General features: G+C 39.4%; 16 protein-coding genes and 1 non-coding gene across 25 annotated transcripts; 10 read left to right on the top strand and 7 right to left on the bottom strand.

Moving 5' to 3' along the window:
* Positions 1 to 13,382: 13,382 nt before the first annotated feature.
* LOC131936597 (uncharacterized) lies at positions 13,383 to 36,634 on the bottom strand. 2 transcript variants are annotated; one of them, XM_059293653.1, is made up of 6 exons: positions 36,547 to 36,634; positions 24,049 to 24,342; positions 15,362 to 15,514; positions 14,693 to 14,901; positions 13,941 to 14,119; positions 13,383 to 13,519 (listed from the first exon to the last, which is right to left on the bottom strand). In XM_059293653.1, exons 2-6 carry the CDS (start codon positions 24,214 to 24,216, stop codon positions 13,383 to 13,385), a joined length of 846 nt encoding a protein of 281 aa, XP_059149636.1. In that variant the 5' UTR covers positions 24,217 to 24,342; positions 36,547 to 36,634. The 2 variants fall into 2 exon arrangements, with proteins under 2 accessions (XP_059149636.1, XP_059149637.1); XM_059293654.1 differs by lacking the exon at positions 36,547 to 36,634 and adding an exon at positions 31,445 to 31,548.
* A 3,564-nt stretch (positions 36,635 to 40,198) lies between these two features.
* On the top strand, positions 40,199 to 46,336 carry LOC131936578 (uncharacterized). Its single transcript, XM_059293628.1, has 5 exons — positions 40,199 to 40,563; positions 41,201 to 41,379; positions 41,749 to 41,929; positions 42,205 to 42,410; positions 43,089 to 46,336. The coding sequence occupies exons 1-5, from the start codon at positions 40,260 to 40,262 to the stop codon at positions 45,132 to 45,134; spliced, it is 2,916 nt and encodes a 971-aa protein (XP_059149611.1). The 5' UTR covers positions 40,199 to 40,259; the 3' UTR covers positions 45,135 to 46,336.
* Positions 46,089 to 51,091, bottom strand: LOC131936581 (zinc finger SWIM domain-containing protein 7). 2 transcript variants are annotated; one of them, XM_059293631.1, is made up of 8 exons: positions 51,039 to 51,091; positions 50,469 to 50,629; positions 49,512 to 49,586; positions 49,003 to 49,024; positions 48,578 to 48,680; positions 48,278 to 48,356; positions 48,077 to 48,102; positions 46,089 to 47,266 (listed from the first exon to the last, which is right to left on the bottom strand). In XM_059293631.1, the coding sequence occupies exons 2-8, from the start codon at positions 50,509 to 50,511 to the stop codon at positions 47,162 to 47,164; spliced, it is 453 nt and encodes a 150-aa protein (XP_059149614.1). In that variant the 5' UTR covers positions 50,512 to 50,629; positions 51,039 to 51,091; the 3' UTR covers positions 46,089 to 47,161. The 2 variants fall into 2 exon arrangements, with proteins under 2 accessions (XP_059149614.1, XP_059149613.1); XM_059293630.1 differs by lacking the exon at positions 51,039 to 51,091 and having other exon boundaries at positions 50,469 to 50,785.
* On the top strand, positions 50,824 to 69,330 carry LOC131936580 (beta-ureidopropionase-like). Its single transcript, XM_059293629.1, has 14 exons — positions 50,824 to 50,969; positions 51,426 to 51,597; positions 52,310 to 52,397; positions 52,986 to 53,080; positions 53,480 to 53,564; positions 53,641 to 53,717; positions 54,102 to 54,156; positions 54,400 to 54,514; positions 55,144 to 55,225; positions 55,350 to 55,392; positions 55,574 to 55,600; positions 57,062 to 57,102; positions 68,374 to 68,460; positions 68,759 to 69,330. Exons 1-14 carry the CDS (start codon positions 50,869 to 50,871, stop codon positions 68,849 to 68,851), a joined length of 1,161 nt encoding a protein of 386 aa, XP_059149612.1. The 5' UTR covers positions 50,824 to 50,868; the 3' UTR covers positions 68,852 to 69,330.
* A 1,455-nt stretch (positions 69,331 to 70,785) lies between these two features.
* Positions 70,786 to 73,281, top strand: LOC131936571 (mitochondrial fission process protein 1-like). Its single transcript, XM_059293621.1, has 4 exons — positions 70,786 to 70,886; positions 71,650 to 71,777; positions 72,240 to 72,376; positions 72,962 to 73,281. Exons 1-4 carry the CDS (start codon positions 70,841 to 70,843, stop codon positions 73,143 to 73,145), a joined length of 495 nt encoding a protein of 164 aa, XP_059149604.1. The 5' UTR covers positions 70,786 to 70,840; the 3' UTR covers positions 73,146 to 73,281.
* A 971-nt stretch (positions 73,282 to 74,252) lies between these two features.
* Positions 74,253 to 80,544, top strand: LOC131936576 (transmembrane protein 45B-like). Its single transcript, XM_059293626.1, has 5 exons — positions 74,253 to 74,345; positions 77,302 to 77,407; positions 78,972 to 79,170; positions 79,257 to 79,489; positions 80,297 to 80,544. The coding sequence occupies exons 1-5, from the start codon at positions 74,253 to 74,255 to the stop codon at positions 80,542 to 80,544; spliced, it is 879 nt and encodes a 292-aa protein (XP_059149609.1).
* Positions 80,545 to 81,615: 1,071 nt separating this feature from the next.
* LOC131936602 (U5 spliceosomal RNA) lies at positions 81,616 to 81,731 on the top strand. Its single transcript, XR_009386078.1, has one exon. It is a non-coding gene; the product is annotated as a U5 spliceosomal RNA (small nuclear RNA).
* A 1,442-nt stretch (positions 81,732 to 83,173) lies between these two features.
* LOC131936590 (uncharacterized) lies at positions 83,174 to 116,554 on the top strand. Its single transcript, XM_059293642.1, has 24 exons — positions 83,174 to 83,246; positions 84,884 to 84,972; positions 85,470 to 85,583; positions 86,557 to 86,658; positions 88,086 to 88,326; positions 97,901 to 97,974; positions 98,333 to 98,450; positions 100,108 to 100,182; positions 100,671 to 100,759; positions 101,029 to 101,102; positions 101,303 to 101,394; positions 102,299 to 102,450; positions 104,216 to 104,296; positions 105,074 to 105,134; positions 105,808 to 105,898; positions 106,543 to 106,577; positions 107,897 to 107,929; positions 108,768 to 109,308; positions 110,126 to 110,208; positions 111,871 to 111,935; positions 112,281 to 112,416; positions 113,220 to 113,279; positions 115,182 to 115,336; positions 116,263 to 116,554. The coding sequence occupies exons 2-24, from the start codon at positions 84,893 to 84,895 to the stop codon at positions 116,339 to 116,341; spliced, it is 2,631 nt and encodes an 876-aa protein (XP_059149625.1). The 5' UTR covers positions 83,174 to 83,246; positions 84,884 to 84,892; the 3' UTR covers positions 116,342 to 116,554.
* Positions 116,555 to 125,978: 9,424 nt separating this feature from the next.
* Positions 125,979 to 140,125, top strand: LOC131936601 (beta-1,3-galactosyl-O-glycosyl-glycoprotein beta-1,6-N-acetylglucosaminyltransferase). The gene is made up of 6 exons (XM_059293662.1): positions 125,979 to 126,852; positions 135,051 to 135,204; positions 135,782 to 135,917; positions 136,681 to 136,762; positions 137,942 to 138,115; positions 138,954 to 140,125. The coding sequence occupies exons 1-6, from the start codon at positions 126,291 to 126,293 to the stop codon at positions 139,262 to 139,264; spliced, it is 1,419 nt and encodes a 472-aa protein (XP_059149645.1). The 5' UTR covers positions 125,979 to 126,290; the 3' UTR covers positions 139,265 to 140,125.
* A 15,150-nt stretch (positions 140,126 to 155,275) lies between these two features.
* On the bottom strand, positions 155,276 to 210,756 carry LOC131936599 (noelin-3-like). The gene is made up of 7 exons (XM_059293657.1): positions 210,608 to 210,756; positions 179,412 to 180,211; positions 162,852 to 163,027; positions 162,213 to 162,303; positions 160,854 to 161,100; positions 159,016 to 159,182; positions 155,276 to 158,241 (listed from the first exon to the last, which is right to left on the bottom strand). Exons 2-7 carry the CDS (start codon positions 179,881 to 179,883, stop codon positions 157,832 to 157,834), a joined length of 1,563 nt encoding a protein of 520 aa, XP_059149640.1. The 5' UTR covers positions 179,884 to 180,211; positions 210,608 to 210,756; the 3' UTR covers positions 155,276 to 157,831.
* Positions 210,757 to 218,273: 7,517 nt separating this feature from the next.
* LOC131936594 (universal stress protein in QAH/OAS sulfhydrylase 3'region-like) lies at positions 218,274 to 221,598 on the bottom strand. The gene is made up of 4 exons (XM_059293651.1): positions 221,426 to 221,598; positions 220,582 to 220,662; positions 220,237 to 220,343; positions 218,274 to 219,858 (listed from the first exon to the last, which is right to left on the bottom strand). Exons 1-4 carry the CDS (start codon positions 221,484 to 221,486, stop codon positions 219,655 to 219,657), a joined length of 453 nt encoding a protein of 150 aa, XP_059149634.1. The 5' UTR covers positions 221,487 to 221,598; the 3' UTR covers positions 218,274 to 219,654.
* An 872-nt stretch (positions 221,599 to 222,470) lies between these two features.
* LOC131936583 (E3 ubiquitin-protein ligase DTX4-like) lies at positions 222,471 to 229,094 on the top strand. 5 transcript variants are annotated; one of them, XM_059293634.1, is made up of 12 exons: positions 222,471 to 222,597; positions 223,453 to 223,675; positions 224,392 to 224,612; positions 225,201 to 225,351; positions 225,443 to 225,508; positions 226,028 to 226,092; positions 226,533 to 226,626; positions 227,002 to 227,151; positions 227,636 to 227,847; positions 227,971 to 228,135; positions 228,316 to 228,405; positions 228,523 to 229,093. In XM_059293634.1, the coding sequence occupies exons 2-12, from the start codon at positions 223,483 to 223,485 to the stop codon at positions 228,745 to 228,747; spliced, it is 1,632 nt and encodes a 543-aa protein (XP_059149617.1). In that variant the 5' UTR covers positions 222,471 to 222,597; positions 223,453 to 223,482; the 3' UTR covers positions 228,748 to 229,093. The 5 variants fall into 5 exon arrangements, with proteins under 5 accessions (XP_059149617.1, XP_059149621.1, XP_059149618.1 ...); XM_059293635.1 differs by having other exon boundaries at positions 222,473 to 222,600; XM_059293637.1 differs by lacking the exon at positions 222,471 to 222,597 and adding an exon at positions 222,706 to 222,901.
* A 52-nt stretch (positions 229,095 to 229,146) lies between these two features.
* Positions 229,147 to 241,856, bottom strand: LOC131936582 (N-alpha-acetyltransferase 25, NatB auxiliary subunit). Its single transcript, XM_059293632.1, has 28 exons — positions 241,786 to 241,856; positions 238,402 to 238,487; positions 238,148 to 238,286; positions 237,786 to 237,982; positions 237,460 to 237,559; positions 237,177 to 237,257; positions 236,904 to 237,015; positions 236,718 to 236,810; positions 236,466 to 236,626; positions 235,994 to 236,106; positions 235,640 to 235,711; positions 235,323 to 235,458; positions 235,144 to 235,233; positions 234,374 to 234,484; positions 234,214 to 234,283; positions 234,010 to 234,109; positions 233,875 to 233,922; positions 233,354 to 233,516; positions 232,735 to 232,804; positions 232,169 to 232,211; positions 231,832 to 232,059; positions 231,487 to 231,613; positions 231,320 to 231,376; positions 231,125 to 231,222; positions 230,867 to 230,977; positions 230,346 to 230,495; positions 229,978 to 230,146; positions 229,147 to 229,835 (listed from the first exon to the last, which is right to left on the bottom strand). The coding sequence occupies exons 1-27, from the start codon at positions 241,838 to 241,840 to the stop codon at positions 230,024 to 230,026; spliced, it is 2,934 nt and encodes a 977-aa protein (XP_059149615.1). The 5' UTR covers positions 241,841 to 241,856; the 3' UTR covers positions 229,147 to 229,835; positions 229,978 to 230,023.
* Positions 241,857 to 251,274: 9,418 nt separating this feature from the next.
* On the top strand, positions 251,275 to 254,544 carry LOC131936577 (uncharacterized). The gene is made up of 3 exons (XM_059293627.1): positions 251,275 to 251,330; positions 251,539 to 251,622; positions 251,723 to 254,544. Exons 2-3 carry the CDS (start codon positions 251,563 to 251,565, stop codon positions 253,271 to 253,273), a joined length of 1,611 nt encoding a protein of 536 aa, XP_059149610.1. The 5' UTR covers positions 251,275 to 251,330; positions 251,539 to 251,562; the 3' UTR covers positions 253,274 to 254,544.
* A 4,460-nt stretch (positions 254,545 to 259,004) lies between these two features.
* LOC131936593 (uncharacterized) lies at positions 259,005 to 262,664 on the top strand. 2 transcript variants are annotated; one of them, XM_059293650.1, is made up of 5 exons: positions 259,005 to 259,033; positions 260,801 to 261,054; positions 261,167 to 261,338; positions 261,578 to 261,700; positions 262,057 to 262,664. In XM_059293650.1, exons 2-5 carry the CDS (start codon positions 260,816 to 260,818, stop codon positions 262,237 to 262,239), a joined length of 717 nt encoding a protein of 238 aa, XP_059149633.1. In that variant the 5' UTR covers positions 259,005 to 259,033; positions 260,801 to 260,815; the 3' UTR covers positions 262,240 to 262,664. The 2 variants fall into 2 exon arrangements, with proteins under 2 accessions (XP_059149633.1, XP_059149632.1); XM_059293649.1 differs by lacking the exon at positions 259,005 to 259,033 and adding an exon at positions 259,517 to 259,569.
* Positions 262,665 to 262,906: 242 nt separating this feature from the next.
* LOC131936592 (NIF3-like protein 1) lies at positions 262,907 to 267,673 on the bottom strand. 2 transcript variants are annotated; one of them, XM_059293648.1, is made up of 7 exons: positions 267,557 to 267,673; positions 266,780 to 266,902; positions 266,256 to 266,552; positions 265,762 to 265,960; positions 264,719 to 264,833; positions 264,469 to 264,595; positions 262,907 to 263,810 (listed from the first exon to the last, which is right to left on the bottom strand). In XM_059293648.1, exons 2-7 carry the CDS (start codon positions 266,838 to 266,840, stop codon positions 263,533 to 263,535), a joined length of 1,077 nt encoding a protein of 358 aa, XP_059149631.1. In that variant the 5' UTR covers positions 266,841 to 266,902; positions 267,557 to 267,673; the 3' UTR covers positions 262,907 to 263,532. The 2 variants fall into 2 exon arrangements, with proteins under 2 accessions (XP_059149631.1, XP_059149630.1); XM_059293647.1 differs by having other exon boundaries at positions 267,508 to 267,590.
* A 4,335-nt stretch (positions 267,674 to 272,008) lies between these two features.
* Positions 272,009 to 275,368, bottom strand: LOC131936575 (uncharacterized). The gene is made up of 3 exons (XM_059293625.1): positions 275,203 to 275,368; positions 273,610 to 274,002; positions 272,009 to 272,613 (listed from the first exon to the last, which is right to left on the bottom strand). Exons 1-3 carry the CDS (start codon positions 275,234 to 275,236, stop codon positions 272,099 to 272,101), a joined length of 942 nt encoding a protein of 313 aa, XP_059149608.1. The 5' UTR covers positions 275,237 to 275,368; the 3' UTR covers positions 272,009 to 272,098.
* Positions 275,369 to 282,157: the final 6,789 nt, after the last annotated feature.

Genomic DNA, 282,157 nt, shown 5'->3' with positions numbered 1-282,157 from the left:
AACACTAAGCTAACAGTGCTAGGGTAGGATAACACTAAGCTACCATAGTGCTAGGGTAGGATAACACTAAGCTAACATAGTGCTAGGGTAGGATAACACTAAGCTAACAGTGCTAGGGTAGGATAACACTAAGCTAACATAGTGCTAGGGTAGGATAACACTAAGCTAACATAGTGCTAGGGTAGGATAACACTAAGCTAACATAGTGCTAGGGTAGGATAACACTAAGCTAACATAGTGCTAGGGTAGGATAACACTAAGCGAACATAGTGCTAGGGTAGGATAACACTAAGCTAACATAGTGCTAGGGTAGGATAACACTAAGCTAACATAGTGCTAGGGTAGGATAACACTAAGCTAACATAGTGCTAGGGTAGGATAACACTAAGCTACCATAGTGCTAGGGTAGGATAACACTAAGCTAACATAGTGCTAGGGTAGGATAACACTAAGCTAACATAGTGCTAGGGTAGGATAACACTAAGCTAACATAGTGCTAGGGTAGGATAACACTAAGCTACCATAGTGCTAGGGTAGGATAACACTAAGCTAACATAGTGCTAGGGTAGGATAACACTAAGCTAACAGTGCTAGGGTAGGATAACACTAAGCTAACATAGTGCTAGGGTAGGATAACACTAAGCTAACATAGTGCTAGGGTAGGATAACACTAAGCTACCATAGTGCTAGGGTAGGATAACACTAAGCTAACATAGTGCTAGGGTAGGATAACACTAAGCGAACATAGTGCTAGGGTAGGATAACACTAAGCTAACATAGTGCTAGGGTAGGATAACACTAAGCTAACATAGTGCTAGGGTAGGATAACACTAAGCTAACATAGTGCTAGGGTAGGATAACACTAAGCTAACATAGTGCTAGGGTAGGATAACACTAAGCTAACATAGTGCTAGGGTAGGATAACACTAAGCGAACATAGTGCTAGGGTAGGATAACACTAAGCTAACATAGTGCTAGGGTAGGATAACACTAAGCTAACATAGTGCTAGGGTAGGATAACACTAAGCGAACATAGTGCTAGGGTAGGATAACACTAAGCGAACATAGTGCTAGGGTAGGATAACACTAAGCGAACATAGTGCTAGGGTAGGATAACACTAAGCGAACATAGTGCTAGGGTAGGATAACACTAAGCTAACATAGTGCTAGGGTAGGATAACACTAAGCTAACATAGTGCTAGGGTAGGATAACACTAAGCGAACATAGTGCTAGGGTAGGATAACACTAAGCGAACATAGTGCTAGGGTAGGATAACACTAAGCTAACAGTGCTAGGGTAGGATAACACTAAGCTACCATAGTGCTAGGGTAGGATAACACTAAGCGAGCATAGTGCTAGGGTAGGATAACACTAAGCTAACATAGTGCTAGGGTAGGATAACACTAAGCGAACATAGTGCTAGGGTAGGATAACACTAAGCTAACAGTGCTAGGGTAGGATAACACTAAGCTACCATAGTGCTAGGGTAGGATAACACTAAGCGAACATAGTGCTAGGGTAGGATAACACTAAGCGAACATAGTGCTAGGGTAGGATAACACTAAGCGAACATAGTGCTAGGGTAGGATAACACTAAGCGAACATAGTGCTAGGGTAGGATAACACTAAGCGAACATAGTGCTAGGGTAGGATAACACTAAGCTAACAGTGCTAGGGTAGGATAACACTAAGCTACCATAGTGCTAGGGTAGGATAACACTAAGCTAACAGTGCTAGGGTAGGATAACACTAAGCTACCATAGTGCTAGGGTAGGATAACACTAAGCGAACATAGTGCTAGGGTAGGATAACACTAAGCGAACATAGTGCTAGGGTAGGATAACACTAAGCGAACATAGTGCTAGGGTAGGATAACACTAAGCTAACAGTGCTAGGGTAGGATAACACTAAGCGAACATAGTGCTAGGGTAGGATAACACTAAGCTAACATAGTGCTAGGGTAGGATAACACTAAGCTAACATAGTGCTAGGGTAGGATAACACTAAGCGAACATAGTGCTAGGGTAGGATAACACTAAGCGAACATAGTGCTAGGGTAGGATAACACTAAGCTACCATAGTGCTAGGGTAGGATAACACTAAGCTAACATAGTGCTAGGGTAGGATAACACTAAGCTAACATAGTGCTAGGGTAGGATAACACTAAGCTACCATAGTGCTAGGGTAGGATAACACTAAGCTAACATAGTGCTAGGGTAGGATAACACTAAGCTACCATAGTGCTAGGGTAGGATAACACTAAGCTAACATAGTGCTAGGGTAGGATAACACTAAGCGAACATAGTGCTAGGGTAGGATAACACTAAGCTAACATAGTGCTAGGGTAGGATAACACTAAGCTAACATAGTGCTAGGGTAGGATAACACTAAGCTAACATAGTGCTAGGGTAGGATAACACTAAGCTAACATAGTGCTAGGGTAGGATAACACTAAGCTAACATAGTGCTAGGGTAGGATAACACTAAGCGAACATAGTGCTAGGGTAGGATAACACTAAGCTAACATAGTGCTAGGGTAGGATAACACTAAGCTAACATAGTGCTAGGGTAGGATAACACTAAGCTAACATAGTGCTAGGGTAGGATAACACTAAGCTAACATAGTGCTAGGGTAGGATAACACTAAGCGAACATAGTGCTAGGGTAGGATAACACTAAGCGAACATAGTGCTAGGGTAGGATAACACTAAGCTAACAGTGCTAGGGTAGGATAACACTAAGCTAACATAGTGCTAGGGTAGGATAACACTAAGCTAACATAGTGCTAGGGTAGGATAACACTAAGCTAACATAGTGCTAGGGTAGGATAACACTAAGCGAACATAGTGCTAGGGTAGGATAACACTAAGCGAACATAGTGCTAGGGTAGGATAACACTAAGCTAACAGTGCTAGGGTAGGATAACACTAAGCTACCATAGTGCTAGGGTAGGATAACACTAAGCGAGCATAGTGCTAGGGTAGGATAACACTAAGCTAACATAGTGCTAGGGTAGGATAACACTAAGCGAACATAGTGCTAGGGTAGGATAACACTAAGCGAACATAGTGCTAGGGTAGGATAACACTAAGCTAACATAGTGCTAGGGTAGGATAACACTAAGCGAACATAGTGCTAGGGTAGGATAACACTAAGCGAACATAGTGCTAGGGTAGGATAACACTAAGCGAACATAGTGCTAGGGTAGGATAACACTAAGCTACCATAGTGCTAGGGTAGGATAACACTAAGCTAACATAGTGCTAGGGTAGGGTAACACTAAGCTACCATAGTGCTAGGGTAGGATAACACTAAGCGAACATAGTGCTAGGGTAGGATAACACTAAGCTAACATAGTGCTAGGGTAGGATAACACTAAGCTAACATAGTGCTAGGGTAGGATAACACTAAGCTAACAGTGCTAGGGTAGGATAACACTAAGCTACCATAGTGCTAGGGTAGGATAACACTAAGCTAACAGTGCTAGGGTAGGATAACACTAAGCGAACATAAGCTTAAACATTCAGACAGTCACTAGCTACCTTTGTTGTGAAGTAATACTGCCCTAAGCTACAAGAACGCTGAAATCATGTAGCCATAGGCTACCACAACTGTGGAGTAATATAGCCATAAGTCACCATGCTTGTGAAGTAATGTAGCCCTAAGCTACCTTAGTTGTGAACTAATGTGGCCCTAAGCTACCTTTGATGTGAACTAATGTAGCCCTAAGCTACCTTTGATGTGAACTAATGTAGCCCTAAGCTACCCTATTTGTGAAGTAATGTAGCCCTAAGCTACCCTATTTGTGAAGTAATGTAGCTCTAGTGGTTCTAAGATTTACGAAGTGGCAGACATGCGTGTGTACTATGTCTATATGTTGTACATCAGCATACATGTGTGTGTCTAGTGTACTGTATGTCTATATATTGTACATCAGCCTCCATATGTGTGTCTGGTGTACTGTATGTCTATATGTTGTACATCACCCTCCATATGTGTGTCTAGTGTACTGTATGTCTATATATTGTACATCACCCTCCATATGTGTGTCCGTATCATTGTTCTTCTCCCTATATTATTTCGCTGAATGCCTTATGAAACTTCTTTGCCTTTTTCACCTGCCAGAGGAGCACAGACCATTTACAGCGTCCTTCAACTATGAAACTGATTTATGAAGATGGTCGAACCCTGCTTTAGTTAAATACTTTGCATTAATCGATAAAAGTTGAATATATCGATATGCATGGCAACGATCGTTACCTAGCAACGACCTCCGCGTTATAAATGTACATCCGTTTGGCTTATACACGTCAAGTTGATTTGGTAATGTGGCGACTATTGGATCGCCTTGGTACAACAGTCGTGCCATATGTGTATACATACAGTCGTGCTATATGTGTATACATACAGTCGTGCTATATGTGTATACATACAGTCGTGCTATATGTGTATACATACAGTCGTGCTATATGTGTATACATACAGTCGTGCTATATGTGTATACATACAGTCGTGCTATATGTGTATACATACAGTTCTATATATGTAAACATACAGACGAGTTATATGTGTAAACATACAGTTGAGTGATATGTGTATACATACAGTTGAGTGATACTGATATGTGGATACATACAGTCGAGAGACATGTCGATACATACCGTCGAGTCATATGTGTATACATAGAGTTGAGTGATATGTGTATACATATTCATATAGTTGAGTGATGTGTATACATATAGTTGAGTGATGTGTATACATACAGACGATTTATATGTGTATACATACAGTCGAATGTACAAAGACATTTATTCCCGTGTTAAACCAGGCCAGTGTAGTTGACCTAGGTGACCCATTGTGTAGTTGACCTAGGTGACCCATTGTGTAGTTGACCTAGGTGACCCATTGTGTAGTTGACCTAGGTGACCCATTGTGTAGTTGACCTAGGTGACCCATTGTGTAGTTGACCTAGGTGACCCATTGTGTAGTTGACCTAGGTGACCCATTGTGTAGTTGACCTAGGTGACCCATTGTGTAGTTGACCTAGGTGACCCATTGTGTAGTTGACCTAGGTGACCCATTGTGTAATTGACCTAGGTGACCCATTGTGTAATTGACCTAGGTGACCCATTGTGTAGTTGACCTAGGTGACCCATTGTGTAGTTGACCTAGGTGACCCATTGTGTAGTTGACCTAGGTGACCCATTGTATTGACCTAGGTGACCCATTGTGTAGTTGACCTAGGTGACCCATTGTGTAGTTGACCTAGGTGACCCATTGTGTAGTTGACCTAGGTGACCCATTGTGTAATTGACCTAGGTGACCCATTGTGTAGTTGACCTAGGTGACCCATTGTGTAATTGACCTAGGTGACCCATTGTGTAGTTGACCTAGGTGACCCATTGTGTAGTTGACCTAGGTGACCCATTGTGTAATTGACCCAGGTGACCCATTGTGTAGTTGACCTAGGTGACCCATTGTGTAGTTGACCTAGGTGACCCATTGTGTAGTTGACCTAGGTGACCCATTGTGTAGTTGACCTAGGTGACCCATTGTGTAGTTGACCTAGGTGACCCATTGTGTAGTTGACCTAAGTGACCCATTGTGTAGTTGACCTAGGTGACCCATTGTGTAATTGACCTAGGTGACCCAATGTGTAGTTGACCTAGGTGACCCATTGTGTAGTTGACCTAGGTGACCCAATGTGTAGTTGACCTAGGTGACCCATTGTGTACTTGACCTAGGTGACCCATTGTGTAGTTGACCTAGGTGACCCATTGTGTAGTTGACCTAGGTGACCCAATGTGTAGTTGACCTAGGTGACCCATTGTGTAGTTGACCTAGGTGACCCATTGTGTAGTTGACCTAGGTGACCCATTGTGTAGTTGACCTAGGTGACCCATTGTGTAGTTGACCTAGGTGACCCATTGTATTGACCTAGGTGACCCATTGTGTAGTTGACCTAGGTGACCCATTGTGTAGTTGACCTAGGTGACCCATTGTGTAGTTGACCTAGGTGACCCATTGTGTAGTTGACCTAGGTGACCCATTGTGTAGTTGACCTAGGTGACCCAATGTGTAGTTGACCTAGGTGACCCAATGTGTAGTTGACCTAGGTGACCCATTGTGTAGTTGACCTAGGTGACCCATTGTGTAATTGACCTAGGTGACCCAATGTGTAGTTGACCTAGGTGACCCATTGTGTAGTTGACCTAGGTGACCCATTGTGTAATTGACCTAGGTGACCCAATGTGTAGTTGACCTAGGTGACCCATTGTGTAGTTGACCTAGGTGACCCAATGTGTAGTTGACCTAGGTGACCCATTGTGTACTTGACCTAGGTGACCCATTGTGTAGTTGACCTAGGTGACCCATTGTGTAGTTGACCTAGGTGACCCAATGTGTAGTTGACCTAGGTGACCCATTGTGTAGTTGACCTAGGTGACCCATTGTGTAGTTGACCTAGGTGACCCATTGTGTAGTTGACCTAGGTGACCCATTGTGTAGTTGACCTAGGTGACCCATTGTGTAGTTGACCTAGGTGACCCATTGTATTGACCTAGGTGACCCATTGTGTAGTTGACCTAGGTGACCCATTGTGTAGTTGACCTAGGTGACCCATTGTGTAGTTGACCTAGGTGACCCATTGTGTAATTGACCTAGGTGACCCATTGTGTAATTGACCTAGGTGACCCATTGTGTAGTTGACCTAGGTGACCCATTGTGTAATTGACCTAGGTGACCCATTGTGTAGTTGACCTAGGTGACCCATTGTGTAGTTGTCTCAAAACCAAGGCACGGCTGTCTAGACGAGGCAACTCACGACACGATGACAAACCTCAACGTCACCAAAAAAAAAGTTACCCACAGAATGTCGTCGTCTGCCCCCCCCCCCCCCCCCCCGAAATAGAAAGAATAAATATGGAAAATAGTTACTTTACCCAGCGTCCGCTGCGCCCTGGGGTAAACTATCTAAAAGAAACACTCAAACGTTTCCTTTTATCATCAGTCAAGTCAGAAACCCCACCCCCACCCTTCACCCTAATCACGTGACCTAACTCAGACAGCTAAGAATCCCACTGAGATAATTGCAAGTTTTGTGTGATCGATAAGTATTGTATGATCGATCTCTCGATCTTGAACTACGGAGTTATGCTCGGCCTATGACATGCAGACAACCTGACCCTCCGACCCTCCGACAACCTGACACTCCGACAACCTGACCCTCCGACAACCTGACACTCCGACAACCTGACACTCCGACAACCTGACCCTCCACAACCTGACCCTCCACAACCTGACCCTCCGACAACCCGACCCTCCACAACCTGACACTCCGACAACCTGACCCTCCGACCCTCCACAACCTGACCCTCCGACAACCTGACCCTCCGACAACCTGACCCTCCGACAACCTGACCCTCCGACCCTCCGACAACCTGACCCTCCGACAACCTGACCCTCCGACAACCCGACCCTCCACAACCTGACCCTCCACAACCCGACCCTCCACAACCTGACCCTCCGACAACCTGACCCTCCGACAACCCGACCCTCCACAACCTGACCCTCCACAACCCGACCCTCCACAACCTGACCCTCCGACAACCTGACCCTCCGACAACCTGACCCTCCGACCCTCCGACAACCTGACCCTCCGACAACCTGACCCTCCGACAACCTGACCCTCCACAACCTGACCCTCCACAACCTGACACTCCGACAACCCGACCCTCCACACACCTGACACTCCGACAACCTGGCACTCCGACAACCTGACACTCCGACAACCTGACCCTCCGACAACCTGACCCTCCACAACCTGACCCTCCACAACCTGACACTCCGACAACCCGACCCTCCACACACCTGACACTCCGACAACCTGACACTCCGACAACCTGACACTCCGACAACCCGACCCTCCACAACCTGACACTCCGACAACCCGACCCTCCACAACCTGACACTCCACAACCCGACCCTCCACAACCTGACACTCCGACAACCTGACACTCCGACAACCTGACACTCCGACAACCTGACCCTCCGACAACCTGACCCTCCGACAACCTGACCCTCCGACAACCCGACCCTCCGACAACCTGACCCTGCAACAACCAGACTTTTCCGACAACCTGACACTCCGACAACCCGACCCTCCGACAACCCGACCCTCCACAACCCGACCCTCCGACAACCTGACACTCCGACAACCCGACACTCCGACAACCTGACACTCGGACAACCCGACCCTCCGACAACCCGACCCTCCACAACCCGACCCTCCGACAACCTGACACTCCGACAACCCGACCCTCCGACAACCTGACCCTCCGACAACCCGACCCTCCGACAACCCGACCCTCCGACAACCCGACCCTCCGACAACCTGACACTCGGACAACCTGACCCTCCGACAACCCGACCCTCCGACAACCCGACCCTCCGACAACCCGACCCTCCGACAACCTGACCCTCCACAACCTGACACTCCGACAACCTGACACTCCGACAACCCGACCCTCCAAACAACCCGACAACCTGACACTCCGACCCTCCGACAACCCGACCCTCCACAACCCGACCCTCAACAACCCGACCCTCAACAACCCGACCCTCCAAACAACCCGACCCTCCAAACAACCCGACTCTCCGACAACCCGACCCTCCGACAACCCGACCCTCCGACAACCCGACCCTCCACAACCCGACCCTCCACAACCTGACCCTCCACAACCTGACACTCCGACAACCTGACACTCCGACAACCTGACACTCCGACAACCCGACCCTCCAAACAACCTGACACTCCGACAACCTGACCCTCCGACAACCCGACCCTCCAAACAACCTGACACTCCGACAACCTGACCCTGCAACAACCAGACTTTTCCGACAACCTGACCCTGCAACAACCAGACTTTTCCGACAACCTGACCCTGCAACAACCAGACTTTTCCGACAACCTGACCCTGCAACAACCAGACTTTTCCGACAACCTGACCCTGCAACAACCAGACTTTTCCGACAACCTGACCCTCCACAACCCGACCCTCCACAACCCGACCCTCCACAACCTGACACTCCGACAACCTGACACTCCGACAACCTGACACTCCGACAACCCGACCCTCCAAACAACCTGACACTCCGACAACCCGACCCTCCGACAACCTGACCCTCCGACAACCCGACCCTCCACAACCCGACCCTCCACAACCTGACACTCCGACAACCTGACCCTCCGACAACCCGACCCTCCGACAACCCGACCCTCCACAACCCGACCCTCCACAACCTGACACTCCGACAACCTGACCCTCCGACAACCCGACCCTCCGACAACCCGACCCTCCGACAACCTGACCCTGCAACAACCAGACTTTTCCGACAACCTGACACTCCGACAACCCGACCCTCCGACAACCCGACCCTCCACAACCCGACCCTCCGACAACCTGACACTCCGACAACCCGACACTCCGACAACCTGACACTCGGACAACCCGACCCTCCGACAACCCGACCCTCCACAACCCGACCCTCCGACAACCTGACACTCCGACAACCCGACCCTCCGACAACCTGACCCTCCGACAACCCGACCCTCCGACAACCCGACCCTCCGACAACCCGACCCTCCGACAACCTGACACTCGGACAACCCGACCCTCCGACAACCTGACACTCGGACAACCTGACACTCCGACAACCTGACACTCGGACAACCCGACCCTCCGACAACCTGACACTCGGACAACCTGACACTCCGACAACCTGACACTCGGACAACCTGACACTCGGACAACCTGACCGCCCGGAACTACACGTGTCTAATAAATAATGCAGCGTTGTTTTAAATAGAAAAAAAAATAGGAGGGGGGAATCTATAAATATTAGGTGTCAATCAATATAGTTTCTACAAATCAAGTTAATTAAAGTTCGTCGACACTAAATATTGTTCATGAAAAATATTTTCTGAAATGGCATTTGGAAAGCTGTTGAGTTATGGGCTAGGCAGTAGATGCTCCTATGTCCAGGGATTCCCGTAATGTTTATCCCATGTAATGTTAGGATACTACGGGTGTTGGTGCGCCCCGCAATAAACACCAACCTCCCACATTGTTATCGCTAATTAATGGGCCCGTCCGTCATGGGGGAAGATAAGCCACGAGCTGGAGAACAGAGGGTGGATAATCAGCCCGACCCCCCCCCCTCCCCCAACTCACGCGGCTTCACACCATGTGACTTAATGACTTGGTGAAATGAGATCGGATTTAACATGGGGTTGGGGGGGGGTCAGAAAAAAACTATCTTTTGTGGATGCATATGGACTTTTATAAGGAAAAAAAGAGGATTTTTGTGGACGGGGGGGGGGGGGGGGGGGGGGATGTTCCAAAATCCAAAAAAAATGTGGACGTCATAAATGGATGACCCCTAATAGGTCCTACAAAGGTTGGTTTAGGGTGGCTGGGTGGGGTGGGTCAGGGGTTGAAGGGGAGAGAAAATTAGCGGGGAGGACGGGCCAGGGGTGGAGATTAGGTAAGGTGAGAGTAGGGGTGAGGAGAGGCAGGTGTGAGTTAGGGAGTAATATTGGGAAGGGAAGAACGGTGGGATGAGGGTGGGAAGCATAAAATAAGGATGGGAAGTAATGGAGGGGGAGGGGTTAGAGGCGGGTGAGTGTTGGTGTACCCACTTTTGTCGCCACACTCACCCACAACAACGCAAGGACACAACAAAAAAACTTTACCAATATCCTCTTTGTTTTAGTCTCTAATCTAAATAGAGTACACGGATAAAAAACAAAAGTCTATTTTTAGATGTGACGTCAATACATTTTTTTTAAAACTACACAGCAATGAGCAAATGACATTAGACAAGATGATAGGGCCATCTTGTAGCTCAGGTCCAACTGTTGGTCCAAAAAATACATAGGTGTTTTTTGTTATGCTTAACATGTCTAACGTTCCAATACATACTGCACATACACCTCCACACACACACACCACCCACACACCTAATTAACATATTCATGAGTACTTAAAATGCTAAAACACGAGAGCGCGTGAGGGTGGTTGATCAATCAATGACGTCACAGCGACCAGATGGGTGGAGTTTTATGAGGGGTTGAATGATAAAACAAGGTCAACTAATTAGTTAATTATTTTATGCTAATTACAAGGCATGTTGTCAACTCTAGATAGCTCATCAGTGGGAAGAGATGGATGTGCTCATCACCGCTAGATACTGGGGACTCCTAGCTAAACAAAATGTAGGGGGGAGGGGAGAGGGGGGTTACCAGTACTCTCAGGATCAATATTTTTTGCTACATCAAAGCTAACCCTGTCCCAAACATAACCCTAACATTTTTCTTAACACATTGAACCAAACAAAAGATAACACCCCTATTTTTTTAGAGGACACCTTTGCCCATTGTTGGCCATTTATAAAAAAAAAAAACATGGACAACCATCCGATTTAAACTGTCACATGCTGTGATATAAGAAGATCAAAGTGGACATTTACAGGAAAGTATCTTTACATACAAGAACCATTTGGGCCATTCATCAATTATTTTTTTTTACATTAGTATGCGAAAGATCCAGACATAACATTAATGTATACTGACATTACTCATCACTCAACTGTAGAAACTCAAAATGTATGTATGTTATCTAACAATGCATCTATAGGAAACATCTGGAGGTTAAATCACCTGTATGCACTATCATCCAACAACTCACCTGTATGCACTATCATCCAACAACTCACTTGTATCATCCAACAACTCACCTGTATCATCCAACAACTCACCTGTATCATCCAACAACTCACCTGTATGCACTATCATCCAACAACTCACCTGTATCATCCAACAACTCACCTGTATGCACTATCGTGCAACAACTCACCTGTATGCGCTATCATCCAACAACTCACCTGTATCATCCAACAACTCACCTGTATCATCCAACAACTCACCTGTATCATCCAACAACTCACCTGTATGCACTATCATCCAACAACTCACCTGTATCATCCAACAACTCACCTGTATGCACTATCATCCAACAACTCACCTGTATCATCCAACAACTCACCTGTATCATCCAACAACTCACCTGTATCATCCAACAACTCACCTGTATGCACTATCATCCAACAACTCACCTGTATCATCCAACAACTCACCTGTATGCACTATCGTGCAACAACTCACCTGTATGCGCTATCATCCAACAACTCACCTGTATCATCCAACAACTCACCTGTATGCGCTATCATCCAACAACTCACCTGTATCATCCAACAACTCACCTCCATGCACTATCATCCAACAACTCACCTGTATGCACTATCATCCAACAACTCACCTGTATCATCCAACAACTCACCTGTATCTTCCAACAACTCACCTGTATCATCCAACAACTCACCTGTATCATCCAACAACCCACCTGTATGCACTATCATCCAACAACTCACCTGTATCATCCAACAACTCACCTGCATGCACTATCATCCAACAACTCACCTGTATCATCCAACAACTCACCTGTATGCACTATCATCCAACAACTCACCTGTATCATCCAACAACTCACCTGTATGCACTATCGTCCAACAACTCACCTGTATCATCCAAAAACTCACCTGTATCATCCAACAACTCACCTGTATCATCCAACAACTCACCTGTATCATCCAACAACTCACCTGTATGCACTATCATCCAACAACTCACCTGTATCATCCAACAACTCACCTGTATGCACTATCATCCAACAACTCACCTGTATCATCCAACAACTCACCTGTATCATCCAACAACTCACCTGTATCATCCAACAACTCACCTGTATCATCCAACAACTCACCTGTATCATCCAACAACTCACCTGTATCATCCAACAACTCACCTGTATCATCCAACAACTCACCTGCATGCACTATCATCCAACAACTCACCTGTATCATCCAACAACTCACCTGCATGCACTATCATCCAACAACTCACCTGTATCATCCAACAACTCACCTGCATGCACTATCGTCCAACAACTCACCTGTATCATCCAAAAACTCACCTGTATCATCCAACAACTCACCTGTATCATCCAACAACTCACCTGTATCATCCAACAACTCACCTGTATGCACTATCATCCAACAACTCACCTGTATCATCCAACAACTCACCTGTATGCACTATCATCCAACAACTCACCTGTATCATCCAACAACTCACCTGTATCATCCAACAACTCACCTGTATCATCCAACAACTCACCTGTATCATCCAACAACTCACCTGTATCATCCAACAACTCACCTGTATCATCCAACAACTCACCTGCATGCACTATCATCCAACAACTCACCTGTATGCACTATCGTCCATGAATTTCCTCCTGTCCATTCGCTTCCTGTTGGTCAAGCAGTGGTTAAAACTGGCCAGACTATCAGCCCAGGTGTGAAGATTGCCAGTGCCAAACAGTGCCAGACCCCCTCCACCTGGTGACACAAGAGGGGACAGGTCAAACTTTACAGACGTGTAGATGGGGCTAGAGAGGTGTTCACACAAACTATGCTGTTGTTGTAATAGTCAAATACATCATAGCACAGAAAGCTGAGCATGAATGGTAAGAAATAATAAGTACAATGACGGATATAAAAGTGCTAGTCATGATGGCACACAATCATTGCCACAATCCTGACAGCACAGAAGTCAGTGATACATGTGTCACATGACACTGTCATTGCTACTGTCCAGACAGGACACTGTCACAGCTAGCCAATGACGTGACACTGTCACAGCTAGACATGACATGACACTGCCATAGCTATCATCATGACATCACACTGTCACAGCTAGCCAATGACATGACACTGCCATAGCTGGACATGCCATCACCCAGTCTACTGTTAAACTCACCCAGTGCCGTGTGACCTTTGGTGTGCTTGAGGATGTCGCTGTGTGTCTTGGGTATGTCGGCGTCTTTGGGCAGATGGTACCGGGTGAAGGACATGAAGCAGAAGAACTTGCTGCGGGACTTGTGCGAGAAGAGAGGCGACATCATCAGCTCTTTGCCGAAGAAGTTCCACAGTTCGTAGCTAGAAGCAAAAGTTAAAGTTCGTAGCTAGGAGCAAAGGTTAAAGTTTAGAGCTAGAAGTCATGGTTAAAGTTTAGAGCTAGAAGCAAATGTTTAAAAGTTGATAGCTAAAAGTAAATGTTAACTTATAGCTAAAAAACAAAATGTTTACGTTAATTGAAACGTGAACATTCATAGAACATTTTTTTAAAATGACTTTTATAAAACCAATCAACAGGAAAATTTTAAAAAAAATAGTATAAAGCTTCTTTTTACAGTTACCAATATTAGATTCAGTGATTAAAATACGGCTACAGATTATGTTGAGGACTGGCTGAAGTTGTTTAGGCAATGGTTAGGTTAGGAAAACTAGCAAAAAATTAAATCTTCGAATAAATATACCAACAGAAAATCGACAAAGCTATTTTAAAAATATTTTTTAAAGTTATAACCTCAAAAAACAGTAAAAGATTCCTAACGTATCATAAAAATACTTCTACTGGGTAATCACTGCTGTGAAGAAAATGTAAATCAATGCAGACATTGTTTAAGAATTGTGTCTGTAACTAGACCACTGATGTAAGCCTGGACTCACCCCGTCATTGAATAAGCCTCGGCCAGCGTGAGCTTGCTGTGGAACACGTGACAGATCGGCCTTGACCCCGAGTCGGTCTCCAGCTGGAAGGTGGTCCGGCCGAAGCCGTGCTCCCGCATCTTCTCGGCCGTCAGGGTTTGGATGATTTGGGCGCCCAGGCTGATGCGGCGGGCGGCGGCCTCGGGCGTCGAGACTACGTCATCGGGAGCCTGGCGTCATGGGGGAGATGGCGGGGGGGGGGGTTAGAGTTCTGGTCGACTGGTCACACACACAAGCATACAGACAGTAGATGCACACGAGAAGCTCAGTTAGAAATGTGTCCGACACACAGACAAGCATACAGACACACGAGCAATTCCTACAGTTAGAGTAGTGTCCGACAGGTCACATACATGCAGACACATTCAAGCGGACACCCAGACACGCACGTCACTCACACAAGAGCTGGTCACTCACACAAGAGCTGGTCACTCACACAAGAGCTGGTCACTCACACAAGAGCTGGTCACTCACACAAGAGCTGGTCACTCACACAAGAGCTGGTCACTCACACAAGTGCTGACCACTCAAAACCCCGCTCACAACAATATGACCACGTGCATACCGACACACCCATCACCGGAAGTCCCAACCACCAATCACTCACAAGCATTCGTCACGTGACCTTACCTGGAAGTGGCCGTCATGCCCGGCGCAGACGATGTAGACAGGCCGGACGATGTGGGTGAACTCTGGCGCGTCGTAGGTCAGCCTCAAGGTCAAACACTCCTGGCCGTAGCGGAGACTGACGACATTCTCTCCGGGTTGGAGCCTGGCCAACACCTGCACAAGTCACGTGATCTCATTAGCTCTTCTGATTGGTCAATGCTAATATTGGTCGTTAGTCTACAGTACAAAGTAGGGACTTCGGTGATTTCCAGTCCACCAAGTTTTTAAAACTAACAGATCTCTCAGAATATTTCGAAAGGGGAGAAAGTAGGTTGACTAGTCTCATATTATGGGAAGATGACCTAAGTACTGGAATAGCCGATTAGATCCCTCGAACTCTTTTCACTCACTCGGTTTGACGGCCCGGTTGCTGCATGAGAGAGCACGAGTTAGCAACAACTGTTGCCAGCAGACAAACAAAAGTATCCCCCTCCCAAAGGTAGGCGGGCAGGGAATACGCCTAACACCTACATACAATGCAATTAACAACAGCAACGAATATTTTATTTGTCCAATCTAATTGCATTGACGTTGTCGTTCAGGTACAACACACACTGGAGTTGTTCCAAAATGGCGCCCATTCTGCAACTCCCCAGCACCCCACTGTCATCACGTGATATTAAGGTACAGAACACACTGGGGGTGTTCCAAAATGGCGCCCATTCAGCAACTCCCCAGCACCCCACTGTCATCACGTGATATTAAGGTACAGAACACACTGGGGGTGTTCCAAAATGGCGCCCATTCAGCAACTCCATCAGCACCCCACTGTCATCACGTGATATTAAGGTACAGAACACACTGGGGGTGTTCCAAAATGGCGCCCATTCAGCAACTCCATCAGCACCCCACACCGTCATCACGTCGACTCATTTAACCAAGTAATGTTTATGTATTGTGTGTGTGCTGGTTGGCCCCCCACACGGTCATCACGTCCACTATTTAACCAAGTAATTTTCATGTGTTGTGTGTGTACTGGTCAGTCCCCGCCACTTCCTGCTTCAGTCCCAGGTGTTGTCCATCCCATCATGACTCTAATAGAATGTTCCAGCCATCCATTCATTGCTTTACAGATGACCCATCCTGCCTGACACACGTTTGAACAGTCCACTCACGTCCTTTGGATGCTGGATCCCAGGCTAAGAGCGAGGGTTCAAATGGCTACACCTGACTCATTCGGGCTGACCCCGGTTTGGAGAGTTCCCAACGTTAAGTCCTACACCTGAACCACCATGACCCACTTTGACCCCAGTTTGTACAGTCCCCTCACGTAGACCCTACACCAGACCCACCCTGACCCACGATTCAACAGTCCCCTCACGTAGACCCTACACCTGACCCACCACCCTGACCCACGATTCAACAGTCCCCTCACGTAGACCCTACACCTGACCCACGATTCAACAGTCCCCTCACGTAGACCCTACACCTGACCCACGATTCAACAGTCCCCTCACGTAGACCCTACACCTGACCCGCGATTCAACAGTCCCCCTACTTAGACCCTACACCTGACCCACGATTCAACAGTCCCCTCAAGTAGACCCTACACCTGACCCACGATTCAACAGTCCCCTCACGTAGACCCTACACCTGACCCACGATTCATCAGTCCCCTCACGTAGACCCTACACCTGACCCACGATTCAACAGGCCCCTCACGTAGACCCTACACCTGACCCATCTTGACCCACGATTCAACAGTCCCCTCACGTAGACCCTACACCTGACCCACGATTCAATAGTCCCCTCACGTAGACCCTACACCTGACCCACCCTGACCCACGATTCAACAGTCCCCTCACGTAGACCCTACACCTGACCCACGATTCAACAGTCCCCTCACGTAGACCCTACACCTGACCCACGATTCAACAGTCCCCTCACGTAGACCCTACACCTGACCCGCGATTCAACAGTCCCCCTACTTAGACCCTACACCTGACCCACGATTCAACAGTCCCCTCACGTAGACCCTACACCTGACCCACCCCGACCCACGATTCAACAGTCCCCTCACGTAGACCTTACACCTGACCCACGATTCAACAGTCCCCTCACGTAGACCCTACACCTGACCCACGATTCATCAGTCCCCTCACGTAGACCCTACACCTGACCCACGATTCAACAGGCCCCTCACGTAGACCCTACACCTGACCCATCTTGACCCACGATTCAACAGTCCCCTCACGTAGACCCTACACCTGACCCACGATTCAATAGTCCCCTCACGTAGACCCTACACCTGACCCACCCTGACCCACGATTCAACAGTCCCCTCACGTAGACCCTACACCTGACCCACGATTCAACAGTCCCCTCAAGTAGACCCTACACCTGACCCGCGATTCAACAGTCCCCTCACGTAGACCCTACACCTGACCCACCCCGACCCACGATTCAACAGTCCCCTCACGTAGACCCTACACCTGACCCACCCTGACCCACGATTCAACAGTCCCCTCACGTAGACCCTACACCTGACCCACGATTCAACAGTCCCCTCAAGTAGACCCTACACCTGACCCACGATTCAACAGTACCTCACGTAGACCCTACACCTGACCCACGATTCAACAGTCCCCTCACGTAGACCCTACACCTGACCCACGATTCAACAGTCCCCTCACGTAGACCCTACACCTGACCCACGATTCAACAGTCCCCTCACGTAGACCCTACACCTGACCCACGATTCAACAGTCCCCTCACGTAGACCCTACACCTGACCCACGATTCAACAGTCCCCTCACGTAGACCCTACACCTGACCCACGATTCAACAGTCCCCTCACGTAGACCCTACACCTGACCCACGATTCAACAGTCTCCTCACGTAGACCCTACACCTGACCCACGATTCAACAGTCCCCTCACGTAGACCCTACACCTGACCCACGATTCAACAGTCCCCTCACGTATGTCCCACACAGGACGCAGGATCCCAGCTGTCATGTAAAACACCCACCGAGCTTAGGGCGAGGGTTGAAATGACTAAACAAACCAGGGACGATTGCTGGGCACGTGCCGGTCTGGCACCAGAGATCGATAACTCTGGGCCCTGCCCGTCACTGGAGCGGGCATACATTCTCCCCCGGGGTCCTCTCGTTGACCTAATGAAACGGACATGCTGGAACTGACCTAGTTCTGTGTTTAGTCAGAGGGAAGCGTTTAATGATGCTCAAAGTGGGTCAATCACAGAATAACGATCATGTGGGTGGGGGTGGGGGTGTGGGGTGGGGGGACAATTGCACACAAAACTCTACCCGTTATTTTTCCCGAATGCCATTTAATTAATGATTAATGTTATCTTGACAGGGGCGGTATTTAAAAAATGCTGAAAAATGTCTCGAACTGGAAACAAAACTGTCGTATAATTTCGTAACGATTATTGGAGAAAAAATTGTGTCAGTAAAAGCAAAAACTAAAAGAATTGTTCTAAACCAGCGGTTCTAAATAAAGTTGAGTAGGGTACCATCATAGAGCACAACAAACATGCAACAGTGTGTGACTGGGAGTATCTAGTAAAAAACAGTAAGTGGCGGATATGGGAGGGGGTAATCGGGCTGCACCCAAGGCACCTGAAATGTTTTATGAGAAGATAATGATAGTCCTTGAATGTGAGGTTATGCCAGCTAAGGAAAAGGGACTCTCAAATTGAAGCGAGGTGTCCAATGGCTGCTGAGTCCAACTCTGGTACTAATCAATGAAAATCGGACAGTGCCTCTCTTTAAATAAGATAATTGCTTTCTGAAAATCGGACAATACCTTACTGAAAATTGGACAATGCCTTTCTGAAAATCGGACAATGTCTTTCTGAAAATCAGACAATGGTTTTCTGAAAATCGGACAATGGCTTTCTGAAAATCGGACAATACCTTACTGAAAATCGGACAATGCCTTTCTGAAAATCGGACGATGCCTTTCTGAAAATTGGACAATGCCTTCTGAAAATCGGACAATGGCTTTCTGAAAATCGGACAATACCTTTCTGAAAATCGGACAATGGCTTTCTGAAAATCGGGCAATGCCTCCCAGAATGGACAAAGCCTGTCAGATGAGATAATTCATGTTTTTCTCGAACCTGTTGAAATTCGAGCCGGCTTTTTTTAGTCCTGTGGGAATCCTTAGTTTCCATTTGATTTAAGAGAATTAATTCTTGTCCCTACACTTTGTCGGTTTCATTGGGCGGCCCATTAGGCTCTGCCAGGGTAGTTTTCCATCAGATGTAGGCTCTATCAGGGTAATTTTTTTTATCTGATGGCAACTTTACCCTGCTTATATTTCATACATCATCTAGCCTTGTGTATGGGGATGTGTTCGTTTAAACAACTTGAACCCTGGTTATATTAGGACTGTATTGGGGATGTGATGGTTTAAAAAAAAATCTTTAGCCCTGGATAGATTTGATATCTTATCTAGGACTGTATTGGGGATGTGATGGTTTAAAAAAAAATCTTTAGCCCTGGATAGATTTGATATCTTATCTAGGACTGTATTGGGGATGTGATGGTTTAAAAAAAAAATCTTTAGCCCTGGATAGATTTGATATCTTATCTAGGACTGTATTGGGGATGTGATGGTTTAAAAAAAAATCTTTAGTCCTGGATAGATTTGATATCTTATCTAGGACTGTATTGGGGATGTGATGGTTTTAAAAAAAATCTTTAGCCCTGGATAGATTTGATATCTTATCTAGGACTGTATTGGGGATGTGATGGTTTAAAAAAAAATCTTTAGCCCTGGATAGATTTGATATCTTATCTAGGACTGTATTGGGGATGTGATGGTTTAAAAAAAAATCTTTAGCCCTGGATAGATTTGATATCTTATCTAGGACTGTATTGGGGATGTGATGGTTTAAAAAAAAATCTTTAGCCCTGGATAGATTTGATATCTTATCTAGGACTGTATTGGGGATGTGATGGTTTAAAAAAAAATCTTTAGCCCTGGATAGATTTGATATCTTATCTAGGACTGTATTGGGGATGTGATGGTTTAAAAAAAAATCTTTAGCCCTGGATAGATTTGATATCTTATCTAGGACTGTATTGGGGATGTGATGGTTTAAAAAAAAATCTTTAGCCCTGGATAGATTTGATATCTTATCTAGGACTGTATTGGGGATGTGATGGTTTAAAAAAAAATCTTTAGCCCTGGATAGATTTGATATCTTATCTAGGACTGTATTGGGGATGTGATGGTTTAAAAAAAAATCTTTAGCCCTGGATAGATTTGATATCTTATCTAGGACTGTATTGGGGATGTGATGGTTTAAAAAAAAAATCTTTAGCCCTGGATAGATTTGATATCTTATCTAGGACTGTATTGGGGATGTGATGGTTTAAAAAAAAATCTTTAGCCCTGGATAGATTTGATATCTTATCTAGGACTGTATTGGGGATGTGATGGTTTAAAAAAAAATCTTTAGCCCTGGATAGATTTGATATCTTATCTAGGACTGTATTGGGGATGTGATGGTTTAAAAAAAAATCTTTAGCCCTGGATAGATTTGATATCTTATCTAGGACTGTATTGGGGATGTGATGGTTTAAAAAAAAATCTTTAGCCCTGGATAGATTTGATATCTTATCTAGGACTGTATTGGGGATGTGATGGTTTAAAAAAAAATCTTTAGCCCTGGATAGATTTGATATCTTATCTAGGACTGTATTGGGGATGTGATGGTTTAAAAAAAAATCTTTAGCCCTGGATAGATTTGATATCTTATCTAGGACTGTATTGGGGATGTGATGGTTTAAAAAAAAATCTTTAGCCCTGGATAGATTTGATATCTTATCTAGGACTGTATTGGGGATGTGATGGTTTAAAAAAAAATCTTTAGCCCTGGATAGATTTGATATCTTATCTAGGACTGTATTGGGGATGTGATGGTTTAAAAAAAAATCTTTAGCCCTGGATAGATTTGATATCTTATCTAGGACTGTATTGGGGATGTGATGGTTTAAAAAAAAATCTTTAGCCCTGGATAGATTTGATATCTTATCTAGGACTGTATTGGGGATGTGATGGTTTAAAAAAAAATCTTTAGCCCTGGATAGATTTGATATCTTATCTAGGACTGTATTGGGGATGTGATGGTTTAAAAAAAAATCTTTAGCCCTGGATAGATTTGATATCTTATCTAGGACTGTATTGGGGATGTGATGGTTTAAAAAAAAATCTGTAGCCCTGGATAGATTTGATATCTTATCTAGGACTGTATTGGGGATGTGATGGTTTAAAAAAAAATCTTTAGCCCTGGATAGATTTGATATCTTATCTAGGACTGTATTGGGGATGTGATGGTTTAAAAAAAAATCTTTAGCCCTGGATAGATTTGATATCTTATCTAGGACTGTATTGGGGATGTGATGGTTTAAAAAAAAATCTTTAGCCCTGGATAGATTTGATATCTTATCTAGGACTGTATTGGGGATGTGATGGTTTAAAAAAAAATCTTTAGCCCTGGATAGATTTGATATCTTATCTAGGACTGTATTGGGGATGTGATGGTTTAAAAAAAAATCTGTAGCCCTGGATAGATTTGATATCTTATCTAGGACTGTATTGGGGATGTGATGGTTTAAAAAAAAATCTTTAGCCCTGGATAGATTTGATATCTTATCTAGGACTGTATTGGGGATGTGATGGTTTAAAAAAAAATCTTTAGCCCTGGATAGATTTGATATCTTATCTAGGACTGTATTGGGGATGTGATGGTTTAAAAAAAAATCTTTAGCCCTGGATAGATTTGATATCTTATCTAGGACTGTATTGGGGATGTGATGGTTTAAAAAAAAATCTTTAGCCCTGGATAGATTTGATATCTTATCTAGGACTGTATTGGGGATGTGATGGTTTAAAAAAAAATCTGTAGCCCTGGATAGATTTGATATCTTATCTAGGACTGTATTGGGGATGTGATGGTTTAAAAAAAAATCTTTAGCCCTGGATAGATTTGATATCTTATCTAGGACTGTATTGGGGATGTGATGGTTTAAAAAAAAATCTTTAGCCCTGGATAGATTTGATATCTTATCTAGGACTGTATTGGGGATGTGATGGTTTAAAAAAAAATCTTTAGCCCTGGATAGATTTTATATCTTATCTAGGACTGTATTGGGGATGAGATGGTTTTAAAAAAAAAAACTTAATGGGGTTCTTATCGATCAGAAATGTTACTTTTTCGAACAGCTGGTATCAACGACACAGTGAGACCAGGCAACTGGTTTCATGAATGTTACTGGCCAGATTTAAAAAAAAATAATAACACCTTTTTCTAATAACACGTTTTTTATATGCACTGAAAATAAAGAAATATTTCTTTTTTAAATTATATTTTATGAGCAACTAGGCGTACATTTTCTTTATAATTAAACGGGGAGTTTATAAGTAGGCTTTATATTTGAAGAAAATTGTTATATTTTTGGTACATATGTAAAAACTTGTTATAAACGTTTCATAAGCGTTTATTTATTTTTTCTCTTATTTTTCTTTCTCCATCATGGGTGGTAAGTTGCCAGCAAAAATTTCAACCACTTCAACCAAACACATTTATTTTAAACTTGACACGGCGGTCAAGACACAATTGCAATGCATGGTGCAGTAAACTTCAACAAAATTGGTTTTAATTTTTTTTAAATTAACTTTGACAAAATTAGGTTTAATATTCTTTTAAAATGATTTAAACATCTAATTATGTCAAAGCTCATGTGACGTTGCATTATTAAAAGTTTGCTCGCACCAACAGGGACGAAGCAAAAAGAGCAACAGAGGGATCAAGTTAAATGATTGTATAAAGGGAATGCTCCCCCCCCCCATTCTTCTAGTGTTTCTGGTAACATTTTGTTTTTCCAACTGCAATTCATGTTCGTTCAAATAAAAATGCTGTACGTTTTGTTTGTTTTTTAATTCCAGGAATCTAAATTTTCTTCAAAGAGAAACACGATTTGTTTTTTTTAAGTTTCATCATTGTTAAATCTCGAGTTCGATGCCTTTGGCATAAGATGCCCGTAGCACAAGACCGAAGCCCTTGGCACAAGACCGATGCCCATGGCATAAGACCGATGCCCGTGGCACAAGACCGATGCCCTTGGAACAACCCTATGCCCTTGGCACAAGACCGACGCCCTTGGCATAAGACCGATGCCCGTGGCATATCACGGGTCGGCCAAGGTTGGGACCACAGAAACAGGTGGACTCAGCTTCGCCTGACCTATATACAAAGTCAAGATTGCATGAATACTTTGCTTTTGTTTGATCACAAAGAACCCTTCAGTAGTGATGGGTGCAAGGCTAAGGGGGGGGGGGGCTGACCGCACCGGGTGACACCAAGGCAAAAAATAGCAAAATATATAGATAAAAATGATAATTCCACTTAATTAAAAGATTAATTTGAGTGTTAAATAGTGTTTTAAGAGGTGCAAATCAAAAGTTGTTTGAGGGGGGGGGGTGCAAATCGAAAATTGAAAGTTTGTCCCCGGGAAGGGTCGCTACGCCTCTGGGGGGTGACACCATTAAGTGGCGCACCACTGAGGCTAGGTTCAGGGTTTGATGTATCATTAGTATCAACGATTCAAGTATCAAAATATGTGGCTATGCCTAACCTAATCAAAGCAAGTCTTGAAATAATTTCCCCCTTACCTTAAAACATCCTTCAACGATTGGCCAATCAATGACGCCATCCGGGTCACCCGATGACGACACCATCAACAGCCCATCTTGGCTGCTGCCCTCAATCTCCCCCACCAGGAGGGGGAGGGGGTAGGAGAAGGCCTCCCTCTCCGCAACGTTGTGGAGCCGTATCTTCATGCTACAGCTCTACCCGGGTGGGTTACAGATTGGCCACTCTGGGCCATGGGCTTCAGTGGCCCGGTGCACAGTCGGCCATCAGGGCGCCAAACGGTGAGCAGTTGAATTCTTCTGGCGCCCTTCAAGCTGCGGGATAAAAAAAAATGTTAAAAAATTAAAATTGGCAAAAAAAAAAATCGAAGTAGTCAAGCGAAAAAAAAAAATCAGCTAATTTAATACAGATGACTGGAGATGCTTCGCGCTTTGTTTCAAGTGCCGGATCAATAACATAAAAAATTGATTTAAAATGTCAACATCCGAGGGCGCATCCCCCCCCCCAATCCGGTTCACACCCAAGTTACGCCATTTAGAGTACCTATACGTTTAAAAAAAACAGTCGTGTACACAATCATTATTACATACAGCATTCATACAGCACACATAGATTATGTACACAATCATTATTACATACATCATTCATACAGGACACATAGATTGTGTACACAAGCATTATTACATACATCATTCATACAGCACACATAGATAGTGTACACAATCATTATTACATACATCATTCATACAGCACACATAGATAGTGTACATAATCATTATTACATACATCATTCATACAGCACACATAGATTGTGTACATAATCATTATTACATACATCATTCATACAGCACACATAGATAGTGTACATAATCATTATTACATACATCATTCATACAGCACACATAGATTGTGTACATAATCATTATTACATACATCATTCATACAGCACACATAGATTGTGTACACAAGCATTATTACATACATCATTCAGACAGGACACATCGGTTGTACTCCACCTAACAAGTCTGGTAAAATAAAATAAACGAAGCTAAAGGTCACGTGATTTTAAAAATATCTCAACGAACGCGGCATCCGTCCATTCATGGACGTCTGGCCAGTAGCAAGCCATTCCAGAAACGTACGGACCAATCGGCGAGTGCCATCAATTTGGACGGGTCTGAGTTGGTTAAATAAATGGCTTTGTGATGTTTTCAGCAACAAGCCAGACCTAATCCTTTGCCAGTTGTCGCAGCCTTAACGGTCCAGCCGAGTGGGCGGGGGGGGGGGGGGGGGGGGGGGTGTCAGACAAAAAAACTAGAACTAAATGGAAATTTTTTAAACTAAAAAAAAGTGTATTTATTGAATGTTAAATATTAAAGGAATGACGGGCGCTGTTTGTACAATTGAGATGGTGATGATGATGATGTGTGTGTGGGGGTGGGGGGGGGGGGGGGGGGGGGGAGATCACACTATAGCAACGGTTCTTAACTTTTTTGAAAGTACTGAACCCCACTATTTTCATATACGCATTCATCGAACCACTTTTGTAATAGTTTTATTTGCCGCACTGACAAAATCGGATCGTGAATCATGTGACTCCGGTGTGTGTCTTGACCTCCGCCCAACCCTTGAGACTGACGCACCGAACCCCTGGTGTTCGACCGAACCCAGGTCAAGAACCACTATCGCAACGTAGACCGAGTTATTGACACACCTATAGCATGAGGTATTGTTGACACAACACCAACGTTGTATGTGTTTACGCTACACATGTGTAGAGGGAATTGTTGACACAAGTCTGGAGTGAGTTGCTGATCAAACGCGGGAGACTAGTTTATTTACATACAGGCTGTAAACATTAGCTTTACACACAATGGTTGTACACTTGAGCTATTTACACAACGATTGTAAACTTAAGCTATTTACATAGCGGCTGTAAACATGAGCTATTTCTACAACGGCTCAACGGAGTGAGTTTTATTTGACACACCCGCTGTAAGCGTGTGTTATTTACAGAACAGACTGTAAAGGGTAAGCTGCTTACAAGACTTTTGTAAATGGTTGGTTATTAATATTCGCCCGACGGTTGTTAAGCGAAAGTTATGTATGCACAAGACGGTTGTAAAGGGTAAGTTAAGTACGCGACGGTTGTAAAGGGTAAGTTATTTACATGATGGTTGTAAAGGGCAAGTTATGGACACGACGGCTGTAAGGAGTAAGTTATTTACATGATGGTTGTAAAGGGTAAGTTATGGACACGACGGTTGTAAAGAGTAAGTTATTTACATGATGGTTGTAAAGGGTAAGTTATGGAGATGACGGTTGTAAAGAGTAAGTTATTTACATGATGGTTGTAAAGGGTAAGTTATGGAGATGACGGTTGTAAAGAGTAAGTTATTTACATGATGGTTGTAAAGGGTAAGTTATGTGTACGACGGCTGTAAAGAGTAAGTTATTTACATGATGGTTGTAAAGGGTAAGTTATGTACATGACGGTTGTAAAGGGTAAGTTATGTACATGACGGTTGTAAAGGGTAAGTTATGGAGATGACGGTTGTAAAGGGTAAGTTATGGAGATGACGGTTGTAAAGGAGAGGAGTTATGAACACAACAAATATTTCATGCGAGTTTACCAATGATTAAATGAAAGAGCATAAAATTCAACAGAGCACCAACTACACCGTTTTATCACTGTGACCCGACTGGAAACGTACACATCCAACAAACCAATCAAGTGTCCAGCGTTAATTGAATGTTGATTGGCGCCAACGAAATGTCCAATATATAGTCAGTTCATTAAGTGCTCCAAATTAACTTCGGTATCAAATTAGCTGTGTGAGATTTAATCAACCTGCCGTAGATTGAAGTCACAATTTTTAAAGTCCAGTTTTCCCATACAGACTAACAATTTTTAAATCATTTTCTCATACTAGCAAATTAATCCAATTTTGAAGTCAAATTTTCCAATAGTAACAATACGTCAAATTTTAAAGTCCAAATTGTTCCATGTCTAATTTTGAAGTCCAATTTTCTATCCTAATCAAAATGTCCAACTTCCCCATACTTAAAAAAAATGTCCAATTTCTCCATACTAAACAATATGTCCTATTTTGAAGAGCAAATTTTTCTACCTTTAACAAAATGTCCAATTTCCCCATACAAATCAAAGTGTCCAATGTTTAAAAGTCCAGTTAAAAACACCAAGGAAACCTTGAATGTGAAGTCAAGTTCACCAGTATCAAGGGATGTCCAGCGCGCAGTCCGCTGTCACGACACTACATCCCGTTAACTGTCCACTAGGGACGTGATGGTTAGCGTGACATCTACGATCACGTTGCTCCCACACAAGTTTAAACTCACTACATTAGGGACAGCGTGACGCAAGCTCACTTGGCTGGGTATCGATTTATTGACTCCAATCTTTTGTCGAGTTCGGTGATCGATAGCTGGGGTAAAATTTAACGGCTGGTTTATTTCCAGATGCGGGTATCGTCTTTAGATGTTCATGTGGGCTGTACGTCAGAGGGGTCTAATAGGGGTCATCGGAACTGGTGGGGAGAGGGTGGAAAGAAGCCGCCATGGGGTCAGGGTGAAAGTTGTACGCTGGTGCTGTGGGTGTGGTTATTGTTAGGTCGTGTGAACATGGAATTCATTAGGTCATGTACGATATGGTAACTGGTAGGTCATTTAGGACATGGTAATAGGACTTGTAAGTTTTAAAAAGTAGGTCACCAACTTCTCGTTTTCGCATATCTCCATGGCTAACAAGATTCCGAATTTGAAGTGGGAGAGACTGAGACTTACAAGCCCTATTGATAGGTCATAGAGGATGGTAATTGTAGGTCATATAGGACGTAGTAGTCATTAGTTCACGAAAGACACAGCAATCTTAGGACATATCCGGTCATAAAGGAAAATATATTACCTAAGTAATGGAGGACATAGTCGGCTATGGCTATCATTATGTCCTGTAGGACCTGGATATGCCCTACAGGGTGGCGTGTGCAATGTGTTGGTATTCACGTGACAAAATCAGAACCCCGTCAATAGATTACTCCCCAAATCGGGAAGACAAGTGAATGATCCCACGTGACACAGCAGACCGAGGAAAAGATCCAAGTCATTTTATCCATTCGGGGCAAACGTTGAGGAAACTAATGGAACATAACTCTGATGGAATTATGGGATGGGTGGGTAGATCAGGCGAAAGGAGAAACGCTGTTATGGGAATAGTGCATACAGAGTGGGTCTGACACTAAGGTCAATAGAAAATGTAATTTTTTACTTTTTTTCTACGGCATCTAACTTGATGAATTTTTTTTATTCACTGAGGGTGGAAAGTAAGAGTAAATCAGCGTGATCACCGTCCTCCAAACGTGATCACCATCCTCCCAGCGTGATCACGTCCTCCAAGAGTGACTAGAATCACGTCCTCTAAACGTGACTATAATCATCAGTCATTCCAGTGTGACTAGGATCACGTCCTCTAAACGTGACAATAATCATCCGTCCTCCCAACGTGATTAGGATCACCGTCCTCCCAGCATATCTAAAACCTTACAATAATGTTTGCGCGTGGCAAATCAGCTTCCAATCTACGCCCGCTTACCACACTATTTACGATACAAACAAACCAGCCTGAGTACGTCAACAAATACAGCCGGTTCAGCCATATCCATCCGCCAACATAATAAAAAAAAGTCCCCGCGCCGAATGTTTTAGCAGCATCAAAGCGAAAAACCCCGAGCCAAAATCAATTCAGATTTCAGCTTTCACTAGTTAGCCTGTGGTCGACTTGATGGCGTGTCTCGTGTCAGATTAACTGCGTCACCGGATCCTTCCGCCGTCTGGCGAACAACCACCGTATCCCTCCGCCCACCTGTAGCCATCGCCTTCCCGCGGCGGGTCGGTTCATTTAAATTGCTGACCGGAATGTGCGGTCTGGCGGAGTTGCCTAAAACGTGCACATGAATTTGTCTACCTTCCACCCCCCTACCTGCCAATTGGCGCATCTATCAATGCATCGTTTGTTGCCGCCAAGTCTATTTATAGCACAGTATTTACCTTCAGCGTCTGGCACGTGGTTTCAGACGTTTTGTTTAATTTTCATCAACAGGAGATTCAAAAGCCGAAATGATTTTCCCGCTCCTACTTCCAACCGAAACGAAAAGATGCTAGAACCAACATGGGACGTTTCAGTTGGAGTTACAGAACAATTCTGGTGACCAGAGTTTCTACCCCCCGAAGAAAGTCTACCGCCCCCCCCCATTGGCCCCCGAACTAGTGTCCGCCTCCCCCCCCCCCCCCCCCACGAGAAAAAAGTCTGGAAGAAACACTGATGGTGAATACAGGGAAATTAGAACGTCAGTCTTTATACTAGTGTCACGCGATCAGACTAATGATGCCCCTAACACGATACACCTAGTGAAATCCTCGATATGCGATCTTGTGACGTATTACCCTCCCACCCCCCGCGACATAACCCCCCCCCCCCTCTTGTAGCTTAAGGTACAGTTAGGGTTAGCATTTGGGTTAGGTCTAGGATTAGCGCTAGCAGAGTTTCTTCCAGGCATCTCTTCGGGGGGGGGGGGGGGGACGAAGCCCCCCCCCCCCCCGAAAAATTTTTACCGCCCCCCGAACGAAATGAAATTTGTATCATTTATATAGAAAATATATACTTTTAACAGTGTCCGCCCCCCCCCCCCCCCCCCCCCCGAAGAAAGTTTACCGCCCCCCCCCCCCCCCCGAAGATTTCAAGTGTCCCCCCCCCCCCCCGGAGAAAAAAGTCTGGAAGAAACACTGAGCGCTAGGGTTTGGGATATGGCTGAAATTAGGGTTAGGATTAGCGCTTGGATTAGGGTTAGGCTTAAACTATTGTCTAGTGTTGGGTTTCGTTTTAAGCTTTTGCTTAAGGCTAGGATTAAGGTAAGATATAGATATAGATTTAAAGTTATGGTTGGTGTTTGGTTTAGGGTTAGGGTTAGCTTTACTTATAGGGTTGGATTTTGGAGTTAGTTTTAGGGTCAGGAGTGTCGGAGGGGAGGGGTAATTGACAGGGGAGTAAATTTGCTCGGGGAGGGGAGGGGTAATGTCGGGGGGATGTCCGGGGGTTAAATGATGGGGGGGGGGGGGTAATGCCCTAGACATATTCGTCACACATTCCGTATTGTGACGTATCCGTTACACCATCTCTAACGAATACGCGCAGGTTCTTTAAAGTGCATGCCAGAGCTGGTATTGATTACCTCGGCAGGGGAGACAACCATTGCTAAGGGAGGACACGTGAACTTAATACAATGGGACATACGGACAAAAATGGGGACAAGTGGAATAAAAAGAGGACAAACTTAATTCAATGGGACATACGGACAAAAATGGGGACAAGTGGAATAGAAAGAGGACACGGCGACAAAAATATGATACGTGGACGAAAACGAGGACATTATGACCCGAATAGAGGACGAGCGAATGTCAGAAATGGGGACAACTGAGGAAGACAGAATCTCCACAAGCAACCTGATGCTGTGTTGATAAATGTAGATCTAGCTCTGAATGTAAGTCACGTGATAAAAAGAATCACCGTCACACTAAACAAGCGATTCTGCACACCTGCTGTGAAACCTTACCTGTGCAGTATTCAACGCGAACTTCACATTAAACTTGACTAGAACAACTTTCTCAGTGGGGTCGTGAGATCAGCTGCTCGACAGCTTGTTTACGTCTGTCCACACAACATTATACCACACTGTAGTGTCAACAACCACACAACATTATACCACACTGTAGTATCAACAACCACACAACACAATACCACGCTGAATTGTCAACAACCACACAACATTATGCCACACTGTAGTATCAACAACCACACAACATTATACCACACTGTAGTATCAACAACCACACAACACAATACCACGCTGAATCGTCAACAACCACACAACATTATACCACACTGTAGTATCAACAACCACACAACACAATAACACACTGAAGTATCAACAACTACACAACACAATACCACACAGAAGTGCCACACTGTAGTATCAACAACCACACAACACAATAACACACTGAAGTGTCAATAACCACACAACACAATACCACAATGAAGTATCAACAACCACACAACACAATACCACACTGTAGTATCAACAACCACACAACACAATACCACAATCAAATGTCAACAAACACAGAGCTACTCTAAGAAACACCCGTCGCGGTTTCTTCATTACAATTATTTTAATTTAAAAGTTAATTAACGCATATAATTCAATGATGAAGTAAAATTAAAACTGCAAACAACATTTTCGAATATCAATTATAATCTGAATATTTCTTACAACTAGACGAGGCTTTAATTATATAATGTAAATACGTAAGAAGAGAAACGTGAAATCTCGGTGAACTCACGCGTGAAGGCTTCACGTTAATCCAAAACCTAAATCCAGTAATCCGTAAGAACAGAGCCAGGGGTAGGCAGGGCGGTAGAGAGAAGATTTTTGCCTCGCTCGTGCTTCAAACAGCGCGACCAGAAATGGCGGGAATTATGTCCCCTTGCTGGGTTGAGCGGTGCTAGAGGGCTGCGTTTGATGTGAGAGTTAATTTGAAGCGAAGGGCTAAAAATAGACAGCAAAAATTGGACCAGCGCAGGAAAAGCAACATAAACGCGCAAAGCTGCGCAATCGCTTAGCTCGAATCATTGACATGCGTATTCGAAACTAATTTTTTTTTCCTTTTTTAACACGATCCCACTCATGGAGAGATATATTTAGAAAATTACAACATCAACACCAGCAATTAACTGTTCAAAGCGGCCAATATTCATTGATCTCACAGACAGGATGCGGCTGACAGAATCAATACTTCCATCCAATATTATGACTCATCCGCTGCATCCAGAAACATGACACAGATTCATGAAATTCCTACTGCTACATGCAAGAAACTCGATTCGTACTATGGTTATAACGAAGACGAATAAATTTGTTACTGTTGTTACACAGTGCAATACAGTGGTCCTTTATGCAAGATAGTACATTATGTTTACAAATGCAAATAGAGGATTGTAATATTAAATAAACCGGGAGTGATCTCCCCTAAACTTTCTCGAATATTCTTATATAAAATAACAGGGGATGGGAACTCGGGCTATAGACATGATTTTTAATCCATTTTAAATACTTAAAGTTTTAAAAATAGAATAAAATCTCGTAGACAAATTAATTGCACACCAAGTGAACGCGAAATAAAAAAGCGCATAATAGTGCGCAATATTATTAGTACTTTTAAAATTTACATTAGTTTTTTGAGAAATCGGAAGTAGCGTAAAGTACTACTTCCAGTCAACGGAAATGACTCAAAATTTAATAGAAGGTAGAGAATTAGATCTTTTACTTACGTATGAAATTTCATTTATCTATCTGAAATAGTACTCGAGTTATAGGCTTTTGAAAAATTCAAAGTAGGAAAAGTACCACTTCCGGTTATCGGAAATCGCTCAAAAGTTGATACGGATCTACGATTTTGATTAAATACTTATATATGAAATTTCATCAACCTAGCTGTAACGGTACTCAAGTTATCGTGTTTACACACGGACACACACACACACACACACACAGACATACGGACAAGATTGCAAAATTATGTTTTTCCGTTATCAGTGAGATGCAAAACGTCGAGATTTGCAAAAATCTCGATTTTTTTTTTTTGCACGATTACAAGACTTTCTCTATACTTCGTATATACGAGAAAGTAAAAAAAGAACAATTCTTTTGTTCTTTAGAATAGTTAATGGCAGTATTTCTTCTAATTTTCGAGGGCGGGGGTGGGGGGCGGACACTGTTAAAAGTATATATTTTCTATATAAATTCTATTTCGTTGGGGGTGGGGGGTATACGTTCTTCTTGTATGATAAAAGTATTGTCTAAACAAAACATATTTTAAAGGTTTGGTTTTAGCAAACATGATTTTAAATACTGTTACATTCATTTGACCAATTATATTTTAAAATAAAACAAAGGCCAGTAATTAAATCGTTTGGATTGCTATGAAATATTTAGAGGGAAAAATTATCTTCTAAAAAATGTATTTTAAACTGGAACAAAAGGGACATAAATCTTTATCAAAAAATGTTAGGGAAATGTCCAAGTAATTTAATTATTTTAATACAGGAGTATGAATAGTGCGGGTCAGTGATCCACATAAGGGAACTCAAGAAAAGTGACCAAAGGAAACTACAGTAAAGTGGTACTGATTATTCCTTTTGTAGTCCCTAAAGAGTGCTGTGCTAGTTACAAAACTGGGTATGTAAATACATCACCTTGTCAAGTTTTTTTCAATACAACACTAGCGGAATATACTAGATTATTGAGAGTTTAAATACCATTAGCTAAACAGTGAACAGTACTTAAACAGCATAACATACTTTTATACCATAATTCTGATACATTGAGTGCAAGAAAGTAAGTTGCAGAAGGTAAAGGTGTGATGAAGTTTTAGTCATAGCCCAATTGCTAAAATTTTAAAGAATGGAGGGCAAAGTTTAAAAAAGTGAAATTGATATGACCCAATGCTAAAAAAGGTAAAATTGAACAACATCTCATAAAAACTTGAGATGTTAATAATTGTGAGAAAAAATGTAATTAATGAAGAAATCACCATCAATGCATTACTCCCTGGAGAGAAAACAACAAACCGTGAACACGCTAAAAAATTAAACAAACAGACCTGCTGAGCAGTGTTGACTCAATGCCAAAGTTTTGCCAGTCTGTGCTAGTGTGATTAACATTAATTGGGCCTGTCTAAAATTTAATTAGTACAGGAAAACAAACACTTTGGAATATTAAAATCTGATAATTCTATCCATGAAAGAATTTTGGTTTAATATTTAGCATTTTATACTGGGGCTTCTTGCCTTTTTGATTCCCAGGGAGAATATACCATTTTACAACATCCTTCCATACTTTTCAATACAGTGTACTTAAACATCTGTAGCATATGGTAGTACTTAATTCTGAAGCACATGAGAAATTATACGAAGTGCTTAAATTGATTTGTATAACTCATTTTGCCAACTTGATTACTGCAGGAGAGAAGAATTAATGCACTTGATTCAAAACACATTGAGTTTTAAAAACAGCTATATCATGAAAAAATTCAAAGCTAACCCATTATCAAAATAGCTTAAAAACACATAACACAAATGATATTGATAACTGCGATAAAATGCTTTTGACATAATAATTAAATTGATATATGCTGATATTTTTTGCAATATAAAAAGTTAATTACACAGGATCCTTCAATGGATATGTTGACATTTAAATAGAACTTGTTCCCCTTACAATGTCTGTTATATCCCTTTGTAATTAAGATGTCAAGTGAATTGATGAGTGGGAGTAATAAAATGACACATTCATTTATCCAAGTTTTAAATTGAAGACACTTTTTCCTTCATTTCAATAATGTTTTTAAACTTTATTTAAAAGCCATACAACTGCTAACCCACAGCCACCACAAGATAGGCATTTTTGTTAATAATCTTAAGTGGTACATGTAGCAATTATCACTATTAATATCATTACCTAGTGCCTATACATTAGTATACTAATAGTATATATACTCACTCATTCATTAGGCCTATATGTATTTATAATATTATTAATGATTTGAGTAGATTGTAGTTCTAGTACAGTAGTATTACTATTAATATTACATTGGCCAATCGTAGCTAGAAGAAGATGCGCATGATTTGAGTAGATTGTAGTTCTAGTACAGTAGTATTACTATTAATATTACATTGGCCAATCGTAGCCAGAAGAAGATGCGCATGATTTGAGTAGATTGTAGTTCTAGTACAATAGTATTACTATTAATATTACATAGGCCAGTTGTAGCCAGAAGAAGATGCGCATGCGCTTACTGCTACAAGGATCTGGTTTTTCTTGCATATAGATGTTCGTTGTTTGGGCCTGAAGGGGCAGGAATTGATACTTATTTTTAAAAGGCTATTAAAATAGAATTTTTTTAAAAATTATATTCAACTTACAGACTAGATCTCTTTACTAGATATATTATAAATATACTATGAACCCTCAACCCCTTGTGACCCGCCTGAAACGCAATCCCCCGACCACACCTTACAGATAGTTTTGTCAGAAGAATAAAAGACATTAAAAGGTTAATTTGAGCCCATTGCGCAGCTATTAAGATAATTGCATTTTGCATCTTCTGCTGGCCCAACCAGCGGCTGGAGGGCAGAAGGTTCTTCCGCACAATCACTTCGTATTTAATCAGGCCTAATAGTAGCCCAATGCCTAATACTATTAGTTACTTATTGAGTAGTAATAAAATAGTAGTGGAGCAGTACTACTAGACCAAGATTTCTAGATCTAGTAATAATTATAATAATTATAAATAAATATTTAGGGCCTATCTAATTAAAAAAACTAATAGGCCTAAACCCAAATTATAATTAATTTAATTTAGGCCTAGGCCTTTTGTAACAGTTATAATAGGTAATAATTATCAAAGTGACTACTTGGAAAAGATTTTTCGCCCCAGCGTCTCCATCTGGTCAGCAGAAAATACTAAACTCAATAGTTCTGCAGTGACCTTAATAGCTGCCCTAGGGTAAGGTCTAGAGTTAGAGTCCTGTTTGTCAACACACGCATGAGCAGTACCATCGAAAACATCGAAGCAAAGGAAAGTAGTAGTTTTTCTCCGTTGCGCATGCATATCTTTTTTCAGCTAGAATCGGCCTATAATTATATATTATAATAATATTTATATTAGGTAGCCTACTTGTTATTAGTTAAGGCCTAATTTATCAATTAACAATTAAAGTAACAGTATGTAGTATGTAGTATAGTATAGTATGTAGGCATATAATATAGGCCGATTCTAGCCGGAATAAGATACGCATGCGATTCGCATGCGCAATGGAGAGAAACTACGACTTGCCTTAGCGGCGATGTTTTCGATGGTACTGCGCATGCGTGTGTTTACAATAGCAGAACCCTAAAACCAACCCTAATCCTATCCCTAACCCTATCCCTAAAGCTATCCCTAATCCTATCCCTATCCCTAACCCTAACCCTAACCCTAACCCTAATCCTATCCCTAACCCTAATCCTAGCCCTAACCCTAGCCATAGGTCACTGCGCATGCGCAGAGCTATCTTTTGCCGACTAAGTGGAGACGTTGGGGAGAAAAATCTTCTTCCGAGTAGACACTTCGTATAATATAATATTTAATAGTATAGGCCTATGGTTTATTTATAGTATAATTAATTATAAAACTCTATCTCTTTAGCAGCTATAACAATCATTGTTATAACCGCTATAGGCTATAGAGATAGAGTATTATAATAGTAGTAGTACTTGAGTTAAAGTAAATTGTTAGTTTTGTTACTGTTACTGTTACAATACTAATTTATAATTTAATTTAATAATTTTTATAGGCCTAAATAATAATTAAAATTGACAATTGACAGTAAAATCAACTTTTACCTCAGTTATTGGTATCTTGCTAATACAAATCTCTCAAGCACTACGCACAGTTTTTTGACAGCCAGAAACAACTGATATTTTAAGTTATACACTATACACCCATGCAAGTTGAGTGCAGGTATTACAAGTGCTCGCTTGCTTCTGGTGTTTATTTTTAAAATGCATCAATATACAAAGGGCATTAACCCTCAAAACATAACTTGCCAGACTTCTTGTTACGAGGAATTGCCAAAATAATATGTTGCTAAAAATAGGTGTGAAAGGTAAATAAAGCTCCTGCACTCCAGTTTGTAAAAAGCGTTGGCAGATTTGTATGCTGGATTGTTCCAAGAATAAACATTAAAGCGCATATTGTGTGATGTTTTCTTTACATCAAATGTTATTTTAATACAAGCAGTGAAAGTGTCACTCACTCCTGTAGTGTAGCCTCACAAAGTGAAAGGAATATAGAGGATGGTTTATAATTTTGTTAAAATGTGTTACGTGGGGTAGGGTGGTGTTCTTTTCCCTTTATTCTCTAATTATTTATTTATTTATACTTTAGCGATATGTTCGCGATTAAGAGTTGTTGGATGAATGGATTGTCACAATAGCATTATGCAAGGATTTCTTTCAGACGTTTTTCTCTGCGGGATTTGAGAGGGGGGAGGGGAGGGGGGAGATCGTACACCTATATTAAAGTTTAATAATTAAAAAATGTATTTCATCGGGGGGGGGGGCACCCCATTGATAGATCTGAACCAGTGTTTCTTCCAGACATTTTTCTCCGGGGGGGCACTTGAAATCTTCGGGGGGGCGGTAAACTTTCTTCGGGGGGGCGGACACTGTTAAAAGTATATATTTTCTATATAAATTATATAAATTTCATTTCGTTCGGGGGGGCGGTAAAAATTTTTCGGGGGGGCTTCGCCCCCCCGAAGAGATGCCTGGAAGAAACTCTGATCTGAACTAAAACAATATCTTGTTACGCACTGTGTCCGGGCAAGCGCTAAAATGAACAATAACATATTTTTTAAACATAACATTGTGATAATTATTGTTACAACATCGTTTTTTGTTTTGTTTTACAAACTTGCATACCCGCCGACGCAATATTTAAGAGGATTTCATCAATGCCTTACCAATAATGTGTTTTAAGACGCGTGACCTTGTTTACTAAAACTTAATTTTTTAATTGTCTTCACATTCCCGCCCAGACGCCCTGTGGCGTGCTGTTTGTGCCCATTCCGTTTACGTTAATCAACCTCCGTAATAGTGAGTTAGAATACACCTCGGCTACGGCCCATATATCGGCCTGCCGTGTATGTGGTTCTTTAAAACGAATGTTGGTTACCCGACCGCCGGGGCGTCGGAAGACGCGCCTGGTTTGATTTAGTGAATTATTATAGTAAACCTTGGCAGGGTGCAGTTTTACTGGTGACACCCTATGCAGGACGCCAAATCAACGGATACCAAGTGTTAAGATATCAGCTCGAGAATCCTGAGCACCAAAACCAATCCGACTTTTGTTTTTATAACCGTATATATAGAAAAAAAATCACTGCCCATCCGAATTTTTTTTTTTGCCCGCAGAAACGATCGCAGGAGTACTCTCATTAATTCCTCAGTTTCACTGCGATCGGATGAAAGGTGTAGTAATGTATACATACACACATACTTTCATTTAAAAATATATGGAAATAGATCCTGAGCTTGTTGTTTTTTTTATCGACGATGTTGACTGTTTTCCTCTGTTAGCTGTTGTACCTTGTGTCTGGTTGTCTAGAAGATTGCTTACATTAAGTTAAATATAAATAGATGTCTCGTTTTTTCCCCCAAATATATAATTAACGACGTCAATTCGACTATATTAAGTCATTTTTCCTCTTTGGAAGGAGTTTGACATACGTGATGATGTACTTCGTTAAAGTGAGGGGACTAGGAGTACAAATCTTGAACCACGCGTTAAATGTAACTTGTTCAGAGGATGTGTAAATTAATGGGTTGGGAAACGGATACATTTTGTTTTCAATAGTGTTTCTTCCAGGCATCGCTCCGCCCCCCCCCACTACCCGAAGAAAGTCTACCGCCCCCCGGAAGAAATTAAATTTATATAGAAAATATATACAATATATAGTTTTAACAGCGTCTACCCCCCCCCCCCCCACGCCCCACCCCCCCAAAGATTTCAAGTACCCCCCCCCCCCCCTCATCCTCCACGGAGAAAAAAGTCTGGAAAATCGCTGAGTTGAAGTTATTCAGATTTTATCTCTGCGCCCTGATATATAAATTATCACAAAAGTGCCAAGTACGCCGGCGCATGTATTCTGATACTTTCGGCCCTCCTCTCATTATTTATCAAACGATATTTTTCTATTTCTCGTGATAACAATTAACAGTGAAGTTGGCGTGTATGCATCCACTGTTCTCGATTCATATATCCCGATAATATCCCCCCCCCCGCCCCATTATATCTTACAATTTAGCATAACCCAGATCTAATTTCCAACAATTCGCCAATCGCCTTGTTGTTAATGGCTCGCTTGAACGGCTTTAGGTAAATACTAAAATAGCCGGCCCGTTCAATCAAGTACAGGATGAAGGGCTGTCGAAGACATTTGCGACCACATTTAGCGGTGATGTAACGCAGACTATCATAGGGGGCACTTGGAAATTCTCAGTCATGACCATCGCTCAAGTTTAATCCGCTTATAGGCCTGTGTAATACAGCGCCATTTTAGAACAGACCGTCCAGGCGAAGCAGAGTCATTCTGTTACCCTGATCTTGACAAATATATATATATATATATATATATATATATATATATATATATATATATATATATATATATATATATATATATATATATATATAGGAGTGTGCCCGGCACCATGCTCGCCTCGCCCGTCTTTACATTTCCCGACTTAAAACTTAAGTCAAAGCGAGATGGATACGGGGGCGTCTGCGGACTCTACCCCCTTGAAACGGTGAACCAAGCCCCAGGCTTCTTGGTTGGTAATCGTACGTTCTACTGTTCCCATACTGCCCCATATCGACAAACACTAACCATGACAACACCTTACTTTCGCCATAAATTAACTTTGACCGCCATTTCCCTCCACCCCTCCCGCCGCCTCAACGATGCATAACATAATAAGTCTGCTGTAAAAAGTTGGAGTTTTTAAAATTAACTAGAATCTATGTAGCGTGCGGTCCATGCACAAGGAGAACTAGGCTAGTCCCTCTATCAATAAGTATTATACTCAGTCTCAAATAATAAGTGGTTATTTTATTTTTTATTTGACGATGTTTTAACATGAATCGTTTTAGTATTAGAAAGCGCCCATGGCATGCATGAAAATACGCGTTGTTCTGTAAGGTTTTCATTTAAGTTACACTAAAAGCTATGTAAAATATTTATTGGAATCGAATTGTAATTTTATTTTTAGTTATAATTCATATCTAGACAAGATCTATAGTCTAGATCTAGAAGTATAAATTCATAATTATTTTGTTTTACTCTTTCAACTGTGTCACCAACAATACCAAAAGTAGCTTAGGCCTACTCCTGCTTCCACTTTTTGATTACTGAAACTTCTCCTAGAATCAGACCAATCAAACCATCGACTAAATATAACCAGCCAATAAAATCGAAAAGGAAATTCCGTTGAATTTTACGATGCCTTCATGTCGGCCATTAGAATCCTACAAACTGTTTTGGCCGTAAACAAAAATGACAAGTCACCGAATTGGTGTTAACCTTAGGGTTTCTGGAAACTGTGATCAAGGTGCTAGAAAGTATATGGAAGATAATCATGTTATTAAATTCCTTAAAAAAGATACGGATGATTATGAATTTGCGTATTTCGGTATTTTTGACGGACACGGCGGTCCTGAAGCATCAGTTTTCTGCAGAGACAATCTACTGAACGAAATCACTAAATTCGATGGCTTTTGGACAGACGACGACGACGAAGTTCTTACAGCAATCAGAAAAGGATTTTTGGATACGCATCATGCAATGTGGAATGTTCTCGGTAAGTTTTTTTTACTATTTGTGATGTTTGGTCTTTGTTGGCGGACTTTCTTCATTGTTCTGTTTCAAAAGTTAAAATTTAAACTTCAAATGAAGAGTCATCATCAGTCATCACAGTCAACTTAATAATAAAATGTAGACTAGATCTAGATTCTAGATCTAGAATCTAAATAAATCAGGCTTCTTAAAATATTAAAAATAAGGCATAAACCCTAAGCCTAATTATTTATTTTAATTAAATAGGCCTATTAAATTAAATTAAGCTTGGTTCTGCAGATTCTTGGGCAAATGGTGTGACACTATTATTTAATTTGGTCATGTTTATTTATAGACTAGTATTTTATAGCCAAAAGCTCAACTAAAATCTAATGGAAAAGAAGTAGATCTAGGCCTAGAGGCCGTATGCCCTCTGATATTTATTTATAAATTATATTTAATATTTGGCTGTTAGGCTTACATTTTCATGATTAGGCCTAAGCCCTATTTAAAACTTTTTAGAAGGACCTGCTTTAAAAATGTAAAATTCCCCCTTTTTGATTTGCTTAATTGAACAGGTATTTACTAAGTATTTACTACTATTGAGGCATAAAGGTAATTAATACTAATTATTAGGCCTAAACTATAATTATACCCTTCAGATTCCTGGCCCAAGACTGTCACAGGACTTCCAAGTACTGCAGGTACTACTGCAACAATAGCAATTATAAAACAAGGAAAACTTTACACTGGTCATGTTGGAGACTCAGCTTTAGTCCTTGGTGAAAATGATGAATATGGAAGTGGCCCATTTCCAGTCCAGGCTATTTGTATTACAAAGGTAGCTATTTTTTTTGTCTCTGTTGTGAAGCCAGCTAAAGTCTTAATGAGTGGTTTAATACAATCACCAGACCAGAACTGTTCATCATTTTGGTGATAGAGGCAGTTTAAACTAGCTATAGTATAAAAGCCAGTTGAACATATTTGTAGTATCATTGAGCTGTAGTTTGTCTTGTGATTATATTTTGTAACTGGGGTTGGATAGCATGTAGTGTATGTCTGAAGAGCTTTAGGACACTATAAATTGATTGCTGAATAGTATGGTGCTGTCCCACTGTTGGCGGGATTTCTTTATAATATTACGTAGGGGATATTTTGTATGATTACATTTGTTCAGTTGTTAAAACTATTTCCACTCTGTATATTTAAGGAACACAAGCCTGATGATCCAGATGAAAGATTGCGCATTGAAGATGCTGGTGGTGAAGTTATCAACAAAAGTGGTGTTCCACGTGTGGTGTGGAGCAGACCAAAAACTAATCACAAAGGTCCTGTAAGGAGAAGTACACAAATAGACCAGATACCTTTTCTTGCAGTGGCCAGGTCATTGGGTTAGTTTTTCTCTATTATTAATTTATGAATTAATTACTCAGTTTAGTGCTGTCAGTTTTGTTATGGTTTGGAAAAGCCGACTCTTTACCCAAGGACTAACTACTGCTTTTGTTGTTTGAAAATAGTAATAACTATTCTTAACAAACTTTTATTTCTAACAAAAGCTAAGCTTATCAATTAAATTGAAAATACTTAAGTTATTGTTTTTAACATTGCAAATTAGTTTGTACATGAATTTACAGTTTTTAAAAATGATTGTTAAATCTGTTTTTAGGTGACTTGTGGAGCTATGATTATTATACAGAAACTTATGTTGTATCTCCTGATCCTGATGTTGCTGTGTTAAAGCTGGATCCCAATAAACATCGTTGTCTTATCTTGGCTTCTGATGGCTTGTGGAATATGTTGACCCCTGAAGAATCAGTTAATATGGTCATGGACCTAGAGACACAGTTTGAACAGAAAATAATCAATGATCCTGTAAGTTTTTATAGCACCCAGTGTCAAGTAAAATCTAAAATTTGTTGCCTTTTTGGAATTATTTCCTCATAAGTTGTATTGATCAAACACTATAATATTTTTAAAAAAGAGGGAAGTGCATAGAGTTTATTACTATTAAAAAATAACTATTGAAAACTTTTTATAAAATTGGCTTTAGTAGCAAATGAGTTAACCTTTAACTACCTTATCACCCTCCCAAAACATTAACTTTGAATTCCCAAATGTAGGGATCACAACTCTTGATAAATAAGTGAATACAACATATTCCCTTTATTTCTAGACAAAATAACATACAAATTCATATTAAAAAAACTATTGTTAAATGTTAGAAATGAATCTGGCTTTTCAGCAATATTAAATATGTTATAAAACATTCAATAAAAAAATACTGGAAAAAGCCTGATTGGTCATTAACGCTAAGGCAAGGCAACTTTTATTATCAACATAGTCATGTCTAATAAATATAATTCACTATGTATCTAGATCAATATTGATAGTTATTCATATTTATAGGCTTAGTTAAATTTATTTTTTAAATTTTAAAATATTGAATTGAAAGTTATATAGGAAGTTGAAAGTATTCTACTTCCTAATTTCCTATTCAAATCTGCAGATCATTTGTTTTGTTTTTTATTTGTATCATCTTTATCTTAACAGAATGTTGCTGTCAGTTTTTGGAGTAATCCAGCCGAACGTTTAGTTTCCCGTGCACTCAACAAATGGAGATCTAAAGCCCTCAAGGCCGATAATACATCTTGTGTTGTTGTCCTCATTGACCCCCTCGGACCATCCAAGTTGACCCTGCTAAAACGCAAACGTCAAGAGCTGCTTTCTGGCGGAGAAATTACCAACTGTCAAATCAACAAAATGCCTAGACTTCCCACTGAATTAGATCAGAGAGGAAAATCTCGTAACAAAAATGCTAATTGTAGTTTAAGTGACAGTCACATCCGTGTAACTGATGATTCTATAATCCAGTCTGCTGTTGAACACATGATGCGCCGGTCATTTATTGCCGGGCCTAAGCCAGAGGACAGTTGTAATGAAAGTGTCAACGACAGTGTTCAATACATACCTAAAGCTCTGTCTCGTTGGAACAAAACAGATGTCAGACAGGGTAATCAGTCACATCTAAATCGGACTAATCAAAGTCCCACCAACAGCCATAAAAAATCAGGCTCACCTGTCTTCACCAAGCTGGTTATCCCCAACAAACCCAACTATAGTGTTACCTCAAAGGGTAAACATTGCACCAAAAATCCATGTGAATTAACGGAAGAACATGTTAATGAGATTAAAAAACCTGGAGAGACGGAAGAGTCTGACTCAGAACCTGATAGGCCTATACCTCAACCTCCACCATGCACACCATGCTCAGTTAAAGACCTGGACAGAAGCAACGAAAGTGACGGAGAAAATTCATCCCGCAGCTCAGCTAATGTAACTGATAAGGCTTTTTCTCTTGCTTCAGATGAGAGCATAGAGTCTCCCAGTTCATCTTTTAGAGAAGGTAGCCATCCACCAACGCCACACAGTGCTCCAGCCAAACTTTCCTCCACTAGAAGCCGCAGGGGACACATCTCCAAAAGTGCGCAGCGCAAGTTGGCAAGGAGTGGAAGAAAGTTGCAGCCTCCATCCAGGTCAAAGACCAAACTCTCAGCCTCTATGGTGAAATCAGGAATTGTATCTAATTCATCTGTCCTGACAACAACACTGGAAAACAGAAATTCTGTTTCTAGTGGAGAGAAAGTTGACATTACCAAAGCTGTTGAAAAAGCAATATCTGCGCAGTCTGATAAATCACCTCTCAAAAGAGTGTTGAACACTTCCAAGAGTATGAATGATGTGGCCACGCCCAAGGACAAAAGAGAGGTCACACGCACTGTGTCTTGTACTGGTCTAACTCCTGAGATGAGCTTTCTCTTGTCCAAAAAAACAAAATCAACCTATGTCTCCAGTGCTAAATCTGGAGACATAGCTAGTCATTTGTTTCATTCATTCATGGCTGCTGATATGGCTACTGCTGCTTCTTCTATTCAATCACGCAAAGAGCTGGCTATGATTGTTGATGACTTAAATGAAGCTGACTTGTCTTCCATTCCTCCTATTGACCCACTGAAACAGCTTAACAAAACAGGACCAATTAAAAAACATGGCTCCAAGAGGTGGGGAAACTTCTTGCGTGCATCTAAAATTGGTATTGACCACATGTTTCATCGTAAAGATCACAGCTCTGGGCCATGTAAATTGGCTACAACTTCAACAGGGAAATTGGAACGCAGCATTACAAAAGTTGTAACCAGCAAAAGCACATCTGTTTCAACATCCAAGCTCTCAGACCTAAACCATCATCTTCCTGATATCACGGTCAGTCACTTAACTGACCTGACAACACTGTCAGCCCTATCAGCAGAGGACAGTGTGTATGATGGTGACATGACAGAAGCCCAGCATAGTATCTTGTCTGCAGCTGACCTGACCTCCGCTCACAGTATGCTAGAAGAGGGAAAGGTTAAAAACAGGAAAGGATTTCTGCAGAAGACACGGGTCACATTGAGGAGAGCTAGAAAGGCAGCTAAGAAAGCATTTTTTCCTGAAAACCATCGGCTCTTCAATCACAAAACCTCAGGGGCCAAGAGAAAGAGTGATGAATTTTTACCTACACCCGATTTGAAAAGGCGAAGACAACTTGAAGCAAAATAAAGCAGACTGGTGTCAAACAGTTTTAACGTCCAATCTTTTTAAGTTTTAATAAAAGAACTAATATCCTGAAGACTGATGTACAAGGTTTCATTTAGCATATTATATTTTATATTTTTACCAGACTGAAATTTTTATACTGTTTATTACAAACAAACCAATATAGTTTTAATTGGGCTGGTCAAAAAATGAACTTTTAAAAAAAAAAATTGTAATACTTGTGCAATATAGTGGGCGACTCTTGAAGCTGGAGTGGCTTAGGGCAGATTTTTCATCTTTGTTCAATCTTCATGTAGTTTTGTAGGCAAACATTTTAAATCTAAGGTCATCTAATGTGTACATAAACTTGTTTTCCTTATATTTATTGCATTGCTATCAAAGATTATTTTGTTAGTATCAAATTAATATTTTGATTAAAATGTGCATTCTTTCATTGGCAGCAAACACGCATTTCTTAATTTATTAAAAAGAATTAATAAATACTAATACATTTTTTTTCAAATGATATAGATTCCATGGATGCATTGTTGTTTGTTTACCTTTACAACAAACTGAATGCTTTAAGCTTTTTAAAAAAGTAACAAATCAAGGCAGTTCAGCATTATTCTCAGAAACAAAAGATAAAATGGTTCATTATTGAAATCAATAACTTTCAGCTAAATTTTGAAATATTGCTTAGTAGCTTAACTTGCACAGGCTTACATGCATTTGTTTACCATATATTCCTAAATTGATTTTCCTTTTTGTGTGGTAATATGCTGGTTACATTTATTACTGAATTTTAATGTTCATGTCAAGGCATTTTCACTACTGAAATCCTTTACTCTTACCCTATAACCAGAGGTGTATTTTTCCCTAGGGAATTTTTATTTCAGTAAACTTGTTTCCTGCTGTGTGTGAATATTTATACATTTTTTTATACCCCAAGTTGCTGGATTGAAATAAAACTGAAGCCTATTCATTCTGCTGTAGGAATTTAATAACCTTCAAGTAACATGATTAATAAACATATATTTAAGTTTCAACAAATTATCAATGCAATTGTATTAGGTATATTCTCCTTGGTTGATACTGCAGTGGTTTCACAGTAATCAAAACAAAAAACCCATGTATTTTAGTTATACCCCTACAAGTTTTACATATAAATCCAGCTCTGCAGCTGCTTTAAAATGTGTTCACAAAAAAAAAAATAAAGATTTGAACCACATTACATGTGTTGTATCAGTCAAATTGTTAAATTATTTTAAATTGCTGGTTTTGATATTTTAAATCAATAACTAGTTTTCCAAAAAATAAACACTTTAATAAAAACAACCTAAATAATTCATCACTGAAGTATTTTATGTTGCTGTTTTAAATTGTGTAAATATTTTTTTAATTAGGTTATGCAAAATTGTAAAATAACTTTTCACTGAAATCATTAAAGAAAAATAATTGAAAATATCAAATCAGTGCTTTAAACAGCTGCACATTTAAAATTGTCCCATAATGTATGCCTTTTTTAATTACTAAATGATTAATCCGTAACATTAATAATTATGTGTGTATCTTGTTTTTCTTTATTAAATGTAAATATATATGTTGACATGGTTTCTCTATAAATAAGTATAATTATAGAATATTGTTCCCCCGTAACTAATGTTCAGGTAAAAGAAACATCATCCTTAGCAATAATATCATTGTACATATAACCATCACAGCAACTGAACCTCAATAAAATCCCAACAAAGTATGTCTTGTATTATGTTGTTCATCTAATAGTATAGATCCCAATATTAAAAGTCTACAAAACTAGTGGGCATTATTCACTCACTTTGAAAATACTAATTCCCTTTAAACAATTTAATTCATCACTTGTGTTCACAGAGAGGTCTATGTGGCTGGCAATCATTACAGCATTAGCAGCTGACTGATGTTTGCTACTCTTGATGGTTTTATTTGATGCTTGCCATACTATTGTTTGCAGATAACATTTAGCATCATTACATCCTTCCAACAAGCACAGTCTGTCATTAGATGCACACCCAGGTTTATTCTATTGACATTATGATATGAGTTACTTCTGCATCAGACACAGATAATGATTTACTTTTCCCCATGGCTTCTGAAAGTTTCACAGCTAGTACATGCTTGCACTGGGGGGAAAAAAGGGTTTAAATGTACTCAGTACTACTGGCAAATACCAGCATTACATCATGGATAATTTGTAAACAAAAGAACTATATAAACTTTTAAATGACAAAAGAAATAAAAATGAACACTGATTTTCTTTAGCCATACACATAACTATGTTCAAAAATGTACTGGAATATTTCATGAGTCCTATCCATCAATTTTTGCTATTACAGCTATTACTTTAACTAATCACACAAATGACTACAAGTAGTTCAACCAAATATCGTTGATCAAGTGACATTAAATCAAAATAAGTAGAAATCTACTGTTTGCCACTTAAAAGCGTCAATTTTTGCTCTAAGATTTGTAATCAGCACTGTCAACAACAGCTCACCTGATGGATCTCTACCACCTTCTAGTTATTTCACTTTTGTTATAGTATTAAGTCATCTTTAAATTAATTTGTATGGCTAATTTAATATTAAATGTGTTTCACAAAGAAGTGAAAGCACTCCTTAAAAATAAAGTCATAAAGTGAGTTACAAAATCTGACTTTAGACAGACAGTACAATAAAAATGCTGAAGGTGTGTTACAGGTTAAAAATATTAAAAAAAATAAGTACATTTAACTAGTTATTTCAGTCTTATTACAAAAAAAAAGCTACTCTAATATGAATTTAAAATCAAAGAATTAGTACAAGTATTTCATAAATAAATGCATCAGTGATAAAATGGATTTATCAATTGCATTCCTGTTCAATTAAAAGGTCTTATGCAGTACAAATTTTGTTAGTGTTTGTATTAGCTAAATGCCACTAAATGTTACTTACCATCATGTGATCTTCTTTTCTTAAAACTGCAAGAAGAACAAAAACTTTTCAGTAAGTTAGAAGATACTTTCTTTACATTTAATGTGTTGAAAAAGTTATTTATTTTCTTGCTTGTCCTCCTCAGTGATGAAAAAGATATGTAATTAGTAGACAAATAGAATTGTGTGCTAATGATCACAGATGGTCTTATTATAAAGTTACCTGAAAAATGATAAGCTGGACAGGAACAGTAATTTTCTCTTGCAAAACAGGTGTATGGGGTGCCAGATGCTCCTACAACCTAATCATTGAGACAAAATGCTGAAACTGTACTAAACTACAATTATTCATTTAAAACTAACAAATAGGCCAAGCATCTAAACAAGGGTTAGGTTAAAGAAAAAATATTTTGTTTTGTGCTTATATTAAATCATCTATTAAATAACTTTTCTTGAAAAATTATGTTTAAAAAGATGATAATGAAACAGCTTTAAGTTTAAGAACTACTTTTAAATAGTTCACCTGAAATAAGGCTCTACCACTAGGGGAGACAATCTTTGTCACTGATTGCTTTTCAACTAGTTCTAAAGCTGATAAAAGCAGACCTTGAAATGTAAAATTCAGCCTGGTGATAGAAATTTGTTTCATTCCCTAAATGATCATAGGTAAAAATGATGAGTATTATAAACATAAATAGCTAAGTATAAATATGATGATTGCAATACTCATCTTCATTTCAAAACAATTGTTTGCTTAAAAATAAAACAAATTTTATAACACAAGCATTTTAAACTCTTTTTTAAAATAAAAAAAAAAATGGTCAAAATACAATTACTTGAAGTTCCATTTATATTCAATTCAGCTTTAGAAATTTTTTTTTATAACATGTTTGTGACAAATTAATAGAAAAGTAAATAACATTAACAAAAGATCAAATGTGTACTTACAAACTTAACAAATCATCAGACACTGGAGAATGATACAGTACAGAATATAAATTAGGTATTATTGGTTTTACTATTTAAAAATGTTAATTAAAGAATAATATTAGAAAGGGTTATATAAAATTTAATTTAAATCATATGCCAGGAATTTGAGTACTTCAAGTCAAAACACTCTGAGTTGCATCTGAAGAAACTAATTATAAACCTGATGGCATGCATCTTTGGCTGTGGTATGAACACAACTGCCTCAATCCTTATGCTATTTTTTAATCAAGTAAATTGATGAAAAATGTATGTAGAATCTAGGTTAATGATTATATAATTTTAAGTGTCAAAACTGAAATATAAATTGCAATGTAGTTTATTAATATATTAAACAATTATAGATGATAAAAATAATTTTATACTAAAAAAACTGTTTCAACAAGACAATGATTATTTAAATAAATCAAAACCTCTTTGTATATACAGTGAAATTACACCAGGATGGAATATGGTAACAAAATTCTTACATTTGCCATGTAGTGTATAAGCATTTTTGACTTCAAGCATTAAATGCTCTACCAACTCTTGAGCTTCTTTTACTTCTGAAAAAAAAAACAAATGTAGATTTCAATTGCAGGTTTTAATTGTAGATAAAATTTAACCTAATACTTAATATATAATATGGTAAAAAAAAATGTGTATAAAAAAATAAAATTATAGCTAGACCAAATTATCTATATATATAATTCTCTTCTTGGAGACGTTAGAAAACACCAAGCTGTAAGCGCGCCTAGCAGTCTCCTCTCTTCCTCTCTAGGCATATAGCAACCACTCCCACATGGTCTGGTGAGCTGTGGTTCACGCTAAATGTTTACAATCGTAGAGCCGGGTTTAGTGACGCCTATTAGGGGCAGATAATTTAGTTTGAAACTATTTTAAACTTAGGGGAGGTAACTAAGAGGAGGCTGCTTTCACGGGGGGGGGGTGTAGGGTAGGCAGAGTTTCTTCCAGGCATCTCTTCGGGAGGCGCTGCCCCCCCCCCCCCCCCGCCCGAACGAAATGAAATTTATAACCTTAACCTACCTATTCAGTAGACGATTCCTTATTCTCTTTGTTATTTTGTGTGTGTGTGTGTCTGTTATTAGTTATCAATACCTGGACTACCCTAACTTTGATTGATATCATTGATAATAAAAAGAAACTCCATGTGCTACAATTCCTAAATACTAAATAGTGAATAGGCTACTTTAGTAATTACAATACTGACATTGTAATTCTGTATACTGTATAATATTGCAGCAAAACCCCTTAATTACTAATTACTAAATAAATATACACTTCACTAAACTAAGGAGCGCATTGCTACCCAATATCCATACCTTCAACTTGAATTACCATGGACCCAACTTTAGCCTTAACTACACCCTAACCTAAAATTAAAACCATTGGTATTATTAAGTTTTCTTCTGAGCAAACAAACTTACTTTGTTGGCTATGATTAAGATTTGTCAGATCTAGGGACATCATGAACCATTGATTGACTGGCTGGCACTTGGAAGAGAAGTCAAATCCAAATCTACTTCCAGAATTGATGTTGTTGCAGCTTCTGTAAACCTCTCTGACTCTGTTGACTGTTGTTTATCAACTGTAGAGAATATTAAGCATTAATAAACACAGAGTAGATGGATCTAGATCTAGACGAAATGGGGAAGGTGGTAACTAAAATATTAAAATAACATTAATTCATAATGGGAAAAAAATTAGCCTAAGTAAGTAGAAAGTTAAAGTAGAAACGCGTCTGCACCCTGGAACTAACAAAATTTAAAAACAGTTCAAAGTTCAATAGGTCAATGGTTAGCAGGGGAAAGGTTATTGAGGGTCAAAATGGCTGGTGAACCAGAAAGCATAGAGCGAATTCTTGATGAATTCATTCCTGCAGATAAACTGAAGGATGTAAAGCGTTTATTTTATGGTGCAAGCCTTCCGTAAGATTGTGTCCTTATTAATTTTAAATATGAAGAGTTTATTTTGAATGCATTAGACTTAGAATCTACATTTGTTAGATCGTCAAAATTTCTTCCATGGAGGAGTGAAATGAAGGAACGAGGGAGGTAAAGGGGGGGGGGGGGGGGGTTGAAAAGGGAGGTCAGCATTTTTTACTGGTGGTGAGTTATACAATCATTATACATTTTTATATAACTATTCAATTTAATAAAATTTATCATTTTGCGTTAGTCCGTAATGGCTGACCCTATAGATCTACTATCTACCTATTAAATACAAGCCTATTATAGTAAGCTTATTGATAAATATGGATGGATAATTAATAACCTCTGATTAATAATTTATTAATTTTATTAGGCATTAGGCATACACCTACTACTGCATATATCACTTATAAGAGGTTAAAATGTTGTTTTTTTCCCCACCGTTCTATCTAGCTCCCTTGAGCTTCCATTAGAAGCACAGGCCTTGGCAGATGAGAAAAACTTTGAGGTCAGAGGTTATGTTTTCCAGGCAGCCCAAGAGAGCACAAGGGCCCCAAGAGTTGTTCGTATTGCTGGTATACAGAACCAGATAGTCTTGCCCACCACAGCACCTATAATTCAGCAGGTTATTTCATTTAAGTTAACTATGGTGATTTAAAAACCACGGAGGACGGAGTGATTGAGGACCCATTTGATAGTTGGAACACAACCTTTGGGCAATGTTTCTCTCGGATACCTTAAACTAGGGAAAGGGGAGGCAGTAGCCAGGGGGGGGGGGACATATGTCCGCGGCGCCAAAATGGGTTGGAAAAATAAATTGCAAGGTTGAGAGGGGTGTAAATCGAAATCTCGAGGTGGGGGGGGGGGGGGTGCAAATCGAAAGTTTGAGGGGGGTGCAAATCGAAAAGTTTGTCCCCGGCGCCGGGAAGGGAGGGTGGGGGGGGGGGGGGGGGTAGACTATAGTAAAAGTCCTGTGGTACCTCGAGATATCAGTTTAATTCATTCAGTAACATTGCTTGTATGTCAAATTGCTTGTACCTGAAAGCAATTTTTTTCATTGAAATTGGAAGAAATGCCACCCCAGTTAGAAAGTGTATTATACATGAGAAATAGATTTTAATACCATACTAAAGGATAATTAAGGATTACTTTTTATGAACTATGTAAAATGGGAAGGGGTAAAAAAAATTGTAAATTTTCCATGTTTAAAGAAAAAATTTAATTATTTAAGTCTTAAAGTCTTGACTGACATTATTGTTGCCAGGAAAACTGACAACCACTGTTAGCACTGTCACTTGTGAGTTTATCTGAAAATTTTATAATTTCTTCTTGACCAGAGAGATGCCATTTTCAAAAGAATTGCTGAAATTATTCAATGTGCAGCACTGTGCAAGGTGAATGTTGTATGCCTGCAAGAAGCTTGGAGTAAGTGGTGGTATTAGCAAACAATAAGATTTAAGACATTAGTTAATTATTAAGTGGTGTTCTATAAAAGATGTAAACTCTAAGGAGAGAGTTTGGAATTTTGTGACAGTGTAGTGACTGAGTTCAGAAAGTATGATGATACACTTTTGCTTTTAAAAATTTTTTAGGTTGTTTTTGTAAAATATTATTTAAATGGATTATTCTACACAATGTTGACAAACTACAGAAAAATATTTTAGGAAGTTATTGATGTTTAAAAAAAACAACACTGCTATTTTGAGGAGGAGAGGGTGGGGGATTGTAGGCTGAGATGTGATGTGTCATTTCAAAGGTGGGGGGAGGGGGGTGGCTTTATGTAATGATAAAGGAGGGGGTGAGTTAAAAATCATTGATGGATTGCACCTAAAGCAGTAGGATTTAAATACAATATAACATTCATTATTTACTGATGACAAGTGTGCCCTTATGGTGACTTGATTTAAAATTATTATTTTATGAAAAGCTTGCACCAAATTTAGCAAAACAAAATACTAAAATTGTAAAATTATGTTGCCACTGTGAAGAAAAACGGAAATGTTCTATTTTTAGCCATGCCATTTGCCTTCTGCACGAGAGAGAAGCAGCCTTGGTGTGAACTAGCTGAGTCAGCAGAGTCTGGCCCAAGTACTAAATTCTTGCAAGAGGTCAGTGAACTATGGTTTATTGTCTTACCTAATTGATACAAGGCACACTGTGATGGAAAGATTGCTTTTAAGATTAGCATATTTATTGAGCTGACCTGTATCATACAGTCTGTAAGCTTAAGTCACCTAGACACTGTAAATGTTCATTGGAAATATAATTTGTAGAAACACAGGAAGGTCTTATCTTAGTACTTAGCCTGTCTCTAACAAATTGTTATCTAGTAGAATAATTGTTTTGTTTCATAAGAACTCAGAAATTGTAGTAAAAAATTGTTTATTAAGCCTTAGAAGTCTAGTTCTAAAAATAAAATAGAATTTAGGTTATCCTAATTAGTGAATTCTGTCCAAATATCTAGTGTAATTGGTTTAAAATGTGTTTTAATACTAATTATTTTTTAGCTTGCAGCGCAATACAACATGGTGATTATCTCCCCTATATTGGAGCGGGATGAAGACCATGGAGATATTTTAGCCAACACAGCAGGTATGGTCAGTGTAATGACTGGTGTGTTTTTCTAATTAAAGTCATAGTAAAATTACTGGACCCTAATTTGTTTCAGTGGTCATCTCTAACACTGGCAAAGTTTTGGGAAAATCAAGAAAAAATCATATCCCAAGGGTAGGGGACTTTAATGAGGTAAGCTGAGCTTGTGTATGTCTGTAAAGTTCTATTGCCCTATTTTTGTCAATTATTTTATAATGGGAGTTGTTGCCCATATACTGATGATATTGGAAGATAAGTTTATAAGTTTATATTATTGGAAAGTTTTTTCTGTCATACAGGTCCAAATCTAAGTAGTTACTAATAAGTTTTAGATCATTGTTTATCTAGTCTGTGACTTAAAGAAATAACATGATCACATGCTATTTAAAAATTCCTACGCCAATTGGCAGGGACTATTTACTCTCAGTCATTTAATTTATCTTACCAAGATACATTTACTTGTAAGTTTTATATTTAAAAAAAAACAAAATTAGTAATCTGGTTTACAAAAAGCTAAATCTTTTGTGAATCTTTCAGTCTACATATTACATGGAGGGGGATACTGGACATCGAGTGTTTCAGACACAGTTTGGTAAAGTATCCTATACATCCGTTGTATTAAAGCATTATATGTGCTTATCATCTAGACACTTAAAATGATATTAGAAATTAAAATTATTTTGACAACCAATACAAAAAAATGATATAACTTAAAATAAAATGTTATCTGAGCATGTTCTTTGAGATGGTAGATCATTAAAGTACAACCAGCAACATTATAGTACAACCAGCAACATTATACTTATAGTACAACCAACATACTTGTTATATTTAGGCAAGATAGGGATCAACATATGCTATGGTCGCCACCATCCCCAGAACTGGATGATGTATGGAGTCAACGGAGCAGAGATTGTCTTCAACCCTTCAGCCACTGTGGGAGGACTGAGGTAAGCCTACTAAAATACCTTCAGCCACTGTGGGAGGACTAAGGTAAGCCTACTAAAATACCTTCAGCCACTGTGGGAGGACTGAGATAAGCCTACTAAAATACCTTCAGCCACTGTGGGAGGACTAAGGTAAGCCTACTAAAATACCTTCAGCCACTGTGGGAGGACTGAGGTAAGCCTACTAAAATACCTTCAGCCACTGTGGGAGGACTGAGGTAAGCCTACTAAAATACCTTCAGCCACTGTGGGAGGACTGAGGTAAGCCTACTAAAATACCTTCAGCCACTGTGGGAGGACTGAGGTAAGCCTACTAAAATACCTTCAGCCACTGTGGGAGGACTGAGGTAAGCCTACTAAAATACCTTCAGCCATTGTGGGAGGACTGAGGTAAGCCTCCTAAAATACCTTCAGCCATTGTGGGAGGACTGAGATAAGCCTACTAAAATACCTTCAGCCACTGTGGGAGGACTGAGGTAAGCCTACTAAAATAAGAAACATTTTAAAATTTTGATCTATTTTTAACCCATTGAAGTCCCTTATAAATTTTATTACCACAACATGGCTTTTATTTGTTTTTATTTTTAGGTTTTTAAATTTATTTATTTGGTTTTATCTTCCCCGCAAAACAGTGAACCTCTATGGCCAATAGAAGCAAGAAATGCTGCGATCGCTAACAGTTACTTTACTTGTGGTATCAATCGTGTTGGAACGGTACGATTTCTTTGTTAATTTTTATCAGTTAGTTTATTTTTCAACGTTTTTCTTATTCCAATTAGAAAACCTATTTTAACAAAGTTTAAAATTATTATTAAAAAATTGCACTTTATTTTTTCAGGAAATCTTTGAGCATGAATTTACATCAGGGGACAAGAAACCTGGTTGGTGGTTAACTTTTTCATTCAAGTTAACATATAATAATGGATAACACTATAAAAATGTGTACAAGTATTTTACTTCTGGCCTTGTTAAGGTTACCTGAGATCTAATATTATGCATTGTTCTGCAGTTTTTGAAAGTTCTATGTTTTAATTTCTTTTTAAAATTTTTTTTTTATTATAGCTCACAAAGACTTTGGACACTTTTATGGTAAGGATAAGCAAAATAAAAAAAGTTACAATAAAATAATAATATTGATTAGCTATACTAACACAATGAAGGACAGTATGGCTGATAATATTGATTAGCTATACTAACACAATGAAGGACAGTATGGCTAATAATATTGATTAGCTATACTAACACAATAAAGGACAGTATGGCTGATAATATTGATTAGCTATACTAACACAATGAAGGACAGTATGGCTGATAATATTGATTAGCTATACTAACACAATAAAGGACAGTATGGCTGATAATATTGGGGTTGGCGTGGTCGAGTCGGTAAAGTTCATGGTTGCTAAACCGAAAAGTCTCGAGTTCGAACCCTCGGGCTGATGAGGCTCGTTAACTGGGGACAGCCACTCTTCTAGGAGAGACAACTCCAAAAACAAACATCTGCTGCCTTGTAGATTGTTCTTGGTTGGACAAAGGCTATGGAAGCAAATCCAAAAAGAAAAGCAGGCTGAAATCGGAGTCAATGGCCTTAATGGCGCACAACCAGTTGACACGTAACGCTTAATTGTGATGGAAGCATGGTCGAGTCGGCAAAGCTCATGGTTGATAAATTCGAAAAAAGATATCTGGAAGATAAGGCTCGATCCCTTCCAAACACTAAAAATTAAGAACGAAGAAGAAGAAGAAGAAGCTGATAATATTGATTAGCTATACTAACACAATAAAGGACAGTATGGCTGATAATATTGATTAGCTATACTAACACAATGAAGGACAGTATGGCTGGTAATATTGATTAGCTATACTAACACAATAAAGGACAGTATGGCTGGTAATATTGATTAGCTATACTAACACAATGAAGGACAGTATGGCTGATAATATTGATTAGCTATACTAACACAATGAAGGACAGTATGGCTGAGAACTAAACTACAAACCTGAAAGTCCCAAGTTTGGACTCTGGGTTTGAGTTTGTAAGACGTCCCTTATTCCACCTAGATGGGTACCTACTTCTGTTAGGGAAACAATTGCGCTGTGCATAGTGCTGACCACACTAACCCCTTGTGTGCCGAGGTCATTGAAACAGATGAACTCTTCTTCATCTGCCCCACATGTCTTGGGCTCGAACGAGAAAAGATGATGATACTAACACAATAGAGTCCTTTTAATTAATTATACGACGTTTACAAACCTAAACTCAACCCTCATCCTTTCTCTAACCAAGGCTTTAAAGTATTATTCCGACACAAGCTATACAAGTAGAGAGGGTGTGGCTAATCTTTTGTTAAAATTTGCATTCTTAATTGCCTCAATTAAAAGAAAAATTGCTGTATTTTTTTAAATGTCTGATATTATTTTTGTGATTTATTGTATATTCTCAGTTAGTGTTAGGTTTTGTAGATTATTGTATATTCTCAGTTAGTGTTAGATTTTGTAGATTAATTTATTCTCATGTAACAACTGGACAATTTTTTTTTTATACCCCAGGATCAAGCTATGTTGCTGGACCTGATGGTAGCAGGACACCGGTAAGTAGGTCAAACACCATTTATTAGGTTATACTGGCAAAACTCATCAAACCCAATATTGGCAGAAATAGTTCAAAGTGACAAATTACAAGATCATTTGTTTCAAAACCAAAATGTGCATATTTGGTATGGAAGCTGTTGGTTTTTGAAGCATGTGTTCATCAGCCTTCTAAAAATCGTTTCTATTTAGTTCTGGTCTTTGTATGTCCTTAAAGACCAGTACAGATTGCCGTCCAATATCGTTTGTAATCGAACTAAATAACCAGCTGTCATATTCACTGATATTTTTTCCTAAGTAAATTATTGATCTGCAAGGGAGACAACACTCCTTTACGTTCATACAATCTATTTACATAGCTATTTCCCCTGAATATAAATTAACACTTTTTTGCTGCAATTTATGGTTACGTTTTATAATCTGAAGTGTTGTAATTGGGAAATCTTAAAAGTTCTTTTTATATGATCTGTTGTAATACTAGTCTCAGAAAACATAATTTTAATTTTTCGATTTTTTACCCCCCCCCTTTCCCCTCTACAAACATCTACAAATGATGTCCTGCCTCAGGCCCCCTTCCCTTAAAAAATTTCATTTTTTAGTTTTTTAAAGCACGATTTCTTTTATATTTCCTGAGCTCAGTCAAAATTTTGTTTACTAATCATTTTTAATTTTACCATAAAAACTTTTCAAAACGTGAAACAGCGGTTAAAAATCAGCTTTTAACACTAGCAAAAATGTGACGTCACAATTTCTGACTCCCTCCCCATACATCATCACAAAATTCTTGGTATCCCTCTCACCTAGGAGTGTGACGTAGTTTATGGACAACCGTTTACTGGTAGTCTTGACTTTAGTTAGCCATCCTATATCTAAGACTATGTAGATAAGGCTAACCTATTGCTCGATTTTATTTTCACTTCTTTCTGTATAGGAGTACTTTATATCAAACTAGCAAAGACTAAATAGTATCACCTACTATGAATATTACATACACATACAACTAATGCTGTTCTTCTATACAACTATACGGCTACTTGTCTGCCAACCATATTAGCTTATTCTTACATAGCGGGGGGGGGGGGGGGGGGGAAAGGGGGGCGGTAGACTTTCTGTGATTACTTTCTTTGTTTTTTTTTCCCTTGACCGTAATTAAACCCCACGGGTCCCCGAATCTATCGGTCACGATCCCAAGGAATTTTATGGATGTCGCCAACTTGTATACTAAACCAAACAAAATATTTAAAAGTATGGGGGTCACAGGTCACTTAGCTTTTATAAGTAGGGGTCGCTACTAGAAATTGTTTGGGAACCTGTCCATTATTAATATAAAAACAATTCTAACTTAAGAAGCCCTGAATATATCACTGAACCTAGGAAATAAAGTACACATTTTAACGATGCTACGACCAGCAGTAGGATTACGTGGGTACGGTTAGTCGTCTGGAAGTAGGACGTGTCGTGACGCACACCACTATCCCCGTTAATGGTTTGCCCCACTGCCCCGTCTACCACTAACCCCGATTTGAAATGGTTTGACCCACCAGCGACCCACTGCTCCGATGCGCCCCGTACTACTTTAGACTTTATCGACTGGTCGCTAACATCTAGGACAAGCATAGCTGAGACAGGACGAGTCCAACTACCGTATCACCCCTGCTGTGCTGAATGGAGGGGTGTCAGGTTGATGGACTTGACTTTAAAATCACGGTTTTCAGAGGTGGCGCGCTGTGGATAAACCACGTTTAGAAAGACTGTTGTTAGTTGGTTTTATTTAGATCCTATATTTAAAAATTTCTAGCTGATTGTCCGAGTCGACAGATATTTATGCATTGTCGTGTAGTTCTATATGATCGGGCCATAAGTTGGGTTGTTTAAATAACGAAAAATGTTTTAACTGTTTACAAAATGCTACTTAAAAATACATTTAGTTCCCTTAAAAGTAGAGAATTTCCTCTAAAAAGTTAAATTTGGCAGAAATAAAAAAAAAGTAATTAAGTTTTAAGTTTTTATTAGCAATAATGTTTCTTGAAAATTTCAACAAAAAAAAAAAACAATTAAATTTGAATGGAATGCACCAAATTCGTGATCCGGGAAACGAAGTTCTAATTTTTTTTTACAAGCTTTTATTTAGGTCTTAAGGTTTGTTCGTGGGATATGGCAAGTCTTGTAACTTAATTTTGGCCCACTTCTAATACAGACATAGCCTTCAGACTTTGCAGATACCTTCCTCTTTGATGACAATGCAATTTAAAATATATATATATATATATATATATATATATATTTAATTTTAATAAATTCCTTAATTTAGTATCAAATCTCTACTGTTCTGGTCAGAGTTTCTTCCAGGCATCTCTTCCGTCTCTCTTCACCCCCCTCCGGAAATAGTTGTTGTCTCCCCCCCCCCCCCTCGAAAATTTCAAGTGCACCCCCGGAGAAAAAAGTCTGAAGAAACACTATTTCTGGTTTTTAAACGCGCATATTTTTAGTTGTAGCGTATGTAGTGTCAACTTATTTTGGACGAATTACTAAAGCTGGTAAATAAAACAAATATAAAAATATATATAAAATATAAGTGTAAGAAAATAAAACTTTAATAAAGGCATTTCTGTTCCTCTCTCATAAGATATTTATTTTAGTAACCAATGCTTTTATTAAAAAAGCAAATTAGTTTTATCCTCTTATTTTCAGTGCATAAGCATGTTATTATAATTTTGTTTTTAAATATGTTTTTATTTGGACATCACTTTGTCTCTGTTACAAATGGGTCACGTAAGGTGAACAGTAGGACCCCCCTTACGACCTCGTTTTATGATAGGCTACGCCCCTGTTCACCTTTTATCGCTTCGTGACTTGCCGCTCTTTAACTGTAAAGCTGACATCCCTGTCTCGGTTTCTTTCAAATCAATACAATGCCAGTTGCTCTTCAAATAATGGACCAGCCCATGTACATGTGACGTCAAGGGTAGGTCAGATTGCGTTGGTGTATGCTAGCTGCGCGATTGGAGCTGAACGACATTCAGCTAGTACACAGGGGTGAGGCTATTGTTAGTTCTAGCGGATGTGTCGTGTTACGTCGGGTTCACAAACTGACAGCAGATTTATTTTGTCACAGGGGTTTTCCCCATCTTGATTAAAAACAAACACAAACGAAATGACGTACCGGTTTATTTTACCATGTAGATAGACAGTCTATATATAGAACTAAGCCCGATCTGCCAGAATACTTGGCCTTGGCTTTCTTACGAAATAGATTTTGCGGTCTGCTGATTTACATTTGTTGCACAACTCCCCCCCCCTACATTCTTTCATGTATTCATACTGGTGTTAGGGGGTCGTCCATGACTTCACTCTCGATGAGGGGAGAGGGATCCGTAATTTTGTGGGACAATGTGAGATCAGGGGGAGGGGATGCAGATAGTATGTCGTTACTCTTTAACATTTTGAAATTTGAAAACGTAATGTTAGAAACTGAATGTTAACCGTTATTTCTCATTTTAGAAAAATTGTTTTTATAAAAAGTAATAGGAATTGAAAAAAATACTCTATGTTGACAGAGCTCAGTCAAATTTTAGGAAAAAAAAATCGATGTCATAAAAAATTCAGTTGCTATGTTGAGCAGAGTTTCTTCCAGGCATCTCTTCGGGGGGGGGGGGGGGGGGCTTAGACCCCCCGAAATTTTTTTACCGCCCCCCCCCCCCCCGAGCGAAATGAAATTTATATAATTTATATTGAAAATATATACTTTTAACAGTGTCCGCCCCCCCCCCGAAGAAAGTCTACCGCCCCCCCCCCCCCCCCGAAAATTTCAAGTGCCCACCCCCCGGAGAAAAAAGTCTGGAAGAAACACTGATGTTGAGGGGGGGGGGGGTTGTAAGCCGAGATGGGATGGCATTTTAGGTGATGGGTCTAGCTTTTTTTGTGACGATGTGTGACAGAGGGGAAGGGGGAGGTAGAGATAGTTTTAAAAAAGCGTGAATTCATGTTAGATGACCCCTTAGTTCTGTTAACAAATAAAGATCACAAGCGTTGTTTCGCGAAAAGGATCGATTTTAAAATGTATTAAATTATTAGAAAATGTGATTCATGCTGCCTAGTAAAAGAAATGAATAGGATAATAATATATTTAACAAAATAGAATTTTTTGTACCGTATATTTCATCTTAATTTAAAATGTATTTAATAGGCCCATCAAAGGTAAATATAATTTAACCCTTAAGTTATACGAAAGGTTGAGCCAGAGACTACACATGTGAAGATAGCTGTATTAAAAAAAACCCCGCACCACTCTACTTTTCGGGAGTTCCACCCCTCCCCCCTTCAGTTACTCCCGGTCATTCCTCCCCCTGACATTACTCCAGGTCAGTTACCCCCTGTTTATTACCTTCCTCCCCCCCCCTCAGCCCAATTACAAATGGACTGTACTCCTAAACCCAACACTAAATAACCATGCAGCTTAATGTCAGTTGTCAGGTACCTCCCCGGATAATTTACCCCCCCCCCCCTTTAGAACAAAGCTATCCCTGTCTATCTCCCTATCCCCCGTAACAGACGTACAAGTACATCTTAATATCCCATAACCCTAGACGCTGATAAGTAAAGAGGAGAGCTTATAGGTGTTAGTCACCTACAGAGGCTTACCTCGGCTATCAGGTAAAGTAAGGCAAGTGGTGGGTGTTAATCACCTACTACCACAGCCCGGTAATCCCCACACGAATTAGGTAAATCCCTTTGTGGCTTAGAGCCGAATCTAATTATCTCCACTCCCCCGCAGGTAGATCGCAAGGCTTGTTAACACGTAGGCCAACATGTCTTGTCTTGGTTCATCTCATTATTTAACAGGGGGTGTGAAGCTTTAAAACAACTATTATCTTCAACCCCTTTTAGCGATGTACAGTGGTCGAGTTGAATAAAAGTAAGGCTTTGGGCTTATATGGAATTATAAGTCACTAAATTGGTGTTAGGTAACTGGCAGTTAACTAAAAATTAACCTAGCTCGCAAATGTCAACAGTTAGTCTAAGCCCTAAATTGTTAATTTATTTCCTTATAACTAAAGTTGGTTTTAGATTTATTTTATTAGTGACAATACTACTAACAACCTAACAAACCTAATTTTGTATGAGTCCAGTTTCGGACACTGATAATGGGAGTTCTCAATGGCCTATACATTTTATTGATATTATTCATTACAAAAATACATCTCTATTTATAAACACGTAATACGACATGACACGTCCGGAATAGAATTGGACGAGTCCATTATTTCACCCGTGGACCCGCACACCCCTCAATCGAATGACCGTTCCTGATTTGGCCGATCCCGCGTGAACCAAGTGCACGAAGCCCCTCCCAGCGTACTCTAGGCGGTCCGTTCAGTACTGTAGCTTGACTTGCCTGCACCGTTAGCTCGGTGCGAAGAGTACACGCGTCCGCCGAGTTGTAGGACATCCGCCTCGCCTCTGAGTTCTCGCTCACTCCGCACAAAATGGGCTAGAGTTCGTCAGCGGCGGGGCCGTGACCCACGGTCCACGGGGTGGGTAATGTGGGTCAACATTTCATGCACTTACACGCCGCGCGCCGGGTCACGAGGGGGAATTGTGCCGCGATTGGACGCGGAAGGTTAAAGTGACAAGTGATAGCAGGTCAGCAGGATACGTGGTCTGTTGTGTTCGGACTTGATTGGACCGTAAAGCTGTCTGTCCGTTCACGTTATATTGTTGTATATTTTTTAAATTGTTAGGTTAACTAATGGGGTCATACTGTCTGATGAATGATCTTTGGCCTAGTCTTGGCGATCTGATACTGATGGGTTTTAAATCGATAGTTGATGATCCGGATAATCTTGCCGAGGCATGTTACGGTACTCAATTTAGCTAAACTATCGCTTTTCTTACGTATTTATAATATTTATATATCATTTAAAAATAAGGTTATGATATCATTGACTCTACTTATAAGGGGTTGTTTGTTCATTTGCAAGTTTTAACTGTTAACTTTACCTACTGCCAAAACATAATTTTAATAAAAAGGGGTTCTCAGTTTACTTGTCGTTTACTAAATACAAATATGAGTTTCTAGTGTCCAGGCTAATGCTAACCCAAACCTTAACTCAAGTCCTACCATAACCCTAACCCAGAGATTACAATACTACTAACAACCTAGTACCCCTATTTTCGGAAGTCTGTTGGCGGCCACGCAATACCTCCTGGTGAAGGTATAATTGACTCTTCCTAAAAAGGGGGTGTTCGTTTGCGATCTGTATCTATTAATGTTACCTACTTTATCAACCTGTCGAACTGATTTTTGTTATCCGACTTGTAGATATCGATATAGGTCACTGTGGGAGCTCTTTTAGAACAAAACAACAATTGATAATGGCAGTTTAAAAAACAACAACACTTTTCTCTTATTCAGACATCAAAGGATTTAATTAGGGCTAATCTACAAAGGCTAATCCAAAGGCGTAGGGGGTGGGGGTACATGTCCCCGGGCGCCGACCATAGGGGCGCCAAAATGGGTTGAAAAAAAATTAAAACCTCATTTTAGCTGCAGTTTTGCATTATAAATTTAAAAAAATAAATATGGGGGGTGGGCGGGCGCCAAATTGAAACATTGTCCCCGGGCGCCGGAAGGGTTTGAACCCACCCCCTTCTCAAAAATTTTCGAAGAAAAATGTCTGAAAGAAAGTGTCCCGGAAAAAGGGGGGGGGGGCAAGGTTCTGCCATAAAGATTTCACACTTAAGGGGAGAAGTCTATATCTTTCTGACCAGAAGCTACGTTCGACTTATGGGGCAAGGGGGAGGGGGGATACAAATATATATTGATAATACTACGTAACATATATTTATTATTTAAAATAACCAAACTTCATGCATAACCATGCACGCTATGGAATAAACAAAAAACAAGTTTTGATTGAATAATGACTTAGTGTATGTGGGACATACAGGAGGGTGTGGTCGCTGAGGTTTGATTAAGTAATGGTGGGGGGGGGGCTTTTTGTGGCGACGTGTGCAGATAGGAGGGACTGTGGGGGAGTGCTAAGATTATGTGACGACCCATATGGACATGTTTGTTTTATAATGACACATCCCTTGATGTCTGATGTTCAGTTTGACAAATAATCCCGCTTGAGTATTACAACTTTCATTGTCGTATCCTCATTTTACAAGCTATTAGCAGGGATACGCCTCTGCCAAATTAGGCTTCGCTTCGAGATTATGTAGGTTTCCATGAGGAGCCCTTCGTGCCACGTAACCGAGTGTTTCTGCAGAACGCTGACATTTTAAGCCCCTCATTACCGTGCTGCTATTAACATTAAAAAAAAGTTTTTGATTGAAATCGATTTCCCATGTTGGAGCTCATGTCATCGTGACCGAGATGTACTGACCCAGATAATACGTAAAATATCCGCCTGCGGTTATTTTTAAACACGCAGGGCTGTACCATCTCGTAGCCTCGGCGGCGCATTTTTCTCTATCCTAACACCCCTGGTTGATAACATGGGCTATTCTAAAGACATTTATTTATAATAGAGTGTGTCGAATTTAATTCAAAATTAAGGGGTGATAATACGACGTTCATACGACGCAATCTGTTTAAAATAAATTGATTACTCTAGATCTATATTTAAAATTTGATGCAGGTTATTTCATTACATAGATTAGATTCTTTTATAATTTATTTCTCGTCATACTCTTATGTTGGAACAGCGAATTATATGTTCTAGTGTGAAAACTTATCCGAGAGGTGGAATGGATTCTCCCACATGTGAATAACGTGGAGGCGAACGTTGCGACCCCTCCACACTGCCATGCACTACAGGCGGTGTGTGTGTACCGGCATGCCCCAGGCGTCTGTGTGAACTTGGGTCGTCTGTTCTGGGGTGCCGGGTCAAGTTCAAACCACCTTGTCATGGAAGGGTGTCATTCAGCGGCGTAGACGAATTCAGAGGCGGGGTCTAGGTGTTACATTTACAATGTATGTCACTATCTTTAGGTTATTTTTGGATCAACCGCTAATTCTGATATAGTGAACACGATAGAAGAAAACATAACCCGTTCGTTTTAATCGTAATGCCCGCGTGATACTATGGTGATACTAGCAACGCAAGATATCAATTATAAATTGGGCTAATTGGTACAAATAATTGTAATCGTTTTAGAAACAATTGACCTTCTTATTTGAAACAATATGTTTCCAGTCATTTAAAAAATCACATTCAAATTAAACTTGAGAATATATAAATAACATTTATTAACATCATAACTAAATTAAAAAAAAAGTCAATTTAGAAGACACGCAGATTGTCTGAAAAAGTTGACCAGCATATTTTGTGGTGTTCAACTTATTCACTCGATTGTTGAATTTTACAAGATTCATTTACCTTGATTCATATTCTCGTTGTCACAGGTCGAAACTGCCGAGCAAAATTTCACGAATTCCTATCAAACCGATGTGTTAACTTAACACACAGACCAATTTCCGACGACAATGTTATGTGACATAAACTTTAACAAAATTAGATGTTTAATTAATTTAATAATACCTAAATATTTTCATATAAGGGGGGGGGGGTTGAATGACATCTTCTTGCAAACATGGACACTTACCTACCTAAGTGTATAGTGACCTGGTGTCGTTATGTCCGCCCATTGTAACCATTGTCATTACCATGGGACATAATTGGACTCAGGTATAATTGACGTCTCGCCCTTTAAAACGATTTTTACCTCCCCCTTCCCTATTGTCACAACATGTCAGACACCCCCCCCCCCCACACACACACAAACACTCACACAATGACGTTCCACCTCAGCCCACCACAACCCTCCCCTTCAGCCACCAGTGAGCGCATTAATTGTTAAAAAAATAACGGCTAAACAAAATTCGGTTTTTAACTCAACACACATCATTACAGGAGTCTGATTACCCCCCCCCCCCTCACTCCTTTCCCCGTAGGAGCGAGTGATGCGTTGTTTATGGAGGACTTAGAGAAAGATATAAATATTGGCTTACAGTAGACGTCTCCTCAAAATAGACTAATCATTGATCATGTAATAGTGTTTACTCTTGTTTATAGTACTGACATATTTGAAGACAAAAAGTTAGGTTAAGCACGTCACTCAAACTGAGGGGTTCTTTCAGACATTTTGCTCTGGGGGAGGGGGCACTTGAAACTTCCGTGGGGTAGCACTTAAGACTTCCGTGGAAGGCACTTGAAAAATAATTCCGGGGGGGGGGGGGGTATGGGGGGGCACTGATTCACGTTTTATTTTATTTAAAAAAAAAATTGAATTGTTTCTATTCCTCCTGGGGTAGGAGATGGGGGTGGACGTGGACATGCTCCGAGCGGAGGCGAAAGTCGGGTGTCCCCCCCCCCCCCCCCCCCGAAGAGATGCGCATACAAGAGGCACTGTATCTAGACTATGGTTGATTATGGTTTTTAATCAGTTACTGAGTGGAGTTCATCCTAATTCTACACCCATTCCTTGCTTTTGAAACCATGTTGTGTTTTGTTTCGTTCGCGTTCCAGTTTTCTCATTTCCGACACAATGATGTCAGCCAGACTTGCGCTGACGTCATCTCCGTTGAGTCGCGCGCTCATCCGCTAAAAAAAAAAAAGAAAAAAAAAAACCAAATTAACACGCATGCGCAGCCGCGCCTCTGTCTGGGTGAGAAGCGGGCCACGACCGTCTGGTGGGCCAGGAAAAAAATAATTTCAACAACCGGGTCCGGTTTGTAGGACACGTCCGGAAAATAGAGCGCCGTTTGTTACCCTCTGTGAGACGGGGTGTCCGGGATCCGGGCCAGTGTGCTGGGACCCGCTAGTCTTTATCAGGAACAGGGTGAACGTCTGCCGCCCCCGTTATTCAAGTGGGGGCGGGAGGGGGGGAGTTAAAAGTGTATGTGTGCCTCAAGCTAAAAAAAAAATCTGTGATAGACTAGGGATCTTGTCGAAAAACCACGTCAGCATAAATAAGATGTTAAACGGTCGGACAAGTGCCAGCAGACGATTCGCGTTGTGCTAATCGCGTTATTTACGGCTACATGATGTGGCTACATGTAGCTAGATGATGGGTTTAGATGATGTGGCTACATGTAGCTAGATGGTGTGGCTACATGTAGCTAGATGATGTGGCTACATGTAGCTAGATGGTGTGGCTACATGTAGCTAGATGATGTGGCTACATGTAGCTGGAGGATGTGGCTACAAGTAGCTAGATGATGTGGCTACATGTAGCTAGACGATGAGTTTAGATGATGTGGCTACATGTAGCTAGATGATGTGGCTACATGTAGCTAGATGATGTGCCTTCATGTAGCTAGATGATGAGTTTAGATGACGTGGCTACATGTAGCTAGATGATGTGGCTACATGTAGCTAGATGATGTGGCTACATTTAGCTAGATGATGTGGCTACATGTAGCTAGATGATGTGGCTACATGTAGCTAGATGATGTGGCTACATGTAGCCAGATGATGTGGTTACATGTAGCTAGATGATGTGGCTACATGTAGCTCGAGGATGTGGCTACATGTAGCTAGATGATGAGTTTAGATGATGTGGCTACATGTAGCTCGAGGATGTGGCTACATGTAGCTAGATGATGTGGCTACATGTAGCTAGATGATGTGGTTACATGTAGCTAGATGATGTGGTTACATGTAGCTAGATGATGAGTTTAGATGATGTGGCTACATGTAGCTAGATGATGTGGCTACATGTAGCTAGATGATGTGGCTACATGTAGCTAGATGATGTGGTTACATGTAGCTAGATGATGTGGTTACATGTAGCTAGATGATGTGGTTACATGTAGCTAGATGATGTGGTTACATGTAGCTAGATGATGAGTTTAGATGATGTGGCTACATGTAGCTAGATGATGTGGCTACATGTAGCTAGATGATGTGGCTACATGTAGCTAGATGATGTGGTTACATGTAGCTAGATGATGTGGTTACATGTAGCTAGATGTAGCAAGATGATGTGGTTGCCTGTAGTTAGATGATGAGTTTATATGTTACTGCTACATTTATCTTAATGAGCGGCTTAGAAATGGCTACATGTAGCTTAATAATTATTTTAGGTGCTGGCTACAAGTAGCTAAATGATAAGTTTAGAAGTTGAATTAAATTAACTTTGTTACCATATAAAGTCATTATGTCATGTGACCACAGGCAGGTGTTGTATGTTTGATTACCTTCATTCATTGACCCAGTTAAAATGGTATTGATTAATGTACACCTTTCTTTTTTAATTACCAGGGCCTTTCTAGGACTAAAGATGGTCTAATTATAGCTGAAATTGACCTTAACCTCTGCAGACAGGTCAAGGACAAATGGGGCTTCAGGGTAAGTGTTACAGTTATAGATTTTTTTGAGGAATTATCTGTAATCTGTATAAAATGCCAGAGGAGATTTGTAGTAGATAACCAAACAACCTGAGCTACTGTTGTATAGGCCTCAAACAACCTGAGCTACTGTTGTATAGGCCTAGATCATTCTTAGAGTGTAGTCTTTTTGTGATACATATAGTTCAAGCATTTCACGTTATTCCCATTTAGCAAAATATTTTATGTTAAAAATAATCAAGAAAATAATAGGATTAAAAAAATCTCATTTATAAAGTGACTGATGTATTTTTATACAGATGACTCAGAGACTTGACTTGTACGCCAGGGAGCTGAATGAAGTCATGCAGCCTGACTGGAAGCCAGACATCATCAAAGATGCCGGTCATTAACCCGGTCAGCTGTCTGCCTGCCTGCTGGACAGCGCCAGGAGTTCAGTCTCCTGTCTTTGTGTTCACTCATATCTGTGCCAGATTTTTTATTTAATGTTCAAGCTAAAAAATAATTGTTTTGGTCAGTTAAAAAAAATAGAGAAATGAAAGGTATAATAAGAAAAAGTAATTTCGTTATAATAATTTTAAAATGTATTTATAGAACTGAAATAGTTTTATCTATCATACCTTAATATGCTAATTTGATCCTTTGTGAAAATTTTGTGAGCAAATTAATAGAATCTCAATGTTTTTGTATTCATGATTAATTTAAGTGATATTGTTACACACATTGTTGGATAATTCTAATATTTATTTTTTAAATCAAGTGCCTTAATTGTAATGAAACATAATTTATCTCTAAAACGTTATTAAAACCTATATCTGGTTTATGCATTCGAAATGCAACCCACAATAAATTCTAAAACAAGGATTTAGTTTTTAAAAAGTTTGTTTAATCAGTTTATTACAGTGTTAAGCTATGTTGTTACAGAACATTGTTTGTTGAAGTAGTTAAACAACCTACCAGCCTAAAGTAAGGACTGCACTTATTTTACTGCAAGTATTTCTGTATTTGTATTGACAATTATCAAAATGAGCTAGTCAATTGTTAAAAATGTTATACTTACCAAATTGTTGTATTCCTTAGCTTTAAATTTACACTAAATTTAATATACTATTGTACATTCATTAAATATATACTCCTATATTTATATCAAGATTGATCTGTTTTACAATCTATAAACCAAATTTATGTATGTATGGCCTATATCTATATTAAATCTGTTGTTTTATTCATATATATTTTCATATATCCAGTATTGGCTTATTTTAAGCAGAATGTACTCCACATAATGGCTCTCTGTGTGTGTATATTGTTGTGATTTTAGACTTAGACTGTTGGTTAAGTGTGATATGATAAAGGGTGACTATTCTTTTTGTTTTGTTTTCATTGAGCAAAAACTAGAAATCAGTAGACTAAGGGAAATAACCAGCCTTAATCATGGTATTAAAGTTTTGATTAAAAAAAACAACAGTTGTCGTTCTTTTTTTAAAATAGATATATTGCTGTTATTATATATTGTATATTGATTTATTAGGAAAATGAAGTTAAATATTATTTTCATTGCTTTAAAATACTTTAATTAAATTAGTACATCCTCATAATATAGTGATATTAATAAAACTTTATTCTGTAACAGTTACAATAGTACGTAGGCCTACTGTGTCCTTTTTCACATTTGCTGTTAGTAAGTAATTAACATATTAACGAAATATTAATAAAATGTAATTTAAAATGTGAAATAAAGAAAAGCAGTAAGTGCTGTTATTGTGGAAAAACAGATTTCGACCTTTCCTGCGTCTCCCTGAGCCAGAAAACTCGTCCTGCAATATTGTCTGTTTGTGTGTGTGTGTGAATACGAGAACAAAGTGCCGTTTCAGGTAGGTGGACACATGCTTCAGATCCTATACTTAGGTGTACAGAAACTTTTAACAATTTCCGATAACCGGAATGGTACTTAACGCTATTCCAAGTATTCAAAAACTTTCATATTTAGATATTTAAAGAGCATATTCTCAAAACGTCGCATAATTCTTGTAAAAACGAACTGTTTTGTTACAAAATTACCTACAGTTTCTAGAGCGTGATTCCACTGAAAATTACATCCCAACCATTACTTTTGTGAGAGAGTTTAGGGGAGCTCACTCCCGCTTTTTTTCCATTCTTCCTTTCTGCACACTTTATCGTGCATTTCAGTAGCTTTTTAGTAATTAACGTTTACCTCCCTTAAGTTGTGCAAACGGCCATAAAAATTGTGCACCAACAAATACTGGATCAAATCGGGCATTTCCGTAACTTTTTTTGTGATTGGCATTGATCTCCCCTTATGTTGTGCACATTGCTATCAAAAACTGTGCACCAACACACACTAAACAAACACAAACAAAATGGCGGGCCACGATCCTTTTCGGCAGATGCCTGTTCGTCTGCTAGGTACGTGACGTGATGCTCAGCATCGTCCTAAATACAATTCTCATCCGTGTTCTGGTACCCGTGTTCTTGTTGGTTAGCCGTACCCACCCACAGTGGTATAGGCAGTAGTAGTAGGATAAGACCGGAAATGTTTAGCCAGTCACTCAAGCATCTTCAATTATTATTTTTTAAAATGATTCTCAATAACTTTGATATGGTTCCATAGACGCTTGGGTTTGACCAGTTGTGTTCGACCATTATTGTTGACGTGGTTAAAAAATACGTTTTTTTTTCCTTCTTCCAATTTTGCCATAAATCAGTCGTAAAAAAACTATTAAAAGAATTTAAGCCTTAAATAAATTCAGAAATTTAATATTTTTAAAAATAATAACTAATATAAAAGTTGTTAATTTTCTTTTTTTTTCTCTACGCGATTCTATTATATTTTTAAAAAATACACGAGAAATTATTTTGGGCTGTTGATTAACCCATCTAAACTCAAAACATCACAAACAATTTACCTCACCACCTTCCCCCGCCCCATCTACTCCCTCCCTGACCCCACCATCCCACTCAACGTGGCAGGTAATGACCCCGAACTTATTTGGAGTAGGGGGGGGGGTCGGTAGACTTTCTTCGGGGGTGGGGGGCGGACACTGTTAAAAGTATATACTTTCTGTATAAATTTCATTTCGTTCGGGGCGGTAGACTTTCTTCGGGGGGGGGGGGGGGGGGGCAGAGCCCCCTCGAAGAGATGCCTGGAAGAAATTCTGCTTACTTGCAGGCTACGGGGTCCCGGTCGGCGACCTGTTAAGCATGACCTATGGGGATGTGAACGCCTCACCTTTCTACCTGGTCGGCGAGTTCTTCATCTGGGGCCACTGTTTCCATCGGGCTCTCAGGGCGTACAATGTGAGTATCACGTGACTGTTGTCACAAGCAGGTGAGTCTGTCTGTGGTCACTAACAGGGGAGTCTGTTCTTGTCTACAGATTTCAGGTCATGAATGAAGGGTACCCACATCTTGTCTACAGATTTCAGGTCATGAATGAAGAGTACCCACATCTTGTCTACAGATTTCAGGTCATGAATGAAGGGTACCCACATCTTGTCTACAGATTTCAGGTCATGAATGAAGGGTACCCACATCTTGTCTACAGATTTCAGGTCATGAATGAAGGGTACCCACATCTTGTCTACATATCTGAGGTCAGTTATTACAGGTACCCACATCTTGTCTAAAGATCTCATGTCAGGTATGAAGGGTACCCACATCTTGTCTACAGATTTCAGGTCATGAATGAAGGGTACCCACATGTTGTCTACAGATCTCAGTTCAGGTTAAAGGGTACCCACATTTTATCCTCGTCTACAGATCTCAGAGAACCGATTCATGTCGGCTTTCCTCCCTTGCTACGAGACCAATGCTGTTGTCGCCCTGTTCGACACTTTCATCTGGGAGGTGTTGGCGTCCTACCTGATACCATCCCTGACGTCAACATGTGTTTACTGGTACGTCATTTGACCTTGGTCTTTATTTGGGTCAAGGTTGTTGGTATTGAAGTTTTAATATACCAGCCAGATTTATATTTTGGTTTTGTGTATTTAGTTATTCTTCTCCTCTGTAATATTGTAAATTTTAAAAAGGTTATGGTTTTGGCCATTTCATCGACTTAACAAACTGTTTCATTTTTTTTCCTAACGCTTAAATTTCTATTGACCTTGTTGACTTTGACCTACAACCTGACAGTGGACCTTTCGTTGACCATAGCTCAAGAAATAGACTGAAAACTTTTGTTAACCCAAGACCCCAAAACTGACCCTTAAGCTATTTTTACATAACATCTGACATTACGTTCTAATTCTCTTGACCTTTGGTTTTTGACCATCACCTTACCCATAGATTTCTCTTGACCTTTGACCCATCACCAGATCCATAAATTTCTCTTGACCTTTGACCCACCACCTTACTCATAGATTTCTCTCGACCTTTGACCCATCACCTTACCCATAGATTTCTCTTCTGACATAACATTCAAACTTCTCTTGACCTATGACCCACAACCTCACAACCCCCCCCCCTCCTCCACTCCCCAGGCTGGTGGACTCCCTCCTATCCGGCTCCACCCGCAGCAGATCCCACCGACCAATCCCCTTCCTCTTCGCCCTGATTACAATCCCCCTACTGCGGGCCACAGTGGACCAGGGCGTGGACCGACTCATGCACGAACTGATACGACCCATGTACGCCACCAAGGGAGACATCTTGGCCAGCTTCTAGAGTTCTCAAGTTTTTTCCTTGCGGCCCGGGGGTTCCCCCTCCCCCGTCACTGTCTGTTAAAATTGGAATCACTAACCTTGATCTACATATTCGCCATTATGTGCTTCAGCAGAAAAAGTTATGTTTGAAAATGTTCATTTTCACTTTTGTGTCATATAATAAATCACAAGAAAAAAACACACTGACTCTATTGTTATACCAATGGCATTGTCAAGGCTAGATATGTATGTAGTTGTTGATATTGTTTTATTTTATTGGTTCTGTATTAGCATGTCGTTTAGAGGTGTAGTGCACCATTTTGGTTGATAGACCCGTCACATTTAATAGATCCCAGTAGTCTATGTAGAGCAAACTGTAGCGCCCAGATTTATGGGTCCCTTCACTGCGCCGCGGATGCATGAAATTCTGGACGGGCCCGGGTCTCACGAATAAATTACAATAAAAAATACGGATCGGCCTTAATCGACCAGTGGATCAAAACAGACCGCTAGTGTCTGCTATAGCATGGGTACAGGTAATAGACAAGTGATGATGTTCCAAGATATTGCTGTAAGTAGACAAGTGATGCTGTTGTTGTAAACAGACAAGTGATGATGTTGCCAAGTGATGTTTTGGATGGAACAAATAAACCATGACCAATGAATGGGATAAATAAATCCATGACCTATGAATGGGATAAATAAATCCTTGACCTATTGATGGGATTAAAAAACCCATGATCTATGGATAAGATAAATAAACCATGACCTATGGATAAGATAAATAAACCATGACCTATATCACCCAGGCACAACTTACAATCCACCTCCTAATTTATATTCATAATTCAACGGTGTCAAATTCTGATTCCAACTCTAATTGGAATAAAATTCATGCGCTAATGGCTCTAGATACATTAATACACCATAGTAAGGGTAATATACAAAGATACATTAAATGGAGAGTTTTATCCGCCCTAACATCTGTTGTTAGGTCGAAGGTCACAACGTAAAACCTCATTAATCGACACATAGTGTGTACTAGAATACGTCCCGTGGAAGCAACGCCTGGAAATAATTAGAAGGTGTTTATGAGCGTTTTACGTATTTACTTAGCAATTGACCGATCATGGGGTCATTCTGGGGTCATATGGACCAGGGGATATTTTTTATTTGCCTCGCGTTGTGGTGGATGGTGAACATGTTTGCAGTGTACATACAGGTACGTTGTTTTTTATTATACAGGTGGGTTGTGGTTTTATACTGGTAGGTTGTGGTTTTATACAGGTAGGTTATGATTATATACAGGTAGGTTGTGGGTTTTTACAGGTAGGTTGTGGTTTTATACAGGTTGGTTATGATTATATACAAGTGGGTTGTGGTTTTATACTGGTAGGTTGTGGTTTTATACAGGTAGGTTATGATTATATACAGGTAGGTTGTTGGTTTTTACAGGTAGGTTGTAGTTTTTTACAGGTAGGTTGTGGTGTTTTACAGGTAGGTTGTGGTGTTTTACAGGTAGGTTGTGGTTTTATACTGGTAGGTTGTGGTTTTATACAGGTAGGTTATGATTATATACAGGTAGGTTGTATTTTTTTACAGGTAGATTGTAGTTTTTTACACTAGTAGGTTGTAATGTTTTACAGGTAGGTTGTAATGTTTTACAGGTAGGTTGTAGTTTTTTACATGTAGATTGTGGTGTTTTACAGGTACGTTTTTTTATTATACAAGTGGGTTGTGGTTTTATACTGGTAGGTTGTGGTTTTATACTGATAGGTTGTGGTTTTATACAGGTAGGTTATGATTATATACACGTAGGTTGTTGGTTTCTAAAGGTAGATTGTAGTTTGTTACACTAGTAGGTTGTAGTTTTTTTTACAGGAAGTTTTGTTGTGGTGTTTTACAGGTACGTTGTGACACCCTCAGTTACCCCACAGGCCACCGGGTAACACCCGACCTAGCGTAGGAGATAGAGAATTTTAAAATGTGCATGACAAAAGCTGTTTTATTTCTTCATTACGTGATCGAATACATTCATTTTTATTATAAATAGAGTACAAAATAAAATAAAAAAACCCAAAAAAAAAAAAAAAAAAAAAAGAAAAAAAAAAACAACAACAACAACAAACGACCAAACATCACATTTTCCAATTATAGCGCCATAATCATGTGTACAAAAGAAAGATAAATATCGCAAACACAGCAGATGTTCCTTCTGGCACGTGAAATCTGATCACGTTCTATCAACGCCCATAACACGTGACCTACAGTTTCTACGGTCGGTTGGTTATCATCACAAGAGTTGTACGGGGAGGGGGGAGAGGCCAATAAATAGATTACCCAACTATTTAAATACTTATAATACCATTTCTAGAATTAATGAGCCTTGTCGTTGTGCAAGATGATTTTATGTCACAACACTCGGAATGCATAACTAACCGTGCACGTACTTTTTATTACAATTTAAATATCTATTTTTAATATCTTCAATATTATATTTTAACAAAGGTATTCTCTATGCTAATATCAATATAGGGTTGAAAAAAAAGGAAAATTACACCACTTCAATTTTAGAGAATAAATATTAAAAGAAAGACGAGTATTATAATTTATATACCTTGCGTATGCAAGTGCTGACAAATAAAGGGAAATAAGTAAATATAATGTTTAGCCAAGGGAAGTAGCTCTATATTGTATTCAAATAATTACTACAAATGTGTATAACTCGTACAATCTAAAGAATTATAAAATAAAAATTACTATTTTTATTTAATATTATTACTGTACATTTATTGTAATGAATAAAAAGTAAAACATGTCTGTGATTTTAAGTTATTTATATTTTTGAAGAAACATTTAAATAATAAAAACCTTACTAAAGTATATAGTTTCGTTAGATCGTATTCACTTTTTATCTCTGATTGAATGGTTCCCAACACCAGCATCTGACGTTATTTTCACTGAAATCGCTGCAACGTTATGTTCCGAGCCAAAATTATACCAGTGGTTATTACTTGTATACCCGAGTATGCTTGTCTAGATGAAAAAAAAAACCAAATACACTAATAATAATAATCATTAAAAAAGTTTTAAAAAACCCACGTTTTCAGATTGAACTAAAAAGTAGAAAATAAATGCTATACATCACAATAATGCAAGCGATCACTCTACTATAAGCGATGAAAAACGTGGGGCGCCGAAGTAAAAGTTATATTACTATTGATTAGATAATACTATTGACTTTTATTAGAGAGCTTGTAGAGAGTCAACAGTATTATAAACTGTAAGAAAATCACGGCGCCCCACGTTTTTCATCGCTTATAGTAGAGTGATCGCTTGCATTATTGTGATGTATAGCATTTATTTTCTACTTTTTAGTTCAATCAGAAAACGTTGGTTTTTTAAAAACTTTTTTAATGATTATTATTTTCTACTTTTTAGTCTTTGTCTGTTTGTTTGCATTAAAATCTTGCTATCGATTTTAACTTTTCACTTTTTTTTTTTGGGTAAACGAAGACAACTCGTATAAAACACGTTGTGTGAATACGTTACTGACTAGAACACATAGATTTGAACCCGCGCCGAGTGGGATAGCAATCGTGTGCCCAACCACTCGACCATATCGTCTCCCCCATACTGGCCACCAGCTGTTACGTTATGGTTGTTTGTACACAAACACAGCGTGACAACTACTCAGTAAGCAAAAAGAGGGAGAGTACCGAACCTTGTTTTCATCAAATTACAGTTACTGGGTAATGTCCCTTTTTCCCCACGTTTTTTGGTACAATTATATAGCGGTCTAAAATGATCAATAAAATGTTTCCATGGATCAATTTAGTAATAATAATAATTGAATATTCTATTGTCATCCAAAACAAAGCTTCCCTGAAAATTTCAGCGCGCTAGCTAACTGGGAAGTGCCAGAAATTTCGATCGCAAGATTTGATTGGAAAAACAGAGACGAAAGCAAGTTAAAGAAAACGTGGGAATAAAAATAAACATATATCAGTCTGTCGTTCAACTTAATTTAAGCCAAAATATAGTAAAATGATTAGGCCCTACTGAAAAGTTAAAGAGACTTTTTTATTTTATAATATTAAAAACAAAATGTAGTCTGTTGCCTTTTTAATGCATAGTTAAAATAAACGTAGAAAAATTTAACTCCTTTAATTTTCCAGAAATCTGGCCGAGAGAAAGAAATTGTTTTGCCTAGCTCGTATGGTCTTCCTTGTCGGCGCCATGTTCCGATTGAAATATTTTTCAAAATTAGCTTTCCTGTGTTTGGTAGGTATATTGGTCTAGGGTTAGACAGGTCAGCTAAATATCTGTGTAAGTAATGGGGTGGCCGTTACCTACATTATTACAATTATTAAAAATGCATGTTTGTAGTGTGTGCATATGACCATTCCAAAAATAGGTTTTTAGTCGTTGGTAGTAGTTATGTAATATAAGGTTTAGTGTTAGGGTTAGGTAGACGGTAGGAAAGATTAGAACAAGGGGTCGTCCATAAATGACGTCACGCTATTTGGCCGGAAATAAAACTCTTCCCCTTTGATACCCCCCCCCCCCCCTCAACGCCATCAACATAAACCCCGTGTGTGGGTGTAAATACAGAAAAAATAACATTGATATTAATGGAAATTATAACATTAACATTGATATTAATGGAAATTATAAAAGAAAAGAAAAACAGTGAATTGTATTCAAATTGTAAGTTAAAAGTAAATGTGTCCCAGACAGCAAGAGTATCCTTGGCAGAGGCGTAGCGACCCTTCTCGGCGCCCGGGGACAAACTTTCGATTTGCATCCCCCCTTCGAACTTTTCATTTGCACCCCCCCCCCCTCAATCTTTCGATTGCACCCCCCCCCCCTCGAACTTTTCATTTGCACCCCCTTCAAACTTTCGATTTGCTCCCCCCCCTCGAATTTTTCATTTGCATCCCCCTTCAAACTTTCAATTTGGCGTCCCCCCTGAGGTTGGCGCCCGGGGAACATGTCCCCCCCCCTCGCTACGCCTCTGATCCTTGGTTGACTCAGCCATTCTAAGTAGCCTTACATGAAATAGTGAATCTTCATCATCAGATGGCTTGTTTTATTGAGCTAACCTTTGACCCTCACCGCTCCCAAATCTGGACGTGACCTCACTTGTTATAACGTTGTTGATGTTTTCTCTTTGATCAGTTGTTATGTCGAAAAAGTACAAATAATCAAATAATCAATTTCTAATAAACTTTAGAAATTTTTTTTAAAATAAAAGACTGCTAAAATAAATTATTTAAAAAATGCAGAAATTTTAACGCCGCACTTTCTCTCCTCCTTCCCCCAACCCCCCATCAAATTTCCGCATGTTAAACATCGTCCCAAGAGTCCGAACCATTTAGTGAACTTTATGGATGAACTTTAGAGTTATGTCCTCATTAAAAAGTTATATTAATTTATAGTTTACAATCAAAACCTAACGCCCCTTTTTAAAGCAGAACCCATTACTGTGGCATTGTAGCGCGCTGATGCAAACCATCAGGGGCGTAGCGAGGGGGGGGGGGGGGGGCGGGGGGTGCGGACCGCACCGGGTGACACCATTTAGGGGGGTGACACCAAGGCAAAAAATAGCAAAATATATGGAGAAAAAGTTGAGTGGGTGGGGGGTGCAAATGGAAAGTTTGAGGGGAGTGGGGGGGGGTGCAAATCGAAAATTTTGTCCCCGGTAAGGGTGGCTACGCCTCTGGGGGGGGGGTGACACCATTAAGTGCCGCACCGGGTGACACCCGACCTCGCTACGCCACTGCAAACCATACAACACTAACTTGTTAATTGGGTTATTTTTATTTTATTTTAAAAATACTGACAGGTTTTCTCATTGAGATTGTCGCTGAGGGCGGCCCTCGTTTCCATGACGACGACGGCAACTTCCGGAGATTGACCAACATGCAACACATGACCATATATGGCATGTTTGTAATCCACGGAGTAGCCGACCTATTTCTGTGGTACGGCGGACCGATTCCCCACCATGCCAACAGTCTGACGTTAGCGCTCGCCTTCTTCTGGTAAACTGCTTTCAACATTTTATACAATTGGCTTAACCGTACCCTCCAACGACTTTAACTAAGCAACTGCCGCTCATCCACCACAGGTACGCCTATGCCTTTGTGTTCCACGCCACCATGCCGGACAAGGAACCGCTGCAGACGGTCGTGCACATCCTCCCCATCCCCTTCATGCTGACCACGGGGACATCTGTCCTGCTGAGGGTCCGTCACCCCCGCGGCCTTCACCTTGTTCTGTGCGCGGCGTTCGGGGTACTCACGCTGGGGACCTGGTTTTGTCACCTGCCGTTCATGTTGTACGCCACTGATACGTTCCCAGGTATGTCTGGGTGTGGGAGGGGGGACGGGGGTGGAGTAGCTGGGGGTGGGGTAGCTGGAAGTGGGGTAGATGGGGGTGGGATAGCTGAGGGTGTGGCTGTTGTGGGTGGGGCGACTAAGGCTGGGCGAGTGGAGTATGGTGTGTTCCTGCAGATAATTTTGCCTCATTACTTAAAGAGGATGGGGCATGTAGGTGGGATGAAAGAGGGTGTGTTCATAAAAAAATGTTTTGATGTATTGACAGGGTGTGACTAGAACTGGGGGTCGAGACAGGGGGTGGGAGAGAGCATAGGGTTTGATCTTTCTGGGAGAGCGTGGCGAGTATGGGAGGGGAGGATACTGTGGGTTTGTTAGTGAAGCCATGTAAGGATGAGTATAGGGGGGGGAGGGGCGAAGGTAGTGACAGCACAATTGCTTGCCTGGTGCTGTTCAGAGTTTCTTCCAGGCATCTCTTCTACCACCCCCCGAACGAAATGAAAATTATATAGAATATATATACTTTTAACAGTGTCCGCCCCCCCCCCCCGAAATTTCAAGTGCCTCCCCCCCCCCCCCCCCCGGAGAAAAAAGTCTGGAAGAAACACTGGTGCAGTTGCCGTAAATAAACCATTACAGGGATAATCACATTTAATGTTTATTCCATAACTAAACTTATTCACATTTACAAAACGGTTGAAACTATGCTTTTTTTTACCACTTCGGGTTTGTTCGTTCTAAAACACGTCCCCCCCCCCCCCCTCCCCCCCCCCCCCCCCCCCCCCCCCCCATACCCCAAGCCAATTTTTCTAATAATAGTATTCTAATTCAGGCAGTGAGCCGAACGACTGGGACCGGAAAGACCCGAGGAACTCCGCCTTTGCGGTAGCGATGTTCGGCGTCCATCTTTGTTTAAATATAGTAACCACGTGCGCGGTGTACGCCGCGACCTACCTCGTTGTGACGAGAACAAAGATGGCGTGCAACGTCAAGACGTGTTACCAGACTAAAAATAAACCCTACGAAAAGTTACCCCTGTACGAGCCTGCAGACGATTCTTACGTCACCCAAAACAAGTGAAACACTAACTACACAAACAAAGCCGTGTCTAAAAGAAAATATCAAGAAACTGAAAACGTGTGTTAGCACAACTTGAATTTTGTATGCGCGACTAGTCTATGTATTCAGAAAGCAGCACAGAGAAAGTGATTAATTAAATAATTTATTAACTATAATTGTTTTAATCCAAATGTATTTTGTTAAGTGTAAAACATTAACAATAACAATACACAAAACATTTTATGAATGCAGTAAATTTCCCAATAGATTGCATTACAATTAAATATAATTTAATTATGTTGATTAATTATAACTTTTTTTGATGACTCTTCAATATTTGTTTTAATTAACTGTATTACAGTATTGAAATTATTAATGCATCAATTATGTTGTTTTGTTACGGGTTTTACATAGTTTTCATTTTTCAAATTCAAATATGTTTCTTTTAAAATTTAGGCCTATTACACATAATTATGTTTCCTTTAAAATGGTAGGCCTATTACATTTAATGAAGCACCGACTAAAACGAATTTTTCACATCGCTTCTGTAGCCTATGTAAATGCTAGTAGACCAAATACAATGTTATTCAATTTTATTTTTGCTCTAAATGATTTGTATATGTAGACACTTGCAATTAAAACGTTTTCTTTATTAAAACGTCTTTTTAAATGTAACTTTAATCTATATTAGTCTATATATGTTATTAATAGTGCAAAGTTCAATATAATGAAAAGATTTGTGTATATTTTCATTTATTCGTTCGATTTATAAAACAATAATTGTTTAAAAGTTAAATTGTCCAACATTCAATAACACCGTTTGATCTTAAAATAAGCAGGGAGAGTATTCAAGGGACATAACCCAATGGTCTGTTAATAAAATTTTAAAATAAAAGTTTTATACAATTTTGTTGATATTTTGATCAAAACAAATTAATTTATAGAATAAAAATATTGCTTTTAAAAAACTGTAAGGAATAAATATGTATTATTTACAAATTATATTTAATAAAAAGGTACATTCATTTTTGCAAAACCGTACTTTTCTATGAACTGTTAATCGTAGTCGTCGCTATCAATGCCATTATTTGGTAACTCTGGTTTCTCTTCACAACGCGTAAATCTTTCGCCTTTTACTAAAGATTTCCGTGGAGAGGAGCATTATAATGAGTCTAAAATTCTATTTTTCAAGCCCTACTTTGTAGGGTAAACATTAACAATGTAAGAGTAGTGCATAAATCCAAAGTAATGGTGTTTTCCCCATTGGATAATGCAGGTCTGCTAATTTTTGCATACTGTTAATATCAAAGGACGATTGGGACGAATTCAAAATAAGAGCCATTGCTGGATACGTATTTTAATCTAAAATGCTATACGTTAAACAGTAGAAACAAAACAAACATAAAACTTTATAAAACAAAGCTTTAATTGAACTAAAATAAAGAAAATACACAATGTAACAATACAAGCACTGGTTGATAAAATGTGCTATAGATTTTTTGTACGCCCAAATCGTTTAGAAAATTAAATAACCATTTCATTTTCTTAATTTAGTTGTATTTCAAGCTAAAACAAAAGGATTGCAAGAAAGACAATTCAGAATAAGCGGTTTTGTTTAGAATTTTATTTGTTACCTCCCTTACAATATAAGCGGGGAAAACTAAAAGGTATTTTTAAAAAATTCAGAATTTAAAAAAAAAAAACATTTCTCTTTCTTAGTTCGTGTTTGACATGATAATTATCGATTCGCATATTAAAGTTAATTACCAAAAATAGTTAAACATTAAAATAAAATTCCTTTTTATGAACGTAACATTTATATTTAGCACATCATCATGATTATTTAGATTTTAGCAATCAAAATATAGCTCACATTTCAAAGGAAAAAAAAATCCTCACGTTTAAATCTGAAAAAAATCCATAATTAATTTTTTTTTTATTATCTCTCTGTCGTTATTTTTCTTATTAAAATTGGACACTACATTAAAATAAACCGGGAGTGATCTCCACTAAACTTTCTCGAATTTTCTTATATAAAACAACAGGGGATGGGAACTCGGGATATAGACATGATTTTTAATCCATTTTAAATACTTAAACTTTTTAAAATAGAATTAAATCTCGTAGAAAAAAAGAATAGCACACCAAGTGAACTCCAAATTAAATGTGCATAATAGTGCGCAATATTATTAGTGTACTTTATAAATTTACATTCGTTTTTTGAGAAATCGGAAATAGCGTAAATTACTACTTCCGGTAAACGGAAATTACTCAAAATTTAATAGAAGGCAGAGAATTAGATCTTTTACTTACAAGTTAAATTTCATTTATATATCTGAAATAATACTCAAGTTATAGGCTTTTGATAAAATATTTATATATAAAATTTCATCAACCTAGCTGTAACGGTACTCAAGTTATCGTGTTTACACACAGACAGACACACAGACATACGGACAAGATTGCAAAATTATGTTTTTCCTTATCAGTGAGGTGTAAAACGTCGAGATTTGTAAAAATCCCGATTTTTTTTTTTTGCACGATTACAAGACTTTCTCTATACTTCGTATATACGAGAAAGTAAAAACAAAACGGGAATTCCCGGTTCGGTACTGGTGCAGCACATAAATGTATGGCGTGTAGTGTTGGCTTCCGGATGCTGTGGTGTATTTGTTCCTTTTAAACATCATTCTCCATCAGCCCCTACCAGCAGACAGCTAAAGGTGAGTGGGTCAGTTGTTCTGGAGGTCAGTGGTCCTGTGGAACTGTGGTCCTCTGGGTAGTGGTCCTGTGGGTCAGTTGTTCTGGAGGTCAGTGGTCCTGTTGGTCTGTGGTCCTCTGGGTTAGTTGTCTTGTGGGTCAGTGGTCCTGTTGGTCTGTGGTCCTCTGGGTCAGTGGTTGTCTGGGTCTGTGGTCCTGTTGGTCTGTTGTCCTCTGGGTAGTGGTCCTGTTGGTCAGTGGTCTTGTGGGTCTGTGGTCCTCTGGGTAGTGGTCCTGTTGGTCAGTGGTCCTCTGGGTCAGTGGTCCTGTGGGTCAGTGGTCCTGTTGGTCAGTGGTCCTGTTGGTCAGTGGTCCTCTGGGTCAGTGGTCCTGTGGGTCAGTGGTCCTGTTGGTCAGTGGTCCTGTTGGTCAGTGGTCCTGTTGGTCAGTGGTCCTGTGGGTATGTGGTCCGGTGGGTCAGTTGTTCTGGAAGTCAGTGGTCCTTTGGGTCAGTGGTCCTCTGGGTCAGTGGTCCTGTGGGTCAGTGGTCCTGTAGGGCTGAGATCCTCTGTGTGAGTGGTCCTGTGGTTCTGATCCACTGGGTCAATGGTCCTTTGGGTTGGAATTGGAGGGGGGGGGGTCTAGGACGTATCTGTTGCAGCGATATATGTCGTGGGGGTATATGTCGTGTCGTTATATGTCAATGCGTTTATATCTGTGGGAGGGGGAGTGGTTATGTCCAGGGGGGTTATTGTCCGGGAGCCAGTACATTGGGCCAGTGTTCCTTTGTCTGTGGATAAGCCTACACCTTCTAGTACGCCTAGCTAAACAATATGCACAACCTGGTATACGCTGAGACTATAACCTCTAGATTTTACTTGTACTTTATGTTAAGTGTTAAGGCTAGGGTAATGTTATGTTTAGGGTTCGGGTAAGTGTTATGTGAATAAAACCCCGTATTGACTGTTTGAGATGTGACCCGGCTTGTAAAAAGATGAATGCTATTCGCGTCGTGAATTCTAGAATTCTCTGAAAGCAAAAATACAATTTCATGGCTGTGTATAAAACTGAGGGTATCTTATGAAAGCTTTATGTAGAATTTATGTTAATGTAAATTTCATATAACCTTTATGTCAGTTTTATGACCCTTTTATGACAATGTTATGACAATTTTACGACAAGGTTACGACAATTTTACGACAATGCAATGACAATTTCACGACAAGGTTAGGACAATTTTACGACAAGGTTACGACAATTTTATGACAATGTTATGACAATTTTACGACAATGTTATGACAATTTTACGACAAGGTTACGACAATTTTATGACAATGTTATGACAATTTTACGACAATGTTATGACAATTTTACGACAAGGTTATGACAATTTTACGACAAGGTTATGACAATTTTACGACAATGTTAGGACAATTTTACGACAAGGTTACGACAATTTTATGACAATGTTATGACAATTTTATGGCAATGTTATGACAATTTTACGACAATGTTATGACAATTTTACGACAATGTTATGACAACTTCACGACAATGTTACGAAAATTTTACGACAATGTTATGACAATTTTATGACAATGTTATGATAACTTCACGACAATGTTACGATAATTTTACGATAATGTTATGTAACTTGCAGACTATCAAGATGGCCCAATACTCATCAATGTCGATCGCCAAACGGAAAAAATGCATGAGCAAAAAAGTGCACGGGCCATGGTATCAAAGGTGAGTACATTTTAGGCTGCACGTGCTGTATGTGTACACGTTTGGTGTACATAAGATAACATGTGTAGTACATAGGACGTGTTTGGTGTACAAATGCACTATCAAGCATATATCATGTACATAATGCGTTGTTTATCTATAATTGATAATGTGTACTTTTATTGTGCGTTTTTTGTTATTCATCTTTGTTGTGTATGTTTTTTGAACATCTTTGTTTTACATCTTTGTTGAGTCTTTGTTGTGCATCATTATTTAATATTTTTAAAAGTGCATCTTTCTTGTTTCTATGGGATTCTGTTGTCTGATGCTAGATCGCACGGCTGTTAACACAAAAATCTCTAGTTCTGATTATTATCATAAAAAATCGATCCTAGATATTACTATTGATTTTCGTCAATTAAAAAATCGCTTCCTGTCATTAAAATCGATTCCTCTTTTCCCCAGGTACATCAGCACGGTATCGTCCAGCCATTAAAATCGATTCCTCTTTTCCCCAGGTACATCAGCACGGTACCGTCCAGCCAGCAGCTGTTCCTCCAGCCGCTGAAGGAGCTGAAGGCCGAGGAAGAAATGATGAAAGCCATGGCCTCGCCCTCCAAACAGGTCGACAGGTCAGTCAAGGGGAGTTAATCAAGCTCTCCCACACCTTACAAGGGGAGTTAATCAAGCTCTCCCACACCTCACAGCAAGGGATGCAAGGGGAGCTCACCAAGCTCTCCCACACCTTACAAAGGGAGTTAACCCGCTTTTTCCACAACACATAAGGGGAGTTAACTCACCTCTCCCACATCTTACAAGGGGAGTTAACTCGCTTTTCCCCCCACAACCCTCTAGGGGAGTTAGCCCAGCTCTCACCACACTTCACAAGGAGAGTTATCCAATTTCTCTCACACCACACAACAAGGGAGTTTATCTATCTCTTATGATTAGTTAAAAAAATGTTATGTATGACTTAAATGTGTCATTTAGTTTAAAATATAAGTTGATAATACAACTTTCATGTTTATAGATATTACAGATGCTGTTGTTGTTGGTGTTGTTGGTGTTGTTGTTGGTGATGTTGGTGTTGTTGGTGTTGTTGTTGTTGTCGTTGGTGGTGGTGGTGATGGTGGTAGTGTTGGTGGTGGTGGTGGTAGTGTTGGTGGTGGTGTTGTTGGTGTTTTTGTTGGTGATGTTGGTGTTGTTGGTGTTGTTGTTGTTGTTGGTGGTGGTGATGGTGGTAGTGTTGTCGGTGGTGGTGGTGGTAGTGTTGGTGGTGGTGGTGTTGGTGGTGTTGGTGGTGGTTTTGGTGGTGTTGGTGGTGGCGTTCGTGGTGGTGTTGGTGATGGAGGTGTTGGTGGTGGTGTTGGTGGTGGTGTTGGTGGTGGTGTTGGTGGTGGTGAAGTTGGTGTTGGTGTTGGTGGTGTAAAACTCGACATTTCTAAATCGTCAGGACGGAGGAGCTTATCAAGGCGTTGACCCATGAGAAGATGATGAAGATCGACATGGTGTTGTTGTTGGTGGTGGTGTTGTTGTTGTTATTGTTATTGTTGTTGGTGGTGGTGATGATGGTCATGGTGTAAAACTCGACATTTCTATCGTCAGGACGGAGGAGCTTATCAAGGCGTTGACCCATGAGAAGATGATGAAGATTGACATGGTGTTGGCGCTAGCTCTAGGGGACTCTAAGAAAATGAGAGAAAGAGTGTAAGTATAGGTGGTTGTAGTTTTGGTGGTTGTAGTTTTGGTGGTTGTAGTTTTGGTGGTTGTAGTTTTGGTGGTTGTAGTTTTGGTGGTTGTAGTGTTGGTGGTTGTAGTTTTGGTGGTTGTAGTTTTGGTGGTTGTAGTTTTGGTGGTTGTAGTTTTGGTGGTTGTAGTTTTGGTGTTTGTAGTTTTGGTGGTTGTAGTATTGTAGTCATTATTTTTTTGGTCGTAGCTTTGGTGGTAGTGATTTTGTTGCCCTTAGTCTTTAGTTGTGTACATCAGGCGAAAGAATTATGCCAAGTTGGCCTGCAAACTATCACCCACATCCTGAAATGTTGTCTTAATAGCCCCAGACCGTCGGCTTGTGTACACTTTTAACATCTTTGAACGAAAAAGTCGGAGGACCCTTTTATATAATGCTAGATTTCTGTCTATTAATTTTTTCTTATAGATTGCTGTTTAAAACACGATGTAAATGTAAATATAGAAGAACGTTTTTTTTTGGGTTATATTTTTAATAGCTGAAGTAAAAAAGGTTGCCATTTCTTCTTCCTATTTTAAAACTCTCAGTGGAGTATAGGACATTTACAACTTCCTTCCATGCTTTTGTCCTTTGCTATTTCGTATCCCTGCATCCCATGATTTTGGTCTCCTTCATTTTCTTTTCTCGTGGATTCCATGATATGCCTCGTCTGGTTACATTTGTGGATTCCATGATATGCCTCGTCTGGTTACATTTGTGGATTCCATGATATGCCTCGTCTGGTTACATTTGTGGATTCCATAATGTGCCTCGTCTGGTTAGACTTATTGCCGGTTTTCTCAACCTATAATTTTTTTCCAGATTTACATGCACCACTGAGCGGGTGCAATAATTATGATATTAACCCTGTCGTGTCTTTCAAAAACTTATACTTCTTGGATAAATCCGGATATTCTATTTCTCACCAACAAACAACTATCAAACTTTTTTTTTTGGGAAAATTTCTTATCAAAAATAAAATAAATAAAAATTTGATCTTTGGATAAAATAATAAAATGGTTTTAAATTTATAATTTAAAACCGACTCTTTTAACTTTTACTAAAGGAATAATATTTTGTTTAATTAACTTTTTTTAATAAAGGTAACTTAACATGAAATCACATACAGAGTTTCTTCCAGGCATCTCTTCGGGGGAGGGGGGGAAGGCTTTGCCCCGAAATTTTTTTACCGCCCCCCCCCCCCCCGAACGAAACGAAATTTATATAATTTATGCAGAAAATATATACTTTTGATAGTGTCCGCCCCCCCCCCCCCCCCGAAGAAAGTTTACCGCCCCCCCGAAAATATCAAGTGCCCCCCCCCCCCCCGGAGAAAAAAGTCTGGAAGAAACACTGATCACATAGTGCATAGTTTAACCATGTTATCCCGTTCAATTGATCTGGCCAGTACTCAGATCAAACCGGCAACCAGCCCTCTCAAGTACGTCACGGAGAAGGAGAAAGAGAAAGCCAAGACGGAGGCCCTGCGCTACACCGACCACAAGGGCAACGCCATCAGTCTGATCCGGTACCTGATGCTGGGGGGCTCCAGGAAGCTGAAAGACGGTTCCAAGTGGGCACTGTTGGCCAAGAACCGGGTGGTCCGGCAGAAGATCAGGACGTTGATCAAAGAGAAATACCACTCTGAGGTGAGTGGCAGACGGCAAGGGCAACACCAGATGTAGGGGGGGGGGGAGGTTGTTAGGGCGGGGGGTGGGGGGTGCTATATGGTTCGACTATATAGTAAGGTCCTCTTTTCGAAATGACGGTAGTAAGGAGCTCTTTTCGAACCTGACTCTTCTTCTTCTTCGTCGTTCTTAATTTTAGTATTGGAAGGGATCCCCAGTAGTATATTAGGTCCCTTTTGGGTCGCAGGCGCAGGCGCAGGGTGAGGGGAGCAGGAGCAGGAGCAGGAGCAGGAGCAATGGTTATATAGGAAAATACTCCTTGCCTGGGTGAGCCGCAGGAACAATGACATATAGCAAAATACTCACCCACCAGGCGCAGCCTGCCGCAGCCGCAGGAACAACGAGATATAGTAAAATACTCCCTGGGGGAGCAGGAGGTACACCGACATATAGTAAAATACTCACCCAACTGGGTGAAGGTGGGTGAGCCTGGGTGACCCGCAGGAACAATGAGATATAGTAAAATACTTACCCACCTGGGTGAGCAGGTGGGTGAGGGTGGGTGAGCCGCAGGTACAATGAGATATAGTAAAATACTCACCCACCCTAGGGTGGGTGAGCAGGAGCGGGAGTAGGTCAGTAGGTCACCACCGGTGACCTTGTGACGTAATTAGTAACATTATGACGTAATCATTGACCTAGTTACGTAATTTTAATGAGTTTTTTAATTAGTTTTAATGAGTTTTTTAAATTTTAATTAATTTTTGACCTAGTTACGTAATTTTAATGTTTTTTGATTAATTTGATTTTAATTACTTTGTTTGTGTTTTGTTTGTTTATTTTTTAATAAGTTTAATTAATTCGATTTTTATTTATTTTGTATTTGTTTGATTTTAATTATTTTAATTTTGTTTGTTTACTTGTTGTTTAATTTAATTACTTTGTTTATATTGTGTAATTTTTATTAACGAGTTACGTAATTTGATTATTTGTTTACTTTTTAATTATTTTTATTTTGTTTATTTTTAATTTAATTTTATTTTATTTTATAATTAGTTAAATTATTAGTTTGAATTCAATTTAATTACTTTGTTTATATTGTGTAATTTTTTTTATTGACTAGTTACGTAATTTGATTTTAATTACTTTTGTTTAATTTATTTATTTGATATATTTCTTTTCTTTGTTGTTTAATGTTGTTTATTTGTTTATTTGCTTGTATGTATGTTTTAAATAAAAGACTAACACTAACGTGGACTTTGTATAGGGACCATTCAGCAACACAATGAACGTTACAAAAATAGAACATCCATTTAACCACATCTGTTACTTATCGAGCCGGGATCCTTTGTTGACACGCGCTGAGCGTTTTTAATGGGTATTGTATCGATCGCACCCACGGGACCATCAAATGTTGTCCCATATAATTAAATTGGTTATGCTTCACCGCTTTTATGCGTTGTTCGCCGACCCGATCCCACCGGGGGGTATGGTAATTAACGCAAAGCCAGCGTTAAGTGTGGGAACATCTGTTACCATGACACGCGCATCGTAGTGATTAATGGGTATTATATTGATCCAACCCACGGGACATCACAGCATGATGTCCCGCCTAATTACATTTATTATTATGCATCAGTGATTTTTCCCCGCTCGGTTTGATAGGTCATGATGATTAATGGCTTTTTTCCCTGCTCGGTTGACGGGTTATGGTAATTAACAACGTACATTAAGTAGCTTTCCGCGAAGCACTTAGGTCATTATGCAACAGCTGCTGTGTAACAGCTGGTGGTGTAATTAGGCCGACCAACCGTATAAAGGAACGCGAAAATTGTGTTCTAATCACTTCGACTTCGGACTTCAAATCAAGCTTCACCGCGACTTATCCAGCCTGCGACCTCTGTTGACTCCTGAGACTAAACCCACGCCCGTTTTACCAAGCAACACATCTACCTAACCCACCACGGACAACATCTTTTGTGCGTTTTTATTCTATGAAAGGTAAGGCTAATATTACTTTTTGTTTTAAGGGCGCTAACCCCATTAAAATAACCTTTAATCAAAGCTTATTAAAATAACTAGTCACGTGTATTAACTTTAATTTTGTATCGCACACCAAGGTAAGGTTAATAGTACGTATTGTTTTAAGGGAGCTAACCCCATTGAAATAGTCTTTGAATAAATAGTTTCTAAATAAGTACGCAACTGTATTCCTTAGTGTACAACCGACCCTACTAACCAGCCACTGACCCTATTGAGCTACCTACCCATCCCTGAGGCATCCACTGAACCAAACGTTCCAACTACAACCAACTACACCACTTCGGATCTCCACATACAGCTAACTTCACGTTCAGCTTAGACGTTCAAACCCATAGGTACGTTCAGTTTTCAATCTAGTTTTAAGTATGTATTTTAAGTTATGTATTTTATTTCATGTAATTACTTTAATTTTTATTTATTTTATTCTACAGCCACCAACCTATCCAGTCATCCAACTACTAGACACTTCGTCAATAATGGAAGCCACCCAACCTACCAGCCACCCAGCCATGACCCGCTTCACATGCGAGATCTGTGACCGAGTATTCAGCCGTAATCAAAATTTCATACGCCATCAAGAGACAGCACACGGTCGACAAAGACATTCATGCACAACTTGTGGTAAAATATTTACACGACTTGACAATTTGACAACCCACTATAAGAAAACACACAGCAAACAAACATCACCGACCGACACCCCATCAGCAACCAACAGACAAACACACCAACCCACATTAGTGACCGACACACAAACCATCCAACTCCCATCAGCGATCCAAACACCTCGTACCGCGACCAACACTAACTCCTTAAAACGACATACGACGTATGACGACATAGCAAACAACAAACGCGTAAAGACTAACAACGACAGTAACCTTAGTTCATACAACACTATTTTTCCTGTAGACGACCTTAGGGGAGATGTGGTAGACTTACACACGACCACAGACAAAGCTTCACCCACATCCCTTCTTACAGACATTCCTGACTTTATTAAACATAATCACGCCATCAACATGTTACAACATGATTCCCATTCCAAACCCTACACAGACAATTTTTCCTTTTTTAGATGTTTAGCCAGACATTTAGGAGCACCCGTAAAAGATCTTAGAATTCCAACATTAAATCTCGCGAAACAGTGGCAAGCGCACCAAGGTCTCGGGACCTTGGCTAATTTTAGTGGGGTTAGGTTGGTCGAAATTCCCCTCTTAGAGTCCTGTTTTAGTGTAAATATTGAGATTTTTGAATTTAAGGAAAACCAGATCCTTTCCCCGAAACTTAGAAGTAGTGATAGGTTTAGGGAGACTGTGTATCTTTTAGTTTTTCAAAATCAGTTTATGTACATTAATAATATAGGTGGGGCGGGTCACTCTTTCGCGTGTTCTGTGTGTAACAAATTATGGCCCACCGTTAAACAATTAAACAGACACGTGAAAGGGTGTAATGGGGGGAAACCCGTTGATAGGTATAAGGGAGGGGTTTATCAGACACACCAAACAATCTGGGAGTTTTTAGCGTCCTATGGGGTAGTTGTAAATAGTAACTTTGTTTATCCCTTCCGAGCAACTTACGATTTCGAATGCTATTTCGACCATACCGAGTTACCCCCGTTAGGTAGAGTTACAAAAAGCGTAGCCAAACACGTCCCTTTGTCTTGCTCTGTCGCCTCAAACGTAGATGGGTTCGTCGAACCCATCTGTTTTATTTCGACTGGTGACCCTCAAGAATTAGTGACTAGAGTTATTGACAGACTCCACATAATCGCCGAGGCAGCTTATGGCATTTTGAAAAAACAGTTCGAGCCTGTTTTTAAGCAAATCAGGAAGTTATTTCCACCTAAAGCTAGGGGTAGTGATAATAAGTCGAACGACAAAGGGTTTGATAGCTTTCTTAGCGGTAGATTAGACGAGTATTTGCGACAAATGCCGGTTATAGGGTTTAATTCAGGAAAATATGATATAAATCTCGTTAAGCCGTATTTTATTCAGTACTTTTTAGCTTATTCAAACACAGAAGAGGGGTTAGAGGAGGGACCTAGAGCTAGTTGTAACGATGACGAAGACGACGTAGAAGATAAACAAACACCGTTTAAATATGTAGTTAAAAGAAATAATAATTTTATGTGTATATCAACAAATAAATTAAAGTTCTTAGATATAGTTAATTATCTAGCACCAGGGTTTAGCTATAGTAAATACCTCGCCGCATATAATGTTAAAGAGACCAAGGGATTTTTTCCGTACGAATATGTCAAAAATTTAGCCGTCTTAGATGAAACGTCTTTACCTCCGCATTCGGCCTTTTTTTCATCATTAAAAAATTGTAACATTTCAGACGAGGAGTACGCGACGTGTAGCCAAATTTGGGTAGAGAAGGGGATGCAAACGTTTAAAGATTATCTTATTTGGTATAACAATATCGATGTAAAACCGTTTATCGAAGCGCTCGAGCAGCAAACTAATTTTTACAAAAATTTAGGGGTTGATATTTTTAAAGACGCGATTTCTGTCCCGGGGGTAACCTTAAAATACTTATTCAAAACACTGCCCAAAAACGTTTCTTTTTCTTTGTGTTCCGAGCGCGAATCAGAGTTACATAAAACAATCCGAAATAATATCGTAGGGGGCCCCTCCATTATTTTTCATAGACATCACGAAAAGGGTGAAACGTTCATTAGGGGGAATAGTAATAAGGTGGTACAGGCAATTAAGGGGTACGACGCAAACGCGCTTTATTTATGGTCTTTAATGCAAAAAATGCCGACGGGATTTCCGATTATTAGAAATAGTGAGGAGGGGTTTAGACCGCGTAAAACGAATCATTATGGGGAACAGGCCTTTCAGTGGTTATCATGGGTTTCAAAAACAAAGGGGGTAACTTTAAAAACCGCGTTTAACGGGGGCGAAGTTAGCTTAGGATCTCGCCATATAAGAGTAGACGGGTGGGACGCGAACACTCGAACCGTTTATCAGTTCCATGGCTGCCTCTTTCATGGACACCCTGACTGCCCTTTAACTAAAGACAGAACAGTAAACCCCATTAGTAACAGACCCTTGACTGAGTTATTTAAAAAGACAAACGAAATTACGAAGTACCTTACAGATACTGTTGACGTTAAAGTCGTAGAAATGTGGGAATGTGAGTGGGGGAACCAGAAAAAAATGAACCCAACTATTAAAGACTATTTAAAATCTATTGACAAATCACAAAAGACACCGACACCGACCTATGGTAAGAAATGGCCCCTGACTGAAAAACAGATCATCGATTCTGTTTTAGACGACTCGTGTTTTGGACTGATAGAATGCGACATTAAAGTACCGGATAGTTTAAGAGAACATTTTAGTGAGATGACACCAATTTTTAAAAATACGGACGTTACGCGCGATGACATCGGACCGTTTATGAGACAATACGCGATCGATAACAACTTATTAACTAGCGGTAGACGGACTTTAATCGGTAGCTTTACAGGGGAGAAAATTTTATTAGCGACCCCCCTTTTAAAGTGGTATTTAAATCATGGGTTGGTAGTCAGTAAAATTTATCAAGTCGTTGAATATAATCCGGTTGCATGTTTTAAGACATTTGGGGATACAGTTTCAGACGCGCGAAGAAAGGGGGACATAGACGACAAATACGCGATAACTAGTGAAACAATGAAATTGTTAGGAAACGCGGCGTATGGTAAAACTTTGACGGATAAAACACGACATGCGGACATGACCTACTGTAGTGATAGGGATATAGGGGATTGTATTAATAATCCACGATTTAAAAAAATGACAAAACTTACCGACGCTGTTTACGAAGTAGAAACGTTAAAAAAGAAGATAGTTTGGGATCTCCCTCTTCAGATAGGCTTTTTCGTTTATCAGTACGCGAAACTTAGAATGTTAGAATTTTATTATGACTTTATAGACAAATATATAGATAGAACCGACTTTCAGCTATGTGAGATGGACACGGACAGTTTATACTTAGCCTTAAGTACCGATGACTTGTTAAAAGCCGTAAGACCGGGACTAGAACACGAGTTTTTTGACATTTACGATAAATGGTTCCCCTCAGAAGTATGCGACTCACATAGACCACAATTTATAAGCGGCAAAGGCACGGTAGATAGTCATTGTCTAGAGTGTAGGGCTAGGAAAATTTATGAAAAGAGAACACCTGGGTTGTTTAAGCTAGAATATGAAGGGGATGGGATGGTATCTTTATGTAGCAAGACGTACCACTGTTTTGGCGACTATAATAAAACATCAACCAAAGGATTATCTAAAAATCACAACACACTAGGCAAAGAATCTTTCATGCAGGTCCTCACAACAAAGGAACCAAGTGGTGGGACAAACACAGGGTTCAGAGCATACAACACGGGGATATACACTTACACCCAACACAGAAACTCACTTTCTTACTTTTACATTAAAAGACGAGTAGACGCAGACAATGTGACAACATCTCCCCTAGACATATAAGAACCTTTAGTTTACCAACCATGACTTTAACGAGACTTTAATGTAAATATGTAAATAAGACAGAACCATGACGGTATGCTGATGGGGTTGTTTTTATTCAATAAAAACTTATGATATAAACGGTCTTTTTTAAATTTTTGATGTGAGTTATTGTTTTGTTACTTGTCCCTGAAAGTTATGTAACTCGGTATCCTGTATAAGATGTATGACTGGAATCAAAATCAACCATTTAAAATACTGGATCCGAGTTGGAAATATCCCTTTACCGCTCTGATCGGTGCCCCAACCATTATCACAATTCGCCCTTCCCCTTCCCTTTGTCAGCAACCCCTTCCCCCTTCCCCCTTCTCCCATCCAACCTTGCGTCATCACACTAACCTCAATACCAACCGATAGATAAACAGATCGTACCACTACCCACACTATTCCTTGGACAGACAAAGGATGTAGGACAATCTTACAGACAAGTATTTATTCAATTAATGTCACAACCCCCTAGAAACCACTCCAACAGTCTGGGATACATAACTTGTAGACACCACTCCCCAATGAATATCCCCTTCCTAAACACATTGACATTTACTCTCAAAAGTGACAATGTTCCCATCCAAACTTTTAAATCTTTCCATATACAAATAAAAACATCCACACCCAACTTTGAAATCTGCCTCGGTGAAAACTTCACCGACCCTAGTATGAACACGGCCCCTTAATCAATAAAAATTATTGATTTGTACTTTAGAATGATTAGATTGAATGATATGTATGCTAACGTCCTATCATATTTAGTTTATACATCATTATTTTGGTGAAATTTAAATGTAGACATTTTAAACGGTGTGTCATTTGACACGACGTACTATAACGTTGTTGATTTTTAAAACTTGAAGTTTATAATCTTAAGCAAATTTACCACCACCACCACCACCACCACCACCACCACCACCACCACCCGCTTGGTAACAGATGTTCCCACACTTAACGCTGGCTTTGCGTTAATTACCATACCCCCCGGTGGGATCGGGTCGGCGAACAACGCATAAAAGCGGTGAAGCATAACCAATTTAATTATATGGGACAACATTTGATGGTCCCGTGGGTGCGATCGATACAATACCCATTAAAAACGCTCAGCGCGTGTCAACAAAGGATCCCGGCTCGATAAGTAACAGATGTGGTTAAATGGATGTTCTATTTTTGTAACGTTCATTGTGTTGCTGAATGGTCCCTATACAAAGTCCACGTTAGTGTTAGTCTTTTATTTAAAACATACATACAAGCAAATAAACAAATAAACAACATTAAACAACAAAGAAAAGAAATATATCAAATAAATAAATTAAACAAAAGTAATTAAAATCAAATTACGTAACTAGTCAATAAAAAAAATTACACAATATAAACAAAGTAATTAAATTGAATTCAAACTAATAATTTAACTAATTATAAAATAAAATAAAATTAAATTAAAAATAAACAAAATAAAAATAATTAAAAAGTAAACAAATAATCAAATTACGTAACTCGTTAATAAAAATTACACAATATAAACAAAGTAATTAAATTAAACAACAAGTAAACAAACAAAATTAAAATAATTAAAATCAAACAAATACAAAATAAATAAAAATCGAATTAATTAAACTTATTAAAAAATAAACAAACAAAACACAAACAAAGTAATTAAAATCAAATTAATCAAAAAACATTAAAATTACGTAACTAGGTCAAAAATTAATTAAAATTTAAAAAACTCATTAAAACTAATTAAAAAACTCATTAAAATTACGTAACTAGGTCAATGATTACGTCATAATGTTACTAATTACGTCACAAGGTCACCGGTGGTGACCTACTGACCTACTCCCGCTCCTGCTCACCCACCCTAGGGTGGGTGAGTATTTTACTATATCTCATTGTACCTGCGGCTCACCCACCCTCACCCACCTGCTCACCCAGGTGGGTAAGTATTTTACTATATCTCATTGTTCCTGCGGGTCACCCAGGCTCACCCACCTTCACCCAGTTGGGTGAGTATTTTACTATATGTCGGTGTACCTCCTGCTCCCCCAGGGAGTATTTTACTATATCTCGTTGTTCCTGCGGCTGCGGCAGGCTGCGCCTGGTGGGTGAGTATTTTGCTATATGTCATTGTTCCTGCGGCTCACCCAGGCAAGGAGTATTTTCCTATATAACCATTGCTCCTGCTCCTGCTCCTGCTCCTGCTCCCCTCACCCTGCGCCTGCGCCTGCGACCCAAAAGGGACCTAATATACTACTATCCCCCTCCAACACAATTAAGGATACGCGTCAACTGGTTATGCGCCATTGAGGCCATTGACTCCGATTTCAGCCTGCTTTTCTTTTTGGATTTGCTTCCATAGCCTTTGTCCAACCAAGGACAAACTACAAGGCAGCAGTTGTTTGATTTTGGAGTTGTCTCTCCTAGAAGAGTGGCTGTCCCCAGCTAACGAGCCTCATCTGCCCGAGGGTTCGAACTCGAGACTTTTTGGTTTAGCAACCATGAGCTTTACCGACTCGACCACGCCTTACGATAGTAAGGTTCTCTTTTCGAACCTGACGGTCCATGGGGTAAGTGAAGTAGAGTTCACCTGTTTCTGTGACCTCGGCATGAGAAGGGGTAGTGGTCAGCACTATGCCCAGGCGCCTTTATTTTCCACAACATTGGTTAGGTACCCATCGCAGCTGGTGACGATCTAGTGATTTGAACCCGGATTCGAACTCAGGACTTTCGGGTTGGTAGTCAAGCGCTCTACCGCTTCGCCACCCCGTCACACGTCTGAACTATATGGAATAGCTATATGGGTGAGGTATAAGGATATAATATAGGGTTAGTCCACAAAGCATAGGGCGAAATGATAATAATGATATGCCAATTTGAAATATCACAGAGATTTCCAACTATACAAATCCACATCATATCCCCGTAATCCTCACTGCTGTAAAGTTATCTGCCCATGGCTAGCTGTCTGTTACCCAATCACAAATGTTTAAACTTTGACCCCTTGAATGACGTAATGTGACGTGACGTCATGTTCGCAGATCGCTCACAAGTGGAGAAAAGCGATTCGGCGGGTCCGGGCAGTTTTAAGGTTTTTCCAGATTATTGCGCACATGTAAGTTGTTCTGTCACATATGTAAGTTGGTATGTCACATATGTAAATTGTTCTGTCACATATGTAAGTTGGTATGTCACATATAAGCTGGTGTGTCACATATGTAAGTTGGTATGTCACATATAAGTTGGTGTGTCACATATGTAAGTTGGTATGTCACATATAAGTTGGTGTGTCACATACTCACATACACACACGCGCACACACGCACATACACACACACACACACTTTTCCCCCCTTACTCAATACTCGAATGCATGTTGTTGTTGCGGAGACTTCAAACTTTGACGATGTTGCACCAAATTCCATTAACTCTAGAGAAACTAAATCTTAACTTCCCCCCCCCCCCACTCTCAGTGCCCGCACCACCGGGGAAGTGTTCAAAAAGTTCAGGAACGAAGAAACTGCCAAGCTGTCCACAGATGAGACGGGACTTTTCTTTGATAAAACATATTTCAAGGCCATCAAGAAAGGGGTGAGTTGATCAAACATATTTCAAGGTCATCAAGAAAGGGGTGAGTTGATCAAACATATTTCATTGTATAGACCGGAGATTCGTGCTTCATTTTATTTTCTACCAGTTGGCCTTTCAACTACCCATAGACTAACTGGTTGAATATTCTTAACCCCCCCCCCCCCCCACCCCCACCCCACCCCCTAGAACACGAAGGCCAGGTGTAGAGACTTCCCGTAACTTACTTCCTGACCGGACGAAAATATTCTTTACCCCCCCCCCCCCGCTTAGACCACAGCCCAGATCACTCCACCCCCCCCCCCCGGTTTCTACCCGTTTATTTTGTTTAGTTGTCAACCTAACCAATCAAATTTGGCCTAGTTGTAAACCTACCCAATCAAATTTTGCCTAGTTTGTAGGACTACCCAATCAAATTTTTCCTAGTTTGTAAACCTAACCAATCAAATTTTGTCTAGTTGTCAACCTACCCAATCAAATTTTGCCTAGTTTGTAGGACTACCCAATCAAATTTTTCCTAGTTTGTAAACCTAACCAATCAAATTTTGTCTAGTTGTCAACCTAACCAATCAAATTTTTTCTAGTTTTAAACCTAACCAATCAAATTTTGCCTAGTTTGTAAACCTAACCAATCAAATTTTGCCTAGTTTGTAAACCTAACCAATCAAATTTTGCCTAGTTTGTAAACCTGACCAATCAAATTTTGCCTAGTTTGTAAACCTAACCATTCAAATTTTTCCTAGTTGTCAACCTAACCAATCAAATTTTGCCTAGTTCGTCAACCTAACCAATCAAATTTTGCCTAGTTTGTAAACCTAACCAATCAAATGTTGCCTAGTTTGTCAACCCAACCAATCAAATTTTGCCTAGTTTGTAAACCTAACCATTAAAATTTTTCCTAGTTGTCAACCTAACCAATCAAATTTTGCCTAGTTTTAAACCTAACCAATCAAATTTTGCCTAGTTTGTAAACCTGACCAATCAAATTTTGCCTAGTTGTAAACCTAACCAATCAAATTTTGCCTAGTTTTAAACCTAACCAATCAAATTTTGCCTAGTTTGTCAACCTAACCAATCAAATTTTGCCTAGTTTGTCAACCTAACCAATCAAATTTTGCCTAGCTTGTAAACCTGACCAATCAAATTTTGCCTAGTTTTAAACCTAACCAATCAAATTTTGCCTAGTTTGTCAACCTAACCAATCAAATTTTGCCTAGTTTGTAAACCTGACCAATCAAATTTTGCCTAGTTGTCAACCTAACCAATCAAATTTTGCCTAGTTTTAAACCTAACCAATCAAATTTTGCCTAGTTTTAAACCTAACCAATCAAATTTGGCCTAGTTTTAAACCTAACCAATCAAATTTTGCCTAGCTTGTAAACCTGACCAATCAAATTTTGCCTAGTTTTAAACCTAACCAATCAAATTTTGCCTAGTTTGTCAACCTAACCAATCAAATTTTGCCTAGTTTGTAAACCTGACCAATCAAATTTTGCCTAGTTGTCAACCTAACCAATCAAATTTTGCCTAGTTTTAAACCTAACCAATCAAATTTTGCCTAGTTTTAAACCTAACCAATCAAATTTGGCCTAGTTGTAAACCTAACCAATCAAATTTGGCCTAGTTGTAAACCTGACCAATCAAATTTTGCCATTCACAGCGTGAGTTGAGTAAAGAGACACTGTTTACACTCAGCAAGCCTGAGCACTACCGGACGTGGGAGGAGGCTCACAAGGTAGGGGCTGGGGCCCCGGGGGGGGGGGGATTTTTGCCGGGTATCTGTTGTGGGATTTGTTGTGCGTTGTTGTGGTGGTATTTGCAGAGGCGTAGTGGGGGGGGGGCATATGTCCCCGGGCGCCGACCTTAGGGGTGCGCCAAAAACAAATTGAAAGTTTGAGGGTGGGGGGGGGGGGGGTTCAAATCAAAAGTTCGAGGGGGGGGGGGTTGCAAATCGAAAGTTTGTCCCCGGGCGCCGGGAAGGGTCGCTACGCCTCTGAATAATTGGTGATCTTGTGCGAGTCAATATGGAATTTGTTTTTTTGGAATTCATAGTGGACTTTCTGCTTGGGTATTTGTTGTATCTGTATCACGTGTTTGTTTGCTGCATGTTGTATTTTAACTCTTGTGACGAGATCTTGGGCGTAACACGTGACCCACATGACCTTGACGTCTGACCTTGACCCAGCACACATCACCTCTGACCTCTCGTTTGTTTACTCCCAGGTCGCAGAAGACCTTCGATTCGTTCGATCTTTTTCAATTCTACCCAAAAGTTACCAGGACAGACTGGCCATGATTGCCTGGTATATGGAGTGAGTAATTTCGTGACGTCGTTCCCTCACACACACATACACACGCGCACACAATGACGTCACAAGTCATTATATTATCATTCCTTAGAGCACACATAGTGACGTCGCAAATATATCGCTACAGATTCAACAATGTGATGTCTTATTTATAGACTCTAGCAGTATCAGCCATACTTGGCTCTATCTCCTTCTTAAACCAAGCCTTACCCAGAGAATCACAACGATGGCGCTTGTCATCGTGATGTAAATTCTGCTTGCTCTACTTTCAGGATACCTGGTGACAAGGTCATCATCCGCGAAGGTCACGTAGCTGACAGCTTTTATTTCCTCATCACAGGCAGAGGTAAGGGTAGAAGAGATTCAGAATGCCGATTTTGAAACGAATCGGTTCGGTAGTAGTGGTTGAAATTTCGTTTGTAAGTTTCGATGCATGACGGACGAAGCAAGTAAAATGTGAAAATATGAAGAATCGAGTAAAAATTAAAACGTTTGCTATAAGTAACTATTTATATCTATAAATAAATGTGCTGTCCACGTCACCAGCTGTAGCGGTCAAGCTGAATGGCTCGCCACTGTTCGATCACCACGCCAGGTACTCCGTGTTAAAGATCTTCGAGAAGGATGACATGTTTGGTGTACGTATTTCTTTGTTTGGTGTAGTATTTCTTTGTTTGGTGTAGTATTTCTTTGTTTGGTGTAAGTATTTCTTTGTTTGGTGTACGTATTTCTTTGTTTGGTGTACGTATTTCTTTGTTTGGTGTAAGTATTCCTCTGTTTGGTGTAAGTATTTCTTTATTTGGTGTAGTATTCCTTTGTTTGGTGTAGTATTTCTTTGTTTGGTGTACGTATTTCTTTGTTTGGTGTAGTATTCCTTTGTTTGGTGTAAATATTTCTTTGTTTGGTGTAGTATTTCTTTGTTTGGTGTACGTATTTCTTTGTTTGGTGTAGTATTTCTTTGTTTGGTGTAGTATTCCTTTGTTTGGTGTAGTATTCCTTTGTTTGGTGTAAGTATTCCTTTGTTTGGTGTAAGTATTTCTTTGTTTGGTGTAGTATTTCTTTGTTTGGTGTAGTATTTCTTTATGTTTGAGGTAATGCCTGCTTTGATTGCCTCACCTTATCACTAACTAACCTTGACGCCTCCGGCCTTAGCCCCAGCGCTGACCCATGCCTCAACTGACATTGACCGCAGCTGACTCTAGCCGCGGCTGACCTTGACCCATACTGACCCATGCCTCAGATGACCTTGACCCCAACTGACTCTAACCCCAGCTGACCAAGCCCCAATTTACCCTTTCCTCAGCTGACCTTGACCCACAACTGACCCTTTCCTCAGCCTACACTATCCACAGCTGACCTTAGCCCCTAGTTGACCCTAACCCTAGTAGACCCTAACCCTAGTTGACCCTAACCCCAGCTGACTTTAGCCCTAGCTGACTCAAGCCACAACAAACCATTACCTTAGCTGACCTTGACCCCAGTTTACCTTAGCACTAGTTGACCCTAACCCCATTTGACCCTTGCCTCACCATCACGTGACAGGAAGAAGGCATCTGCGACCGCATCAACCGCAACTACTCCGTCACGTCCATGGAGAAGTGCACCATCCTGTCCGTCAACATCGACGACTACTACAGGATCTTCAACTTCACCAACTCGGAGGACGAGAACCCGGACCACATTCGTCTGCTCAGGTGAGACTTTGTCAGACAGGTGAGACTTTGTCAGGTGAGACTTTGTCAGTCAGGTGAGACTTTGTCTGCTTAGGTGAGACTTTGTCAGTCAGGTGAGACTTTGTCAGGTGAGACTTTGTCAAACAGGTGAGACTGTCAGTCAGGTGAGACTTTGTCAGTCAGGTGAGACTTTGTCAGTCAGGTGAGACTTTGTCAGTCAGGTGAGACTTTGTCAGTCAGGTGAGACTTTGTCAGGTGAGACTTTGTCAGTCAGGTGAGACTTTGTCAGTCAGGTGAGACTTTGTCAGGTGAGACTTTGTCAGTCAGGTGAGACTTTGTCAGGTGAGACTTTGTCAGTCAGGTGAGACTTTGTCAGTCAGGTGAGACTTTGTCAGTCAGGTGAGACTTTGTCAGTCAGGTGAGACTTTGTCAGTCAGTTGAGACTTTGTCAGTCAGGTGAGACTTTGTCAGGTGAGACTTTGTCAGTCAGGCGAGACTTTGTCAGGTGAGACTTTGTCAGCCAGGTGAGACTTTGTCAGACAGGTGAGACTTTGTCTGCTTAGGTGAGACTTTGTCAGACAGGTGAGACTTTGTCAGTCAGGTGAGACTTTGTCAGCAGGTGAGACTTTGTCAGTCAGGTGAGACTTTGTCAGGTGAGACTTTGTCAGCAGGTGAGACTTTGTCAGTCAGGTTAGACTTTGTCAGGTGAGACTTTGTCAGCAGGTGAGACTTTGTTAGTCAGGTGAGACTTTGTCAGGTGAGACTTTGTCAGCAGATGAGACTTTGTCAGTCAGGCGAGACTTTGTCAGGTGAGACTTTGTCAGCAGGTGAGACTTTGTCAGTCAGGTTAGACTTTGTCAGGTGAGACTTTGTCAGCAGGTGAGACTTTGTTAGTCAGGTGAGACTTTGTCAGGTGAGACTTTGTCAGCAGATGAGACTTTGTCAGTCAGGTGAGACTTTGTCAGGTGAGACTTTGTCAGGTGAGACTATGTCAGTCAGGTGAGACTATGTCAGTCAGGTGAGACTATGCCAGTCAGGTGAGACTGTCAATCAGGTGAGACTGTCAGCCATGTGAGACTTTGTCACCAAGGTTAGACTTTTTCAGCCAGATGAGACTTTGTCACCAAGATGAGACTGTCAGCCAGGTGAGACTGTCAGTCATGTGAGACTTTGTCAGTCAGGTGAGACTTTGTTAGCTTAGGTGAGACTTTGTCAGTCAGGTGAGACTTTGTCAGTCAGGTGAGACTTTGTTAGCTTAGGTGAGACTTTGTCAGCCAGGTGAGGCTCATATTCAGGTACTGTAGCTAATAGGGCTGGTAAGTAGGTCACCAAAACCAGCTCTACGGCTCAATAAAACCTGCATGAGCCATAGAACTCGTTGGTGACCTACTTACCAGCCCTATTATGACACAACGCGATGAAATCTTTAATGACCATATTTACGTCACACAAAAAAAAACAACACGTGACCGAAATCACGTTTATTACCTTTATTAATGTCATTGAGTAATGTTTGTTAACCTCATTTAAAGTCATTATTCATTTAAATAATTTATCACCAGCATTATTGTGCAGAATTGTTCAAATAATTAATTAATGTAATTAATGTAATTAATGTCATGAATTAATAAAATAGTTTATTACCTTGATCAATGTCACGACTTGTTCAAAAATTTACTACATTATCATTAATTTTATAAAGTGTTTAAATAACTAATTACCGTCATTAATTTCATGAAAAAGGTCACGTCAACTAAAAACTTGTGAATTTCTTTAATAACTATAGCCAGATGGACTTTATGAAATATTTTCCAATGGAACAACTCATCGAGAATTCAGAAGGCAACGTCATTGTCTTTTATTACAGGTAGCTTTTTCTTACCTGTTTTTTTGTATTACAGGTAGCTCTTTCTTATCTGTTTTTGTTACCTAAGTTATAACAGGTAGCCGTTTCTTACCTGTTTTTTTTTGTTTGTTACCTAAGTTATAACAGGTAGCCAATTCTTACCTGTTTTTGTTGTATTATAGGTAGCCCTTTCTTACCTGTTTTTGTTACCTAAGTTATAACAGGTAGCCCATTCTTACCTGTTTTTGTTGTATTATAGGTAGCCCTTTCTTACCTGTTTTTGTTACCTAAGTTATAACAGGTAGTCCTTTCTTAACTGTTTTTTTTAACAAAATATTACAGGTAACTTTTATACCTGTTTTGTAATACAAAGTATTACAGGCAGCAGTGGCGTAGCGAGGTCGGGTGTCACCCGGTGCGGCACTTAATGGTGTCACCCCCCAGAGTCGTAGCGACCCTTCCCGGGGACAAACTTTCAAGTTTTCGATTTGCACCCCCCCCCCCTCAAACTTTCGATTTGCACCCCCCCCCCCTCAAGTTTTCGATTTGCACCCCCCTCAACCTTTCGATTTGCACCCCCCCCCCCCTCGCTATATATTTTGCTATTTTTTGCCTTGGTGTCACCCCCCTAGATTGTGTCACCCGGTGCGGTCCGCACCCCCCGCCCCCCCCCCCCTCGCTACGCCCCTGACAGGCAGCCTTCTCTTACATGTTTTTGTTACCTAAGTTATAACAGGTAGCCCTTTTATACATGTTATTGTTTGAGTTCGAATATAATAAAACGTAATTCTCCTACAGGCGAGGTACCCTCATCACGAAACATTCGTCCGCTTCAGAGTTCATCTATGTCGTCAAGTCTGTAAGTCTTCAATACGTGGGTCTTTTGATGGGGGTTGGTGGGTTACATGTGTCTGTAAGTCTTTAATAAGTGGGTCTTTTAAGGGGTTGGTGAGTTACATGTGTCTGTAAGTCTTTAATAAGTGGGTCTTTTGAGGGGTTGGTGAGTTACATGTGTCTGTAAGTCTTCAATAAGTGGGTCTTTTGAGGGGTTGGTGGGTTACATGTGTCTGTAAGTCTTTAAAAAGTGGGTCTTTTGAGGGGTTGGTGGGTTACATGTGTCTGTAAGTCTTCAATAAGTGGGTCTTTTGATGGGGGTGGTGGGTTACATGTGTCTGTAAGTCTTCAATAAGTTGAGGGGGGGTTGGTGGGTTACATGTGTCCCATAGAGTCTTCGGGGGGCGGGGGGGGGGGGGAAGGGGGATGGGTCTGTATCCAAGGGGGAGGATGTGTCTGTCTTATTGTAGGGGGGGGGGGTCGGGGAGGATAGATGGGTCTCATTGTTAAGGGGTCGTGGGTCGGAGGATGGGTCTGTCTCAGAGTGGGGGGGGGGGGGGGTGAGATCTTTGGATGAGGTTGAGGGGTTTGATGGAGGTGACTGGTCCTGTTTCGTCTCTTTGTTACATAATGTAGTTTTACAACACTAATTAAAGATAATTAATTAAAGTGCTAATTAAATACTAACTTACTGGCAGGGAATATGTAGGGTGCTGGCCTCAATAAAAAAAGCACCGCCGAAAAACAAATCGCACAAGTGCTTGAAAGTTTTGCTCCCACCAGTTAAAGGTAAGTGCTGTTGTGTGATACAACATGGGGTCATGATGTCATACAGTTAAGGTCATGTGTTATACAGAAGGTCTTGTTGGTATACAGTTGAGGTCATGTTGTTATAAAGTTTAGGTTATGGTGCCATACAGTTAAGATCATGTGTTATACAGAAGGTCTTGTTGCTATACAGTTGAGGTCATGCGCCCTGTCCTGCTCTAGTCCTACCCTGCTCCTGTCCTACCCTGCTCCTGTCCTACCCTGCTCCTGTCCTAACCTGCTCCTGTCCTACCCTGCTCCTGTCCTACCCTGCTCCTACCCTGCTCCTGTCCCACCCTGCTCCTACCCTGCTCCTGTCCCACCCTGCTCCTACCCTGCTCCTGTCCCACCCTGCTCCTACCCTGCTCCTGTCCCACCCTGCTCCTACCCTGCTCCTGTCCCACCCTGCTCCTACCCTGCTCCTGTCCCACCCTGCTCCTACCCTGCTCCTGTCCCACCCTGCTCCTACCCTGCTCCTGTCCCACCCTGCTCCTACCCTGCTCCTGTCCCACCCTGCTCCTACCCTGCTCCTGTCCTACCCTGCTCCTACCCTGCTCCTGTCATGCCCTGCTCCTGTCATGTTCTGCTCTAAATATGCGTTTTGTGTTTTTTTCATCAATCTTCAGAAAAGAAAAAACGACAACGCGATTCTCCAAAAAGGGTAAAAAAAAAACAAACACCAGTATCAGTAGTGGCGTCACTAGGTGGGGGCGTGGGGGTGCGGTCCGCACCGGGTGACACCATTTAGGAAGTGACACCAAAACGAAACATCTTAAAACTTACTGTCAAAACAATCTTTTATTCAGTTAAGATAAATGGTAGGGGGGCGGAGGGGTGACACCAAACCGAAAATGTTAAATTGTTGGGAGGAGGTGGGGTGACACCCTCAGTTACCGCATCAGATGACACCCGACCTAGTGACGCCATTAAGAACCGTGTAATCAATTTATTTGATCTTATGGTAATCAGTTAATTTGATGTTTTTCCAGATATTGTGCTTCTATTTTATTTTTATTTTACACCACGTCGCATTTGATTTCTTATTTTTCTACGATTCTGTTCTGTAGACATCACCCTTTGTTTGCTGCCCTATTTTATCGGGTCCTATTTTGTAAACTTACATTTTGATAATACCCTTACCATTTAAGAGCTATTTAAAAAAAAAGTTAATTTATTATGTGTAAAACAGAAAAAGGGGCTATATGTTTTGTACGAAAGCCTTATATTGATGTCCTTTGTTGGTGTCCTCTTGTCCAATTAATTATGCCCTATTTATATTATGTTGCTGTCCTCCTATAAGTAGAAATACACTTTCGGGCCTAACGATCCATAGGCCAGATGAAGTAGAGTTCACCCCTTTCCGTGGCATCGACAAACAGTTATATGCCTAGCCGCCGTTAATGCCCCTAACGTGAGTCAGGTACTCATCAGAGCTGGGTTGGCTCAGGAAACTCCTACGTAGAAGATTCCAGGATCTGAACTCAAGAATTTCTATTTGGTCAGGGGGAGGGGCAGCTTGGTCAGGGGGAGGGGCAGTTTGGTCAGGGGAGGGGCAGTTTGGTCAGGGGAGGGGCAGTTTGGTCAGGGGGAGGGGCTGTTTGGTCAGGGGGAGGGGCAGTTTGGTCAGGGGGAGGGGCTGTTTGGTCAGGGGCAGTTTGATCAGGGGGAGGGGCTGTTTGGTCGGGGGAGGGGCAGTTTGGTCAGGGGGAGGGGCTGTTTGGTCAGGGGCAGTTTGATCAGGGGGAGGGGCAGTTTGGTCAGGGGGAGGGGCAGTTTGGTCAGGGGGAGGGGCAGTTTGGTCAGGGGAGGGGCAGTTTGGTCAGGGGGAGGGGCAGTTTGGTCAGGGGAGGGGCAGTTTGGTCAGGGGGAGGGGCAGTTTGGTCTAGTGATGTCCTAAACTAATGTCCTTCTGTTGATGTCCTGTTACTGTGCTTCCATTGATGTCCCACCTACTGACAATGTCCCTATACATTTCACCAGGATTCTTCCCGATCAAGGATTAGGCTGCCTAAGGTAATCCGCTAGTTAATCTTAATCAGGTAATCCAAGCACTGCAACACTGATCTTTGACCACAACATGAAACTGTTCGTAAAAAAAACACTTTAAAGATTAGATAATAATCTGCTCTTTTTGTTTAGGCTTCTATTACATAAATAAACAACTGTAGGAATAAACAAATGTAGGAATAAACAAATGTAGGAATAAACTATTGTAGGAATAAACGACTGTTGGAATAAACAACTGTAGGAATAAACAAATGTAGGAATAAACAAATGTAGGAATAAACAAATGTAGGAATAAACAACTGTAGGAATAAACAAATGTAGGAATAAACAAATGTAGGAATAAACAAATGTAGGAATAAACAACTGTAGGAATAAACAAATGTAGGAATAAACAACTGTAGGAATAAACGACTGTAGGAATAAACAACTGTAGGAATAAACAAATGTAGGAATAAACGACTGTAGGAATAAACAAATGTAGGAATAAACAAATGTAGGAATAAACAAATGTAGGAATAAACGACTGTAGGAATAAACAAATGTAGGAATAAACAATTGTAGGAATAAACAAATGTAGGAATAAACGACTGTAGCAATAAACAACTGTAGGAATAAACAAATGTAGGAATAAACAAATGTAGGAATAAACAAATGTAGGAATAAACAAATGTAGGAATAAACAAATGTAGGAATAAACAAATGTAGGAATAAACAAATGTAGGAATAAACAAATGTAGGAATAAACAAATGTAGGAATAAATAACTGTTGGAATAAACAACTACACTAATTTGTTCCCTAGGCTTCTATTGTAGGAATAAACAACTACACTAATTTGTTCCCTAGGCTTCTATTGTAGGAATAAACAACTACACGCCCATAATCAGTATCAGCGCCAGTCCCAATGAAGACGAACCCATCGTCATCTACAGTCCCGAGGACATTTACGTCAACCCGAGGGACGACCTCGGGGACAGCCCCGGGTCAGACCTCAGCACGACCAACATCACCCCCAGCTACAGCCCCTTCACCCACAGCCAGTCCCCCGGGTTCACCCTAAACCACTCCCCGGGCAGCACCAACCTCAGTCCCGCCATCAGCGCCGTCAGTCAAGTCAACCAATCAGACGCGCCGGAAGAAAACGAAAACGCGAACCAATCGGAGAAGTTTTTATCAACCAACGACGGCAAACTCCCGCGACGGAAGTCATCCCGCGTGCAAGGACTGAAACTTCCGGAGATCAAACGGATGTCGGTGACGCAGAAGGCGGGTATTTTGAAAATACCGGGGCAGAATATCCGGAGAGTTAGCAAAGCTGGGTCTGAAGGTCGCGGGGAAGGTCAGCGTGGGTCCGCGAGGAAAACGTCAGACGTCAAAAAAGTTAATAGTAAGTTCAGCCCGTGTCCTGACACACTCTGACACCCGTGAACTGTAGCTCACGGCAACTGCGACACACGACAACTGCGACACATGGCAACTGCGACACGCGTCAACTGCGCAGTATCTGTAGTTATATTCTTAGTATTTCTGTTTGTCTGTATGTCTATATGTCTTAATGTCTGTATATCTGTGTATCGGTATGTTGGTATATCTGTATGTCTGTATGTATGTGTGTATGTGTGTATGTCTGAATGTCTGTATGTCTGTATATCTGTATCTGTGTGCTTATGCACACAAACACACACACACACACACACACACATATATATATATATATATATATATATATATATATATATATATATATATATATATATATATATATATATATATATGGATATATATATATATATATATATATATATATATATATATATATATATATATATATATATATATATATATATATATATATATATATATATATATATATATATATATATATATATATATATATATATATATATATATATATCCATATATATATCCATATATATATCCATATATATATCCATATATATATCCATATATATATATATATCTATATATCCATATATCCATATATATATATATCCATATATATATATCCATATATATCCATATATATATCCATATATATATATCTATATATCCATATATATATATCTATATATCCATATATATATATCTATATATCCATATATATATATATATATATATATATATATATATATATATATATATATATATATATATATATATATTTCTTTTCTATATGCATGTAGTTGTAATGCATCCATCATCACGCAAGTCGAATCAGATTCCCAGAGCGAGTGACGCATCTGATGCCTATACCGTCATCAAAACGGTGATGGAATTTGTTTACTTAAATAGACTATTCCCTTTTTAAACCTGTCACTCCTAGCGTCTGCTATGTAGGTGGTTTCAGGGAATATGCTGTAACGTAAGTCGAGTATGTGAAGCAGGTTAAAAAATGTAAAAAAAAAAGTGCCCTGAAGTCCCACTTCCTGTTTGTTGAGGCTACAGTAGCAACCTCGCGAATCCAAGTTAGACTAGCTTTACAACTTGGGTAAATAACGCACATTGTAGCTTTATAACCTGGGTAAATAACGCACATTGTAGCTTTACAACTTGGGTAAATAACGCACATTGTAGTTTTATAACCTGGGTAAATAACGCACATTGTAGTTTTATAACCTGGGTAAATAACGCACATTGTAGTTTTATAACCTGGGTAAATAACGCACATTGTAGCTTTACAACTTGGGTAAATAACGCACATTGTAGCTTTATAACTTGGGAAGCTAGCACATTGTAGCTTTATATATTGGTTAAAAAACGCACATTGTAGCTTTACAACTTGGGAACTAACGGACATTGTAGTTTTATAACTTGGGTAAATAAACCACTTGCATTCGTGATAGTAGCCCAAGTCTTACTTCAACCAAGGAAATTAACCCTAACATCTCCAACCTATGAACTAAATCTAATCCACACTTTCACTAACACTACAAACCCCTTAACCTTTTACACCATCTACCTACTAAAGTCATCTATGTACTCACTTCTACAGAATGAACCTCTTCATCTCAAACCTTTACCTCAGCAAACATAACCTAACCCTAAACCTAACCCAACATTTTTCTACATACGAAAGACTATCTTTAATCTTTACCTCAACAAACTGACCTAACCCTAACCCCCCTCCCCCATTTTTAAAGATGGAACCCTTCAACTCTAACCCTAACCTCCAAAAACACAACTTAAACCTAACCCTAGCCCCCACCAGCCTACTTCTACTGATAGAAATCTTCACACTAACCCTTGCCTCCACAAACACAACCTAACTGTAACAGTCAAATGTATAAGAATGTATGTTGCAAGTGTGTGTCTTAAAAAGGCGAGATAAAATATAAAATACGAGCCGGCCCGCGGCATAACATACGCCGCTATTTAGTTATTTTATTTTCTACTTTTCAGTAATTCATAATTTGTGTTTGTGAATTCGACAGTACCAACGCTGCCACTGAAAATATTTCTTTAAAACACTATAAGTAGCTCGTTAAGGACCATAACACCCCCCTTCCCCCCCCCCCCCCCCTTACGTTTAAAATCTTTGGCTCTGCTTGTAAACATTTAGAGTGAACACAGCTCACTAAGATCATGTAGGGGTGGGGAGGTAGGGAGGGCGTTTACAGCTTGTTTTCTAGCGGCTCCCAGAGGAGAATTATATATATAGATAGTGTGGGTGTGCGCATGCGCGAAAGGAGGGGAAGCGAAAGTAGATAGCGCGCGAACAACATGGCGATGTCTGGGAGTGAATGCGATGCTCTTATGAACCAATAAAATTATGGAAATTAACGGAACAAGGGTTGATTTTTGTTTTGAGTGTGTGTCATGAAATAGGTAGGAGAAAAGGCCTGTGACACTAACCTTAACACTTAACCTAAACCTAAACCTAACAATAAACCAAAAACTAAACCTAAACCCCACCTACCTACCCCTACAGATGGAAAACTTTGTCTCTAGCATGAAGAGCAAGACGATCGCCCAGTCGCTCAAAACTTTAGAAAGGTGATTATCAATGCTTCTACAGCTGCTATTACTGCTCCTACAGCTTCTATTACCGCTCCTACAACTACTCTTACAAATGCTATTACTGCTTCTGTAGCTCCTTCCACTGCTTCTACAGCTGCTAATCCTGCTCCTACAGCTGTTATTACTGCTGCTACAGCCTACTGTTGAAGAAAATCCACTTACAGTTTAAAGCAAAAGTGGTCTCTTGTTAATTGTCTTGCTTTAATCAAATACTTTTAACGCCGCCTATGTATATTTACCACATCATCAGTTCAGTACATGTTTTTATTACGTCATCAAAACCTGTTTTTGTTACGTCATCAACACCTGTGTGGTCCCCAGTGAAAGTGCAGCGTCCACCCCCTCCCCTCTCTTGAAAGCAGCGTCGATCGAGAAAGTTCTGGTGAACCCGAACCTGAAACAGACTCAGAAGAAGACGTGGGTCTGTGTCAAGATGCTGCGGGAGTCGGATGTTTTTGTAAGACTTTTGTCTGTCTGATGTCTTTGTAAGACTTTTGTCTGTTTGATGTCTTTGTAAGACTTTTGTCTGTCTGATGTCTTTGTAAGACTTTTGTCTGATGTCTTTGTAAGACTTTTGTCTGTCAGATATTTTTGTAAGACTTTTGTCTGTCTGATGACTTCGTAAGACTTTTGTCTGATGTCTTTGTAAGACTTTTGTCTGTCTGATGTTTTTGTAAGACTTTTGTCTGTCTGAATTTTTTGTAAGACTTTTGTCTGTCTGATGACTTCGTAAGACTTTTGTCTGTATGATGACTTCGTAAGACTTTTGTCTGTCAGATGTTTTTGTAAGACTTTTGTCTGTATGATGACTTCGTAAGACTTTTGTCTGTCAGATGTTTTTGTAAGACTTTTGTCTGTCTGATGACTTCGTAAGACTTTTGTCTGTCTGAATTTTTTGTAAGACTTTTGTCTGTCTGATGTCTTTGTAAGACTTTTGTCTGTCTGACTTTTTTGTAAGACTTTTGTCTGTCTAATGACTTCGTAAGACTTTTGTCTGTTTGAATTTTTTGTAAGACTTTTGTCTGTCTGATCTCTTTGTAAGACTTTTGTCTGTTTGATATTTTTGTAAGACTTTTGTCTGATGTCTTTGTCAGACTTTTGTCTGATGTCTATGTAAAACTTTTTGTCTGATGTCTTTGTAGAAGTTTTGTCCGTCTGATATCTTTGTCAGACTTTTGCCTGTAGTAGGTTATGTCAAAGATATCTGTTTTCACCAAACTTTTCCCAATAATGAAAAGTCATTTTTCGTTCTTGAACTAGGGACTAGATGACCTTGACTTTGGCGATGCAAAGGAACCTTCAGATTGTGCAATGGCCTTGGTAATTTTGACTACTCTTCAGATTCAATGACAGTGTAAATTCGATTACTCTGTTAGATTTGACTGAAGATTCGATTACTTTAAAGATTCGATTACTCGGTAGATTCGATTAGTCTTAATATTTAAGTACTCAGTACTCGATTACTCTCGCAGGTAGATTCAATTTCCATAGCCGTTTCTTTTATTTCTGTATTACCTCATATAAAAACTAAACTGCGGGAATATTTAAGAGAATTTTATTTGTTTGGCTTTTTGTTGTTCTGCAATCTAGTATGTGTGTGCGTGTGTGTGTGTGTGCGTGCGTGCGTGCGTGCGTGTGTGTGCTATTTCTCTAAAATCAAGTGGGCTTTGATCACTTTCCAAAAATTAAATGATCTTTTGGTCATTGTCATCAGAATTAACTGTGCTCATTGCCATTTCTACCAAAAGTTCATGGGTTTTTACAAGCTTTTATTTAACTCACTTCCTCTGTCTGTCGTAAGTCGTCAGTCGTCAGTCTAGACGGAAACGCAGGAGTGAAAATTCGGACAGTTCTACTTGACCGACACGATTCACAGTTGGCACGTGGGTCAAGACATGAAGACAATGCAATCTGAAACTAAATTTGACTTAATTGGATGCCTAATTGATTTTTTATGAATTAATTAAAATTTGGACCGAATTAGTAGGCATGTCTAGCCAACCACACCACACGCGTCATCAATAGCTGCGCCATCACGACCACGTAATGGCTGCGTTCAAAAACCATTGCGCGCCTACTGAACGTGATATTCAGTAGGCGCGCAATGGTTTTTAGTCATGTAACTCTATTGTAGATAAAACATGTAAAGTACTGAAAAAAAATTCATAAAAAACGTTTTAATAACAAGCTTTTATGTAATGATGCACTAAAAAGTAGAAAATAAATTATAGACTACTATTTAAATAACTATAAAGAAAAGCGTGGGTCACTTTAGTATCTATTGGATACCTTTACTAATGTTAAGGAAGACACCCACGCTTTTCTTTATAGTTATTTAAATAGTAGTCTATAATTTATTTTCTACTTTTTAGTGCATCATTACATAAAAGCTTGTTATTAAAACGTTTTTTATGAATTTTTTTTACAAGCTTTTATTTAACGCACTTCCTCTGTCGACATTCTGTCGACAGTCTGTCTGTCGTCAGTCTAGATGGAAACGCAGGAGTGAAAATTCGGACAGTTCTACTTGATCGATACGATTCACGGTTGGCACGTGGGTCAAGACATGAAGACAATGCAATCTGAATCTAAATTTGACTTAATTGGATGCCTAATTAATTTTTATGAATTAATTAAAATTTGGACCCAATTAGTAGGCATGTCTATCCAACCACACCACATACGTCATCACGTTCAATCAGGTTTAATAGCTGCGCTATCACGTTCAATAGACGCGCAATGGTTTTTAGTCTTGTAACACTATTGCAAATAAAACATGTAAAGTACTGAAAAAAAAATTCATAAAAAACGTTTTAATAACAAGCTTTTATGTAATGATGCACTAAAAAGTAGAAAATAAATTATACACTACTATTTAAATTACTATAAAGAAAAGCGTGGGTCTCTTCTCAAATATTAGTAAAGGTATCCAATAGGTACTAAAGTACTAAAGTGACCCACGATTTTCTTTATAGTAAAAGCTTGTTATTAAAACGTTTTTTATGAATTTTTTAAAGTCATTTTCTGCAAGAAGACATGAGTTTTCCGCTTTTGTTATTTATGTCTTTTTGTCATTTTCATGCCAAATCATAGCAGGCACAAGCTGAAAGTAAATTTTACCGTTAGGGCCCCTGCAAACTATATGCTAGAAAACATAATAATCTACAGACAGTTAATTGCTGACCTTTACATGACCTTGACACAGAGCACGTGTGTTTGCAGGTGAGCGAGGGTGCTGAGATGATACTCATCTCGAAGAAATTTTTCATGGAGAATGCGACCCCCGTGATGTTGTCCTACCTGAGGTCATGTAGCTACATCCCTACGGATGAGATGACCTTAATCAAGGACCTTCAGAAGAGGGAGTACTGGGCAAAGTCAGTTCGGCTTTCATTATCGTATTGTTTATATATATATATATATATATATATATATATATATATATATATATATATATATATATATATATATATATATATATATATATATATATATATATATATATATATATATATATATATATATATATATATATATATATATATATATATATATATATATATATATATATATATATATATATAGGCTATATATATATAGCCTATATATATATATATATATATATATATATATATATATATATATATAGAGAGAGAGAGAGAGAGAGAGAGAGAGAGAGAGCTTCGTGATATAAATTATTATGGTTTTAAGCACTCTGATTTGAAGGTGTCTCAAAAAAGCTTGCAGTTTTTAAATGGTCATTTAATTTGACTAAGAATTACCTTTTTTGAGTTATCAAATGGTCAGTTAACTTGACCGAGTATTAACTATCTTGAAAGGTTCAAAGGGTCATTTAATTTCACCAAGTAAGATGGTGTATCCTCATGCTTCCAATAGTCTTCCAACGTTACAAGACTTTAAAACTGTTTGAAAACCTAGTATGGCTTTGTCACCTCATCCTTATGTCTAACTCATGAGGGACCGACATTTAGTGAATATTGACAGCTGACTGATTTCTATTTGAGAATATGTGTGTTTGTGTTTTCATATGTGTGTATGTCCTTTGGATATGTGTGTTTGTATTTTTCGCATGTATTTGTGTTTTGCAAATGTGTACGTTTGTGTTGTACAGATGTTTTTTATATTTCAGATGTGTGTGTTTGTGTTTTACATATGTGTGTGTATTAAATATGTATGTGTGTGTTTATGTTTTACATATGTGTGTGTATTACAGCCGTGTGTGTGTTTGTGTTTTACATATGTGTGTGTATTAAATATGTATGTGTGTGTTTGTGTGTCACAGGTTCCAGGAAAAGACCGTGGAAGCGTTCTACAAGGAGATGCAGATCACAAGAACCAGCAACAAGCCAGCGGACAACTAGCTGCTATGGGCTTTTTATTCCTCAGGACTTTTGGGCACTAACCCACAGGACATAGTCCTAGCTGGTGTTGCGTTGTGTGTATTACCGTGTACACCCACAGGACATAGTCCTAGCTGGTGTTGCGTTGTGTGTATTACCGTGTACACCCACACTGCACACATATGTGCGGATGTTACGTCATAAGGGACCTCGCCTTAATTAGCATCAGTTGATTAATGAAAATATAAATCAAATTTAAATGTTAAAAAATTGTAATTTGTGTTCGTTTTGATTTGAAAGTTGTTCAAAGTTTTTAAACTAATGCGGTGGACACTACCAGCAAACATAGGGAGGAAAGACGTGGTCAAATGGTAGAGTACTCAACAACTAGCGAGTAAGTCTCGAGGTCGATTCTGTTTCCAAATCTTTGAGTCCACTCAGCTTTTATTGGTACCCAACTTAAGCCGTTACAAAGAAAAGCGACAAGACAAAACTGACAAAATCCCAACGTTTTCTGGGAAAACAATATAGGAACTCTACTTCCTCTGCCCTACGGACCGTTTGGTCTGAGAGCATGCTGTTAGTTTAACCATGTGGTACCCCATCCAAAGAAATGTCTGGCAGTTTTAGAAAGGTCTAGAATAACAGAACCAGCACAACTGTTGGGACAGATTTTTAGGCCAATAGACACAAAGCTCGACACTGCTGTTGTCTTTTCTTTTAATAGAGTTAAAGGTGTGAGTTATCTTACGTTGGGGGAGATAAATTATCTGTGTACGTTTTGCAATTCAAACACACATACATGGACACACACACATATTTGTCTTCCTAAGTCCCCTAGGTATTTTGTGTTGCTTTATTCTGAGATATTTTGTCTCTGAAATCTTTTGTCCGCAAGTTCATATATATATATATATATATATATATATATATATATATATATATATATATATATATATATATATATATATATATATATATATATATATATATATATATATATATATATATGTTACGGTCAAAGCCCGAAGTGCGGCCAATGCTAGGATTGGCCGGCCAATCCTAGCATTGGCCGACTTCGGGCTTTGACCGTACCGTAACATATATATATAATATTAATAATATAAAAAACAATAACCGTCACACAACCACGCAATATCCCTCACAGAACCATATTATCCCTCACACAACAACACAATAACCCCTACACAAACACACAATAACCATCACGCAATACGAGCCTTAACACACACTATCCCACACTGCGAACGCCCAACACACTTAACCTATTGCAAAGATTAGATAGCGCCTCCGAACCCAATAACCTAGCGCTACTACCACCACCGTTCCCTCCCCATGCTAATTCTAACCTGCACAATCCTTCTCTCCATTGTACAAAGATACAATTAGGCATGGCGGATTGGCAAGCCTTTAGCTGGCGTATCTGTAATTTAAACCACCGGCTCTACAGAGACATAGATATTCCATTGAGTTGATTAGAATAAAGAGCTGATTTAGAGTTAGATATCAAATGCGTAACTTTGCATGCGACGTAGTTTGGACAAATGAAGACAGGCGGAGGTAATCTGACATACAGGGGACATGTTTGACATAATGTCATGTATCGCATTATTTGTATGTTATATGTGTACGACCCATGACCATAGAGCTGGCATCATATGTCCACCTCTTCATCCCCGGCTCTAAGGGCGCTCTTTCAGTACGACCACCACCCAGTGGACATATGTCCCCGGGCGCCGACCTTAGGGGGCGCCAAAATGGGTTGGAAAAATAAATTGAAAGGTTGAGGGGGGTGCAAATCGAAAGTTTGAGGGGGGTGCAAATCGAAAGTTTGAGGGGGGTGCAAATCGAAATCTTGAGGGGGGGGGGTGTAAATCGAAAAGTTTGTCCACGGGCGCCGGGAAGGGTCGCTACGCCTCTGCCCCCACCCCACCAAACATCCGTTGTTTATCGGAGTAAATGGTTGAAACAAGACCCTAAAGTACAAGGTACCTTAAACTACAGGGACCCCTAAAACACAAGGACCCCTAAAGTAAAGGGATCCCTAAAATACAGGGGCATCTAAAATACAGGGACCGCTAAACTACAGATACCCCTAAAATACATAGACGCCAAAAAAATACACGGACCCCCTAAAATACAGAGATGTATAAAATATAGGGACCAAACACACAGAAGCCCATAAAACAGAGAGAACTCTAAAGTACAGAACCCTAAAACTTAAAGACTCCATTAAAATAGAATTAATGGCACTTAAACAAATGGGCCCTAAGTTATAACTGAGTCAGACCCTAGCTTAAGGCCCAATCACAATCATAATCGTAACCCTGCTTCTATATTGTACAATCCTAATGCTAACCTTGACAGCTCCTAGCTTATTGATTGTACAATATAGGAGCAGGGTAAGGATTAGGATTGTACAATATGGGATCATGTTTAGGATTAGGATTGTACAAAATAGGAGCAGTGTTAAAATTAATATTGTACAGTAAGGGATCAGGATCAGCGTTATTTTATGAGACCCCTTACTGAGGGTAAACAAGGAAGAACTTAAGTTCCCCAACCCCCGTCCGTCCGCCTCCCCCCCCCCCCCCCACACACACACATCAGATCATATGATACATAATTATGTTGAAACGAGACGCCTTCAACATAAAAATAAATTCTTTTTCAAACAAGTTTTTAACAAGCAAAAAATAATTCGCTTTGTCAAAACTTGCATGAGTAATTTTTAGGTTAAATATTCAAGCCTTTTATAAGCCTGGGTCATTTATGGGATAAATAGTCACGCCAGTTATACGCCTGGGTCATAAATAAATAAATATATTTATAAATATAAGCTCCAGTTATACGCCTGGGTCATAAATAAATAAATATATTTATAAATATAAGCTCCAGTTATACGCCTGGGTCATTTATGTGTTAAACATACGATCTAGTTATACGCCTGGGTCATTTATGTGTTAAACATACGATCTAGTTATACGCCTGGGTCATTTATGGGTTAAACATACGATCTAGTTATACGCCTGGGTCATTTATGAGTTAAATATACACTCCACGCATGGGTCATTTATGGGTTAAATATACACTCCACGCCTGGGTCAGTTATGGGTTAAATATAAGCTCTAGTTATACGTCTGGGTCATTTATGGGTTAAATATACACTCCACGCATGGGTAATTTATGGGTTAAATATACACTCCACGCCAGGGTCATTTATGTTATATATATACACTCCACGCCTGGGTCAGTTATGGGTTAAATATAAGCTCTAGTTATACGTCTGGGTCATTTATGGGTTAAATATACACTCCACGCCTGGGTCAGTTATGGGTTAAATATACGCTCTAGTTATACGTCTGGGTCATTTATGGGTTAAATATACGCTCCAGTTATACACCTGGGTCATTTATGGGTTAAATATACACTCCACGCATGGGTCATTTATGGGTTAAATATACGCTCCAGTTATACGCCACGTAAACAGTGTTCCCCTGCGCCACTCCACCCTCCCCCTCCCCACCCCCTTCTACCTGTGACCGGTGAGACAACGACACACGTGACACACCTGTAGCCCTGTGTTGACACAGACAGACTCACAATGGCAAGTGGTCCGCTGGTGAACCTCTCCAAACTTTTACAACTTGCGCTGGTTCGTTCAGCCTAGCCGGGACTTCAACGAGTGGAAAGTTGAAAGTTTACCTGAGTCGTATCAAGTAATTGGTCTACTAGACATTGTTTTATGCCACAGTAAGCTTGCAATTTGATCACAAATATATTCTAATATTAGTTTGACTTATAAAAATACTTATTAACTAATTATAATAATACTGAAGACGAGTTTAGCTCTACTTAAAATATCACGAAGACAGTTTTAGTTAAAAGGAAGAGTTCGTTAGCCCGAACAACGAACTAGATTTATTTAACTCTAACTTTCGAGTTTTTAAAATATATATATTGTATGTTAAACTTGTAAACAAATATTTATCCACTAATTATAATAATTAAGATGAGCTTTGACCAACGTAAAACTAGATTTATTCCACGCTAACTTTAGAGGTTTTCTTTTAATAAAAATATTCTAATACATGTCCGATTTGTAAACAAATTTTTATCCACTAATTAATAATTATAATAATTAAGATGAGTTTCTATCAACTTAAAATAACTTAGTGACATCTTTAGTTAGTCTCGGTATCGAACTATATTTTTGTACAGAAAACTTCAAGTTTGATTATAAATATATTCTAATACAAGTCTGACTTGTAAACAAATATTTATTCATTACTTATAATAATTAAGATGAGTTTATCTCATCTTAAAATAACTTGAGGTTTAGTTTGAAGAAACTTCTAGTTGGCCTCTGTATCGAAATAGATTTATTGTACAATAAACTTAGATCAAGTTAACGAGGAATTAAACTTGAAGAAGTATTTCGTTAGGTACAAGAACAATCTGATATTGGCCTAGCCTAGAAGGAGAAGGCCTTTATGCCTTGATATTTTATTCTTCATCGACCTTTGATAAACGGTATATTAAAACAAGGGAAATAAGCAGAAAGGGTCTTAAACAACTGTATCCTACAGTCAGAAAACTATTTTATTAATGAATATTCTCTAATGCAAGTCCGACGTATAATATTATTGACTATTTAAATATTAAATATAGATGTATGTATGAAGCAAACATCATCCACGGCGATCATAGACCTGATATGATTTTACCCTCCTTCAAAAAAAATCTGTTAATTATTCAGCACGGCTACAATGCTTTCTCTATGCTCTATATAAAGGTCAAAATAATGATTAATTTCAGGACCAATTAAATGGCAAGAGACATACTAAACGTGTGTAATCAAATAACTACAGTTTAAAAAAAAATCAGATATATTTAGTTTTCATTTCCAATGAGAAATGTATTGCTATTTTGAAACGAAACTTATTTTAAATAAAAATGTGTTCAGTTTTTATTCCCAATGAGAAATGAAATGATATTTGGAAATTAAACTTATTTTTATAACAATTGCAGTACTAGGCACCAGTTTCCCCCCCCCCCCAGGAATGTACCCCCTCCCTCCTCAACTTCCCAAAAATATATATAATTTAAACAGCATATAATATATATATATATGTACATTAACCAGTGTCCGCCCCGCACCCCTCCCGGATGTTTCATGCACACCCGTCCCAGAGAGCTTCACAATAAAATAACCATGGAACTTTTTTCACATTGCCCTTTGGTGAACGATACAGTACGTCGATAGGACTAAAATAAAACGTCAAAAGTCATTTTAAAAGCTGATACAATAAAAAAAAATCATAATTTGTAAAGAAATAACATTTCATTGACATGACGCGCTATGTAGTGAAATAATGGAGGGGGAGGGGGGGGGACAGTACAATTTTCTTATGCTCACTATATATATATATATATATATATATATATATATATATATATATATATATATATATATATATATATAAATTTCAATCCATAAAGGAGCAAACACTACTGAGCGCTAACACATTATAATATCAGACGCAGAATGTTGAACATGTAAACAAAAACATGTGACACGAATTTACCTTCACCAATATTTGTGAAACAGCTTTCATTATGGGGGGGGGGGGGGTGTAACACCCTGACACCCTCTGTCTACGCCTTTGGTGTTGTGGTTACATTAACACCGACTAAGAAAAGAAAAGAATACATAGATGGGAAAAATAAATGCTAAAATGTATTTAATTACTTTTCATTAATTATCTTAGTCTTGCCGCACGCAACCAAAGGGATATAATTATGTCCTCCCCTGATAAATATGCAGCCTAACAAAGCGGGCTGGGTGGGTGGGGGTGGGGGGTAACATCGCTGGACAACTGATGTATGTATAGATCTACAATAATATAGTAAACAAAGTTACTTGTTTGGTTTATATGGCCGCACTTACGTCACAGGTTCGAGGTTTGTGCGGTCTCAATGACGTCATCGGTCAGTGACGATACGGGTCATATCTTTAAATGACGCCAGCGACCTCACTGGTCAGGCGATTTGGTGAACACAGTGACGTCACTAGGTGTTGGCCGTTGCAATTAACTGTACCTCCACCCCCACCCTGGTAAAAAGTCTGGCACGTGCGTGGATTATCTCCCAGCATGTCAAAGTCACGTGACCGGACACCTGAGGTGGTCTGCCCCCCCCGCCCCCCACCTGAGGGCTAGGATGTACAGGTGGTCCCCCCCCCCCCACCTGCCCCGGATGTTTTGTCTAGTCCTAACACACGATCAGATAAAGTTCACTTAAAACTTCCTGGACAATACATTCGTGATCAGATATGTTATGAAACCCAAATATTTACGGAGGGTTTGAAAAAAAAAGGTTAAATTACAAAATAAAATAAAATTTCTTTAGAATCCTATGTCCCTATCTGAATTCTCCTGTTAAAAACATAAATATAAAGTTTTATTTCCTTTATATATACATATATATATATATATATATATATATATATATATATATATATATATATATATATATATATATATATATATTATATATATATATATATATATATATATATCTTGAATGAATGACTAAATATGTATGTATGTCCTGAATAGATATCTATACGCCCTGAACATTAAGTGTTCATGCACAGCAGATATTTTAACTCAATCCTCCGATTAGCCGTGAAAAATAACATTGATTTGAAATGTATACCATTTGTTTTGAAATGCATACTATATGTTTTGAAATGTATACTATTTTTACTTTCTCGTATATACGTAGTATAGAGAAAGTATTGTAATCGTGCAAAAAAAAAAAATCGAGATTTTTACAAATCTCGACGTTTTACACCTCACTGATACGGAAAAACATAATTTTGCAATCTTGTCCGTATGTCTGTGTGTGTGTGTGTCTGTGTGTCTGTCCGTGTGTAAACACGATAACTTGAGTACCGTTACAGCTAGGTTGATGAAATTTCATATATAAGTATTTTATCAAAATCGTAGATCCGTATCAACTTTTGAGCGATTTCCGATAACCGGAAGTGGTACTTTTCCTACTTTGAATTTTTTAAAAGCCTATAACTTGAGTACTATTTCAGATAGATAAATGTATACCAATTTGTTTTGAAATGCATACTATATGTTTTGAAATGTATACTATTTTTACTTTCTCGTATATACGTAGTATAGAGAAAGTATTGTAATCGTGCAAAAAAAAAAAAATCGAGATTTTTACAAATCTCGACGTTTTACACCTCACTGATACGGAAAAACATAATTTTGCAATCTTGTCCGTATGTCTGTGTGTGTGTGTGTCTGTGTGTCTGTCCGTGTGTAAACACGATAACTTGAGTACCGTTACAGCTAGGTTGATGAAATTTCATATATAAGTATTTTATCAAAATCGTAGATCCGTATCAACTTTTGAGCGATTTCCGATAACCGGAAGTGGTACTTTTCCTACTTTGAATTTTTTAAAAGCCTATAACTTGAGTACTATTTCAGATAGATAAATGAAATTTCACATGTAAGTAAAAGATCTAATTCTCTACCTTCTGTTAAATTTTGAGTAATTTCCGTTGACTGGAAGTAGTAATTTACGCTACTTCCGATTTCTCAAAAAACTAATGTAAATTTTTAAAGTACTAATAATATTGCGCACTATTATACGCGATTTTATTCGGCGTTTGCTTGGTGCGCAATGTTTTTTTTATGAGATTCTATTCTATTTTTAAAAGTTTAAGTATTTAAAATGGATTAAAAATCATAACTATATCCCCAGTTACCATCCCCTGTTGTTTTATATAAGAATATTCGAGAAAGTTTAGGGGAGATCACTACCGGTTTATTTAAATGTATTTTTGTATAGTATAAGTTTTGAAAAGCATACTAAGTTTTTTGAAATGTATGCTATTTGTTAGAGGCTATTTATTCTTTTCTTGTGAATTAAAGGAATAACAACAATGTAAGAATAACTTGAAAAAAAAATTTTTTTCTTTTTTTTTTTTGCCTCAGTTTTGTAGTTTTATATATTGAACTATTATTTTACCTATATATAAAACTTACTTTTTCATCACTGGCCGTTAGGGAATGCCATAGTTTACATTACTTTTGTTCTGTTAAACCATTTCTCTATCATTCATCTTTCATTTCAAAATGCAAATAAAAATTAATACATCTTATAGTAATGAGCTGAAAAGAAAAAGCTTTTTAGTAAACATATGATTATTAAAATATAATTGATAATTTTTCTGTAGCTTTTAAGTACCTGTCTGAAACAAAAATTGTTAAATCACAGTTGGTGTTTAATAGCATAATAATAAACAGATAATAATAATAAAATAATTATTTATAAATAATGCAAAACAATATAGTACTATACAATTATGTATATAATTATATATACCATATTTATACCCTCCATTGAAAAAAACATTTTCATTGAAATAAATTTGTGTGTTGGGTTCACAATCCGCTATTCAAGGATTGGCCCACTGTTGAGCATTTGTTATGTTGTAATTTTGTAACGTGTCGTGTATTTATGTTTTAGTTGTTTTTTAAATGTGTTTTTGCTTTGTTATGTATTTGTGGTATGTACTTTTGTTGTGTTTTGATTTTTGCTGTTACTTTGTATTATTGTTTCATTATATATTATTGTTATGCTGTATTTTATTCATGCTGTTTATCTTTATGTAGTGTTTTTGTAATTTTGTTCTATATTACGTATTGTTATCTCCCTTGGTTTTTGTATGTTTGATTTTAATGTGTAGTTGTGTGTATTATATTGTGATTTTTGTTTTAATCTAATTCAAATATTAAATTTTAATGTAATGTATTATATATTTTAAAAGTGTAGTTATATATTTATATATATATATATATATATATATATATATATATATATATATATATATATATATATATATATATATATATATATATATATATATATATATATAATATATAAATATATATATATATATATATATATATATATATATATATATATATATATATATATATATATATATATACTAGACCATGAACCTGTTCTACGTCGCTATTTACATCATTATCTCGACCAGTTAAAACATGTTATTGGCTGAAACTGTCACTAAGATCACGTGATGTGAGGTCACGCTTACAGACAGGATATCAATGTTATCAGACGAGACACAAGACGCTAATGACCTGGTATGTGGGTTACACATAGACGACCGCCAGACGACCGGAAGACGGCCTACAACCAACGCCCCGCCCGCGATTATTCCACGAATAATGTTTGTGTGTTTCACATTCTACCTGGCTTTGGCTTTACAATAGTTTTTTTTTCTCCCCCCCCCCCTGCAGTCAGTTCACCACGACCCCCAGTTGATGACGTCACAGCCGTCAAGGACCGTCGAGCGGGCAAGACAAAAACTAATTAGGCGGCGCGGCTAATTAGGGCTAAGTATATCGCTGTATCAATGGTGGCGTCTCCCAGCGGCCACTCTCTCCGCTCGCTACACTCCACGGAGTGTAGGAGTGTCGCGTTACAGGAACTGAGGATCTGATGGATTCTGCCTGCTTGGACTGTGTCAATATTCTATACACGTCGTTTGTAGACAGTGTCAATGTTCCCGTCAAGTCAAGGTTCTGTGTCCATAATTTATTAGTCGACTTGGATAAATAATCGATTACTTTCCCATCGGATATTATTACCAACGGAACACAACTACTAATCGAATACATGTGTATGGAGGATTATACTACACGGGATTATCGAATATGAATGTATTGTGACAACTTTATAGTAAAAGTATCGAATATTCATATACTTTGATGATTACATTATGGAAGTATCGATTATATACCTACAATCACGACTCCTACATCAAAGTATCGAATATTAAATCATTAAAACCACTACATGATGAAAACATCGAACACCACCATTCAACATGAAAGTTGTCCGATTAAATCTGAGCTCGTTAAATCGAACTTTGACCTTTGTTTTGCTCCTGATGACTTTGACCACGACCGTCTACGTCCTACGGCTGGGCATCACCTTCCAGCCGCTCTGCAGAGACGACTACCAGAACGTCGCGGGTTCGGCTCCCAACGGCACCGACCCCGCTCACTCCGAGAAGTACTCCCACCCCAAGTATGACGTCATACGCGAGTACCACTCCCGTGGGTTAGGATTACGTCACAAGTTCAACTGCCGGAAGCTTTTCGAGGATGATGAGCACGAGCATGAGAAAGCCTCCATGTACAAGACCGCTCACGAGAAAACTTTCACCACATTCCCCGACAACAAGGCTCCGAGCCTGCTCAAGGACTGCGAGGCGTTTAAGCACATCCGAGGGTACAGGAACGAAACCGGGTCGGAAGAGGAGCAGCGGTTTCCCCTGGCGTACGTTGTGCTGGTACATCGGGACTTTGAGCACCTGGAGAGGTTGTTGAGGAGTTTGTACATGCCGCAACATTCCTTCTGCATTCACGTGGATGCCAAATCTCCAGGTAAGTTTGTCTCACCTGTTTTTTTTTCAGATAATCTTGTTTCATCTTTGTTGGCTTCTAGATAATCTTATTTTACCTTTGTTGGCTTCTAGATAATCTTATTTCACCTTTATTGGCTTCTAGATAATCTTATTTCACCTTTATTGGCTTCTAGATAATCTTATTTCACCTTTATTGGCTTCTAGATAATCTTATTTTACCTTTGTTGGCTTCTAGATAATCTTATTTCACCTTTGTTGGCTTCTAGATAATCTTATTTTACCTTTGTTGGCTTCTAGATAATCTTATTTCACCTTTATTGGCTTATAGATAATCTTATTTCATCTTTGTTGGCTTCAAGATAATCTTATTTTACCTTTGTTGGCTTCTAGATAATCTTATTTCACCTTTGTTGTTTTTAATATAATCTTGTTTCACCTTTGTCGCCTTGTAGTTTTCTAAATAATATTCTTGTACCAGTTGTTTTCTAGATAATCTTATTTCAACTGTTGACTTCTAAATATATTTTTTTCAACTGTTGCTTTCTAGAAATTCTAATTTTACCTGTAGTTTTACCTCTTGCTTTATAGATAATCTTTTTTAAAACTGTTGCCTTCTAGATAATCTTATTTCAACTGTTGCCGTCTAAAATTTCATTACTATAAAAATGTTAAGCATTGATTAATCCTCAGTACAAAAACATATTTTAAATGTAAAAAAAAAACGCAAATAATTTTTTATATGTGTAGATGAATTGGACTTTGTCCGATTTAAAAATAAGGGTAAATTAAGCCGTGTAAGATAATAAAAAAATAATCGTAAGGCTAAAATTAAAATATTTCAGAAATTTAATATTTTTAGAATTAATATTATACAAGTTGCAATTGCAGAGAACTTTAAAATATTTTTTTGAGTTTAAGGCTACATTTTTTATTTATTTTCATCAAGTTTAAGATATAACCTGATGTGTTACTTACGTAAGACAAACATTCCTATACAGGAACTGATTGATATTCTGAAAACCCCTCTTTAAAAAAACTCATAGTAATTTGTATTAAAAACTTTGCCGATACAATTTTAAAGTCGTCATTTTTTGCTTTTAATTTTTTTGGATAAAAGTATACAATTAAAATTGTTTTTGGCTTTTTATTTTCAATTTAGCTTAGTTACCAAAATACTAAAAACATAAATTACATCAAATCTTTAGTAAGGTCTAACAAAAATCAAACAATCAGATTATAACCGCATTTATTTTATTAACATCGTACATGATTTTTTAAATCTTTAAACGACCTTTCGAATAATAGGTAGGAAAAGTCTATGTAATCATACTAAATTTTAAAAAATAATTCTTTAGTAAAATATGGCAAGCGATAAAATTATAGTTACATTTGTAAAAATTAAAGCCTTTCGGGAACCATCGATTACAATTATATTTATACTTTTGTATCGAATATAAGCCGTTGAAAACCGTTTAGAATTATTTTATCAATTCATATATTTTTTTCAAGAACTACCCTCAACCTCTCCTTGAAGTCGACTGAAATGGGCAGGGAGAGTAAAACAATAAAAGTCAGAATAATTATTCTCCATGATAAAAATACACATTAGTGATATATGGTGTTTAGCGCAGTATTGTATTTATATTAAATAACATAACATCCCCAATCACCACAACACACTGACTCTACTAATCCAAATAAAAAATACAAGTGTTTGCTAAATTACTACTATATTATTTGTAATTATTTCTTTGACTATTTCTACCAAAATGAAACCGGAAGTAATTTTGTACTTATTACACAAATGCTATACAAATATTCAATTTTGGTTGAAAATATGCTTTCTGGCAACAACCAAGTGGAATCACTTTGGAACCACTTTTTCCTACCTATTGTGAGACTAATCTCAGTTGAGTCCATTAGAATGTAAATATTGAAGGATTCGCAGGTGACCGCAGGTTGCAATTTCTTGCCGCAGGTTCCCCATATTTGCGAAGGTGACCGCAGGTTGCTGCAATGTTGCGCATGTTGCCGCAGGTTGCCGCAGGTCATAGACCACTGTTCTTGCTAGATGCAAAACTTGCTTTTAGCCGCAAGATTTATTTGGAAAAAATGATGCCATATGTAATCAACTTATAAACTCTTAACGCCACACCAAATTAATTGTTGACTACTCTCAAACCAATTAATTCTTAAAATCTCGGCTAATTATTTCGTAACATATCACCGTCTAATTAATATTTAACACCCTCCAACTAATTTGCCAAATGATTTTTTTTCGACTTTTTCATAACCGGATCTAACATCATCTCCTGATTAAATATTTCTCTTTAACGTTAGCCGCTAAACAGTTTTACAACAAACATAATTATATAATATATTGCATTGTGTCTCCAGTGTCCTACCTCACCCCTCCCCCCCCCCCATCCCACATATTAATTCGAGATTTTCCCTAAGCGGATCTAAACGCAGACGCGACGCCTCATCTTTCAACATGTCATCTAAACGTCAACGTGAATCTACTTACAACAAACATTGAAATCTACTGCATTGTGCATCCAGTGTTAACCCCCCCCCTACCACTGCACCGATTCAACTCGCTTGGCTTTTAGTCTCTAGAAATTTCTCAGAAGATCCGTTGCCTGAAATCTGACACCGATCGTCGGCGAAGGGCGGGAGTCAAACAAGAACAAAAGTGTATAGAAAATATAGAAAACTAGCAGGCGGTCCGTTATGCTACGGGGAATTACGAAATATCTTGAATAGAAATGTTTTTTGTTGTGTCGCACATTGGTGGGGGGGGGGGGGAGGGGGGGAGGGGGGGATTGGGTTTGTCGATTGGGTATCTGGGATTGGGTGTATGGGATCGGGTGTATGATCAAGTTGCATGAAAATATTATTATTTTTGGAATAACATATTTTACTTTTTTATGTGTGGTCGGCGGTCAACCACTGACCCCCCCCCCCCCTCCACACACACCAAACTGTGGGGTCGGGCAGCACGGTAGTTCCGCCACGGCTTGCCGTTGAAGATTGTGGATTGTGATTGTGCATTGTTCAGCTAATGATTCCGGTCATCTTTAGTAGAAAGAAATTTTGCTTGAACCTTGTCACTCGGGACAACACAATTTGAACATGTGTGTGTGTGTGGGGGGGGGGGGGTGGGGGGGGGGGGGGGGGAATGAGGAGGTGGGAGTGGCCTGCAAGTGAAGCAAGGCAAGACTCCTGGTCCCGAGATCACCTGGAGTGCGCAACTGACTAAGATTAGTAATCTAATTAAGAAAAGCGAAACGCATTTGTCACCTTCGCTATTCAGTAACTCTAAAACTTTGAATGTTGAAATACCACGAAAACTTAAAAAAAAAATTAAACAACGAATTAGGGGACTAGTCTAGTCCATCGTGTCCACATGTATGTGTGTTTGTAGTTTGTGTGTATGTGTGTGGGGGTGTGGGATTGAATTAAAAATTCCTGTTCTGACATTTTAAGATTTATAGATGGTGTTGTATTACGGAATGAAATTGAAGTTCCTTTGGTAAAAATATGTTCATGTGGATTTTTGTTTTCAATTGTTACGCTAGTGGTGCTGGTATGTTAGTGGTGTTGTTACATTGGTGCTGTTGTTATATGGGTGCTGTTGTTACATTGGTGCTGTTGTTACATTGGTGCTGTTGTTGTTACATTGGTGCTGTTGTTGTTACATTGGTGCTGTTGTTACATGTGTGCTGTTGTTACATTGGTGCTGTTGTTACATTGGTGCTGTTGTTGTTACTTTGGTGCTGTTGTTGTTACTTTGGTGCTGTTGTTACATTGGGGCTGTTGTTACATTGGTGCTGTTGTTGTTACTTTGGTGTTGTTGTTACATTGGTGCTGTTGTTGTTACTTTGGTGCTGTTATTGTTACATTGGTGCTGTTGTTGTTACATTGGTGCTGTTGTTGTTACATTGGTGCTGTTGTTACATGTGTGCTGTTGTTACATTGGTGCTGTTGTTACATTGGTGCTGTTGTTGTTACTTTGGTGCTGTTGTTGTTACTTTGGTGCTGTTGTTACATTGGGGCTGTTGTTACATTGGTGCTGTTGTTGTTACTTTGGTGTTGTTGTTACATTGGTGCTGTTATTGTTACTTTGGTGCTGTTGTTGTTACATTGGTGCTGTTGTTGTTACTTTGGTGTTGTTGTTACATTGGTGCTGTTGTTGTTACTTTGGTGTTGTTGTTACATTGGTGCTGTTGTTGTTACATTGGTGCTGTTGTTGTTACTTTGGTGCTGTTGTTACATTGGTGCTGTTGTTGTTACATTGGTGCTGTTGTTGTTACTTTGGTGTTGTTGTTACATTGGTGCTGTTGTTACATTGGTGCTGTTGTTACATTGGTGCTGTTGTTACATTGGTGCTGTTGTTACATTGGTGTTGTTGTTGTTACATTGGTGCTGTTGTTGTTACATTGGTGCTGTTGTTGTTACATTGGTTCTGTTGTTACATGGGTGCTGTTGTTACATTGGTGCTGTTGTTACATTGTTGCTGTTGTTGTTACATTGGTGCTGTTGTTACATTGGTGCTGTTGTTACATTGGTGCTGTTGTTACATGGGTGCTGTTGTTACATTGGTGCTGTTGTTACATTGTTGCTGTTGTTGTTACATTGGTGCTGTTGTTACATTGGTGCTGTTGTTACTTTGGTGCTGTTGTTGTTACATTGGTGCTGTTGTTGTTACATTGGTGCTGTTGTTGTTACATTGGTGCTGTTGTTGTTACATTGGTTCTGTTGTTACATGAGTGCTGTTGTTACAATGGTGCTGTTGTTGCTTATTGCTGTGAAGTATTTGTGATTGCTTTTCCTGTAGTTTTGCCACATTTCGTATTTGGACTCCATGAACACATGAATTGTTTACACTAACTGCCTTATTAATTAGTCTATTCCACATCAGCCACCAAAAGCTCCATCAGTAAAGGTCACCACACACCAAAGGTCACCACACACCAAAGGTCACCACACACCAAAGGTCACCACACACCAAAGGTCACCACACACCAAAGGTCACCACACACCAAAGGTCACCACACACCAAAGGTCACCACACACCAAAGGTCACCACTCACCAAAGGTCACCCCCCCCCCCCCCACCATAAAGCAACATCGATCCAACGATGCTAATAATCCCAAGGGTCAGACGAATAATTTGATTTGCTCCAACTCATAACTGGTTATATCCCCTTGGCTGACTAACGTAAATCAATTATTTCCCTTTCACCCTTAACAATGCATTATCTCCCCTCCTACTGATATACCAATCTAAACTTTGCACATTATAATGAACTCTCAAATCTTTATGTCAAATATTTTGTCTCAATGTTTACCTAAACTCCTCACATAAGACTCGGCACATACCTATTACCTCCCTTGCGCCATCTTGTATTTTAAAATAATTTGTGACAATTAGAAAACAATAACCGGTCAATGTTCTAAAATTGTAAAGTCTTAGTCTAACATGGCTTGGTGTGGCTATGTGTGGTAGCCTCTAGTCTTAGGCAACTATTACCTTTGAGCAATAAATATACACGGACATAGAGACGAACGGTATAAACACCTTATATATATGTATTATACCTACTAGATATTATTACCTACTAGATATCACAATGTGTTAAAGTAAATTATCAAGTAATTTATTTATAAAATATCAAGTAAATTATCAAGTAAATTATTTTAAAAAATTATACAGTAAACTATATTATCAAGTAAATTATGAAGTAAATTATCAAGCAAACTATAAGGTCAATTATCAGGTAAATTATCAAGTAAATTATCAGGTAAATTATGAATTAAAGCATCAAGAAAATTATCAGGTAAATTATCCCAATAAACCATCAAGTAACCAACAAAAAGTAAATTTTCCAGTAAACCATCAAGTAACCAACAAAAAGTAAATTATCTAGTAAACCACCAAGTAACCAACAAAAAGTAAATTATCTAGTAAACCACCAAGTAACCAACAAAAAGTAAATTATCCAATAAATTTTCCAGTAAACCATAAAGTAACCAACAAAAAGTAAATTATCCAGTAAACCATCAAGTAACCAACAAAAAGTAAATTATCCAGTAAACCATCAAGTAACCAACAAAGAGTAAATTATCCAGTAAATCATCAAGTAACCAACAAAAAGTAAATTATCCCGTAAACCATCAAGTAACCAACAAAATGTAAATTATTAAATAAATTAACCAGTAAACCATCAAGTAACCAACAAAATGTAAATTATCCAGTAAACCATCAAGTAACCAACAAAAAGTAAATTATCCAGTAAACCATCAAGTAACCAACAAAAAGTAAATTATCCAGTAAGCCATCAAGTAACCAACAAAATGTAAATTATTAAATAAATTATCCAGTAAACCATCAAGTAACCAACAAAAAGTAAATTATCCAGTAAACCATCAAGTAACCAACAAAAAGTAAATTATCCAGTTAACCATCAAGTAACCAACAAAAAGTAAATTATCCAGTTAACCATCAAGTAACCAACAAAAAGTAAATTATCCAGTTAACCATCAAGTAACCAACAAAAAGTTAATTATCCAGTTAACCATCAAGTAACCAACAAAAAGTAAATTATCCAGTAAACCATCATGTAACCAACAAAAAGTAAATTATCCAATAAATTATCCAGTAAACCATCAAGTAACCAACAAAAAGTAAATTTTCCAGTAAACCATCAAGTAACCAACAAAACGTAAAGTATCCAATAAATTATCCAGTAAACCATCAAGTAACCAACAAAAAGTAAATTATCCAGTAAACCATCAAGTAACCAACAAAACGTAAAGTATCCAATAAATTATCCAGTAAACCATCAAGTAACCAACAAAACGTAAAGTATCCAATAAATTATCCAGTAAACCATCAAGTAACCAACAAAAAGTAAATTTTCCAGTAAACCATCAAGTAACCAACAAAAAGTAAATTTTCCAGTAAACCATCAAGTAACCAACAAAAAGTAAATTATCCAGTAAGCCATCAAGTAACCAACAAAACGTAAAGTATCCAATAAATTATCCAGTAAACCATCAAGTAACCAACAAAACGTAAAGTATCCAATAAATTATCCAGTAAACCATCAAGTAACCAACAAAACGTAAAGTATCCAATAAATTATCCAGTAAACCATCAAGTAACCAACAAAAAGTAAATTATCCAGTAAACCATCAAGTAACCAACAAAAAGTAAATTATCCAGTAAATCATCAAGTCACCAACAAAAAGTAAATTTTCCAGTAAACCATCAAGTAACCAACAAAATGTAAATTATTAAATAAATTAACCAGTAAACCATCAAGTAACCAACAAAATGTAAATTATCCAGTAAACCATCAAGTAACCAACAAAAAGTAAATTATCCAGTAAACCATCAAGTAACCAACAAAAAGTAAATTATCCAGTAAGCCATCAAGTAACCAACAAAATGTAAATTATCCAGTTAACCATCAAGTAACCAACAAAAAGTAAATTATCCAGTTAACCATCAAGTAACCAACAAAAAGTAAATTATCCAGTTAACCATCAAGTAACCAACAAAAAGTAAATTATCCAGTTAACCATCAAGTAACCAACATAAAGTAAATTATCCAGTAAACCATCATGTAACCAACAAAAAGTAAATTATCCAATAAATTATCCAGTAAACCATCAAGTAACCAACAAAAAGTAAATTATCCAGTAAACCATCAAGTAACCAACAAAACGTAAAGTATCCAATAAATTATCCAGTAAACCATCAAGTAACCAACAAAACGTAAAGTATCCAATAAATTATCCAGTAAACCATCAAGTAACCAACAAAAAGTAAATTATCCAGTTAACCATCAAGTAACCAACAAAACGTAAATTATCCAGTTAACCATCAAGTAACCAACAAAAAGTAAATTATCCAGTAAACCATCAAGTAACCAACAAAACGTAAAGTATCCAATAAATTATCCAGTAAACCATCAAGTAACCAACAAAACGTAAAGTATCCAATAAATTATCCAGTAAACCATCAAGTAACCAACAAAAAGTAAATTATCCAGTTAACCATCAAGTAACCAACAAAACGTAAATTATCCAGTTAACCATCAAGTAACCAACAAAAAGTAAAGTATCCAGTAAACCATCAAGTAACCAACAAAACGTAAATTATCCAATAAACCATCAAGTAACCAACAAAGTTTAAATTATTTCCAGAGTCCCTGAAGACTGCCGCCCACGCCCTGGCTGAATGTTTCCCCAACGTCGCACTGGTATCCGAACCCCAGACCATCATCTACGCTCACATGACACGGCTGATGGCGGACATCGTCTGCATGAGGGATCTACTCGAGCTGGACCAGAAGTGGAAGTAGGTCACGTGTGGGGGTGTGGGGTCATGCAGGTGTGTGGGTGTGTGTGGGGGAGGTCATGCAGGTGTGTGGGTGTGTGTTGGGGGGGGTCAAGCATGTGTGGGTGTGGGGGGTCAAGCATGTGTGTGTGGGGGGTGGTGGTTCGTGTGTGGAGGGTCTTGTGTTATTGGTAAAAGTGTCGGATGTAGTTGTGAGGTGTATCGGGTGTGGGTGGGTGTGTGGGGAAGGGATCCAACATGCCGGGGAGGGGGGGGGCATGTGTTGGTGGTGAGATTGTAGTGGATCAGATGTGTGGGTGTGGTGGTAGGTGTGTGTTGGATTAGGTGTGGACGTCAGGTGGGGGGGGGGGGGGGCTAGGTGTGTGGGTAGGTGTGACTGTCAGGTGTGGGGGGGTGGGGCTAGGTGTGTGGGTAGGTGTGATTGTCACGTGGGGGTCAGGCTTGATAAATCAGGTGTGTGTGGGTAGATGTGGGGGGGGGGGGTAAATTTAGAATGTCAGTATACAGGTGTTGTGGGAAAGGGGTCAATAAATCCAAGCGTGATAATTCCTGCTACAACCTACAAAACCTGTTTCAGATACCTGATCAACTACGCCGCCACAGAATTCCCACTCCGTTCAAATCTTGAAACGGTGCAAATTTTAAAATCCCTGAAAGGTCGAAACGACATTCACGAATCTTACAAGGCCCGGATACCGGAGCGCTATAAATGGGTCAGTTTTATTTTAACTCGGCTCTAATCTAGTCGGTCTTTGTGTCAAGTCTCGGGGAAATATGACACATGGACACAATAACACTCGATTGACAATAACGGTGTTTTGTTGTAGCGAGTCTTCGTTGAATGATTCGGGGAACAATATCTGAAATAGTGACGTCAGCGGTGATGATAAAAATGGAGTCCATGTGAACAGTTCCGCTTGAAAACATCGGACGTGAGGTTGAATGTGGGGGTGGAGGATGTGAAAAGGGCTGTTTCACACGTGTATATATATATATATATATATATATATATATATATATATATATATATATATATATATATATATATATATATATATATATATAATACGTATATGGTGGCAGGACAAATGACCGACCATATATCAGAGGGACAACAATTATTTGAGATTTGATTGTTTGATGGATTGTATCCATTGCTGTAGATCTTGAAATCAAATGGATGCTGTTGTCTGCTGACTGGTTTGGTGGTAGGGGATGGTGGTTGTGGTGGATGGTGTGGCGTTATGAGGGTGTAGTTAAGGCGTGACATCGGACAGGAAGATATACCTAGAGATAAATTTAGAAGATGAACCTAGAGATGAAGCTAGATATAAACTTATTCTACTTAATAATTTTTTTAGCCCGGGTAGGTGGTGGGCGTTAAATGTTTGCAATCTGTATCTTATATCTTTATCGCATATTTAACTGACGACATAGAAGACCACACATATAGAACCCTCGCCGTATGTGTTTCAGGAATATGCAGTGGTCAACGGCCGGATGAAAGCCACCACAGTGACATTGGCACCACCACCCCACAACATCACCATAACCAAAGGTAAAAGTTCACCACCCCACATCACCATAACCAAAGGTAAAAGTTGACCACTCACAACATCACCATAACCAAAGGTAAAAGTTCACCACCCCACATCACCATAACCAAAGGTAAAAGTTGACCACCCCACATCACCATAACCAAAGGTAAAAGTTCACCACCCCACATCACCATAACCAAAGGTAAAAGTTGACCACTCACAACATCACCATAACCAAAGGTAAAAGTTCACCACCCCACATCACCATAACCAAAGGTAAAAGTTGACCACCCCACATCACCATAACCAAAGGTAAAAGTTCACCACCCCACATCACCATAACCAAAGGTAAAAGTTGACCACGTCACAACATCACCATAACCAAAGGTAAAAGTTCACCACTCACAACATCACCATAACCAAAGGTAAAAGTTCACCACCCCACCCCACATCACCATAACCAAAGGTAAAAGTTCACCACTCACAACATCACCATAACCAAAGGTAAAAGTTCACCACTCCACATCACCATAACCAAAGGTAAAAGTTCACCACCCCACCCACATCACCACCATAACCAAAGGTAAAGGTTCACCACCCCACCCCACAACATCACCATAACCATAGGTAAAAGTTCACCACCACACATCACCATAACCAAAGGTAAAAGTTCACCACCCCACCCCACATCACCATAACCAAAGGTAAAAGTTCACCACCCCACCCCACAACACCACCATAACCAAAGGTAAAAGTTCACCACCCCACCCCACAACATCACCATAAGCAAAGGTAAAAGTTCATCACCCCACATCACCATAACCAAAGGTAAAAGTTCACCACCCCACCCCACAACATCACCATAACCAAAGGTAAAAGTTCACCACCCCACCCCACAACACCACCATAACCAAAGGTAAAAGTTCACCACCCCACCCCACAACATCACCATAAGCAAAGGTAAAAGTTCATCACTCACATCACCATAACCAAAGGTAAAAGTTCACCACCCCACCCCACAACATCACCATAACCAAAGGTAAAAGTTCATCACCCCACATAACCTTAATCAAAGGTAAAAGTTCGCCATATCTATTAGTATTGACCTTCTCACTTCTCCTCCCCTATTTGACCATGTCTATTGACCATGTCTATGTCTACTAACCATCTCTACTGCCCCCCCCCCCCAACTCCCACAGGTCAAGCCTACAACACCTTCTCCAGAGAGTTCGTTGAGTGGGCGTTGACCGACCCCAAACCACGTGACTTGCTCAAGTGGAGCGAGAAGACGTACAGCCCGGATGAGCACTACTGGGGGACCCTCAACAACCTCTACCACAACCCCTTTTTACACACCCCCGGGGGGTTCAAAGGTGAGATCAACACCCTTCCCACCCCAGTAGACACTAGCTTTTGGTTACTTTTTACTTTCTCGTATATACGAGATATCCCGAGTTGCCATCTCCTATTGTTTCATATAAGAATATTCGAGAAAGTTTAGGGGAGATTACTCCCGGTTTATTATTGAAGTTTCCCAACGATTGGTGTTTTAAGGCCAAAAATAGTTTGGAGTGTGGAAAATGAAAATAACATTAGGGGCTATTTCATATTCAAACGGGTGCAGATTTAGGGTGTCATTAAGAACCGTGACCTCAGGGGTTAATTAGGGGTCGTCAGCTGGGGAGGTTGTCTGTTGAAATAAATTCATTTGAGGGTGCAAGGCGGTAGTTAGGGGGTCGTGGTACTGGAATGTCCTCACTAACAACCCCGTGCAGAAAGGTGGGGCGTTTGTGGAGATTGTTTTCTTGGAGGAATACTCATGTTTTCTTGATGTCCTGCGAGTGTCCTCTTGTCATGCGAGTGTCCTCTTGATGTCCTGCAAGTGTCCTCTTGATGTTCTTCATGTGTCCTCTTGATGTTCTTCATGTGTCCTCTTGATGTCCTTCATGTGTCCTCTTGATGTCCTGCAGGATGTCCTCCTAATTAAACATGTCCTGATTTTATCTCGTGTCCTGATGTCCTCATAATCTCTTCATGTCTTTGTGATGTCCTTCTCGGTTTCCCCTGATGTCCTTGTGTTCTCTCTCATCCTTGTGTGCCGATGTACTGCTAGTGTCCCCTTGATCTCCTTTATATGTCCTCTTGATGTCTTTAGCGTGTCCTCTTGATGTCCTCCAAGCTTAACCACCTCTGCCACCCCCTCCCCAACAGGTGAACCCGACAAAAAAGGCTACATCACCAAGTTCATCAGCTGGCAATACAGCAACCCCAAGTTCAAATGTCAAGGCCAGGTCATCCACAGCATCTGCGTCTTCTCGGCACGTGACCTTCCCACCATGCTCTTCCAGAACCACATCGGGGCCAACAAGTTTGACCTGACCTTTGACCCGGTGGCCTATGCCTGTATGGAGGAGTACCTGGAGAACAAAACGGCTTCGACCTTGCCCTTCAACCTTGCCTTCTACAAGAGACTCTACTTTGTCCACATGAACAGTTCACACAGCGGCCTGACCTCGAGTTGACCCCGGGCTGACCTTGGCCTGACCTCTAGTTGACCCCGGGCTGACCTCGGTCTGACCTCGAGTTGACCCAAGATCGACCTTGAATTAACAATTGGAGCCAGAGTCGACCTCTGAGTCCTAGTTGATCTTGAGGTGACCTCACGATGACCTCACGATGACCTCGAGATGACCTTCTGTTGACCCATAGTTGACCCACTGTGCATGCTTAGCTAAACGCTATGCCAGTAAATGTCTCTTATTGTTCCCAAACGCTAAAGACCCTGTGAAGTATCCCAAGTAAAAAATGCTCTATCCTAACTACAGCCATGTTGTTTCCTAGCAATAGTGCATTGTATCCTAATTACAACTTGTATCCTAATTACAACTTGTACTATAATTACAACATGAATCTTAATTACCACCTGTTCTATACTAATTACCATATGAAGCCTAATTAACATCTGTTGTATCCTAATACCATGTTGTATTTTAATTACCATCTGTTGTATCCTAATTACAACATGCATCCTAATTACAACTTGTATTCTAATTACAACATGAATCTTAATTACCACCTGTTGTTAACTAATTGCAATATGAAGCCTAATTAACATCTGTTGTATCCTTATTACCACCTGTTGCTGCTAAACCCAAGAGTACATCTATGTTGATCCTGATTAAAACTTAATTACAAACCATCCTGTTCTGGAAACGCTATATGACATTCCATGTTTGACCTTTTCAAAGGTCAGCCAGACCTGTTACTCTTGTCTTATCTACCCAAAGGTCACGCTAAGAGGGGAGGACTCTTCTAATGACTCGCGTGTAGATTAGATTGGAAGAGTTACGGTCCCTGGGATAGTCCAACAGTCCCCCACACAATCCCCCACACCACCCACACAATCCCCCACACCAACCACACAATCACCCACACCACCTACATAATCCCCCACACCACCCACACAATCCTCCACACCACCCACACAATCCACCACACAATCCCCCACACCACCCACACAGTCACCTACACCACCCACACAATCCCCCACACCACCACCACAATCACCCTCACCACCCACACAATATCCATCACCATGCACACAATCCTCTACACCACCCTCACAATATCCTACACCACCCACACAATATCCTACACCACCCACACAATATCCTACACCATCCACTCACCTACACAATATCCCGCACCTCTTCACAATCCCCCACACCACCCACACAATCCCCCACACAATATCTTGCACCACCCACACAATATCTTGCACCACCCACACAATATCTTGCACCACCCACACAATCCCCTACACCACCAACACAATCCCCCACACAATCCCCCACACTACCCACACAATCCCCCACACCACCCACACAATCACCTACACTACCCACACAGTCACCTACACCACCCACACAACCTCCCACACCACCTACACAATATCCTACACTACCCACACAGTCATCTACAACACCCACACAATCTCCCACACTACCTACACAATATCCTACACTACCCACACAGTCATCTACAACACCCACACAATCTCCCACACTACCCACACAATCACCTACACCACCCACACAGTCACCTACACCACCCACACAATATCTTGCACTACCCACACAATCCCACACCACCTACACAATGTCCTACACCACCCACACAATGTCCTGCACTATCCACATAATGTCCTACTACCGAAATTGCAATTTTTGTCTTTTAAATTATTTAAAGGAAGATTTCCTTGTACCATCATTACAGTACACAGCCATCATTGAACATTACACTCATTTTCTTAAAGTTGTTAAAATTGTCTTTCAAAGCCACGAAAGAACATCACTTCTACATTTATTTTCTATCATTCCTTTTTCAAATGCAGAAGTGTCTCATCACACTCTTTTAATTAACAAGCCCCTCCCCCGCTCTCCCCTTGGTGCACATATCGCCAGCAAAGTCGACCTCCCCCCCCCCCCAAACCTAGGGGTGCTACGTCATCGATGGACGACCCCTTGCTTTTTATCAGGTGAGTGAGATAATTCCATCTACATATATGGCCCATATACAGTAGCTATACAGTGGCGTCACTAGGTCGTGTGACAATCAGGTTCTGTAACCCGGGGTGACCACCCCCTCCCAACCGCCATATCAGATCTCAGATGGTTTCACCCTGCGCATAATGATGTATATAACTTCAATAAATCTTTACTAATTAATTGAAAAAAAAACAACAACCCCAGACTTTCTCATTAGCTATCAATGTTTGTGCCACTACCTTGGATGGTGTCACCCGATGATGTCCACATCCGCATCCCCCCTCCCCCGGGTTGTGACATCACTGGCTGCACGTGCTGACGTTTTCGCATGGGGCAGAGGTCAAAACAAGCATGTTCATATTTTAAAACATTTTTTTTGGTAACATTCATCAAGCGAAAGCTGACTTTTTAAAATGAACTGTTGTTCGCTGTTAAAACTATAGATATCAAATGTGATAACAGAATAAATGTAACTGTATTGTTTTTAAATAAATGTTATATATAATAATGTAAATATTTGTAAAAAGTGATATATTATAGCTGTAAATGATATGTATAAAATTATGTTTTGATACAATTTGAATAAGCAAATAAACGTTATGCTACTCTGATCTGATTTTCATGGCTCAGTGTTTAAAAAAAATGTACACACCTAATCTACACTCCTAATCAACACACCAAATCAACAAATAAAACCAACACACCAAATCAACTCACCAAATTAACTCACCAAATCAACAAATAAAACCAACACACCAAATTAACTCACCAAATCAACTCACCAAATCAACACACCAAACCAACAAATAAAACCAACACACCAAATTAACTCACCAAATCAACTCACCAAATCAACACACCAAATCAACACACCAAATCAACTCACCAAATCAACACACCAAATCAACACACCAAATCAACACACCAAACCAACACACCAAATCAACACACCAAATCAACACACCAAATCAACAAATAAAACCAACTCACCAAATCAACACACCAAATCAACACATCAAATCAACACACAAAATCAACACACCAAATTTTACATATCCACCGAACATGTATTTGATCACATTGAACATTTCATCAGTGTTGGGAGGGAGGGGGGGGGGGGGCTGGCGGGCTAAGAACACTCGACAAATCTTCAGAAAGCTTCACATATATTATGGAGCATTTGTTGTTTCACATTTAGAATGTTCCACTAATCCCTAGAACTTAGAACATGGTACTTGTTTCTAGAACAATTCCAAAGCAAGGGTTACTGGGATTACTTGGGCTCAACTCAAGTGGGCGGCTCAGGGCTCAAGAGCCCGGCGGAGAGCTGTGGCTCGGCCCTTAAGCTGACAAGATTTAGTCCTAAACAACAGCACAGCTACACAGTGGCGTAGCGAGGTCGGGTGTCACCCGGTGCGGCATTTAATGGTGTCAACCCCCCTGTAAAATTTCTATATATATATTTATACATATATATATAATATATACACACACTAGGCATACTGCCTAGCTTCGCTAAGTTTTCTAAAATTATTGAGAATTTGAATTATTAATTGATTAATGATTGGCTGTTAAGTGGCGTGCTTAGGGCCTAAGCTTAATCTAAACAGTCAAAGTAATTTCATGTCATGCTAGCATTGGTAGAGTATTGGCAAACTTATCACTCGCAAGGGGTGACAGGACAAATGATCTCAGACAAAATATCTCAGACAAAATATTTCACGCTACGCCTCTGCCTAAAACTATTTAACATTCACTTATCCTAAAACTATTTAAAATTCACTTATCCTAAAACTATTTAAAATTCACTTATCCTAAAACTATTTGACATTCACTTAACCTATAAAAAAAAAAAAGGACGGAGTGGTCTAGCGGTAGAGAGCTGGACTGCTAACCAGCAAGTCCTGAGTTCGAATCCGGGATCAAGTCAGTAGACTGTCCCTGAGTCCACCCAACTCTGATGGGTACCTAACTCACGTTAGGGAAAGTAAATGCGGTTGGGCATAGTGCTGACCACACTATCTCTTCATATGCCGAGGTCACAAAAACAAGTGAACTCTACTTCACTTGCCCCATAGACCGTCAGGTTTGAAAGGGGAAACTACTTTTTAACCTAAAATTATTTGACATTCACTTATCCTGCTCACTTATCCTAAAACTATTAGGCCTTTACTTGATCATCTTAAAATTACATCAGTTTGGGAACCGCTGTTAAAAAAAAAGAATGTTTGCTACTAATCCTTCCACCAGACCACAGTTACCGAACTTGACCATTCAACAACTTCACTTCTAAGGCCTCTACACCGCTTCCCTTGAAATCCAGCGCATGTCAAATTTCCATGATTTGTTCAGCCGGTATTTATTTTGGCTGAGCTTTATTGAGCGTGCAGTGAGCGATAAAAGAGATCTTAGTGGTAGATAATTTCAACATGCGTGTGTACTGCCAAATCAAAGCTTTGAATCTTTTTATGCTAGAAATTTATGTTTAATCATTTTAGAAGGATCGATTTTTTGTAATCGATAGAAAGTGTGATGTTAAATTAGGTCATTTGTTATGACATTTAATTTGATTGGTTGTGGATGTGTTGGTCTGTTATTATGTCGAAAATTTGGTCTGTTTGTTAGTTGGTCTGTTTGTCGGACAGTTGGTATGTTGGTCAGTTGATCAGTTGGTTTGTTGGTATGTTGGTCAGTTGGTTTGTTGGTCTGTTGGTTAGTTGGTTTGTTGGTCTGTTGGTCTGTTGGTCAGTTGGTTTGTTGGTCTGTTGGTCAGTTGGTTTGTTGGTCTGTTGGTCAGTTGGTTTGTTGGTCTGTTGGTCAGTTGGTTTGTTGGTCTGTTGGTCAGTTGGTTTGTTGGTCTGTTGGTCAGTTGGTCTGTTGGTCAGTTGGTCAGTTGGTCAGTTGGTCAGTTGGTCAGTTGGTCAGTTGGTCTATTGGTCAGTTGGTCTGTTGGTCTATTGGTCAGTTGGTCAGTTGGTCAGTTGGTCAGTTGGTCAGTTGGTCAGTTGGTCAGTTGGTCTATTGGTCAATTGGTCTGTTGGTCTATTGGTCTGTTGGTCAGTTGGTCAGTTGGTCTATTGGTCAGTTGGTCTATTGGTCTATTGGTCAATTAGTCTGTTTGTCAGTTAGTCTGCTGTTCTGTTGGTCTGTTGGTCAGAACCAAATTTCCGTGAAGGCTTTTTCTGTAAGGTCACAGTGACGTCATGTTTATTGACCAATCAAATGGAGGCAATTTCAAGCCACTCAAACACCGACAATGGCCATGAGTTTTCTTCCATTTGAACGCGAGTTTTGAAACCATCGTTGAATGTTCTCCAGCCAACCAACGGCAGTTAACAGGCCACTGTAGGAAATGTAAATCTGTTCTGTGATGTATTTCTGGTGATAAAAAAAATTTCTTGGGAGTTATTGTTTATTCATCTAGATTTCTATAGTACATTTGTTAGAAATCAGATTTAGATTTTTACATTGTGTTTGAAAGTTATTAGAAATCAATTGTTAAAAAAAAAACAATGTAAAAGTAGTGTTGTGTTTTATAATTATATAGACCTTAATATATGTAACTTAAGCGCGTTATTTTATAATGTGAATATTTCTAGTAGGTTTTTTTTTTCACAAACTCTAGATACAAAATATTTAATAATAAAAATGTATTTTTGATATTCGCAAGTCAGATAAAAACTGCGGTTAGTGACATCTAATGACGCAAAGCTGTCTTACTCGAGCCACACCTTGTAGGTAAACTTAACCTTACAACCGTTCAGTGGCGTAGCGAGATCGGGTGTCACCCGGTGCGGCACTTAATGGTGTCACCCCCCAGAGGGGTTGCGACCCTTCCCGGGGACAAACTTTGAAACTTTCGATTTGCACCCTCCCCTTCAAGTTTTCGATTTGCACCCCACCTCAAGCTTTTCTCTCTATATTTTGCTATTTTTTGCCTTGGTGTCACCCCCCTAAATGGTGTCACCCGGTGCGGTCCGCACCCTCGCACCCCCTTTGCTACGCCCCTGCAACCGTTGACACTACAACCACATTCTGAATAATCCAACTCTTAAGGCTTAGACCTTCCCCCCCCCCTTTCACTTACATAACTAGACAAAATAATAACATGGTCTGGTTAACAAGTCAAGTTAATTGATTCACCTCTGTTACACTAATTGGTGCCATCAAATTAGTTTATTAAAAATAATTTTATATTAATTTTAATTTTATATAATTCTTTTTTCGCGTCAAGCAATGTAAAAAGAAAATAAACGCAGGCGCTTAAAGTATGTAATGCTGATGTTACCCCTTACAGTATGTAATGCTGATGTTACCCTTTACAGTATGTAATGCTAATGCCACCCATTGCAGTATGTAATGCTGAAGTTACCCAAAGACCGCTAACATGCTAACCCGTCCAGGAATCTTCTTGTTTCAACTGACGTCAGCGCTCTGTATCCTGGGTGCTAGTCACGTGATGGGCGCGGTTGAGACCTGCCAAACTCGTCATAACCTTGACCTTGACAACAAGACCACGGGTCAGTGGCTGATCGAAGAGCTGACCCTCAGACCATCCGTCAGTAGACTGGACTGTGCACGTCTGTGTCTGGTCAAGCCAAGCTGTGTCACGTTCATGGTCAACTTGTTGACCAGAAGTTGTCGGTTGTACTCGACAAGGATAACAAAGTTCAACGCCCTGACGACGGACGTGGGTTCAAGGTCATTCGACACGTGCAGAGGTGAGCGTGTGTGTTAGCTTAGGTGTGTCAGTTAGACTACAGTTCTACCGCACTCATTCTGTTAGCCGTTGTAAATGTTTTATATATGCATTCAGGTAAACAATTTTAAGAGGTTTATCTGTAAAAAGATAGAAATACATACTACATATTCTGTTATTTTGCCCTTCCGATATTTAAAAAAATCCGATGGAGGTGTCTTTAAGGCATGCAAGGCAATGTACTGTTTAATAAAGAAGTAATGCTTTTTAATATATATATATATATATATATATATATATATATATATATATATATATATATATATATATACATATATAATATTTTTGTAGTTAAAGAATGTGTTTATAATATTTTCAGTATAAATTCCAGCTATCTTAAAATATTTTATAAATATCTGTCCGTTTTTGTTTCATTTTTAGCAAACATGTTTATTTTTATAATTCCGAGTGCGCAATTTTTATATGCGCGCATTTTTTTTAAGCGCAACAATCCCCTTGCGCAATCTACAATTCAGTCAGCATATCTGTGTAAACTTGTCTTACAGCTACCGGCGCCTACGGGGCTATCTGTGCTTCCAACAGCGACTGTCTCCTGGCCAACTCCGCCTGCCTGTCCTCCATGTGTTTTTGTAAGGCCGGCTGGAGCTACTCGCCCGACGATCTGGCATGTGTTGTAGGTGAGTTCAAACCTCGGTGTGACCACTTCAGGCTGGGGAAGACATGCCCCATTTCAAAAAATTAAAATTTCGATATGGGTGTTAATTTATTTACAGCATACTAGATGGTAAAAGATAAACAAAAACTTTTGTAGGTATATGTAAAGAATTTGGAGATATTTTTTTTCCGCGTTGATTAAATTTGTTTTTTATATTTCGGGAAAATATGAGTGTATCAGTTAAAAAAGTTAAAGTAGGGCCGACATTTCACTTGGTCAAAACACACTTAAAAAGTATTACCAACCAACAAGTCACCAACAACATAGTCGTTGATACTTTATTTGTTAACATAATAATATATCTTAATTTTAATTATAATAATATTATATTTCTATTTTTCAATATATAACTATTTATTTTAGTAAAATGATCATTGAATAGTTTCTATATGAAATGTTTGTTTCGATTTAGCGTCTCGACAAACTGCGGGGGGGGGGGGGGTCTCTTGACATTTTCTGTTGGGGGGGTGGGGCTGAAATTGGGGGGGGGGCAGGCACTGGCAAAAGTATATATTTTCTCTAAAAATTCTATTTCGTTCAGGAGGTGTGGGAGTAGGGGGGGGGGGGGGGGCTGGGGGTAGACATTCTTCGGGGGCGATGCCTGAAAGAAACTCTGACTACAAGACAGCGGACTTTTATATTTAATTTTAAAGGGCATTGGACACTTAAACCACGACACATATAAATTACAATGCACATAATTTACAAAACAAACTACAATACATATAATCTAAAATCCAGTTAACGACACACCTAAACAACGACACACCTAAACAACGACACACCTAAACTACGACACACCTAAACTACGACACACCTAAACTACGACACACCTAAACAACGACACACCTACAATGAGACACACCTACAATAAGACACACCTAAAATGCGAGACACAATAAACTTCTAGCACTACAATCGCTACGCCCCACCCCTTAAATTTATCACCTACACCCCCACTCTCTAAAATGAATCCCATACACCCACCCATATATATCACCTACACCCCCACCCACCTACAATGTGACCCTTACACCCCACCCCCACCTCCCCTCCCACCAAAGAACTATAATTGAAAGTGGCTTAAATTAAAAGCAAGCAGCTAAATGACTCCTACCTTATCAAGACCGGGACTAATCGCTTTCTAGATCGATTTGAATCTTGTTCAGTCAACCGTGAAATGGCAAAAGATTTAGAATTTTTTTTTACCAGTAAAAGGTGATGTAAATATTCGCACCTGATACATTTTACACTCCTGAAAATGCGCACATGAAAAATGCGCACATGGAAAATGCGCACATGGAAAATGCGCACATGGAAAATGCGCACATAAAAAATTGCGCTAACACAAGGCTGAAAAAAATGAGCTTAAAATAAAACTGACTACGGAGCTAAACGTTTATCTTCTGGTTTGGATGAAAAGATGGGTGCAAGAATTGTATGGATATCTGACATCAATGTAAGGCACGGAAATTGATATCGATTCGTTTCATCGTTGTAATGTATTGGAGTTGTCAATAAATAAGGTCACTCTAATTTAACCAATTTTTACCTATATCCGGCTATTTTCAATTAACGTCACAAAAACCAGACCTCTTTTAATGACGTCACACTATTTCAGCTCCCCTCCCCTAAACAATTAATTACAATTCTATCGTATTCTAATATGCTATTTATCATCTTGGTTCTTTGATAATAACCCCCCCCCCCCCCCCCTACACACTCGTCCCATCTAAGCTTGACTAATGACATGACTTATTGACGACCCAGTATCGATGAAGGTCATATCGATCTAAATTACATCGATACCAGGAGTATCGATACACGTACAAACAAGCGCTAACCACCGAGTAGCCCGAGTATCGAACCGAAACCTCCCTCCTCGTGTGCCCACCCAGGTCCCCACCCACTCCACCCGCACGTGATACCACTGGAGCGTGACGGATAAGATCAATATTCTTGTAGGAATCAGGGACTGATCTACTTGCGACCTTGACATTGAGCAAGGTCAAGCTGTGGACAGGTGACCTCCGTAATCTTTTTGCACTCTCCGCTGTCCAACTTGGTTGCTGTTTTAATTGTCACTGACACAAGTTGCTGTCACTGACACAAGTTGCTGTCACTGACACAAGTTGCTGTCACTGACACAAGTTGCTGTCACTGACACAAGTTGCTGTCACTGACACAAGTTGCTGTCACTGACACAAGTTGCTGTCACTGACACAAGTTGCTGTCACTGACACAAGTTGCTGTCACTGACACAAGTTGCTGTCACTGACACAAGTTGCTGTCACTGACACAAGTTGCTGTCACTGACACAAGTTGCTGTCACTGACACAAGTTGCTGTCACTGACACAAGTTGCTGTCACTGACACAAGGTGCTGTCACTGACACAAGTTGCTGTCACTGACACAAGTTGCTGTCACTGACACAAGTTGCTGTCACTGACACAAGGTGCTGTCACTGACACAAGTTGCTGTCACTGACACAAGGTGCTGTCACTAAAACAAGTTGCTATCACTGACACAAGTTGCTGTCACTGACACAAGTTGATGTCACTGACACAAGTTGTTGTCCCATATGTCACTCACACAAGCTGCTGATGTCAGTGACACAAGCTGCTGATGTCAGTGACACACCTTTATCTACCATACATTGACGTCACAGTTTTTACAACCTCTCCCCATCAACCAGTAGCTGTGGCATGCAGTGTCTACTTGTTTGACATCAAACAGACAACACAGTAAGAAAACAAACCTTTTCATCAGACAATCATCGTGTAACTCGCCCATTCTTTCTTATCTCTCCAGAAAAATAATCCGATAGATAAGACACAATCATTCCCCTGCATCCAAAGAGAAAATAGTTGCGTTACTATGCTACAATCATTTCTGGGTATCGAACAAGAAAAAGAACTGTGTAAACAAAATGTACATCTTTTGTAGTTGCTCTTTGTAGGGGTGAAAATGTTGACTAACAGCTTACAAAGGTGAAAAAGTGATTGAAGTCACCTTTAAGTACACTCTATGATTTATGTCACCTTTGATATACACCACGTGATTAATGTCACATTTGGTGCACCCGCTGCTGACATTAAGATGTCACAATGTTGACATCAGTGCAGGTATAGCTTGCTTGTCTTACCTCATGCTGTCCTGATTTCAGTATCAGATATGTCAGTATCAGATCTGTCAGTATTAGATCTGTCAGTATGTACATGCGAGGATGGGTGTCACCACAATGGTGGGTGTTAGCACACCAAATGGGTGTCACCATAGGTGTAGGGATTTATGACAGATGTTTTTTCTTTTGGCATGGGGGGGGGGGAGAGAAGTGAAATTTTTATACAATAACTTTACTGTGAACAAATGCTTTATCTTATCCCAAAACTGCGGATTAAAGAAGATTATTGTTAATCTCCTGGTACACACGCCGCAAGCGGGTCTAATGTAAATAACACCAAAGAAACACTTGGAAAAAGCTTACAACGTAGAGAGGTGGGGGTGCGGGTAGGGGGGATAGGATTTATGTAATGGAATGGGCTTTTGACATGTAAAGTCAAGCAAAGTTCCCATTCGAAACCTGATGGTCTATGTGGCACGTGAAGTAGAGTTCACCTGTTTCTGTGACTTAGGCATATGACATGTTAATATTCATTATTTTATAGGCTACACTTTATATCGGTTGAGTGGTAGGCCATCTGTTCAGAACAACTCAGTTGTGAGGGGAGGGGGGGACTGGTCAGATATATTCGTTAATGAGGGGGCTGGTCAGATATATTCGTTAATGAGGGGACTGGTCAGATATATTCGTTAATGAGGGGACTGGTCAGATATATTCGTTAATGAGGGACTGGTCAGATATATTCGTTAATGAGGGGACTGGTCAGATATATTCGTTAATGAGGGGACTGGTCAGATATATTCGTCAATGAGGGGACTGGTCAGATATATTCGTTAATGAGGGGACTGGTCAAATATATTCGTTAATGAGGGGACTGGTCAGATATATTCGTTAATGAGGGGACTGGTCAGATATATTCGTTAATGAGGGGACTGGTCAGATATATTCGTTAATGAGGGGACTGGTCAGATATATTCGTTAATGAGGGGACTGGTCAGATATATTCGTTAATGAGGGGACTGGTCAGATATATTCGTTAATGAGGGGACTGGTCAGATATATTCGTTAATGAAGGGACTGGTCAGATATATTCGTTAATGATGGGACTGGTCAGATATATTCTATGTTACCATGTTTACCAACTTTATATTTTTAGAATGCCCTGTATATGGTACCACGTTCACCAACTTTATGTTTTTAGAATGCCCTGTCTATGGTTCCATGTTCATCAACTTTATGTTTTCAGAATGCCCTGTCTATGGTTCCATGTTCACCAACTTTATGTTTTCAGAATGCCCTGTCTATGGTACCATGATGACAATGCCACCAACTTTATGTTTTCAGAATGCCCTGTCTATGGTTCCATGTCCACCAACTTTATGTTTTCAGAATGCCCAGTCTATGGTTCCATGTTCACCAACTTTATGTTTTCAGAATGCCCTGTATATGGTACCATGTATGCCCAGTCTATGGTACCACGTTCACCAACTTTATATTTTCAGAATGCCCTGTCTATGGTTCCATGTTCACCAACTTTATGTTTTCAGAATGCCCTGTCTATGGTTCCATGTTCACCAACTTTATGTTTTCAGAATGCCCTGTCTATGGTTCCATGTTCACCAACTTTATGTTTTCAAAATGCCCAGTCTATAGTACCATGTTCACCAACTTTATGTTTTCAGAATGCCCAGTCTATAGTACCATGTTCACCCACTTTATGTTTTCAGAATGCCCAGTCTATGGTTCCATGTTCACCAACTTTATGTTTTCAGAATGCCCAGTTTATGGTTCCATGTTCACCAACTTTATGTTTTCAGAATGCCCTGTCTATGGTTCCATGTTCACCAACTTTATGTTTTCAGAATGCCCTGTCTATGATACCATGTTGACAATGCCACCAACTTTATGTTTTCAGAATGCCCTGTCTATGGTTCCATGTCCACCAACTTTATGTTTTCAGAATGCCCAGTCTATGGTTCCATGTTCATCAACTTTATGTTTTCAGAATGCCCTGTATATGGTACCATGTATGCCCAGTCTATGGTACCATGTTCACCAACTTTATGTTTTCAGAATGCCCTTTATATGTTACCATGTTCACCAACTTTATGTTTTCAGAATGCCCTGTCTATGGTTCCATGTTCACCAACTTTATGTTTTCAGAATGCCCAGTCTATGGTTCCATGTTCACCAACTTTATGTTTTCAGAATGCCCAGTTTATGGTTCCATGTTCACCAACTTTATGTTTTCAGAATGCCCTGTCTATGGTTCCATGTTCACCAACTTTATGTTTTCAGAATGCCCAGTTTATGGTTCCATGTTCACCAACTTTATGTTTTCAGAATGCCCTGTCTATGGTTCCATGTTCATCAACTTTATGTTTTCAGAATGCCCAGTCTATGGTTCCATGTTCACCAACTTTATGTTTTCAGAATGCCCTGTCTATGGTTCCATGTTCATCAACTTTATGTTTTCAGAATGCCCAGTTTATGGTTCCATGTTCACCAAATTTATGTTTTCAGAATGCCCTGTCTATGGTTCCATGTTCACCAACTTTATGTTTTCAGAATGCCCTGTCTATGGTTCCATGTTCACCAACTTTATGTTTTCAGAATGCCCTGTCTATGGTACCATGATGACAATGCCACCAACTTTATGTTTTCAGAATGCCCTGTCTATGGTTCCATGTCCACCAACTTTATGTTTTCAGAATGCCCAGTCTATGGTACCATATCCACCAACTTTATGTTTTCAGAATGCCCTGTCTATGGTTCCATGTTCACCAACTTTATGTTTTCAGAATGCCCAGTCTATGGTACCATATCCACCAACTTTATGTTTTCAGAATGCCCTGTCTATGGTACCATATTGACAATGCCACCAACTTTATGTTTTCAGAATGCCCTGTCTATGGTACCATATTGACAATGCCACCAACTTTATGTTTTCAGAATGCCCTGTCTATGGTACCATATTGACAATGCCACCAACTTTATGTTTTCAGAATGCCCTGTCTATGGTACCATATTGACAATGCCACCAACTTTATGTTTTCAGAATGCCCTGTCTATGGTACCATATCCACCAACTTTATGTTTTCAGAATGCCCAGTCTATGGTACCATATCCACCAACTTTATGTTTTCAGAATGCCCTGTCTATGGTACCATATTGACAATGCCACCAACTTTATGTTTTCAGAATGCCCTGTCTATGGTACCATATTGACAATGCCACCAACTTTATGTTTTCAGAATGCCCTGTCTATGGTTCCATGTCCACCAACTTTATGTTTTCAGAATGCCCTGTCTATGGTACCATGTTCACCAACTTTATGTTTTCAGAATGCCCTGTCTATGGTACCATGTTCACCAACTTTATGTTTTCAGAATGCCCTGTCTATGGTACCATGTTCACCTTCTACCGACACTCGTACATAAAGAACAACAACCTGGTTGTCCTCAGCAGCGCCCCCTACCTGACGCCCCTGGGGTGCCTGCAGGCCTGCCTGAACGTCACTACCTTCACCTGCCGCTCCACAGAGTTGAACGAGGGCGTGGTCTGCACCCTGCAGTCAGTGACGCCCTCAGACGTCACACTCCTGGATTACATCCTTGACCTTGCTAATAACGTGGACTATTACCAGAGGCAGTGTGACTATACGGGGACTTAAGGGGTTAATTCTATTACCAGAGGCAGTGTAGTTATCGGGGTCTTAAGGGGTTAATTCTATTACCAGAGGCAGTGTATTTATATGGGGACTAAAGGGGTTAATTCTATTACCAGAGGCAGTGTAATTATCGGGGGTCTTAAGGGGTTAATCTGTTCAAATGTTTGACAATTGTGTGGATAATATTTTATCATTTAGCCACAAGTATAACATTACTTTAGGTGAGACACCCCTTATTCACAAATCACTAAAACATTAAAGCCACACTTCGCAACCCTTGCAGAAAGATGACACAAGACACTTTTGAACTTTATTTTTTAATGAAATTTAAATATTTCCTGCGTCACCTATATCTCATCCCATTTTCTTCGCCCAAAGTCACAAAAGTCACCCCCCCCCCCCTCCCTACACACTACTCCCTCCATCTTTCCTTAGAAGGACTCCTACAATATCTGGATTCATCAGTAAAAATAATGCATACAAAAAGTTTTAATAAAATATAACTTTTATGTAATAATGCGCTAAAGGAGAAAAAAAAATGATTTTCTTTAAATATATAATAATACAATAGTGTTTAAAAAACTGTAAAGAAAAGCGTGGGTCGCTTCTTAAATTTTAGTAAAGATATTCAAAAGTAATATCGTGACCAACGCTTTTCTTTATATTTATTTTAATAGTAGTGTATTATTATATATTTTAAAAAATTATTTATTTTCAATTTTTTTAGTGCATAATTATATTAAAGCTTGTTATTAAAACGTTTTTATACTTTTTTTAAAAAAATCAGTACTTACATTGTTTAATACAATTGGTTGTAACTAAAAACTATTTCGCACCAAATGAACATGAACAAATGCGTCGTGAATAGTACTTAATATAGGAAACTTTAATTAATTTATCAAAAATTAATTAGTCATCCGATTAAGACAAATTTGATGTCAGATTGCATTAACCTCGGATCTTGACCCACGTACCAAGTTTGAAATGAATCGGTCAGTTCGGAGTGATCGAAATTTCGCTCGGCAGTTTCGATCCAGGATGATACACAGATAGAAAAACAGAGTGAGCCAGTTAAATAAAAGCTTATAAAAACGATCTCTCGTCTTGGTGTTGATCAAAACACTTTGAGAACCCGTGCCCTAAACACACTCGGCAACCTTAGGATTTGATTTGGAAATTTAGTACGACAGCAGAAACGTGACAGTCAGTCAACCGTGAACCTAACCCCGGCAGTGGCGAACTCTAAACTCTGCTGGATGGCGGGCAAACTTGAGATGGTGCCACGTCTAAGACTCGGCTTCAGTGACGTCATTTAACTGTCACTCGCATGTTAAACCTGAGGAACCCGCGGAACCGCTTTTATGGGGTTAACATTTCAAACGTTATGTCCTTTAAGGCTGAGACGGTGGCTATTAAAGTTATAAGCATTGTAAATATTCCTAATATTATGTTCCTTAAGTCTGGGATTTGGGTGTTAAAGTTTTAAGCCCTGTGTACTTCAACTTTAAAAATGTGTGTCCTTAGATAAAAAAAAATTCATAAAAAAAAACGTTTGATAAAAAAACATCACACCTAAGGACTTCGCCCATAAAGACCACACATATAGGGTCGTCTCAGTCACACGTTGAATTCAGTCAGGGAATACATTCCAGCTCCCTCCCCCACCCACCTCACCACTCCTCCGACCCACCCACCCCCCCCCCCCCCCCCACACACACCCACCTCATAACAAGCAACTATAACATTTTAGTTTTATGACAAAATTTTTATTGAAATAACCATTTTATAAAAAAATGAAAAAAAAAAATTAAATGAAAAAATTAACGTGTATTTCTAATTGGTGGATAGTGTTAGAAATAAATCATCTTATTTAAAACTTGAACTACCAACTAAATACCAATTTTAAAGTTATAAATATGGATATCATTACAAGAAATTGATGTTTGTTTAGAGATTATGTTTGAAGAGCTCATTCTTGAGTATTGTGGGTTTCGTGGTGTGGAGTGGTTGATAGTTATGTTGGTGTATTGATTGTAAAGTTGATACTTATGTTGGTGTATTGATTATAATGTTGATAGTAATGTTGGTGTTTTGATTGCAATGTTGATAGTTATGTTGGTGTATTGATGGCAAAGTTGACAGTAATGTTGGTGTATTGATTATAATGTTGATAGTAATGTTGGTGTTTTGATTGCAATGTTGATAGTTATGTTGGTGTATTGATTGTAAAGTTGATAGTTATGTTGGTGTATTGATTGTAAAGTTGATAATTATGATTGGTTTATTGATTGTAAAATTGATAGTTATGTTGGTGTATTGATTGTAAAGTTGATAGTTATGTTGGCGTATTGATTGTAAAGTTGATAGTTATGTTGGCGTATTGATTGTAAAGTTGATAATTATGTTGGTGTATTGATTGTAAAGTTGACAGATGATGGTGAGGTGAGGTTGATCTATTTTTGGAAGTGTCAAACTGTAATTATGTTAAATTCTGTTAATGTGAATTTGTGGTGATGTTAGTTTGTGGCGACGTCAAAGTTGAGGTGATGTGTGAATTGATGGTGAAATTTTAGACACAACCGTTTTTTTTGTTGGTGATGGTGATCATGGTAAGCTATCACAAGATGAATGATGAAAAACATCGGTGACATATAGTGGTGACACACAATGGTGACACACAATGGTGACACACAATGGTGACACACAGTGGTGATACACAGTGGTGATACCAAATGATGGATGATACATCACGGTGACCTACTTGGTCAAGGCTACTAGGAAAACTAAGTTCTGAAAAACATTTTAAACTGCGGGAATAAAATCAGTAAAAAATACATTAACGTTTTTTTTTTTTTAAGTTTTTTTAAAGTTAATTTCTGGTACTGAATTCCCAGAACATAAATCTTCAAGTTCTGAATTTCCGATTGTTGAATTACCGTTGAACAAAATTTCCAATAAAGAAGTTCTGAAAAATCGATTCTTGAAATTTGACTTTCCCAGCATTAAATTTCGGAAATTTGAATCCTTTCGAATTCTTAAATAATGAGGAGAAAAGAATTCCAAATATTGAATTCCAGAAAACGTGAAATTTTCCGTTTCCCCCATCAACAGACATGGTAGTTGAAAGAAAAATAAATTTGTAATAAATAATATACGTATAGTAAACATATTTAAACATTGATCACATCGGCTACCTAACAATGGGCCTCAGCATGGGAAATGAGAAGAATCCTTTACCATTTCACCCAAGGTCACTGTCTCACAGGTCAATGATCCCAGCAGACAGAAAATTGCACTGAAAGCTGACTAGTACTGGACTAACCTGCTTGTTTAAAATAAGTGCCAACTTATTGCCAACTGACAAATGTCACCTTAATCGTAACTGACAAATGCCACCTTAATTTTAACTGACAAATGTCACCTTAATTCTAACTGACAAATGTCACACCTGGAAAACTTTTGTCCACGTCTATGAGGGCCAAGAGTTGAGAGCAAACTCACAAATGTCACCTAACAAATGTCATCTAAATGTCATCTGACAAATGTCATCTTACATACCACATGGTATATATGACCAAACTTAAACCCGCATAACATCATGCAAATACCATTTTTCTAATACATAATATAACAAACACATTGGATATTTTAAAAATACTACTTGGAGGTGTGTCAATATCCGCAATCTGTCCTTAAACTTTGCATTTGCATACATGAGAAAAACACATCATAATTAATCAACATAATAAATAAAAGATGTAATTAAAATTCTGATTGTCCTGCACTGATCACCACATTAAGAACGTCCAGACTCGGGAACCGCTGCACAACTAGCGAACAACGATTCAAGGGAGGTCATCCAGTCGGCCAAGAAACCTCATGAATTTCATCAGCTACTTCCCCTAGACCATTAAAAGCACGGCAGTCAGAGCTTTACTCCATAGATGTCTAGAACTGACCTCTGAACTCCATGACCCCTGACTGTCGCTTAACTTTTAAACCACTGAAACTACCAACACATTTTTTTGACATTATGGGCTGGGCGCGGAACATTTGAAGTGAGAGTATATTTATGGTCATTAATTATCTGGACATTCATTATCTGGACATTCATTATCTGGAAATTCATCCTAACGACATCCAACTGGCTCCACTTAAAATCCAAGGGAAATAATCTTCACAAAATTATCCAAAAGTCACTCTTTATAAAACATTCGTTTCTGTATTAGCAACTTCTCTGTATCTTTTCGCTGACTAGAACTTTATTTGTGCAGGGGAGGTAAATCAAATAATATTTTTACTCGGCAGTTTTTTCAAAAGTTGTCTTTCTTGAAATAAACCGGAAAGGTTTCGATTCTACCATTGTTCCAAGAATGAATCTCCGACTTCCGATAGTCGTAATTTAGCATGACGGTGTAGGAAGATTTGTGCGCCTCGGGGGATGTGTTGGTACCAATAAGTGCGCTGTTCGGGAAAGGCAGTTCCCCCTTATCCAGAAACCGTTCCTTGTTGGTCTGCGTGTTGTAGGTGTACTTGATGTAGGTGGGGACGTCGCGGTGGGAGTTGGTGGCGTACAAGGTCTCGCAGATCATGAAGGCGTTGCCGATGTGCGCCTTGGAGTAGCCGGTCATCCAGGTGGAGATGATGCTCATGTCCTTGTGGTCGATTTTTGAGATGACCATTTTCCCGGCTGATTCTTCCGTGGCGTAGATGGCCCAGAGACCTGGATGGTGGAGGGAGATGGTGGAGTTAGGTGGAGGGAGATGGTGGAAGGAGATGGTGGAGGGAGATGGTGGAGTTACATAGAGATAGATGGCGGAGTTAGGTGGAGGGAGATGTTGGAGTTGGGTGGAGGGAGATGGTGGAGTTACATAGAGATAGATGGCGGAGTTAGGTGGAGGGAGATGTTGGAGTTGGGTGGAGGGAGATGGTGGAGGGAGATGGTGGAGTTAGGTGGAGGGAGATGTTGGAGTTGGGTGGAGGGAGATGGTGGAGGGAGATGGTGGAGGGAGATGGTGGAGTTACATAGAGATAGATGGCGGAGTTAGGTGGAGGGAGATGGTGGAGTTAGGTGGAGAAGTTTCGGTGGAAAAAGAGGACAGAGAAATATGATTTTGTTGGGAAAGAATTGAGATCTCCAATCAAAATGGAGTAAATAAAAATACCTTTAATAGTGAGGCATATTTCAAATATAGTTATAAGGGAAAAAATGTTTAGAATCTAGATACATGATACTAAGGTAGGGAAGAACTTCCAAAGAAGAGGACAATAGAACCATACAACAACCACACAACTACTACATAACTACCACAACAACCTTACAACTACCAGGCAACTACATTACAACTACCAGACAACTACCACACAACTACCAGACAACTACCACACAACTACCTTACAACTACCAGAGAACTACCACATAAATACCTTACAACTTCTACATAACTACCTCACAACTACATTACAACTACCTTACAACTACCTTACAACTACCAACCTCTCTCGTCCACAGCCAGATCAATGTCCGTGTTTTCTCCGGACATGTACGGATACTTGTTGCCGTACACGGCTCCGGTCAAGGTCATCTCCGACACGATGTCCATCTTCCTCAGGTGGTACTTGACAATCCTATTGGTGTCTGCTCGCTGGCAGAAGAAATGTTTCCTGGGGGGATTAGTGGAGACGTTAGCTGGGTTAATCCGTCTGGGGATTAGTGGAGACGTTAGCTGGGATAATCTATCTGGGGGGGGGGAGGGGATTAGGGCAGCCGTTAGCTTGGATAATCTGTCGAGGGGATTAGAGCAGCCGTTTGCTGGGTGTGGGATAATCTGTCTTGGGGATTAGGGCTACCGTTAACTGGGATAACCTGTGGGATTAGTGCAACCGTTAGCTGGGTGTGGGATAATCTGTTTCGGAAGATTAGGGTAGCAGTTAGCTGGGATAATCTGTCTGGGGGGATTAGTGCAGCCGTTAGCTGGGATAATCTGTCTGGGAGATTAGTGCAACCGTTAGCTGGGTGTGGGATAATCTGTTTGGGGGATTAGTGCAGCCGTTAGCTGTGTGTGGGATAATCTGTTTGGGGATTAGTGCAGCCGTTAGCTGGGATAATCTGTTTGGGGATTAGTGCAGCCGTTAGCTGGGATAATCTGTCTGGGAGATTAGTGCAGCCGTTAGCTGGGTGTGGGATAATCTGTTTGGAGGATTAGTGCAGCCGTTAGCTGTGTGTGGGATAATCTGTTTGGGGATTAGTGCAGCCGTTAGCTGGGATAATCTGTTTGGGGATTAGTGCAGCCGTTAGCTGGGATAATCTGTCTGGGAGATTAGTGCAGCCGTTAGCTGGGTGTGGGATAATCTGTTTGGGGGATTAGTGCAGCCGTTAGCTGGGTGTGGGATAATCTGTTTGGGGGATTAGTGCAGCCGTTAGCTGGGATAATCTGTCTGGGAGATTAGTGCAGCCGTTAGCTGGGTGTGGGATAATCTGTTTGGGGGATTAGTGCAGCCGTTAGCTGTGTGTGGGATAATCTGTTTGGGGATTAGTGCAGCTGTTAGCTGGGTTAATCTGTCTGGGAGATTAGTGCAGCCGTTAGCTGGGTTAATCTGTCTGGGAGATTAGTGCAGCCGTTAGCTGGGATAATCTGTCTGGGAGATTAGTGCAGCCGTTAGCTGGGTGTGGGATAATCTGTTTGGGGGATTAGTGCAGCCGTTAGCTGTGTGTGGGATAATCTGTTTGGGGATTAGTGCAGCCGTTAGCTGGGATAATCTGTCTGGGGGATTAGTGCAGCCGTTAGCTGGGTGTGGGATAATCTGTTTGGGGGATTAGTGCAGCCGTTAGCTGTGTGGGATAATCTGTTTGGGGATTAGTGCAGCCGTTAGCTGGGATAATCTGTCTGTCTAGGTCAGTGTAAACGTTAACTGGGATAGAGCTACTGTTAGCTGAGTGGGATAATCTGCCTCACCTTTATACACTTGTATTAAAGCACTTTTCCCATATGTAAACACAAGTTTTCCCGCGTGTACACAATTGACTCACCAGTTTTACTTGTACAGAACAGTAACACCTGCACACAATAGACTCACCGGTACATAACTGACTCACCTCCCCCCCCACCGTACACTCACCTGTCCCCCCCCCCCCACCGTACACTCACCTGTCCCCCCCCCCCCCACCGTACACTCACCTGCCCCCCCCCGCACCGTACACTCACCTGTCTTTCCCCCCCCCCCCCACCGTACACTCACCTGTCTTTCCCCCCCCCCCCACCGTACACTCACCTGTCTTTCCCCCCCCCCCCCCACCGTACACTCACCTGTCTCCCCCCCCCCCTGTACACTCACCTGAGCACAGCATGCCCCGTCCCGGCACAGTCAAACGGCAGAGCGAAGTGGCGCTGCATGGATCCGAACCTCATCAACGTGTCGAACGAATCGAACTCCAGCAGACTATCCGACCGGCCCGCCCCCTTCATGACGTAGACCGGCCCGTCCTCATCGGTACTGGCTGGGTCCACCATGTAGGCCCCGTGGGTCGTGTCAGCGCTGACGTAATGCCCGGCCCCAATGGCCGACACCGTTTTAGGACAGTCTGGAGAGATTTTAAACATGTGAGGGGGAGTGCTAGTGTGTGTGGGGGTTTGGGTGTGTGTGTGCGTGTGCAAGTGTGTGTGTGTGTGTGTGTGAGTGGGGGCGGGGAAGATCTTCTTTTACGATTCAAGGCTTTGATGGATTTTGAGCTGCCTTCGATTAGAATGAGGAGAATGGGGGAGGGGTTAAAATGTTTGACCTTAAGTGACCTTTGTGTTAGACTTGAGTTCCTCTGCATCAAGGCCAAATTTCGACTAAAATGGACAGGAAACCACACTGAAAATCAACATTTTGTCAACCCGGCATTTGTCAACCCGGCAACGAGCAACCCGTCTATGCAACAACAGGACAACGACAACCTCAGCGAATTGTCGAAGCGGTGAAGCTTGTGTACAAAAAAAAAATTCAATTGAAAACAAAATTTCTGAATTATTTAATTCTTTTTAAAGCTCTCATGGTTATTTTATGACGATACATTAAAAATAAACGTTGCGACTTTAAAATGGCGTCTTACATGGAACCACGATAACAAATGCAGGACTATGCTTGAATGGCTAAGATGTATGTAAGCCATATCGTCTTTATCAAAATGCAATAATTAAATTTAAATGCTTAGGGCCTAATCATAATATTTAAAAATAACGAATTTTAGTTTTTCGTCGAAAAAGAGGTAGCCTACAAGAATGGCTTTTCTCGTTATGGATTTAATCTCTCTAACACGTTTTAGAATATGTTAATTCATGTTAATGTTGTTGTTTTTTTTTTTGGGGGGGGGGGGGGGAGTTGTCCCAGCTTGCACTAGTCCAGTCACCTTGCGACCTTCAACTATGACATCAACTAACACTTCCGGTCATCTGATTTTAACCCTAACCCTCTGCCATTACAACTTGATGAAAATAAAATATTCATAAATTATCTAAATCGTATTTATAACGTAGACTCAGATAAAAATTCTACCTCAGTCACGGCAAACACAAATAAGGACCACACAAATTTTATTTGGTTAAAAAAAAACCCATCAAAATGTAGGTGACGTTTATTACGCGTTTCGCAAGTAAAAGGGAGTCAACCGGGATAAACTAAGCTAAATATAACAATAATTGAGTTACCTACTCTTTTTATCGTCCCCTTTCGTTTTATTTCGTTTCTTCAAATCTTTCACCATCTTGCGTACACTCAGGACGGTAGAACTGACGTCGGCTATCTGCGAGCGAGAGTGGTGGAGGGGGGGGGGGGGCGGGAGGTCGAAGATGAATCACAGATAGATAAAATCAAAAACATTCAACAAAACGAGAAAAAGAAATTTAAAAAAGCGAATGCTGTACGTCTGCCAACTCCGCCTAGGGTGAATTCGTTCCCAGATAATTTCGTCGTCTGCGTGAATTTTCTTCGTTTTTAAAATACGCCCGTCTCGACTGAATCTGTTTTATTTATCTTTTAATTGATTCGTTGTTTGGTTGTCTCCCTTTAGCTTGGTTATTGCCCTTTGATTTAAACACCAAAAATAGATCCGCCTCTACGGGTTTACATTAGATTGTCGTTGTTGAGTCTATTAAGGTGATTGATGAAAGACTTTTTCAATACAAATTTTAATTTAGTTCAAAACAGCTGAAATTTTATTCAACTAGTTTTAATAAAATATTTTTCTCTTTTGAAAAAAAAAAGAAATAACTTCACAATAATAAATCAAAACTATGATCTCACAAAAATAAAATGATCGCAGACAAAAAAAGTTTGGCTTATCTCCCTCACCTGTTCGAGGGTTGAGTTATAGGCCCTGATGGCGCTCTGTATGCCGATGGATGTGGCGTCTACCATTGTAATGAGGGTCGACACCAACCTCTCCAGCTCGTAGTTTCTGGCCAGCAGGGCGCTGCGCATAAAGTTGTACTGGTTGGTCATGGCCGCCACTATCCCTTGTTTTAGATCTGGGGATTAACGGATTTTGTTAATCTGGGGGATTAACGTGTTTTTGGTACTTTTGGGGGAGTAGTATATTTTTTAGTACAAGGGGATTAACAATAGGGCTGGTAAGTAGGTCACAAACAGTTCTATGGCTCAATAAAAACTGCATGAGCCATAGAACTGGTTGGTGACCTACTTACAAGCCCTATTCTTGTTTATATTGTAGGATTAACGAATTTTTGTGGTATTAATATATTTTTGGTACAATCGACCTCAATTCCTTGTTTCAGATTTGGGGATTAAATTATTATATTAATCTGGGGGATTCACGATTTTTTAAAAGAAATTTTAGGGTGTAACATTTTTCTTAGTACAAGAGGATTAACAAGTCTTGTTCACTTGTAGGATTAACGATTTTTTTGTGGATTTAGGGGAATAACACATTTTTGGTACATTCGGCCGCAACCTCTCACCTCAGGTCTGGGGATTAAAACGAGTCTTGTAAATCTAAGGGAATTACGATTTTTGTTTAGTTTTTTGGGGAGTAACATATTTTTCTAGTACAACCGGCTTAACAACTCTCGTTAATTAAGTTTGTAGGATTAACGACTTTTTTTTAATATTTGGGGATTAACATATTTAACGAGTCTTGTTAATCTGGGGGATTAACGTTTTTTTGGTAGTTTTGGGGAGTAAAATATTTTTTAGTATAAGAGGATCAACGAGTCTTGTTAGGTTAGTTTGGAGGATTAACCTATGCTGGTTGTTTTGAGGGATTAATAAGTGTTGACAGAGCTGCAGGAATAAAGGGATTAACGAGCTTGGCAGTTTCGTTTTGCAGATTATATAGCTGTGTTGGTGCTTGTGGATTAAGTGGGATTATCGAGTTTTGTTACTGCTTGGGGATTAACACGTTTTATTGGACTTGGGAGATTAGCATGTTTAATTAATTATATCAGCGGAATTTTTTTTAGATTAAATAGTCTTGTTATTTCTGGGGGACAAGCGAGACTTGTGTGTTGGTTATATGGATTATCTATCAGTCTTTTTGCTTGGAGATTAAAGGGGATTAAGGAGCCTTGTTAGTGTTCGTTCTGCAACTAATTAAAAACTACGGCTAAGTGACATGTGACATGTTGACACTGACAGATCAGGTAGCGATATGACAGGCGTGGAGAATGAAAAAATGTGTTTATCGATTAGAAAACCAACTCGATCGGACAATATTGGGCTTTAAGTGTTGGACTGAATATATCAGTGTGGGAAAACAATTAGTGTTAGAACGTTGCCGAGTTTAGCATGGTTTTGTGATGTTGGTTTTTTACCATATAGAGTTTTTTAGAGGAATATAATTCCACAGTTTATAGGTTTTTAGACCCTTTAAGGCGAATATTAGGTAATGTGATTAAATACAATTTTAAGAAGTGTTTGCGGATTTTAAAATTGAGTATGATAGTAACACAGTTTTTGAGTATTAATTAGACAATTTTTCGTATATGTTAATGTATTTTAAAAGTCTAATTAAAAAGATTAATTAGGGAATGTTTCTAGTAGGTTAATTAAGAAATATTTCTGATAGCTTAATTAAATTCTGTTTATTCAAGGCTAATTAAGAACTGTTTCATCTAGGTGAATTAAGAAATGTTTCACATAGGTTAATTAAGAAATATGTCTGGTCCTTTAATTAAGAAATATTTGTTTAATTAAGAAATGTTTCTTTTAGATTAAATTTAGAAATGTTTCCAGAAGGTTAATTAGCTATCGTTTTTGGTATGTTAATTAATAAATGTTCCTGGTAAGTTAATCAATAATAAAAGTCTTGTCCTAAAGCCTAGTTAGCTTAGAGTAATGCAAACGATATTACTCCTCGCAATTTGACACCTATCCCACGCTCTATCCCTCACAGGATGTTAAAATGAAATCCAGCCAATATTGACTTTAAAATCTAACAGGTTGAAAAAAATTATACAAAATTATTTAAACAAATATTGACTTTCAATTAAATCCGTTTAAAAAATGTATAAATTTATGAGCTAAAATATTGACATGGAATAAAACACGAGTTTTGAAAAAAAAAAAACACTTGAAACCACAGCAGACGAGCACATCCAACTGGGAAATCAATTTCAACTTCCGGCGTTGAATCACGTGATGATGAGCACGCAAAAGACCCCCCCCCCCCCCACACACACACCCTCTTTCCACAAACACACATTTAGTGTTTATTTGAGGCTCGAATATGTTTTATCAACCTTTCTACGGTAAGCAAGACCTAGTGAGGTATAACGAGATTTCGGCGAGATTTTATGAGATTTGGCGCGATTGAAACCCACCAGTACAAATTAAAGTACAAACGAAACTAGAAGTGTACTAGTAGCTCAGTCAAGTCTGCGCTGAGAGTTCTTCCAATAAAAAACAAACAAACTTGAAGCAGACGATGATCTCGATACTTAATTAAAAATGGCTGCGCGTTGCAAATTCCAGAATCTTTCTATCTCTGCTCCTGTTGACTTCATTTGTCGATCTTTCATCCAATCCCATTGTGAATATTAAATTCTGCCGGACCCTAAACACCCATCCCATGAAACAAAACACCCCCCTCCTCTCGTCCTGTATATTGACAACCCCCAAATTGTAAAAATAAAGGCAGACGGCACAAAACAAATGCGAGTTGTTCGGCCATTTTTTCATCAGATCGATCGATGGGTTGCATAATCATTCATCGCTAGGGGAGCCGGTCCAGCTACAGCCGTAAACTGCTGACCGCAGCCGTAGACTAGTGGCCGCAGCCGTAGGCTAATACCTACAGCCGTAGCCTAAGACATACAGCCGTAGGCTAATGCCTGCAGCCGTCGACTGATGTCAACAGCCGTATACTGACGCCAAGAGCCGTAGACTGACGCCAACAACCCAACTAAACTGACGCCAACAGCCCAACAGCCGTAGACTGACGCCAACAACCCAACTAGACTGACGCCAACAGCCCAACTAGACTGACGCCAACAGCAAAACAGCCGTAGACTGACGCCAACAACCCAACTAGACTGACGCCAACAGCACAACAGCCATAGACTAACGCCAACAACCCAACTAGACTGACGCCAACAGCAAAACAGCCGTAGACTGACGCCAACAGCCCAACTAAACTGACGCCAACAGCAAAACAGCCGTAGACTGACGCCAACAACCCAACTAGACTGACGCCAACAGCACAACAGCCATAGACTAACACCAACAACCCAACTAGACTGACGCCAACAGCAAAACAGCCGTAGACTGACGCCAACAGCCCAACTAAACTGACGCCAACAGCACAACAGCCGTAGACTGACGCAAACAACCCAACTAAACTGACGCCAACAGCACAACAGCCGTAGACTGACGCAAACAACCCAACTAGATTGACGCCAACAGCCCAAAAGCCGTATATCTTCTCTAAAATCCCCAGGACAAGAAAGCACTCTGTCCTCTAATAAATATTCGTGGGTTTTTGTGTCGGCTCTTTTTCTTTCGATTTGTTTAAATTAAATTTAAATCAGAGCCTATGCTGTGCTTGTGTTATTCTATTGCTAAGGAATTTTCGCTTTTCGTCTAAAGCCTTTCGTCCATGTCTTGGCATTCAAAGAATCTTCTAGTTCGTTTTCTGCCATTCCGTCTGTATGTCACTCCGTACACTCAGTGTTTTGTATCGGGTTCCCAAACACCAGTGAGAGGTACCAAGTACTACCAACTAAACGGGAAGAGGTACCCAAAATGAAGAAATAGGTATCCAAATGAAAAGGGTACCCAGACAGCAAGAAATGGTACCCATTCAGCAGAATGGAGTACTCATTCCTGATCAGTTTCCTGCAATAGTCTCTCACAGACTGCACAGGATTTGTTCCTTGCAGGTTCTAGACATGACGTCACGCCTAAATAACTGGACTTACGTCTGACCGATTCCCCCCCCCCTCCCATACCTCCCTATCTCTTGTTCTAAGGCCTATATTGTCACATGTCATAAAAAAACATATACCCCCTTCGATGAAACTACGTCATAGTCCACTACTCCAAATTTACACTAAACACATATCTTAATGTAATATCGAAATTATATCAAAATTATATATAAATTATATGAAAACAATTTTTAATTTTTTTTTAAAGAAATCAAATTAGTTTTTAATAGACAAACCATACACAATCACTGCCTAAATCCCACCCCCACCCCAAACCCTTTATAGCATATTATTCATCTACCTCCTTTATCAAATAGTGTGATGTCATTTAAGAATAAATAAAACATTTTAAAATGTGATGAAATATGGATGAAATGTGGATGAAATGTGGTAAATGTGGTTATCTTTAGGTTAGATGGCCTCACGAACGTGGTGAATATGCTGTTTTTAGTCGATATAGCTTTTTTTTGGGGGGGGGGGGGGGGGGATTAGGGAGAGGGGGGGGTAACAAACTGACCACATGTTTTTTATCGTGTTCTGTACGAATTCTTTTGTAATGAGGCTAACGTTTAACATCTACTCCTAACTTGAACACATCTAGAATGTATCCCCCCATCACACACACCTCCCCCCCTCCTCCACACACGCCCCAGCCATTCATTAATGTTACATTGGTGTCACCGGGCTCGTCAGGGGCAATCGATTAATCTCTTGTAGTCGTCACACAGCGATCAACTCCCCTTGGCATTTGTACCTATAGTACCCCCCCCCCCCCTCCTTAACCATTCCTACCTATAGTCACCTCCCTTTGCCCTTTGTACCTATAGTCACCTCTCTTTGCCATTTGTACCTATAGTCACCTCCCTTTGCCATATGTACCTATAGTCACCTCCCTTTGCTCTTCGTACCTTTAGTTACCTCCCTTCACCAATGGTCGTCTCCCCTGATAACGGACTGTGGCACCAAACCATGAACTATTCACGACCAGCTTGGAAACAAGTCAGCATGTCCGGTGTTCTGTCGGCACTCACAGCATCCAAATGTCAGGTACTCTAGCAGTCTACCACAGCGTACAAATGTCAGGTACTCTAGCAGTCTACCACAGCGTACAAATGTCAGGTACTCTAGCAGTCTACCACAGCGTACAAATGTCAGGTACTCTAGCAGTCTACCACAGCGTACAAATGTCAGGTACTCTAGCAGTCTACCACAGCGTACAAATGTCAGGTACTCTAGCAGTCTACCACAGCGTACAAATGTCAGGTACTCTAGCAGTCTACCACAGCGTACAAATGTCAGGTACTCTAGCAGTCTACCACAGCTTACAAATGTCAGCTACTCTAGCAGTCTACCACAGCGTACAAATGTCAGCTACTCTAGCAGTCTACCACAGCATACAATTGTTCTCTCGTTGTTGTCCTTAAAATCTTGTTATTATACATTTTTAAAATAATCGTTTTATTATTATTGCCTACTCGCGCCTTAAAGGCCAACACTTTCAATCACGACAAGATTCGAACTTGTCATCTTCTGTCTGATACCTTAGCGCCTAGGCTACAACCAACATATCACCACTTGCAACTTTATAACTCCAGCATGGTGAAACATCAGCACAGAGCACCAAAACTCCACAACACCACAACACCATAACATCATAACACCCTAACACCATAACACCACAACACCATAAAACCACAACACCACAACATCATGACACCACAACACCATAAAACCACTACACCATAAAACCACTACACCATAACACAGTGACGAAGCAAACCATATAGCACTACTAAAGCACTGACCCTAACATACGCCAGATAACTAATGAACCACCCTCTAAACATGAATTAATCCACTAATGTTTAAAATTCACCAATCAACAAGTCCTTAGAAAACTACTAATCCACAACACTTCTTAAATGTATCAACTGCAACCTTTAAAAAAACCAACCACAAATGGATGTTCTCACTAAATTACGGTTTGAAATTATTTTAATCCTCCTACCGCGGACCCCCTGTGCTTATAGAACCCCCCCCCCCCCCCCCCCCCCAAGACAAACGTTGGCACCCACCTTACAGTTCGGTCTACGGAGACGAAACACGCTGAGTTTAATGGAGGAAATAAAATTTCATTTTTCTCTTATCGAGACCATCTTTGTTTATCACACAGTGCCGTCTCTACCTCAACCCCCGGGGGGGGTGAGGGGTGGGGTAAATAATGTGTGAGGGTGGGGGTGTCTGGGGGGTAAACAATTTGTGGGGGTGGGGTGCCTGGGGTAAACAATTTGTGTACCAGAGGTGAGAGCTCGCAGGTGAGACTCAGACAGGTGAGTTGACGGAAAATGAACCGTTAGGTGAGACTTAAAGTCGATCCTGTGACCCCATGTCAGATCCCAGGTAGATGACCCAAAACAGGGGAGACTTCAATTTGACCCAGTGAGCCGGTTTGAGACCCAGAAAATGATGATCCCAGATAGGTGAGACCTTAATAGCTGCACGATTAGGTGAGACACAGTACTAGACCAAAATGGGGTCTCACCTAATCAGGTAAACTCAGGTAACAAAATGATGTTAGACAAAATATGACACCGTTAAAAACTACTTTTATGAGACCATGTAACATGGGACCCCAATACTTTGAAATCTAACAGCGAAGACACCATTCTGAAACCATATTAAGTCACATCCCATAAAAGTTAGACCACAACAGTAAAACATCAGGTGATACTTTACATAAGACCGGTTTTTTATAAAGTGAAACCGCATATTGATAGAGCGTTAAGTGACACCATCACATGAACCACACACAGGTGAGACTGTGCCAGGTGAGACTATTAAAGTGAGACTCCATCAGTCTCACCTATAGGCTTGTAGGAAGGCGCACGCATTTTTTTTTTAACGCAACACAACTGTCAGGGTGAGTTATTGAGATTCGCTACTGATGGAGTCAACAAAATAACGAATGGAACAAACGGTGGCCGCTGTCTGTAACGGGGGCAAGTTGGGGGGGGGGGCTCAGTTGATGGGGTGAGGTGTGCAGGTTTATACCTGTTGTTTAATCACTGGCATTGACTTGATGACGCGGTGGCTAAATACAGGGCAGATCTGCCTCTTCTAGGTCACAACTGGCACCAAATGACAACTGACAACTGCCATCAAATGACAACTGGCATCTTCTTTCTTCTTCTTCTTCTTCGTTCTTAATTTTTGAATATGGTGGAGGATTCAGACAACAAGTCCAACTTCGTGGACAAACCGGACTGTGGTCTCCAGTTTGTCTGGTGCCCCATATAATTTTTCCCTGAGTGGGGTGGGCTGGGGCCAGTGTCTGACTCTTGCCTGGCCATACAGAGTACATTCCTGGAGTACGTGCTGACAACTGGCATCAAATGACAACTTACACCAAAAGGACAACTGGCACCAACGACAACTGGCACCAACGACAACTAGCACCAAATGACAACTAGCACCAAATGACAACTTACAACAAATGACAACTGGCACAAAATGACAACTGGCACAAAATGACAACTCATATAAGATGTAGTCACAATGTAGGCCTACTCACATTTGAAAAAAAAAATTCAGTTCCACCTTTTCAGAATCTATTAATTAAGAACAGCTTGGCTTAGTGCATAGAATAAAGTGTCACTTTAGTGCAGTATAAGTGTTAAAATATTCCTATCACAGTGTCGTCTGGACTTCCACGAAGTACAGGCAGTAAACTAGTTGAGAGCTAAACAAGGAAATAGATGAGTAAAGGACACAGTACATAGTACATAGTGCATAGTGTACATACGGGGAATCGGCCTTCTGGCAAACGGCATTCGGGGCAAACGGCATTCGGGCAAGTGTCTTTCAGGAAAACGTCCGGCTCCCAGTACCAGCAAGTTGGGTCAGTTACATCAGTACTCACACAACACGGTCAGTACTGCGTCAGTCGCACAATACGGTCAGTACTGCATCAGTACTCACACAACACGGTCAGTACTGCGTCAGTCGCACAATACGGTCAGTACTGCATCAGTACTCACACAACACGGTCAGTACTGCATCAGTACTCACACAACACGGTCAGTACTGCGTCAGTACCCACACAACACGGTCAGTACTGCGTCAGTACCCACACAACACGGTCAGTACTGCGTCAGTACCCACACAACACGGTCAGTACTGCGTCAGTACCCACACAACACGGTCAGTACTGCGTCAGCACTCACACAATACGGTCAGTACTGCGTCAGTACCCACTCAACACGGTCAGTACTGCGTCAGTACCCACACAACACGGTCAGTACTGCGTCAGTACCCACACAATACGGTCAGTACTGCGTCAGTACCCACACAACACGGTCAGTACTGCGTCAGTACCATTACAGTTGTGCGTCCATTCGGCCCTGTTGTTTATGTTCCTTGTTGTCGGGGGGGGGGGTGTCTATAGGCCCAATTTGGTAAGGATGCACGTTGTCAAAGGTAGGGTATTTTCTACGTTAAGGGGATGTTGTTTTTTTTATGTGTGAGGGGGAGGGGGGAGGGGGGGGGGGGAGGTAGCCTCAGTTTCCGAGTGACTTCCCTCCGCTGGTTCTAGAATATTCCCTTTACCCGTCACACCTCAACCCCACCCCCCACCCCCACGACTCCTATTTCTGCTGTAAAGGAGAAAATTTAAAAAAAAAGCTTTCAAAGATTCGCACTAATTAACTTTACTAATTAACTTTAAAGTGGTTTATTTTTAAACAACACTTTTTTTACTGTGATGCAGTGTTTGAGTGAGCTGTTGAAACTACGATAAACATGAGCAAATAAGTCAGCCAAGTCTGTCTTGTAAACCACCCCACACCCCAGTTGTCATGGCCCCCCACACCCCCCCCACACACCCCCCACACCCCCCCACACCCCAGTTGTCATGGCCCCCCACACCCCCCCCACACCCCCAGTTGCCATGGCCCCACACCCCCCCACACACCCCAGTTGCCATGGCCCCCACACCCCCATGTTGCCATGGCCCCCCACACCCCCACACCCCCAGTTTGCCATGGCCCCCACACCCCCCACACCCCCAGTTGTCATGGCCCCGCACACCCCCACACACCCCAGTTGCCATGGCCCCCCACACACCCCCCAACACCCCAGTTGCCATGGTCCCCACACCCCCCACACCCCAGTTGCCATGGCCCCCCACACCCCCATACCCCAGGTGATATGCCCCCCCCCCCCCCCCCCCAATCCCAACAACTAAAATTATCGAATATCGAATAAATATATTAAACTAAGCAAATACATGTACTATACTTCTTAGAACAATACCCGTTCCCATTAAAACCAAATATATAATTATGTGTTTGTATATACGACTAGTAAAACATCTATATTTCAACAAAACAGCAGGTTAATTTAAACCCTGAAGTTGTCCCCCTTGCCATTCCCTTGTCTTTTAAATCCACAAAAACCGCGCCCAAACAATGATAGGAAGGTGGGTTTGTTTTTTAACTGCTGAATTAGCGGACGCCCTGTGAAACGCTGGTTAAATCGTTCGTTAAACGCTGTTTGAAAATATACACAGTTTTTTTTTACGTCTGCTTTTTCTGCTCGTCTGCCGTGCGTTTTGATGTTAGAGGGCCGGGGGGTAGGGGTTGAGGGGGGGGGGGGGGAGTAAACAAACAGGGAGGCTAGACAGGTAGGATGGGGAGCCTGGATCGAAGCCAACTCGCACAGGCAACCAGGCGCTTTTGGGGGAATCATCAATTATGGGGGTTGGTCCCCCCCCCCCCCCCCCCTGGGAGTGACAACAAAGGGTTCCTCGCGTCAGGTGGTTGCGTCAGTCACTGACGCCGTCAATGTGTTGGAGTCTGTGAGTACATATACTCAATGCTGAAATCAATAGTGCTGTTGTTTTATGTGGGAGAGGGGTGGGTGGGGGTGGATTAAAGCGATCGATTGACGAGGGTAACGATTCAATATTGGATTAATAGATGAGGTAACACGATTTTCTGATGGACTGTGAGGGGGGGAGGGAGGGGTCACAGGTCAGTAGACACGTGACCCCACGGGAACAATGATACGTCTGCTAGTTGGTACCCCCTAAATGGAGCCAGCATGTAAGCGTTTAGACGCAAATGTTTGAACACAAAATGTTTCCAATACATGTCTGCGTCATTTAAAGTTGGTATGTGTTTGTAAAACTTTATCATTGGCTCATGTAAACATGCTTCGTGTAATCACCCTAGATGTAATCATGCTTGATGTAATTATGCTTGGTGTAATCATGCTTTATGCATTCAATGTCCAGTGGCGCGACGAACTAACTAGCTTGGAGTTTTTGTTTGACTCCAAGGGGGGACGGCGTGGTCGGGTTGGTAAAGCTAATGGTTGCAAACCAGAAAAGTCCCGAGTTTGAATCCCTTGGGCAGATGAGGCTCGTAAGCTGGGGACAGCAACCCATCTAGGAAAGACAACTCCAAAATGAAATAACTGCTGCCTTGTATGTACAAAGGCTATGGAAGCAAATCCAAAATGAATAGCAGACTGCAGACGAGCCATATGGCGCATACCATCCTGTCGCAGTGAATGGTTCAGTCAAGTCAACCTGCCGCAGTGAATGGTTCTGTCAGATCGACCTGCCGCAGTGAATGTTTCAGTCAAATGACAGAATCCCAGCTCCGACATTATTACATCACTCCTGCGTGCAGCCCCCCCCCCCCCCCCCCCATTATTGTCTACTACAATCACTTTCCACCATTGTACAACAGTAATTTGGGGAATTCCCAGAATTTCCAATTTGGCGTATCTCACAAACATGATTTTACTAGTTGCTTCCCACCAAAAAGCTACGGATTTTGTTTTATAAATCATTTTTCACTGCTATAACCAAAGTAACGTTGTTTTAAATTATTTTTTGCGATTATAAATAGTTTATTTTGTTTATCTATTGTTTTAATACATAAAATCAATCACGCACATTATTTGTTTGGTGTATACTTATGGGCGAAACGTTGATATGGGAGAGGTAGTTGAACAAAACCTCAAGAAAATAAACCAAATAAAAAAATTTTGTTTGTCGTTTTTTTTTTCTTGCCAAGACGTCACAAAATTTTGGGGGTTTTTAGTCCTTGGGCCATTTTTTTCCACGACACTTTATTGTCTACGTATTTTCCTGGGCGTCTACGTCTATTTCCGGTTCGCTCTCGTTCATTTGGAACCCGAGTCTCAAGTCAACACACGCGAGAGAAAAAAACACAACAAAAATAGAAAGCAAGGAGGGGAAAAAAATAAGGGAAAAATTTGCGTTTTTTAAAAACAAAAGTTCTTTTTTTTAAACGTGAAGTTTTCCGTTAAACAAACGTGACCATTTCACGTACTTTTATGCTAAAAAAAATATCTGGGGGTGATGATTATCCAGATTTTAAGACACCGTTATTAAAAAAAAAAACTTTTAAAATATTGAAAAAGATGAAAAATAAAAATTTTAAAATCGAAATAAAATAATAGGTAAAAAAAAAAGCTAACAAAATAGAGTAAAAAAAATTGAGACACTTTTCGTTTTTTAGTTGTTTACTGCAACACGTCTGGGAGTATAAACCATCATGGCAGTCAAATTTTTGTTGATATTCTGGACAAATTAAGCTCATTAATGTTTTTGTGCTGTTTAGTTAATTGACGCTAATGAACACGCGAAATATAATTTTTAATTGCTATATTTTCATTCATTTTCCTACACCTACAAGAAAACTCCTAAATCGTTTTATCATTATTTCAAACATTATTTATTTGAAGAATTTTAGCTATTATCAGTTACATCACGAAGAAATTCAAACATTATATAGATATACACGTTTTTTTATCGTATTTTGTATGAACGGATTGAAAGACGATTTATTGGGAGGCTATATTTTTAACACTTTACCAACCCCATAGACAAAAATAAAATTAAAGTTGCAACTGACAGTACATCGGAGCTATTAATGACAGTTACCTAACTAATTACTGGAACATTCTGAAAGGAGAAAAAAAAAAACCTTCTTGTTTAGGTTTATTTTAACAGCTTGTGTGGAAAAGTGGGGAAAGTATGGCGAAAAATACAAGACCAGCGAAAATTTAGTTACAAATGTTATAAAGTAGCATTTAGGTTCTATTATATTTTGTGAAGTTTAAGTTCCGTTAAGTTTAGGGATAACAAAAATAGCGTTAAGAGTGTAATGAGTTAGTTAATTAAAGTGAATGAAAGAGCCAAGCATTAACAGTGAATTAGTAAACAAAGTGAAGCTCCTCCGGCTAATTTCTACAACCTACACTGAGCTTACACCTCTACCACCATCTTCCGTAAGCTCAAGTCTGCTGCTCTTAAATGTAGATACACTTGGTAAACCTGTTTATTTCTGTGCATTATCTTTTGTATGTTATTAAATTATATTCGCCATGTATAAATACACTTTCTTTTTAACAAAATCACGTATAAAAAAACTGTTGGCATTTTGGGAGCTGAATGGATTAATGGCATTTCAATTAATCTCAAAGAAGAATATTTCTTTGAGATTCGAGCAATTTGACATACGAGCAAATATTACAGAGCGAATTAAACTCGTATCTCGAGGTACTACAGTTTATATCTCTGGTGCTTATAACCTCCGACAGCACACCATTCTGGTGAACGGGGCACATCAGCACACAGAAACCCGTGCCAGAGAAACGGTTTGAATGCGATGCTGAATTAACTTTTTTAAAACCATGAGATAACAGCAAATTGATGCATTAGCAGCATTTTTATATTTGATTTACTGGCCAGTTTCATGCGCTATAGAAATTATTAGACATCGATACATACATCTACATTATGATAGCGTGAGGGCACTTTTGGGGAAAAATTTACATGTTGACCCAGGTCTTTGGGGATATATATATATATATATATATATATATATATATATATATATATATATATATATATATATATATATATCCCTTGAGAAAAATAATGAAATATGCATAGACAGAGCTGTTGTAAGTTAGATAACCCGACTTTGCTCTGAAAAAAATCAACTCACTTCTAAATGACACGAAGTACAGGTTGTTGACATGCAATGGAGCACGACTTAAGCATGGAGCCCGATAAGCATGGAGCCCGACTTAAGCAAGGAGCCCGACTTAAGCATGGGGCCCGACTTAAGCAAGGAGCCCGACTTAAGCATGGAGCCCGACAAGCATGGAGCACGACAAGCATGGAGCCCGACTTAAGCATGGAGCCCGACATGCCGTGGTGAGCACCGTTTTTTGTCTACATGCACGTCAGTTGCCTTTAAAAATCAATTTTCGAAATCCGTAGAGTGTTGTCCGACATGGGGGGGGGGGGGGTTGATGTGGGGTCTATAGAGGGACGGGGTGGAGGGGAGGGGTTGATGTGGGGTCTATAGGGGTGGGGGGGTCTGTCGAGTATAATAGAAACATAGAGGCGAGACATACTGAATGGAACGATTTTGCATTTGTGTCTGTCTAAAAGTTTTTACATGGGTCAAGGTTAATTGGTGTAATTAATTAATTAGCGAGTGGAATCCATTGCAAGACGGTTGAAGGGTAGGTGGAAGGGAAAAAAATGGCTATTAACACACAAACACAAACACACACATACACACACACATACACACACAAACACATACAGACACACACACACATACACACATACACACATACACACAAACACACACACACACACATATATATATATATATATAGGCCTATATATATATATATATATATATTATATATATATATATATATATATATATATATATATATATATATATATATATATATATATATATATATATATATATATATATATATATATTTGAAGCAAGTCTTTAGAAAAAAATAGACTGTTGAAGTAACCACATAGAGCGACACGTCTTCATTTTTAAAAAAATACATTTTTTTAAAGGTGATCTTGACCTGATGCGTAGCATGGAAATCAAACAATATCAAATTTATTCACATTTGAAAGAAACCTTTCAAATAAAGTTGTTTCCATTCATGAACACGATTAATTTATTTTGCAAATATGTCATCGTGTCTAAATAAAATTCAAACTACTTCCACTACATTAAACGTTACATTTTTAAATGAACAGCAAAAAAAATGGTCTTCTATTTAATTTGATTTTAAAACGTTGTGGAAAAAAAAGGGGGGGGGGGGTCCAGCTTCTTCAGTAGTGAAGTCACAAACTTTAGAATTAAACGGCTGTCAGTGTCAAGTGGACTGCCCTGTTGGCCAGGGAGGGCACTGACACCTCTCTGAAGGTCAAGGACGTCTTGGTGAGATTGTTAACGACCCCTAGCGAGAAATTGTATTTTTTTATGGCCCGGTAAAGTTAGATAACTCGTTGCCAGATTTTTTGTTTGGGCTTGGGTTAGACAGGAATCTTTTATGGAAAAGTTGAGGACTCCAATGTCACATGTTTGATAACATATTTTTATAACACGTGACTTAGGCATTGATAAAAATAAATTTTGGTACATCTGAACTTCGGTATTTATTTAAAATTAAAATAATTTAAAAAATATTTTGGTACATCTGAAATTCGGCAGTTAATTTGAAAAATATTTTGGTACATCTTCTTCTTCTTCTTCTTCTTCGCTCGTTCTTAATTTTATTGTTGGAAGGGATTCCCTCCAACGCAAATAAATATTACGTGTCAACTTGTTATGTGCTATACGGGACATTGATTACTATTTCAGCCTTTTATTTTTAGATTTGCTTCCATAGCCTTTGTCCAAACAAGAACAAACTACAAGGCAGCAGTTGTTTGATTTTGGAGATATCTCTCCTAAAGGATTGTGGCTGTCCCCAGCTAACGAACCTCATCTACCCTGGAGTTCGAACGCGAGACTTTTCGGTTCAGCAACCATGAGCTTTACCGACTTGACCACGCCGACTACTTTGTATATCAGAAATTCGCCATTTAATGGAGAAAAAAGGTCACATCTAAACTCTTACATTTAATAAATCAGACGTGCTATTTGTAAGTCGTGATCTATTATATTTAGTACGAGCCGACCCGCTGCGTATCATACGCCGCTATTTAGTTGTTTTTTTTTCTACTTTTCAGTAATTTATAATGTGTGAATTCGACAGTACCAATGCTGCCACTGAAAATATTTGCGTAAAAACACTACCCCCCCCCCCTTACGTGAAAGCAGCCTCCTCTTGGTTACCTCCTCTAAGTTTAAAATCGTTTCAAACTAAATTATCTGCCCCTAATAGCCGTCACCAAACCCGTCTCTATGATTGTAAAATGTAAACAGCGTGAGCACAGTTCACCAGACAATGTGAGGGTGGTAGTGATAGTGATAGAGAGAAAGAGAGGGGACTGCAAGGAGGCGCTTGCAGCTTGTTTTCTAACTGATCCCAGAAGAGAATTATATATATATAGATTATAGACTAGGTCTGTTCATAATTTTTTATTGACCCTGGACTTACGTATTGAAGATAAATAAGACTTAACATGTCTGATAAAATCATGACCTTGTGTTTGATATGGGATAGACAAGCCAATGTTGTAGTCATGAAAAACTCACGAGCTGTTTTTTTTTCGTTGAATGGCCTCACTTTATCAGCTGAGATGATCTCTGATATTTTAAAGCCACTTCTTGTACGTTCGCATGGAAAAGTTGCATAGGTGAGTTTTTTTTTTAAAAAAGTAATTTATTTTTTTGCAACAACATCACCTTTTTCTAATCTTAAAAGAGGTAAGGGTTATCTATCTCACACCTGTGGTCCGTGTGGGATTAGGTCAGGTGATCTAGGGGAATGGTGGCGAAATGGTGGGGGCGGGGAATAGGCAACCACGTGACACACTTGTGAAAAATTGTATAAATTCATGGATATGAGGGGGGGGGGGGGAGAACAAAATAAGGTGTGTGGATTCTAAAATTATATCAATATGGGAGGGAGGTGGCAAGGTTGGGCCTGGATGAGAGTGTCGAGATGAAGGTAGGAGAGGTAGGGGCTAGAGCTCAGGTTCAGAGTTCATACGGAGAGAGCTTTATACGGAGAGAGCTTTATACGGAGAGAGCTTTATACGGACAGAGCTTTATACAGAGCTTTAGACGGAGAGAGCTCTAGACGGAGAGAGCTTTAGACGGAGAGAGCTTTATACAGAGCTTTAGACGGAGAGAGCTCTAGACGGAGAGAGCTCTAGACGGAGAGAGCTCTAGACGGAGAGAGCTTTAGACGGAGAGAGCTTTAGACGGAGAGAGCTTTATACAGAGCTTTAGACGGAGAGAGCTCTAGACGGAGAGAGCTCTAGACGGAGAGAGCTTTAGACGGAGAGAGCTTTATACGGATACATATTTACAAGGACATAGCTTTAAATGGATATATCTTTATACGAAGAGAGCTATACACGGACGGAAGTTTACAAGGCTACAGCTTTACAAGGCTACACCTTTACAATCACCAGAGCTGTGAGACTGACCTGAAGCCGAGTTGGTGATGCTCTTGAGCTGGTCAGTGTCCTGCTTGAGCTTGAGGTCCCCCTCCGACAGGTGGCCGGAAATGTTCCGGATCGAGTCGGCGTACAGGCTGAAGCTCCGCCTGGCAAACTGCAGCTGCTGCGTCACGTTGGCCAGGGCCGCGTCGAACATCTGCCGGCCGAAGATCTCCTCCCTCTGCCTGGAATGTGTGTGTCGGCCACCCTCTGGGGCGGTCAGCTTCCCCAGGGCGGTCACGTGTCTCTTGTAGTCGTCGCCCGTTTTCGAACTCTCGTCCCCTTGGAGGAGGGCTTTGTCCGCGTAGACGTTGATGACGGACGGTGAGCCGACGCACTTGACCTTGATGATGTTTTTGAGCATGACGAGCTCGTACGTGCAGTTGTTCTGATCGGAGGTCAAGGCCGGGGTGAAGAGGGTTAGAGCCAGGAGAATACCGAAGGTCAGGTATGACGTCATGGTTGATGGAAGCGAGACTGTTTAGGCCTTTCAGCAAGGAGCCAAGCACTCTAGTAGATGGAAAGAACTCAGAATAGAGGTACAGAAGCTACAGTAGACAAGCAAACGCTTGATTACGGCTTTCAACTTTTTTCACTGATATCTTAGCACTATCTGACTGGTGGTAAGTAAGGCCGTAGTAATAGTTTCCTGGGCAACTCTGCTGCAACTACCGCGGGTGTGTTTTCATCCAATGTCGCCCTGATCCAAGAAAAAACTTTGCTCGAAGACATTCATCCTGGAGACGTCTGCGGTGGAACTTGCTGGCAGAAGATTCTTTGAAACCTGCCTGTATAGGTAAAAACAAAAAGTTGCAATTTTAGAAATACAAACAAGAATAATACTCTAAAAGCGAAACGACTGTGCTACACATAAAAACACAGACTAGGTGTGTTACAAACCAGGTGTGTTACAGATAAGGTGTGTTGAAGGCTAGGTGTGTTACAGGTCAAGTGTGTTACAAACTAGCTGTGATATAGGTCAGTTGTGTTATTGAACACCTGTATAACAGACCAGGTACATTGCTTGTAAAGACTCAGAATATATGAGTGCCACCGGTCAAGTCACGTACCATTGCTCCAACCAATCAAGCAAACCCACACAGGTGTTAGACCGGAACTCCAAAAGACCAGGTGGGTTGTCGACCAGGTGTGCCACAGTCCAGGTGTGCCACAGTCCAGGTGTGTAACAGACCAGGTGTGTAACATCGGTCAAGTAGCTCGCCAGGTGAGTGAAGACGTGAGAAACCAAATCTCCTTCATCCAAAAGTGCTCGTTTTTAGAGTTCACAAGATCAAATCATGAAACAGAAACACTTTGTCCCACTATGCTTGGAGAAGATTTCCACACTGCGCTTTCAGAGTTATTCACTGTGTTGCTAGGCAACATCTCGTGGTCAGTAGCAACCAGGTAATAGTTCAAGCAGTGCTAAATCAGACTCTGAGTTCACTCAGCTAAAATTGTGTTGAGTCAAAAGCAAAAGCGACAGGAAACAGGGAGCCTTGTTGGGATCAACACTAAGGTAAATATAAAAACGTGTCAGCTTAGCGTTATAACGTTGCTGTTTCCAGTTGATTTTAATCTGTCCTGTTGTTGGCAAGTTAATAGGTTAAAATAAAGGTAGTAAATTTGGAATTCTGCATTTCTAGTGATTTGTATTTGTTATTAAACTCGTTATGTTAATCATCCAAGTCTGACCTAAAAGCCGGCACTGACGTACGGCTGACCTAAGAACCGGCACTGACGTACAGCGAACCTTATATCCGGCACTGCCGTACGGCTGACCTAAAAGCCGGCACTGCCGTACGACTGACCTAAGAACCGGCACTGACGTACAGCGAACCTTATATCCGGCACTGCCGTACGGCTAGACTAAGAACAAGCACTCCTTTACGACTGACCTAAAGACCGGCAGTGTCGTACGATTAAACTAAGAACCGGCACTGCCGTACGGCTGACCTAAAGACCGGCACTGCCGTACGACTGACGTAAGAAGCCATCACGCCGTAACCGGCATCAGCTCACGGCTGACTCAACTCATAGATCTCAAAAAGACGGGAGAGTTAGGTTTTAAGTTAATAAAATCTGACAAACGCCGATAAAATTAAATTTGGGGGAAAAAAATACTTCTCCCCCCCCCCCTTCTACACAACCTCTTCTAGAAAAACCAACAGCGACAGTTTTGTTTTCAAACGATAGAGAAAAAAAAAACAACGTTTTCAGACAGAGAGGAGTACTCACACCAGATTTAATCACTCACACTTCCACCGTGCTCCACCGTGCTCCACCGGAATGTAGCCACCCTCAGCCAATTTGGTCAAGTGAAAAGAGGAGTATCCTGCCACATCACCACCTCACCAATCAATAATTAATCCGCCATTTGTATCTCTCACAGCTGTGTCACTCATCCCCCACCCTCACCCCTACCCAACCACACACACACATACACACGCACACTCACATACACACACACGCACACCTCTTCAAACACAAATCTCCCTCAATTTTTTTTCAGCTTTTATCCCGTTAACTTATAAACGAACTCCTATTACGAAAACCAAAATCCAGATTTTTTTTCCAGCGGCGTTTAAAAAAAAAAAAAAACCCAATCTGGTGTGATGGTCAGTTAATGAAGTGAACACGACAGGGGCTGACCAGTGGTCAGTGACTACATTATTAACATGATGTACTTTAAGTACTCTCGGCAGGAAAGCAATTTGGATGATCAATTCTATTTTTAGTTTAGCTAAACCTTGTCTTGCCGTCAAATTGTTGATACGTGGGATAGACCAATAAGAGATGACGTTACAATAGTTCCTGATAGGCTAAAATATTTTAAAGCCAAAATTGCCGAAACTTTCAAAAACTCAAAAATTTGAAATAATGTAATTGGAAAAATGTTCAATATTTAAAGCTTAAAAAGGCTGAAGTATGGGTTGACCTAAAATCTGAAAATTTAGAAGCCAAAAAAGCTGAAATATTTATAAGCCATAATAAAAAGTTGAAATATTAGAAAACTCAAAAGGGTTCATCCATATATGACGTCACGCTTTTTGGACGATTTTTACCTCCCCCTCCCCTCCTTCACACGTCGTCACAAAAAGCCAGACCCCCCCCCCCTTAAATGACGTCACACCTCAGCCTACAAGCCCCCTCAAAATTGCTGTTGAATTTTTCTTAAAACATCGATTATTTTTCCAAAATGTGGTCAGAACTCTTGTCAACATAGAGTATTTTGATCAATTCCTATTACAATTTATTAAAACCGTTTTCTAAAACGCGAAATAACGGCTAAATCTCGTTTTCTAACATTGCTTTTTTATAATGCAAAAAAGTGACGTCACGCCATCTGAACCCCCACCCCCCCCCCCCCCCCATCCCCCTCATCATACACCGTCACAAAATTGCGGATCCCCCCTTCCCACTACAAGTGTGACGTCATTTATGGACGACCCCAAAGCTCCTAACCCGGAACCAGAAAGACACGAAACATTTGAAACCCGCAGGATTTAAACAAAGAAATCGAAAACAAAAGTACAGCAGACTTGTCAAATCCGCCATGTTCCCTCGACAACCTGTCTCTCACAACAATCGTTACGTCACCTGCCCCACGGGACAGGCTCGACCGTTGGAGGTCACGAGGTCACGGTAGCAACCAATTCCACAACAGGGTAAGGATGATTTCAATAACCCACACGTGTTACTATTTTTGTTCTAGAAAGAAAAAAATTAGTGACCCTTTTATAGACTATTTTAATCAGTTAAGTTAAATCATAGGCAGGGTTCATGGACCAACTAATTTCAAGGGAAGTAACTAACATCAGCTGGAGTAGTTACCTAACTTTACCATCACCGACTACAGGTATTTATGGAGAGGTGCCAAACATTTATAGTGAGGGGAAATAACTACCAAACATTTATAGTGAAGGGATATAACTACCAAACATTTATAGTGAGGGGAAATAACTACCAAACATTTATAGTGGGGGGGGGGGATAACTACCAAACATTTATCGTGAGGGGAAATAACTACCAAACATTTATAGTGGGGGGATAACTACCAAACATTTATCGTGAGGGGGGATAACTACCAAACATTTATCGTGAGGGGAAATAACTACCAAACATTTATCGTGAGGGGAAATAACTACCAAACATTCATCGTGAGGGGAATTAACTACCAAACATGTATAGTGGGGGGGGGGATAACTACCAAACATTTATCTTGAGGGGAAATAACTACCAAACATTAATCAACAGATGAAGTAGCAACGTTCTAGTTACTATCAGGCCAAAGTACTGACCACTCCCTGCGGTTGTAATGAAGTAGCTATCGAACAGCTCTCGGCCTGTAATGGCAAATGTAATGGTAGCCATACAACAGATTCTTGCCGTCAAACCGACTCTAGCCGTCCAACTGACACTAGCCGTCCAACCAACTCTAGCCGTCCAACTTACACTAGCCGTCCAACCGTCTCTAGCCGTCCATTTACACTAGCCGTCCAACTTACTCTAGACGCCCAACTTATTCTAGCCGTCCAACTTACACTAGCCGTCCAACTTATTCTAGCCGTCCAACTTACTGTAGCCGTCTAACTTACTCTAGCCGTCCAACTTACTGTAACCGTCCATTTACTCTAGACGCCCAACTTACTCTAGCCGTCCAACTTACTCTAGCCGTCCATTTACTCTAGCCGTCCAACTTACTCTAGACGCCCAACTTATTCTAGCCGTCCAATTTACACTAGCCATCCAACTTACTCTAGCCGTCCAACTTACTCTAGCCGTCCATTTACTCTAGCTTCCATTTACTCTAGCCGTCCAACTTACTCAAGTCGTCCAACAGAAACTAGCCGTCCAACCGACGTTAGCCGTCCAACTGTATACAATCATCCAACCGACTCACCTTTAATAACCGCGGACTAATTAAATGACAAAAGTTGGTAAAAACTGCATAAATTACTGGCGAAGTCCCCTGTCCTAATATTGATCATTTATTGATGAAGCCAGTGTCCAGTTACACCACTGACCACCACTGACCGGCACTGACCGCCAGGGTAAACACCGGTGCCAGACCAGGAAGTGATCAACGAAAATAGTTCCTTATAGACAGGGGAGGGTGGGGGTGTGACCGGAGTGGTGTATGGACAGGACAGGCTGGGGATGGTGTGGCCGGAGTGATGTATGGACAGGACAGGCTGGTGTGGCCGGAGTGATGTATGGACAGGACAGGATGGTGTGGCCGGAGTGGTGTATGGACAGGACAGGATGGTGTGGCCGGAGTGATGTATGGACAGGACAGGACAGGATGGTGTGGCCGGAGTGATGTATGGACAGGACAGGACAGGATGGTGTGGCCGGAGTGATGTATGGACAGGACAGGATGGTGTGGCCGGAGTGATGTATGGACAGGACAGGCTGGGGATGGTGTGGCCGGTGTGATGTATGGACAGGACAGGCTGGTGTGGCCGGAGTGATGTATGGACAGGACAGGATGGTGTGGCCGGAGTGATGTATGGACAGGACAGGATGGTGTGGCCGGAGTGATGTATGGACAGGACAGGCTGGGGATGGTGTGGCCGGAGTGGTGTATGGACAGGACAGGCTGGTGTGGCCGGAGTGATGTATGGACAGGACAGGATGGTGTGGCCGGAGTGATGTATGGACAGGACAGGCTGGGGATGGTGTGGCCGGAGTGATGTATGGACAGGACAGGATGGTGTGGCCGGAGTGATGTATGGACAGGACAGGATGGTGTGGCCGGAGTGATGTATGGACAGGACAGGACAGGATGGTGTGGCCGGAGTGATGTATGGACAGGACAGGCTGGGGATGGTGTGGCCGGAGTGATGTATGAACAGGACAGGATTGTGTGGCCGGAGTGATGTATGGACAGGACAGGATGGGGATGGTGTGGCCGGAGTGATGTATGGACAGGACAGGATGGTGTGGCCGGAGTGATGTATGGACAGGACAGGATGGGGATGGTGTGGCCGGAGTGATGTATGGACAGGACAGGCTGGGGATGGTGTGGCCGGAGTGATGTATGGACAGGACAGGATGGTGTGGCCGGAGTGATGTATGGACAGGACAGGATGGTGTGGCCGGAGTGATGTATGGACAGGACAGGACAGGATGGTGTGGCCGGAGTGATGTATGGACAGGACAGGCTGGGGATGGTGTGGCCGGAGTGATGTATGAACAGGACAGGATTGTGTGGCCGGAGTGATGTATGGACAGGACAGGATGGGGATGGTGTGGCCGGAGTGATGTATGGACAGGACAGGATGGTGTGGCCGGAGTGATGTATGGACAGGACAGGATGGGGATGGTGTGGCCGGAGTGATGTATGGACAGGACAGGCTGGGGATGGTGTGGCCGGAGTGATGTATGGACAGGACAGGATGGTGTGGCCGGAGTGGTGTATGGACAGGACAGGCTGGGGGTGGTGTGGCCGGAGTGATGTATGGACAGGACAGGATGGTGTGGCCGGAGTGATGTATGGACAGGACAGGATGGTGTGGCCGGAGTGATGTATGGACAGGACAGGATGGTGTGGCCGGAGTGGTGTATGGACAGGACAGGATGGTGTGGCCGGAGTGATGTATGGACAGGACAGGCTGGTGTGGCCGGAGTGGTGTATGGACAGGACAGGCTGGGGGTGGTGTGGCCGGAGTGATGTATGGACAGGACAGGATGGTGTGGCCGGAGTGATGTATGGACAGGACGGGCTGGGGGGGGTGTGGCCGGTGTGATGTATGGACAGGACAGGATGGTGTGGCCGGTGTGATGTATGGACAGGACAGGATGGTGTGGCCGGAGTGATGTATGGACAGGACAGGATGGTGTGGCCGGAGTGACGTTTGGACAGGACAGGATGGTGTGGCCGGTGGGATGTATGGACAGGACAGGATGGTGTGGCCGGAGTGATGTATGGACAGGACAGGCTGGTGTGGCCGGAGTGATGTATGGACAGGACAGGATGGTGTGGCCGGTGTGATGTATGGACAGGACAGGATGGTGTGGCCGGAGTGATGTATGGACAGGACAGGCTGGTGTGGCCGGAGTGATGTATGGACAGGACAGGATGGTGTGGCCGGAGTGACGTATGGACAGGACAGGCTGGGGATGGTGTGGCCGGAGTGATGTATGGACAGGGCAGGATGGTGTGGCCGGAGTGATGTATGGACAGGACAGGATGGTGTGGCCGGAGTGACGTATGGACAGGACAGGCTGGGGATGGTGTGGCCGGAGTGATGTATGGACAGGGCAGGATGGTGTGGCCGGAGTGATGTATGGACAGGACAGGCTGGGGATGGTGTGGCCGGAGTGATGTATGGACAGGGCAGGATGGTGTGGCCGGTGTGATGTATGGACAGGACAGGCTGGGGATGGTGTGGCCGGAGTGATGTATGGACAGGGCAGGATGGTGTGGCCGGAGTGATGTATGGACAGGACAGGCTGGGGATGGTGTGGCCGGAGTGATGTATGGACAGGACAGGCTGGGGATGGTATGGCCGGAGTGATGTATGGACAGGACAGGACAGGATGGTGTGGCCGGAGTGATGTATGGACAGGACAGGATGGTGTGGCCGGAGTGATGTATGGACAGGACAGGATGGTGTGGCCGGAGTGATGTATGGACAGGACAGGCTGGGGATGGTGTGGCCGGAGTGATGTATGGACAAGACAGGCTGGGGATGGTGTGGCCGGAGTGATGTATGGACAGGACAGGCTGGGGGTGGTGTGGCCGGAGTGGTGTATGGACAGGACAGGATAGGCTGGGGGTGGTGTGGCCGGAGTGGTGTATGGACAGGACAGGACAGGCTGGGGGTGGTGTGGCCGGAGTGATGTATGGACAGGACAGGCTGGGGATGGTGTGGCCGGAGTGATGTATGGACAGGACAGGCTGGGGGTGGTGTGGCCGGAGTGGTGTATGGACAGGACAGGATAGGCTGGGGGTGGTGTGGCCGGAGTGGTGTATGGACAGGACAGGACAGGCTGGGGGTGGTGTGGCCGGAGTGATGTATGGACAGGACAGGCTGGGGATGGTGTGGCCGGAGTGATGTATGGACAGGACAGGATGGTGTGGCCGGAGTGATGTATGGACAGGACAGGACAGGCTGGGGATGGTGTGGCCGGAGTGATGTATGGACAGGACAGGGTGGTGTGGCCGGTGTGATGTATGGACAGGACAGGATGGGGATGGTGTGGCCGGAGTGATGTATGGACAGGACAGGATGGTGTGGCCGGAGTGATGTATGGACAGGACAGGCTGGGGATGGTGTGGCCGGAGTGATGTATGGACAGGACAGGCTGGGGATGGTGTGGCCGGTGTGATGTATGGACAGGACAGGATGGTGTGGTCGGAGTGATGTATGGACAGGACAGGATGGTGTGGCCGGAGTGATGTATGGACAGGACAGGATGGTGTGGCCGGAGTGATGTATGGACAGGACAGGCTGGGGATGGTGTGGCCGGTGTGATGTATGGACAGGACAGGCTGGGGATGGTGTGGCCGGAGTGATGTATGGACAGGACAGGATGGTGTGGCCGGAGTGATGTATGGACAGGACAGGATTGTGTGGCCGGAGTGGTGTATGGACAGGACAGGCTGGTGGCCGGAGTGATGTATGGACAGGACAGGATGGTGTGGCCGGAGTGATGTATGGACAGGACAGGATGGTGTGGCCGGAGTGATGTATGGACAGGACAGGCTGGGGATGGTGTGGCCGGAGTGATGTATGGACAGGACAGGATGGTGTGGCCGGAGTGATGTATGGACAGGACAGGCTGGGGATGGTGTGGCCGGAGTGATGTATGGACAGGACAGGATGGTGTGGCCGGAGTGATGTATGGACAGGACAGGATGGTGTGGCCGGAGTGATGTATGGACAGGACAGGCTGGGGATGGTGTGGTCGGAGTGATGTATGGACAGGACAGGATGGTGTGGTCGGAGTGATGTATGGACAGGACAGGATGGTGTGGCCGGAGTGATGTATGGACAGGACAGGATGGTGTGGCCGGAGTGGTGTATGGACAGGACAGGATGGTGTGGCCGGAGTGATGTATGGACAGGCTGGGGATGGTGTGGCCGGAGTGATGTATGGACAGGACAGGATGGTGTGGCCGGAGTGATGTATGGACAGGACAGGACAGGCTGGGGATGGTGTGGCCGGAGTGATGTATGGACAGGACAGGATGGTGTGGCCGGAAGTGATGTATGGACAGGACAGGATGGTGTGGCCGGGGTGATGTATGGACAGGACAGGCTGGGGATGGTGTGGCCGGGTTGATGTATGGACAGGACAGGCTGGTGTGGCCGGGGTGATGTATGGACAGGACAGGCTGGGGATGGTGTGGCCGGTGTGATGTATGGACAGGACAGGCTGGTGTGGCCGGGTTGATGTATGGACAGGACAGGCTGGGGATGGTGTGGCCGGGGTGATGTATGGACAGGACAGGATAGTGTGGCCGGAAGTGATGTATGGACAGGACAGGATGGTGTGGCCGGGGTGATGTATGGACAGGACAGGCTGGGGATGGTGTGGCCGGGGTGATGTATGGACAGGACAGGATAGTGTGGCCGGAGTGATGTATGGACAGGACAGGCTGGGGATGGTGTGGCCGGAGTGATGTATGGACAGGACAGGATGGTGTGGCCGGAGTGATGTATGGACAGGACAGGATAGGCTGGGGATGGTGTGGCCGGAGTGATGTATGGACAGGACAGGATGGGGATGGTGTGGCCGGAGTGATGTATGGACAGGACAGGATGGTGTGGCCGGTGTGATGTATGGACAGGACAGGATGGGAATGGTGTGGCCGGAGTGATGTATGGACAGGACAGGATGGTGTGGCCGGAGTGATGTATGGACAGGATGGGGATGGTGTGGTCGGAGTGATGTATGGACAGGACAGGATGGGGATGGTGTGGCCGGAGTGATGTATGGACAGGACAGGATGGTGTGGCCGGTGTGATGTATGGACAGGACAGGATGGGGATGGTGTGGCCGGAGTGATGTATGGACAGGACAGGATGGTGTGGCCGGAGTGGTGTATGGACAGGACAGGATGGTGTGGCCGGAGTGACAAATTAGACGGGGCTGGACACCGGCTTAGCTGTCGAGACAGGTCACTGTGTTCACGGTGACCTTGAGATGGCTGAAGTGTGCTCACGATGACCCTTGACTCGGCTGAGCTAGACATGCCTATCACGTGACTGAACTGAACAAAGACGTCCATATTGTGGAAGGGGTGGGGAGGGTTTCGTGCTTTTTCTTGCCCGCGTGTAAATAGACAATTGCGTTGCTGTTAATAAAGAGTTTCGAGTTCGAAACCGACGGGGGGGGGGGGGGGTATTAAATCAAGATGCTTGATGTTAAGGGTGTGTGACAGTAAAAATACAGATCAAAATACCTAGCGAAAAACAATAAGCACGTGGTTTCCTTATGAAACAAAATATCTGTATCATTTTCACCCCATTTTTAAAAAAAGTATTTTTTAAAGCGACAGAAAAAGAAGATAAAAACTAGCCAGTTTATTTAAAATAATGAAGCCAAATCTTAAAACGGTACTTTTAACAATAAAGCTAATCTAAAAATAAACTGAAAATCTAATTTTGTTCAAGAAATTGCTTAGAAACAATAAATTTAAAAAAAAAGCCTAACTTTTTTTTCAAATTCTTCACCACATTTAAAATGAGCTCACTGCGCCGCACGACCAGACGATATTAAAATCCCGCCAAGTGCCATCAACAGCTAGCAGCAGAAGCAGGTCAGCCATCACATGAGGTACCATACATCACCCCACCCCCCTTCCACTTGACGACCCCTCCCACTTGACGACCCCTCCCCCCATGAGGTACCATACATCACCCCTCACACACACCTCTTTCCACTTGACGACCCCACCACTTGACGACCCCCCCCCCCCCCCCCACATGAGGTACCATATACCACACCTCCCACTTGACGACCCCCACACACCCACATGATGTACTATACATCACCCCTCCAACTTGAAGACCCCCCCCCCCCCACCACATGAGGTACCATACATCACCCCTCCCACTTGACGACCCCCCCCCCCCCACCACCCCATGAGGTACCATACATCACCCCTCCCACTTTCTGACCGCCCATTCGGCTCCATGACTACCATGATCCTCTCTACAAATTGATTTCATCTTCCGGGTTATATTTTTTTTTTACAAAGTTTGATTTATTTCAGTATTAACGTTTTACCACCCACAAACTTCGCACAGTTTTATTAAAATAGGAAGAGGGTGGGGAAGGGGGTTGGTCAATCATAATGATGTATGATAAAATAATCCGATGTTTTCAATTGGTTGGAAGTCACGTGACCACGCTACTAGCAGCGCCACCCCTCACTTCCCCCCCACCCCGTTTAGGAATTTGAACCGTGTGATGATCGTCTGGAATATTCAATACCCGACCCACAGACCTATCCCCCTCCCCCCTCCGCAGACTCCTGTAAAGATTTTGAGCCATGTTGTGATCGTCTAGAATATTCTAAACTCGTCCCACAGATCTACCCCCCCCCCCTCCCTCCTCACAACTGCCGGACACTGTCGAGCTGACCAATCCACATCGTATTACATCAGTCGATGGTCGTGTAATCCCCTGATCGAACGGTACCGACGCCAGCCATCGATCGCTTATCGATGCGACAAAGATCCGTTACTTTCTGAACAAATATTTACCCACCTCGTTCTGACTAGTGTCGCCGCCCCTGTTACCACTTCTCGAATAGATCCCGTTTTGTTTTTATTCCCATTTTTTTTTCTCAACCTTTTTTTCATCCATTTTTTTTTCATCCTTAGATTTGCGGTAAAAGCTGAGCCGTGTTTCTAGCAGACGACATAATTTAGCAGACGGCCAATCTTCGGAGAACGCTCTTCCTTTGACGCAATGGCGCGCGAGATTCTCGTCAGATACCGCGAGAAACCGCGAGATTATTTGTCCTCTGTACGACAATCCAATCTTCTAAATACAACGACGACGCCATCTGATTTGGTTAAACCCCGACAACAGCAGGCCAATACCGCAACTGTGTTTAATGATTTAATCAAGCTAATACGGTAACTAAATTCATGAATACATTTATCCTAATTAAACAAATAAATTCATACATACACAGTTTTCAGCTAATTCAGCAATAGAATTCATACACACACAATCAAGCTAATATTTCGCTATATTAGCCCACACAATTAGCAACTGTATTAAATTAGTAAATCCAACTAATTCAGTAACTTAGTTAGCCCACACAATCAAGGTAATACAATCATGAAATTCACTCACACAATCAAGATAATGCAATCATTAAATTTACTCACACAATTAGCAAATACAATCACTAAATTCATTCACACAATCAATCTAATACAATCACTAAATTCGCTAAATTCACTCACACAATCATGCTAATACAATCATTTAAATCACTCACACAATCATGCTAATTGATTCACAAAAATCACACAATTATGCTAATAAAATCACTAAACTCACACAATCACCCTAATAAAATCACTAAATTCACACAATCACACTAATACAATCACTAAATTCATTCACAGAGTACCAACATGACTGAAGAGGGTGCTACCACACAGTAAAACTCCCATGAAACCAAGCGATAAAATCTACTTGACGTGTTCATTGACTGGTACATCGATGTATATCTTCCAGTCAAGTCATGCATCAGTCAGTGTTAAATACATCCATAAAGGGCTGTATGTGGACGCTATGACATCCATACAGGGCCGTGTGTGAGCTTTATGACATTCCCAGTAAGATTAATCAACACTGCCTCGGCGCCTAATGACTCCGTGCGGCCCAGTTGTCCTGTTGGCTCAATGTGGCCCTACTTGGTTGGCCAAACAAAGATACTGTAGCTTTCTACGACACTCCTCAAGAAATTACAAAACACTAAAAAAAACGTAAAAACTACCCCGCCCCCCCCCCTACCCCCAAACACCACCTTATAAAAAAACACCTAAAAACCCCAGTCATTGGCCACCAATACCCCACCCCCGGCCCCAAGCTTCGTAATTACCGCGCTGTAATCAAACCTGACCAGGGGCAAAGTGCTAATTACTCTCCTCACCCCCCTCCCCTCCCATTTATTAATCCTTATTTCTGATGTCTCTGTTTAATATTTTGGCAATGTGCTGTGATCCCGGTAATATTTCGGCACACGGCAATGTTCTATTATCCCTGTAATATTTCGGCAACCTAAAAAGTTCTATGATCCCTGTAATATTTCGGCAATCTAAAAGGTTCTATGATTCATGTTATATTACGGCAATCGAAAATTTTCTATGAACCCTGTAACATTGCGGCAATCGAAAATATACGAACCCTGTAATATTTCGGCACGCGGCAAGATTCTATGATCCCTGTAATATTTCGGCAATCTAAAAGGTTCTATGATCCCTGTAATATTTCGGCAATCTAAAAAGTTTTATGAACCATGTAATATTTCGGCAATCTAAAAGGTTTTATGATCCCTGTAATATTTCGGCAATCTAAAAGGTTTTATGATCCCTGTAAAATTTCGGCAATCTAAAAGGTTCTATGATCCCTGTAATATTTCGGCAATCTAAAAAGTTTTATGAACCATGTAATATTTCGGCAATCTAAAAGGTTTTATGATCCCTGTAATATTTCGGAAATCTAAAAGGTTTTATGATCCCTGTAAAATTTCGGCAATCTAAAAGGTTCTATGATCCCTGTAATATTTCGGCAATCTAAAAAGTTTTATGAACCATGTAATATTTCGGCAATCTAAAAGGTTTTATGATCCCTGTAATATTTCGGCAATCTAAAAGGTTTTATGATCCCTGTAATATTTCGGCAATCTAAAAGGTTCTATGATCCCTGTAATATTTCGGCAATCTAAAAAGTTTTATGAACCATGTAATATTTCAGCAATCTAAAAGGTTTTATGATCCCTGTAATATTTCGGCAATCTAAAAGGTTTTATGATCCCTGTAATATTTCGGCAATCTAAAAGGTTCTATGATCCCTGTAATATTTCGGCAATCTAAAAAGTTTTATGAACCATGTAATATTTCGGCAATCTAAAAGGTTTTATGATCCCTGTAATATTTTGGCAATCTAAAAGGTTTTATGATCCCTGTAATATTTCGGCAATCTAAAAGGTTCTATGATCCCTGTAATATTTCGGCAATCTAAAAAGTTTTATGAACCATGTAATATTTCGGCAATCTAAAAGGTTTTATGATCCCTGTAATATTTCGGCAATCTAAAAGGTTTTATGATCCCTGTAATATTTCGGCACGCGGCAAGGTTCTATGATCCCTGTAATATTTCGACAAGGTACTGTGCCCCACTGACCCCTGTAATATTGCCCTCTGTCCTGTAATAGCAGTGTAAAAATAACTTATCCACTAATCCACCAAGTTTTCTTTTAAAACCATTTTAAATCCAGATTTCAATGAACTACTTCGACTAAAAACGTCTCGTTTCGCCGAAAATCCAACTTCGTTTAAAATACAACCACTATTTCCGTTTCTCTCTTTAAAAGTCCTTTCTTCCTCCAAAAACCTTCCATTTTATTGGTCATTGCTTAGCTTTCTTTTCTTAGCTCCCGCTTTATAAGTTCCCCTTTTCTTATCTCCCCTTTTAAGTTTCCCTTTTGTATTTTCACTGTTTCTTAGCTCCCTTTTCCGTAAGGTACCCTATTAGTTAGCTCCCCCTTTGTAAGTTCCCTATTACTTTTCTCCCCATTGTAAGTTCCCTATTACTTTTCTCCCCATTGTAAGTTCCCGCTACGTACAGTTCCCCCTATGTAAATCCCCCTATGTAAGTTCCCCTATGTAAGTTCCCCTATATAAGTCCCCCCTATAAAGGTTCCCCTATGTAAGTTCCCCTATGTAAATCTCCTTATAAAAGTTCCCTATGTAAGTTCCCCTATATAAGTTCCCTTATGTTTGTTCCACCACCCACTAACTCACGTCCTAAAGTCACCAACCTAAAGCTCACAACCCGGCTAGTCGCTAAATCCCCTCCCTCCACCCCCCCCCCCCCCCCCTCCTTGATTCCCAGCCTAAGCCGCAAGAGGAAAGAACTCTGATTGATATTGCTTGTAAGACAACACATCTATTCTCTCCCCTTCAGCAGGATTTGATTAGCTGCTCACTCAAGCGTGGACGTGATTATTAGATCATAACACCCCGGCAACAAGACCCCCCCCCCCACACCAGCTTCATCCACCCCGGCGATAAGAACCACCCCCCACCTCCACCCACCCCGGCGACAAGACCCCCCCACCCCACACCGCCACCCACCCCGACTATGTCATGATCAATCAAGCACCTCACCCTCCCCTTCATTCCCCCCCCCCCGTGGGGGAGTTGGTCACGTGAACAAAGATGTATTATAGAAGCTCACACGTAAAATGACCGGAAAAAATAAACGATATGTGTTAGAAGGATTGAATGGGGGGGGGGGGGGAGAAAGGCGGAGGATATGTTCGGAGGGGGGGCACTGTCAAACACCAGTTATAAAATTAATAAAAATTATTAATAAAATGTGAGTTGTTTCCCCTTCATGCGAGCGGATGGGGGAGGTTTTTTTCTTTATATTCCCCAGCCAATCATTTCAAAGTGGGTCAGATTTCTACGCATGCGCGAATAGAATTTTTTTTTTAAATACGGAGTACATGACATCCGGTCAAAGATGTTTTGACGTCTGATTAAAAAAAAATGAACAACAGTAAATAAATTGAGTTCGCTCAGGCTTGATCGCTCAGTATTTTTCCTATTCTGACTAATCTAAAACTCAACAGAAAAATAATTTGTTTTATAGCGGGATTAAACTACACAGTAAACTAATTGCGTCGTCGGTGAGCGGGATTACCTCCCCTGTTTTGGGCAGAAGTGGAGCAGGCGATTCTGGAATACGTTGCTCGGTGCCAGATTAGCAGCTGAAGCCTACTTGACAGTTGGCGATTGACAAAAACTCTGAATGAATTTGACCAAACACAATCCAAAAATTTACAACAAAAATCCAAACAATTTCAAAGTAGGAAAATAAAATGGGATTTTAAGGGTTGAAGGTGGTGTGCATAGAACGAGAGGATGCAATTTAACTGCACAAGATAGAAGGGCTAACAATAACGTAAACGAAGGGCTACACTTCACTCATTCGTTAGTGGCCCCTGGGGTGAATAGGGCCGCAGCCACACCTCTCCATCAGACTCGGTTTTGTTTGGTTCTATACGAAGGGATACACTGTATTTAAATTGAACCAAATGGAAAAATTGAACTTGTAACAAATGAAAAACTATAAGAATAAAAGGGCAAAAATTAGTGTATGTGGAGCTAAAATAGAGGGCTACAGAGAATCTTCATAAACTTATTGTCTGAACATTGCTGTGAATTAACCCAAGCGTCGTAGGAATAGAGGGCTAAAAATAGTTTACATACAGTGGAAGAAGTGGAATTAAAGGGCTACAAGGAAAAGTAAATTGAAAAACTATGAAAACTATTTAGAAGGTGCATTGAACGTAAGGGCTACAATGAAGGGACGTTGTAGGGAAGGGCTACAATGTGGGTAGGTTGTACGGAAGGGCTACAATGTGGGTAGGTTGTACGGAAGGGCTACAATGTGGGTAGGTTGTACGGAAGGGCTACAATGTGGGTAGGTTGTACGGAAGGGCTACAATGTGGGTAGGTTGTACGGAAGGGCTACAATGTGTGTAGGTTGTACGGAAGGGCTACAATGAGGGTAGGTTGTACGGAAGGGCTACAATGAGGGTAGGTTGTACGGAAGGGCTACCGTAAATGCACACTGAACCCAAGGGCTACAATGAATGCTCAGAGAGCATAAAGTTAACAAATGGGCTACATTGGATGTAAAGGGCGATGAAACACTAAGATAAAACGATGCTAAAACCCTCCCCCTCCCACCCTTACCCGCCGCCTTGCGTGTTTATTACTTCCCAACAAAGGGTGCCATTGTTCCAGACTTTAGGAGCGGATTAATGTACACCCTACCCCCCCCCCCCCCCCCCACCCTGTGTTGTCAAGCGGCAATCGAAAATTTATTGGCATTTTTGCAAGCCATCGTCTCTGGTGTTCTGCCGCCCAGTGTGTTTATCTAACGAGTAAACCTATCAGGGTGCCGGCTAACAGAGTAAACCTATCAGGGCGCCGCTGAAAGAGTAAACCTATCAGGGCGCCGGCTGACACGTCTGAGTAAACCTGTCAGGGCGCCGGCTAGCAGAGTAAACCTATCAGGGCGCCGGCTAGCAGAGTAAACCTATCAGGGCGCCGGCTGACACGTCTGAGTAAACCTGTCAGGGCGCCGGCTAGCAGAGTAAACCTATCAGGGCGCCGGCTGACACGTCTGAGTAAACCTATCAGGGCGCCGGCTGACACGTCTAGGTAAACCTATCAGGGCGCCGGCTGACACGTCTAGGTAAACCTATCAGGGCGCCGGCTGACAGAGTAAACCTATCAGGGCACCGGCTGACACGCCTGAGTAAACCTGTCAGGGCGCCGGCTAGCAGAGTAACCTATCAGGGCGCCGGCTAACACAGTAAACCTATCAGGGCGCCGGCTGATACGTCTGAGTAAACCTATCAGGGCCCGGCTGATACGTCTAGGTAAACCTATCAGGGCGCCGGCTGACAGAGTAAACCTATCAGGGCACCGGCTGACACGCCTGAGTAAACCTGTCAGGGCGCCGGCTAGCAGAGTAACCTATCAGGGCGCCGGCTAACACAGTAAACCTATCAGGGCGCCGGCTGACACGTCTGAGTAAACCTATCAGGGCGCCGCTGAAAGAGTAAACCTACCAGGACGTCGGCTGGCAAAGTAAACCTATTAGGGCGCTGGCTAACAGAGAAAACCTATCAGGGCGCCGGCTGACATTCTTGAGTAAACCTGTCAGGGCGCCGGCTAACAGAGTAAACCTATCAGGACGCCGGCTGGCAAAGTAAACCTATTAGGGCGCTGGCTAACAGAGAAAACCTATCAGGGCGCCGGCTGACATTCTTGAGTAAACCTGTCAGGTCGCCGGCTGACAGAGTAAACCTATCAGGGCGCCATGCTGACAGAGTAAACCTATCAGGGCGCCGGCTGACACGTCTCGGTAAACCTATCAGGGCGCCGCTGAAAGAGTAAACCTGTCAGGTCGCCGGCTGACAGAGTAAACCTATTAGGGCGCTGGCTAACAGAGAAAACCTATCAGGGCGCCGGCTGATATTCTTGAGTAAACCTGTCAGGGCGCCGGCTAACAGAGTAAACCTATCAGGGTGCCGGCTGACACAACTGAGTCAACCTGTCAGGGCCCGGCTGATACGTCTGAGTAAACCTATCAGGGCGCCGCTGAAAGAGTAAACCTATCAGGACGCCGGCTGGCAAAGTAAACCTATTAGGGCGCTGGCTAACAGAGAAAACCTATCAGGGCGCCGGCTGACATTCTTGAGTAAACCTGTCAGGGCGCCGGCTAACAGAGTAAACCTATCAGGACGCCGGCTGGCAAAGTAAACCTATTAGGGCGCTGGCTAACAGAGAAAACCTATCAGGGCGCCGGCTGACATTCTTGAGTAAACCTGTCAGGGCGCCGGCTGACAGAGTAAACCTATCAGGGCGCCCTGCTGACAGAGTAAACCTATCAGGGCGCCGGCTGACACGTCTCGGTAAACCTATCAGGGCGCCGCTGAAAGAGTAAACCTGTCAGGTCGCCAGCTGACAGAGTAAACCTATTAGGGCGCTGGCTAACAGAGAAAACCTATCAGGGCGCCGGCTGATATTCTTGAGTAAACCTGTCAGGGCACCGGCTAACAGAGTAAACCTATCAGGGTGCCGGCTGACACAACTGAGTCAACCTGTCAGGGCGCCGGCTGACAGAGTAAACCTACCGGGGCGCCGGCTGACACGCATGGCCGCATTATCCCCCCCCCCCCCCCCTGGCGCCTGAGAGTTGAGTATAGATCGGGTTTCCACCGTTGTCTTTTTGGCGCATCCCGGAACTTTCTCTACTCCTTCCGGTGATTAGCCGAACCTTCCAACACAGACACTTTTTAAATCCGCTAGAGAAGGAGACTGCGATTTGAGGCTTTTTATCCCTGATAGTAGATGTCAAGGGCTAAAATGTTGGCAGACCTGAATGTATGAAGCAATTATAGACGTAGACACAGTGAGTCACTCGTCTTGTAAACACCAACACGATTTACACACAAGAAAGTTCTCGGTTGAGAATTCAGTTGTCGTAGAAAAACTTTTAATGTTGAAATACTAAGCTGTTTTATTTCAGGGACAGTGATCTAATATTTTGCTTTCAAGTTGCGTTTGTTTTAATATTAAATGCTGATTCGAATTACATTTGTAATTGCTTTTTGTAAATCATTTTTTTTTTAAATTTTTCAAAATATTTCATCCATTTAAAGTTTTGGCGAAATAATGTTTGTTAGTTTAAAAAAATTATATTTATTTTTTAAATTTTAAGAGCCATTTTGAATTATTAAGTTTTAGCCTTCTGTATAAATTGCCTTTGTAAAGGAAAATGATAATTTTAAATATACTAGGCGGCCCGGTTATCCGTTGGACAACGGTTTGCCTTCAGTAAATTAACACTTCAACACCCTCCAAAAGCTCTATGAAGAGATTGAGGCTTTACACAATCGAATAATGACGCACCTGTTCATGTATTAGTCTATCAGGCCTCCCACCTGTCTGTCATCTCCCATGTAAATAACTCCTACACGCTCGGCCATTTCTTTTTGACGTCACCACACAGTCAATTAAACTGGAACAACACATCACCCCGCTGCCGATACCCTCCCACGTTTGTATTTCAACTCTTCCCTTGTCCCTAATAATATCAACATTCTTGCTGTTGAATTATGTGCAGTTCACTTTCTATGGGACTTTGGATGAAATGTTACTTTAGGTTGAAGTGTTACTTTGGATTATTTTGGATTGAAATGTAACTTTGGATTGAAATGTTACTTTGGATTGAAATGTTTCTTTGGGTTGAAATGTTACTTTGAAATGAAATGTTACTTTGGATTGAAATGCTACTGTGGATTGAAATGTTACTTTGGATTGAAATGTTACTTTGGATTGAATTGTTACTATGGATTGAAATGTTATTTTGGGTTGAAATGTTTCTTTGGATTGAAATGTGACTTTGGATTGAAATGTTACTTTGGATTGAAATGTTACTTTGGATTGAAATGTACAATAGTGGCAATTAGAAGAAAGGCAGTCTAGAGAGCTCATGTGGAAGGAAATGTACAAAGTCCTATTCCCAACAGTACTTTAAAAAAAACGATCTCTTCTCCTATTTCTCAACCTTTACAGATCTTTCTTCTCTAGTCGAACTCTCTCTCTCTCTCTCTCTTTCTCTCTCTCTCTCTCTCTCTCTCTCTCTCTCTCACACACACACACGCACAAACACGGACTAAAATTTCTATATAAATTCCATTTCGCTTGGGTTAAGCTCCCCCCCCCCCTCGAATAGATGCCTAAAAGAAACACTGACTTCAAGTAAAAGATCACAAGACAATAAAAAAATTCATTTCATTCAAAACAAAGGAAAATACCAATTACCAACAACATAAATACACACACGAAAACAATTCAACAACACCAATTATTCAGCGTTCAGGGATTAAAACTGTAATTAAGTCTTATATAAAAATCTTATTACTAGGAAGGTTTTTTTTTTTAAACTTTGGAAATAGATATGAAAATAAATTTTTTAAAATATCCCAAAACACAGTGATTACAATGTACAGAAAAAAAAATCAAGATAGCGCTTTGTAAATAAAATTTTAGTTTTGAATTTCCGAGCAGATATGTTTATTATTTTGATCTTTAAAAAAAAACACATAAGCATTTAAACGTATGTTACGTTTCAAAACACCATATGGAAGTTTATTTTCCCGCCTACCTTCGCAGACTGTAAGTAATCTAGGCGCGGTTTTATCAGTTAATTTACTCGCAAGTTTTAATGATTAAATTAGCGATGTTTTACTAAGTCAACTCTTTCAAGATGTTGATGTCTATTTAAACAAACTTGATGAATGTTTTTCTAAACTCTGACAGTCAGGAGAGTTTTTTTAACCCAGTCACTGAGAGATTTAAGCTCAGTCACGGACAGTGTTAAACTCAGACGTCACGGAGAGCTTTAAGCTCAGGTCATGGCAGAGGCGTAGCGACCCTTGCCGGCGCCCGGGGACAAACTTTCGATTTACAGCCCCCTCAAACTTTCAATTTGTTTTTCCAACCCATTTGGCGCCCCCCCTAAGGTCGGCGCCCGGAGACATATGTCCCCCCCCCCCGCCCCCCCCCTCGCTACGCCTCTGGGTCATGTCAACAGATGGCCTTAAAACCACGTGATGGCCTTTGTCTACTGGTTCACTTATAACTCAAAGCCTCACCCTCACGTTAGCGCTCTCATCACACAACCTCATACACAACCTCACACACACAACCTCACACACACAACCTCACACACACTACCTCACACACACACACAACCTCACACACACAACCTCAACGACAAGGTAGCACTCTCATGACACAACCTCACACACACACAACCTCACCCACAACCTCACCCACACCACACATCATACCACAATCTAACCACACCACCCACACAACCACCACCCACACAACCAACACCCGCACCAAACTACACCCACTCAACCTTCCCACATACCTAAACGGACACATCTATTTCACCACAACAAAATCTCACCAGCGACATACATGCAATCTCACCCACACAACTCTACTTCACCCACACATCTCTACCTCACCCACACATCTCTACCTCACCCACACAACTTTACACCACCCACACAACTCTACCTCACCCACACAACTCTACCTCACCCACACAACTCTACCTCACCCACGCATCTCTACCTCACCCACACATCTCTACCTCACCCACACAACTTTACACCACCCACACAACTCTACTTCACCCACACAACTCTACCTCACCCACACAACTCTACCTCACCCACTAAACCTGACCGACACAACAATATCACACACACGCATATTCCCTCAAAAACTCTACCTCACCCACACAACTATACCTTACCCACACAACTCTACCTCATCCACAAAACTCTAATTCACCCACACAACTCTACACCACCCACACAACTCTACCTCACCCACACAACTCTACCTCACCCACACAACTCTACCTCACCCACACAACTCTACCTCACCCACACAAATCTACCTCACCCACACAACTATACCTCACCCACACAACTCTACCTCACTCACAAAAATCTAACCTATCTCACCTCATCTCACTCATACACCATCACAACCTTGTGTACCTGCTAATGACTCGAGTGATAATTTCTAGACTTATATGTACAACTCACACATGAGCTAAACCTACAGGTGTTAAAATTACAGGTAAACTTTGGTGTCTGCGCGCATGTCACCTTGACATTGGTTCCATTTTCACATTTTAAAAATAGTTTGTAGTAGCAGGCACACATCTATACCTATACATCCACATCTACACATCCACAACTAAATATCCACATCTACACATCCACAGCTAAATATCCACAGCTGTACATCCACAGCTAAATATCCACAGCTGTACATCCACAGCTACTCATCCACAGCTAAATATCCACATCTACACATCCACAGCTAAATATCCACAGCTGTACATCCACAGCTAAATATCCACAGCTGTACATCCACAGCTACTCATCCACAGCTAAATATCCACACTACACATCCACAGCTAAATATCCACAGCTACACATCCACAGCTACACATCCACAGTTAATTATCAACAGTTACACATCCACAACTAATTATACACAACTAAATATCCTCAGCTAAATATCCACATCTAAATATCCACATCTAAATATCCACAGCTAAATATCCACAGGTAAATATCCACAGCTAAATATCCACAGCTAAATATCCACAACTAAATATCCACATCTAAATATCCACAGCTAAATATCCACATCTAAATATCCACATCTAAATATCCACAGCTAAATATCCACAGGTAAATATCCACAGCTAAATATCCACAGCTAAATATCCACATCTAAATATCCACATCTAAATATCCACAGCTAAATATCCACATCTAAATATCCACAGCTAAATATCCACAGGTAAATATCCACAGGTAAATATCCACATCTAAATATCCACAGCTAAATATCCACATCTAAATATCCACATCTAAATATCCACAGCTAAATATCCACATCTAAATATCCACAGCTAAATATCGACAGCTAAATATCCACATCTAAATATCCACAGCTAAATATCCACATCTACAAATCCACAGCTACACACCCACAACTAAATATCCACTTCTACAAATCCACAGCTACACACCCACAACTAAATATCCACTTCTACAAATCCACAGCTACACACCCACAACTAAATATCCACTTCTACAAATCCACAGCTACACACCCACAACTAAATATCCACTTCTACAAATCCACAGCTACACACCCACAACTAAATATCCACTTCTACAAATCCACAGCTACACACCCACAACTAAATATCCACTTCTACAAATCCACAGCTACACACCCACAACTAAATATCCACTTCTACAAATCCACAGCTACACACCCACAACTAAATATCCACTTCTACAAATCCACAGCTACACACCCACAACTAAATATCCACTTCTACAAATCCACAGCTACACACCCACAACTAAATATCCACTTCTACAAATCCACAGCTACACACCCACAACTAAATATCCACTTCTACAAATCCACAGCTACACACCCACAACTAAATATCCACTTCTACAAATCCACAGCTACACACCCACAACTAAATATCCACTTCTACAAATCCACAGCTACACACCCACAACTAAATATCCACATCTACAAATCCACAGCTACACACCCACAACTAAATATCCACTTCTACAAATCCACAGCTACACACCCACAACTAAATATCCACATCTACAAATCCACAGCTACACACCCACAACTAAATATCCACTTCTACAAATCCACAGCTACACACCCACAACTAAATATCCACTTCTACAAATCCACAGCTACACACCCACAACTAAATATCCACTATTACCAACTTACACTAGTTCCTCACAATGACACGCGTATGTCTATGTATAATAACACACATCACAGACACACATACATATCTAATCTTAGGATATAAACATTAATCTAGGCATTATAACCAAGCCGGGCCCATGTACTATTACGTAAGTTTAGTTTTGTTAAAATAAAAAGAAATGCCATCTAAAAGTTAGAACAAGATACCAAATAAAGCAGAATGTTGAAAAAGTTTACGAAAGGTCACACATCTAGCCAAAATAATGACGCACACTTTTTTCCCACCGTGAAATAAATTTTCTGAGAAGGACTGTAAATTCGAGCCAAGATTTTTTGATGGGGAGATATAGATCTAGGTGTTATGGAACAAAGGATGGGGTTAGTAAGGACAAGATTTATAAACAGGTGGGATGGTTGAAGCTGGACTTATAAATAGGTGGGATAGATGAAGCTAGATTTATAAACAGGTGGAATAGATGAAGCTAGGTTTATAAACAGGCGGGATGGTTGAAGCTTGATTTATAAACAGGTGGGATGGTTGAAGATGGATTTATAAACAGGTGGGATGGTTGAAGCTAGATTTATAAACAGGTGGGATGGTTGAAGATGGATTTATAAACAGTTGGGATGGTTGAAGCTAGATTTATAAACAGGTGGGATGGTAAAGCTAGATTTATAAATAGGTGGAATGTTGAAGCTGGATTTATAAACGGGTGGGATGGTAAAGCTGAATTTATTAACAGGTGGGATGGTAAAGCTGAATTTATTAACAGGTGGGATGGTTTAAGTGCTATGTTTAGTGCTGGATGATCTTAAGTTAGTTGTATTTATTAACAGGTGGGATGGTAAAGCTGAATGTATTAACAGGTGGGATGGTAAAGCTGAATTTATAAAGTAAACATGTAGTGTGCTTAGGATAGATCTACATAGACTAGCTCGAACATACAAACTCTATGATTTCGGGAAAAGTAAACAGCACCCTAGGAGTCGGCAGTGACTCGGCATAAAAAACCTGATTATAAATCCATCTTAATCTTAATCCTCAGGTGTGGCGTCATCACCTGCAACACCTGTGGGGATCAATCTACCGCGGCGTCACGTTAGTTGCTGGTGTCAGGTTAGTTGCTGGCGTCAGGTTAGTTGTTGGCGTCACGTTAGTTGTTGGCGTCAGGTTAGTTGTTGGCGTCAGGTTAGGTGCTGGCGTCAGGTTAGTTGTTGGCGTCAGGTTTGTTGTTGGCGTCAGGTTAGTTGTTGGCGTCACGTTAGTTGTTGGCGTCAGGTTAGTTGTTGGCGTCAGGTTAGGTGCTGGCGTCAGGTTAGTTGTTGGCGTCAGGTTAGTTGTTGGCGTCAGGTTAGTTGTTGGAGTCAGGTTAGTTGTTGGCGTCACGTTAGTTGAATGCGACAGGTTAGTTGTTGGCGTCAGGTTAGGTGTTGGTGTCAGATTAGTTGCTAGCGTCAGGTTAGTGGCTGGCGTCAGGTTAGTTGTTGGAGTCAGGTTAGGTGTTGGCGTCAGGTTAGTGGCTGGCGTCAGGTTAGTTGTTGGAGTCAGGTTAGGTGTTGGAGTCAGGTTAGTTGTTGGCGTCAGGTTAGTTATTGGCATCACCTATATCTAACTGCTTGAATTTGAAAAAAAAACACAATCTGATTCTTATCAGATTATTCTTATCCAACGGAATTCCCGTGTAGTATTGTGATGTGTGTAAGTCTAGTATATTTATGTGGTGTGTAGCTCCTGTATAACATAGTACTGTATGTGTCTAATGTAGTTAATGTGTAGTATTGTGATGTGTGTGTGTATATCTGGTTTATTTATGTGGTGTGTAACTCCTGTATAACATAGTACTCTATGTATCTAAAGTAATTCTGTCGAGTGTAGTTCCTGTGTAGTATAGCTATGTGCGTGTCTGATTTGGTTATACGGTGTGGAGTAAAATAGTGTATCATTTTTTTCTGGCTTAAGTAATGACGTACCTAACCTGAGGGTAAATTGCTTAATAAAATACGGTATGTATGATTTAAATAACGTCGTTTCTGCTGAACAAGTTGTGCCTGATTCAACTAACAGCCGTCTTATTTAACTAGGGTATGTACAGTTTAACAATGGGGGTGTCTACCTTTTGGGCGTGTCAGACATACCAAGTGGTTTATGGAACTGTGGGGCTGTTTTACTAAACCTTTATGGGAGAGATCAAGACAATTATACACGCAGAACTAGAGGGATGTGACTAAACAAGTTAAAGTGTTGTAGACAACTCCGTCATAAGTATCAAATAAAAAAATCCAACATTAATTAGATTATGGCCATACATCTATCTACCCGATCTTGCTACATTAACCGTGGTGAGGGGTGGATTTCATAGAGGTCCAGACTATATAACTGTGGTGAAGGGTGGATTTCATAGAGGTCCAGACTATATAACTGTGGGGAGGGGTGGATTTCATAGAGGTCCAGACTATATAACTGTGGGGAGGGGTGGATTTCATAGAGGTCCAGAATATATAACTGTGGTGAGGGGTGGATTTCATAGAGGTCCAGACTATATAACTGTGGTGAGGGGTGGATTTCATAGAGGTCCAGACTATATAACTGTGGTGAGGGGTGGATCTTATAGAGATCCAGACTACTATATAACTGTGGTGAGGGGTGGATTTCATAGAGGTCCAGACTATATAACCGTGGTGAGGGGTGGATTTCATAGAGGCCCAGACTATATAACTGTGGCGAGGGGTGGATTTCATAGAGGTCCAGACTATATAACTGTGGCGAGGGGTGGATTTCATAGAGGTCCAGAATATATAACCGTGGCGAGGGGTGGATTTCATAGAGGTCCAGACTATATAACTGTGGTGAGGGGTGGATTTCATAGAGGCCCAGACTATATAACTGTGGCGAGGGGTGGATTTCATAGAGGTCCAGACTATATAACTGTGGCGAGGGGTGGATTTCATAGAGGCCCAGACTATATAACTGTGGTGAGGGGTGGATTTCAAAGAGGCCCAGACTATATAACTGTGGTGAGGGGTGGATTTCATATAGGTCCAGACTATATAACTGTGGCGAGGGGTGGATTTCATAGAGGTCCAGACTATATAACTGTGGTGAGGGGTGGATTTCATAGAGGTCCAGACTATATAACTGTGGTGAGGGGTGGATTTCATAGAGGTCCAGACTATATAACTGTGGTGAGGGGTGGATTTCATAGAGGTCCAGACTATATAACTGTGGTGAGGGGTGGATTTCATAGAGGTCCAGACTATATAACTGTGGTGAGGGGTGGATTTCATAGAGGCCCAGACTATATAACTGTGGTGAGGGGTGGATTTCATAGAGGTCCAGACTATATAACTGTGGTGAGGGGTGGATTTCATAGAGGTCCAGACTATATAACTGTGGTGAGGGGTGGATTTCATAGAGGTCCAGACTATATAACTGTGGTGAGGGGTGGATTTCATAGAGGTCCAGACTATATAACTGTGGTGAGGGGTGGATTTCATAGAGGTCCAGACTATATAACTGTGGTGAGGGGTGGATTTCATAGAGGTCCAGACTATATAACTGTGGTGAGGGGTGGATTTCATAGAGGCCCAGACTATATAACTGTGGTGAGGGGTGGATTTCATAGAGGTCCAGACTATATAACTGTGGTGAGGGGTGGATTTCATAGAGGTCCAGACTATATAACAGTGGTGTGGGGGTGGATCTTATAGAGGTCCAGACTATATAACTGTGGTGAGGGGTGGATTTCATAGAGGTCCAGACTATATAACTGTGGTGAGGGGTGGATTTCATAGAGGTCCAGACTATATAACAGTGGTGTGGGGGTGTATCTTATAGAGATATAGGTAATCTGAGGTAGTGTTTCTTTCGGTCATCCCCACCAAGCACGTCTACCGCCACCCCCCCCCCCCCCCCCCCCCCCCCACTTTTAAAAAGTGTCTGAGAGAAAAAAGTCTGCAAGAACACAGCGGATAGTCCTCGTGGAAGCCCGGACTCTAGTTCATTAAACACTTTTAATTTGAGTTTTTTTTTACTTTTTAAAACGTTTCAGGAATTAAATACAAAATTCTACTCAATAAAATTCTTCCAAATACAAAAAAAACTGACCACAAAGCTCAATAAGTGTAAAATTTCGACCAAATTTTGAATATATGGCTGGCATCTTGCATGCTCGCGACGGTGTGTCTATTAGAAATAATGTCAAGGTTGTAGGCGGCAAGGATGAAACTTCAGGTATATGTATGAGGAATGATGAAACTTCAGGTATATGTATATGGAATGATGAAGAAGAAACTTCAGATAGATGTACGAAGAATTATGATGATGATGATTTTGAAATTTCTAATAGATGTATGAGGAATGATGATGAAACTTCTGATAAGGTATAAGTGATGATGATGTCAAGCGTTATAGCGGGCGTTATAAATGGTGGGAGGGGTGCAGGGGTGCCCGATGTATTAATTATGTATGCCAGGTGTTTGTCAGTCACGTGACGAGGGCATTTGATGATGTTCTGTGTTGTGTGTGTTGTGTGTGTGTTTTGTGTGTGTGTTGTATGTGTTGTGTGCTGTGTGTGTTGTGTGTGCTGTGTGTGTTGTGTGTGTTTTGTGTGTTGTATGTGTTGTGTGTACTATGTGTGTTGTGTGTGTTGTGTGTGCTGTATGTGTTGTGTGTTGTGTGTGTTGTGTGTGCTGTGTGTCTTTTGTGTGTTGTGTGTGTTGTATGTGTTGTGTGTGCTATGTGTGTTGTGTGTGCTGTGTGTGCTGTATGTGTTGTGTGTTGTGTGTTGTGTGTGTGTTGTGTGTAGTGTGTGCTGTGTGCTGTGTGTGCTGTGTGTGCTGTGTGTGCTGTGTGTGTTGTGTGTGCTGTGTGTGTGTTGTGTGCTGTGTGTGCTATGTGTGTTGTGTGTCTTTTGTGTGTTGTGTGTGTTGTGTGTTGTGTGTTGTGTGTAGTGTGTGCTGTGTGCTGTGTGTGCTGTGTGTGCTGTGTGTGCTGTGTGTGTTGTGTGTGCTGTGTGTGTGTTGTGTGCTGTGTGTGCTATGTGTGTTGTGTGTGCTGTGTGTGATGTATGTGTTGTGTGTTGTGTGTGTGTTGTGTGTAGTGTGTGCTGTGTGCTGTGTGTGTGTTGTGTGTGTTGTGTGTGCTGTGTGTGTTGTGTGTGTTGTGTGTGCTGTGTGCTGTGTGTGTTGTGTGTGTTGTATGTGTTGTGTGAGCTATGTGTGTTGTGTGTGTTGTGTGTTGTGTGTGCTGTATGTGTTGTGTGTTTTGTGTGTGTTGTGTGTGCTGTGTGTGTTGTGTGTGTTGTGTGTGCTATGTGTGCTGTGTGTGTTGTGTGTGTTGTATGTGTTGTGTGTTTTGTGTGTGCTGTGATAATTACAGATCATGCCTTGGTTTCATGTTGTGGTAATGTAGTGGAGGCGTATGTTATGTGTTTATGCTGCTGTGTTTAGTTCAGTGTGTACTATATTACAATAAAGGTTTAAGTTCTATGTTTAGTGCTGGATGATCTTAAGTCAGGGGTCGGCAACCTGCGGTTCGCGAGCCGCATGCGGCTCTTTGATATCAAGATGCGGCTCTCCAGCTCCTTGCACAAATACTAATAATCTTAATAAAAAAAAATATATTTTAAATTTAAAAAATGTTAGTGGCTCTTTAAAACCAGGGAAATTTTGAAAATTGTAACTTTTGGCTCTTTCGCTTCAAAGGGTTGCCGACCCCTGTCTTAAGTTCGTTGTATTTGTTTTATTGAAAATAATAATAATAAAAAAATAATAAAAATAACTTATTTGCTGCTACTTGTTATTGAACTACCTGGATATATTTCTGAACCTTGTACCCTCGACTGTTTGTGTGACGTTTACTGTATACCGTTTTAAAGAACTCGTTGCTTTTTTATCTTTCCGATTGTTTCAATTACACAAACCAATGTCATCAACACTGATCACATTACCTTTACATTTCTACATGTGTTCATATTGACCACATTGTATTGGACTTTTTATCGCCCCTCCTTGTATTTTATTATTTAGATGAAAAAGTCGCCTCCCTTGTCAAGCTAGCCTAGTGAGTATTAGCTCACGCCAAGAATGAGTAGGCCAACATTTCCCTTCAAATTATATTGTTTTTACTTCAAACACGTACAATGACAGGGTAAACAAACAGCCAAGAATTAATTCGACTTTTAAGTACCCTGGGCATATACAGATCCCTTATACTTTTGTTTATATTTGTTTATCATTAAAATGTTTTATTTTTATTTATTTTTGAGTGACTTGCTCGTCAATCGTCGGACGCCATACGGAAACTGTGGAGTGTCTGGTGCGTTGTTTACAAACGTGAATGTTCGCGGCAATTGGCAGCACTGTAAAGCTGATTTTAAGCACTGTAAAGTTGACGTAAAGCACCGCAAAGTCGGTGTAAAGCTGATGTAAAGCATTTTTTCTGAAAAGCCGATGTAAAGTGCCGTAAAGCCGATGGAAAGCTGATGGAAAGCACCATAAAAATTATGCAAAGCAACAAAAAGCGGACGTAAAGCACCGTTAAACAGAGATGTAAAGCAGTGTAAAGCTGGTGTAAAGATCGTCTGCGTGTGTCCCATACCAGCGGGGGATTGTAGTCATTATGTTAAAACTTTCCAACTGTTAATTCAATGTTTGGTGTGGGGTGGGGGCGGGGGGGGATATAGGCCTAATTCGTAAGATTTAACAACAAATGCAACATGATTTAGATTATAAGTGAGTTTTTTTATTTCTGTTTTATTGAAGAGGAATTGGCCGCGCGTCAATTTTTAGCAACAATAAAACATTTTATAAAGACAACATTTGACAAGAGCAGTAAGAATCGTCATCACATTATAATTCTTTTATCAGTATATATATATATATATATATATATATATATATATATATATATATATATATATATATATATATATATATATATATATATATATATATATATATATATATATATATATATATATACATAATCGAACTTCAATAAAATAGACATCATCGAGCTAAATTACTTGCACTTACTTTTCTGCTTTTGTCCAGATGTTTACCTCCCTTGCGATCGCCTCATTACTGCAGTGGATGTAGAAAACAGACACATATAGCACCGTTAGATTATCCCCCCTCGCGGCTTGGAGAAAAAAAAATTGGTTTGACGGAATCCACCGCGGGTGTTGCTCAAACTCTGAGTGTTTTTCTCTCCCCCCTCTCTCGTGAGCTCTCTCGCGCTGGCTACGGTAGTTGCACGCGCCTCTGCCACGCGCCAAAATTTGTGTAACTGCATGTGGTGGTGGTGGTGGGGGTAGGGGGGGGGGGTGTGAAGAAATCGTACGCCAGGTAGAGTGGATCTTGTCAGCTATTTTTACTTCAAGCGTGGAAAAATGGGTAAAGTGACACTGTAGGTTTCCTACATTGGTTTCAGCGGCAAGCGAAATTCGTTTTCAGTAACTTGGCTGTTTCTGGAGATCAAGGAATTGTATATATATATATATATATATATATATATATATATATATATATATATATATATATATATATATATATATATATATATATATATGTATATATATATATATAATATACATATATATATATATACGTATATATATATATACGTATATATATATATATACATATATATATATATATATATATATATATATATATATATATATATATATATATATATATATACATATATATATATATATATATATGTATATGTATATATATATATATATATATGTATATATATATATATATATATATATATATATATATATATATATATATATATATATATATATATATATATATATATATATATATATATATATATATATATATAGTGAATGAATGTTGCTAAAGGTTGGTCAACACCATCCCATGACCTTCCAAGAGTTGACGTGACACTGATGATCTTTCAGTCGTCGGTCATGTGACTTTGTTTCATTACTTATTTCTACAAAACACAGCAGTGGGCCTACGGTACTAGTACAAGATACCACACAATAGTGCTGTGCCTGGCTCCAGTGTGAGCGGTTGTTGGCTAACAGACCTGACGTGGGTGTTGGTCAATCAATACAACAGCGGAAGTGACGACCAGACGTATCCGCTGTGATCCCTCGCGACATTCGAGTAATTAACAACTTCATTAATTAGTCAGAAGGTGGGGCTCAGGCAGAGGTCGTGTGTAGTCTATGGGTTTATTGTGGCATGTCTGTATGTACATCATAGCGTGACAGTTGTTTACATCATAGCGTGACAGTTGTTTACATTAAAGCGTGACAGTTGTGTACATCATAGCGTGACAGTTGTTTACATCATAGCGTGACAGTTGTTTACATCATAGCGTGACAGTTGTTTACATCATAGCGTGACAGTTGTTTACATCATAGCGTGACTATTGTTTACATTATAGCGTGACAGTTGTTTAGATTATAGCGTGACAATTGTTTAGATTGTGGCATGTCTAATGTGTACATCATAGCGTGACAATTGTTTAGATTGTGGCATGTCTAATGTGTACATCATAGCGTGACAATTGTTTAGATTGTGGCATGTCTAATGTGTACATCATAGCTCGACAGTTGTTTACATCATAGCGTGACAGTTGTTTACATCATAGCTTGGCAGTTGTTTACATCATAGCGTGACAGTTGTTTACATGCTAGCATGTCACGTGTAGAGTATTCACGTACTTACATTGTAGTGTCACGTATGTCGGCCTACAATATAGCGTTTTTTGTTACTTTATGCGACCATATTGTTTTTCCCCCTTAAAAAATTACTAAGTAAATTAAAATGTGTGACGGGGATTTTCAACATGACGTCATAATGACGCGATGGCCAAAATCCAGCGAACAGCTGTCGTCCCACGTGATCTCTTCAGTACGGATGATCAGACAATCCCAGCAGACGGTAGGTAGGCGGCCATCTTGGCAGCAAATTGATTATTTTGTCAATGATTCGATCTCTCTCGACCCCTGCCATTAGCATAGTGTACCCGCTTCAAAATAAACGGATGCCAATCCTAGTTGGTGGAGGGGGGGGGGAAGAGTTCTGAAGGTGTGTGTGAGGGGGGGGAGTCTAAAGGTGTGTGTGTGGAGTGGATAGTTAATTTGGTAAAGGGATTGCGATAATTTAAACGGTGCACGTCCATTACATTATGGTTTAGTTAGTGCTTTTCTAATTCTAAACCTAATCTAACCACAACAGTTGAATAGTCCTTGTTGCAAGCGCGCAGATTATATGGTAATGCCAAATTGGGATTAATGTAGGCCTACATTTTTTTAAACAAGAAATAGGGGCCGCCCATTAAGTACTTTACACTTGTAAAGGTTGGGGGCAGGGAGGTGGATTGACGTTAGTGACAAAATGAGTGTGATATTGAACTGCTCGGATTAAACATTTTAAACACGTAACTAGTCATATGAACATTACAATTAGTGGTAATTAAAGCTTTGTAGCTAACATAAGAGGGGGGGGGGGGAGTGCTAAAAAACGTAGTTTGTATGGACGTTTTTTAAAAGTTCTCTAAAATAATGTACAAGCATTATATATTTAGTTGCTACCATTTGTTTGCAAACATAAAATTCAACAGTTTCTTAAAGGAAAGTAATTTTTTGCCACTTCCTTTTACCGTCCTAGAATTTATCTATTACATACAAGGGAGGTAAATTAATAACTAAAGGGGCTTAACCTATTCAAGAACAGACTTGTTAACAAATAAGATATTCATATTTTTTTATTTGAGTCAGGTGATCAATACATATTCTGGATTATAGTCACATGACCTACAGTAAATGAATAAAGTGCAGAATCAAATAGGACGAAATAAACGTGCATAGCTTATGTATTATAATCAATAAATCAATTCAAATATAAATTACAACAATTAGTATTAATTATACTTTATTGGTAAATCTTCTAATACAGTATATGGTAAAAGTATATTGATATATCAAATAATAAAATAGATTATTCCAAGAAATTATTTCAAACAGACAAACTTTAAAACAAGAAATTATAAGAGTACATTGATGTTCAAGTCACATATATTGGTCTTTTTATATGTTGTTTTTGTTAGATACAATTTACTACATAAATTCTCTGAAAGTATTTGAGGATGTTAGCCTAAAATATAAGATGAAGTTGATTTGATTGGCTTTTTTTGTTAATACTGGATATTAAAAAGAGCAGGGTACAATATGGTACTGCAAAGTCTCAGTTACCAGACATGGTTAGTATATATCACCAGTAGTAATAAAACCTCGGGACTACAACCACCGGCACCACTAGGGTACACAGCATCACACCACTGGGACTACAACCACTGGCACCACTAGGGTACACAGCATCACACCACTGGGACTACAACCACTGGCACCACTAGGGTACACAGCATCACACCACTGGGACTACAACCACTGGCACCACTAGGGTACACAGCACCACACCACTAGGGTACACAGCACATCACCACTGGGACTACAACCACCGGCACCACTAGGGTACACAGCATCACACCACTGGGACTACAACCACCGGCACCACTAGGGTACACAGCATCACACCACTGGGACTACAACCACCGGCACCACTAGGGTACACAGCATCACACCACTGGGACTACAACCACTGGCACCACTAGGGTACACAGCACCACACCACTAGGGTACACAGCACATCACCACTGGGACTACAACCACCGGCACCACTAGGGTACACAGCATCACACCACTGGGACTACAACCACTGGCACCACTAGGGTACACAGCACCACACCACTAGGGTACACAGCACATCACCACTGGGACTACAACCACCGGCACCACTAGGGTACACAGCATCACACCACTGGGACTACAACAACCGGCACCACTAGGGTACACAGCATCACACCACTGGGACTACAACAACCGGCACCACTAGGGTACACAGCATCACACCACTGGGACTACAACCACCGGCACCACTAGGGTACACAGCATCACACCACTGGGACTACAACCACCGGCACCACTAGGGTACACAGCATCACACCACTGGGACTACAACAACCGGCACCACTAGGGTACACAGCATCACACCACTGGGACTACAACCACCAGCACCACTAGGGTACACACCATCACACCACTAGGGTACACAGCACCACACCACTAGGGTACACAGCATCACACCACTGGGACTACAACAACCGGCACCACTAGGGTACACAGCATCACACCACTGGGACTACAACCACTGGCACCACTAGGGTACACAGCATCACACCACTAGGGTACACAGCACCACACCACTGGGACTACAACCACCGACACCACTAGGGTACACAGCATCACACCACTGGGACTACAACAACCGGCACCACTAGGGTACACAGCATCACACTACTGGGACTACAACCACTGGCACCACTAGGGTACACAGCATCACACCACTAGGGTACACAGCACCACACCACTGGGACTACAACCACCGACACCACTAGGGTACACAGCATCACACCACTGGGACTACAACCACCGGCACCACTAGGGTACACAGCATCACACCGCTGGGACTACAACCACCGGCACCACTAGGGTACACAGCATCACACCACGGGGACTACAACCACCAGCACCACTAGGGTACACAGCACCACACCACTAGGGTACACAGCACCACACCACTGGGACTACAACCACCGGCACCACTAGGGTACACAGCACCACACCACTAGGGTACACAGCACCACACCACTGGGACTACAACCACCGACACCACTAGGGTACACAGCATCACAACGCTGGGACTACAACCACCGGCACCACTAGGGTACACAGCACCACACCACTGGGACTACAACCACTGGCACCACTGGGACTACAACCACCAGCACCACTAGGGTACACACCATCACACCACTAGGGTACACAGCACCACACCACTAGGGTACACAGCATCACACCACTGGGACTACAACAACCGGCACCACTAGGGTACACAGCATCACACCACTGGGACTACAACCACCAGCACCACTAGGGTACACAGCACCACACCACTGGGACTACAACCACCGACACCACTAGGGTACACAGCATCACACCGCTGGGACTACAACCACCTGCACCACTAGGGTACACAGCATCACACCACTAGGGTACACAGCACCACACCACTAGGGTACACAGCATTACACCGCTGGGACTACAACAACCGGCACCACTAGGGTACACAGCATCACACCACTAGGGTACACAGCACCACACCACTGGGACTACAACCACCGGCACCACTAGGGTACACAGCATCACACCACTGGGACTACAACAACCGGCACCACTAGGGTACACAGCATCACACCAAGGGACTACAACCACTGGCACCACTAGGGTACACAGCACCACACCACTGGGACTACAACCACCGACACCACTAGGGTACACAGCATCACACCGCTGGGACTACAACCATCGGCACCACTAGGGTACACAGCATCACACCACTGGGACTACAACCACTGGCACCACTGGGACTACAACCACCAGCACCACTAGGGTACACACCATCACACCACTAGGGTACACAGCACCACACCACTAGGGTACACAGCATCACACCACTGGGACTACAACAACCGGCACCACTAGGGTACACAGCATCACAACGCTGGGACTACAACCACCGGCACCACTAGGGTACACAGCACCACACCACTGGGACTACAACCACCGACACCACTAGGGTACACAGCATCACACCACTGGGACTACAACCACTGGCACCACTGGGACTACAACCACCAGCACCACTAGGGTACACACCATCACACCACTAGGGTACACAGCACCACACCACTAGGGTACACAGCATCACACCACTGGGACTACAACAACCGGCACCACTAGGGTACACAGCATCACACCACTGGGACTACAACCACCAGCACCACTAGGGTACACAGCACCACACCACTGGGACTACAACCACTGACACCACTAGGGTACACAGCATCACACCGCTGGGACTACAACCATCGGCACCACTAGGGTACACAGCATCACACCACTGGGACTACAACCACCAGCACCACTAGGGTACACAGCATCACACCACTGGGACTACAACCACCAGCACCACTAGGGTACACACCATCACACCACTGGGACTACAACCACCGGCACCACTAGGGTACACAGCATCACACCACTGGGACTACAACAACCGGCACCACTAGGGTACACAGCATCACACCAAGGGACTACAACCACTGGCACCACACCACTGGGACTACAACCAGCAGCAATACTGGTCTACAAAACACCAGGTAAAAAATACTTCAGGTGTAAAAAAAAAATACTTGGATAAATAAAACTGATTATTTTCTTCTGTCTTTAGCAGAAAAATTAATCAACATATTTGTGCAACAAGTCTTGTTCTACATGCTTTTGACAGATTAAAGTAAAAGATGAATTAAATCTAACTAGCCCTGCCTAAACAAAGGCATAACCATTCAGAAAACCTAAGCTATTGATATATATTCCTATTAAATATAAGGTACAACCAAGATAAAACGGACAGTCTGAAATTTCCCAACTCTATTTCATCCCCCTCTTCTCCCCCAAACAAATTTAGATCTCCCACTGTTTGTTTATACAAGTTCGCCTCTGATCTAAATTTTTATTTTTAGATGCAGTCGCTCCACTAAATTGAATTAATTACTGTGGATGAAACATTTGTTGTTTTTTTTTTTTAAAAAGAACATGAAATTTCCAGCTTTCTTTTGGTGTATCAGCTCAAATAAACAAGCATGGCAAATTGAATTATCCCACATCAACTAGGCAGCAAAAAAGGGTTAATTTCTGGTAGTACAAGGGAGAGAAATCCATAACAAGATTATCAAAGGGAAGACAACTCTATTTACCTGAGGTGAATCAACCAAAACACAAGGGGAATAACCAATTCTTAAAACAATCTTAAGCAGACTCCCACTATAGAACTGAATATTTAGCCAAGTTATATTTCTGGATGTTTTCACTGAAAACCCTTATTTGGTGGCTCAGACTAAATGAGATTTTATAAATAATAATTATAATTTTACACTTTACTAGTTTAATCTGTATTCATTGAGTGTCTTTGTACTAATTATTTGATTAATAAAAAGACACTTTAATACTATTTGACTAAAAATAAGGACAGGAAGAAGTGTACATAACATATTATTTATCATAACAATATCACTCTCTACACTAAAGGTAATAGGAATACAGTAAACATAATCAGTACAAAGTTTTGATAAATTGAATATTGGTTACGTTTAACAACATAAATATGAAAACAAAAAAAATTCAATCACATATTTGATAGCAAGTAGCAAAATGACTGTAAAAAATGTCAGCCATTCCTAAGAACATTGTCTAAAAAAAACTAATTGTTGGAGGGGTTTAACTAGCAGTTTAAAATAGCACATACCCACAATGCATCATTGGTAACATATGACTAGCAAAAAACTGGCTATAGATTTTAAGAGGTAAGGTGATATACAGTTTTATCAGTAAAACTAACTCAGGCCTTGAATAAGTTCACACCCATGAAAGGTTAACAAAAACAAAAAATTAAACAACGCCTGATTTGCTAAAACATAGCTGAACATATATACATTTTTAAAATTAGAATTTAGAAACTAAATAATTTTTTTAAATGTATTAGTATTAATGACTGTAAAAGTAGTAGCCTTGTCTAAATATGTAAATATATTCATGAGCTGCACATTTGCAATAGATAATGCAATCCAAACCCTTGGATTAGTTTTTAAATTTAATGGAAGGAAATGCAAATCTGGCTGGCAGATTTATAAGGGAGGTAACTTAAAGTAAATGCTGGGTTACCTGAGCAGTACCAGTATAGGCATTAGGTAAAAATGGAATAACCTAGATCAATAGAGACTCATACCTGTGTTCACTAGTGAATATATTGCTGAAATATTATTTTACTGACTGGGTAGCTTTGCTGTTTGTGGATCTAATATTAATAAAACTGACTGACAGACATATGATTAATATTTAAAAAATAATTAAAAAAAAAAAACATTGTTTTAGCACACTCTTGGTTGTTAAATCTTTTTCATCAGTGTTTTTTAATTTTATGATTTGATTTATTGAAACAATGTAACAACACTTACCGGGGAATTTTCTCAAACACTCAGTGGTCAACATAACAACTGTCTAAAGCTTCTTGAATCAACAAATATCAACATTTGTGGGGTAAAATACCAGCTATGAAAATTCGCAAAAAATAAACAGAACTAATGACTAAGGGAAGTAACCTACAAAATCATGTGTTAGAACCCTTGATACAAATATTATTATAGTTGGAGATTAGTAAAGAAATGCATACATAAAATCGAGGCAGGCTACTTAATAAACCAGAATGTTCATCCCCCACAACAATAATTTTAACATTTACACATTTGATTTGCATCACTTAACCTAATTAAGTGTTTGTATGTCACTCCCATGGGTGAATAGCTTTGCTTGTATAAGTGGTTTGTAAAACGTACAAAAATATCAAATAAATACTCCTTTAGATAATAGAAAAATGTTTAAAACACAAACATATTAGCTGCAACTTTACAACACTGTTGTTTAGTCAATTAGCTGGGTTGACATCAGAAAGAAAGGGTGATAAACTTCTTATAAAGGAAAAATAAAAAAAACCTAAAAAAATAAGATGAGAATTTTAGAAGAATGAAAGTTGTAAAAACTGGAATGCGAAAGCAAAGAAGTAGACAAAGAAAACAAGAGTCTCGTTCAGATTATGATTAAGTATGTAAATAATACAGATGTAGATTACTTTATTGTGCTCCTATTGCTTGAATTACAGATCTTTAATGTGTAAGTAGGAAAACTAATATGGCACACAATCACACACTTACTGAGGTTTAAGGCAAATGACTGATGTTAGATTTAAACAAAAGATAAATGCTGGTATGGAACCACAACTTGAAAAGGAATTACAATATCTGTATATGTTGCCTGTATCTGATGCCTGGATCCATTTCCTCACGTATCACTGATTGTTTAGCTGGGCTGAACATTTCGGCAAATCAGAACTGGAACATCGGAATGGTGCAGGACATAGTCACTAACACTACCGATGAAAGTGCGTCGGACTTTCCCCATGCCTCGGGTACCCACCACAATCAGCCCCGCCTTTTCCTCTTTAGCTGCAGCTATGATGGCTTCACCACTTTTCCCAGCCATTTGTTTTACCTTACCACCAAGCTGTGAAACAGAATAGGGAATTTAGTCATTGGCCAGACTTTTGATCTTAAAATTACATAATTTAGAAAACTTAAGTTAAACAAGAGATGAGAGTAGGAATTACATTGGAATAACTAAAAAATGATAAACTAACCCTTTTCAGCCCTATTTGCCAAAGTAAAAAAAAAAAATTTTGCCATTTATTTACACATAGTAACAGAAGTCTCTTTGGTTACAAGAGGAAATACAAAAGGGAAATAATAAGTTTTATTTACACTTTTTCTTTTATATATATACCACAGCATTTACAAGTGTACTGATCATAACATTTTCCTCATCTAGTTACCAGAATAGATCCACTCACTTTACACTTATTCTTCAAAATTTCACAGAACTTACATGTAATTTTTTCATCTTCTCACTGTATTTATCCACAAGGTGCTTCACTTTGAGTTCTTCCTCTTTGATAAGTTCTGTTACAACCACTGGGTCAGTCAGGAGAGCAGCTAAAAAGACAACAGAATTTTCTTAACAAACTTAAACTTCACATCACATCAGTTAGACAAAGAACTGAATTTCTTAGTTTCAGTGATGATTATTTGAAAATGAGAACATTATTTTATAATTCATTAACTTCATTTAATTTTTAATATAACAATTACTAAAAATATGATATGAATTGACATAATAAAAAAAGACTAAGGCAGAACAACTGACTGCAGGGGTTTATAAATATTTACTTACGTGCTTGTACTAGAGAGGTGTATTCTGATACATGAACCAAAACAATCTTATCCCCCTTCAACATAGCATGCTCTGTGTAAACTATAACATATGAAGAGAAATGAATTATTATACACATTAACAAACATTTGTTGATTAGACGTACCCTAACACTTGCATATAGATATGTCCCTGAATTGCAAGTAATGCATTCATTTTTTTTTTTTTTTTCAAATCAAGAGAAACTATACCTTAATGTACGATAATACAGTGTGAGGTAGAGAACCTATCTAATGAATAGGCCTATAGGTAAAAATGACAAAACAATTGTGACACAGATGATGCCCAAAGGAAATGCCTCTCCCTTGGGAGAGATGGGGCCTGTTACATGGGCAGCATCTGACCTTTTTCAACTTTCTGTCCAGGCCTTTTTCCTTGGCAATGTTATAATCAAATCATCTATCCTTATCAGACTATGGAGCCATTCTTTTAAAGTTCTCTGGATTTGCAACTTTTATATTATAACATTGATTCTAAAAATATTAGACCTAGATTCTAAATTCGACAAATTGTTGAATTATTTTCAGGTTTAAGTTGTTTTTTCTTATATTTTTTTTACAGCCGATTTGATTACTAAATCTTTAAAAAGCACGATTTTTAACCATGTCAACAATACAAATTGTTCTTATTAATATGTCAAAATCAGAAATGAGAAAATGATTTTTTGATAGATCTAGATAGATTCTAGATCTAGATCTAGATCTATTAAAAATTTAAAATGATATGCTCAGATTGAATTCAGATGCTCGCCGAAGTCTCGGTGAGGACGTTGATTTAATTATAATTATAAATTAAGTTTACTTACAGTCAAATGCTTTTTCGGCATATTCACTATTATCCACACCGATTACTACAGTTCTAGACATTATTAGAATATAAAGGCCTAATTTAATACTTGTAATAATACTGCTATGCTTAATAATTTAAAATTTATTTATTGTGAAAGTCTAAAGTTAACTGAAGAAAGCGGAAATTAGGCCTAGGGTCAAACAACAATTCTGAACCTTGACCTTTGACATTGATGATGCCAATTAGGATTTTAATATTTATTTCTAATAAATTGATCGCAAAAATAAAATTAAATTAAAACCGTGTTTTTTAGTAGTCTGGAGGTTTATTATATAAAAGGTAAAAGATACTTATTTCGTATCGTTTATGGTATGCTGCAACAGCATTCTCAGAGGCATCGCGAGGTGGGGGGGGGGGGGGGGGGGGATGTGCGGACCGTACACAAGACAAACATTTAAAAGATATATAGAAGAAACTTGCTTTTTGCCAATTGAAAGAATGATTAATCAGAGTGAAAAAAAAAAGTCTTTGACACCACATCTACTAATTTACTATTTAAAAACTTTAAGTTACTTTTTTCCACATGAAATATAGTTTGGAGTAAAATAATGTGTGCACAAATTCACTCAATTTTGCAAAATGGTAGGGGGTGACATGACACCAATTACAACTATATATAGGCCTATGTATATATATATATATATATATATATATATATATATATATATATATATATATATATATATATATCCTAAAGTTTTTTCCTTTGGTTTAAAGGGGGGTGCCACCATTAGGTACCGCACCGGGTGACACGCGACCTTGCGACGCCACTGAGCATTCAGCTTGTTTAATTTAACTACCATAGATGACTTTTGTTTAGAAAAATTGTATACTATAAAATAAAAGAATAACTTCAAGTTACTTGATTATTCCAGGTTTTAAAATAAAATAGATATCCAAACCGAGACTATTATATTAATGTTATTTTTGGTCCTTTTAGATCTGTATTAAATCTGGCACAATATAAAACTGAAACAGGGTTTTTTAAGAAACAGTCTATCGACTTTTCTGTATACCAACAAACAACGCAAACATTGAACTAGTTTTCTCGTTCTAAATGATGATTATTAATAAACATACACGAATCTGGACCTAGAATCTTTAATTATAGGGATGAAGCGCATCTGAGTAGTAGATATATAGACCGTAGAATAGATTTATTTATTGTTACTAAAAATGTTAATGAGTTAGAGTTAGGCTTACGAATAATCAGTAATCTGTACTAATCTGTTACTATTGAACTAGTATTGAACTGTTAGGCCTAGTCAGTGTTAACGACAGCTAACGTAGTTTTTAAAAAATTCATTCATTCAATCATTTTATAACGTCAGTCACCTCAACGATCACAAACTCAACTGTAACAAACGAACGTCAGACACTGACACAGACTCCCATTGTGTGGATCTGGGATTTCTATCGAGATCCAGATCAAGTAGTTTTGATTTGTTAACTCATGTCAATAAAATAATTATTAAAATGTTGGTCTGATATATTTGTGGGGAATCATGAAAAGCATGACTTTAATGATGTCTTATTATATAATTTATAAAATAAAGTATTGGCATTACCAATGTAGGACAATAAACTTCCAAAAATAGTTTTGTTAAGTTGGTAGTAGTAGTATTGTAATCTCAAGTTTAGTTTTATGGTTAGAAATTAGAGCTATGGTGGTAGGACTTGGGTTAGGGATAGGGTTAGTATTGACATTAGCAAGTCATATGTAGGCTATATTCAGCTAACTGCCAGTAATCTAACACTCCTTTTTAAAAAGTGTCTATTATTGTGCCAGTATCACACACTGGCATACATTATAATTTTTCATCATTACTGTCTTTAATTCCATTCTATTGATTTTTTCAGTTGTTTTTCATTTTTTATAAAATTATTTGCTAACGTTTTGTTAAAATCATGTACAAGTAGGATGTTTAGGCTTAACTTAGCACTATTGTGAATCATTACAACTTGACTATCATCCATCATTAGGTGCTACATATCTTGATTGACAAATTTTCAATGGCCGGGGTTGTGGTATGGGCATTTTCTAATGACCGAAAATTGTGGAGCCCATATGACCCAAAAGTTTCCCAGGAAATAGAAAATGCTTATATCAAAGGAAATCAGAAACTGAATCTGGGCACAATATCACAAGCTCTGGCTCGCTATGAGATTGATTTTGTTGCATTTACCCAAACACAGTTAAAATCAGGTACGCCTAAAGTTTTAAGCCATAAAAGATTTGATACCTATGTTCTTGTAAAGATTAAGGGTGGTAATTAAGGATTGTATCAAGGTTTATGTTTCTGTCTATATCAATGTAAGGATTATGGTCAGTTCTAGCAACGTGGTCAAGGTTTTGATAATTCAAGCGAGGGTAGTAACACTTATTTATTGTGCCCCTTACTGTTTTACTTTTGCAAGTGCTCATACTTATAAACTTTTTGTACTATTTCATATTTAAAAAAAAAAAAAATTTAAATTTGTTCATTTACAAGGAATTCAATAAATTAGCACTCCTTGAATAATTATTCTGTGTTACGACTCTCAGGTGTAAAGATTATTATTTTGCAATAATCCATACATATTGGCTTCTGCAGTGAACTGGGACAGATCACCTTTTACTTATTCTCCACTGATAAGTAATCAGTGCGTAGAATTGACTAGTATTATTTGCTGATCTGTTCCTACTTCACCTAAAGAATTATATTTCAAAAGTGAAGCTTGGTGTTTACATACTAGATACTAAATACTTTCATAAATGTTTTTTTGGCTGATATAAAAATTGTCATGAGTCACAGTATTATATTTTATACTAATGTATATTTTGCTGTTTGGAAAACTAATAATTCTGATATAAAACATTTACGGTTTATCTTCTGTAATGTTTGCTCAGAAAGATAATACTTGTGGACATTTTTTTCTCAGGAAAATGTCGAAAAATTGTAAGACGAATACACCCACTAGGATCTGCATTGTATCAAGGAGTTGTATGGGAGTTTGAAGGGGATAATCCATCACAATGGTTGACCTATGACCTGGATACAATTGAGTGCATTGAGGATCACCTTATTAAAAATTTACTAGTTTTGGACCTCTCCAGAACACAGGCACTACCCTACATTATTGATCTCAAACAAATGAACCAGGTACAGCTAACCAATCTATTCTACACAACTTAACTAATTTATTCAACACTGCTCTAAATGTCTTATAAAATGGTTTTACACGTAGGCTTCTTGCACAATACAAACTAAATTTTCTAGATATTTTTATATATTTTTTAACAACCAGGTGCTTAAAAATGTACATCCTTGAACTTAATAGTTAATATTAAACCTAACAGTCAAACTCAGCCAAACAATGAACACTACCATGAGCTTAACATGAAAATTAAAACTCTCATCAAATTAATAAATCTATGCATCACTAATCCTAAGTTTAACTTTAATCTACAAATACGCTTCATAGAATGAGCAGTGCATGGACATGCAAAGAGATTTCCCCCGAAATCTTGTTGTATTTGAATGCAGGTTTTTAAATTCTTTTCTGTTAAAATTTTTTTGTCAGAATAAGATACGTAACCAATTTATTCTGGGGTTTTGTAACATTTGTATTTCTTTCATGTGTTAATTTGTAAATAATTACTGTCTAAGCCCTAGCCCTGATTCTAATCTTGAGAAAACTAAATACTAACCTGAATGTAATACTTTTGTAAAAAAAAAAAAATTTTCCAGACCAGAAAAGATACAGGAAATATACGAAAAATTCGACGTCGGATAATAAATCAAGCATATCCATTAGATACTCTAAACCTCAGTGTAAATACTCAACAGACAGGTCTGAGTGCCTCTTACAACCAAACCCCATTGGTAACACATGCTCAAGGTAAGGCTTGCTACTGATGCTAGATCTGTATCTCCGTGTGCTCATCCAGCTTGACATGACTGATGTTACAAAATGTATCTGTACTGTCCAGGTTCACAGGCACAGGGCAAACAAAAAAGCAAAGGCAAATCAAGATACCATCCATACAGTGGCAGTGGTTTGTTGTTCTTTATTTTGTATGAGACTGGAGGGGGGAATACTGAGAACCAACTTTTTATAGTTAACCTACTCCACTGCTTAAACGCAGAAGTCTTTTTCAGAATACATTGCTGGGATACCATTAACATCAGTATAAATACCACACTGTGTTTACACTTGTGTCATATATACTATACATGTCTAAAAAAAAAACAACTTTGCAATAAATGAGTAGGCACCCCCATATATGTTCCGGCAAAGTTTTTTTTCGAGACATGTATAGTAGGCCTATACATGTTGCAGGTGTAAACATAGTGTTAGATAAAAGAGATCAACAATGTGAAAAAGTAAAAAAAATTTTGACCTGAAGTTGATAGATCACTTGTGTTTAATTCTTGTGGGTTTTTCGAGAGTGCTCATTCGCTATATACATGTTGATGTATAAATCTGTGATAAGTTATCAACATGTGCGTGGCTCCCTAATGTGACAAACACTTCAGGCTGACTATGATTGTATGTCCTGTTGTATACCTTCCAGCTCACACACTCAGCCAGCCACAGCAAGCTGCAGCCCACCATCAGACCGCAACCAGCTACTTGCATGTACGTTTTCATGGCCCTCATGGTTATAGTTATAGGCTTCTATCTCTATTTTATGACTATATTCACATAATACTTTAGCAACATTTAACTAGATTTACAGTATTTGTATTCATTTAGCCAACACTCATGATATTTGTTGGTCTGTCCACAGAAATACTCAATCAAAATATCCCCCCCCCCCCCCAACACCATACTCTTATCCCTTGACACCATCTTGCCTGCCTACCACACCCTTGTGCACATACCTAACATTCAACATCAAAACATTTTTTTAAATTGACTTCGTATTCACATCAGTACTTCATGTACATCTTTTGAAAATCATATACCAGAATTAATCTCATTCCCCACATTTTGCCTCCCCTGCCACGCCCCCTAACCCTACATACTTTAACTAAATATATACATATCTTTATTTAACCATGTTTTTTTATTCTCAGACACCAATGACAGTAACTGTAAATGGGGGTTTGCCCCATTCAGCAATGCACTGTTCTGTTAACCCACTTCAGGGATTCACACAGGTGTCAGCAGGTAAGCCTGATTTTGTTTACCATGGCTGTGTACACTTTAGGCTCTAGTCTCATAGTTATTAGCAGCACAACTTGGCTGTGTGCACTTTTAGCTATAATCACTATAGTCTTATAGTTATTAGCTGCACAACTTGGCTGTGTGCACTTTAAGCCATAGTCTCATAGTTGCACAACTTGGCTTTCAAAAGGGTTTCAGCATAGTCACAGTTGCCATAATTATGGATGCTCATCTATTCATTGCAAACATGTCTTTTTGTCCCTGATTTTGAATCTAGTATTCCTATTGATTCTTTTCTGTAATTTTATGAGGGTGGATCAAATTAATATTTGAAAAGCTTGGTTTAATTAAAAAATATGAATTTATTGTTTTGAATAGCTCAAGTTCATCACTTCACTACAAATCTTTCAAACCTGTCTGCACTCAACGGCTACTCACAGTTACAACCTTCCGCAAGCTACACACCTCCTACAGAAAGCTTACCCAGAAGCCACAAAATACAGATCGACAGCTCACTACGTTCTAAAGGTACATGTTTAAGTACTGGTTTAAAATTGATAAGTGTGCTTTCTTATAGTGGATGGAATTTTTTGTTGTCAATCAGCAGTCAAACACTCTTAAAGAAAATAGTAAAAAATTAAAATATTTACCCCATTCATACTGAAGAACATTTGGTGTCTAACAAACTTCTCACTGTAGTAAACAACAGAATGATAAAATATAATCACTGGTTTAGTTATGAATTAACGGTTTTATTTTGGCACTTAAAATATGGATAAATCACAGATTTGTGTTCTAGTATTGTTATCCTTACAATATACCTATAATTATAATATTAGCACAAAAATACAGTATTACCAATTTGAAATACAAATTAACTTTTAGATATATTTATTTTTTGATTATTTTTTTCACCACTCCATTAAATTTATACATGTTCTGCGCATTTTTGAATTGTGTCATTCTACTGTGTTGGCTTGTAACAAATGTGACCTACAATTGACTTACCCAGCCAAGTCAGGCCTAGAAGTTCTTGGCAAGTACATGCTCAAAGTGGACCGTGACCTGGACAAGCACGACTGCTCCATCTGTTGTGACCAGCTCAGTCAGCCCTCCAGCTATGGGGACGGTCACCCAGATGCTGGGGCTGCAGTCAAGTTGACTAAATGTGGACACCAGTTTCATAAACTTTGTTTACTGGAGATGTACAACTCCACTCACAAAGTGAGGGCAGTGTTTGTGCCTGTAGTTCTACTGTTGGTTGTAGTTAGTTAGTTTGTAGTGTGTTCTTTATCTTTTATTACTTTTAAAGTTCTGTAGAAATAATGTGATAACCTGTGCTTATAGGATGACAGTTTACAGTGCCCTAGTTGTAAAACTATATATGGTGAAAAGACTGGTATCTGTCCCCCTGGCTACATGCAGTGGAACATCCTCCAAGGACTCCCCCTGGCTGGCTACGAAGATTACGATACAATTTGTGTTTCTTACCACATATCCGCTGGGAAACAGGTGTACTTTTTAACTTAGATTCATAATGAAATTTTTTAATTTTAAAAAATTCTTCTAATGGGAAATCTGTTTTTTTTTTAGAAGTATACTGTATTGAGATAAAATCAGTAAGCAACAAAAATAAAAACCTAATGGTTTAGTGTTTTTATGCTGATAGAATTTGTTTTTAACTTTTTCCAGGGCCCTGAGCACCCTAACCCTGGCCAACCATACTCAGTAAGAGGTTTTCCGAGACAAGGATTTCTGCCAGACAATGACAAAGGCAGAAAGGTGTGTTTTTATCCATGCAAGCGTTAATTAATAATAGATGTAATTTATTAGTTCCTATTCCTTATGCAGTCTCTAAATGTCATATTCAGTGGAACCTTCTTTACCCCCGCACCACAGGTACTAAAGCTTCTAATAGAAGCTTTTAGACGTCGCCTTATGTTTACCATTGGTACATCTCACACTACTGGTGAAGCCAACACAGTGACATGGAATGAAATTCATCACAAAACTGAACCTCATGGCAACCAGCTGGGTCATGGCTACCCTGACCCCAAGTATCTAGACAATGTTTTATTAGAACTGGCAGCTCATGGGGTTACAGAAGAAACATCTACCAGCTAGGTCAAAGCCTTATGTGTGTTCAGTGTTCTTTAAATAGCAGCAAACGTTTCAGTCGTACAGCAGTTGAGGGACAATTCTGAATGTAATAATGTGAATTGGTGTCTGGTGAATGCCATTTTATTCACTTTGATATGTTATAATTTTTTCTTAAAGAATTGCAGTAGCATTCTTATGCCCATTGGATGTGAATAAAAACTCCTAAAATGGAAGGTTATAGTGCCATCAGAGTACAAGATCTGTTCTGTAAATTAGTGATTTTTAATACTATTTATTATACTCTCACTTTTTAACTGATGTCTGGGTTATTATAATAAATATGCAAAAGTGTTTTTGTCTTGAATGTTTTATGTGCAAGGAAATAAATGTACCAAGTAAAGAAGAAAGAAGCCAATTTACAGACTGACTTTAGTTTATTGGTGCAGCAATGAAAAACGTATAAAAACAATGTATATACACATACATCATCAGTAAAAATCAAACCAGGAATAATCTCACAAAAACCTGCTAAAATCTTGCTGTTCACACAGCTGGACTAATTTCACCATTAGGAAGTAAGACATTCCTAGAGTAACTACCATTAACAATCATTCTTTATATTACAAACACCTACATTCATACAGCAATTCAGAGATATTTATATATATACAGTTGGCCATTCTTGAGCTTAACCGTTCTTCATTCTTTGAGCAGTTACAATTATTATGTCCTTTCCTAATATATATATATTTGTCAATTATAAATGAATGCATTATTGCAGAAAGCCATAAGAGTTAAAATCTAAGTAGTGTATAAATTCCTCCTCTTCCTAAATAATTACCAATAGAAATAAAGTCCTTAGGGTTAATCTTAAACTGATTAGCATAAAGTCCTTAGGGTATTAATCTGATTACCAAAGTAAGTTCCTGTCAAGTTTAAATATCTCTACTACACTATTGCCATAGCCTTGTTTATTATAAATTGATCCACTTTCAGCAACTATGAGAATACTGCTAGTTGAGTTCCACCTTTCCACATAGCACCAGTATGAAGCATCACTTTGTGAATATTGTTAATTATGCTGGACTTGTATGACCTGCTCAAGTTACCTTCTAATTAAAAATTTTGGCACATGGTTAAAGTCATGATGACCATTGAACATAAATTCTAAGTATCATGCCATCTAACAACTATGTTAAAACATTCCTTTTGAAAGAAACTTATGAAAATGGGAGAGTTAAAGCAATAACTTACAGAAGAAATATTGTGATACAACTTGCCCCCTTTGGGTAGTTAGCACTTAAACCATTAGAGTATTCAGGTAAAACTGCTTGTGGTGTAATACTTCACATATTTCTCTAGATGACTGCTGCACACTGCGCTCTACTTTGTTCCACACCAGTCGCTCAGCTTCCCTCTGGAGCTGATAAAATGCAACCATTAAGCAATTTAGACGTTTTTATTGGACGGCATACTAAATAGTTTTAGAAAAGTAATAATCATACGTATATAACAATGTAAACATTGACTTAATTTAGTTACATCTGTGCCCCACTAACCCTGTGACTATCAATACCAAAAGTAACAGAACATTAGAGAACTACAGTTATGTGTGTCCTCACCTCCTCTTCTTCTGGTATATCAGCCAATCTTAAAGAGGCTATGTCTAATGATGAAAATACAGGATCCAATCCAGAAGCAATCTGATGGAGTTCTTTGGTAGTGGCTGACAGTTCTTTGATCAGGTTGTTGAAGTTCTCAAAAGTTTCAGGCTGAAATGAAACAAGCCCATCTAGTTTCAACTTCCTAGATCAACTGTGTACAAAGTTGCCTAATGATTTTAATTTTGGTATACATATTATGGTAAACTTAAGTTATGATACATTTGTATCTAGGGCCTATCTTGAGATAAAGTAATTTCACAATATCTAATTTTAAAAAAAGGTTTGAAAATGGTATTGAACAGGGAACATTCTTAAAGTCAAGTATATCTATAATATAGATATACAATGTTCATAAGTCCATAATCATTATAGGTTAAGGATATAAATATTTATTTAATAATCATGTTTTAATTAAGCAAGTGAGGTAAAATAACGTATATATATTTAACATTGCAATTGTTTTAACATTTGTAACTAACCAAAGGAGCTGTAGGTCCTTTGCCTTTCTTTGATTTCTTGGTCAAGCCAATCTTTAAGAATTTTAAGCCTCTATTGCACACACCAGCAAGTATTGTCAAATAAGAAATGGTCTGAAAAAGAAAAAATATTAAATTTACTTATTTATAGCTATTGAAACATTTTACTGTAGAAGAAGAGATATTTGATAAACACGGCTAAGCTATAAAAAAAAAAGTTGGATTATAACTGGCAAAGCTTAATTTTTTAGCTCTGCTTACCTCTACAGATGCCACAATTTGCTCTAAAGCTGAAGAGTCTAGCTGACGTTTGCCTTGATGGTCTTTCACTAGTCCACCAATATCTTTTACAACCAATTCTAAATTGATTAAGTAGATTTCATGATTTTAGAAAACTTGCTGGTATATGTGTTTATATCAGATAAAATCAATGGAATAAATACATCAAAAACTCACTTGAGGAAAATTCTTGCACTTTCGTCCAACATTTCTCATCATTGGGATTGGAGATTTCTAATTGAAAGCACAAGTAAATTTGAAAATGTATGTATATATATATATATATATATATATTCAAATTCATTAGAGTAAGTATAATAAAATAAAGCTACAACAGAACTTACCCAGGCCAGACGCTGTCAACTTGTGTATGTAATTTATACATTGCACCATACTTGATAAAGCACCTATATGAGGCTCTCGCAGAAACTCTGAAATTCGAGTCCTGAAAGGCCCCTGCACTGTGTGATACTATTGAAAAAAAAAGGGATAACTAAATTTGATTGCTAATACTTTGTAAACAGGATGATTTTCATTATTAACAAATATAATTGGAGGCTAATATGGGGACATCATGGTCATCAGTAGAGGAAACAACTGCAAATCTAGAAGTAGTGCAGTAGAGGCTGCCTAACTGAATATCTTACTCAAGTATTTTAGCTAAAAATCTGGAGAAAAAGCAGACTTACCTGCCTAGGTTCCAAGAAACTATCACTGCTTTTAGCAAGAATTTCAAGTTCTAACATTCGTTGATTTAATACTGTAATAGCTAACGTTCGTTCTTTTTTATTCTCTAAGCTTTCATCACTATTTGTTCCGCTACCATTCACAACTGAGGCACCAGTAATCTCTTTTCCAACCATCACAGACAGCAATAAAATATGGAGAAGTGTCCACCGCAATGACAGCCATAATTCCTGAATGTAAAAAATTTGCATTCACCAATTTGTTTTAGCAAAGGCTACCAGCTAAAGCTAATTAGTATTTTTAACTTTTTAATACTTTTGGAAATTGTTTTAACATTACCTCTTCTTGTATTGAACGCACTTTATTTTCTTCAGAATTTAATCTGAAATTATTTAAAAAATAAATAAGGTCTAAAGTATATAGTTATGGCAATTAGTTGTTAGATCCCTTAACTAATTTTAGTATCTATTATTTAAAACTAGCTGTCCTAGGCCCCATTATTTTTCATTATGGTATTGTTTGATGTGTCAGAACTAAGTATAGTACATTTATTATTTACACATATTAGCAGAAGTTTCAAGTATATTGCATTGTGTTTTTTTTTAATGAGTGTGGGTATTTGAACATTTTTTGTGTAAAAAAAGTGTTTTGGTTGAAAAACATGTAATAAAATATTTTAAGCCCTGACTTTGAAGGGTAAATCACAACTGGCACTTAAAACAATTAAATAACACTATGAAAAAGTTTTTCCAAAAGCAAGTAGTATCCTTTTCATATTAGTTATAACATGTTAGATATGATGGTATCTAAATTTATAAATTAATTTTTAATTTACTATTCATGGTTTTGAGTATCAACACAGGAAAATTCACTATCACTAAGAAATAAAATTTAGAAAAACTTACAGACTTGGAGGATCCCAGCACAGAGCTATTGTTAAGTCCCTATTATCACGTAGCTTGGAAATGTTTATAGCTGTAACATTGAGTCACATATAATTTAGTTGCAGTGAATAAATAATACTCATCAATTAACCAAAATTATCAAAAAGAAAAACTCATATTTTTGTAATTCATTTTATTTCATAACAGTAAGAGCATCTTTCCTCAAGGATAACTCTATAATTACAAGGTATATTACATCTTAATGCAGTATTGCTTTTTGGCTGTAAGCGCTGGAAGATGGCCAGACAAAATGTCAAATAAAGATCTGTGTCTAAACACACAAAAGACAGCCGACATTAAAGCCAGCAAATAAGGATGGATTGGGCAGTGAGAAGGGTAGATGATAACATTGCGAGGAAAGTGTAGACTGGAATCCCTAGGGGAAGGAGAAAATAGGCAGGCCAAAGAAATCCAAAAGAAGTACAGTAGAAGAAGGGGCAAGAGCTGCCTGGCTTACATGGTCGCAAATGAAGGGTGGCCCAAAATTAATTCTAGTGGAGACTTGTGGCTACAGCGCTTTGCTTCTTCGGGGCCATAGAGAAATAAGAAAAATATATAAGTTCTAGCTATAGGAACTTACGTGAATCAGTTAATGGATGAACGTTCATACAGTCTACTGCCAACTCTGTGGAGTCATGGCGATCCGTTTGCATAATTAATTCAAGTAGCATTTTCTCTGTATTGGCACTGTGATATTGCAGAGCGTTGTCTAATCTTTCTTGGAACTCTACAAATTCTTGTATCTACATTCAAAAGTCACATTGAACAGAAGATAATTACAACTACTGAATTTTAGATTTAAGTATTAATAGAGATTAGGTGAGACAAAACTTAAATACACATGTATCTTTAAATCAGGGATCTCCAAACTTTTAAGTCCGAGGGCGGCATTAACTATCAAATTTCAGTTCGGGGGCCAGTTTCTTCCAGGCATGTCTTTGGTTTTTTCTGGGCAAGTTCCTCAGCCATCATCAACAAACATATTTTCTGTAGACAAAGTGATATCTGCGGGCCGGATGAAAGGACCTCGCGGGCCGCAGTTTGGAGACCCCTGCTTTAAATAAAACATTTTTTAAAAAAACTTAATAAAATGTAACTTACCCTTCCAAATGATCCAAATTTGTATGAAGACATCAAATGTTCTGATGCCTGTAATGACAAAAGAAGCACAATGATTATTGAAATAAGAAAATGACCAATAACAAAACTTTACTGCTAACTGTGCAAATAATTCACCTCTTTTTGGTTGACAACGAAGAATCTGACCATAGTGGCGTACATTGTTCCTGCCTCCATGAAATGCCCTAGTCTTATCACATGATTTGAGACAATATGCCTGAAATACAATAAACTCACATTTTATATGGTGAAAAGTTATACAAAGAAAATTTCAGCTTAAAAAAAACTATGTATCAGTGAAGAAAATTTGTTGTTACAAACCCCATAGTGTCATTCATAATATGCTTGATCTCCATCCCATCATACAAAGCTGGGCAAGGACCAAACACACCTATTAAGAAGGATGGATATAATGTAAACCAAATAATATTTTACCACAAAGTATAGCTATGAAGGAAGGAAGTACAAAAAGAAAACCTACCTTTAATACAGTAGAGCCTAATAAGAAGAAGTTTCATCTGATAGTTGGATGTGCTCTTTTTGATGCCCAGCTCAAGATGAACTATTGCCCTCCAAAGATGAATATCATCTCCTTAAAAAGTATAGAGATCAGTTTAAGCGATGTATTTCTATAAGATTAAACTCTATTCTGTTAGGAAGATGCAAACTCAAGAGCTCAATGGAATGTTTATTTTGTAGTTAAAATACTAAGCCATTTCAATAGTTTTTTCTCCTTTTTCTAAAATTAAATACTGCACTTATGCACTTTTATTTCCGTACTATTTATGAAACCTCAATAGTAATAAGATACATTTTTATTTACGTTTCTTTCATTCTTATCTATCAGTAGGTGTATTATTCTACGACTTTCACCTCCCCTCCTCACAAAAAGCTAGACTCCACTCTAAAATGATGTCACACCTCAACCAACAACAGCTTCCCTTCACCCCCCCCCCCCCCCCAAATTGCATTTGAATTTATTTATTTTAACATCGAATTTTTTTTCTAAAATACTGACTAAGCCAACATAGGGTATTTTAATCAATTTCTATTATAATTTATTACAATAGTTTTCTAAAACGCAAAATTATGGATAAAATTTAGTTTCTAACATTACTTTTTTAAAATGCAAAAGTATGACATAACACTATCTGAACCCCCTTCCCCTCATCACACGTCACAGATCTATATATTTATATCAAGCAAGAAGTTTGATGTAAAATGAGAATACAAATCTAAGTAATAGCCAACCTGTTTTAGTCCAAACATCCAAAAGCAAATGAACTGCCAACAATAAATAATTATCACTGTATTGCAGATCTGTTGACAGTAAGCTCTCACCTGGAAATAAAAACCTACATTTAGCTATAAGTAAATAAAAAAAAAGGTATAAGTTATCTAATACTGAAAAAAATAATTAGAAAACTGACCGAACTTTAACCCATCTCTATAGCGTATCAACAGCTCTTGCGACAGGGAAAGTGCTTCTTCTGTTTCAAGTTTTATGTGTCTGCCCATATACCTAGTCAGTTGGATGTATACTAGATGCTTTGTTAACTGATTAATCTGTACAATAATAAAAACATTAGTTAGTTACATAAATACATAACATAAAAACTTTAAACATAGTAAGTAAAAACTTTGCTTTTGGTCATTAAATATCAAATGAACGTCTATCCATAACAGAGCAAAATTTCAAACACATTCAAACCTAATAATCTGATCCCTTAAAGCCATAAATACTTACATCAGCAGCAAGATTTAGTGTATCACCATCAGATGAATCTAAACCTGCGTTTGTTTTCATGTATTGTACAAACTGAAACAAATGTAGATTATAATTTGTAGGTTTAGTTAGATTTTACTCAAGTAATACTTAAGTTAAAGATGTTGAAATTAATTTAATTCCCTGTGTTTTAAAATAAAATTAACATTTTTCTATTGAATATGAATACTGAACAAAGTTTGTGTTCCCCAAAAACAAGAATCAAAACAAGGGCAAATAAGGTTTTACTGTAAAACTGATTTGCTATAAACATTCTAATAGGGGTAAAAAAAATAACCATGCAACCCTAGAAGTGTGAGGACACTGTTAACAAACCTGTTCTTCCTCCTCTGGATTTAAAAGATCAACATAGAGTTTCATATCAGTGTAGCAACAGGCCTTTTGTCCAAATCTTTTATAATACTCTTGCAACAAATTCAAGGCACTCCCTGTCAATAATACAGCATTTAATTAAACTTTTATAAACAAAACAATAATAAGCGCTCTGTATCTCTAATGTGTTGATGAGGTGTATAATTAAGTTCATATTGTAGTAATGATGTAGTACACTATTCTTTGTTATTTATTTAATGTCAAAAAATGAATCAGATAAACAAAAAATAGTAGCATCCAATGTATAAAACAAAAGATGATTTTACTATTAAATGTCTTCTGCATCCAAATAATTATTTAAAAATCAATAATTATCAGCATCAAATATATTTTAAGAACACAAGTATTAATATCCCACTGTATCCAAAATTTTAACAAAACTATTCAACACAAAAAGTAAATAAAATATTCTTACCAACAGTGGCTGCAAAGTCTGACTTTCTTTGAAGAAGCCTTTTCAAAAACTCAATCTCAGCTAGATAGGGACCACGTAACAGGACACCATCCTGCATTTCACTAATTTTTTCTTTGATATAAGCCAGCATAGATTCCAATGAACAGTCTGGTGTTACTGCACTGTATAGGTTAGTGTAAAAAATGTTGATGTTAACAAAACTTAACAGTACACATTTTTTTAAAACTGCCATTAATTATTTTGTATTGTTACCTCTTGTCTCCATCCTCCTGAGATGGTGTTGAACCATCAGCTAAATGAAAACCAGAATCCAAATACTTCAGCCAGAATAACCAGTCATCTGGCCTAAGGAAAGGTAATAGACATGCACTTTTAAAATATTTACTTAACTTCTTTGTTGATTAAATTACACCGAAAGTATAAACAGTAAGTACATACGTATGATTTAGAAGCTTTTTGTAGATGCTGTTGACTTTATCCCATATTCCTAATTTGGTACATACATTGGCTAGTCTTGTTTCTCGCAAATTTAGTTCATTTCCTAATTGCTCTGAAAATAGAAAGAATATGCTGTATTACGTAGTGCCCTTGGTAACTCACAAATCAAAAGGAGCCTAGAAAAAAAGACTATCCTGCACTAACAACAGTTTATTTAAAAATCATGGCGGAAAAAAAACGTGGAAAAGATTAATTCTAAACAAATTAACTTACCACCAAGCGGCCCTTCAAGAACTTTTAATGCCTCATCCCATTTCTCCTGCAATTCTAATATTATCAAATACAACAGGATTTCTGAAAAGTAAAGAATGAATTCATTATTTTGCCAAAACTAAAATTTCCTCTTTCATAACTGCAAACATGCCCTAAATATTTTAGATTACTATTAAAAATATTGTAAAAATTTGATATAATTTAGTTCCATACATCATATATATATATATATATAACTAAACGAAGAGATAAATATCCCAAAACCTGAACTAAGCAAACATACCCGCTTCTGCTTCTATTTTGTCCTCTTCTATATACTTTCTTGTCATTTTCTCAGCTAATGTCAGAAAGATTGGCTTTTTCTGTTCTTCATTTTTGTGTGCCTGAAGCCAGAAATGTTATTTGTAAAGTTTGTGAAAACTAAGATAACCAAGTGAAAGCAAATGAAAATAATTATGTTTGATTCATTTAGACAAGTTCTAACAAAATAATTTTAAAAGTATCAAATACCATAGACTTACAGAAACCATGTAGCATATTTTATTAGCAATTTAAAAAAAAAAAAACTAGACAGTTTACTATTTCAAAGTAATTATTTAGTAATATTACCTGCATAACTATGCTCATAACAGCCCAGAAGTAATAAGGATTTTTATTGGGCCTTAGTTTGTGTAGCAGCATGGCAGTTCTCTGCTGTTGTTGATAGTTGCCTAATCTGACATGAGCCATAAACAAACAGGATAAAATGTCTTCGTTATTAGGCTGATGTTTGCTGGCAGCTTCATACAGACTGGCAATTTTGTTATCTGGTGGCATCAGGAATTGGTTTTATTTTATTTTGTTAGCACACATACAATGTGATTTTAAATTTAACTAGTTTTGAAAGTTAAGCTTTAAAAAAGATTAAAAACAAAAATTTAGTTGTTAAAGATAAAGTCAAAAAGTTTTGAGTAAGAATGTAGTTCACTAACATTGCTGAGCTTCTTTATAACAGATAGACATGGCATTCAGAGTCTGCTCTTCAGTGGGTTCAGACTCATGGATGGCAGCTAGGATTGCAGTACCTTCAGCCTGGCGTCCCATCCTCAACAATGCCAGAGCTTTTAATACCTAACAGAAAAGAACAATTTAAATCACAGGATAAAAGTGGAGTTAACCACCTGCTTATAAATGAAAAAGACAATATGCCCTGAAGAATAAAGTTTTAACAATCTTTGAAACATACCTTGGCACATGTTAGGTCTTTCTGCTTTTTTAAAACTTTATCTGCCTCTTGTATGGCTTTTTTATTATTGCCATTATCAAGACAGTCTGTGGAAAAATAAACACATATAAATATAATAGGCCTATTTAATATACTAAAAGCTGTGACAGCAAAAGAAAATGTAATTGTCTATAGCAAAAAAATTTAATTGTCTATTGCAAAAGCTGTGCATCAAGGATGTAGGCTACAATCCAGAAGAGGTCAATGACAACTGTGAATAAAGTCCATCAATACAAAAAGGCAGTAAACAATAAAGATATACTGAATGCATCACAAGATGTTTAATTATGCACAAAATGTCTGTATTTCAACCATACTAACATTAAACTGATCTCAGGGTATGTTTAAATGCAAAGGGAGGACCATTTTTAAGATGAGACAGTGAGATAGAGTAGTTGGAGCAATTATTTGGCTATAAATTATGATGATTAGGCAATTAGGCCTATTAAATTTAATTTAACAGCACTTTAACAATAATATGAAGCTGAATTTTACAGCCAATAATTCAGGCCTGAGAAGACATGATTAGGTTTGAAATATACCCCATTCAATATTTTAACTACCCCTACCAGTGAATATTTTAGAAAAGTATAGCATGGCAAGTTATGTAGATTTACTTTAAATTTGAAAAGTAATATTAGGCCTAATTACATACCACCTTAATGTCAGCAATTGTAGATTTAGATCTCTAGAATTGTATATCTAGATTAGATAGATCTAGCACTGACATATTTTATATATAGGCCTACTTTATGATAAATAGGGCTTTTGTTGCAAAACTAAACATGCAGAAATCTAAGAATCTAGTAGCCAAATCTAGCTAAGATTATTAAATTAACTTAGAATGACTTAGAGCTAGTATTAAGTAGGCCTATTTTTTTTTTTAAATGTAGAAATCTATATTTAGAGTATGGCTTTTAGTAGATCTCTCAAATATAGTTCTAAAACCTAGGTTTTCATCAACCTAGCTATAACGGTATTCAAGTTATCGTGTTTACAGACACACATACATACATACACACAGACATACGGAAAAAAGATTGCAAAATAATGTCTTTCCAACTCAGGGAGGTGTTAAACATTGAGATTGAGATTTGCAAAAATTGTGATTTTTTTTTTATTTTTGCACGATTACAATACTTTCTCTATACTCTTTATATACGAGAAAGTAAAAATGAATGCTGAAATTTTTAAATGTAAGAAAAAATTGTTTTTAGATATTTTAACTTATATATGGAAAAAAAACGCACAGAATTATGATATCTCTGCGTTGTGAAAAATGCAGAATTTATTCAGAAATAAAAAAAATTGTAAGTTTTTACTTTAGGGCATGTATTCTGATATCAGTTTGGTGAACTCCATTTAAATTTGTAAAAGATATGTTTTATTTTGTCATAGATATAGGGCCTAACTGTTTTATTTTCATGTTTTTCTGTCTTCACGAATTGATCTTCGCTCTATGCACACACTTGTTGTAGAACTTTTCTTATCATTAAAACAAGAGAACTTGTAGTACACTGCAAATAGCAAATTTTTAAATATAAGTTTACTTTTAAGTTTAAACCATTTGTTATAAAATAGAACTTAATGGATAATGTAATTATTTCAAAGTAAAAATTTTCCGTCTAAAATCGGATTCAAACCTTCACCCACTGAACCAGCCTTTGCACAAGTATGTTTCTTCGCAATAGTGTCGAGGGCTAATTCTAAAAATAATCGAGTCCCTACTAATCTAATGTTTATTCTTAGATAAAATTAGGCACGATTGTTGGAACGAATGAGAAATAATGAATTAATGTTTCTTTAAAGCCATTACCAAAAGAAAGTAGAACTTTATAACATTGAATCAAGTGACGGCTGTTGTGGAAACTGGAGCCATTTTACTCTTTGTTTTAGGGTGACCCACTTGTATTATATAGGCCTATTTAAAATTCAACAATTTGGTAAGAAGCTAAATAGCTGACTATGCATGTGATATTGCTAACACTTTTTAGATGGGGTACGAATACGTCGAAGAATTTATATTTTTTTCAGAACAGAGTGTCTTTTTAAAAAAATGTAAAATCAAAGTTTACTAAGACTTACATAGTATAATACATAGCCTATTATAATTATTTGTGGATATCAATTTCATTTTATAGATCTAATCACTCACAAACGTCAGTTTTTAAAATTAAAATTGAATTTTCTTCTAGATCAAGCGTAATTTTAAGTCAGTAAAATGAGGTCACCACTCCCAGATTCTTAGATTTTACTTATGTTTGTTGTTTGGTCTATTATAAGTAGATCTAGCATTAAAACGATTGCATCATTAAAATTGGTTTATGGGCCAGTTCTAATCATACAACGGACAGTCGTAACTTTTAATTATTAATGTTTAGGCCTAAAGTACTAAAAAACAATTATTACAATTAGGCCTATAATCTATAGATTAGATTCTAGATTTATCTAGTTCTAGTCTAGATTCTATAACTTGAGTCTACATCAATAATCTATAGGGCCTATATATAGGCCTAATTCTCTTCTGGGAGCCGCTAGAAAACAAGCTGCAAACGCGCTCCCTATCGTCCCCACCCCTACATGGTCTGGTGAGCTGTGGTTCACTCTTTATGTTTACAAACATTACAAACACAGCCGGGTTTAGTGACGACTATTAGGTGCAGATAATTTAGTTTGAAACGATTTTAAACGTAGGGGGGGGGGTAACTAAGTGGAGTTTACTTTAACGGAGGGGTGGGGGTGAAGCCGAAGGTGAAGGAGGGGGGGGGGTTATCGTCCTTACCGAGCTACTTATAGTGTTTTAAAGAAATATTTTCAGTGGCAGCGTTGGTAGTGTCGAACTCACAAATTATGAATAACTGAAAAGTAGAAAAAACAACAACTAAATAGCGGCGTATGATATGCCGCGGGTCGGCTCGTAAATATTAAAAAAGAATCGTGATTTAGTGGATTAGCACAGCATCTCACAAGTTTAATGATGAAGTAGACTGACTAACAATTTCATTTTCAATCAAATTATCGATCTCTAATCTCTCTGCCTAATCTAATGATAATCTAGTAGACTAGAATAGATCTGGAGTTAAATAAGTCAAATTTGCTTGGTTATAATTTGGACTAAACTCTTGACTCAGTAAAACATCGCCGGCGGCGATTAGATTCTAAAAATCGTACTTTGTAGTCAGCGAAATGACACTTGCGAGCAGGGGGGGAGAGGAGAGCACCATAATTTCAGTTGTTTACATTGAAGTAACACAATTATAAATGATTTTATCACGGTCATATGAAGTTAAACCTCTTGCTATTTTAATTTATATATAAACTGTTAAAAGAAAATAGTTTTCCAACCGTAAATAGGCCGTAAACGCCTTTCATTTACATCCACATGGCTGCGGGACGCCATTTTTGCAGATGGTAAATTGAAGTATCGCAATAAACGACAGAATACGATATTTTGTTTTTTTCTTAACTAGCCTAGTCTAGGCCTAGATTCTAGTCCAGATCTAGACTGTATAATAGATATCTAGATCTAGAATCTATATGTACTTCCTTTCCCTCCCTATCATGAGTATCAAACTCACAGCCAGTTCACAGTAACTTCATACATTAACAGTTACTTGTAAACAATGTTATAATAATATTTTGGCTTGTTTTAAGTATAAAGTCGCATATTTTAGCCCATACTAATAAAACAAATAGACCTGCCTAAAGCATTAAACGAATTTGTGCTTTGGTGACTGCTGCAGCTTTAGTGTTACAATTCATTATGGTAGGCCCCATCTAGATCTAGGTTAACATTTTATTATATACTACAAATATTAGTCGTGGTATTCATTTAAAACAATGTAAAACAACTTGATAATATTGTGTTTAATAGAGACTTTCATTCATTCCGAAATAACAGGTAGTTTTATTCAGTAGCGTAGGGGGGGGGGGGGGGGGGGAGTGGGGGGGGTCTGTAAAAAATTGTCATAATGCCACTGTTACTTATTTAAATCTATTTCTGAATCAGTATCAGTATATATGTATAATTGTATATGTATGTTTAGAACAGTCACCTAAGTGGTGTCGTCCATAAATGACGTCACACTCGATCGTAGGGGGGAGGGGGGTCCGTAATTTTGTGACGGTGTGTGATTAGGGGGAGTGGGGGGGGGGTTCAGATGGTGCGACGTCACACTTTTGCATTATAAAACAGCCATGTTAGAAAACTAATTTTATACGTTATTTCGGGTTTTAGAAAACTGTTTTAATAAATTGATCAAAGGTATTGATTAAATTACTTTATATAGACAGAGTTCAGACAATATTTTGTAAAAATATCGATGTTTTAAGAAAAATTCAACTGCAATTTTGAGGGGGTTGTAGACTGAGGTGTGACTTCATTTTAGGGGTGGGGGTCTGGCTTTTTGTGACGATGTGTGACGGAGGGGAGGGGGGAGGTAAAAAAATTGTCCAAAAAAGCGTGACGTCTTTTATGGATGACCCCTAAAACGGACACTATGTTCACTCTTAGATGGTTATCCCAACCCCTTCCCCCTCACCTCACCACCAGAACTGGACAGGCTGTAATTGTGTAGAGCGAATTACTGTTACGCCTAGGTATGCACTGGGTATGCTAATAGATCTAAAGTGACCGGACAGTGGTGAATGAATTTAAACCTCCCCGCTCCCACCCAAGCACCCCAAACTGATGTGTTATTAAATACATTTGGGAAAACGCGTAATGATGTACCAAAGTACCATGCCGCCAGAATCATAGCTTTTGAAACAGGTAAAACTCGATGAATATTGTTTTTGCAATTATCAGTAAAGGGGTGTATGAGCAATACAGTGTTCTAACCCATTATGTTAAAAATGACCATTAAAGAACACAAAAAGGAGTAACTATTTAAAAATGTATTATCTGAACTGCAAGACTAATATTTTAGTTACATAGATTAAAAACAACTTTCATTATACTATAATATTTTAGCACTTATGATGACAAAAAAATTGAATTCTGATTGTAGACAACTTATTTCTGTAAAAACGAATAATATTAGGCCTAAGCTTATATAAAACATACTAACGTAATTATTTATCTGTTTTGACGTTTACAATTATACATTTCTATATTAAGAGAGTAATTATTTCCCCTAGTTCGCTTGTCTTAATTAAAATTACAGGAATTATTATGTAAACATTTTTTTACAAGGATTAAAAAACAGATTGTGTTGCGTTCATTGTTTTTGGTTGTATTGTGTGTATATTTTTGTTTTGTTTATAGTGATACTTTTTTTTGTCGGCCTACATTGGGTTTTATTTTTCCTTATTTCTTCAGAGTACTACTTTAAATTTCTTTTACATCATAGCGAAGTAATAACATATATATATATATATATATATATATATATATATATATATATATATATATATATATATATATATATATATATATATATATATATATATATATATATAGGTGATCTGTGTGACAAAATAATAATAATAAATAAACGAACTACAAAAGTATTATATTCTAGATCAACATTGTAGTTGTAGAATGCTACTAAATAAGCTAATATTATTTCTTTAGTAATCATTAATACCTTCTCATCTATACAGTGGCGTTGCTAGGTCGGTAACAAATGGTGTCACCCCTCCCCCACCAAGGGAAAAGTATATGATATATTATTTTATATATATATATATATATATATATATATATATATATATATATATATATATATATATATATATATATATATATATATATATATATATATATATATATATATATATTATAGCTTTATAACCCCTCCCCCACCAAGGGAAAAGTATATGATATATATATATATATATATATATATATATATATATATATATATATATATATATATATATATATATATATATATATATATATATGTGTGTGTGTGTGTGTGTGTGTGTGTGTGTGTGTGTGTGTGTTATAGCTTTACAGGTTTAACAATTAATAGTAAAGATGTTTATCTATAGTCGAGTATTAAAATGTCTGGATGCAGCACTATTTTCTCTTTAGTTAGTAGGCTTATGTCAAGGTGTCACCCCACCCTACTTTCTCCCTGCCCCTTTCGGGATCGTCAATGTATACCAAAAATACTTTTTAACTAATTAATCATTCATTGAACTGGCCAAAAAGAATATTTGTTCTACATATTTTGCATTTTTTTGTCTTAGTGTCAACCCCTAAATGGTGTCCCCCGGTGCGGTCCGCACCTCCCGCCCCGGCCTTGCAATTCCTCTGCATCTATAGATTAGATATAGAAAGAATTTTGACAATCTTGACTGAATGTTTTTTTTTTTCAGTTATTCTCAGCCCCTGAATTCTTGAATTTATAGCATGATTTAATTTTATACTCTATGAATCATATGAATGCAAGCATGGTGCTGAAAGGAAATCGGCTTCTAAAGGAATTAGGAATCAAAGGCTAGTAAGTGTGTCTCTGTTGTTTTATTTTCTATGTTCTTGTGTTTTATAGCCTGTGTTCGATATCTATTTTTTTTAATCATAACTGACTTATATTTTTCCTTTTTTAAGATCCCTGAAGTTAGGATGCTCCTCCAGACTACGTCTGAAAATAATGCCGGTGAGGACAGGTGGAAGTTACAGATTGTGCAATCAGACCTGACACTAACATATCATGTTTCGTCACAGTGGGGCAGACAGGAATTTGACATGGGAGGGGTTCAAATATTTTTCCATATGTATAAAATTATATATATATATATATATATATATATATATATATATATATATATATATATATATATATATATATATATATATATATATATATATATATATATATATATATAAATATATATACGACTTTATAAATATGGAAAAATATATGAACCCGTATATATATATATAGGGGTGTGAGTCCATGGAAGGGGTTATAACCCCCCTAACCCACCCACCCACCCCCCCCCCCTCTTGCCTACGCCACTGTTTTGTCCAAAGAGGTATGTCCAGTGTTACAGTATTGTTGGCTGATCAGTTTAGAGAACTCATAATGCTAATTTTTGTGTGATCTCTTACTTCTTTTTAGGTGGCATCTATCTTTTTCGCAAGTAAAGTCGCAAAGTGTTAGGGTTAGGGGTAGACCTAAAAAGAAACAGACTTTTTTACGTTGCGTAAAATAAAACCTTTGATACCTGTTGTTTTTTTTTGTAAAAAGCCTGATGATGTACAGTTGAATTTTTTTTATCATGTTGTGTAACTGGTGGTGAGTCGAAAATGATTTTAGTGTTATTAAAACATAATTTACAAATGAAGTTTGGTGTGAACTTTAGACAAGGGTTAGTTTAAAAGTAAGAGAAATTTTGTTTTCATGTTTTAATTGTAAAGCTTAGGATGATGGCATGTTGAAAAAGAAAAGGTGTGATGGTTGTTTAGATTGGTTTCATTATGAATGAGTGGGTTACAGATCAAAAATGAAATTTAAGACATGGTTTTGTAAGAGTTGTTGGAAGTAATACATTTCAGTGTAAGCTATGTTGTTTACTATGGATATTTGCTATGTAAGTTTTGTTGCACTTAGTTATTCATACATTTCAATATTGTTTGCTATCTAAGCTTTGTTGAAATTAGTTAATACGTTTGAATGTTTTTTTATTTATTAATATGGATATTTGCTTTGTAAATAAAAGCTAATTTTCTAAGTTTGTTCTTGTTAATTGTATATGAATAGTAGCAAACAAATCAAAGATTTATTTAAATGTAACGTAACGAAAATATTTCCTTCACGTTCTTTTGTTAAAGTATGCAAAAGAGTAAAAACTTTTCCGACATTCAAAATCTAAATCGTTATATAAATAAACCCTACTCCAAAACTTAAAAGACAATTCGATGCGAGTAAAATCACGGAATGTGGTTATTACCTTTATGGTTCCAAAATCTATAGCGATGACGGAAGGACGGAAGGAAGAACTGATACACTACCTGGCCGCTTATGTTATACTAGCTGCGGTTCCCAGAAAGATGCGCAACGGAAAAAAGCGCAACGTAAAAAAGCGCAAAAAAAAAGCTTTTTTTCTGTGTGCGCTTTTTTCTGTTTGCGCTTTTTTTGTTTGCGCTTTTTTCTGTTTGCGCTTTTTTCAGTGCGCATTTTTTTCTGTTTTTCTATTTAGGAGTGGCGTCTAAACTGTTATTGATTAAAAATAATAATTAGTAAATAGTACGTTCAGTTTATAAAATAAATAGAGGCAGTATTTAAAATATCCGTGTTTTACCTACCATATTGCACTTTATCAATCCTTCCAAAATATATTATTCTAACAATAATTTCCTTTTAGACTTCCGCAGAATTTGCATTGAATTTGTTTTAAAGCAAATATTTTAAGTGGCAGCATTGGTACTGTCGAATTCACAAATTATGAATTACTGAAAAGTAGAAAACAAGACAAATAAATAGCGGCGTATTATACGCCGCGGGTCGGCTCGTTTTTATTAATTACGAGCCGGCCCCCGGCAAAACATACGCCGCTATTTAGTTGTTTCTAATTTTCAATAATTCATAATTTGTGAATTCGACAGTACCAACGCTGACACTGAAAATATTTCTTTAAAACACTATAAGTAGCTCGTTAAGGACCATAACCCCCCCCCTTCCTTCCCCCCCCCCTCCCCCCCCCCCCCCCCCCCCACGTTTAAAATCGTTGGCTCTGCTTGTAAACATTTAGAGTGAACACAGCTCACTAAAACCATGTAGGGGTGGGGAGGTAGGGAGAGCGTTTGCAGCTTGTTTTCTAACGGCTCGAAGAAGAGAATTATATATATAGATTTTTTTTTCGACACCACTGTTATTAAAATGTATCCACTTTTTTCTAGGAATCTAAGCAAAAATTACTACAAGAACTGCTGATTTAATGTATAATCTACATTTTAAATGCATTTAAAATTTATTTTTTAAATTATCAAATGTAAGTATTTTGTGGACGTCCACATTGACCCGAACCCAGTGTTTTTTCTAGGCATCTCATCGGGGAAATTTCTTTGAAAATTTTGAAATTTTAGTCGGCTTTTTGTCCATGTCGGCCTTTTGTCCGGATCCCAAAAATATGTGCATATGTACAAGATGTTTTAAGAAAATGTTCTAGATCAGCTGACCGGCAAGGGACCTGAAGTTTCCCTTCCTGCTAGTATTTACGTATTGAAGATAAGCAAAATCGTATTCTACTGGGCACACTTTAGGTAAACAAGTCCCCTATGTTTCTCGACTGATCTTAAAACCCAAAGCGAATAGGCCTCCGGTATAAAAGAGGGGTGGCCTAAACTGAGCCTGACAACTCAAGCAAAGACTACACTTGTGAGCTAAGATCGATCTGTAGGTGGTCCACTCGACGGTCTACATTCAATAGGAATAACACAATCGGGTGATGTACAGGCGCTAAAGTGGACAGACCTTGTGACAAAAAAGCGCCTCGGACATGCCTGGCGCTTAGCAAGGCGCTAATAAATAAGCCAAGAAGTAGGATATAGATCTACTTGCCGTGAGTTATTAAAAATGTAATTATTAAGTATTAAGTATTAAATAGTTTTTTAATTTGTAGGTCTAGCAGCGGCGTAGCGACCCTTCCCAGCGCCCGGGGACAAACATTTCGATTTGCACCCCCCCCCCCCTCAAGATTTCGAAGAGCCCAAAGATAGTCCTTTACAGGAGAGTCTTGACCAAGTGTACGTCAAGGCAGGATCACCACTCAGTAACGGTACCAACAAGACATCACCTGACCGAATACCTGTAAACGGATATGATAAGACAGATCTGCAAGCTGAAAATAAAACAGAAACTCCAGATATGGAAGTTCTAACAGCTACAATTTATATATATATATATATATATATATATATATATATATATATATATATATATATAAATATATATATATATATATATATATATATATATATATAGTTCTCTTCATGGGGACCATAGAAAACATCAAGCTGTAAGCGCGCCTAGCAGCCCCCCTCTCTTCCCCTCTAGGCATATCCCTACCACCCCCACCCCCATCCCCACATCGTCTGATGAGCTGTGGTTCACGCTACATGTTTACAATCGTAGAGCCGGGTTTAGTGACGGCTATTAGGGGCAGATAATTTAGTTTGAAACGATTTTAAACTTAGGGGAGGTAACTAAGGGTGGGGGGGGGTGTAGGGTAAGGGTTGGGGAAAGGAGGGTGGGGGGGATTATCGTCCTTAACGACCTACTGATAGTGTTTTAAAGCAAATATTTTCAGTGGCAGCATTTGTACTTTCGAATTCACAAATTATGAATTACTGAAAAGTAGAAAATAAAACAACTAAATAGCGGCGTATGATACGCCGCCGTTCGGCTCGTTTTAGATAATCAACATTGAGCTTCTCGTCAAGAAAAAAGTCGATTTGTATACCAAAATGGAAAGTCAGTTTCGTTTTCAGAAAACACAGAGAAAAACAACAATAGTAATGGCGAATACGATTACATAATTCTGACTCAAGTGACTGTAATGCGTAAAGATGAAAGTGATGACGTTCGGGATAATGAAGAGCAAAACAAGAGCAGATTAAATCAGGCAGAGGTATATGAAGAAATATTTATTATATCTACAAAGATGTAGACATATCGAAAATTTGCCTGAGTGAGTTGAACGAAAACTTTACAATTATTGACTTTTGAGAAGAGTTAAGGAATACATATTCCGCATTAATATGATTATATTAACAATGTCTTAAAATAATTCTTTTACTAATAGAAATTAGTTTTTTTTTTAAATTTCAGTACTCACAATATAATAGAAAAACGTATTATTTAGAATTCATGACCTAGATTCTACTAGGTCAGTTGAAGAAGAGATTGTCTGTCTTAGTGAGTGGGCTACAAGTGAAGTACTAGGCAAAATGACATGAAAAATGATAGATCAGTGTGGCAACTACACTGTGATCTAGGATATTACATGTTTCTTTAAAAAATCTTAACAAATCCACCTTCGTATAAAAATAAATAAACCGGGAGTGATCTCCCCTAAACTTCTTATATAACACTACGGGGATGGCAACTGGGGATATAGACAATATTTTAAATCCATTTTTAGTTACTTAAACTTTTTAAAATAGAATAGAATCTTGTAGAAAAAAAGAATTACACACCAAGTGAACAGTGTTTCTTCCAGACTTTTTTCTCCGGGGGGCACTTGAAATTTTCGGGGGGGGGGGGGGCGGTAGACTTTCTTCGAGGGGGGGGGCGGACACTGTTAAAAGTATATATTTTCTATATAAATTATATAAATTTCATTTCGCTCGGGGGGAGGGGGGGCGGTAAAAAAATTTCGGGGGGGGGGGGGGGGGGGGCTTAGCCCCCCGAAGAGATGCCTGGAAGAAACTCTGCAAGTGTACGCCAAACAAAATGTGTTTAATAATGCGGAATATTATTAGAAATCGGAAATAGCGTAAGTTAATACTTTCGGTCAACGGAAATTACTCAAAATTTGAAATTTCGTTTATCTATATAAAATAGTACTCAAGTTCTAGGCTTTTGAAAAATTGAGCAGAAAAAGAGCCACTTTCGGTTATCGGGAATCGCTGAAAAGTTGAAACAGATCTACACCTTTGATATAATACTTATGGGAACAGGGCATTTCCCCCCTGTCAATTACCCCCCGGATATTTCCCCCCCGACATTACCCCCCAGAGTAATTACCCCCCCTGTCAATTACCCCCCGCCCAGTAGGACATTACCCCCCCCCCCGGGACAGGGTTAGGGCTAGGGCTAGGGTTAGGGTTAGGGTTAGGGTTAGCGCTAGGGTTAGGGCTAGGGTTAGGGTTAGGGTTAGGGCTAGGGCTAGGATTAGGGTTAGGGCTAGGGTTAGGGTTAGGGTTAGGGTTAAGGCTAGGGCTAGGGCTAGGGTTAGGGTTAGGGTTTGGGTTAGGTTTTAGGGCTAGGGTTTGGTTTTAGGGCTAGGGTTAGGGTTAGGGCTAGTGTTAGGATTAGGGTTAGGGCTAGGGCTAGGGTTAAGATTAGGGTTAGGGTTAGGGCTAGGGTTAGGGTTAGAGCTAGTTTTAGGGTTAGGGTTGTGTCTAGCTTTGGTTTTGGTTTTGTGTGAAGTTTTAGGCTAAGGTGGATGCTTAGGTTTTGGTCTTTTTCTTAAGGTTTGGATTAAAGTAGTATATAGGTATACAATTCTAGTTAGAGCTAGGATTGTAACTTGAGAAGGGGGGGGGGGGTAATTCCCCGGGGGGGTAATTGACAGGGGGGTAATTGACAGGGGGGTAATTGCTCCGGGGGGTAAATACGGGGGGGGGAATGTCCGGGGGGGGAAATATCCAGGGGGGTAATGTCCTGTAGCCAATACTTATATATGAAATTTTATCAACCTTGCTGTAGTGGTACTCAAGTTATCGTGTTCATAGACACACACACAAACACACATACAGCCACACACACAGACATACTGACAATATTGCAAAACTATGTTTTTCCGACTCAGGGAGATTAAAACGTCAAGATTTGCAAAAATCTCGATTTTTTTGCACGATTACAATACTTCCTTTATAGCCTACTTCGTAATATATATATATATATATATATATATATATATATATATATATATATATATATATATATATATATATATATATATATTATTGTTCTAAGGCGTGATCTTCTCAGTAATTTTATTTATTCTAGTAAATGTAATGCAAAAAACAGCTGTCAGTATCTGGTGGACAGATGGCGGTATAATTTGTATAACATTCTTTTAAATCTGTTATCGTGACCGGAATTCATGACCACAAACTTTTAAACTGCTCTCTTATCGCTAGCTTTCTCAAGTATAAAAGTCTCTTTGAAATGTTTAAGAAACTGACTCAGTCCTTAACTCGACTTGAGGTTAGTAACAACCGGTCCATGCATTTGTTGCTAAATATATTTGTGTGTTTAAAACACAAAGCTATGCTTAAAATAAAAATTATATCTTTTAAAATTTCAGCTATTGTTGCTGCGCTGGTATTCACCTTTGCCAAACGTAATGTTATTGCTGCAACTGTTTGAGTAGTTTTCATGTAGTTTTAACGCATGTATTTCCTTATGCTTTCAGTTCACTTGACTTCAAGCCTTCATCATGATTGCTCCTGCATTTGTAGTTGCGCTGCTTCTTAGCGCTGGTTCAGCCATGCCAACGGTAAGTCTTTGCGTCATCCAAAAATACTATTACTATTAGAAAATAAGAATAATGATGTACAATGAGGGCTATAGAATAAGCACTATGTTGAAATTTCTAGGTTCCCCTAGCGGCCGTTACAAACGCTGGCTCACAGGAGGATTTGGGGTTATCAGTAACAATAAATATCAAGGACACAGAAGAAGGCTTTACTGAGATTCTTGGTCAAGTTCTTCAATTCGCTCCACTCCTTACCACCCTTGTAGGAAAGAAAGATCTCCAAGAAGGCTGGACTGATATTCTTAGTCAAGTTGTTCAACTGGCTCCATTAGCCGTCACCCTGCTTGGCAAAAAAGAAACCGAAGAAGGCTTTACTGAGATTCTTGGTCAAGTTCTTCAATTCGCTCCACTCCTTACCACCCTTGTAGGAAAAAAAGATCTCCAAGAAGGCTGGACTGATATTCTTAGTCAAGTTGTTCAACTGGCTCCATTAGCCGTCACCCTGCTTGGCAAAAAAGAAACCGAAGAAGGCTTTACTGAGATTCTTGGTCAAGTTCTTCAATTCGCTCCACTCCTTACCACCCTTGTAGGAAAGAAAGATCTCCAAGAAGGCTGGACTGATATTCTTAGTCAAGTTGTTCAATATGCTCCATTAGCCCTTACCCTGCTTGGCAAAAAAGAAACCGAAGAAGGCTTTACTGAGATTCTTGGTCAAGTTCTTCAATTCGCTCCACTCCTTACCACCCTTGTAGGAAAAAAAGATCTCCAAGAAGGCTGGACTGATATTCTTAGTCAAGTTGTTCAATATGCCCCATTGGCCCTTACCCTGCTTGGCAAAAAAGAAACCGAAGAAGGCTTTACTGAGATTCTTGGTCAAGTTCTTCAATTCGCTCCACTCCTTACCACCCTTGTAGGAAAGAAAGATCTCCAAGAAGGCTGGACTGATATTCTTAGTCAAGTTGTTCAATATGCTCCATTGGCCCTTACCCTGCTTGGCAAAAAAGAAACCGAAGAAGGCTTTACTGAGATTCTTGGTCAAGTTCTTCAATTCGCTCCACTCCTTACCACCCTTGTAGGAAAGAAAGATCTCCAAGAAGGCTGGACTGATATTCTTAGTCAAGTTGTTCAATATGCTCCATTGGCCCTTACCCTGCTTGGCAAAAAAGAAACCGAAGAAGGCTTTACTGAGATTCTTGGTCAAGTTCTTCAATTCGCTCCACTCCTTACCACCCTTGTAGGAAAGAAAGATCTCCAAGAAGGCTGGACTGATATTCTTAGTCAAGTTGTTCAACTGGCTCCATTAGCCGTCACCCTGCTTGGCAAAAAAGAAACCGAAGAAGGCTTTACTGAGATTCTTGGTCAAGTTCTTCAATTCGCTCCACTCCTTACCACCCTTGTAGGAAAGAAAGATCTCCAAGAAGGCTGGACTGATATTCTTAGTCAAGTTGTTCAATATGCTCCATTGGCCCTTACCCTGCTTGGCAAAAAAGAAACCGAAGAAGGCTTTACTGAGATTCTTGGTCAAGTTCTTCAATTCGCTCCACTCCTTACCACCCTTGTAGGAAAGAAAGATCTCCAAGAAGGCTGGACTGATATTCTTAGTCAAGTTGTTCAATATGCTCCATTGGCCCTTACCCTGCTTGGCAAAAAAGAAACCGAAGAAGGCTACTGAGATTCTTGGTCAAGTTCTTCAATTCGCTCCACTCCTTACCACCCTTGTAGGAAAGAAAGATCTCCAAGAAGGCTGGACTGATATTCTTAGTCAAGTTGTTCAATATGCTCCATTGGCCCTTACCCTGCTTGGCAAAAAAGAAACCGAAGAAGGCTTTACTGAGATTCTTGGTCAAGTTCTTCAATTCGCTCCACTCCTTACCACCCTTGTAGGAAAGAAAGATCTCCAAGAAGGCTGGACTGATATTCTTAGTCAAGTTGTTCAATATGCTCCATTAGCCGTCACCCTGCTTGGCAAAAAAGAAACCGAAGAAGGCTTTACTGAGATTCTTGGTCAAGTTCTTCAATTCGCTCCACTCCTTACCACCCTTGTAGGAAAGAAAGATCTCCAAGAAGGCTGGACTGATATTCTTAGTCAAGTTGTTCAATATGCTCCATTGGCCCTTACCCTGCTTGGCAAAAAAGAAACCGAAGAAGGCTTTACTGAGATTCTTGGTCAAGTTCTTCAATTCGCTCCACTCCTTACCACCCTTGTAGGAAAGAAAGATCTCCAAGAAGGCTGGACTGATATTCTTAGTCAAGTTGTTCAATATGCTCCATTGGCCCTTACCCTGCTTGGCAAAAAAGAAACCGAAGAAGGCTTTACTGAGATTCTTGGTCAAGTTCTTCAATTCGCTCCACTCCTTACCACCCTTGTAGGAAAGAAAGATCTCCAAGAAGGCTGGACTGATATTCTTAGTCAAGTTGTTCAATATGCCCCATTGGCTCTCACCCTGCTTGGCAAAAAAGATAGCATATCTGAGGACTTTGGAGCTACTATTACAATTACAATCTAACAAGGTACAAAAAGATTTTGTATTACGCTTGAACACATTTTTGTGAAACAAAAATCAGAAAATAACGCAATTTTGAAACGTTTTTGTTTTCGAAGAAAATAAACGTTCTTTTGTGACACTGAAATATTTGAAAAACAAAAACGGACCGATTGTTCGTGAAAAAAAAAGTACATTTCAAATTTTAAATTGATCTTAATAGAAAGCGTTTTGGTTTTGTATTACATCTGCTGTGCCAGTTTTTAAATACGAAAATAAATATGAAATAACACAGATCTTTGTCAATTAAATGTTTTTTCCTTGTTTGTAAGTAGTTTTTAGACACATCAAAGCTTTAAGGGTTAAAATGTTAAAATAGTTCTCAACGGCCAATAAGAAAACAGGTCGGTCTCTATGCCTATTATTGTTACTGTTATAAAAATAAAGTGTATTATTATTATCATTGTTATTATTTCCTTTCTCCGGTTTAGTTTAATGTAGCTTTAAAATGGACTTAATGTATGTCACCTCTTCCCTTGCAATATAAAGTTCAGGGATTTTAATAGCTCTCCACTAGAGCTTTTATGCAATAATGCACTATAAAGGAGAAACATAAATGATTTTCTTTAACTATATAATAATACTTTACTATTAAATTACTATAAAGAGAGGCGTAGGTCACTATGTTATCTAATGGATAATAATAATACTAGTATTTAGGAAGAGACCCACGCGTTTCTTTATAGTAATTTAAATTGTAGTGTATTATACTATAATTAAAGAAAATAATTTTGTTTTCTCCCTTTTAGTCCATTATTAGAAAAAAAAACAAAAGAAATAAAAAGAATAATAAAAAACAAACGCAAATGTGGTCTGACACACACCCTCACTACAATAAAGATGATGGCTATTATAATTTGACACGAAAACAACAGTACATAATCTTTCGACTTAGAACAGGCCACAACAGACTAAATCAACACATGCACAAAAAACTAAAGGTTGGGTGTGGCGAAATGTGCCCTTGTGGCAAGGCCCCGGAAAATTCGGAGCACGTCCTTCAGGAATGTTCTCTGTATAGCCAGGCACGAGTCAGACACTGGCCCCTGCCCACCCCACTCAGGGAAAAATTATATGGGGCACCTGCCAAACTGGAGACCACAGTCCGGTTTGTTCACGAAGTTGGACTTGTCTGAATCCTCCACCATATTCTCAATTAAGAACGAAGAAGAAGAAGAAAAAAAAAAACAGGTTATTAAAACTTTTTTTTATAGAATTTTGCTCCAGTACTTTAAATTCTTTATTTAGAATGGGGTTGCATGACTAAAAACTATTGCGCACCAAATGAACATGATAACGAGTGTATTATAATTTGGAATAATTGGATAAGACTGTCTACTAATTTCAGAAAATTGTAATTAATTCATTAAAAAATTAATTAGTTATCGAATTAAGTCAAATTTAATGTCATATTGCACTGTCTTCATGTCTTGACCACGTGCCAACTTTGAAACGAATCTGTTAGTTAGAAGTGCCCGAAATTTCTCTAGCCCGTTTCGATCTATGACGACAGACTGACGACAATGGAAGCAAGTTAAATAAAAGCTTGTAATAAAAATCACAAGAAATTTACAAACTTACTTAAATTTTGGCAACATTCATATAAGATTTATTAAAAACATAATTTTAAACATATAACTAGCTTTGTAGGGTTACACGAATAAAAACTACTTAGTACATTATCAATGTGACGAGTGTATACAAAAAGTTGTAAGCATTAAGTTTTATCGTTCTACGATGGAGAGTTAAAACGTTCTTTTGAAGAATACACAGTGGCCGAATAGATTTTTATATCGTGTGGTTTGGGAGTTCCCTTTACATCAAGGTGTTCTCTTCTATTCAATCTGCCCTCATATGTTTCGACCAAGACAACAGTGGCGCTTAGAATTCGTTAGTTAAGAGGTTATTAAGTGTAAAGAAAACCAGTAAAGAAGACATTTTCAGAGTTGGAGAGGAAGAAATTGAAAGACATGCCAGGTCGCCGAAAAACATCATCGACATGCGCCAAACTGGAGACACATTTTTCAAACTGCGCGCCTTCAACTTCGACAACAATACAACCAGAGGTTGATGTGTCTAAAGATACACAAGCACAAAATATCCCGGCAACCACATCATCTCTTATGCAGAATCAACTCGTCGAGACTCAAGACAATAAAGAATTGTCCATTGAGATTTTAGAAGAAACCCATTTAAAAGACGATATCGGCAGAACATTGCCAGTCAAACTTAATGCTTTAATTGAAACAAATCTTGAATATCCGACAGATCATTTTTGATTTGTTATACATCCGTAACACCGGATCAAGTACATTACTGGAGTTAGGTCCTTGTCAACCAGGCCCAGTGTTTCTTCCAGACTTTTTTCTCCGGGGAGGGGGGGGTGGTGGCACTTGATATTTTCGGGGGGGGGGGGTGGTGGTAGTCAACATTTTTCGGGGGGGGGGGGGAGGACACTAGTAAAATTGTGTATGTCTACTATATACATTCCATCTCGTTCGGGGGGGGGGGGGGCTCAGTTTTACGATGGGCTCACCCCCCCTTGAAGAGATGCCTGGAAGAAACTCTGACCAGGCCTCAAAGATGCAAATGTAAATTTTTTTCAAAAATTTTAACTGGTCGCCACTTTAATGCCAATTGGTTGAGGAAAAGACCCATACGAAGTGTTGTGCGACACTGGCCAGTATATTCACCCAAGGCAAGTAATATGATTTGTTTTGCTGGTTAGCTTTTTAAAGAGAAGTCAGACACTTGGGGTGATCAAAAATTAGTTTGTAGGAGCTTTACTAAAGGTCCCGACAAATTGAGAAACATGAAAACTCCGAAAATCTCAAGATTGCAAAGAGAACTTTTTCTTTTAAGACATTTCGATTGTTTCAAGACATAATATGTGGCATTTTAACAACAGAAAAGAAGCAAATAGAACAGAGCAGAATAATACTTGAAATAATTATTGATGCAGTTCTCTATTTATGATAGCAGTGATCGGTGTTCAGGGGACATTGTGAATCTCAAGGTGTAGGAGAACCTACATTTTTGGAACTTTTTGGAACTTTTTAAGCTCCTATTTAAGAAAAAAGAGATGAATTGTTAAAACAACATTACATTTAATTTTCGGTGACGTACTTAAGTCCAGGTAGTAAAACGACCTAATAAAGTCTAACCCTAGACCGAATTTTAAAGAAGATAGTTCGTGACATGACGATAGCTAGGTATTTCACTTTGATTGTAGATTCAACTATTGATCAATTTTCTTTGTCTATCGGATATGTTACAGAACACGAAGACACAATCGAAAGATTTATTCAATTTTGTGAACCCACAGAGGTTTATTTTTCAAAACGCTTCTAACAGCAGTCACAGATTTAGGGCTGTCAATCACAAAACGCTTCTAACAGCAGTCACAGATTTAGGGCTGTCAATGACCATGTGCTATGGTCAGTTCTACGATGGAGCAAACACCATGTCTGGTGAAAAAGCAGGCCTACAAAAACAAGCAGAGTTTCTTCCAGGCATCTCTTCCGGGGGGGGGGGGGGGGGGGGGAGGGGGGAGGACGCGTGGTCCCCACCCCCAGGTGGAATTTATATATCAAACATATACTCTTACTAGTTCCCCCCCCCCCCCCCCCCCCAGGAAAATGTAGACCGCCCCAACCACGAAAATATCAAGTGCCCTCCCCCCCCGGAGAAAAAAGTCTGGAAGTAACACTGCAGTTAAGAAAATAGCTCAAGAGGTATCATTTACACACTGCTGTGCTCATAATTTTAATTTAATTATCATATAAGTTTTTTCATCTAATATTCAAACACAACTGTTTTAGGAGATCTGGAAAACATTTATATATTTTTCACCGGAAGTCTAACCCGTCATGCTAATAAACTATTAAAAGAGGAGCAACGTAACAACATAGAATCATTTTTACTAACACTCAGTGGCGTAGCGAGGTCGGGTGTCACCCGGTGCGGCACTTAATGGTGTCACCCCCCCCCCCCCCCAGAGGCGTAGCGACCCTTCCTGGCGCCCGGGGACCAACTTTCCATTTTCCGTTTGCACCCCCCTCCTCAAACTTTAGATTTGCACCTCCCTCAAACTTTCGATTTGCACCCCCATCCTCCACCCTTATCGGGATTTGTCAAATTGGCTCTAAAAAAGACTTTTTAACACTCGAATTAATCAATAAGTGGAATTATCATTTTTCTCTATATATTTAGCTATTTTTTGCCTTGGTTTAGATGTGCGACGTCACATTTTTTCATTATTTTAGTCGTTATTTCACGTTTTAGAAAGCTGTTTTAATGAATTGTAATAGAAATTGATTAAAATACTCTATGTTGATAGAGTTCAGACAAGGTTTTGGAAAAATATCGATGTTTTAAGAAAAATTGAACTGCAATTTGGGGGGGGGGGGGGGGGGGGGGGGGAGGGGGAAGTCTGAGGTTTCACGTCATTTCAGAGGGGGGGGGGGGGGCGGTGCTCTGGCCTTTAGCGACGATGTTTGACGGAGGGGTAGGGGGAGGTAAAAATCGTCCAAAAAAGCGTGACGTCATTTATGGATGACCCCGCGGTACAACGCGTTAAATGCTATCGCTTTGTTTTACTGTGCAACCCATCTGCAATATAGCGTACTAGTTTAGATACTGTTCGCAAACCAAATATTAAATATATTAGAGTACGCCGAATTATAGATAGTTACTCTAGTTAGCTGGAGTCTCTACTTCAACTGACCGAGGCTTCTTTTGAAAGGGAGGAAATTAAGTAAAGTATTGACTATGTAAAAAGCGATTATAGGATTATCTCCTCTGTGCAAATGTAGGTATGCCGAGGTTTATCGAATCGCTACTATTTCCCGGAATGAAAGAGTGATACATTTTTTTTTCTATAGGGCATAGTAGGTTATTTTTTGTTTGTTTCCTTATTAGTGTGAAATAAATGCAGACTGTTCCCATCCGGTGTTTCTTCCAGACTTTTTTCTCTGGAGTGGGGGGGGGGGCACTTGAAATTTTCTTCCGAAGAGATGCCTGGAAGAAACTCTGTTCCCATCTTACGTGTAGTGGTGCAACCTCTAACTTAAAGCAATGTCCTTGAATGTACCATTACATTAAAGCAGGGGTCTCCAAACTACGGCCCGCGGGCCGCATGCGGCCCGCGAAGTCCTCTCATCCGGCCCGCGGAGATCTTTTTGTCCAACGAAAAATAGTTTGTCGGTGATTGTTGAGGAACTTTGTCCAGAAAAATCAAAGGCATGCCTGGAAGAAACTGGCCCCCGACTGAAATTTGATAGTTAATGCGGCCTTCGGACTGAAAAGTTTGGAGACCCCTGAATTAAAGGGAGGCTAGTAAGGAATTTTTATTTTATTTTAGTTAGCAGAGTGGCCTATATTGCGTCGGTAGTAGAGTCAAGTATTCATTTTCGTTTAGTTACAGGTTAGTCTTGTAGTAGTGTTAGTGTACAGTAGTGTACACTGTACTACGCTTATCATCCTTATGTAATATGTAGTGACAGTACTTAGGCCTAGTACTTAATTATTAAATATTAATTAATAATAATAGCCTACCTAGAGTTAGTTGTTACTGTAACTGTTAGTAAGTGAGTGTTAGACTGTTGTTAGACATTTAATTTTAACTTTTAAAGTTTAAAATTAATAAAATTAGTAGGCCTAATTAGTAATTAGTAATTAGTATTAGGTTAGGCTAAATACTAAAAATAGTAGAATTTAGATTAGGCCTATTATTATACTATTATATTTATAATATAAATTATTATAAATATAAAATTTTTTTTTAATTAAAAGTTGGACAAATAATACTACTAATAGTACGAATACTATTGTAACTATTAGTATTGTATAAGTATTAGCCTATCCTATTAGTCTTAGAGTACACTCTTAGACTATTGCTATTACTATTAGGATTAGGGTAATCTATCGTTTTGGGTACGTAAAATCGCCCGCGACTAGTAATGTGAAAAACAGGTGACTCCTCACATTTTAATAATTATTTCACATTTTGAGGAGGATTTATGTTTTGAAAAATGCAAAAATGTTTCCTTGTTTCATTTATGTACCTGTTTTTAAACAATTGAATTAAAACTTTTCAGTAATAAATGAACACCAGCGATGTTTCCAACAGATGAAACCATGCTCATTTACTATAGCAGCCATCTTGTTAAAGTTTTATTTTTATAGACTTATAGCCCGAGATTCAGGCGGAAGTCACTCTATTTTACAAATGGCTGCTGTTTATATAGTTAGCAAATCTTGCTTGCAGACACTGATGTTTAAAGTTAATTTCTGGCCTATATTAATATATTTAGCCATTGATTTAGGTTTATTATTCATTTATCTATAATATTTGACACAAACATATCACAATATACTTCTATTACAGCCTTGACAATGAGGTAACGTTTTCGTACATTAATAGCCGCGGGCGATTTTACGTACCCAAAACGATAGATTACCAGGATTAGTACTATTAGTAATACTACAGTAATAGTACTAATACTCTATCAATATTTCAATAAGCCCAAGGCCTAATATTTTAAATTTATTAAAGATAATAACAAATATCACCTATATTTTAGTTTTTAAATTAGGGCCTATACAAAACAATAGTTTTAATAGTTAAAAATAGTGTTTGTCAAATTTGTGTAAAGGTTTAAAAAAACAACATGGATCAGCACATCCCTACAGAGTTACCTAAGGAAGCAAGTTCAGATCCAAATAAAGAAAAAACAGCAGACATTGAAGCTACTAACAATTGGGATCTCAAGACAGAAAATTATTTGACGCAGACGAAAATCTGGCCCGTGATAGGCAGGCACATTCTAGCCCACTTTGATGACACCTCCATTGTTGTTTATCAAGCCTTCAAACCATCCATTGCAGAATTTGCTGTCCAAAACCAAAGGTCTGTTGACTTTTATTCAAAATTTACTGTTAATCTCAATAGTCACACGAGAAATTTTATTTCAAATTTTATTTTCATTCTTCTCATGTCAATTTTTTGAAATCCTTGACAGATTAGGTGGACCAAATTACAGTGTGGATAGAATGTCTTGGATTAAAACTAACTTCCTTTGGATGATGTATCGCTGCGGGTGGGCACAGAAGGCCAACCAGGAGAGAGTTCTTGCTCTGAGAATCACCAGAGAAGGTTTTGAGGATATTTTGTCCAAGGCTTTGACGATCCACGTAAGATTGTAGATTTTGTGGCCACTGTTAATGTATGGAAAGTTGTCCCTGCTAATGATAAACATAAAATATTGTTATTATATTTCATAAAAGCAAACATTACCTTGTGTTTGGAACTATGTCTACATTACAACTAAAAAGATAACATGGGTTTTAAAATTTGGTTGCTTGACTCATTAAGCATAATTGTTTCAATCTTTTTGTGCTTTAAGTCTATAACTTTAATTTCACACTTTTAGAAACAAACAGCTCTAGGGATTTCAACCAAAGATGTGGAGGTAAGACTTCAGTGGGATCCTGACCACAACCCAAGGGGAGAAAACCTGCAACGTCGTGCTATCCAGCTAGGACTTAAAGGAAAGGTGGGAAATGTTTTAATTTATTTACTTCTCAGGTCAAATTGACTACCATTTTACACTTCATAGTCCATAAGAATGAGGGGTCAATCTGTTTCAATGACTTGGCCTAACAGGGGAATGTGTGGTCAGCACTACACTCATCTGACATGTACCCACCTGGGTGAACTGAATAATGTCAAATAGACTCCAGGCTGGGAACCAATCTCTACACATTACCATTAGTGTAGTCTATCTTTGACCATATGGTCCCATCATTTGATTTGCATTAGATGTAAAAAAAAAAAAAACTCTGAGAGTTAAAGTAAAGAAGTTCATAACTTTTTCTCATTATAACTGGACATATTTATTTTTTCTTGCAGACATTGTTGAACTTTACAAGTACATACATCGTCAACATCAAGGATATAACAGACTTTGTACACCAGCAATACCATGTTTTAACTACCAAAGGCGAAGACTCTCTTCAGTGTCCTTGTGAGAGAATTTATATACCAATACACAAACAGACATGTCAACAAATTGATCTTTCTGAAGAAAAATAATAGAAGTAGTGAACAGGATTTACAATGAAGTATAATAGGCAGTTATACCACCCAACAGCTGTATTCAACACAGTTTGCCTGTAAAACGAAGGTGTTCAGTTGGCATGCAGTTGTGGCAGTAATGGATACACCAGGGGATGCAGGAACAAATGCTTTTTAAGTGACATTTGAAAAAAAGCCATCATATCTTAAAGTAAGCATTCAAAGTAAGAATGTCAAATGTGAATCAGAATGTTGGTAGTGTTTAATAGTGAGCATTACAAAATGTCTGTTCTGATATTAAGCTGTGATGCTTGAAATACAATGGGTTTCACTTCCATTATTTTGTGTCCTGTGTGTAAGGCATGACAAGAAGTGAGTTATTTAAATTTTGAAAAATATGTTATACTTAAACTAAACAGTTGATTAAAAATTTATTTTTTCAATCCTCTTACTTCATCAGTTCATGTTTTATGTATTCTTTGTTATGGACACTGTTAAAGGAAATTGTATTGCCTCATTTGAACTACAAGTCATGATTTTATGGGGTAAAAAACCAAACAAGTGACTCAACATTGGGCATCTTGTTTGGTTGTCAGGCACTTCCCAGTGTTAACAGACATTAGTCACATTCCTAATCAAGATATGAATGTTTTCTTTTTAAAAAAATAAAATAACAAGTGTTAAATTGTATAAATAAATTGTTTATTTTCTCTGGACAAATAGCTTTTTAAACATAAAAGGTATGCACAAGCCAAGATTTTGTGTAGAATATTTTACATGTGATATCTCTGTATAACAGTGTTTTCTTCAATGTGTAGAAACATAGTAAAACACTGAGATTCCCTTAGTAATGTGGTTAGTGCATACCCTTTTTCTAAAGATACTTTTTATTTTTAGTGTTTTTTTTTTGTCTGGAAAAAAAGCATTTAATTTAATAATAATAAAAAAAAAACAATAAGAATTTTAAAAAGAATGTAACTAACAAAGCTTGCAATAAAAATTATTCAAAAGTAAATTTAGGGCAGTGCTAAGTTTGAATTATTTATTTATTAAGAAACTTATAACAATAAAACATTTACATAAAGGTGAACAAATAACCATGGTATAGTATTGCATGTAGGAAGCCATTTATCAAAATACAAAGTTTCTTACGCACCCTAAATTACACAGCAGATCACAACAACCAACATTATGTCTAGCATGTATTACAACATAAAATTCTATCGGTAGCTTTGTTAACATTTTAGCAGCATTACAATGAGATCACAAGGAAGCAGATTATGAGATTAAAGGCTTATAGGCACATAATTTTTAAACCACTATAAGGGGATCACTGTCAGAATCAGCTAAAAACACTTGCATAGAATCACCAAATGACTTGCTTAGTTTTTCTTCGACCACCTTCAAGTACCCCCTCTCTGTGTTACTGTGGTGGCACAGGATGACATTGCATCCACGGTGGACGGCGTCCAGGACCTCGTGGTGGGACATCTCCCCTGTGAGCAAGAGGTCAGCTTGCACCGACCCTAGGACCCCTGACCCTGATCCAGCGCAAACAGCAACTGACTCGATCTTGTCTGTTTGTTTACCTACGGAGATCATTAAAATGTAACACTCTAGTAAAAGCAAAATTTGATGACTATATTATAATTAGTAGAAGTAAAGATTCTTCTTTAGACCTAACGATCCATTGGGCAGATGAAGTGGAGTTCATATTTTTCTTGACCTCTGCATATAAAGGGATAATGTAGTCAGCACTATGCCCAGCCGCCTTTACTTTCCCTAACGTGAGTTAGATACCCATCAGAGTTGGGTGGACTCAGGGATATTTCACTAACTTGAACTTGGATTCGAACTCGAAGCTATCGGGCTAGCAGTCTAGCGCTCCACAGCTAGGCCACTCCGTCCTATATATTACGATTAGGTTATGATAAAATTCTAGCCTTAACATAATTGAATTTGAATACAATATCAGTGAATTAAAAGTTTCAAAAAGTTTGTTCAGTTAAAAAGATTACATGACTATAGCCTAGATGCTTGTAGGTATACATTTTTTTTATTACACTGAGCAAAAGCTCTGCAATGAAGGTTACAATATTTTAAAACCTGTTTTTTTTAGAAACATAGCCTGTGGTCACCATTACAGTAATTGAAATAAATGAAACTTATTCAACCTTTTGAAAAGTTTTTCAAAGATATGAAACAACATAGAAGACAAGTACAGCTAAAAATAGATTGTACACTTACTCTGGGACTTTGCCACACTGACATGCTGTAATTTTAAATGAGATTTAACCATTTCTATAGCAGCATCCAAGCTAATAGAGTTAGACAACTCAGCTTTTCTGCCAAAACCAGTTGTTGTCCTTGGTGCCTATTCATAAACATGAAAGTCTTTAACTTCAAGGAAGACAAATATTAAAAAAATAAATAAACATGTTCTAAATTTACTAGTGAATGCTGTCTAAAATTCCTCACAACAGAAAGCATAAATTACCTTCATTAACTGTTTGATGCTCAAATGTTCAAGGCAAGAGTTCAAGGTCAATCCTTTCATCATACTAGTCAGTTCAGATTTGTTGCATTCCACACACAGCTTTAGAGTTTCAGTCCTAGATGGAAACCAACCTTTACATGAATGGTCTTTGTTGTTTGAAACATGTAAGCTGAATTCTAAACTAGCAAAACAGAACTTGTTTACATGAAGTAAACTGAACAGTGAAAGAGAACAAAAAATTATATGCACTATGTCTAAATTCTAAACAAGCAAAGCAGAACTTCTTTACATGAAGTAAACTGAACAGTGAAAGATGACAAAAAATTATATACACTTTGTCTAAATTCTAAACAAGCAAAGCAGAACTTCTTTACATGAAGTAAACTGAATAGTGAAAGAGGACAAAAAATTATATACACTTTGTCTAAATTCTAAACAAGCAAAGCAGAACTTCTTTACATGAAGTAAACTGAATAGTGAAAGAGGACAAAAAATTATATGCACTATGTCTATGTACAGGTGGCTATTTAATGTAGAAAAACCCAGAAGCGAGAATTGTAATAAAGATAAGATAACATCCACTAAACTGCACCCAGAAAAATAATGGAGAGCGGCCTAATGTTACAACAGTCGGAGGATATAGCTAGATACCAGACAATATGCGTTGAAAGATATGAAACTCTACCACTGATAGTCTTGTTTTCAGATTATTATCCAAAATCCACAAAATATAATATGTGCAGAAGCAGTGGATATATAAAATGTGTTTTGTAGGGTCTTCACGCTATATTCTATAATTCATAAACTGAGAAACAAATTTTCCCAATCAACACAGAGCAATTATTTAGTAATTTATCTAAACTTTTTTCACAAGAACAAAACTTTACTTTCATATTAAGCACAAAACAGCAAGTTTGCAAATATAATCTGGTATAATATCTGGTATAATCTGATATCAAATCCTAACCCTTACCCTAAAAGAAAAACTTACATTTCCCTATGTTTTAGGCTTAATGCAGAAGTGCCAAAAACTCTTAACTTACGAGCCAACTTTAACAGGATGTGTCTTAAATGCTTCTTTGTTTTTCCTGAGCCGCGACTCTGCTGGGAGCTGTGACAGTAGTACTTGATCGCGGATTTCTTTTAACTTGGATGGGTCGATTTCAATTTCTAAGGCATGAGTCAAACCATCAGGAAACTCTTCTGTTACTTCTATAGGAGCAAGTGTGTCTTTCTTGTAATCTAGAGACATATTACAATGAAAATAAATTCTTTAATCATTTCTTGTATGAGATAAAACTACAATTTTGCTTATAATTTATATACAAATCTTTTAACTTAAAGATGAAGGCTTTTATAAAATTAAATAGCTACATCCTTGAAGAAATTTGGAATTAGAATTCTTATTAACTTGTAATAATTTTTAAATTTTGTAAAATATAAGATTAATAAATTTAGGCATCAAATTTTTAGGAATCAAATTTTTAATAACTAAGGTACATATAGCTAAAATAACAGTAACATGTTTTTTTTTTACCAAAGGCAGAAATGAGCCAGTCATTCACTCCATCTTTCACTGCATCAAAACTTGTGTGAGGTGAAAATAATGCTATTCTGTTTTCTATACATTCCACCACAAGTCTCTGTTTCCATGAATCCTGTGTTAGTCGCTTGATAGGAGTAAAAATCGGCGGGTGGTAGGAGATGATGAGGTCCACAGTTTTATCTTTGGCCTCTTCCATAACACCGCTGGTCAAATCGTTGGTCAGCATAATTTTACTGATATACTTGGGTGGTGAAGGCTCAACCAGCAGGCCTACATTATCCCAGCTAGCTGTGGATGGTGGGATATAACAAATGATTAAATAACATTTCAGGTAAATGCTGAATTTCAAAATTGATTATCTACCAAAACAAAAATATTTAAAAAAAATTCAATTGTTTAACCAACAACACTTACAGCTTGATAATATTAAGAAACCTATGTTACTTCTCTCTGTGAGTTATTTCTGATTTATCAAACAGTTGGGTTTAAACACATAACTACAATAACTTTTTTACCTGCTAAGCTAAGAGGTGCAAGCTGCTTAAGTTTAACCATCACAGACTCTAGAGAATTCATCCTTTGGTTCTTTGATGTATTGTGAATGCTTCTGTGTCTGGGCAGTGATTACTTAAGTGAACCTGAAAAAAATAGAAATAAAAAGGTCAGGTGATAATCATGATTTACAAAAATAGTTATAAAATCATCGCAATCGTATAGCCTAACAAGTAATTAATTATTATAGAGTGTAGAGTATAGTGTATAGCCCTCCAGCTACTAGATCTAAATACATATTAAACAGCAACTTAAGTATATTACTTCTAGTAGTATTCATAATCTAAATTCAATTTTGTAGTTATAGGCTAATTCTCATATTTGTTTTATTTTATTTAAAGGCCTACATAACATAGGCCTACTTACTACTTTTACTATAGATCTAGTCATTAGTTAGTTATTATTGTTAAGGATAATAAATTTTTCTGCATAGTTGTACACAACAACAAATATAACAAATAGACATAAATCTTCTTATTCTAGGGCATCTGTGAATGTATCCATCCAAGACAAGTAGCTGCTGCTTCTAAGATTCTATTATTTAAAGCTAGTGTACTAAGTACTAGATCTAGATCTAGAAATCTAGATCTAGATCTAAGTAAGTATTAGTAATGTAAGACTAGACGGTAAAAAGCACTAAAATTAACTAAAATCAAAATAAAGCGCCACAAAATATAATAGAAATATCAACCCCAATATTTTATTATTTATTGTTTGTGATAACTCATGCGGAAATCTACCGAGAGTGGAATAATAGCCGACAAAGACACGAAGCTTTTACATCGACAACTGAAGTTTGTTGTTATCTGATAATTATATATTCGTCTTTTTACTATATCTCTCTGGATCTATTCCTATGCCGTTAGAATTAGAATCCGAGGTGCAGATGCCATTTATATATTTTTTTCATCATGGGGTCGTCCATAAATGACGTCAAACTCGTAGGTGGGGGGGGGGGGGGGGTCCATAATTTTGTGATGGTGTGTGATGAGGGGGGGGGGGGGGTCTGATGGTAGGACGTCACACTTTTGCATTATAAAACAGCAATGTTAGAAAACGAATTTTAGCCGTCATTTCGCGTTTTAGAAAACTGTGTTAATAAATTGTAATAGGAATCTATATATATAATTCTCTTCTGGGAGCCGTTAGAAAACAAGCTGCAAACGAGCCTTACAATCCCCTCTCTTCCTCTCTGTCACTATCACTACCACTACCACCCCCACCCCACCCCCTACATTATCTGGTGAGCTGTGGTCACGTTAATGTTTACAAATCGTAGACGGGTTTAGTGACGGCTATCAGGGGCAGATAATTTAGTTTGAAACGATTTTAAACTTACAAGAGGTTACTAAGTGGAGGCTGCTTTCACGGGGGGGGGGGGGGGGGGGGGGTGTAGGGTAGGGGTTGGGGGAAAGGGAGGGGGGGGGGGTTAGTGTTTAAAGCAAATATTTTCAATGGCAGCATTGGTACTGTCGAATTCACAAATTATGAATTACTGAAAAGTAGAAAATAAAACAACTAAATAGCGGCGTATGATACGCCGCGGGGCGGCTCGTTTATTAAAATACTCTATGTTGACAGAGTTCAGACAAGATTTTGGAAAAAAATATCGACGTTTTATGAAAAATTCAACTGCAATTTTGAGGGGGGTTGTAGACTGAGGTGTGACGTCATTTTAGGGGGGGGGCCTGGCTTATTGTGACTATGTGTGACGGAGGGGAGGGGGGAGGGAAGAAAATCGTCAAAAAAATCGTGACGTCATTTATGGATGACCCCCAAGGCTAGTATGAAATTGATCTAGCTCTAGATTCTAGATCTAAATACAGGGAATTATTTTAAAAATTAACAGGGTCTAAAACTATTTCATAATTTTGTGAGCTATATGATGAGTGACGAAATAGCGAAAATTTCCTTTTAGAAATCTATGCAATTTACAGAAATGCTGTCCACAGACTGAATGAAATATAAAATGTTTGCTTGCTTTTTCTTCTTTTTTTTTTATGTGTGTTGGAAACAATGTCTTCTGACAAATGCTGTAGTGTTTTTAGTGTAAACTGTCTACCAGTGACTTGGACGTTAACCAACAGTCAGACCTCTGTTCTTTTCACTTTAGAGTCGAGATTTCTAGTCCTAGGTGTAAAGATAAAGTAAAAAGAAATTCGCTTCCGTATGGGAAAAGAGCAGATGTTTTAAAAAATGAACTTACGTAACAAACAACTACCATATGAATAGCCGTGAATCATCTTTTTATAGGCCGACCAAAGCGTGATGATTTTTAAAACTATTTTAGTGACTATTCTAAAACAACTTGATAAAGATTTATCTGTACATGACACAGTCCAGCCAGAGGCGTAGCGATCAGTTCTGGCGCCCGGGGCGAAGTATCAAATTTCTCCCCCCTCTCTGGTACAAAATATAGTTATTCTCGTTGGAAAAAAAAAAAAAAAAAAGCGCCCCGACCCCCTTTTGAAAATGTTTTTTTTGGGGGGGGGGGGGGAAGAGGGGGGAGTTTAAATGAACCAGGAGAGAAAAGTATTTGTCTATTTTTAAAACTTTGACTGTGCAGCCCAGAATTTGCTTTTTTTTTATCCTACCCAGTTTGCCCCCCCCCCCCTTTGGATCACCCCACCTGCCCACCCCTAGCTACGCCTCTGAGTCCAGTCCTTCTAGGTCATCTACAGCTGGCCTGGAACAATCTTGAGAGATAAGACTTGATTCGACATCTCCAGAGACACGTAGGTCTATCTGTTACTGAAAAGTTTGTCTTCAAGTATATTTAAACCATCGTGTGTGAAATCAGCATCACAACAATGATGACTAAGCCTTGACATAAGTAGTCAACCACCAACAGTGGCGTATATAGACCTATAATGTAAATGAAAAGCGTAAATGAAACCCCCAACCCTCCAAAGGGTATGTATGTAGCTACCACACTGACTAACACTGACTAACATCACTGACTAACATCACATAATACATCAACAAACATAGCACAGCACAAACTTGTAATATAATGTCAACTTTAACGTCACACGGTACCCTATACACTATTGCTCACATACAGAAGACGTGACTATAGCGTGAACTTTCACCCTTAGCGTCTATATCGAAGGATCAGGTTCATTGATTTTAAATTTTGTTTGTATAGTTCATTCGAGTGGCTGTGGACCGTGCCCACTTTGTATGTATGTGATGATTAAACTGGGGTCGGTCTGAGCGGTTCGGCGGAGGTCAAGCCCCCCCCCCCCTCCCGACTTATAAGATTCACGATCGGATTTTGTCCGTGTGTACGGTAGAACTATTATGAAAGGCTCGGTGAATGCGCATATGAAACTGGCAAGGTTCTGTGATTCCAAAAAGGTAAAGAACCACTTGTCTGAACTGTCCTTCCGCAGCGGACACAGGTACAACTACCCAGAGTCACAGAGGTCACATGACATGGGAATACGGTGCTCATCGCTCACCGAAGAGCATAAAAAATTCATCAATAGTTGCGGTCCCACAGGGGCCGCAACCAAATAAATTGTAAATTATACCCCTGAGATGTATGTGTTACACAAGTCTAAAAAATATTGAATGTATGTATTTCTTTGTTATTGTATATATATATATATATATATATATATATATATATATATATATATATATATATATATATATATATATATATATATATATATATATATATATATATATATTAGTTATTACATTATTGTGGCGTGTAGAATTACGCCCACAAATACATGCGTGGATTGGTTGAATTTAGCGAATGTCCACATTTTTGTGTATATTTTGTCCAGGCATAATTTGTGTAAGTTGTGGAGTGATAGCTGTTTCTGTACGCCCGTGTGTATGTTGTAGACACATGTGTAAATCGCACACCAAATATTCGCACATTAGTTTCTATCGTACAGAAAGAATTTCACACATGCCTTTTTTAAAACAACACAGCTTATGTAACTTGATGTTTCAAATATATTTTACAACAAGTAATCCTGAATGTCTGTTATCAGGATTATATAAGTCTGTGCTGTTTGTTGAATAAAATACTTAAAAAAAAACTTTTTAAAAAACCACGTTTTTCTTGTGGACTAAAAAGTAGAAAATAACTATTTACATACATTTGATGACAAAAAACGTGGGTACGTTCACCATCAAATTTCCCGACCCATCTGCCCGACCCACGTTTTTTGTCATCAAATGTATGTAAATAGTTATTTTCTACTTTTTAGTCCACAAGAAAAACGTGGTTTTTTAAAAAGTTTTTTTTAAGTATTTTATTTTCTCCTTTTTAGTCCGTTGCTACACATGAAAAACGTGGTTTTTAAAAAGTTTTTTATATAGTTTATTTTCTACTTTATCTAATCACTTGATTAAGTATGACTTGACTAAGTGTTTTTAAATACACGGACTAAAAAAATCTTGAGCGACCGATACGCTTTAAACAGAGAAAGGGTGTAATTTACGTTGCTGGCGTGGAGATCTACTCACGAATCACGTGATCAAATCTCCCATAAACAAACAAATAAACGCGAAGCTGAGTTAAGGAAAAACGTGTTTATGTGTATTTTAGCATGCCCAGCGTACCAACCGTGTCACCGTTAACAATGTGTTACCGTGTCCGTTCTCCTTTTTAGTCCGTTGCTACACATAAAAAACGTGGTTTTTTAAAAAGTTTTTTTAAAGTATTTTATTTTCTCCTTTTTAGTCCGTTGCTACACATGAAAAACGTGGTTTTTAAAAAAGTGTTTATAAATACACGGACTAAAAAAATCTTGAGCGACCAGGATTCGAACCTGGGTTGTCGCGGCCACAACGCGAAGTACTAACCACTATACGATCACGGCCAGCGCGCTCACATCGATTGGGGCCGAAGTAACTGTGTCAATAGGCCTCAAGTCTTGTCGGTATCTTTAGAAATCATGTCCTCAATTTTATGGTCCTTGGGGCGTAATTAAATTAAGCTAATTACGGTCACTAATTGCTAGTTTTTATGATTGCATCTGAAATTGTTAGGCGAAAGTAGCATGCATGCCAAATTTCAGGTCTCTAGAGCAATCAGAAGTGGGCTAATTTTCGATGTCAATTTTAACAACAAACATCCAAACAACCAAACAAACAAACAAACGCGAAGCTGAGTTAAGAAAAACGTTTTAAAAAAAAACATTAGAAACTTTTAGAAACGAATTAGAGAAGGGGGGCTATATTTAATTTTACATCACGATAACATTGCTGATACAATGTACTGAAACTATCAAGTTAGGTTGGGGGTAGGATAAGGTCTAACCAACCAGCGTGTTGCCGGACGGACAGATGGACAACCCCACGTTGATGTTGGGGTTGTTGTTGTTGTACACGTGCACCAGGATGTCGTACAGCGCCGGGTCACGTGACTTCATCTGGTCCCTGGCCTGCTGCAGGGTCGGGCAGAGGTAGCCCCCGCAGAGGTTCATCCCCCCGGAGTTGACGATCCCCTCGTGGGTCACGCCGAAGAACGCCGCCGTCGCCATGGCGAAGTACTCCGCGGAGTTGGCCATGGCGTAGGAATTCAGGTCCCACGTCTGGCGTTGCTTGGCAACGTTGTAGGCGTTGGTGATCTGCTGTTTGACGGTGGCCGTGGCGGCGTAGAAGTTGACCAGGTGGCCGAATTCGTGGGACAGGATGTTGACGGTGTGGTGGTAGGGGTCGTTGTTGGAGCAGACGACGATGTCGTCCAGTACCACGGCCCTGGAGTTGGTCAGGCCGCCGATGTCTTCATATTTTCTGCCGTCAAAAGTGCAGGTGTTGGAACATGATCCTACGGACACGGTAAACAAACATTCTTTAAAAATAGCTCCATACAAATAATTCGCATTCATAGGCCTTTATTTTTAATATTCTCTTTTTTTTTTTTAAAAAAGGATTACCCACATAAATACCCGTGTTTCTTTCAGACATTTTTCTCCGCGGGAAGGGCTCTTAAATTTTTCAGAGGATGGGCTTAAATTTTGGAGGGGGGGGGGGGGTAGGCGGAGCAAACACTGGTTAATGTATACATTCCCTATATAAATTATATACAGGGGCGTAGCGAGGGGGGTGCGGGGGGTGCGGACCGCACCGGGTGACACCATTTAGGGGGGTGACACCAAGGCAAAATATAGCAAAATATATAGAGAAAAATGATAATTCCACTTAGGAGAGTGATTAATTAGAGTGTTAAATAGTCTTTTAAGAGGTTGGGGGTGCAAATCGAAAGTTTGAGGGGGGGGGGGGGTGCAAATCGAAGGTTTGAGGGGGGGGGGGTGCAAATCGAAAGTTTGAGGGGGGGGGTGTAAATCGAAAATTGAAAGTTTGTCCCCGGGAAAGGTCGTTGCGCCTCGGGGGGGGGGGGGGGGGGTGACACCATTATGTGCCGCACCGGGTGACACCCGACCTCGCTACGCCACTGATTATATATATATATTTTCTATTTCGTTCGGGGTAGGAGGTAGAACGCTACCCTTTCAAAGAGCTGCCTGAAAGAATCTCAGTAAAATACTAGCAAACCAGATCTAGAATGGAGGAGATAATATATTAAGAAGCGAAGTCGTTTTTATGTTTGTTTGACATGCCCTGAGATTTAACAGCTATTGATAAATCAAGCCTATTTTGGGAGGGGGGGGGGGAGGAATTATTTTAACTATACCTATTTAATATATATCTATGAAAATAGATTTAAAAAAAAAACAACATATTTATGAAAGATAACTTCTTAGTTGACTTTAATAAGGGTTTATTTTTTTTAATAAAAAAAATTAGCTTCGTTTCCAGTCACCTTCACAAGAGGAACCACAAGTTCCGCTGGCCAGATTCGCCATCTCCGGATATATGGTCAGCTTTTCCGCCGCGGTGAAGATACCAACAGTTCCTCGGGTCAATGTGTTGAACATACTCGCCGGCATGAACTTCGTCATCTTGAGAATGACGTCAGCGGCCACGTCTAGAGCGTGCTGGGAACACCTGGGAGAGGCTGCGATTTCCAACTGCGCATGCGCCGTGTTGAGAGTTGTCGTGAGTTGGCCGTTGGCCTCGAGGTAGATGTACTTGAAGCCCGGCAGACGAGCTCCGGCCTTGGCCTTGGGGAGAGTGCTGAGGTAGCGGAAGTCTTCAGTCGACAGGAAGTGGTTGGGTGTGCCGGAGCCATTTTGGAATGGCAGGGAGCATACGCCTGCAAGAAAGAGACAGAGTTTGTGTAGTAGGCTTGACCGAGTTCTTTTAACTCACTTGAAAAAACTGTATGATGAATAAAATGAAGTACCGACTTGTATACCTATAGTTAAATGACCATCGAGCTAACATTGGATTTATTGACAACAATTTAAGAGACGTGAATCGATTTGTAAGGAAGTATATGCAGATATAATATATTTTCCATATAAAGTAATCGCTTTCTGTGCGGTTTTTACTTCAAAACACATAAACCAGCCTGTGAAAAAACGCCACAGCAAACTATAAAAGACGGTCCGTAAATGACGTCACATTCTCAGTTGGAGGTGGGGGGGGGGGTCAGTTTTTTGTGTGTTCTGATGTGTGACGAAGGTAAAGGTAGTTCAGAAAGTGTGACCTTGAAATTTACAAGCAATTTTTGGAGGATTTGACTTTTTGTGTGGCAATTAGGGTGTGGCGTTAAAAAAAATCAACCCGCAAATAATCTTGACTTTGTTTATGGAAGACTCCCAATATAAGTGTGTTATGTATTCATCGTATCATTTTTCCCCATTCATGACCAATACACGTGGAGCAGATAAAGTAGAGTTTATCAGTTTCAGTGACCTCGGCATACATTAGGATGCGTGGTTAGCACTATGCCCAGCCTCCTTAGTTTCCCTAACGTGAACCAGGTACCCACCAGAGCTGGGTGGACTCAAGGACGTCCTACAGACTCGAAGCGGGGATCTGAACCCTAAACTTTCGAGCTAGCAGTCGTTAGCTATAATGTTATATCATGCACAAATATTTATTTTAAAAAATGGCTTATACCAATAAAATAATTAAAGATGTCTCATTTTGTGTTGTATTCATTGTCAAGGTATCCGATCATAACCCCCCCCCTCCCCCATGGACATAAACTCCCGCTACATAAACCCCCTGGATAATAAACCCCCGATTGAGGTTTATATAAGAAAATACTAAAGATAATGAGAACCAAAAAAAATATAATTAAAAACAAAACCAACAAGAACAAAATCAGTTATCTAGTTAAAAAAATAATGTTTCTCAATGTTTGAAATCTTAAAAAGATGATCAAAGATTCTATCAACGCACACATAACGCACCATATTAAAAAAACCCAAAAAAATCGCACAGATATACCAGTCTTAATTTTAAACTGCTACGACAGACAAGCACCTAAAGTGTAAGGACCCACCTGCAAACAGGGACACCAGCACCAGGACAAACATGGTTCAGCAGTAGACTCACACCGTAAATGTCCGTCTAGTGTATGTTTGTCCGCATCACTTATCATTGCACGTTTTATGTTCGTGTCTGTGCTATCTTGTCTAGTAGGGACAAAAAATGTGATGTTATTTTTTTTAACATTAACAGCGTCAAGGCTTTGGCTGATTACAGAGTTTAGATTCCAGACAAAGTTTAAGTACCAATGTTTTAACCTAATTAGTCGGTCAACATAAAGGCGTCACAAGGCGGGGAGCGGGGGTGCGGTCAGCGCTGGGTGACACCATTTAGGGGGTGACACCAAATACAAAAACGTAAAATTTACTGTCAAAATAATTTTTTTTTTATCTTAACGAAAATTAAAACAGTAGCGGGGAGAGGTGACACTAAAACGAAAAAAAAAGCCAAATTATTGGAGGGGGTGGGGTGGCACCCTCCGTTACCTCACCGGGTGACACCCGACCTAGTGACGCCACTCGGTCAATCATACCAACGTGATTGTAAAATTAAAAGTTCCGATATCGATCTACCCCAGGGCAGATGAGGTTCGTTAGCTGGGGACAGCGAGCCATCTAGGGGAGAAAACTACAAAATTATACTGCTGGCTTTTAGATTTTTTTCTAGGTTGAAAAAAAAAACAACTATCGAAGCAAATCCAAAAAGAAAAGCAGTCTGGAATCGGAGTCAGCGGCCTACATGGCGCATAACAAGTTGACACGTAATACTTTATTGCGTTGAAGGTAATCCCATCTAACATTATTATTAAGAACGAATAAGCAATAGCTGACTTATCGCCCCTGAAAATTAAAACGTTTAAAGCTTGTGGCATGTTGACAAAGCGTTTCAAAGTTCAAGGACGCCACTAATTTAAAATAAGTTCCGTCATTAATTAAATGGCGTTTTGATTGGTCAGATGTCAGTCAATGATTGATGTCAGGTGTAGAGAGGTTGTCTCGATTGGAATCAATCTTTAATGGTCACGTGACCAGCGACCCTCAACGAGCCGGTGAGTTCCAGCGTGTGAATTAATGATCTCGCTTTGGTTTTGTCGTGCTGACCTTGACCCCGTCAGGGTTCAAAGCTGAAAGGTCATTGTGCTCCGATTGTACAACGCAGTTGTGTCCGAAAAATCTAAAGAAAGAGGAAAAAATAATTTAAAATTTTTAAATAAAGTCGATCTAGTAGGGGACGGCGTGGTCGAAAGGTTGAACTCACTGCTGCTATCCCAAACGTAATGAGTTCGGAAATGCATGTTGATTAAAATAATACATAAATGATTAAACAAATAGGTCAACTCTTAGAGCCAATAAGAAAATATTGTCATGAACTGAGTATTTTGCATTGTTTTTCTAGGAGTCGCTATGAAATTTTTTTTCTTCCTATAATTCTAACGAGCCGCCCCGCGGCGTATCATACGCCGCTATTTAGTTGTTTTATTTTCTACTTTTCAGTAATTCATAATTTGTGAATTCGACAGTACCAATGCTTCCATTGAAAATATTTGCTTTAAAACACTAACCCCCCCCTCCCTTTCCCCCAACCCCTACCCTACACCCCCCCCCCCCCCCCCCCGTGAAAGCAGCCTCCTCTTAGTAACCTCCTGTAAGTTTAAAATCGTTTCAAACTAAATTATCTGCCCCTGATAGCCGTCACTAAACCCGTCTACGATTTGTAAACATTAACGTGACCACAACTCACCAGACAATGTAGGGGGTGGGGTGGGGGTGGTAGTGATAGTGACAGAGAGGAAGAGAGGGGATTGTAAGGCGCGTTTGCAGCTTGTTTTCTAACGGCTCCCAGAAGAGAATCATATATATACGAGCCGGCCCGCGGCATAACATACGCCGCTATTTAGTTGTTGTTGTTACTACTTTTCAGTAATTCATAATTTGTGAATTCGACAGTACCAATGCTGCCACTGAAAATATGTGCTTTAAAACATTAAACCCCCCTCCCCCCCCCCCCGTGAAAGCAGCCTCCTCTTAGTTACCTCCTCTAAGTTTAAAATCGTTTCAAACTAAATTATCTGCCCCTAATAGCCGTCACCAAACCCGTCTCTATGATTGTAAAATGTAAACATTTAGAGTGAACTACAACTCACCACAACATGTAGGGGTGGGGGCTGGGGGGAGGGGTAGCGATAGAGAGGAAGAGAGGGGACTGCAAGGAGGCGCTTGCAGCTTGTTTTCTAACTGATCCCAGAAGAGAATTATATATACGAGCCGGCCCGCTGCATAACATACGCCGCTATTGTTGTTGTTTTTTCTACTTTTCAGTAATTCATAATTTGTGAATTCGACAGTACCAACGCTGCCACTGAAAATATTGCTTTAAAACACTATAAGTAGCTCGTTAAGGACCATAACCCCCCCTTCCTTCCCCCCCCCCCTAACGTTTAAAATCGTTGGCTCTGCTTGTAAACATCTAGAGTGAACACAGCTCACTAAAACCATGTAGGGGTGGGGAGGTAGGGATCGCGTTTGCAGCTTGTTTTCTAACGGCTCCCAGAGGAGAATTATATATATAGATAGATAGATTCCTGCACGGATTATTCCCACTTCTAGTATCCGAGACTGGACTCTTCAAGAAATAGGTGTGTAAGGTTTTTAGTAGTGTTGTAATATCAGGTTAAAAGTTAAACTATGGTAGTAATACAGTGAAGTTTAAAATAATTTTGTAAACACGCTGAGAGAATTAACCAAGACTACAAGAACAGACCCCATAATTGGAGAGTCAAACAAGACGGTGTCCTAAATTGATACCTACTAGATTCATTCTTTGACAGGTGATCAATTTGATCCCTGACATACCCTTACTTGTAATCTGTGACGTTACCTGAATTTCTTACGGACAGGCTAGCTAAGGATGACCTACAGAACTGGCACCTAAACCAACCCAGATTTACATTACTACACAAATAAACTCATTTTCTTTGTGTTTACTCAGCATTAAAATCACTTGTGTCGCCGATATAACTGTATTATAAAAAGAAAACACAACCATTTATGCCCCCTCCCCCCCCCCCCCCACCGCCACCACCACTGATTTATCTATAATTTATAAGAACACGACGATTCTTTCACTTTATTCATTGCCAATACCTTGATGATTTTTCTTTGATAGACAATACTGTCATGCATTGTTTTTCCTGATAAATCACCACTACTGTCATGATTCTGTTATAATTATTTACCGTGAATTATAAAACGTTTGTTATGATTATTATGATATTATCAAAACTACTGTTATATTGTTATCTTTGATTTCCATTATGTTTATTTCCTTTGATGTTATCGACACTACAATGATGATTGTCTCCCTTGATTTTATCGACTGCCATTTTGATTGTCCCCTTTTAATTTGATCTCCACAACAATTATTCTTGTCTCCATTGATTTTATCGATACTGATTGTCTCTTCTTTTTTATAAACACTACCATTAAGGTTGTTTCCTTTGATATTACCGACACTACCACCATGATTGTTTCTCTTGATATTACCGACACTACCACCATGATTGTTTCTCTTGATATTACCGACACTACCATTATAATTGTTCCCCTTGATATTACCGACACTACCACCATGATTGTTTCTCTTGATATTACCGTCACTACCATTATAATTGTTTCTCTTGATATTACCGTCACTACCACCATGATTGTTTCTCTTGATATTACTGATACTACCACCATGATTGTTTACCTTGATTTTACCGACTATCCACCATGATTATTTCCCTTGATATTACCGACACTACCACAATGATTATTTCCCTTGATTTATCGCTACTACTGTTATACTCAAAACCCTGGCAATTAGTTCCACCAAGATGGCGGCTTAATAATAAACTGTTCTATAATTGAAAATCTATTTTTGTATCCATAATCCGACACCCTTGTCTAAAGAGTTTGATGAAAGAGAGCCCGAACATTTTGATTGGACACGACTTAATATCAGCCTAACTATAGCCACAGTGATGGTGTTGTTTCCATTATGACCGCCCTTGATTGCTCTCCCCTGGCTTAATTGTTCTGTGTGTGGATGGAGTTGTCTGTCGTGGTCGGTTGTTGGGTGTGATGGTGTATACAGTTGTTCGGTTCGTTAATGGCTTTGAGTGACTGAACGAACTTGACTTTATTGACTTGACTTTATTAATTTGACTCTATTGAATTGATTTTATTGAACTGACTATATAGACATCAAGTTGTAGACTTGACTTTAATAATAAGACTTTTTAAACAAGACTTCTATTGAATTGACTTTATTGAACTAACTTTATCATAGACATCAATTTATATACTTAAATTTAATTAACTGATTTTTAAAACAAGACTTTTATTGACTTGAATTTATTGAATTTATTTTTATTGATTTTGACTTTATTGAATTTATTTTATTGAATTGACTATTAAATATGCTTGATTGACATCAATGTATAGACTTGACTCTATTGATATTACTATTGACTTGACATTATGGACGGCATTATGGACTTGACTTTAGTGACTTGGCTTAAAGGACTTGACTTAATCGTTGGACACTACTTTTTGGTCAACACTATAAATATACCTACTTGAGGGTAAGAAAACAAACATCAGCACAAAAATAAACATGACTTTATGATCATGACTGAAAAATATGAAATGTAAGCATGGTTTTACGGAGGTGATAGCATGACTTTACGAATATATATTACGTATTATCTAATGACTGAAACAACATGACTGCACGACTCTCACTGCATGGATAAGAAAGTAGGCCCGTGGATGATTATTCGGTACATTCACTTCAATACATGATGTATATACCTGTATATAAATATGATTGTATAATTGTATTAACATAATTTTATGACACTTTATAGATATGATTTGGCGACCTCATATATACATATATATATATATATATATATATATATATATATATATATATATATATATATATATATATATATATATATATATATATATGTATATGTATATATATAAATATATATATATATATATATATATATATATATATATATATATATATATATATATATATATATATATATATATATATATATATAATGTTAAGGCATTCTTGTCAAACATGATTGTTTAGACTTGATTTTAAAATATGACTGAATGATTTTGCCGAACCTAACACAACGATTATCGATTTGGCGTAATTGCTATGAGGGTGGGGGTATACCGGCCGCGACACTACATGCTCGGCTTAAACAATTCCACAATTTTTCATTCTTTAAATCACAATCGCAAGCTATAGCCATGCACAATGAAGAACAAACCGAGGATTATCGTGCCAACCATTAAAAAAAAATTAGTTGTCTCGCGACCCTCGTTACACGGGGATTAAACTGTCCAACGCGCTAGGTTCGGCCATTTTGTTTTTCAGATCGAGGTTCAACCATCTACTGTAAAACTGACAAGGCGTGAAACACAGCTTAATGTCATCGTGGTTAGACCAGTTGGTACCGGATGATGTCACGTTGTCAAATTGTCATGGTTTCAAGTTGACATGTTGTCGCGTTCAAATGTTGTCACCTAGTCATGGTGTCCCGCTGTCACGTTGTCATGGTGCAAGGTTGTCACGTTGTCACATTTTCATTTGTTACCTTGTCATGTTGTTACACTGTCACGTTACTACATTGTCACGTTGTCATATCGTCATGTTCTCACGTTATTTTGTTACGTGCAAATATTTTAGCAATATTTCTTGCCCATAACTTGATATGAATTCATATTACTCCTGAAGATCTCATACTCAGATGATATAACAAATAAAAAGGTCTACGAAAGAATCACCAATGTGATTGGTTTTTTGAGAGCTTGCTAAGATTATCAAGGTGAAGTAACTCTGATGTCATGGGCATGTGATGCGATCAAGAGCTTGCTAAGATTATCAAGGCGTAGTAACTCTGATGGTATGGTCATGCCATACCATCACACTGACCACCAAAGACAATCAAGCAGACCATGATACCAGGTGGGCGAAGACGGGGAGGGCAAAGACGTCTTTGAACATCAAGCAATGGACGGGACTGACCGTTACAGATTTACTAACAAATAACAGAAGACCAGGAAAAACGCCAAAGAACTATAAAAAGTCAGCTACGGTACTCAAGTTACTTGCTCATGAGGAGGGGGGCGTGGGCGATTGATATGTATTCATTATTAATTTTTTACCTTTCAAGACTATCAAGACAAGGCCACATGGTCTATTGATAGAGGAACAGAAGTATACAACATTTAACTTTTTAAGCAACTCTGACGGAGAATTTCAGTTTGTTTAACTTGTGCTAGAGTAAAATAAAACAGCCGTTACCGAATCAATCAAGTCTCATTGTCCAAATGTCACGTGCTCGTACGTTATTTATAGAATTGAAAACATTCAACTGTAAACATTACTTATGCCTGTCATATCTCTGTATCACAGGCTAGGCTGTACAGAAAAAAATCGAAGTCCAGAAATAATTGTCCTACCGCGATGCACGTCCAGCTCAGTGGCGTAGCTACTGCATAGGGAGCAGTAACAAGACATGGGTTCTAGAAACAGAGGGTTCTATGACAAATGGTCTCAGGACAAATGGTCTCAGGACAAATGGTCTCAGGACAAATGGTCTCAGGACAAATGGTCTCAGGACAAATGGTCTCAGGACAAATGGTCTCAGGACAAATGGTCTCAGGACAAATGGTCTCAGGACAAATGGTCTCAGGACAAATGGTCTCAGGACAAATGGTCTCAGGACAAATGGTCTCAGGACAAATGGTCTCAGGACAAATGGTCTCAGGACAAATGGTCTCAGGACAAATGGTCTCAGGACAAATGGTCTCAGGACAAATGGTCTCAGGACAAATGGTCTCAGGACAAATGGTCTCAGGACAAATGGTCTCAGGACAAATGGTCTCAGGACAAAT

The sequence above is a fragment of the Physella acuta genome, unplaced genomic scaffold, assembly GCF_028476545.2.
Source record: "Physella acuta isolate Inbredline_101_S28 unplaced genomic scaffold, ASM2847654v3 ptg000181l, whole genome shotgun sequence".
Taxonomy (NCBI): domain Eukaryota; kingdom Metazoa; phylum Mollusca; class Gastropoda; family Physidae; genus Physella; species Physella acuta.
This window is presented reverse-complemented; position numbering and strand designations above follow the sequence as displayed.

Excerpts from the sequence above, each read along its gene's own strand:
- LOC131936599 (XM_059293657.1), bottom strand. The coding sequence starts at position 179,883 with ATGACGTCATACCTGACCTTCGGTATTCTCCTGGCTCTAACCCTCTTC. Across the intron at positions 161,101-162,212 it reads GAAAGGGGACGATAAAAAGA|ACTGTCCTAAAACGGTGTCG; the intron begins GTAGGTAACTCA and ends AAATCTCTCCAG. Across the intron at positions 159,183-160,853 it reads ACGGGGCATGCTGTGCTCAG|GAAACATTTCTTCTGCCAGC; the intron begins GTGAGTGTACAG and ends TAATCCCCCCAG.
- LOC131936581 (XM_059293631.1), bottom strand. The coding sequence starts at position 50,511 with ATGATGTCCCTAGATCTGACAAATCTTAATCATAGCCAACAAA. Across the intron at positions 48,681-49,002 it reads TCTGATGATTTGTTAAGTTT|GCTGAATTTTACATTTCAAG; the intron begins GTAAGTACACAT and ends TTCTATCACCAG. Across the intron at positions 48,103-48,277 it reads TCCAGCTTATCATTTTTCAG|TTTTAAGAAAAGAAGATCAC; the intron begins GTAACTTTATAA and ends TTCTTCTTGCAG.
- LOC131936576 (XM_059293626.1), top strand. The coding sequence starts at position 74,253 with ATGGGGTCATTCTGGGGTCATATGGACCAGGGGATATTTTTTATTTGC. Across the intron at positions 74,346-77,301 it reads TGTTTGCAGTGTACATACAG|AAATCTGGCCGAGAGAAAGA; the intron begins GTACGTTGTTTT and ends TTAATTTTCCAG. Across the intron at positions 79,171-79,256 it reads TTAGCGCTCGCCTTCTTCTG|GTACGCCTATGCCTTTGTGT; the intron begins GTAAACTGCTTT and ends CATCCACCACAG.
- LOC131936593 (XM_059293650.1), top strand. The coding sequence starts at position 260,816 with ATGGATCAGCACATCCCTACAGAGTTACCTAAGGAAGCAAGTTCAGAT. Across the intron at positions 261,339-261,577 it reads CCAAGGCTTTGACGATCCAC|AAACAAACAGCTCTAGGGAT; the intron begins GTAAGATTGTAG and ends TCACACTTTTAG. Across the intron at positions 261,701-262,056 it reads AGCTAGGACTTAAAGGAAAG|ACATTGTTGAACTTTACAAG; the intron begins GTGGGAAATGTT and ends TTTTTCTTGCAG.
- LOC131936577 (XM_059293627.1), top strand. The coding sequence starts at position 251,563 with ATGATTGCTCCTGCATTTGTAGTTGCGCTGCTTCTTAGCGCTGGTTCA. Across the intron at positions 251,623-251,722 it reads CTGGTTCAGCCATGCCAACG|GTTCCCCTAGCGGCCGTTAC; the intron begins GTAAGTCTTTGC and ends TGAAATTTCTAG.
- LOC131936575 (XM_059293625.1), bottom strand. The coding sequence starts at position 275,236 with ATGTTTGTCCTGGTGCTGGTGTCCCTGTTTGCAG. Across the intron at positions 274,003-275,202 it reads GCTGGTGTCCCTGTTTGCAG|GCGTATGCTCCCTGCCATTC; the intron begins GTGGGTCCTTAC and ends TCTTTCTTGCAG. Across the intron at positions 272,614-273,609 it reads TTGTGGTTCCTCTTGTGAAG|GATCATGTTCCAACACCTGC; the intron begins GTGACTGGAAAC and ends CCGTGTCCGTAG.
- LOC131936583 (XM_059293634.1), top strand. The coding sequence starts at position 223,483 with ATGGCCGGGGTTGTGGTATGGGCATTTTCTAATGACCGAAAATTGTGG. Across the intron at positions 224,613-225,200 it reads ATCTCAAACAAATGAACCAG|ACCAGAAAAGATACAGGAAA; the intron begins GTACAGCTAACC and ends AAAATTTTCCAG. Across the intron at positions 225,509-226,027 it reads CCATCCATACAGTGGCAGTG|CTCACACACTCAGCCAGCCA; the intron begins GTTTGTTGTTCT and ends TATACCTTCCAG.
- LOC131936571 (XM_059293621.1), top strand. The coding sequence starts at position 70,841 with ATGGCGGGCCACGATCCTTTTCGGCAGATGCCTGTTCGTCTGCTAG. Across the intron at positions 70,887-71,649 it reads GATGCCTGTTCGTCTGCTAG|GCTACGGGGTCCCGGTCGGC; the intron begins GTACGTGACGTG and ends GCTTACTTGCAG. Across the intron at positions 72,377-72,961 it reads ACGTCAACATGTGTTTACTG|GCTGGTGGACTCCCTCCTAT; the intron begins GTACGTCATTTG and ends TCCACTCCCCAG.
- LOC131936580 (XM_059293629.1), top strand. The coding sequence starts at position 50,869 with ATGGCTGGTGAACCAGAAAGCATAGAGCGAATTCTTGATGAATTCATT. Across the intron at positions 53,718-54,101 it reads GGGTAGGGGACTTTAATGAG|TCTACATATTACATGGAGGG; the intron begins GTAAGCTGAGCT and ends TGAATCTTTCAG. Across the intron at positions 55,226-55,349 it reads GTATCAATCGTGTTGGAACG|GAAATCTTTGAGCATGAATT; the intron begins GTACGATTTCTT and ends TTATTTTTTCAG.
- LOC131936601 (XM_059293662.1), top strand. The coding sequence starts at position 126,291 with ATGAAAGTTGTCCGATTAAATCTGAGCTCGTTAAATCGAACTTTGACC. Across the intron at positions 126,853-135,050 it reads CGTGGATGCCAAATCTCCAG|AGTCCCTGAAGACTGCCGCC; the intron begins GTAAGTTTGTCT and ends AATTATTTCCAG. Across the intron at positions 138,116-138,953 it reads CACCCCCGGGGGGTTCAAAG|GTGAACCCGACAAAAAAGGC; the intron begins GTGAGATCAACA and ends CCTCCCCAACAG.
- LOC131936594 (XM_059293651.1), bottom strand. The coding sequence starts at position 221,486 with ATGTCTAGAACTGTAGTAATCGGTGTGGATAATAGTGAATATGCCGAA. Across the intron at positions 220,663-221,425 it reads TGCCGAAAAAGCATTTGACT|TTTACACAGAGCATGCTATG; the intron begins GTAAGTAAACTT and ends CATATGTTATAG. Across the intron at positions 220,344-220,581 it reads CACCTCTCTAGTACAAGCAC|CTGCTCTCCTGACTGACCCA; the intron begins GTAAGTAAATAT and ends TTGTCTTTTTAG.
- LOC131936578 (XM_059293628.1), top strand. The coding sequence starts at position 40,260 with ATGACAAGTCACCGAATTGGTGTTAACCTTAGGGTTTCTGGAAACTGT. Across the intron at positions 40,564-41,200 it reads TGCAATGTGGAATGTTCTCG|ATTCCTGGCCCAAGACTGTC; the intron begins GTAAGTTTTTTT and ends TATACCCTTCAG. Across the intron at positions 42,411-43,088 it reads AGAAAATAATCAATGATCCT|AATGTTGCTGTCAGTTTTTG; the intron begins GTAAGTTTTTAT and ends TTATCTTAACAG.
- LOC131936597 (XM_059293653.1), bottom strand. The coding sequence starts at position 24,216 with ATGAAGATACGGCTCCACAACGTTGCGGAGAGGGAGGCCTTCTCCTAC. Across the intron at positions 15,515-24,048 it reads TCGTTGAAGGATGTTTTAAG|GTGTTGGCCAGGCTCCAACC; the intron begins GTAAGGGGGAAA and ends TGACTTGTGCAG. Across the intron at positions 14,120-14,692 it reads GAGGCTTATTCAATGACGGG|CTACGAACTGTGGAACTTCT; the intron begins GTGAGTCCAGGC and ends TTTTGCTTCTAG.
- LOC131936592 (XM_059293648.1), bottom strand. The coding sequence starts at position 266,840 with ATGAATTCTCTAGAGTCTGTGATGGTTAAACTTAAGCAGCTTGCACCT. Across the intron at positions 266,553-266,779 it reads TGCACCTCTTAGCTTAGCAG|CTAGCTGGGATAATGTAGGC; the intron begins GTAAAAAAGTTA and ends CACCATCCACAG. Across the intron at positions 264,596-264,718 it reads GCATCAAACAGTTAATGAAG|GCACCAAGGACAACAACTGG; the intron begins GTAATTTATGCT and ends GTTTATGAATAG.
- LOC131936582 (XM_059293632.1), bottom strand. The coding sequence starts at position 241,840 with ATGGCGTCCCGCAGCCATGTGGATGTAAATGAAAGGCGTTTACGGCCT. Across the intron at positions 237,560-237,785 it reads TTATGAGCATAGTTATGCAG|GCACACAAAAATGAAGAACA; the intron begins GTAATATTACTA and ends TTCTGGCTTCAG. Across the intron at positions 234,110-234,213 it reads ATTATGAATGACACTATGGG|GCATATTGTCTCAAATCATG; the intron begins GTTTGTAACAAC and ends ATTGTATTTCAG.
- LOC131936590 (XM_059293642.1), top strand. The coding sequence starts at position 84,893 with ATGGCCCAATACTCATCAATGTCGATCGCCAAACGGAAAAAATGCATG. Across the intron at positions 86,659-88,085 it reads AAGAAAATGAGAGAAAGAGT|TACTCAGATCAAACCGGCAA; the intron begins GTAAGTATAGGT and ends TGATCTGGCCAG. Across the intron at positions 102,451-104,215 it reads GACCACATTCGTCTGCTCAG|CCAGATGGACTTTATGAAAT; the intron begins GTGAGACTTTGT and ends TAATAACTATAG.